At 42.6% G+C, this 213,188-nt stretch overlaps 1 protein-coding gene and 1 long non-coding RNA gene across 2 annotated transcripts; one reads left to right on the top strand and one right to left on the bottom strand.

The window, feature by feature from the left end:
• The first annotated feature begins 627 nt into the window (after positions 1-627).
• On the top strand, positions 628-47,475 carry RFX6 (regulatory factor X6). The gene is made up of 20 exons (XM_039531255.1): positions 628-696; positions 1,298-1,606; positions 2,158-2,314; positions 4,191-4,314; positions 7,627-7,688; positions 14,138-14,215; positions 16,683-16,710; positions 20,515-20,622; positions 25,668-25,745; positions 25,837-25,950; positions 28,552-28,601; positions 29,905-30,064; positions 30,948-31,092; positions 32,589-32,683; positions 35,988-36,105; positions 37,321-37,443; positions 39,346-39,555; positions 41,803-42,315; positions 44,016-44,234; positions 46,930-47,475. Exons 2-20 carry the CDS (start codon positions 1,378-1,380, stop codon positions 47,103-47,105), a joined length of 2,787 nt encoding a protein of 928 aa, XP_039387189.1. The 5' UTR covers positions 628-696; positions 1,298-1,377; the 3' UTR covers positions 47,106-47,475.
• On the bottom strand, positions 33,774-116,083 carry LOC120401359. The gene is made up of 3 exons (XR_005596396.1): positions 116,015-116,083; positions 86,962-87,038; positions 33,774-33,850 (listed from the first exon to the last, which is right to left on the bottom strand). It is a non-coding gene; the product is annotated as an uncharacterized LOC120401359 (long non-coding RNA).
• Between the last annotated feature and the right edge of the window lie 97,105 nt (positions 116,084-213,188).

Here is a 213,188-nt window from a genome sequence, read left to right as displayed (position 1 = left end):
GAAATTCCATGATTTGAACATTTGTCCGATTCAGAAATGGAACCTGAACATAAAAAAATCAGAAATTTCCTGTGAAACGAAATTCTCATCAATAAATTAATAAAATATTTTTGGATGGATGGAAATATTTCATTTCAATAAAATCAAAATATTTCATTCCGATTTTGACAATTTGATTTTGTTTAAATTATAATTTAAAATAAAAGAAACCTCAAAACGAAAAGTCATTTTGAAATGAAAAATCGAAACACTGAGTTCCAGAACCAGCCAAAGGGAACGTTTGATTGTGTCAGAATGCTTCCCGCCCCCGGCTCTTCCGCCCCCCCATCCCCAAATGTAATGTTGTTGAAATCAACACATTTCTCCAGAACGTTTCCCTTGCTTGCAGCCAGTTGGCATTTTCCGATGGAAAACCCTCCCGACACAAAATTCCCACCCAGCTCTATGCTCTCCCTTAAAAAGCAATGCAAATGCAAGTCATTTTAAAGACCCACAATGAATGCGCCGGTAACAGTAGGGTGGGGTCAGAGCCCGACCTTTAGGGAATGGTATGTGTGTGGGGGCTCTTTCCCTGATCCCTGGCCCTGTTCAGTCAGATGCAGAGCAGTTGGCCCTCTGGGAGGAAGGATCTGACCCTGGCCAGCTCGGCAGCCTGCCCTGGCTGCGCCCCAGTGCCACTTGTTTGCCAGCCTGGTTGTAAGTTTCTTTGCCTCCACCTGCGTGACCGCGGGCGCTGGTGCTTCTTCTCCAGCCCCCGGGTGCTGCGGGGACCACAGCCCCCCCCCCCCCGGAGATATGAAAGGCGGACTAGAAAAGCGGAATCAGAAATAATTGTTCTGCGGGGTTAACCATTAACCCTGCTCCAGCTCTGCTCTCCGCCGGCCCCCGGGGCCAGAACTGAACCGCGTTCAGTCCCGTCAGTGACGTGGGAGCCCGTGTAGTTCGCCCGGCGGCTCCTGGCCCTCTGCAGGGAGGGCTGGGGGCAGAGCAGCGCTCCCGGGGCTGCCGGGCAGCATAAAGGGCGTGCAGGCAGCTGGGCTTGTGGCGCTGTGAACGGGGCCGAGCTCACTGGGACAGGGAAGCCATGCAGCCTCCTGGGACTATAGCTTAAAGCAAACTGCCCCCGCCGTCCCTCTCCTGCGGCGGCCACTGCTCCGTGGCGGGGGGCTGGGGTGGTTGATCTGCAAGAGCGGCAACCAGAGACAGACTCCTCCAGGGCACCAGGCTGCTTGGAGGGGGAGGAGGAGGAGGGCTGGCCCGGGGCTGATGTCCTTGTCCCTGTCCCCTGCGCCCCCAGCCCCGCTGAAGGCGTGAGACGCCTGCCTGTCCCCGGGAGGGGGCTGCCACTCGCATGGAGGCGGCTGGGGCGATGTGCCAATGAAGAGCATGGCTAAGGCGCCGGAGGGAGAAGAGGAAGCCTTCCTGCAGCCCTCTCAGAAGGGGTCTCCCGGGCTCCAGGAGGATTGCTATGCGGGCCTGCTGGGGAAGGCCTTGCTCTCCTATCCCGACCAGGGACTCTGCGCCCCGGCGCTGCAGCGAGCCAGTTCGCTGGACAGCCGAGAGCAGGGCGACCTGGAGCCTGGGCTGCCCATTGGGATCAAGTCAGGTAAGAGCGCTGCCTCCGCAGGGGAACTGCTGCTGTGTACCCGTCCTCTGAAGAGCATCGGATCGTGCCTCTGTCTATCCGCTCTCCGCTCCCACCTGCGGGCAGAGAGTCTATTCAGTGTCTCCATAGGGCGGGTGCGAACGCCGGGTTCCCTGCGCCCCAGGAGTCTTAGCTAGAAAGGTGTAGTCCTGGATCTGAGATTGTCTGTTTCATCTCAAGGCCAGGAGTGTAGTGCCTGTGCTATACCATCCCTGGCATACACAACCGGTCACATTGCACAGATATCGTTCGTACTTGGGGGCTGTATAGATAAATTAGGTGACCTCGATAGATCTATCTACCTAACCTAATTCATCTCAGAATAAAGATTATATCTGTGTAATATACCCGTGTGCGGACATCTAGATCAACGTACACACAGAGATATAAAATCAAAGGAAGGGAATTCAGAATTTGAACCAGGGAAATCGAAAATACTCTATAAAATGGAAATGTGATCAACAAATGTAATGATGCACTTGGGTTTATTTTCTTTTCCCCCGGACACTCAGAAATACATTTTAACAGTGAAGCCCTTTCCTCGGAAGAGGAGGATACAGATATTCATGACAGTAAAATAAAATCCTTCGACAAAAACCTGTCTCCGAAGAAAACCATCACGCAGATTATGAAGGCTAAAAAGAAACAGACCCAGCTCACCCTTCAGTGGTAAGGCTCTTACCCATCTACACACAGAACACACTTGGACTACAGGGAGTTTCTTTCTTGAGGGGAAAGCTAATAATTATTTACAAAGTCTGAGTGCATTAGGGTGGTAAAATCGGTGTAAGAAATGCTTTCCCAAAGGAAGTTACTTTACTACTTGCAGAAAATGCTTTTATTGCTGTATATTGGTAAAATGAATCCACAGTTAAGATTTCGAACCACAAAGGGAATTTATGTATTTGTTAATCCAATAATGAAATTGGTCTCTGTAGCCCATTTTCACAATATTTGCCATTTAATCTGGTGCTGTTTTGAGGGAGGAAAAACGATCTAAAAACATAGCTCACAAGATATCTGAAGTAGATTTGCTAGGAAGAATATAGGTGGCTTTTATCAACTTTAATGCAGACTGCAGTACAACGTGGTGGGACTCATTTTAGGACCGACCCTGTCTCTGGAAGTGTAAACCTGTTCACGAATACTTTCAATGCTACTAATTTATCGCAGTCTGATCCAAAACTCCGAAATAGAAATCAATTGGAAGCATAAAGATTCCAACAGAAATATTCTCTTCTGGTTACCCAATAATTCAATATTAACCAGCGTCTGCTTTACAGCTGCCGAGCACCAGTTTATTTCAATACGGTACTGTTATCCCTCCTTCTAAAAATAAATAGCCGATAACCTTGAAAAACACGAAGACGAGTGATTAATTAAGACATACATTTGTGAAAGGAGGGGTTAATTGTCATGCCTTTGGTAGTTTAACTGAATTGTAATGCAGCTGGTCATTGTTCCCAGATGGGGAATCCTGATGTTACTGTGTTTTATTTGGCTAAAGAGAACACCCACGCAACAGCCCTTATTTGGGAAATATTCCCTTCAGAGCATTGTTGAAGTCAGGGAAATCTCCCACTGAAGCCATCGAGGTCTTTGTTACAAACTGCAGATCTAGCCCTAGATTACTTTCTCTAACAGTGAAAATCATATAAAGTAAACGGGACTGCTTTGCTACCGCAGATTTCTCAGGCTAGTTTAACCTAGGGAGTGAGATGTAAACCGATTCAATAGAGGTTTCTACAGAAAGTCATTTTATGCATGTATGTAATTTGAGCGAAGAGGAAGCTGTTATGCGGGAATGGTACTGATACTATGAAGGGTGGAAATGGGCCAGGGGTGAAATACCTCCCAGATTGCGAGCTCACAGGTATCCCCACACGCCATATTCACCTAGTACAAGATGAAAGGACCAGGCTTCGTTTCATTCCTTGGAGTACCACCTTGGTGTCATCACTGCTAGCCTCTGTGTCACTTTTAAATGAAGTGGCAAGCTATTAAGAGATGCAGGCTCACACCCGTTCAAATACGAGTCTGGGAAACAAAAATAACTTCTAGATGAGGTTGTGCCTGAAATCCAGTTCAGCCCCATTTCCAGTTTCTCCTAACGCTGGATTTTTAGACAGAAGTTGCATATTGAACTAGTCCAGGCAGGGAATCAGGATCTAGATTTAGGCTCTGGAGCAGTCAAGAGTGATTAGGTTAAAATGATCCTTGGGGGTAAATCATCTATTGCATTTCAGTGAGTAACACCAAGGAGGGATTCTTCCCATTATTTTGCAGTAGTGATTTAATTTTCTTTCTTGCCGGAGAAGAAAGCTGCAGGGCTCGTTGTCATACATAAAGCACAGCAGTTCAGAATAAGCCTTTCCACTCCTCCATCTTGCCGAAGGTGCTGTACAGTAAGTTACTGACTAGTCAGCTGTCGTGAGAGATCTCAGTAAATTTTGCAGAAAGGGCAGTGTAGAAGAATGGAGGGGAAACGAAATGGGGAAACATAAGGATGTGGCTTTTCATTCTGCTTATTGTTTTTACTCTGCAGGCTGGAAGAAAACTACATCGTGTGTGAAGGAGTTTGTTTACCGAGGTGCATCCTTTATGCACATTATTTAGACTTCTGCAGGAAAGAGAAGCTAGAACCTGCCTGTGCTGCAACGTTTGGGAAGGTAAAGAGCAACTGACTGTCCATTGTTTATTAGATTAATTCCTCTACAAAATCGTGTTTAACTCCTCCCATGTTATCATGGGTCTCAGAAATTAACAAATCCTTATGCTTTCTACAGCCCCTGCGTCTTTGAATTAAATTGGGTCCAACTAAACCTACATTGCTCCCTCTGAACAGGGACTTAGACAACTTCAAAGTGATGAAATTAAGATTCTTCTTGATTTGCACTGTGAAATCGGGAAGAGACGTTCTCTCTCCGGGCCTTTGCTTTGCAATGGGATGGATGTGGTTCTTCATATAAAAGGTGCAGCCTGTGGGATCTGGTATAGAGTACACGGCTTTATACTTGGCAGCCTTTAGTGCAGTTAAAGAGAGAAATGCTGTGAGGTTCAGTAGGAGAACAGTAGGAGAATGAGTTTCTAAGAGGGAAACTATTGAAACCCCCCCTTCAACCTGGCCCACCCAATTAGTCCTAAAATCATTTAATCAGAGTCAGAGATATGGACTTTCCAAATTAAATCCCATACAGATAGTGAAATAGAAAACCAAGAAGGCATCACGAATCAGTTTTGCAAAACACCACTGATCCATTCAGTTTGCTTACAGAAATGCATTAGTCTAATGAAATAACGGTAATGGAAATCAACTCCAAATCATAAAATGTTCACTCCTCACATTTTGTTATCTGCATTGGATGTAGTTGAGGAGTTCTCATCTCACACTGATTAAATGACTTCAGTATTATTGGGGGGAAACAACTTTCCACTTAAATAGTACTTTTATTGTGAATTTTATTTCCTCATCTTATGGGATCAAAGGACTTTTCATTTTGTACATCTACTGCCTTAAGCCTCATTGAACCAATTATTGGGGAGGAAAGATGATTAGGGCACTAGTCTAGGATTTGGGAGACAGGGTTTAAGTTCCCGCTGTGCCACAGACTTCCTGTGTGACCTTGGGCAAGCCACTTAGTCCCTCTGTGCCTCAATTCCTGAGCTACAAAATGGGGATAATAGCACTTCTCTCCTTCACAGGAGAGTTGTGAGGATAAATACATTAAAATTGTGAGGCACTCTGATACTGTGGCAATGGGGGGGGGCGTCATTTAAGTATGAGAGAGAGAGATTTGTATGCCTTAGCCTTCAGATTGCACATTTAAGATGAAAAATCAATCCATTACGAAACAAAATATCTAAGGGCCAAATCCTGTCATCCTTATTTAGGATTAATGGCAGTTTTGTTTGGGCCATTTTTTTTAACCATTGTCTTGTCAGGTTTGCAGTAGTATTGTATAGTATGCATCAAGATGAATCCAGAGCGATTGTGTTTGAGTCGTCAATGAAAGGGAATTGGAGCCAGGCCACCTGAATCTTATTTCTAGCTTTGTCTCTGACTCTCTGTGCAAGCTTAGAAAAATTATTTGCCCTTCTGTGCCTCAGATTTGTAATAACACTACTTCCCACTGAGTGAAAAACTAAACCAATCTGTTCACAACGTGCTTTGAGATCCTAGGTTCTATCTAAATTCAAGTATTCACCTGCAGAGAGTGGCATAGCACACCCTGTGGATCTGTCAGAGGGATGGAAAGCATTCAGTCATTCTATCCTACTGTCAATGGAAATCCTTCTGTCACTGTATTTTATTCAGGCAGAGATTACAACCAATAAGGAGCACCTCACTCCCATTCCTGGCCACAATCCCATTGGGAAGCATAGGCTCTGCTCCCTGTTAGAACCCCCATTTGGCACTATCTGTCTGAAAGGGAGTAGGTGGGGGTGAGGACATATCTCTTCTCCCCCTCTCCTCCCCCATATATACCAGCCAGCAAAGCTGGCCTGCCAGGGAAAGAAGCACCTACTGCATCCTCTTCCCAGGTAACAGAGCTGTCCTGCTGCCAGGGGCGGCTCCAGGCCCCAGCACACCAAGCGAATGCTTGGGGCGGCTTGCCGCGGGGGGCGCTCTGCCAGTCACCAGGAGGGCGGCAGGCAGGCTGCCTTCAGCAGCATGCCTGCGGAAGGTCCACTCGAGCCGCGGGACCAGCGACCGGCAGAGCGCCCCCCACAGCATGCCGCCGTGCTTGGGGCAGTGAAATGTCTAGAGCCGCCCCTGCCTGCTGCTGGCTTGAGTCAGTCTCTAGATCTGACACCGAGGCCTCAGCAGATGCAGTAGGGATAGGGGTGGGTGTTAAAAGCTACCCCCACCTGCTGAAACATTTTAGCACAGTGTGATGTCATTTCTCATGTGGGTGTTATTAGATCACCCCAGCAGTTTCCTCCCACCCTGAACTGCTCAGGTGGGGCAGACATGATTTTAGAGTCCTGGCCTGCTGCTGCACTGAGGTGGGGTAGTTCTCTCTGAGCTGGCTTTCTCCAGCCTTTGCAGTATTGCAATTTGGGGCTGGGGGAGTGAGAGGAGCCATCACAAGGAGGCATTTGCCCCTTCCCTATTTCCCATGGTCCCCAATTCTGTCATTCCCTCTACACAGCCTTGACTCACTCCCCAGAACTGCTGCTTCCCTCTCTCCTCCCCAGTCTAGAATTACTCTCAAGTACTTTCAGTCCCCTGGTGCGCTCCCTGGCCCGGCCTCTCCTCTTTCCATTTCCAGTGCAGACACCTGGTACCTACCTTTCTTCCCCAGAGCCTAAATACCTTCCAGCCCACATAGGCCTGGTGCCTTCCTTTCTCTCCTAGAGCCCAGACACACCACACAGTACCTGCCGGAGTAGAGTCCCTGCTACTGGTCCTTTCGTTCCACTTGACAGCCTCCCTAAAGGCTTGGGGCAAAGGATCCAGAGCAGCTTAAGTGGAACACATTGAATGGGTTTCTCCTGAAGACAACTAGTTTTTGTGGTGACATGTAAGAGCGAGACTGGGAAGGAGACTCTGTGTGTGTGTGTGTGTGTGTGTGTGTGTGTGTGTGTGTGTGTGTGTGTGTGTGTGTGTGTGTGTGTGTGCACGTACACGCTTATGGGGAGTTCTAGAGTTACAAAGTGGGATGACCTAGGGTATTAAACTCCCTAATCTTTCAAGTCACCTCTACTCTGGGCTCTAGAAAACATAAGCAGTTTGTCTGATTGTTTGAGGATCTTGATAGCATTGAAATAACACTTCTTATCCATGAATCACAAATGTAACAGTTTTTGGTCTCTGCAGTCTCCTCTTATACTACAAGTCTACCCTTTATTTTTTATATGTTCAGGAGTAAATATTTATCCACTGTTCAACATTTGCTTTTTCAAGACAAACTTTTCAGAGCTGCTGACAGAAGAAACATGCCCTTGCGAGAAACTAATATGCCTGACTTTCTTATTAGACCATTCGCCAGAAATTCCCCCTGCTTACCACACGGCGGCTTGGGACAAGAGGCCATTCAAAGTAAGGCACAATTATCCATGTATCCACATAGCATATAGGCTGTACAACATGCAATACTTCTGTGTCTATAGTTTATGCATTAAGCCACAAAATCTGCATTCAAATTGCTAGGGCTACTGATGACATTTTGTGTGTGTATGTATGTGAGAGAGAGATGGAACTAAAAACAGTCTGAATTTTAGAAAAATTATTGCATGCATGATTTTTAAACGTAATTGCTTTTTCCCAGATTTTCCATTATCTTTATAATGGTGTGGATCTTTTGTGGTGTTTCCAAACTTTTGTCAATATTTGTTATACTTGCTCATTTTTGCTGGGAAAATTGCATCACTGAATTATGCTTGTTATTATTCCAGTTTGCAAACCTGGCAGCTTTTCACTCCCATTTCCAAATGACAGTAAAGCTTCAGCTGAAACTACTAGAGACAGGCATTTAGTGCTAAACCTAGAAGAAAATATACAAATGACCTTTGTTAAGGACAGTTTTAGAAGGAGTTTGAGAAGTTCACAGTTGTAGCTGCAGACTTCTTCAGTCTAATCAACCAGTTGATTTGTATAGCTGGTGTGTGGACTGTTATGCTTCAGGAGCACAGCATGTTGGGTTTTTACATGTGTGTCTATGATAAGTAAGTAAGATGCCTAGTGTGTAAATGATGTCAGTGTTCATCCTGGACTTACATGTTTAGCCCTAGGCAGAGCAGGTGTAATATTATGGTGAATCTCATGGTATGACAACACCTTTTTCCTTTTGAATATCCCAAGAGCTTTGAGGAAGTGTGATTGAGTTTCCCCAATGTGATTTTGGTTCAAGAATGTAAAAAGTATGTCTTTCCATGGATTGTGTATGTTCTTAAGGCTGTAATGAGCTATGTAGTGAACAGATACACTAATACATGATGAAAAAGCAAATTGGACAGATGTAGGGTGGTCTAAATGATTCCATGATGTACAATCAGTGAATAGCCAGGAATCAGGTATTTCAATTAACTCTCGTCCATTCAAAGTAAGGCACAATTATCCAGGCATCCATTTAGAGTATAGGCTGTACAACAGTGGGAAGTTAATGATGCAACATTCTGTGTTGTTTGAAGCTGACTGTCTATGAGGCTGTGCTGCAGGGGAAGACTTGAGATTGTTAAAGTGACCTTAAAACTAACTTCCATACTTAACCAATATTTGGGTTTTGTAAAGTTTACACTTAAATTAGAATTTGAGGGATTTCAAAAGTGAGGGGGACACTTTTCTGGGGAGAGGGGGTTTGGTTAAACTTTATTGTTCCTTGAAGGCATTGTTCAAAAAAGTTAGCAATCCTCAACCTTGAGTCCAATTTAGTCAAGTTCTTATCTGTGAATTTCTATTGGCTTAAGAAGAAGTTTTCCCTAAGAATGCTTCCACAATGCCCATGTTGCTATGAGGAACATTATGGGATATAAATGGTATCCATGTTTCTGTGAATATATCTATCTGCACTAGTCCATAGTTATTCAGGCCCTTATTCAAGCAAGTGCTTAAGAATGCATGTGCCTTCAAATACAGGCGTTGTCCCAGGATTACTCTCATGCTTAAAGTTAGGCATGTGTTTAAGGGCCTTCCTGGATCAGGGTATAGGAAAATAGACTTGACTCTAAGAAGAGATCACAATAAATTGATGGTTTATTGAGGCAAGACTGAAAAACAGAGACAAGTAACAAGGAAAAAATTAACAAAGATGGAAAACCATAACAATAATACTGATAAGAAAACTCTTGGGAAAAGACTCCGTATGAAAAATTCTTACCTTCCTATTTAGTAACCCGTGAAACAAAGCATGGGAAATAAAGGTGATTTGCAAAAGAAGAACATAAGGTTGTGTTCTTCTTGAATTATTTATACTATATGGCCTGAAGGATGTTTGGCTGGTTGTTTTTTTAAGGATTTTTCCCCCCTGCTGCTCATTTTTTTACTTTAGACTTTATCTTAGAAATATCAGGAATGGCAAGTTGGTTCCCTGGCTTTTTGGAGAGATCACTGGAGATGTCATATATGGAATTTAGCTTTAGGGTTTAATCAAAGGTGGGAATGAATTTCAATTTCAAATAGTTAATAACAACAGATTTTTTCTCTCTTGAATGTTTCTCAGGCATTGAAGTTAAATAAGCATTAACAAAACCAAAATGAACCAAAGTGTTTTAAATAGTCTGAAAAAAAATCACTTCCCATCTCTGCCAACTCTATTACACTGGCCTCATTTCTCTCATGTCATAATCCTACCAGTTTTCCAATGGTCTGTAGAGTTTTTCAGGAAAAATAGGGTAGACAAGACCTAAATTTCTATTGTAAAATGACAAGAATGACAACACTGTCTCAGATTAGTATATAATAGTCTGTAAGCGCTTTGGGGCAGGGACTGTGTCCTTTTGTGTGTTTGGGCAATGCCAAGCATAATGTGGCTGCTCCCAGAATAGAAATAATAAACAATAATCACCATGATCTGTGAATTACCTGTGACAGCTACTCAGGAAAATGTACATACTGTGTAGAGTAGACACACAGGAGATTGTGTTTGAGCTCAAGTTACATTTTAATTTCTTTGTAGACTTTGATCGATGTTAAATCTTAGCTTTTATCCATCATGTCTGAAAACTATTATCTTATTTATTAGGAGTGATTTAGTGGGTTAATAAAACTGATATGGCAGCTGGCCTCGTGATAACAAGTTATTGCAAGTCCCTGAACAGCTTAATCCTATCATTTCCTTATCAGCAATCATTTGTGTCAGCGTACGCTAAAATCAGGGCTACTTGTTGCACGGGAACATATGTTCCAGCAGACCTATGAAATAAAAAAGGAAAGCAGTTTAGTCTGTTTCTTTTTATAGTTCTGTTGAGAAAATCAAGAAATAAATCCTTCACCATCATGGATCTTATTTTATTCCTAATACATCATATACAATATTGTAAATATATAGCTATGCAGTTGTATATTTTATATAATGAATGAGAATTCCACATTTGTTGGGAAAGAAGGACTATTTTTGTAGGAGGTTAGTTTGAAAATAAAAAATGGCAAGTGTTGGAAGTTGCTGAGAGATTTCGGATATTAGACTAAGATCTGAGAAGTTGCTTTAGTGACAGAGTGCAAATGAGCAAGTCAATGGTGCATATATTATAATGCACTTAACATTCTTTAAATACGGGTGATATCGCTGTATAACATTTTCTCTAATCCAATATACAACTCTTGTTATTTAATTGCTAAATGATAAAAGTTCGATTTTTTAGAACATTTCATGTCAAACACTCCCAACTCTTAAATCTCATCTAAAATAGTTTCAATTCAATGGGAGAAAAATGTCCATGAGTCCAGAGTGAAAAGTTTGCATCTGAACTTTGCCGAATGTCAGGAATGTTGAGATCTAGAAATCTGGTTCAGGCCCATCTCTTTAATATAGAATATATGGAATACAATAGCTGAAAGAAATTTCATGACTTCTAGCCGTAAGAGAGATCAGATACAGAAGTTTATGCTATGGAGGTAAGATCCTTAGCATTATGACATTGACTGGTGTTATTAGGGCCTAAACCACCCGTTGATATGATTTTACATAGAAATTATTGGTCAAAAATAATGGAATGATTCAAGCAGGTGAACACAGTTCTGAGCTATGTTAATGCATCTTTAAAATTGGCCTGCTCACATGTACTTAGTCATGTCACCGATCCTCAAACTAATATACTCATGGCAAAGAACCAAGGGACATGGTGATAAGGTAGGTGACAAAATCTTGCCCTTCTCAAGGGTCAATGGGTACCATGGTGTTTTGGTGGAGTTACCTTTACTCATAAATTTCAGGTAAACAATGAAAGCAGTAATGTGTTTAGCAATGACCATTTAGCATCACATTTCCTTAGCTATAAAAGCTTGACTGCTGACAGCAAAGCTGGCCATCAGAAGATGTAGTACTTCAGTTGGGATTTGCAAAGCCAACTAGATAATTTAGACACATAACTCTAATCAAAATTGCCTTTCATGGGAGTTGTATCTAAATCCCCATGTCAGCTTTGAAAATATAAAACCTTCATCTTTTACTGCTCCTAGCCTTCCTCGTCCCTCAGCAGAGCAAACAGTGAGAATACAATTTTATGCTAAAAGGAGCGACGGTGCTGAGTTGGGAATGTTTATCAACTTATTCAGAGACATCATCAAAGAAGTACCACTTTGTGGAGATGGCTCCTCTACAAAACACTTAAGCATGTGCTTAGTTCAATTGAAGTCAGCAGGACTACTCATGTGCTTAAAATAAGCATGTGCTTAAGTATCATACTAGATCAGGGCTCAAATTACATTGCAGAGCATAGCAGTTTGGTATAGATATACTGTCCACTGGTAGATTAGGATCATCTGTAGCATCACAGGGATCAAGTATTTCATTAGTAATTCTATCTATTCCAACACATTGAGGCTTATATTGGTAGCAACAGGTTCAACAATGGTTTTCAACATGATATTGTGTACATTGAGTTCTTTTGTTACACTGAGAAATGATGGTCTAGCTCTGATGCACGGACTGAAAGATCAACCCTTTTCTTGAAAAGGTTTCATTTAAAACCTCTGTGATGCCATAAAATTAGGGTCTCTTTCACCTTCCAGGACTAATAATGCAATGCTGGATCACTTCCAAAGCACATGGTCCTCTTCCTCTTCTCCTCCATATGATAGTTTATGGTGCTTTTACTTCTTACTTTAAAAGTGACTTTAGTACTTTAAAAAGTGTATGTATAGGGATCCTGTTACTAAGGTGGAAGTATTGGGTAAATGAAATTCTGTAATGCTGGTATGGAAACACTGTGCTATTACCTCTCTTAAGCGTCTGAGTACATGTAAAATAGAAGTTTCCAGGAGCCTACGTGGTCTCAGACTGAGCTAAACCCTTCAGACTGAGCTAAGCTAGAGGAAGATTGGCAAGACTACAGGGAAAAGTGGGGTATGGCCTCCAGCTCCAACCCTTTCTCACCACCGCTTACCCAGTGACTCTCCAGATTCTACCAGAGCATAGGGACATTGGAGAATCAGAAGACACAACCCCATTTTACACCACCACCCAGAATCAGGGCCATTGAATCTAGACATCTGTGAGACCATCTAGCCTTCCTGCCAGTGCAGGATTGTTTCATCTCAGACATTTACTAGAGTTTTGTCCAGTCTAGTTATCAATGTGCCACGTGATGGGACTAATCACCCTGAGGTGGTTATTCTTCCTCCCTCCACTCCACCTCTTCTGCCCATCAGGGATCTTGCAATTGCCCACCAACTCTGGTCCTTAAGATTTCTCCATCTAATTGTCCCTCCCTCCAGGTATCTCCCTCCTTCCTTACTGAACATTTTTTAAAACATCAGGGATGAAGGGGTTAATATAGTTTGTAAACCAGGTTATAACTTTGAGATCCTTCTGGATGAACGGTGCTATATAAATTTAAGCTATTAGCTTTTATAGATGAGGAAATGATGTTGATGTAAGTGATACTAATGTGACACTAATGAGTCATTTTAAACACATTACTACTTTTATTGTTTATACTTGACATATACAAAGGGGAGTCAATCTAAATTTTCCCCTCAGTTAAGCTGATGCAACTCCACTGAGTTTGGAGGGTTACGCCAATGCAATTTAGGCCTGGTCTACACATAAAGTTGACCAGTTTAACTAAAAGTTGTGATTCTAAACCAATTTAGTTAAACCAGTGCAACTGTGTGTTATGTCAAGAATGTCCACGTGAGGGGAGTTGCACTGATTTAACTAGTGAATCAGTGCATGCACTGTGGGTGGGCAAGGCCTAAGAGGAGAATCCAGCCAATGTGAGGATTCCAGGATAGTATTTCTAGATATGGGCAGGAGGCTGAAAACTGACTCACAGGGTAGACAAGAAGCACGATGGTTGTTTCAAGCACCTCATCTGATTGAAGATGCTGAAGCATCACATCGGGAAAGAAGTAGTCTGAAAGGTAAACTGATTTAAACCATTTCGAACTTTCCAGGGACTCAGATACTACAGTGATGAGCATGATATAAAAATCTAGATAGATGGATCAAACCTGACACTTTAACCTTCACCGGGAAGCAAACTGAAAGCCACTGCTGACTATGGAGCAGAGATGAGATATAACCTGGCAGGACATAACATTTAATAAGTGGGGAGTTGCTTTCTGCACCAGTTGAAATTCTTAGTGGGTTTTGAGTGTATCCTGGTAAGTGAAGGAAGTAGATTAGCTGTGGTCTTTGGGCCAAATCGTGAATACAATGGTAATATTCTCATTGCCTTCAGTGGGACCAGAATCTGTCCCAGTGACATGACAAATAATTTTAATTAAAATAGATTCTAAGGAAAAGTTGAATTAAGCACCAGTTTAGTTCCCTGTAGACCTTTATGTGTGTCCTCCACAAACGTAAGTAGCCCTTTTCTTTTTCACAGGTATCATTATTATGGAATCGGCATTAAAGAAAGCAGTGCATATTACCACTCTGTGTATTCTGGAAAAGGGTTGACAAGGTACAGTAACGTGACTTCTGAGACTAAATCTCTGCCACTGTATTTTGGATTGATGTTCAGCAATGATCTAATTTTAATCTTATCTATCTATGTAAGGTAGTCACAGGACACCTATCACTGTAGTATAGAGGCACCAGTAATATTGTTCTCTCATGTTTTTAATATCCCTGGTTTGGGGAGGTAATTTACTCCCAAAAATCCAGGGTTAAATTTTTGGACACAGTGGGCCACCCAATGCAGCTCACCATTGTGACACTGCCAGGGAATGGTGTGAAGTTGGCACCTGTGGGCAGGAAGGCGGGTTTCAGTGTAGATTAATATTTACTGGTTCTTTTACTGGCAAATATCAAGCTGAAACCTAAACCAGAAGCTCTAATTATATTTATTTAAGGGACAGCTAGCAAGATCAATAAATTATGATAGCTGCATGTTGGTTTACCAAACAAAGGCTAATAGTTCCTAAAACAAATGTCTCAGTTCACATATGGCTTGAATGAAGGCTTTCATTGTCGATGCAAATACAGACATGATTGGGATTGTGTTAAAGGAAAGGGAAAAATGAGTTTATGGGCATATATAGAAAATTCAGCCATGGCAGCTTCAGGTTATCGCCCAGAGTTCCTGGCATAAGAAATAGGGCCCAAAAGAAAACATAAGGCTAATGTTGGCATTGGTCATCTAAAGAAAGGAGGATCCTGCAGTTGCTGGGTATAATAAATCTGAACCTGCCATTTCCTTATCCAGCATTTATCAAGGATTGCGGGGGTGTTTTCGGCACATTTGTAGATGAGGTTATTTTGTAATGCAGAATTATCTTGAACAAATTGCTCATTTAATTGAGTGAGAGGCACAAAGGGGACCATATCACTAATGGCCCTGGGCAGTATCTCAGCCAGAGCCATGCACCATTAGGTTCAAGCCTGTAGCCTTGCAAGCTCCATTGCTGCTGAGTGAAAGAAAGTGGAGTTAATGCAAATGAACCCAGGGCCAGATTTTCAAAGGAGTTTAGTGTCTAACGGTGCAGATAAGTGCCTAGTGGGATTTTCCAGCACTACCAGGCATCTAACAACTATTGATTTCAGTATGAGACTGAAGTGCCTCGGTGCTTTTGAAAACCTCACTAAGCACCTTTCTGCATCTTTAGGTGCTTAAATACCTTTAAATATCTGCCCCTTGCACCCCCGTCCTTCAAAGGAGCAAGCGTAGCACACTCCTACCAATAGCACTGTGGGAAGAGCAGCTTTAGCTTGTGACTGGGGCTTTGGAGGAACACACCCAGCAAAAGCTGCCCAAGTTATGTGCTGAATTGGTGGTGTCCCCTTGTTGCTCTGTCCACAATACACATCTAGCTGTGAGGCCACTTAGCTCTATCTCTGTAGGCCATGGAGTTCTTCTGCTCACCCACCGTCCCTACTTGCCTTCTGGTATCTGGCATCAGACATGAGATTTGGAAGGAACACACATTTCCCCTTTCCAAGACACTCACCGCCACTCCCCTGAGCCGTTTCCCCTGTGTCTGGCCTGTGCAGGCAGAATGCCTTGGGTCTCCTCCGGCCATGTCAGCTCCACTCCCTGTCCCCGGCGCATCTCAATGGCTTGAAACCACAATACCTTCCCATGTCACTATAAAACTTCATGTTGTCATTGTAATCTTACCACCTTGCAGCTAAAATAAGGGGGAATTCTATTAGTTATACAAACCACAACTGACTTGTTTTCATCATTGTGCAGATCCTTGTAAAACCTTGCAACCCAGGATTCCCTAACGTAGTCAATATAATTCAACTGAGTTTTCTAATGACTGCACCTAGGGCTTGCTTCAACACCCAATGAAGCCAATGGGAGTCTTTCCACTGACTTCTGTGGCCATTGGACCAGGCCCATAGTACACAGAATGGTATCTATACTGTTACATATTCCTGACAGTTATTAATGATTTTTTTTTCTATCAGAGATACATCCCTCTTGGACTGAAACCATTCTGAGTTCTAGGAAAGTAGCTAGTTTCTGGCAAACACTATTTTATGCTATTATCGTTCTTCTCAAAGGGGAAAGTCTAAACTCTTTTTTCTTTCATTTATTTTTTATTACTCTTATTCTCTGCTAGGGCAGTTCTAAAATATTCTAGATTTGGGGCTAAAAGCTTTCCTGACTTACAAACTTTTGTGAGGTTCTGACACAGGTTTGAAGTCTGAATGGAACCTGGGCCTTAGGCTTTTCTGATTGGTCACTGCCCTAAATTCTTCACTTTTAAAAGACTGTCTCCCATGGCTTTAATGATGTTCTTAGGAGCTTGGAGACCAGTAGAAGTTAAGGAATGGAGCTAATTGTCCAGATATGTTTATTTTTCAGGCTTACCATGATCATTTTTCCATCCAGTGCAGTGTGGGGAGGAGTTGTTGTTGTTTAATTAAAATAACCACAATGCTCAATTTTGATGTATTAATACAATCTATTTTTTTAAAAGGTTTTCTGGAAGCAAGTTGAAGAATGAGGTAAGCACTGTGCCCTGTTTTCTCTTACTTGTAGTGCCTTTATTCATAGTAGAACTATTGAATAGGGAGTGGTTCCCCCCAGCCCCAGTTTGCTTGAAAATTGCAACAGTGCGTTATAGGGTAGATTGTGCGACCTTTAGTCATGCTGCTAAGCATGTGCTCCCAAGAATAATCCAAATGAAGTCAATGGGATTACACTTGTGAATAAGGGTTCTCAATGTCAGGGTTGTATAGTCGAGCCCTGGGTGTCTGAGACCATGCAGTCAAGTTTCAAAACAAAACTAAAATGAATGTGATCAGACAGGATTTAGTGAAAATTTTGCAACCCTCCTTCCATTAAACTATATACCTGCTCACTGTCTTGAAAATATCATAGAATCATAGAAACGTAGGACTGGTAGGGACCTTGGGAGCTCATCTAGTCCAGTCCCCTGTACTGAGGCAGGACTAAGTAATAACTAGACCATCCCTGGCAGGTATTTGGCTAACCTATTCTTAAAAATCTCCAACAATGGAGATTCTACAACCTCCCTAGGCAATTTGTTCAATTAGTTTTTGCAGAAAGGATTTACAAAGATTGCATGAGATGTCATTCTCACCAGCAACACAGAAACATTGAAAAGATTTTAAAATCTTATAGGTACAGACTAAATGAAACTTGGATGAACTTTGAGTGCCAGGCACATTGTTTACCTCTGGTATGTTTTATCACATTTTTTAGTATTTTTTCTGTATGAGCAGATATCAGAAAACTCTTTTATCTAAACCAGTTAGTGTGCCATTAGAGTCTGCATGGTTAATTAGGCTGATAATATTGCTGTCATTATCTTAATGTTAAATAGCCATTAGAAACAGATGGTATTAGAATGAAAGGGCAGGTGGCAATGGGTTAAAATATCAAACCTAGAAGTGGGATACAGTCATATAAATCCATTAGCACAATGAAATGGTGCAAATGTTTTTTCTTTAAAAAAAACTTTTATGCACTAATTTCTTTTAATCAAAGCTTTTAATACATTTAATGGGTAATTGCATAATAAAGGCACCCAGATTGCTCCTGTTATCAATTTAAAAAAAAATCTTGATGCTGATAGGCAATTGGAAAACTGCAGAAATATTGACTCAAAACAGTGTTTTAACTGTCTAATGTTTAAGTCAATACATAATTTAAACTTCTATCATTTCTTTCATTTAGCTCTTTATCTGTGTTTGAATAGGTTGATGGGACAGGCAAGGTGCTGTTCAAATAACATATGTCTGTCATTCCTTGCTTTCTGTTTTGGTTTTTTTAATGATAAAGTAAAGACTGTTTGGAAGTCTGAAGTGTTCATTCAAATCTGAATTTAAGGTATCCCAAATGCAAATGCACACCCTCAAATGAAACAGATCAGTGTAAGAATGTAAGTCAAATGATTAAAAAACAGGGTAAATAAGTGGTGGACAACACCTAGCTTCAGTTCTTGGTATTCTGAATTCATTTAATTTGAGACTGACTCAGATTGTTGAAATCTTTACATCTGCTTCAGTGGACACAGAATTACACACTTTTTTATATTTCTTTGCTCTATATTTATGTACACCCATTAACTTGCTAATTCACGCTAGGGTGAAACTCACCCATATGCAGAGGGCTAGAACAAGGCCAATTTAAGTACCACTTACATTCTCAAATCAGGGTTTAAATGTGCTGGCCCAGTACCTGGGCTGAATCCCACCCAGTAGTGACTGAGGGAACCCATTCAGAATGAGTGGATTCCTAAAGGTGAAATTCCTCTCATTGCAGAAGACTGTGCAAGGCTCTGTGCACTGAGGACTAAGTGAGGCAGAGAGGGAACACAGGGACTTGGGCAGGCAGCCTGACCGGGGTTAAATGTAATCCTATGTGAGCAAACACTATTCAATAAGCCAGGAGAGCATCACAGAATGTACTCTGTCCATTTTCTTGACCACTATCATTTCATTTTCCTCACGGTATTTCATAATGCAGCACTAAGTGTACTGTGGTATATAGTGTAAAGCTTAGGAAGTCTTAGTAATGTCATACGTTACATAATACAGGGTGCTACTGTTCAGTCTTTGCTGAGAAGTGGGCTGAGGCAGCCGGGTTATTGTGGGAATTAGAAAGTCAGCAAACTAGTGAAGTGTAGATTTGTCATGTTTTATCGTAGTCAGTATCTGAACATGCAGGCTTGTCGTTGTTTCATCATCTGCACCTGCTGTCGCTCTGAAAGGGAAAGGCTAGCATCAGCATTTGGGGCCACGGTTCTAGCCCTGAAAGCTTTCCTCTCGAGGTATAGCCAGCACCTGTGCTACCTTTGGCTGTGATCCTGCCGGGGCTTACAAGATTCAGATAGGTCACTGCTTGAATGGGAGCCCTGTAGGGAACATCTAGGAACTGAAAAAAGTGGTACTGATAGCCCAGAAAGGAGGCCTTTTCCCCTCTGAGTTAGTACTGAACCAGTGCCCCTGCAGGGTAATTGGCAGCATAGTGTTCTGAGAATATTATCCTCCAAGGAGATGTAAGCCTGATGTCACGACCCCTTGTGCTAGTTAACAATCCCACTGCATTTCTTTTTTTTGGTAAGAGAGACTTGACCTTAGTGTCCAGGCCAAACTGCAGCTTGGTTAAGTGTGTTTTGCCTCTCTGTACTATCTCCTGCATGAATTTATTCTTCACTTCCTGCCCTTACACGCAGTCCAGGAGACCTCAGTCAAGCAAAACTAGGGACTTCAGTGCTGGGCTCTTGAATTGTTGCGTAGTATTGCAGTACATTTATAATGAACTATGGTCACACACCCCTCCAGACAACACTGTCTTCAGCAGGGATTGAACCAAACCACAGGCCACTGCCATTTGACAGAAGGAGAACTTCAGATGTGAGAAAGCAGCAAGGCACAGAGCTCAGTTCAGCTCCTAAGAGTGAATGAATGGGAATCACATGTATGCAGGTTAGACTGTTCTGGGAACCTTTATAAATGAATAGGCGCTTACCTCCAAAATGAGCAAGAAGCAGAGCTGCTCTTTCACTTATCCAGCCGGTGCGAACAGAAGAAAAAGTCTTGATATTTACAGTCTCATAAGTGTTTCAAGAGGCAATTCAAGTCTCACTGTGAAAACTCCCACTCATTTAAATGGAATAGGATTGGGCCCGTGCTTAATTTGTAACGAAAGAGGTGCATTTTTTTTGCATTCATAACTGATGCAGCAAGCCCAGAAGTGCCAGGGCTATGAAGTGCCAAACCTAGGGGTGCTGGGGCTCCATCCTGGCAAGCCATGGCACAAATTAAGCACTGGATTGAACCCACACTCTCGAAAGGGTCCCTTCCAGAAAAAAAAATGTGTCTAATTAATCTCTGATATAACTCAGTTAAAGTCAATGGAGTTGCACCAAAGATTAATTTGGCCCAGTGTGATCACCTGGTCTTACAAAGCTTTGTGTATGTTTTATGTATGTCCGTTTAAACACAAGAGATTATGGTCTGCTTTCACTTGTAAATCAGGAGTCAATTCTTTGAAGCCAGTAGAATTCCATGAAGTCAGTGGAGTGATTCCAGGTTTGTACAACTGTGAAAGCAAAATTGGATGGTGATTAAAGTTAGGCACATGCTTAAGTATCTTACTGAACAGTGACTCAAGTTTTGAAAAGAATTATCTGACTTTGGAACTTTGAAAGATTTATCTGACTTTAACCAAAGTTTTGGAACCTTTGGGAGTCTCATGAGATATAACATCAGTTAAATACTAATTGGTGGTGGTGGTAGTATTACATGTTTCTAATTTTACTGTATTTTTACACATTTCAGGGTGGCTTCACTAGGAAATATTCTCTTAGTTCCAAAACTGGAACACTCCTTCCAGAGTTCCCCAGTGCTCAACACCTTGTGCTTCAAGGGTGCATTTCTAAAGAAAAGGTAAAATGGGAGATGCTTCTTTCTTGACTTGCAGACCAAAAACTGTCAGAGAACTTTTCTCCATATCTCACTCAGCCTTTGAGGATCACAGTATTGACATGAAAGAGCCAGAAATGTCCACAATCAAACAGAGTTGACTGATTTATAGAAGGGGCAAACCTTTACGAATGTCGATTAACTGGCTCACCATTGGAAAGGTGGTTGAATTATTTACCTATTAACTGACCTAGTATTTTACAAACTGATGGTATGTAACAAGGGGAGGGAAAAACAAACAAATAGTTGGGAGCTGTATTCATTCCAAATGCCTTTGGATTTGAAAGTCAATTTTTACTGATTAGATTGGAGCAAATAATTCACAACAAATAATTAGGTGAAATTTACCTTTCCCCACCTCCCCTCATCAACTGTCTATGAACAAATCACAAAATGACATGTGTGCTGATTATTTGAAATTATTCATGAATTTTGTAGCAAATAATTCTTGGTCACAATATCGTTTGAACTGCACATTTGACTGTAGCTTTGGAAGTCTGTGCTGTGTTGCTCAGTTACAGAAGTCTGATGGTATTGTTGCTGTTTCCTGAATGGATGATGTATGTAATGGAACAACACAGTGTACATTAGAAATTGTGAATTTTACAAGTCAATACACAATATTACCCCATTCCCACGTGCACTTTAACCATCCAATAAACAGTTCTGCATACATAGCCCAGGGGTTAGTACATGTATGATAGGTTTCAGAGTAGCAGCTGTGTTAGTCTGTATCCACAAAAAGAACAGGAGTACTTGTGGCACCTTAGAGACTAACAAATTTATTTGAGCATAAGCTTTTGTGGGCTACAGCACATGTATGATGTGTCTGATCCATGTAGGATATGAATCTGTTAAAAGGATCCTAAATTGCAGAGCATAGATCTTTAGCGCAAGCTGTAAACTCTGAAAGTTGCTGGTTCAATGTTGGCCAAGTTGGTGGCTGCTGTACTAAGATTAGGGGGTCTCCGAAGGCTTTCTGAGACCCTAATGGCCACTGACTGGCTGTTGCAGTGCTGCCCATCCCCCTTCTGAGCCATTCCCTCAGGGGAGGAGCTGGTAGGCTCATGCCTACTTGTTCTGGAAGAGGGAAAGGAGTGGAGGCCTTGAAAGACCTTGTGCCTTTGTTATGAAGAGCAACATGTAAGAAGCCATTTGCAGTGCACAATAAGTTTCATTGGTCCTCTACAAAATCCAAGACCTATGCTATATATTGTTGAGCGCCACCTACTAGCATATAATCCATTAGCTAACTATTTACATATGGATAGATGTCTCTCATTTATAGACCACTCTTGTAACAGCAGTGTCTGAGGGCAGCAGGGGGCGCCTGGCATACTCAACTGGCCTGCTCCCTCTGACCTGCTGTTGCTGCCCCACTTTGACTCCTTTCAGGGCAACAACAAAGCAAAAGCTCCCAAGCTGCTTTTTTGGCTAAAGAAAAATATATTTGCTACAGATGGGAAGTTGTATTGAGCATGGGCAGCATGTGAACTGCTGGCCGGGGATGCTAGCCCCCGCCCTGCCCCTTCCACACCCCTCCCCCCACTGGAGTCCAGAGCCCCCACCGCCGCCACTGGACCCCTCCCCAGGCTAGTGCACCCAGCCCCAGAGCGTCCCCAGCCCCTGGAGTGCCCATAGAGCTGGCAGTGCAGCTTCAGCCCCGGAGTGCTGGGAACATGGGAGGCGTGGCCCCAGCGCCAGCCCCACTGTGCATGGGAAGAGCCGATTTGCAGAGCGAGAAGCAGGAGGGAAACTGGGGGCAGAGCGTGGGCGGGGCTATGCCTGGCTGTTTGGGTAGGCACATCCTCCCACAGCCTATGATACCCGCCACCCATGGTATTAAGAGTTTAAATCAATTTAAGCTAAACCAGTGAAAACTTCTTATGTAGACAGGCTCTCAGTTGTGGTTAAAATGAGCTGTAATACAGCCTAGTTCAGCCTCTGCAGATGGAGCTAGCCAGGTAATAACCACATCAAAACCTGTGCTGAAGCCATGGGCACTGTTTTGGCTGTATTGACAGAATCTTACTGACTGCTGCATCATAGTCTGACTCTTGGAGACAGGGAGGAAACAAATATTGCAAGACAGCTGGAGAGCTATGAAAATGTTTACAGGTTCAGAACAGAGCTCAAATAGTATCTGAAAAGGATAGAATAGGATCACCCTTTCTAGGTTTTTTAAGTGAAGGAAATGCCCAGAAGCTCCTCAGATACCATGGTGATGGGAGCTGCTATAAAAACCTACACAGATAGATAGTTAAAATGCTAAGAAACTTAAGTGAGTGGAGGTTCTGAAGGTGTAGAAGCTGGCATTAGGTGTTACAACTAAACTGGGTTGAAATTTTCAAAGTTTGATTTTTTTTAATGAAAAATCATCAAAATTATAAATTTCTACACAAAATTTCGTGAATACATTGTTGACACTCCCTTTCATCCTCCATTTTCCATACAGTTGTAGTTACAATTGTAGCTGTGTGAAAGTCAGCAGGTTAATTTCACACAGTGATCGGTACACATCTTTTATTTTTGTTTCTCTTGGCACATTCCCCTCTTTTCCCTACACCAAAAATGTGCAGAAACTAGGGCTGTCAAGCGATTAAAAAAATTAATCACGATAATCACGTGATAGAAAAAAATAATCACAATTAATCTTGCTATTAAACAATAATAGAATACCATTTATTTAAATATTTTTGGATGTTTTCTACATTTTCAAATATATCGATTTCAATTACAACACATAATACAAAGTGTACACTGCTCACTTTACATTTAATTTTTATTACAAATATTTGCACTGTAAAAACAAAAGGAACAGTATATTTCAATTCACCTAATATAAGTCCTGTAGTGCAATCTCTTTATCATGAAAGTTGAACTTACAAATGTAGAATTATGTACAAAAAATAAATTCATTCAAAAATAAAACAATGTAAAACTTTAGAGTCTACAAGTCCACTCGGTCCTATTTCAGCCAATCGCTCAGACAAACAAGTTTCGTTACATTTGCAGGAGATAATGCGGCACACTTCTTGTTTACAATGTCACCTGAAAGTGAGAACAGGCATTTGCACAATAGTGTTGTAACTGGCGTTGCAAGATATTTATGTGCCAGATGCGCTAAAGATTCATATGTCTCTCAATGCTTCAACCACCTTTCCAGAGGACATGCATCCATGCTGATGATGAGTTCTGCTTAATAACAATCCAAAGCAGTGCGGACCAAGCATGTTCATTTTCACCATCTGAGTCAGATGCCACCAGCATAAGGTTGATTTTATTTTTTGGTGGTTCGGATTCTGTAGTTTCCGCATCAAAATGTTGCTCTTTTAAGACTTCTGAAAGTATGCTCCACACCTCATCCCTCTCAGATTTTGGAAAGCACTTCAGATTCTTAAACCTTGGGTCGAGTGCTGTAGCTGTCTTTAGAAATCTCACATTGGTACTTTCTCTGAGTTTTGTCAAATCTGCTGTGAAAGTGTTCTTAAATCAAACAACATATACTGGGTCATCATCCGAGACTGATATAATATGAAATATATGGCAGAATGTGGGTAAAACAGAGACATACAATTCTCCCCCAAAGTGTTCAGTCACAAATTTAATTAGTGCATTATTTTTTTAACAAGCTTCATTAGCGTGGAAGCATGTCCTCTGTAATGACGGCCGAAGAATGAAGAGGCATATGAATCTTTAATGCATCTGTCACATAAATATTTTGCAATGCCAGCTACAATAGTGCCATGCAAACTCCTGTTCTCACTTTCAGGTGACATTGTAATTAAGAAGTGGGCAGCATTATCTCCTGTAAATGTAAACAAACTTGTTTCTCTTAGCGATTGGCTGAACAAGAAGTAGGACTGAGCAGACTTGTAGGCTCTAAAGTTTTACATTGTTTTGTTTTTGAGTAAATTTATGTAACAAGATAACCTACATTTGTTAGTAACACTTTCACAATAAAGAAATTGCACTACAGTACTAGTATGAGGTGAATTGAAAAATACTATTTCTTTTGTTTATCATTTTTTCAGTGCAAATATTTATAATAAAAATAATACAAAGTGAGCACTGTAAACTTTGTATTCTGTGTTGTAACTGAAATTTATATATTTGAAAATGTAGAAAAACATCCAAAATATTTAATAAATTTCAATTGGTATTGTGTAACAATGCGATTAATCACGATTAATTTTTTTAATTGTGATTAATTTTTTTGAGTTAATCACATGAGTTAACTGCGATTAACTGAAACCATGCAAACCTGAGTTGAATCTGGGCCTTGGTATGTTGGAAAGTTTCACAAACCATAGCAAACTTTCTCTGAATCTGGATGATCAGGTAAGCTTGGTGTAAGGTCAGGCTTCTTTGGAAATGTTTTGCACAACTCTAGTTACAAATATTACCCATTTTTCAGACACTGGGACAAATTCCTTTGTCAGTCACACCTCTGCAATCCCATTAAAATCAAGGAGCAATACACTAGAGATGAATCAGCTGCGTGAGATGAAAGGAAAATTCTGCTCTTTAAAGCTTTGCTCTTGAAAGGTGATGATTAAACTTTGACCCAGTGACTGACAGCTTTTTTCCCCATTTGTCCACCCAATGATGTTTCAAAACACTCCTAGACGCCTATAGTAGCCTAATGATTAACTTGTACTACTCTTGGGAATTAATCCTACTTTCAAATATGTGGGTATACTTCACCCCTAACTTGGGTAAACTGGCCGCTGCCTATGTAAACTTTCAAAATATATTCTGCACATCTGATACAGGATTGGGCCTTAAAATTGTTGATGCAGAATTAGAGATGGGTGCCTCTTTCATTGTTATCAGTTCTAGAGCTGTACCTACAGTTTTCTGAAGGTCATGCACTTTCATTCCTTTTATGCTAGAAGGTTGATATACTGTACTTCAATGCTAGCAAAAGACAGCAGAAACCTACTTCGTCACAGCACTAAAGGAGAGTGGTAAGAGATCCTATTTAATCTTTCTGTCTTCCAAAACAGGTAGATACCCTTATCATGATGTACAAAACACACTGTCAGTGTGTCCTTGACAATGCAATTAATGGGAACTTTGAAGAGGTGAGGCTGTTTGAATACACATTCTTGGTTATATATGCATAGGTAGCAGAAAAGACATTTTTTGTCTCTGTGTTTTGTTTCCTCTCCCCAGATTCAGCATTTCTTACTACATTTTTGGCAAGGAATGCCTGACCATCTTCTTCCCCTGCTTGAAAATCCTGTTATCATTGACATCTTCTGTGTTTGTGACTCAATACTCTACAAGGTGAGTTAAGCATTTGGTTTTGTGGATAATCTGGGTCAACCTACACCTATTTAACAGGAGGTGTTTGAGTAAAAATACAGTGCAGAAGTTAGAACAACAAGATTCCTGAGGCCTGACTCCCCTCCCTCTGTACATCAGCAGCAACTTCACTATAATCATTAGCATAAAACTGGTGTCAGAGCAGAATTTGTACTGACTTCATTCCCTCTTCTGCTACCTACTTGCGGTGTGATCTTGAGTAGGTCCCTTAAGACCAAATCCTGAGGTTCTTACTAAGGTTTTACTCAAGGAAATACACAGTAACTTCATTGTCTGAGTAGGACATGGATAACAACTTTTATTCCAGTATTTTGATATCCATATTAGGAATTGTATTTATTTCATTGTTTTTGGGGGAAAAAATCACTCCCCTGATCGACATAGTTAAATCAGTCTAAAAACTTTGTGCAGACCAGGCCTGAGGGAAGCCCTTAGCATTTGGTATTTTATTTCTCTTTGATTCAACTTTTTAGCACCTGTAAAATGGAAATAGCCTCTTTCATACACTTGTGTGTGAGCTGTTGGGTGCTGAGCTCTTTTGAAAATCTGGCCTTTCCTTAATTAATAGCTGTAAAGCTCTTTGAGATCCTCAGATAAGAGACATCACATAAGTACAAAGGATTATCATTATCTTCCTGATAGGTTTCACAGTTGCTACTGGAAATCAGAAAACATCAGAAGTAGTGTTTGTGGCGAATGGAGAGGTTCGGGCCTAGTTAGCACTGGGTCTTTTATTATCATTTATTTTCATTTCTTGACTGGATAAAAATATGAAAAAAATCTACAAGATGCAGGGAAAGCATTTCATAGAAACATATCAAGCAGCAAACTGAGCAGCAAATTTTAGATTCATGTCAATTGATGAAATCAATAAAAAGTGTAGGAGGTTAGTATGAAGATATGAATTACTGTTCTTGGACTGTGCCACTTAACATCAGTTCCAGATATAGAACATGTTGTGCCTTGAGTTTATCATGGGTTTTCTGCTTAAAATCACAGTATCTCCATAAGTATTGGTTACAAATTAAACTAAGATTGAGCTAAAAGGGAAAAAAAACTACAAAGGGCAGAATTCAAAATCTGGAATAGTGGAATTCCCCAAAATTTCATCACATCAAAGAATTTGCTATTCCTTCTATGTCATTTTCTCTAGTTCTCACTTTCAAGCATTAAAGGTGCTCTTGGCATTACAATTGTCAAATATAAACTAGCATTTTATTGTATTATTATACCATTAAAATTATTAGTAGAAACAAATTTTGTTTTATTATATGACATATAAGAAACCCTGTGTTGAGCCAGATAATTAAAACCCATCAGTGAAGATGACATTCAGTGCTGTTTCACCCCAATTGTTCCACCAAGGGACTAGAATCCCGCCCCCTACCAAGCCCCTACTTGAGGTTGAGTCCCGGGACCTGCACCAGACCCTGAAAATCCTCTGGGCTCCACCCGTACAAGAGGAAGGATGGTCCAATGCTTAGGGGCACTAGCCTAGGGCTTGGGAGACCTGAGTTCAAGTCTTTTCCCCAGTACAGACTTCCTGTGTGACTGTAGGCAAGTCATTTAGAGTACTTCTATGCAGGAAGTCTGAGCCAGCATCTCTCCCTCAGCTTCAGAGCCTGAGGCCCAGCCTGAGTTACAGTGTCTACAGAGTCATGTCAGATACTGCGGTGATGGGGGCCATATACATACCTAAGATATTTCTAAGATAGAAGCAGGGCTCTGTGCTCTACAGACAAATTGTGAGAGAGAATCCCTTCCCCAAAGAATCTAAATAGCCAAGAGAGGCAAAGGGCGGGGAAAGGAAGTATCAGTGGCCCCAGGGGCGGCTCCAGGCACCAGCGCTCCAAGTGCGTGCCTCGGGCGGCAGGCAGGGTGCCTTCGGCGGCTTGCCTGCGGATGGTCTGCTGGTCCTGCGGCTTCGGCGGACCTGCGGGAGGTCCGCCGAAGCCACGGGACTAGTGGACCCTCCGTGCTTGGGGCGGCAAAATGTCTAGAGCCGCCCCTGAGTGGCCCCATTTCACTGAGGCAAATTGACTTGTCCTAGGCCATGGAGAGAGTCTGTGACAGCCAGAAATTGAACTCAGCTCTCCTGTAACCCCCAAACCACACTTCCTGTCCATAGTGTTATCATTGCTGAATTTAACACTACCAGCTGGTTCCATAACAATAATCTCGGGTGTGACAAAAACAGGGGAATTTTTGAGACATTTCTGGAGCAGACCTCTATGAAATGCATTATTATAACTAACTGGGTGTGCCTCCCTTGATCAGAATAAAGGCAGCAGATAAGAAAACATGAAAATGCCATGAGCTTCAACTTTTACGTTAAAATATCCAAAACTAACAAAGCAAAGAGACCCCTATTTTAATGTCCAGTTCTTTTCTCGTTACCTGGATTTTTTTTCTTAAGAGTCATGAGGAAAGATTCAAAGAGGTGTAAATGGAAGAGTCCTCCAGGAACTTACAATAGGAATTAAATTTCCCAGAAGTTAAATTTCTTTGTATGAATGTGTTGACCATGGAGGTGTAAAATAATTTTCTATTACCTTGTTCCAGGTCCTCACAGATGTACTCATCCCTGCAACAATGCAAGAAATGCCAGAAAGGTGGGTACTTGACAGTTACTAATACTGCTATAGTCTGGGTAATTGTTAGGCAATCAAATGCTCCAAAGAGAGAGGGAGTAAACAGTCAATGTTACGATAGAATTCTAAGCTTAGAAGACTTTTACTCAGTTACAACATTAATTTTAAGGACCTTTCTAAAATGGTGCAGTACAGGACAAAATACAACCTGAACTGATGGAATGTATAGATGTAGACTTGTGTCTATTTTTTTCAAAATATTTTCAAATCTGACTCTATGGTTATGTTGTTCACTGTTCCTGCTGCTGTTTTTCACATTACAGCTGTAATCAAAGTAGACTGAATGATGATGCCATTTTAAAATTTCCAATTACGGGGCCCAGCCTTGCAAACCCTTATTTGTGTGATGGCCCTATTAAATCAATGGGACTACTCAGATGACTGAGGGTTTCAGGGTTAGGCCCATAATCACTATTGCCACCGTGGGACAGATCTTCTCTTTCACCAAGCTCCTAGGAGAGTGGTGAGGAGAGAGCTGTCAAGGAGCCAGTTATGGCCCTTATTCTAGGTGCCAATTTCTATCACCTCCAGTGCCAGCCTTAATTATGGCAGTCTCAGGCCTGCTCTAATTTATACCAGTTGAGTATGATCCCTCTGGGTACGTCTACACTGCATCTGGGAAGTGTGATTCCCAGTGTGGGTAGACAGACTCCCGCTAGCTCTGCTTGAGTTAATGCACTAAAGGCAGCAGTTTGTATGTCTTTGCCATTCTCCTGCCATGGCCTATATCCCAAGAGTTAGCTAGACCATCTAGCTGAAAGAGGCGCTCTCAGCTGGCCAGCTAAGGCCAGTTTCCAGCTCCTTCATACTACCTGAGTGGCACAAAGAAGCCAGTTTGGGGAAGAGAATCTGAAGGGGAAGGGAAGGGGATGAAGGTAGATGAGGCAGTTGCTGGAGAGGGAGATAGGTTGAGTGAAGGTTCTTTGAAGACAAAGGAGACTAGAACATACTAGTTATGTGAGACAAAAGCTTAATTTCCACTATTTTCAGAATACTATCATGGTTCTTGCATCACACCCATCACCATGATATCTAAGTACCTGCCAACAATGCCTTAAGAATGTGACTAGTATCTGTTATATGTAGATCCTCTCTGTTTTTTTCCCCCGGGGGAAAAATTGTTGGAGATTATTTGTCTGTCTAGGTCTTTGTGCTGCTGCTATCTCTGATGGCCTTCGTTATTCAAGCTGTTCCCCTTAAACTGATGCAATGCAATGTTTTATCATAATGTTGGCCTTTCTTTAATATATTGTTTTTATTGTAGTTTATTGGCAGATATAAGAACTTTTGCTAAAAACTGGGAACAGTGGGTTGTTTCATCTCTAGAAAATCTACCAGAAGCTCTGGCAGATAAGAAACTGCCTATTGCACGAAGATTTGTTTCCGCTCTGAAACGACAGACATCATTCTTACACCTAGCTCAGGTGAGCTCTGGAGACAAGAATGAGAATTTGAATCACTACAAAACACTGTAGAGTGAAAGGTTAATGAAAAATCTTCCCATTTTTTGACCAGCTATAGTCATTGGGCCCATGAGTCTGCTACCATTTCAGGTACCAACACTGTAATCCCCACAGGATTTTTCTTTGCAAATCCTTCCATGCTTTGGCAAGCACATTATGAAGTGCAATAAAAGGGTATTTGTTTATTCCCAAAGTGGAAAATATCAAATGATCTTTCTCCCCATGATGACTTCCTCCGTGCAATGGTTAGTGAGTTCATCACCTTTTGGATTAATTTGTGATTTACCCATGTAAGTGGTGCTAGCTCTGTACCAGTAACATGCAGTCATTCACAATTATGAAATACCATCATCTTATTATCTGGTGTATTATATCAGAGGAAATATTGTCTTATGGTTAAGACAAAGGATTCTATTCCTGCCTCTGCCACAGACTTCCTGTGTAACCTTGGACATGTCATATAATTTCTCTGTGCCCCAGTTTTCCCATATGTAAAATGAAGACAATAGAAACATCACAGTGGAGTTGTAAAAGTTCTGAGAGTCTCTGATGGAAGACACTTCAGTAGAACAAAGTATTATAATGTATATGTAACTAAGAAAGGGGAAGGCTAAGAGTTAGTTAATATGGAATTTGAATCAATTCTCACTCAGTCATGGCAGTTCTATTTGGTCAACGTTGAAATAATTGTATTCTTGTGGCGGTATCTAATCATGAAAAAGCCACATCATTCCTCAGCCTTGAAAAAAGGAAGGAAAGAGCTCACGATCCTGCCTCTTCCACAAATTATTCAGTTCTTTCCACTGGTGCAGATTTTAGTATTTAACCCTATGGTCTCTTGCAGATTGCCCGACCAGCCCTCTTTGATCAGCATGTGGTGAATTCCATGGTGGCTGATATTGAGAAGGTAGATTTGAATAGCATTGGGTCTCAAGCTCTTCTCACAGTCTCAGGCAGCATGGAATCTGATGGGGAAGTCTACACTGAATGTAAGTCTGTGGTAAGATATTTTGTAAAAAAAATCTGCATTTTATGCTTAATTAGTGTGAAGATGGACTGAGGAAAATGTCTATGCTAATTCAGGATTCACCTCCAGAATTTTAAAAAAAGCCATTAAATGGTCCCAATGTGCCCAACAAAAGGAGAAGCTTTTACCAAATTCTGCATGCAAATCTCAATCTTGAAAATGGTTTAACACAGTTGTGTCAGCTATTGGCATCCCAAATGGGCATTTTTAAAATGGTTGTTGAGAAAATTATATCTATGTTATCTGATAATTGTCAGAACTCTTTTTAAAAGTTAGCCACCATCTGCACAGATCAACACAGCTGATTAGTTTCTGAAAAAATGTCTCTTTAACAGCTCATTTGATTGTGAAGATAGGGCATAAGGGTTCTAAAGAAACACATCTAAAAGCATATTTAATACTTAATTGTAGCTTTATTTAATAGCTACTAGAGCTAGATTACATTGTTGTTGTTGAAAATGGCCTTTTTTCTAAAATAAAAAATGTCAGTAAATATATCCTAGACAATGTCACAAAAACTAGATAATGGAAACAGCTACAACATTTTGAATTTTTTCACACAATCATTTTTCTATTTTTTTTTTACCTGTTCTTATATCTACTGGCTCAGAATAAAGGGATTTAGCCACCTTCTCAGTGCCTGAATATACTATGTGGTGACAAAAAGATACTTTTTAATCACTTAAGGAACATGTTGGTCAAAAACTGGCAGAACTGAGAGCACCAGCATCTGTGTTCTTCTACATTTTGTTACTTTGGTCCTGAAAGGTTGAACGAAGTATATGTTGTTCTTTCTTTTATTAAAAAAAGCCTCACAATCTAGTCATATTTTCACTTTAGTTGCTCTTTTGTTCTCTTGTTCTCTTTTTATTTATTTATTTACTATTTTCCTTTCTGTTCTTGCTCTACTAGCAGAGTGAAAAGAGAGATTAGCTGGGAATTCACTGGACAGGTAAAGAGACACTTTCTAGAAAAGGAGAACCTTGGAAGGGCTAGTAGCTTAGTTTTGCTGTTGAGAACCTAAGAAGTCAGAGAAACCTAAGACACAGTGAAAGTCATCCATTGTTTCAATCATCCATATTACAGTATGATAAAGCTGTTCTTTGTCCTGTTAAATTTAGAATGAGACATGGTTCCAAGAACAGATCCTGAACAGATCATGAAAAATGTCAGTATCTCAGTGTGTAATTTTATTTTATGGGAAAATTCTCTATTTTCTTAAAGTCTCCCATAATATACAATGTGGAAAACAAAACAAGCAAACAAACAAAAACAAAAAGCTAACAAACGAGAATGTTTGCTTCCTTGGTGAATTTTCCATTCTTTCAATGCTCTAATTCTTTCCTTTCCTTTCCATGCTACAAAATTGTCAATGACTGGTGAGTGGCTTTCTCTCATATTCAGAGGAGCGAGCAACGATGTGTTTTCCTTTTTACATGGTAGATGACTCTATTACAGTGTTCCAAGAACTGAAGGACCTGCTAAAGAAGAATGCCACTGTGGAATCATTTATTGAATGGTTGGATACTGTGGTTGAGCAAAGGGTTATCAAGGTACCTTTCAACTGCTCTGTCTGATTCAAGGCCAAATCCTGCTCCCCTTAATCATGTAAGCAAAGTCCCACTGACTTCAAGGATGGGATTTTCAAAAGCGCTCAGCATTGGGCTAACTCTGCTCTCCCTAAAGACAATGACTTTTCAGTGAGACATATCCTCAGCTGGTGTAAATTGTCATCAATCCATGGAAGTCAATGGAGCTATGATAATTTACTCCAGCTGAGGATCTGCTCCAATAAAGTCAGAGTTAAGCCAGTGCTTCTGAAAATCCCACCTCAAGTGTTTTATATATGAAAACCTCAATTATATATGACTCTGACATTGAAATCAGCACTTCCATAATGATGTAAAAATAAACAAGAGATACACCCCTTACCTTTGTATATATGACACCAGTGTGACTGCTCAAATGAGTGTGAGCAAGATTTGGCCCTCCGAGATGCAGATATTTGTTTCTTTTTAAATGATATTTGTGTGACATTAAGTGTGGTGTAAGATAAAGTAATAGATGGAATCAGCACTGGCTAATCTGCAGAAGAATTTCTTGTATGAAAAGAACGACCGCATGGAAAGTGCCTCATTGTGATTTTAGGCTGAGTGCACTAGTATTACTCAAGATTTTGATGGGAATTATTTTTTAGAGTGAATTAAAAATCTTTTGCAAAGCAAATTTAAAATAATAAGAGCAGGGCTGGCTCCAGCTTTTTTGCTGCCCCAAGCGGCAAAGCGAGAAAAAAAAAAAAAGATACAGCTGATCGGCAGCACTTTGGCGGTAGCTCAATCGCGTTGCTTCATTTTTTGGTGGCAATTTGGCAGCGGGTCCTTCGCCCCCTCTCTCTTCCGCGGCACTTCGGCACGGCAGCTCAAAGAGGAAAAGAGGGACTGAGGGACCCGCTGCCGAAGACCTGGACTTGCCGCCCCTTTCCATTGGCCGCCCCAAGCACTTGCTTCCTTTGCTGGTGCCTGGAGCCAGCCCTGAAGAAGAGTCAAGGTTTGTGTACAGTTAAATTAAGATCGGTATGCTTGTCTGTTACCAAACACACCTACATTTTCAAAACAAAATAGTTTAAATCTGGGTCTTCCTTACCTGTCAAGACCTGCATTCAGAGTTCCAGGTTATATCTAAAATAATAAATGACATCCTAGCTTGTGACTCGTAAGCATCTAGAAGAACAGAGAGATGAGGAAAATTCAGTGCTTCAGGTGATAGTGAGATCAGTGATCTCAAATCAAACACCAAATCAAGCCTTTTCAGTGAGAGAGGAACTTTTTTTCAATTATTTTAGTTTGAAAATATAATGATTTGTAATGCTAACATCTTCTGTCATCATACTGAGCTCCTTAATGGAAGTGGGTACATTAAGGGAAGGCAGTGTGATCTAATAGCTAGAGCACTGGACTTGGACTCAGGAGACCTGGGGTTGATTCCTGACTCTGACCTGTGGGTTGACCTTGGGCAAGTCATTTCCCTTCTCTGTGCTGCAGTTTTCCCATCTGTAAAATGGGGATAATGATATTGACCTACTTTGAGAGCTACTGATAAAAAGCATTATATAAGAACTAGGCATTATTATTATTAAGTACAATGCTGAATAGAGCCCTTAGAGATTAATTCAGCCCTCAGATAATATAACAGCCATACTGGGTCTGACCAATGGTGCCTCTAGCCCACTATTCTGTCTTATGACAGTCACCAATGCCAGATGCTTCAGAGGGAATGAACAGAACAGTGATCCATCCCTTGTCGTCCACTACCAGTTTCTGGCAGTCACAGGTTGAGGGACACCCAGAGCATGCGGTTGCAGCCATGACCATCTTAGCTAATAGCCATTGATGGCTCTATCTCCATGAACTTAGCTAATTCTTTTTTGAAGTCAGTTATAGTTTTTACCTTCACAACATACCCTGGCAACAGTGTCCACAGGTTGACTGTGCATTGTGTGAAGAAGTACTTCCTTTTTGTTTGTTTTAAACCTCCTGCCTGTTAATTTCATTGAGTGACCCCAGATTCTTGTGTTATGTGAAGGGGTAAATAACACTTCCTTATGCACATTCTCCACACCAGTCATGATTTTAGAGATCACTATCATATACCCTCAAGTCATCTCTTTTCCAAGCTGAACAGTCCCAGTCTTTTTAATCTCTCCTCATATGGAAGCTGTTCCATTCCCCTAATCATTTTTCTTTCCCTTCTCTGTACCTTTTCTAATTCTAATATATTTTTTGAGACAGAGCGACCAAAACTACACCCAGTAATCAAGGTGTGGGCGTACCATGGATTTATAGAGTAGCATTATGATATTTACTGTCTTATATACACAAATGCACAACTCCCACTGATTTAAGTGAAGTTTGAGCCCTCTTATCTGAAGGCAGAATTTGACTGTTACAATCTAAAATGTGATGCGGGATTTTCTTTTAGACAATCAGTGATAAACAAGGAAGGCAGAAAAGATAGGAGATCATCCCCCCTTTAGCATCTATTATGTAATATGATACAAAGGCAAACAGGTATGGCTTCCAGGGTTGTTTTCCCAGGGTTAGGAAAAAACAAACCCAACCAACAGTCCTCTGTAGGAGTTGAGATTAGTTAAGTCAGAGCTAATCATTTACAGGACACGTAATCCTCCCATTGCCCTCTACCTTCTGTTCATGTTAAAGTGCAGTCACTGTCAAATTCACAACACCGCTTCTTTCTGTTTGCAAAAGTGACAGGTTATAATGGTAGCACATGGAGCAAAGCCCTGTCAGGGTGAAGTGACAACAATGAGCCGCTAGTATTAAAAGCCCCAGAGTTAGGATACTAGATATACCATTTTGTTGTTCGGCAAGAGAGAAGGCCCACTGAATAGTATACAGATGAAGTTAAAGTACAGGGACCAATTCCAGCTCTTTGTTTGTATGTGGCATAATACAGTGCAAAGAGTTTTTTCCTCTCTATCTATACATGTGCAGAGCAGTATTACTATCTTGAGTGCTAGGACAGGAGCCCAGCAGAAACACCATCCAGCATATCACAGTCCCAAGGGAGGCATGGCCGGGTCCCCAGCCCGCTTGCACTAGAGAGAGCGCACACTGCTCTTTTCTGAAGTACTAAGTATGTGCACTGCAGAGCGTGTCTCATGCAGCCAAACTGTCCTGCCAGACTGGCCAAGATATCCTGTGAACTGCCAAGCACACACCACTTTCCTGTCTCCCCTGCTGTGTCGTGTGGCCCCATGCAGAAGCTGAATAAGATTCCCTATGAGTAGGAGTCAACATAGTTTACTTATAGAGTCCTCTTTCTTCCTTTCTCTTTTAGGCAAGCAAACAAAATGGGAGGTCACTGAAGAAGAGAGCTCAAGATTTCCTTCTCAAATGGAGCTTTTTTGGTGCCCGAGTCATGCATAATCTCACTCTAAACAACGCATCAAGTTTTGGTACTCTGGGCTTTATTAAACCCTTCCTTTATGAACTACCTGCTTGGCATTCTATCCAGACTTCCCAAGCATGTGGAATTGTCTTCTGGCTAATGTTTCTCTGACCAGAGCCCAAACGATTATGCTATACACATTGCCAACTGCATTTTTAAAGAGCGTTCTTAGCAGTAATTAGTTGGTACCCTAGGATTAATGTCAATTTTTAAAGGTTTGATATTTCTTTGTCATTTTTGAGCTAGTGCTAGGAGTTAATTTCCCAATATGTAAACTGGGGATAAACTGACCTCCTTTGTAAAGTACTGAGACCTAAATAACAATAATAATACCACTAATAATAATGATTAAAGGTGCTATGTAAGAACAAGGTAATATTATGATTATTTAACTCGGCAATAAACTACACAATCATATTTTCCAAGATAAGAGGTCCAGACAAGTGATTTTAAATGAGAATAATACATCTGAATCAGTTTGGCAAAAATAATTGTATTTCACATCAAGCCATTTTACAAAGAATTTAGCAAAATATCTTTAGGGCTTAGCTCTGGGATAATAGACATCAAACACAACATCTTGCTCCTATTTGCTTTAAGATCTCAAGTTCACACTTCATATACTTTGAAGATTTTAACATTTTAGGGTCCTTCAAAATGGCTATTTCCAAATTAGAAATTTTTTCAACATGAAGTGAAAAATCACATTACAGTTAGCACATCATTTCTCAACTGATCTCTGTATTGGGTGTTACATTTTTATCTTTCATTCAAAGGATATTTGAAAAGGCTGTAGTGGGAGATCTGTTTTAAATGTGATGTTTCCTTGAAATCAGCTCCAAGACTCTGTCGACCATTGTCTGGTTATTTAGTACAAGACAAACAGAAATAGAGCAGAGTCAGGCTCATTCTAGCGGAGTGCAGCCTTATCTCCCTCCAGTGTGTGCCCTCTTCATGTATAAAGCATGTCTCACTTTCATCAGTATTTTTCTTTGATGTAATTAGTGGCCAAATAGCCTACAGGACAGTAAACATATTGAGCTAGGTGGGCCAGTGCAAACAGAGATTAGAGCGAGAAGTTAGGCACTATTCCTTGTTGGTCTTGGCAGGTCATTTAAAGTCCAACAATTATTTGTTTGTTTCACTTGCTTCTTGTAAAGTGTTGAGAGATGGTCGCAAAGATAATTTTGCTACACTCTCTCTTCTCTCCCTCCCCCCCAAGGTTCCTTTCATTTGATCCGTATGCTACTAGATGAGTACATCCTGCTAGCCATGGAGACCCAGTTCAACAATGACAAAGAACAAGAACTCCAGAATCTGTTGGACAAGTATATGAAGAATTTGGGTAACTTGATTGTTACATTTGATTCCTTTTGTTTTTATTTATTTAAGTCCTGCCCGTGAAAAGACTTATGCACATACTTAACTTTTAAGTACATGAGTTGTCTCGCTGACTCCAGCTGGACTCCCCATATGCTTAAAGGTAAGGTCTTTACAGGACTGGAGCCTTATTTCACCTTTAGGGTATATGTACACAGCTATTAAACACCCATAGCTGGCAGGGGCGGCTCCAGGCCCCAGCACACCAAGCGGGAGATCCACCGGAGCCGCCTGCTGCCCTCCCGGCGACCGGCAGAGCGCCCCCCCCCCGCAGCATGCCGCCCTGCTTGGGGCGGCGAAATGTCTAGAGCTGCCCCTGATAGCTGGCCTGGGTCAGCTGATTCGGGCTTGCAGGGCTCCAGCTGTGGGGCTGGAAAATTGCTATGTAGACATTTGGGCTCAGACTGGAGCTCAAGCTCTAGGACCCTGCAAGGGGGGAGGGTTAGGGAGACTCATGCCAGCTGCGGCCATGTTGCAGGTCTCTTATTCCAGTGTAAATGTACCCCTGGTGAAGTATTAACATGAGCAAAGGCACAAAAGGAATTTTAAAAGAGCATTTTAAACATTCCCAGCTATCATTCTACTTCAACACTGACACTTTTATCACACTCCAGGCACTTTGCTGTGAGGTGAATAAAGCTGAGTAAAGCTCAAGAAATTGCATTTGGACCAAATTCAGGTCTCATTTACACCATATAAATCCCGAGTCCTGGGCTCAATGGAGTTGCTTTGGATTTACACCAGTCTAAATGAAATCAGTCTTCAGCTTTTTGTTTCTTGATGGTCAAATTCTGCTCTTTGATACAAGCGGTTCCCATTGATTTAATATGAGGGGAGAATTGGCCTTTTAAAATGATTATTATTCAGCTTTACTGAGTTCTGTGCTATGCAAAATTTGCATTCAACTTGGGGACTTGGGTGGGACTTGAGGACCTGAAGTGAAATCCTGGCTTCATTGAAGACAAAGGCAAAACTTCCATTGACTTCACTGGCGCCAGGCTTTTCCCATGGTGTGCAATGAACTTGAAAAGTACTGAAGAGAACAAGTACTTTTTGCCAGGCAACACTATAAAATGTCTGAGCTTTATGGGCTTTTGAACTCCCCTTCTCCACCCTTCCATATGATTAAGGATTAAATGTTATGAGCCTAATTCATTCCTGGTGTAACTCAATTGACTTAATGGCTGGAGTGTTTCCACTTACTTCAATGACATTTCCAGAGGGATGAATTTGACCCAAATAATTACCGGTATTGCTTCATTTAAGAGCAGTTCTTCTGTTATGATGTAGGGCTATGGACATAGAACACAATGGAAGGCGTTTGAGCAGGGAAGGGGAAAACTAGGGTGACACTAATAAAGTTGCATATATTGACCATGTAAAACAGGGGTAGGCAACCTATGGCACACGTGCCGAAGGCGGCACGCGAGCTGATTTTCAGTGGCACTCACACTGCCCGGGTCCTGACCACTGGTCTGAGGACTCTGCATTTTAAATGAAGCTTCTTAAACATTTTAAAAACTGTATTTACTTTACATACAACAATAGTTTAGTTATATATTATAGACTTATAGAAAGAGACCTTCTAAAAACGTTAAAATGTATTACTGGCACGCGAAACCTTAAACTAGAGTGAATAAATGAAGACTTGGCACACCACTTCTGAAAGGTTGCCGACCCATGATGTAAAATTTGGAGGCTTTGTAGGATTTTTGTTTTAAAATAAGTGACCAAACAATGTTAATGAATCACTAACAGGCCCCTTGTGTTCTCATCAGCCGGTTCACATGCTGATGTACATGGACAGTGAGTTTACGTGCTATGTATATATACAACAACAATCAAGAATTTTCTTATACTTTTCCAGATGCAAGTAAAGCTGCCTTTACCGCATCACCAAGCTCTTGCTTCCTAGCAAACCGCAACAAAGCTGCTACCCTTCCTAGTGACACTTCAGTCAAAAATGAGTGCCTTGCAGAGCAAACGTATGTGTCATTGTCAGCCAACCAGCACAGCAGTTTATATTCTGGTTTGAACCCCTTCTCCACTGGGGACAGTGAAAATATGCAGCTAACAGGTATTAATCAATTTTTAAGCACACAGAAAATAATAGGGTAATAAGGAATAGCCAACATGGATTTGTCAAGAACAATTCATTGCAAACCAACCTAATTTCCTCCTTCTATAGGGTTATTGGCTTTGACAGGATTATTAATAAGAGGAAATATGTAGCCATTATATATCTTGATTTTAGTAAGGCTTTTGACACATTCCCATATGACATTCTCATAAGCACATGTGGTCTATATGAAATTACTATGAGGTGTTTGAAAGACCATACTCAAAGACACAAGTGCTGGCTTTTGTTTTTCCTGCTGGGTGCTCCACCCCTACTCTGCCCCAAGGCCCCGCTCCTGCTAGGCCTCTTCCCCTGAGGCCCCATCCTCACTCCGTCTCTTCCCTCCCCTGCTCTGCCTCCTCCCCCGACATACCCCTGCCCACCATTCGCTCATCTCCAGCCTCTCCCCAAGCACCTCCCACCAGCCGCTCCCCCATTGACAGCCAGCCCTGGGGCCCACCAAACAGCTGATTGGTGCCCAGCCCTGGCACCTGACTAAAGCTGATCGATGGCCAGCCCTGGGGCCGCAGAGCCACTATGGCTGGTGAGTGCTGAGCACCCCCTATTTTTTTGTGTGTGTGCTTGTGCCCCAGAGCACCCATAGAGTTGGCACCTTTGCTCAAAGAGTAGTTATCAGAGGACTTATCAAGTGGGTTCCTGCAAGGGTCTTTCCTGGATCCAGTACTATTCAATATTTTCATTAATGACTTGGCTAGTGAAGTAGATAGTACGCTTATAAAATTAGTGAATTACAGCTAGCTAGGAGGGGTTGCTAGCATTTTGGAAGACAGGATTACAATTCAAAATGACCTTGACAAATTGGAGAATTGGTCTGACTTCAACAATGTGAAATTCAATAGAGACAAGTGCAAAGTACTTCACAGAGGAAGAAAAAAAATCAATCACACAACTACAAAATGGGGAATAACTCAAATAACTTAAAATTATCTAGGGTTATAATGGATCACAAATTGAATATGACTCAACAATGTGATTCCATTGCAAAAAAAGTCTAATATTCTGGGGTGACAGGAGTGTCATATATAAGACACAGGATGTTCTGCTCTATTCATTACTGGTGAGGCCTCAGCTGGAGTAATGTGTCCAGTTCTGAGCACCACACTTCAAGAAAGATGTGGACAAGTTGGTGAGAATCCAGAAGAAAGCTACAAAATGATTAAGAGTTTAGAAAACCTGAATTTTGAGGAAAGGTTAAAAAAATCGGGCATGTTTTAGTCTTGAAAAAAAAGTAGACTGAGGAGTGACCTGAGAACCGTCTTCAAAACTGTGAAGGGCTGTTATAAAGAGGACGGTGATCAATTGTTCTCCATGTCCACTGAAGGTAGGAGAAAAAATAATGGGCTTGAGCTGCAGCACGAGAGATTTAGGTAAGATATTAGGAAAAACTTTCTAACTATAGGGATGGGTAAACATTGGAACAGGCTTCCAAGGGAGGGTGTGGAGGTTTTTACTGGAGGTTTTTAAAAACAGGTGAGACAAATGCCTGTGAGGGATTGTCTTGTACACTGGTCCTGCCTCAGCTCTGGGTGCTGGGTCAGATAACCTCTCAAGGTTTCTTCCAGCCCTACGTTTCTGTGATTCTATGCATCAGGCTCTTCTCTTTACTGATACCATTGCTCTTTGAGTCTATAGTTACTAAAGGGAGAAGAATACTGTGTAAACTTTATGTAATCAACTGGTGATTGTGTTATGGGTCCCCCTCTAAGCCAGTTCACAGGGGATATGAGTTGTTATAGTCACTAGCTGCAGTGCATTTGCTCTGGAGCTGGGGCTGGAGCAGCTCATGCTTTTAGCTCTAGAGTTCCCCAGTTCAGTCCTGGTATGTTAGTCAGTAGGGGATGGCTGTCACATTAAGTGGAGGCACCACTGTGGACCTCAGATGCTCAAGAGGAGCTTCCTTTGAGCAGTGGATAGAAGCATCATTGTTTCAAACATTTGAGGTCCACAGCAGTTTGAATACCGGAGGTGCCCCCCCTCACCATTTAATGTGATGGCTGCCATGTTGGCCAACACACCAGGGATTGAACTGAGGGCCTCCAGATCCTCTGCAGAGCAGCATAGTGGGGAGCCCATAACACACTCACCACTGTGTTATATTTACAGTTTTAGAAAAGCCCACTCTAGTCAGCATCTGAGAATATCACAGCATGAACGCTATCTAACATTAATGCTCGTTTCTTTCAGGTCAGCTGGAGCTCTCTCAAAGCACTGGTCATCTGATGACGCCACCAATTTCCCCAGCCATGGCCAATCGAGGAAGTGTTATCAACCAGGGCCCAATGGCTGGGAGACCGCCAAGTGTAGGCCCAGTGTTATCCACACATTCACACTGCTCTTCCTATTCAGAGCCCCTTTACCAGACGTTGTCTCAAACCAATCAGAGCTATTATGGAAGCAATTCCAACTACCAGGCCATGTTCAGGCCCCAGACCTCTACCCCTTCAGGAGTTTATCACCACAGGGCAGAGCACAGTCGATTTGCAGCCTTGAGTGAGCAGCAATTCTCCAGAGACTACTTCAGTAGCAGTTGTGCTGTGTCTCCATACAATCCCAGGTCTCCCTCCAACTACGGTCCCTCCTCGACTACACAGGACACACACAATATGCAGTTTTTGAACACTGGGAGCTTCAATTTCCTGAGCAATTCAGTGTCTGCTGCCTGTCCAGGAGCCACATATCCCCCTAATGCTTCCAATGGTATTAATCTTTATAAGCATCTTCCTTTATCTTGGACTATCTATTCATATCCAGAGGCAATACTTGGTCATAATACTTGCTTATAAGGTGTTCTTCAGTTCCTGTTCACAACTTCTATCCTCCTGTGCACCCTGGCTGGTTGTCACTGCTTTGATGACACAAAGCAGCTGTAAAGCCAGTGTAACTAGCTACTTGAGGATTGATTTCCCAATTCCTACTGCCCAGGGGATCCCTGGGTGGCACAGAGTGCCTTCGCAGCTCCTGTGCTAACCTCCCTCTAGCAGAGTTGGCCTGTCGAGTGTAAAGGGGGCATGGTCCATGTCTCTGTGCTTCAGCAATCTCCACTGCCGGAAGAGCCCCTTACGCAGCTGGTATCAAACGGAGCAACCATCAAGTTGCTCTTCTTTATACCAGGTCAAGTCCAGTGTGCATCCAGCCCCCAGGCAAAGGTAGCAAAACAAAAGTGGCTTAAAGCACAGCTTGGTTGCAATTCAGGATTTTGGTCCTAGTGTGGATTGCTGTGAACTTAAACCAGTGGCCATAGCACACCCCAGGAGATGTGGTCAGTGAAATGATTCCTGTTGGGACTGTGACTTGTAGATCAGTTTATGAAGTGATTCTGGGTCCTTCAGGATGAAAGGCACAGCACATATGCAATACCATTATAATTATTTTTGTATTTTTGTATTTTTTCTTGGCCATCCATTTCAAAATCTATTTACTATTATGGATCAAATTTTCAAAGGGGCATAACTGAATTAGGGATATGAAGCTGAGTAGTTGCTCCTCTGACTACTTAATTGTGGATGAGATAGGTCTGACTTTACAGTGAAAGATTCACTTTGTGCCGAAACCTTGGGCAAGTTCTTAGATTCTCTTCTCTCTTCATTGTGCATTGATAATGCCTTAATGTTTAATAAGATGTGTGCCAAGGAATTCACTAAGCTACTGTAGCTAGTTAGGGAAAACTTAAAAGAAGTGGATTTTACATAATGGATTTATTGTAGCATAATGACTACAACCAGTCACTTAATACTAATTTATATTAGTTCTGTAAATAATCCTTGTTTAGCTTTTCATATACGTATTCATGAGAACAAAACAAGGATAAGCAGAAAATTAAGATGTGGTGTTTGGAACTAGATCCAGATATTTGAGCTAGGGTTTGAAGTTTGATTTCAAGGCCATATAAAAGTTAGTGGTTTGGTTTGCATTCCACGGTACCAAATCCTTGTAAGAGTGGCTGTCCTAGTTAGCTTTTCTCTACAGCCTGACTGGAACCAGAAAATTGGCCCCTTCTGGTTTTGGAGCTGACCTGGAACAATGTATTTCAACTTGGAGATGCTAATCCTAGACCACCTAAAATTCAATGGGTTCAGTTGCAAGCGTTTGGTTTTAACCCATCTCTATTTTTGCATTTCAAGAGCATGAGCTGTCAGCAGTTCTCAAAGCACTTTACTAGCATTAATTAATTGAAATCTCACAGCACTCCTGGGAAGTACTATTACTTCCATTTGACAGACAGGGAAACGGAGGCACAGAGGGGTAATGGATTGCCCAGGGTCGTGCTGATAGGCACTAACAGAGATGGCTGTAGAACCCAGATCTTCTGACTCCCAGTCATGCAGTTAAGCCACTAGAGCAACCTCTCTTTTTTATGCAGTTATTTTATTTTACTTTTTGTTTTTTCCTGTCAATAGGATACTATGGAAACAACATAAACTACCCAGAATCCCACAGACTTGGCTCAATGGTGGATCAGCATGTTTCTGTAATCAGTAGTGTAAGCAGCATTCGACCACTGCCGCCATACAATGACATTCATGACCCACTCAACATCTTAGATGACAACGGAAGAAAACAGGCAGGCTCATACTATACAGATTCCTCATCTTCAATAGTCTGTCGGACCCCCATAAGTAAGTACCTCTGATGATCAAGCAAGCACTATGAACCTGGTAACACCTTAATACAGTGTAATCTGTACACCTTCGCCAAATCCTGTAGTCCTCACTTAAGGCAAAACATCCACTGATGTCAGTGAGTTTTTCCAGAGTGAGAACTGTGTGATCCCAAGGCGTTTGGAAAGGTAAATATTAAGAATAAAGGACTAGTTCATCCCCCTTTAACTTCATTTGGAAGTCAGCTGCATTATATAAGGCCTTATTTTGATTCAATATTATTAATGAGGTCAGAAGAACTGCGAGGAGGATGTAAATCACAGCATAATTATACTCTATATACATAATATGTATTTGTTTCTAGACCCCAGCTATTTGATTTCCTTTCCCCACTTTTCTGCATATCTTGTGCAATAAACTGCAACCGATGCAAGAATAATGTCTTCTATTTTAGACAGATCATGTGTATAGTTGGTCAGGAATTTTTCAACAAAACTTTTTTTGGTTCAAAAATGCGAATTGGGTGAAAATGAAACTGTTCAAGCTTCAATGAATCTCCCAACTCAAAAGGAGAAGGTTAAGGAGTGGCTTGATTACAATCTATAAGTATCTACAAGAGGAATAAATACTGAATAATGGACTCCTCAATCTAGCAGAGAAAGGTATAACACAATCCAACGGCTGGAAGTTGAATCTAGACAAATTCAGACTGGAAATAAAGTGTAAATTTTTGGTGATGAGAGTCATTAACCACTGGAACAATTTACCCAGGGTTGTGATGGATTCTCACTGACAATGTTTAAATCAAGATTGGATGTTTTTCTAAAAAATGTTCATTAGGAATTATTTTGTGGAAGTTCTATGGCCTGCGTTGTACAGGAGGTCAGACTTAATGATTATAGTAGCCCCTTCTGGCCTTGGAATCTATGAATTTATGAATTCACATGACAACACCACAAACATTTTGGGGGAAAAGTTTCTAAATTGCCAAAATATCCAGTTTTGACATGCGAAACAAAAAGTTTCAGATTTCTCAGTCGAAATAACTTTTCATTTAGAAATGTTAGTCATTTAGACTTTAAAAAGGTTTAAAATGTGGGTGGGGGAAGACTGACATTCAGACAAAATATTTTGACGTTATCATGATGAAATCTTTTCATTGACCCAAACTGAAAAATATTTCTGACAGTTCTTGAAAATTTCTGAGGAGATTTTGATTTTTTGTCACGATTAGGATGGGAATTTTTTTCTAAATCTCAAAGATGCTCTCAGGAAATTTGTTTTCTGTTTAACCCTAATCACATGTCACTTGCACTCTATACTAGATCATGCCTTTTCTTGAAGTTTCCAAAACCATTGCAGCCTGAGTCTTGATAATTTTTATTGGTGATGTTCCCTGTTTTAATGGTTAGCAATATTCAAGACTTAACAATATTGAAATGCTCATGGCTGTCCTCCACATGTGGTTGAATATGACTATGACTGCCTCATCTCTCGTTCTGGCTCCTTCTTGCCCACTTTCTCTGGGAAAGCTGCGTCTGTCTGCTAGTTAAACTAGTTTTGACTAAAAGGGCCATGATTTTGAAATATGCAAAAAATTTTGTGGAACTGTGCACTAATTCTGTGGATGCACATGCCAGTCAGATATCCCTGTCGGCAAATCTGAAAACACTGAATTTGCTATTGGCACATACAGTCTTCTGATTGTGAGAACAATCATGGTAATAAGCGTGAGCAACAATTTGGCCAAGACAGTCAGACTAAAAATGATTCCCCAAATCTAGGAATGGGCAGCTGCCACTTAACTGTGCCCTTGTTCTTTTCCTTGCAATAACTTCTTAAAGAGCTGTATTACCTGTGCCAGTCACAAAGCAATCCCAAAACAGAGCTGAACTATGGTTCTTCTGGAGACTTCCACTGCTGGCTGGCTTCTTTAAGAGAAATTTCAGCATGGAAAAAACACTCCAGGGATTGTCCTCATCAAGAGCCTTTTGTGTCCTGTGATATTTGCCAGCTGGAAGGTTTGATTTTTTTACATCTAGAGGCAGTGACGAAGTCTGAGGTTTGGTCAACGCTATCACCTTATGTTGGTATAACTACGTTGCTCGGGGTGTGGCTTTTCCACGATGCAGTTGTACTAACCAGACTCCTGGTGTAGACATGCTACGTTGACAGGGAGACTTCTCCAGTCAACTTAGCTACTGCCTCTTGGGGAGGCGGAGTACCTCCCCTGACGGGAGAACCTTTCCCATTGGTGCAGGTAGCGTCTTCACTAAGCGTTACAGCGGCATAGCTGCACTGGTGCAGTGCTGTAAGTGTAGACAAGCCTTTAAGAGTCAATACTGGAATGAATGATGCTAGATGGGGGAGGAAGAGGAATAGCAAACATGCTTCATTTTACATGCCTTGTGTTAGAGATGGGCTCCTGCTGTGAAGTGCAGCTGGATTTGTAACATCCTAAAAATTCAGGGATGTTTCTTCAGATCTGGGATTTTAGGTTATCCCTTTACAAAGAGAGGAGCCATTTGGGAAATTCATATCTGAATCCAGAGTGGGTTCAGATTTCAGCCTCCCTCCCTTCCCCCATTACCCATGTTTAGGGAGGTGGCATGTCTGAATACTTTAGGCTTTTATCTAATTAATGTAAACTGTATAATAAGATAGAGAGAATCAAACAGAAAATGTGCAGTGACAGTTACCTTTCTTTTCATAGCTTCAGATATGCAAACTGCAATATCTACATCCTCCTCCCAGTGCATGTACGGAACATCTAACCAGTATCCTTCTCAGGAAACCCTGGACTCCCACGGACAGCCCAATAGAGAGATGGTGTCATCTTTACCACCAATCAACACTGTCTTCATGGGAGCTGCTGCTGGAGGCACTTGAACTAGGAGTGGCATTTTATTTTTTTACATTTTTCCAGTTCTAGCCTTGATGGTTTTGTTAGTTGTCAAATCCCATCAATGACTGGGATGAAAAAGTATTAAAAATTGGTCTTAAGGAACCCATCGTGAAGATATTAACACCCAAACAGAAAACAAGCTGTATTCAGATTGTGTCCTGCACATGAATTGCTCAGAAATTGTCATAATCAATGCGGTTCTGAAGTCATAACTTCAAAGTGAGCAGAAGGAACCAATGATTCTTGCAAACACGTCTCAGCTGTGAAGAAACAATTATTCCCATTTTTAATTTATTAAATACACCGCTTCAGTCTTTCACGTAAACCTCTTTTGTATAAAAATTGTTTATTTAATGCCTGTGATGCTTGTTATTTATTAGGATTGCAGAGTCACTGTTTACTTTCTCTTGTTTGACAAATAGTCAAATGTATATTTTCTACCTCCTATGGAAATGTTTACAAGGTCAATTTTTTACTGCTTCAAATCAATCTAAATAAAAAATTCTTAAGTTTTCTACTGTTGTGCATTAAAATGTCAATTTCAAATACTTAGTGCCTTATGCTTCTACTTATGTTAAAGTTAGAGTCCACAAGAATTAGCCATGTTATAGGGAAGGTTTTTCTTTTAAAATAATATACCTCTACCCCAGTATAACATGACCCGATATAACATGAATTCGGATATAATGCGGTAAAGCAGTGCTCTGGGGGTGGGGGCTGCGTGCTCCAGCAGATGAAAGCAAGTTCGATATAACGCGGCAAGATTTTTTGGCGCCCGAGGACAGCGTTATATCAGGGTAGAGGTGTAATAATAAAACTTTAAACACCTTTCCTATTTAAATCCCACCTTTAGAGACTGCAAACATTATCCTCTAAATATTTCATACCACTGCCTGATATTGTTGCCAGATAACTGAAATTAAATGGAAACTGTGCCACAAAATCTCCTGGAATTCTGAAAATTTTTGTGTTGTATGGGTTCAATCCAGTGCTGATTGACGTCAATGGAATTACTGTCATTGTCTTCAGTGGGCATTTGGCTAGGGCTCTGTGTACCCAACATGAATGTAGTGGAGATGATCAAAACATTGCAAAACTCCAGTTATGCTTTAATAACTCTCCCTTTAAAAAGGTCACAATTCTGTAGGAGTGTTTGTGGAGGGGGCAGGCAGCAGAGCCAGATTTAGTGGCAAGCGACCTGGGACGCCAGGCTTGGAGGGTTGGCGGGGGGGGGGTGCCATTTGGTCTAGGGTTGGCCCAGCCCATGAGCCTCTACATACAGCATTTTCAAAAATTCTATAGAAAGGGGGCTCAATGGTGAGTGGAGGAAGGGATTTAGTGGAACATCTGTTCCTACACATGAACAGAGCAAAGAACAGATGCAGACGCAGGCAAACCACATATCAGTCCTGAAATGGGCTACAAATGCAATGAAAAATAAGATATTAAAATGTTTAACAAATGGAGGAGAGGTGCCAAAGACGGTCCTCTCCTGGGGCACCATTAGGTCTGGGGCTGGCCCTGGTGGGAATAAACACATAACACTAATCTGTCATCATATAAATTTAAGAGGAGACAGTATTACAGTCCCGCATTTTGGCTAGATGAAATCCGTGAGGGTTCATCACATGACATAATCTTTAATTAAAGATTAACCTTTAATTCCCAGAGACTACAGGACAATCCTGGAAGGTTGGCAACTCTAGACAGAATCCTACAGAAAGGGTCTCAAGCCACAGCATTCAGATTTGGATGTAAATGCAAATTTCCCAGATTTAAGGGGCTGTTTGGTTTTATTGGTCCAGTTCAACCCATTATACACAACTCAGATGAGGATTAGAACTTCCTCATGTGCTGAAGCCACTGGGTTTTTATGGTGGTGTGGGGGTGAAATGGGATTATGATGCAGTATTCAGTTTAGTTCCATCTCATGCATAACTGTATTTCCTTTTTTTTTAACCATATCTTTTGTCATAGAAGCCTGATTGCAGCAGAAAGGCAATAATATAGTCAATGTGATTGCACATTTATCCGCTATGGTTTCACAGCACAGAAAATAACCCTTGTGAAAAACATCCATTTAACTATCATGGAGCAAAGTAACTCTCAGCTCGCATTTTAAACACTGTAATAAAGAAGTGCATAAAATATAAGCCTCTGGAACAAGTCGTAGTACTACTTAGCGCACCCCCCTCCAGCACCGGATTCCATAATGGCAACTGAGCTAGACAAGCTGAGACAGGATTATACATGTATTGGCTGCAATAAACGAGAAAAATATCGTGCTATGGCTTCAAGTCATCTCTGCTAATGGTAGCGATGCTAGTCTCACTATACCAGTGGTTCTCAACCCATGGGCCTCATGTGGCCCAATTAGCATTCAGCTGTTGCCCAGCTGGGTGCTAAAGGTATCAGGGCCCACATGGCAAGGTCCGGGATGCCACGCTGTCCCGCAGGTGCAGCAGGGTCCATGTCCGCCAGGGCTGCACTGCCCCACATGGCAGGATCTGAGGCTGCCCTGCCTTGCCATGCCACAGGGTTCAGGGCTGTCCTGCCATCCAACCCCCACAGTGGGAGCCACTCCTGGCCCCACTCTGTGGAGGGGTTCTCTGGGTGGGGGCTGGGGTGCTAGGCATAGGGCAATTGGGGGGGGGCGCTGTGGTTCTCAACCGATGGCCCAGCTAACACCCCCACAATGATAAATCGGCTGAGAACCACTGCACTATACAAATGTTGTAAAACAGATGAGAGACTTGAAATGATGTCACACCATGCTGAAAAACTTAACTCAAGTTTGGATGTCTTTCTAAAATATATGCTCTAGTTCAACCAGAAGCTATGGAATTACTGGGTGAAATTCTCTGACCTTTGTTAAACAGCAGATCAGATTAGATGGCTATAATGGTCCTTTCTGGCCATAAATATCTATGAGACTATGAACATGTAACAAAGAAAGTAGAGCTGCAATCTCATCTATGGTATTGCCCCATCATTGTGCTGATTTACTATAGTTTATAAATTGGTATTTTATATTAGGTTTCTTTCCTTTCATACAGGAGGCAGTGAGCAGTTAAGGGGAAGTACTTAAACACAGATTTCGAGCTCAATATATGGTGCAACAAAGGTAAAAGTCTCATGAGGCGGCACCACAGTGGGGATTGGCCAAATAAGAGAGATAGTGTCTCTACCCACTTGCTCTAATGTCTAGAGACTATATATACCCAAGTGGGGGAATGTTATCCAGAAAAAGGATATGCGTAGTCCACAATCTAATGAGCACATGTATTGCTATCAGCAGCTGGTTGGTGCAACTAGCCAGCAATGATAAATAGTATATGTCAGGAAAGTGGTAAACAATGTCTTACCCTATGACATGACTGCACAGCTTGGGACATCCTCTCTTCAAAAGGCAAGATGTCTCTTTGATGGTTGTGCTCTTGGTGACTGGGGCTTACATATGCTGCATGTGCATGCCCATAATGGTAGGAATTGGCTCTTATTAGGCAGGCAGTGGTACCCAGTGTCTCATTTGAGCGTGTTATGATTTACATGCATAACTTCTTGTCACATTCATTTTCTCATACCGGCCCCCTCACATCCAGATGCTAATTAAAGGTTTTGTCATAAAGTGCTTCATCTAAACCATTCATCTTTGGATAAGACAAGACTCAATATCCCAATACCCATCAGCAAATATTAACATTATAATGGACACTGGATGCAGGCCAGCTAAAATATTAAACTATTGTAAGGTGTAATTCATTACCGACAGCAGAAGCAGTAAAAAAACAAGCCTCTAATATTTAAATAATCATCTAAATGGCTCAACCAATCAAGAGGACCTTTATTTGGTCAGAAGACTCAGAGTTTGTTATTTAATTAAAAACAGGGCAAATTGCATTGGATTCGATATCCTAGCAATTCAAATGAGCAATTGGTGCCTTTATGTCCTTATAGTCTAATCAAAAGTGTGGTTTGGTATATTTAATGCTACATCACTTAATGTGAATTTCCTTCTAATATCAATCTAAAGTTTGCTTATGTGAATTCATATCATTCAGAACTTTTTAACATTCTTATTTTTGGTATTGTAGCATCATTAAACAAGTAAACAATAGACTCAATGGAGAGTGATCATTTGGAAATACTGTATAATTTATTATGAGCATATGTTGTATATAAATTCATGTGTCATTTCTAGTATGTATATTCCAGAAAGTCAATTCAAAGTGATAAAAACTTGCAGGTATAGACTGCATGTGACACAATTATTCAGTGGCAAATGAGAATATTCCAAAAACCAAAATCTGACAGCCACTCCTCAAAAAAGGAGAGCTGAGAAATGACAGTGAACTTGGACTGTGCAGTATACGAGTGGGTGGATGAATGAATTCCTCAATTCTGCTCTCTGTTCAACAATAAAACAGATAAAAATACAAGTAACAGAGACCCAAGCAGCAATATTAATACCAGAGAAGTAGCTGAGAGTTCATAGATATGGGCCCTGATGCTGTCCTTAATTGTGGGGCGGCCTGGAAAGAATGTATCTCCAGAACTGATAGAGAGGTGTACTACTTGTAGTCTGAAAATAAGTTGACTGTGGGATTTTGCTCCACTCTCAGTACCAGTGAACAGAGTCTGCCCTTCACTACAAATGCACTATGGAAACTAAAGGGAAACTACAAAAGAAGGTGGAACTGCAAGGAAATGTGCCTGTCTCTATGGCTTTGTGGGCCATGGGCTTGTGGAGAAACTGATCCACCTCCAGAGCAGGCATAATTGCAAATTCACAAGCCAAGACCACTGTCAGAGACCCTCATGGAAAGGTGGAGGTACAGCAGAGCCAACACCTCTCCGTGTCACAGCTATTTGGCACCACTAGCAACAATCTGTTAGGAAAAAAATTAAAGATGGGGCAGAGAAATGCAAGAACCTGGGAGAAAAAAGAAAGTCATCAACTCGGGTCACCATTGGCCTGGTCCTGGGAAATAGAATGATAGACATTATCATCAGATGGGGAATTTCACAAAGGGTGTGACTAGGGTGACCAGACAGCAAATGTGAAAAATCAGGACAGGGGCTGGAGGGTAATAGGAGCCTATATAAAAAAAAGAACCAGAAATCGGGACTGTCCCTATAAAATCGGGACATCTGGTCACAAGTGTGACAAGTGCCACTGCCAACCAATTGCCAACACAAATGGTCCCCGCTCAAACAAGAATACAGAGAGCCAGAAAGCAGTTATGGCTGGGAGGCAGGCCAAAGAAAGCCAAGCCAGACTGCCCCTTCACTCCACAAATGCATGCAGACAGCAGCAACTAGCTTGGAGAGGGAGATAGTACAGAGGACACAGACAGAAAGCATAAATATTCAACTCACAGATATCAAGTCCCATGATCTGCCATTGTAACAAAACAGGGATGATAAGGACTGCAAACATACAAAAACATTGATGAATGGGTGGGAAAGAAAGGAATGCCTGGGATACAGTTAATAAAGTGACAGACTAGGGGTAGAGAACTATCAGGAACTGGGAGCTGACAGGACTGGGCAGGCCAAAACCAGAACACACAGACACTGTTACCTCTGTGGGGTTAACATACATGGAAATGATAAGCAATATTTCCTATTGCTTCACCATTCACATGAAGAAATACTCTGCATACCAATTAGCAGAAGAACATTAGCACTAGAAAAAGCACACCTACCAGTCACTCCCTGGTTGGTCCCTTTTCCATTGAACTACCCTGCCCCACAGAAGAGTCAGATCCTTTCTGGTTGTATACATCAAGGTATTACAGGCAGATACATTCCTCCTGGATTTTGAAGCAGGCTTTTTTGCTTATGCTGAATTATCCTAAGAAAAATAGAGCCCTGTCATTGTCCCCCAGAGCATCACCATCACAAAAAGGAAAATTATAGCGATGTGCCCAAAACCTGGGTTCAAATACCCCCACAGAAGAATATGGAATCTAAACCTGGATAAGGCTTCAAATATTATTACTGCCACCCTGGAGTCAGCCAGAAATATAAATTCTAAAGCTGGCCAGAAAATGGGGCATTACCCTCCTTTCCTCCCACCCCCCGCCCCATGTCCTTTTATTTGCAAAACCACCAGACATACAATATTCTATTTTTGGCAGTTTTCAGACAAACAATTTTGGCTAAAAACTTCCAAAAACTTAATTTTTTTTGGTTGAACCCCCTAAAATGTTGGGGTTGGGGGTTTTGGTTTTCCAATGAAAAGTGGAAATTTTCGGTGGAAAAAAAATTCCAAACAGATCTTGAGCCTAAAATTTCTGGCCCACTCGTGGATGACAGACACTTTCTAGGAAAACTTATCAGTGAGAATACTGCTGCTCAAAAACGGCATAATTTCCAAGATGGACATCAGCTGTGGACATGAAGAAAATCAAAATTCAAATGAATGTAGTTCTGAGGGGACCACTGGGACTCCGGCACCTCTGATGCACTATATAAAAAGCCTCCATGCTACTGTGAGTTGTGTAAGATGTCTCTGTCCTATTGCGAAGATTGGTACCTTTGGAATCCCAGATAAATAAAATGTCTTTGCCTGCTTTCGCAATAGCACAGTGCCTGATCAGCAGATGCAATTGGAGAATGATGAGACAGTCCAGTGCACAAAGCAGCAGTACATAGATACCCTTATGCTGATTATTGACTTTGAATTGGCGAAGGAGGCAACTGGTCACTGTCTCAATGGTCATTAGTACCACATACACTTGGAAAGGCTAGATCTCAATGGGAAATAGAGGCATTGTCTGCACCCGGGATCAGCATGATGTCCCAGGTTGGTAAATGTCTGCAAGCTTGGGTGGATCACTTCTAACAGCTTGGCATACAGCAGGAGAAACTGCTCAAAGCTCAACATTACTGACATAATGATGATAATGGAAATGGAACTGGTGAAAGCTGCATATCCAGGTGGGAGATCCTGCCCACAAATCCCACTGCCACGCTCCACGGTGGTAGGGCATCTGCGAGGTTCAGCTTCTCCAAAGGCATTGAATCATCAAAAGTGGGGCCTTCAGCCCACCTTTCACTTCTGGGTGAGTAGCGGGTCTGGGAATGAGGGTGATAGGAGGCAGAAAAATCAGGCCCATATTGTGCATTTCCAAAGGCAGAATAAGCAATGCTATTGAATAGGCTCAGTAATATTTCATATGTTTAAAAGCCTTCATGTGTATCAAATTCAGATTCTTGTTACGTGCAGGTTTTTCCCGCGTACAATGGGAACACAGATAGACACTCATTTGGAAACACATAAAAGATTATATTAAGCGATTGAAATAGGAAAATCTACTTCCCTTTCTCTGGGCGTAGTTGATTATTATCCTTGATCAAATAAAGAGCCACATGTTCACATTGCCCTTATGCCCTGGTTGCTATAGTAAAAAGAGACATACAGTGAAATTCTGCATTTAAAAAGAGATTGATATTCTATGTTTTTTTGTTTCTTTCCTGTACTGTACATTCATAATGGTAAATTAATAGCATATTTCTCCCATCCTATCATTCACCTTTGTGTGGAAGGTTTATTTTACAAGACAGTCACCTTCTTGAATCAATTGGCAGAGAAAAACAATTAAATCTAATGTATAAAGTTTCATCTTTTAGACAATCGACACTCCGATTAAAATCTGTTAAAGAGAGGTCGACAAATCATAGCCCTTGCCACGCAAATGGCAAATGTAGCTCTCTAATCCAGAATGTAGTTCTCTCTAATACAGTCTCTACCTGCTCTCATTTTTAATAGAGCAGGGAGCAGGTCTCAGAGACTAGCTGAGACTTTTAACATCCTTTAGTGAAATCTTCATATTGAATCTGCTCTTTTTTATATAGAGTAGGTATATCTTGAATTCTTCAGGTCAAGACTGGATGCCTTTTTGGAAGATAGGCTTTAATGAAAAGACGGTTACTCACCTTTGTAACTGTTGTTCTTTGAGATGTGTTGCTCATATCCATTCCAATTAGGTGTGCGCGCGCCGCGTGCACGTTCGTCAGAAGATTTTTACCCTAGCAACACTCGGTGGGTTGGCTGGGCGCCCCCTGGAGTGGTGCCGCCATGGCGCCGGATATATACCCCTGCCAACCCAACCGCCCCTCAGTTCCTTCTTGCCAGTTACTCCAACAGTGGGGAAGGAGGGCGGGTTTGGAATGGATATGAGCAACATATCTCGAAGAACAACAGTTACAAAGGTGAGTAACTGTCTTTTCTTCTTCGAGTGCTTGCTCATATCGATTCCAATTAGGTGATTCCCAAGCCTTACCTAGGCGGTGGGGTCGGAGTGAGAGGTTGCAGAATGTAAAACTGCTGAGCCAAAGGCTGCCTCATCTCTGGACTGTTAAACGAGAGCATAATGTGAGGCAAAGGTGTGGATCGAAGACCAGGTAGCTGCGTGACATATCTCCTGGATAGGTACACGAGCCAGGAAGGCGGCAGATGAAGCCTGAGCCCTGGTAGAATGCGAGGTGATGTGGCTTGGAGAAATATGAGCCAAATCATAGCAAGTGTGGATGCACGCCGTCACCCAAGATGAGATCCTCTGAGAGGAAACAGGTAGGCCTTTCATTCGGTCTGCTATCGCGACAAAGAGTTGGGGTGTTTTCCAAAAGGATTTTGTCCGCTCGATATAAAAAGTGAGCGCTCTACGGACGTCCAGGGAGTGCAATTGCTGCTCCCGTCACGTTGAGTGTGGCTTCGGGAAGAAGACCGGGAGAAAGATGTCCTGGTTAACAAGAAAGGCTGAAACCACCCTAGGGAGGAATGCCAGGTGTGGTCGCAACTGCACCTTGTCCTTGTGGAACACAGTGTACGGCGGGTCTACCGTAAGAGCCCTAAGCTTGGAGACTCGTCTGGCCGATGTAATGGCTACAAGGAAAGCTGTCTTCTAAGACAGGAAGAGTAGCGAGCAGGTTGCTAATGGCTTGAATGGGGGAGACATAAGTCTGGTTAAGACCAGGTTGAGGTCCCAGGTCGGGGCTGGGCGGCGTACTTGGGGGTATAAGCACTCCAAGCCCTTGAGGAACCTCGAAACAATAGGGTGTGAAAACACGGAACGGCCACCTTCCCCTGGGAGGAAGGTAGAGATGGCTGCCAGGCGTACCCTCAGTGATAATATTGCTAGGCCCTGCTGTTTGAGAGACCAGAGGTAGTCCAAAATAGAGGGGATCGAGACCTCAGTGGGAGTAAGATTATGCGTTTCGCACCAGCAGGAGAAACGCTTCCACTTGGCCAGATACGTTGACCGGGTGGAAGGTTTTCTGCTACCCAGGAGAACTTGTCGTACTGATGCAGAGCAACACAACTCTGACTGGTTTAACCATGCAGCAGCCACGCTGTTAGGTGAAGGGCCTGCAGGCCCGGGTGGCGAAGTCTGCCGTGGTCCTGAGTTATGAGGTCTGTGTGGAGTGTCAGGGTAATTGGGTTGGCTATCGACAGGTCGAGCAACGTGGTGAACCAGTGCTGCCTGGGCCACACTGGAGCGATCATGATGAGGTGCGCTCTGTCCCTGAGGAGTTTTAGCAGGACCCTGTGAACCAGCGGGAACGGTGGGAAGGCATAAAGGAGCTGGCCCTTCCACGGCATCAGGAAAGCGTCCGAGATCGATCCCGGGGAGAGACCTTGGAAGGAGCAGAACATCTGGCATTTCCTGTTCGTGCGGGAAGCAAACAGGTCTAAGTGGGGAAGTCCCCAGTTCTGGAAAACAGAATGAATAATGTCTGGGCAGATTGACCATTCATGAGACAGGAAGGACCTGCTGAGTCGATCTGCCAGAGTGTTCCGAATCCCTGGGAGAAAGGACGCTACCAGGTCTATCGAGTGGGCTATGCAAAAGTCCCAGAGTTGGATGGCCTCCTGACAAAGGGGGGAGGATCGTGTCCCTCCCTGTTTGTTTATGTAGTACATGGCCGTTGTGTTGTCTGTAAACTGAGACACAACGGCCCTGTAACTGATGCTGGAACGCCTGGCACGCCAGGCAGACTGCTTTCAGTTCTCGGACATTTATGTGTAATGTCAGCTCCTGAGGTGACCAGAGGCCTTGAGTACAAATGTGTCCGAGGTGAGCACCCCAGCCGAGAGATGACCCGTCCATTGCCAGGGACATCGAGGGCTGGGGCGGATGGAACGGCAGCCCTGTACACACCAGGGAGGGAGTTAGCCACCAGTCCAGGGAACCTAAGGTGCTCGGGGGAATGGTGACTATCGTGTCTAATGGGTCCCTGCCCGGGCGGTATACCGAGTTGAGTCAAACTCGGTATACCGAGGGCAGAGAGAGCGGAGGCGGAGCCTGGCGTATTTGGTTACGAACATGCAGGCCGCCATATGACCCAGGAGACCGAGACAAGTGCCAGCCGAGGTCGTCGGGAAATTGTGTAGACCTCGGATGATTATTGCCATCGCCTGAAAGCGTGGCTGTGGTAAGCAGGCTCTGGCTAGATTGGAGTCCAGGATAGCTCCTATGAAGTCTAACCTCTGCATGGGAACCAGAGTGGATTTGTCTACATTGATCAGCAGGCCTAGGTGGGTGAATAGGTCCTTGATGATGCCCACATGCTGAGTGACTTGTGTCTCGGAGGCCCCTCGGATGAGCCAATCGTCCAGATACGGAAAAACGTGTATCCGACGTCGGCGGAGGTAGGCGGCGACTACGGCCATACACTTTGTAAATACCCTTGGAGCTGTAGAAAGGCCAAACGGCAGGACCGGAAACTGGAAGTGCTGACGGTTGGCTACAAAGCGGAGGAATCTCCTGTGCGGAGGAAAAATGGCGATGTGAAAGTACGCGTCCTTCATATCGAGGGTGGCATACCAGTCTCCAGGATCCAAGGACGGGATAATGGTCCCCAGGGATACCATGCGGAACTTCAACTTTATCATAAACTGGTTGAGTCCTCACAGGTCTAGGATAGGTCTGAGACCTCCCTTCGACTTGGGGATTAGGAAATAACGGGAGTAAAACCCCTTGCCCCTTTCGACTATTGGTACCTTTTCTATAGCTCCCATGGCGAGGAGCGTCCGCACCTCTTGTAAGAGGAATTGCTCGTGAGAGGGGTCCCTGAAGAGGGATGGGTTTGGAGGGAGGGATCCTGGCCTGTAACTGGTACGCCGCTCTCGGGCGCACCTTCAAAAGTTCGTCTTTGGTCCCGGTGGTGGTTCCGAGAGACCTTGATTTTGGCCCCCTTGGGATCCTGAAGGTCACCTGCGACCACCTCGGCCGCACCGCCTGCCAAAGTCCTGTCTTTGTCTAAGCGCAGAGTATGGGCGGTGAGGCTGGGGACGGAAAGGCCTGCGTTGGGTCACCAGCGTATGCATGCCCAGAGAGTGCATTATGACCCTGTTGTCCTTCGGGCTTTGCAGCCTGGGGTCAGTTTTTTCCGAAAAGAGGCCTTTACCATCAAACGGCAAGTCCTGGATGTTATACTGCAGCTCCGGTGGGAGGCTTGAAGCCTGAAGCCATGAGATGCACCTCATGGCAACACCCGAGGCCAGAGTCCTGGCTGCTGAGTCGGCTGCGTCCAGCGAAGCCTGGAGGGAATTCTGGCCACCTTTTTCCCTTCCTCCAAGAGGGCAGCAAACTCTTGGTGGGAGTCTTGAGGGAGAAGCTCCGTAAACTTACCCACCCCTGCCCAGGTGTTATAATTATAGTGGCTAAGCAGGGCTTGTTGATTTGCCACCCGGAGCTGTAGGGCACCTGCAGAGTATACTTTGTGGCCGAGTAAGTCCATTCGCCTAGCCTCCTTCGATTTCGGGGCTGGTGCCTGCTGGCCATGGCATTCCCTCTCATTAACAGACTGGACGACTAGTGAGCAGGGAAGAGGATGGATATACAAGTACTCATACCCTTTAGAGGGCACCATATATTTACGCTCGACTCCCCTGGCCGCAGGAGGGATAGAGGCTGGAGACTGCCATATAGTATCGGCATTGGCCTCGATGGTCTAATAAACGGTAAGGCCACTCTAGTGGGGGCATCCGCCGATAGGATGTCCACTACCAGGTCCTCTACCTCCGGGACCTCCTCCACCTGGAGGTTCATATTGAGTGCTACCCTCCTGAGGAGGTCCTGTTGGGCTCTCAGGTCTATTGAAGGAGGGCCTGAGGAGGATGTTCCTGCCACCGCCTCATCTGGAGAAGAGGAAGAGGAGATGCCGGGGACGAGTGGGTCCTGTGTGGCCTCTTGCTCTTGGGCAAGCTCCTGCTCCATTGGAACCTGGGAGTCTAGTGGGTGAACTGGGGCTTCCTCCATAGCAGTCGGAGGGGGACGGCTAACCGTCGCCTCTGGCACTCTGTGCTCTGATGGGACAGAGTGGGACGGCACTACTGGTACGCCTTGGGCCTGGTGGTAAGTCCAAGGTGTCCAGAATGACCACTGATGGGGGCCTTGGTCCTGAGCCTGGGTCTCTTGGAAGACTCTGATGGGCACGTCCGAATCACGGTCCTGCACGTATGAACTGCCCGTGTGGGACGACAGTGATGTATGTCTGGATGGCCATGGAGGAGTTGAAAAGTCCTGGGCAGAGTCTCCCTCTCTAGCTGACGTCGCTCGACGTGGCACCGGGGATCGGTACTGGGAGGCATACCGGTACCGGGAGCGAGATCGGGACCTGCAACCGGAGCGGTGCTGGGAGGTCGACCGAGATCTCAAGGCTCGATGTCAGGAGTGGCTACGAGAGTCACGGTGCCTGGAGCGGTGCCGGGAGCTGGATCTGTGCCGAGTGTACTGGGCTGGCGAACGGGACGCTGACCGGTGCTGCGAGTACGACCGGTACCGAAATGGAGAATGGTGCCGGGACTGCAAGCGGCTTTGGGACCTGGATCGGCGACGGGACCGAGAACGTCTGCGGGACCGCGATCGTGAACGGTGCCGCTCTGTGGTGCCGACGGAGGGTGGTCTGATCAAGGCAGGCTTGCCGATCGACTGTATAACCCGCACCGGCAGTGCTGGGGGTTGAGGCAGCCCAGACTCCGTCATTGCAATCAACTCCCTCGCCGTGGAAAATGTCTCCGGCGTGGAGGGAATAGTGGGCTCAACCACGGCTCGCACCGGGGAGCTTTCAGGCACCGGACTCGACGGCTCTTGCATGGCTGGAATCGATGGTGCCGATGTTGTCGGTGTCACGGCAGGTATCGGTGCTGGGCGGTCCGACTTAGTAGAGCGCTCGGGCTGCGGAGAAGGTGGCGTGGATGCAGCAGGAGTCTTGTGCCTCTTCGCCCTCGGGGAGAGGGATCGGTGCCGAGCGGACGTCGGTGCCGGCGACGGCCGGTGCCGAGAGGCCTTGGCGGTACCGGTGCAATCCGGTGCCGAGTGAGCGCTTCTTGAAGACTGTCCAGCGCTCGGTGCCGAGGGTGGAGGAGTAAGAGCTGCCTCCATCAGGAGCTGTTTGAGATGAAAGTCCCGCTCCTTTTTTGTTCTCGGCTTAAAGGCCTTACAAATGCGGCACTTATCTGTTAGGTGAGATTCCCCGAGGCACTTAAGACAGGAGTCATGGGGATCTCCTGTCGGCATCGGCTTGTGGCAGGCCAAGCACGGTTTGAAACCCGGTGAACCGGGCATAGGCCCCGGCACCGGGTGAGGGGAAGGGGATAATCCCCGAACCCCTCTGAACTATATACACTAACTATACTATAAACGAATAAAGTTAACTACAACTATATAAATCTCAACTATATACACAAGAATTAACAAGAAAACTACCAGTAGCTAGGGAAGTGGAGGTCAGCTAAGCCACGCTCCACTGTTCCAACAACCGACACGGGTGGTAAGAAGGAACTGAAGGGCGGTTGGGTCGGCAGGGGTATATATCCGGCGCCATGGCGGCGCCACATCAAGGGGCTCCCAGCCGACCCACCGAGTGTTGCTAGGGTAAAAATCTTCCGACGAACGTGCACGCAGCTCGCGCACACCTAATTGGAATCGATATGAGCAAGCACTCGAAGAAGAAACACAAGTTTTTTTTTTTTATCATTAGAAACCTTTAATGAAGCAAAATTCTCCAGTGTTACATCATGAGGGTTCATATTCTTCAACTTTTAGTATGCCTTTTCAGTTTTCTCTCTGCTGGCTTCTTATCTTCTGTTCCCGACTCTTGGACAGGTAGCCATTTCAGAGGATTGCGGCGGTACATAGGCCATGGAGGGAGTGTTATACTGGGCAGAATACAGGAGTAACTGGATGTCATTCTCTGGCCTGTGTTCCACATGAGGTCAACTAGATGATCTAATGGACCCTTATGGTTTTATAATCTGTGAGTCTATTAGATAAGTGGTTTGACTTTCAGAGGTGCTGAGCACTCTCAACCTTCATAAGGTCAACGGAGATACAGGCATTCAGCATCATGGAAAATCATATATTTCTATGGGCAAACAGGAATTTAGGTGCCTAACTCTTGGTACCAAGGCCTAGATTTTTAAAGGTATTTAGGCACTGCTCTGCTCTGCTAAGTGATTTAGACAGCTAAGTTCAATTTTCAACAGTGACTCAGGCACTTAGCAGCCTCAGACTCATGGACTCAGGCTCCTATGTACCTGTGTTTCTTTTGAAAATAGGACTTAGCCAGCTAAGTAATTGAGGTCTTACAATTCTGAGCAGAAAAACATCTAAATATCTTTACAAATCTGGGCTCAGTGCCTGAAAAGGGTTCCCTTGATTCAATGAATTGACAATTGCCAAGATTTTAAAAAATAGGACACTAAAGTAGGTGCCTAAGTCTCTATTTAACTTCCTACATAAATGACCTTATTTTCTAAAGTTCTGAGCACCCAGCATTTCTCACTGACTTCTATTACTCAAATGACTATCAAGTAGCAAATGCTGAAGGGCTACACGGACCATAAACAAAACAAACAGCAGTTATTTTCCTTATAATTGTTATGACCTGTTCATTTGCACACATATTACTTAGCATTTTCTCATAATGATCATTGTTAAAATGCTTTAATTTGATTTTCATCATGACAACAGTAATACCATCACCATCACATTGGATTCAGTCCTTCTCCCCGTGAAAGTCAATCAGTCAAAAAACTGCCATTGATTTAAAAAGCAGTAAGGATTATTAAAGCCTAGTATCAGCATTTTAATCCCAGTATCATTAAATAGGTCACATACATAGTATATTGAATGTTAGCTGAAGAAAACTGGCTCACAAGGAACTAATTATGTGGGGATTGGAGGCTTTTTAAAAATTAATTTAGACGGAATTTCTAACATATTTGCATTCAAGTCACACTGTTCAACTTTTCATCGGCCTCCAAGAATTGTGGAGACATTTCCACTTTTGGTGAGCAATTTTGTGAAGTGAATCTATGGCCAGGCAACTGAAGATAGATGAGAGATTGACCAGCTCTATGTCTCCACACACACAAATACAAACTTACAACTTCTAGCATGGTTGCATTGTTTAACAGTAAAAAAACCTGTCTCTGTTAAGCACCGCTTTATCTGCTGTCCTCAAGAAGAGCTCCTGAGACAAAAATGCCAAACAAACCTGGGCTGAGATCAAAGCGTAGGCCTGTGCATCATGTGTGATCAGCACGTCATACAGAAGAACAATTGGATACCTGATATTCAGGTACATACACCGTGTGACATATCTGATATCACCACTTTTATCTGTGCTGATAGCAACTGCTTCTGTACCAGACAATGTAGAACGTCAGCACAAAGTGAGCACTGTTAAAGTACAACTTTACAGATACTCTGCCATTTTTATAAACCACAGGACATTTGCACCTGATAGATTCCAAGGCCAGAGGGAACCACTGTGATCATCGAGTCTGGCTTCCTGTGTAGCACAGAGCATGGAACCCCACAATAATTCCTTTTGAACTTTGCACTGATTTATAAAATACATTTTTGCTTTATTAATGATTGAGAGGTGACAGAGTAGCCAGGATATGGGCTGAAGGAGCTCCCTCCAACTTCCTGGAAGTGGGAAGATGGTTAGTAAAACACAAGACCTGGGGTTTGAAATGAGGGTCAGTAAAGTAGGGCTAAACAGAATTTCTAATGGAGGGCTCCAAAAAGTTGTTTGAATGAATAAATAATAAAGACAAATATTTGTAAGCAAGAATATAAAATATTTATTTACATTTAATGGTGTGGTCTGGCAGTAGTGATTAGCAGTCAGAGCAGGGAACTAGGAATCAAGACTCCAGCCTTCTGGATGATATCTTCTAATCCGTAAAACAGAGTGGGGGGATATTTATATTACCTGCTTTTAGTAATTATTATTATTATTTAGTTATCACACATGATGCACAGGCCTACCCTTTGAAATAATAATAGCTTTATTTCAGAACATATACTCAATAAGAGGCAGCCCATGACCTGAAGAGGGTACAATCTAAACAAATAAGTCAAAGAATGGGAGAAAGAAAAGACTACTATACCCATTTTACAGAGGCTCAGAGAGATCTTAATCTCTGGTCTACAATTAAAAGTTATACCAGTATAACTATGTTGGTTAGGGGTGTGATTTTTTACTGAAATAGTTACACGGGTAAAAAACCCTAGAGTGAACATGGTTATATTGCTATAAAAGTGCATAGACTGGTGTAGTTTATTCCCTTTCCCATATGGGAATAAGTGATACCAGCCTAGCTCTTTTATACTGAATAAATGTGTCTACAATAGAGGGTTGTATTGCTTTAACTATACTGGTGTAGCACAACTTTTATGTGTAGACAAGCCCTAAATGACTTGTCCAAGGAAATCACAGGGGTGTTAATGTTTATGAAGTGTTGAGAGCCTCAGAGGAAAGGTAGTGCACAGACTACTCAGACACTAAGGTGATGGGACTGACTGGCTGTACAGACAGATAGATATGCACACTATTATTGTTATTGTCATTCTTACCCCAGGTTCAATTTCTCTATTCTTTTACCAAGCATACAGAGTCCTTTACTCCTCTGTGAGGGTTACCCTCATTGCCAGACACCATGCCAGCGCCAAGGGGGAAGCACAGGAGTGGGTGGAGCTAAGCTTCCATCCCCACCCTCACCGTGTGCTGGCCAGCACAACTGAACCAAGGCAGTGGGGGAAGTAACCCATGCCAACAAAAGGGCTGGCACAGTTCATTACTGTCCTTAAACTAGGGGGCAGCAGGAACCAGGATTTGTGGTTATAATCATAATCCAGCTGAAGGCATTTTCCTCAACACCACTGTAAGTCTCCTGATACACTGTTTGAGCTTTGGCTTGTTGTCCTAGAGAGAGGAAATTATCCTCATTTTCCCTATCGATGGTGGCATACTAGCCCCATGAAACAAGAGGCTGTGAAATCAACTTCTTTGCAATTAAAAACATTATGGAGTTTTTGTACTTTAAAAGGGATGGGGGTGGGGGAAATCACCCTTGTACTACAACAGATGGTTTAAATGTGGCGATTACAAAATCCTGAAGTTAAAATAGTTTAATTACAAAGTCAATACTGCCTCCAACCTCTGCTAAGGCTCTTGTGTAAAAACAACAGACGGCAGAGTGCAAACGGTAGGACAATGTTTAACCAGAACTTTGCATTAGCTACTGCAGCTATAGCTCTCCATCAGGCCTTTAGTAAACTGACGATCAACTGATTTTTCCCAGTTTATATTTGTTAACCATCTCTGCTTTAGTATCAAGGCATGGCAGCTAAAGGGTAACAAACAAACCTGAGACAAATGGAGAGACTTTACTGAAACGTGAGGCGCAATAGCCAGATTGTAATTTTAAAGAAAGGCTAAGGCCTGGTTTCTAAAAAATGGACTCCATCTTCCAGTACTGTGGGCATACAATTTGAGGATGGTTTGACATTCAGGTAATAATCAGGGCCCAAATGGAATTGGGAATTATTAAAGAAGGAGAAAATAGCAAGTATTTTAAGACTCATCATATGATAAAGTTCTAGCTATATAAAAGAAAACATAACATGGTATTTTGAATTAAAATGACTATTAAGAAAGTTCTGATTTATTTCATACTAGGGATTCCGATTAAAAAAAAAAGAGATATAGGAAGAAAGAGAGGGGAAAATTTTTGGAATTATTTTAAGCGGCAGGAATTGTATTTCATTCCCCCAGAAAAAGCAGTATAGAGGGACCCTGAACAACACATTCTAGAGGAGTTTAGTCCAGATACGATAGCGCTAAATTCAATAGCTGAGAACCTATAGTCTTGTTCTTTACTATCAAATATACATACCATACATCTTTCTTATCAATTGCGGAGGACATTATACACATAGAGGCACCCAGCTTTTTGATTATTACTATAGCCTTGTATATGAAGCCAGAATAGGCAGAAGTTGCCAGTACAGCAAAGAATTGCTTCATGTTACAATCTTGTCGTATCTGCACCTGCCATGTCGTATCATAGGATATTTACATTCACATTATACACACTCCATGAGGTACTGCTCTAATACCACATGAGCGTGATAAATATGCCCAACAGTTTGGTGAAAAGGGAATCAGATTCATGCCATTCAACAAAATTGCTGCCAATTCTGGGCCCAGTTCTGATGCTATTTCTCCCCATTGACTTCAGTGGGACTTTTCATGGAGTATGATGCTTGTCAACACCAGGAACACAGAAATGGACCCCCAAATGAGAAGGGAAAATAGGGCCTGATGCTCTTCTTGCTAACACAGATTTTATACTGGGGTAACGCCATAGACTTAATAGAGTTACTCCTGATTTACATTGAAATAGGAATCAGGCCCTTGATGTGTGAATTTTCCTTTGCTCCTTCCCTTTTGCCCCTTCCTGTTAAACTTGTATAGTGATGTGACAAAGTTTCTCCTCTACTTTGGTGGGTCCTGCGCTTATTGGCAGATTTTGCTAGCCTCAGAGATCTTCCTGTGTTGGATCAGGAGTTGGGAGGTTTGGGGGGAACCTGGGCCCACCCTCTACCCCGGGTTCCAGCCCAGGGCCCTGTGGACTGCAGCTATCTAGAGTGCCTCCTGGTACAGCTACACGACAGCTACAATTCCGTGGGCTACTTCCCCATGGCCTCCTCCCAACACCTTCTGAATCCTCACCACAGGACCTTCCTCCTGATGTCTGTTAACGCTTGTACTCCTCAGTCCTCCAGCAGCACACCCTCTCACTCTCAGCTCCTTGCACCTCTTGCTCCCAGCTCCTCACATGCGCACCGCAAACTGAAGTGAGCTCCTTTTTAAACCCAGGTGCCCTGATTAGCCTGCCTTAATTGTTTCTAGCAGCTTCTTGATTGGCTGCAGTTGTTCTAATCAGCCTGTCTGCCTTAATTGTTTCCAGAAAGTTCCTGATTGTTCTGGAACCTTCCCTGTTACCTTACCCAGGGACAGGGGACCTACTTAACCTGGGGCTAATATATCTGCCTTCGACCACTCTCCTGTAGCCATCTGGCCTGACCCTGTCACTGTGAGTAGAAGACAGTGGATTCAGGTGGCTGAGGACATATTTGCTAAGCAGAATAAACATTTGACAATTTATCTGTTACCTTTATGATCTTAATAAATGCCACCAAGGATAACTTGTGAAAACTCTTCGAGTTATTGCACTTAGGAGCCTTTCTTGGTGCTGATTGGCTAAGATTTTGTGGGAGGAGTCTTCCTCATAACTACAAGGGAAAATGTTCATTAGTACTTTGGGTGGAAGGGGGAAACATCCTTAGGGCTCAATCCTGCAAATGCTGGCCCATTCCAGCCAAATACTTCTATACATGCTTAACATTACTTATCTGAGTAATCCCACTGACTTCAAATTGAAGTTAAGCAGCTGCTTAAGTGCTTCGAGGGACTGCAGAGCACAGAGAATTGGTTCTAATTCTAACACAGACAAAATTTATACTGCTGATCTACTGGCAACAGAGTCAATGGCAAAGCACTGGCAACACAAAGGTGTATTGGATTAATATTTTTAATAGAAACAGAAATGCATAACTTGCCATAGGAGATGAATACAAGAGGGCTGTTTATTATTCACTTGGGCTTATTCTTACAAGCTCTAACTCTAAATAAAACATTTGCAGGTTTTCTCCTGCAGCTTGCATATGTATAAACTGCGGGACAAGCTGACCCACTCTACCAATCAAACAAAAAGGATCTCTAAGTGAGATTTTCATCCAAATCCTTATCCTGGAGCCTGAGTGAATCCGAGTTACAACCAAAGATTGATACTTACTGAATTAAATGAACAATAAAGAAACCCTCACCTGAGGATACACCATCATCTTCTAGCAAATATGATAGCCTTTTTGCCATCTGAATACCAAATAGCTTTTTAGAATGTTTCCTAGGTTTCCTTCTTCAATTCCCAGTCCTGTCTCCTTTCTCGACCCTAAACACTTGTTTAGTAACTTACAGCCTATTGGACAACAAGAGAAGCTCTGCTGCACTCTGTCCCACTATGATTAAGGGTGCCTCCAATCTGGTAAGAATGTTGTCTCTTCAACAAGTTAAAAGCAACATGAAAAAGGTGAAATACTTTTGAAAAACTGGGTCTAGTGATTTCAGCTCAGAATTGCTGTTTCTAAACAGAAGCATGTTTCAGATTCCGCAGCTAGGTTGGCTATTTTGTCTTTCTGATCTGCCTCCAACCCAATTGGTACTTTAATTTGGAATGCCATCATCATTACTGGATGTGTACCCCCAAAGTTCCAGTCATGTTAATACACTGTTGGGTGTGGCCATGATGTTATTTCCAGAAGTACAGTACTTCTGATAATCTTGTATAAAACAGCTTCTAAGTCAGATTGCCAGTGAGCATTTACAGATAATACCAGACACCAAGCACAAGCAAAACACCTTCTTTGATCCATCTATAAAATAAACCATACAGATTTTACCTTTGTTTACTGTACAATACTTTGACTTCAGTGGGGATTGCATGAAGAGTATATCTGACAGAATTGGGCCCTCATCCTTTGTGTTTATACATTTATGCCCTGGCGTATCAATGCATTAACAAAGAGAACATTGCACCTGTTAGACAATTGAAGACCCCTGAATTCACCTAAGGACATAAGAATGGCCATACTAGGTTAGACCAATGGTCCATCTAGCCCAGTATCCTGTTTTCTGATAGTGGCCAGTGCCAGATGCTTTGGAGGGAATGAACAGAACAGGGCAATTTACTAAGTGAACTGTCCCCTGTTGTCCAGTCCCAGCTTCTGGCAGTCAGAGGTTTAGGGACACCCAGAGCATAGGGTGGCATTGCTGACCATCTTAGCTAATAGCTCCATGAACTGATCTAATTTGTATTTGAACCTACAGGACTATACTTACTGTATATGAGTGTATCACCAGGATCACGGTCATTATTAGTTGTATTATGAAAGTATCTAGCAGTGCTGCCTGTGAATGGGACCCCATTGTGCTAGAGGCTGTACAAACATATAGTAAAAGGGAGAGCTCCTGCCCCACAGAGCTTACAGTACAAAAAGGGAAGGTTTGGGAGAGAAAACTAAGGCACAGAGCTTTGCTCAAGGTCAAACAGCAGAGCCAGGAAAAGTACTCCAGAGTCCTGAATCTCATTCTGCTGCCCTGTCCATTGGAACATACTGCCTCTCAAAATGTAAAAAGGAAATTTTGCCCAAGGGACACATCCAGGAAAGCTGATAATTTCATTGGAAAAGCCGTGGTTCCGACCGTGGCCTTTTTCTGACAAACATTTACACAAAATTGCCCCATGACATTTCTGCTTTTGTAACCCATTAAAAAGTGATGCTGTAGCACAACATGCTCAAATAACAAATGCCGTGGAAAAGCCATAATTCTATTTTTAAAAAAGTCTTTGTTTTCTAAAAGCCTTTCACTGATGTTGGCAACAAAATTATTGAAGGCTGCAACGAGCTGTTCTCTTGTCAAATAACCCTTCTTATGAGCAGTATTAAAATGTATATCTGTTGTTAAATGAAACACTTTGGGTTTATTAATGTTTCCTTTCCTCTCCAAATTTCTTTGTTGAGAAGAGGGGCCAGAGGAAAAGTAATAGCAACAGGAGGATGTGAAGTATAGCTTGGAATAAATTAAACATATGTTGTTGGGCCATTAGCACAGTTTGTAGATACTGCCACCTGTCCCTTATACCACTTGCTATTACTTTAATAGCTCAAAACATACTGCAAGAGAGGTGTCAAACCCCATTAAATCTTTACTACTGTATTAGAAAGAACTTACGGGCACATGCATGCCTTATTGCTAAAAGGACTTTCCATTAAGGGCTTGCTTATTGTGAAAAAAAACCTCACTAAGAAAGTGGCCAAGGATTAAATGTCACTTAGTGTCATTGAATGTTTAAGAGGAAGATCTTGCTGTTGTAAATGTAAATTGTGGCAATTAACCCTTTGCTTGTTCCTCTCATACTAGTGGGTGAGTTCCAGGAACCGCCTCTGGTTCCTCTAGAAATACTTTCAAATACATTTACAGTTTTACTGTCTGCAGTAAAATATTGTGAGATCTGAAAGACTAATTTGTCTGCTGACTGGGATGAAGGCGGGCTAGCCTACTGATCAAAGCGGGCATCAGGCCTAGTGGTCAGAGCAGGCATCAGGAACCAAGGACTAAGGTCAGAACCAGAGTCAGTAGTCAGAAGCTGGAGCCAAGGAATTAGATCTCAGGCCTGAGGGTCAAACCAGAGTCCATAGTCAGAAGCCAAGACCACAGATCAAGCCAGAAGGCAGGAACCAGGGTGAGCAGGGTATCAAGCAAGGAAGGGTTCATGGCAAGGATGGGTGTGAGGCAAGGCTGGATGCAAGGCAGAAGCAGTAGGAACAAGGTAACACAGGAGCAGGAACAGTGGTGGGCATAAGCACTGAACAGCCCAGTGAGCTGCTGCTGGCTTAAGAACCAGCCTATTGCCTCCTCCAGCCAATCAGGTGATGTGGCCAATCAGGCAGCCACCTGTACTGATGAGGCTGCCTGGAGATTAGGTGTGCTGCAGGCCCCAGTTCCTAATAGTACCTGCCTCCCAGCCCAAGGGTGCCATCTTCAGATCCCAGGACAAGCGTGGTGGAAGGAGTACAGGAGATCAGGAGCATGGAGGTGTTTTGCAGGTTCCCATGAACGTTCATCTGGGCTGTCCCAATCAATTGGATACTTTAGTTTTCTTCAGACTCAGGGAGAGTTTTGAATCTGCCAGCCCACATATTCTTCTTGTCCCTGAACGGTTATAAGCAGAGGAAAGGGTCTAGTATGGAGTGAGAAGGGATTCTTGACTAATGATTTTAGAAGAAATACATGGAACACTAGGTGAGTCTTGAGGGAATCTGGTAGCTGTAACTTAAATGTAACCACTTTAATCTATTTCATGATCTGGAAATTCCCCAGGTACTTATGGTCCAGCTTCACAGAAGGGCAAGTCAATCATAGATTCTAAGTGGACAACCACCCCTACCCTGAAGCCCAGTATTGGCTGGTGGGACTTGTTGGCATACCATTTGTAGGTTGCTTTGGTGACTTCTAACTGCCTCTGGATGTATTGGTACTTGCTGGATGTGGGCTGTGAGTTCAATAACAGTGGGCATGGACGATTCAGAGAGGATCTCTGGATGAGCATGAAGATGGAAATCAGAATTAGCAAAGAAAGAAGTCTGCTTGGTGGAGGCATTTGTAGCATTATTGTAAGCAAACCTGGCATGAGGGATCAAGGACATGATAGTTACGTGATGATAGTTTAGGAAGCAATGTAGGTACTGATTGACTTACTCATCCTGCCTTTTGGTGGTTGGGTGATAGACTGTTGATGTTAGGAAATCAATACTCAGACATTGTAGAAATTCTTGCCAAAAGCAGCAAATAAATTGGGCTCCCCAGCCAGATACCATGCTCGTAGGCAAATGATGGAGATGAAAGATTTTGCTCACAAACAGGCGGGCTGTCTCTTCAGCAGAGTGATGCATCCAGCATGGAACAAAATGTACCCTCTAGGTTAATTGATCAACCAATTGATGGTAGTATGGGCTTCAGAGAGTGGTAATTCACGATGAAGTCCATGGAAATGATAGTTCAAAGCTGAGGCAGAGCTGGAGGGGACCCAGTAGTCTTGAATGGGGGTGTGTGTGTCTTGGTCCGGGTGCAAAGTTCACAGGAATCTACATATGATGCAGTAGAGGTGCATGCAGCAGACCACCAAAAATTCCTGGAAAAGAGGTCTTGGAACAGTTGAAGTGGCCTACTAAGAGAGTGTTAGGGTAGAATTGTAGGACTTGAAGCTGAGTGGCCCCTTTGGGCATGTAGATGCGTGTTTCATGGTATAGGATTCTATCCTGAAATGCAAAGACCAGTCTGGTCCTGGTCCTGGTATAAGGCTCGATGGGTTTGGATGGCAAATGGATTGCTGGGTAACTGAGAGCAGATGGAGGGTAACAAGTTTGAGGCTATGTGCAAAGATGAAGTTAGAACACTTGAGATTAATGAACATAGGTCTTGTCTGCACTAGAAAATGAATTCAACATAACTAGGTCACTCAGGGGTGTGAAAAATCCACAGCCCTGATTGATGTAGTTAAGCTGACTTAAATCCCCAGTTAGACAGCACCACAGAAAAATTCTTCTGTTGACCTAGCTACCACTTCTCAGGGAGGTGGATTACTTACGTGGATGGGAGAATCTCTCCTGTTGGCGTAAGTAATGTCTACACTGAAGCATGACAGCAACGCAGCTGCAGCTGTGTCGCTGTAGTTTTTTTAAATGTAGACAAGTTCATAGTCTTCTCACCAGGTTGTAGTACTCATCCTTTCATGACAATACATCCGCCTTCCTGTTCCTTGTCCCAGGCTGCTAGGTGATAAAAAACTCAGATTGTGCAAAAAGGACCAGCATGCCTGCAGTTGGTTTAGATGCCTGGCCATTTTTAGGTATTGCAAGTTTTTATGATCCATCAGAACTTGGTCTGGGAACCTATCCCCCTCCAGAAGATGGCACCTGTCGTGGAAAAATTGACCACACCGTTGATTTTGGGTCAGACACACTGAGGCACCTTTATTAAAATTCCGATATGCATAAAGGGAAGGTCAACATGGCCCCACACAAAGAAGGTGGGGGTAGCTGCCTTGCCTTTAACAGATTTTCACCAAGCTTATAAAGGCTAAAACCACAAAGCATAATTACACATCACACACATTACATGTTACCAACTCCTTATTTGGCATACTTTCTTACTTTTAGCGAGCCTGTCACCATCTAGGGCTTTTCCTGCTATTGTCCCAAATGTGGTTTTCGTTGGTAGTCTGCCTGCCTGTAAGACCCCTGCTTGCGGTTACTTCTGCAAAAGCTCTTGCTAGACTCTGCGTATTACAGCTGGGCACCTTAGGGCCGCTTGGTTCCTCTTTTTGCTTTACTTCCTGGTGCCCTTTATACAGACAGACACACTTTGCAGAAATATTAAACTCATTGCTTATATATGCTAGTAGGGCAAGGGATTAAGGCCTACAAATTACGCCAAGCAGCAACGGGGGGTTAAGATACGCTTACAATTCTGGGCCTATAAGCGGGGTGGGAGGGGATATTTTCCCTATCACACCATTCTTTAAAGGCTGCTTTTATGGCCAGTAGTTCCTTGTCCAGCATATCATCATTCATTTCAGCAGGAGTGAGTTTTCTCTAGTAAAAAGCACACAGGTGAAGCCAATAATCAAGACCAGCAGGTTGGGAAAGAACTATCCCTAGCATGAATTTTGAAGCATCCTCCTCCTCCATAAACAGTCGGGTGGAGTTGGGGTAGATCAAGATGGAAGCTGTGCTTCTAGGGACCATAAAAACTCGACTCTCTTTCACAGCAAAGCTATGAAAGGACAGGCCAAAGCAGAGAATCCTAGGGTAACGCCATAACAATTAGCAAAACCCAAGAAGCTCTGGATTCCGTGGACATCCTTCAGTGCTATCCAATCCATGATGACCATCACCTTGCAGAGGGTTCCATTGCCAGTCCCTTCAGTGAGATAATATATTCAAAAAATTCCAGGGTGTCCTGGTAAGACTTGCATTTCTTCATCTTAGCATATAGATGATTCTGGTATGGTCTTTCAAGAATGCTGTACATATGCTGGTCATGAAGAACTAGATCTTTGGCAAAAAATCAGAATGTCATCAAGGCAGTTATGGATAAAGTGGTCCACCATATCTCATAATATATGACTTATAGATTGTTGAAAGGTTGTTGGAGCACTGCATGGGCTGAATGGCATGACTAGACATTCATAGTGATCCTATCAAGTATGAAAGGCAGTCTTTCATTCATTTTCCTCATGTATGGATACCAGGTTATAGGGCTCATGTAGATCTAACTTAGTGAAAATACAGGCCATGACTAACCAGTTTAAGAGCTCATTAATAAGGTGAGTGGGTAGTGGTTTTGTACAGTCACCTTGTTCAGGGCCCAATAGTGAATACACAACTCTCTTCTTCTTGAGAAAAAGAAATTAGAGTGTCTGCCAGGGATGTGGATGAGCAGATGAAACTCTTCTGAAGGTTCTCCTGCAAATACATTTGGAGATCCCAAAATTCATGTTCAGAGAGGGCATGTATCTGACTAAATGGGATCTCAGCTTGGGGCTAGAGATCAATTGGGCAATTATAAGTCCAATGCAGGGACAAGATGTCTGCCTTCCCCTTGTCAAAAACACTGGCAAAGTCATGGTATTTTTGAGGGATCTTGGCCATGACAGGTGGAGCTGAGGATCCTGGTGGTCTTGTTGCCTGAGGGTTGGGGTCCTCCAGCAGGTAATGTGAATTGCAGAGTGTACCAGTCTCGTTCTCAGATCCTGGGAGGCAAGATAGCTGGCAATGCCAGGAATTAAAGTGTAGAGTACCTCTTCTGCCAATCAGTGTAGTGGTCATGGGTGTTAAGCCAAGGCATGCCTAGAATGGCAGGAGCATGGAGAGCCCGGATTAATCCAAGTTGGAAGGTTTCCTGATGCCCCAGGAGGGTGATAACCATTACTGGCAAGATATGGTGGGTTACTGGTCCTAAGGAGAGAAGAGACCCATCAATAATCTTTACCTGATCTGGAGAGTCCTTGTGTATGGTGGAAACAGCATGGGCAAGTCCATAAAGTTATCTGAGGCCCCCTGTTATTGACATGGGCCTCTTATTGGTAGTCCAATCAATAGAAGTATTCGGAGTTGCATCAAAAACTGACTCGGGGGTCTGCTGTGCCAGCTGTGGTGTATGGCTGCTGGGAACTGCTGGAATGAGGAGAAGACCAGCTCTGCCCAAACCAACTCCTTTAGGACTGGGGACCTGATGTTTCCTGGTCCTGGTTCCACCTGAGTCTTTGCCAGACACATCAAGTCAAGATGGCCTGGTTCCCCACAATATAAGCACAAGCCAAAGCCTGGAATTGGCACTTCTCCATGTCAGCGATGTGTGGGCCAAGCTGGTGGCTTGCTAGAGCTCTGATGCCAGGGAAGATCTGTGTGGTCGGGGTGTCATGGGTGGGGTGGCTGGCGGCCTCTGGAGAATCAAGGTATGCTTGTGACCCGCTCCAGGAGACAATCACTGATTCTGATGCACAGGTCAATCAGATTGTTCAAAGTGGTCAGAGGCACCATCAGAGCGAGCTCATCCTTTATATCCCCATTTAACCTCAGGCAGATATGTTGGCACTATGTCACCTCATTCCACCCAATGTCAGAAGCCAAATGATGAAATTCAGGAGAGTAGTGTACTTGTCCATGGGTCAGCATTCATGCTGTGAGGCCAGAAGGGTTGCCTCAGTGGTCCGCTCATAGTTGGGGTTATCAAAGATGATGGACAGGGTCTGAATGAATTCCTCTAATTGTCACAAGAGGGGTCTGGACTGTTTCAGGAGAGGAAAGCCCAGGTCTAGGCATCCCAAGTCAATAAACTTAAGATGAGACCTGGACTGTGGGGAATGATCAAGGTTATAATAAGAACAGGAGTTGACATTGGTTCAGGACTCCTCAAAATTTGTCCCAATCTCTGTCTGGTTTTAGTGATCTCTTTTGCAAGACCAACAGCCTCAGAAAGTTGTAGACCAATAATACATCCATTGTTCTGTTCCAAAACTTAATTGGCCAATTAAAAGAGTAGGAACCAACATATTTTGTAGGAATTTCCATCATCAGAGTGGATTTCCTCCCCCTGCAGTTTAAACACATTGGGTTATTTCCCCCCGTAGTGTCTCCATTTCTTTTTTTTAAATAAAGAAACATTTCAAGGCAGAAATGGAGCATGTTTTTTTTAATCAGAGGGCAGCTGTGCTATGTATTAGGGATAGGAAAACACTACATAAGACAGGCTGGCATTAGTCAATACTCTACATATTTATTTTTTCCTTACATGTTTCCTCCTTTACCCTACTCCTTTGCCCCCTGCATTCTCTAAACCCAATAATGTTAGAGTCAAACTTTTAAACTCCAGAATCAAATGGGCTCAAAATTCAGCAAAATCATGTTGCCCTTTAGCGCTCTAAACACACTGAAGTCTCATACTTCCACAGCTCACTTCCCTTCCTTGCATGAGGCTGAAAGCAAACACTACTATAGCCTTGTGGAGGGACATACCAGGACTCCAGCACTAGTCCTGGGCACACATTTCAAATGCCAACCAGCCTTCTCCTGCTTAGGGGAAATAATGATGAGTGTCCCTGATTAGTGGTATTTTTGAAAATGAGTGAAAGAATGTTGTAGAATGCACAGCTGATAAAAACAAAATTCTCGAACCAGAAGAATTTCACTTTAATTTCCTATAGGGATTTGTCTTTTTCCATTCCAGGTCTTAGGATACATAAAGCTGGACCTAGGTCACAGCTGTCACAGGAGTCCTGGATTCCATGGTGTTTATGTTGTTGTGTGTTTTTTTTCAAATACCAAGACCTGTTATCATAGGAGATTTTGTGAACCGGAGAGATGTTTGCTGGAGAAAGTGGGAGTTCTGCATTGCAGTTTTGAGAAAATTGAGAAGGCGAGTGCATGATAAATATAAGCAGCATCTTCATTGCAAGGTGACACAGACATTTGGTTTAGTATCAAACTAATGCAGTCCTACTTCCATTATTGTTGGTCTATAAAAAGGAAGATCCAATTAGTCTCTCAAATCCATCTCCAACAAGGCAGAGGGAAGAGAATGTAAGAGAAAGGAAACTAATTTTTGAAAGTAGAAGGAAAATTGGATTTCAGCCTGTCTGCCCTGGTGGTATTGCGGATCTATAGACCTGTCAGTATAAAACCAGGAAAATAAAAAAGCAGTCACTCCTCATGGAGTCCACAAAACAATACTTTGTGCTCCCTCTGCTGGCTCTGTGCTTCAGCACTGAACTAAGTAACACTATTCCCAGAGCTCCTTGAGGGGATGGTTAGATTTCTCTGACCCAATTATTCACAACCATTTACACCTGTACAAAGTGAATTTAAAGTGGGATGCAAAACTCTTTCACAGCACAATGATAGCACCTGACACTCTCTGTGCATGCTCCTGGAGTAAATTAACATCAGGTGCAAAGCCGTGAAGAATCAAGCCCTTTAGATTGTCACCTGAACTTCAGCCTCACTCTTTGGCCCCACAGTATGCCAACATTTTTATGTCTGACTTAGAACAACGCTTCCTCAGCTCTCGTCCCCTAACGCCCCTCCTCTACTTGTGCTAGATTGACAACATCTTCATCATCTGGACCCATGGAAAAGAAGCCCTTGAGGAATTCCATCATGATTTCAACAATTTCCATCCCACCTTCAACCTCAGCCTGGACCAGTCCACACAAGAGATCCACTTCCTGGACACTACAGTGCTAATAAGCAATGGTCACATAAACACCACCCTACACCGGAAATCTACTGACCGCTATACTTACCTACATGCCTCCAGCTTTCATCAGACCACATCACACAATCTATGGTCTATAGCCAAGCCCTAAAATACAACCACATTTGCTCCAGTCCCTCAGACAGAGACAAACACCTACAAGATCTCTGTCAAGCATTCTTAAAACTACAATACCCACCTGTTGAAGTGAAGAAACAGATTGACAGAGCCAGAAGAATAATCAGAAGTCACCTACTCCAGGACAGGCCCAACAAAGAAGGTAACAGAACGCCACTAGCCGTTACCGTCAGCCTCCAACTAAAACCTCTACAGCGCATCATCAAGGATTTACAACCTATCCTGAAGGATGATCCCTCACTCTCACAGATCTTGGGAGACAAGCCAGACCTCGCTTACAGACAGCCCTCTAACCTGAAGCAAATACTCACCAGCAACCACAAACCACACAACAAAAACATTAACCCAGGAATCTATCCTTGCAACAAAGCCTGATGCCAGCTCTGTCCACATATCTATTCAAGGGACACCATCATAGGACCTAATCACATCAGCCGCACCATCAGAGGCTCATCTACCAATGTGATATATGACATCATGTGCCAGCGGTGCCTCTCTGCCATGTACATTGGCCAAACCGGACAGTCTCTATGCAAAAGAATAAATGGACAGATGTCAATAATTGTAACATTCAAAAACCAGTCGGAGAACACTTCAACCTCCCTGGTCACTCAGTTACAGACCTAAAAGTCACAATTCTCCAACAAAAAAACTTCAAAAACAGACTCCAACAAGAAACGGCAGAATTGGAATTAATTTGCAAACTGGACACCATTAAATTAGGCTTGAATAAAGACTGGAAGTGGATGGGTCATTACAAAAAGTAAAAACTATTTCCCCATGCTAATTTTTCCCTATTGTTACTCACACCTTCTTGTCAACTGTTTGAAATGGGCCATCCTGATTATCACTACAAAAGTTTTTTTTCTCCTGCTGATAATAGCCCACCTTAATTGCTTAGTCTTGGCAACACCCATTTTTTCATGTTCTCTGTGTATATATATCTTTCTGCTGTATTTTCCACTGCATGGATCCGATGAAGTGGGTTTTAGCCCACGAAAGCTTATGCCCAAATAAATTTGTCAATCTCTAAGGTACCACAAGTACTTCTCATTCTTTTTACTTAATAGTATGTCTGAAGTATACTTGTATCATTTAGAAATGAACTGTCTTGTTACTCAGTTAATGTCCAGCGATAGATCTTGTTTGTAAAAAATGCATCTGTCATGCAGTAAAATAGCATCATAAAATTGTGTTCTATAAAATGGCTTTCAACACACCTGTACAATGAATTTTGTGATGCTAATCTACATGTAATTCAATAATTATGTTGTACAGTGTCTGCATATTGGCAAATGCAATATTTATGCCTGTGAAGCACCCAAAGAAACTGATATTATATTCTCAGCATTGGTGAGATTGGTGATGATTTGGAGTTAAAGTTATATTAGTCTCTTAGAAATATGTTTAATATGCTGTTAAACTGAGTTATAATTATTTGTTCTCTTTTAAAATCTTTTATCATAACCTGGCCTTTATTATCCTTAGACAGGACTAAAGTGATAAAGTGCTTTAGAGGTAAAGGTAAAACCTAGCTGTGTAGCACAAAGTCTCTTCATTTGAGAGAGCTGTAGCTTCTGTCTGGCAGGATCACAGCTAATGCTTTCTAGCCAGTAGGTAGGGAGACAGAAAAAGAAAAGATGAGAGAGGCGTGTGTGCATTAGGATTCATGTGTGTAGAAGGGAAACAGTGAGTGTCTTAGCTCTAGGCTCTTAAAAATATCTAGAGAACTATATTTTCCTCCATGAGTGCAACACAGTGCTCATGTGATAGTACTAGGGTTCCTGAAGCACTTTGTAAAAGATATGCGCCTGGACAATGAATGTATCTGAAGTGACCACTAGCATCTATCAAAATTGTGGGGAAGCAAAAAAGCAGATGCATATAGACAGTAATTGAAATCCTGTTTTATTCCTTATAACCATCCTTCTTTTTCAGAGTGCTACATATCCATAATGTCTGAGCTGCACAGAATTTGCAAGACTTGGAGCATGAAAAAAGAATACACGTAAAAGTTAGGCAAAGGTCAACTGTGAACACCTCCCACCACTGCTCTCTGGAGTGACAATGTTGTTGGACTCTGAGCAAGCTCTTTATTTCTTCTCCAAAGCTGATGAGCACCTCGTGCAGTTTACAATTGCTAAGAGCTAAACTCTGCTCTCTATTGCACTGGTACTCAAGGAGTGTGTGTGTGTGTGTGTGTGTGTATACACTAGAGCTCATAGGAGCATTGGGAGCACTCAAGACAGTGCAAGCAAAGAGTGCATCCTAATATGCCAACCTGTGCACCATATCTCCAAGTGGAATTAGAGTCTATCGTGTGTGGAATGTGTCTAATTCCTTAGCTGACTAGTGCAAATGCAGTTATCAGCAGCAAGTAAATGACAGCAGATAGGGGTGCAGTTTGGTCCTGTTCTGCAGGACAACAAAGTGTTCAACTGTGCAATTCCTGGCCCTTTAGGAGGAATCCAGCTCTTATCTGAAGAACTCCTGTAAAAGTGGACACACAAGGAAGTATGAATACTTTTTGCCTCATAATATTATCTCACATAATGTGTTCATATAAACCACTGTCAAATCACCAGTAGATGGCAGCACTACCCTTGGAACATAGCACACTTTACTATGCATGCTCCCTCATCTTTTTTTAATCACACAGTCTCGCAGACGAATCACTGGACGAATAATATGACAGGTAAAATGCATGCATGTGTCCAAGAAATATTTGGATTTGATTATATGCATTCCACGTTTAGAGAGTGGAGTTAGCTATAGCTCTATATAATAAGAATCCATAGAAAATGACACTCACAACATGGACATCCCCTTCTACCCAAAACATCCCAACCAGTTAAAAAGTAAAAATGAAATAACTAAAATCTAAAATAATCAAAGCCCAAACCCCTCCCCCCACAGAGTTTTTAACCCCCAAAAGAGAAGTGCCAGAGATGCCAGGAAGGACTTTGCTGTTGCTATCGAGGCAGGTGCTCAGCTATTGCAGGAATGGTCAGCAGTATAAAAGCCTAAGATAGATACAAATGTAAACACGCCCTTCTTTAGTCTGCAGAGATTTTAATTTGAACAGATAAAGGAGTTATGTGCTTTGGCTCTCATTAGCAATCAGCCACATGCAATGAGTGGAGTTTTAAACAAGACTTCCATAGACTCTATTGTATGTTGTTCTCTGTAGTGGCCTGTTAACTGCTAAAAACTAAGAAAGATGCTGCTTAATTTTTTTAAGTAGAAAGCATAATAAAATTATCCCCGAAGCAAGCAAGAAGTTGTAGCCCAGATCCCAAACATGTACACATTCAAAGTCGGCACTGATGCGGCAATGCTTCTGAGGTGTTCCTTGTCCAATTGAGGATGGCAGTAAGGAGTACTGGCCTTTAAGCCAAACCATTTTAGACTGTGATTTTGTCAGCTGTCATAAACGTTGGGCCTGCTCAAAGCCGGAATGAGAAATTCCAAGGAACTGGCAAGTGCTGCAGGAGGAGGTGCTTGTAATTCCCTGGTAACCTATTGGAGCGTGTTGCTGAGGGTGCTGGAGGTGAGATTTTCTATACTTTACACACACTGAGACCATAAGCAGTGGAGATGCTATCAGCAGAGTAGGTGGTGCTTATTCCCAGTGCACTGGCCAGATACTAGAGCTGTTTGAATGCTATTAATTTAACACAAAATTCAGTAAATCTTGGCTTTTGGGGGTAGGAGTGGAAGAAGTGGGGGACTTCACAAACCATTAATAGATCAAACCCATTGTTTGCTGATTTACTGGGTATTGAAAAATACTTGAAGACTATAACAAACTAAATGGAAGTCTAAAGTTTTGTTGAGTAATATCCATTGGTGTTATCGGAGTTGTGAAATTGGTCAGCCAAGTATGAGTAGGCAGAATAGCCATAGCTGTGATTTAACATATGTATTTGATGTTGAATACTGCAGGCCATTTTCAAAGCTTCATGCACACTAAAGTGCTCAAATATAGTCAAATACTGAAGTCTCAGTGTTCAAGAAATATTTGCTATCCCCTCACTGCCACTACCACTACCACACACACACACACACACACACAAACACAAATATAATCATCCCAAATGGAGATGCTTCCATTTGGTATGATTATATTTAGTCTTCTTCATCAGAGTTCACTCATCACTATGGCGCCTACTCCTGGCTGTTTAGGGGATTAGCTCCTTTCAGCTCCAATGTCCCTTTCCTCACACCATGGCCCCTCTCTCTCAGACTCAGGGTAATCCTTCTTTGTGACTCAGCCCTCCAGCCAAGGTCACTATAGTCTTCCCCTTCTGCAATATCAAAGTCCCATTGCATGTCTGTCCAAAGTAGTCTTCAGCTCCACTGCCCACTCTGTGCCACTTCCACAGGGGCTAGTAGGGGAACCCAGTTCCACTATCTACTCTGGGTTCCAGTCCAGAGACCCTATGTCCAGCAACTATGGTCTGCTTGCACCCAGACCGTGATACTCCTTCCTATTTCTCTGCTCTTTCTTCGGGCCTCTCCCCAGTGGATTTATCAGCACAGACTCCCTCCTCATACACTTTAGATGATCATGATGGGCCCTTCTCTGACCTTCTGCATGTTGCAGGCCACAAAATCTCACCCACACACTTCTGTAATAGACCCCTAACCTCTGGCTGAGTTACTGAAGTCCTCAAATCATGATTTAAAGACTTCAAGTTACAGAGAATCCACCATTTACACTAGTTTAAACCTGCAAGTGACCCGTGTCCTATGATGCAGAGGAAGGCAAAAAAACCCCTCAGGGTCTCTGCCAATCTGACCAGGGGAAAATTCCCTCCTGACCCCAAATAAGGCAATCAGACCCTGAGCATATGGGCAAGACTCAGCAATCAGACACTTGGGAATGAATTCTCTATAGTAACTCAGAGCCCTCCCCCTCTAGTGTCCCATCTCTGACTGCTGGAGATATTTGCTGCTAGCAGTCACAGATCGGCTACATGCCATTGTAGGGCGTCTCATCATACCATCCCTGCCAAACACTTATTAAGCTCAGTCTTGAAACTAGTTAGGTTTTTTCCCCCACTATTCCCCTTGGAAGGCCTTCCTAGGGAGTGACTGCAGACTACCTAACTCTGTAGCCCCAGACACACCTTCCTTCTCCCCTGGAGTGACTGCAAACTACCGGTACTTCCTTTGAAGCCCCTCTTTGCTGCCAAGTTCCTGGCTTTATTCCAGCCCTGCCTATTCCTTCTCAGCTGGGCTCCATCTTCGGTCAGCCTTTCGAGCCCTGGCTCTTCCCCAGGTGCAATTTATCAGATTAATTGACCTCACTTAACCTGCTCTGCCTTGCGTGGTGCTCAGACCTACCTCTTGAGACTTCAATTACATGTGCTGTTCTTCACTTCCAGTCTGAAACTGTTGTGTAATGCAGCTGTGCATTGTTGAAGACTTGCCATGACTTAGGGGGAAGTGACTGCATTTCAGTGATGAGAGTTATTCCACACACATACATGTACAGCTGCTAAACCTTTAGAATCCGTCTTGATGAAAGGTGCTGTATAAACGTAGACCATGAACTCATTAGCATTACTTGCTTCATGGATCACTACAGGCTGACACTCAGAAGAATGAATGCCAAAGAATTTTTTAAAATATTTTTTCAAATTCAAATGCTCCCCTGTGGCAGAAAGACCTACAGAGGATGAAGAAGTGATCAAGACCCTTCCTCAGAGGGTTTTGCCCTTAAGGATAAGTCTTTGTGGCTACACAAAGAAAGTAGAAGGTGCAGCCATTTAATGCTGTGGATCCTGAGGATCCATTGAGAAACCAGGAACCCAGGACCAGGGGCGGCTCTAGACATTCTGCCGCCCCAAGCACGGAGGGTCCACTTAAGCCGCGGGACCAGCAGACCCTCCACAGGCAAGCCGCCGAAGGCACCCTGCCTGCCAGCCTAGCGGTGACTGGCAGAGCGCCCCCCTCCCCCACAGCTTGCCGCCCCAGGCACACGCTTGGAGCGCTGGTGCCTGGAGCCGCCCCTGCCCAGGACTCCATCCTCCATGTTAATCTCTGGCCTCCTCACCCCACCAGCACCACTGCTCACTTAGGGTATGTCTACACTGCAGTCTAAGACCAATGTTTGAACTCAGGCTCAAGCCTAACCCCCTTTCATCAGCACACAAATTGAGCTATCCATGGATCAGACCCAAAATCCCAGGACCCCGTGGGGTGGAATGTCCAAGCCCAAGGCAAGCCAAGACCCAGGATTCAAGTCCTATTGCTCTGCAGGGAAGATGAAGCCCTACTGGACTCTTGCTCTGGGAATCCACCAAAAGTATCCCACAATCCCACAGGCTGACTTTCTTTGTCCTCTGGACAGCCAAGTTTGCTGGACTGACAAGTTTTCCCACACTGCCAGGAAGTCTGATGTATGGGTAGTTGGACTCAGGCCTGCATAATGCAGTGTAGATGTTGGAACCCCCAGGGTTCAACAATTCCTAACCTGGGGTTACAAATGAGTCTAGACACACAAGCCCTAGGTTTACAAACCCAGGGTCTACTAACTTGAGTTTCTATTAACCCTGGGCTTACATTGTTGTGTAGACATACTCTCAGGAGCCATGCTGTCTTTGGCTGTCTTTTCTGTCTCTGCACACATGGCATGCAACTGAGTGGGAGTCAATGCTGCAGGCAGTGTCATAGTTCCTGCACAAACGTCTGCCTGAAATTTCTTGGGCTGACAGAGGTGCAGCTCCTACTCTGCTATGCACCCCAAAATCTTGCTTAGTCTGATAAAGTTTAGGACTTAGACTGCAATTTTACTTTTTATTTCTGACATCACTAACTCTGATCTTCTATGCCAATACCACTTAATCACTTAAAATCTATATTTCTTTACTTAACAAACTTGTTTTAATGTTTTATCTTTACCAGTGAGTTTGTCTAAACTAAGTGTTTGGGGAATCTACTCAGATTACAAAGGCTGGTGCATGTCCACTATCCTTTGATGAAGTGGTGAACTAATTGCATTGTTCAAAGGAAGGTCCTGAGCAGTGTAAGATGGTACATTTCTGAGGTGGAAGGCTGAAGCTGGGGGGATTTGCTGGTGTCTCCCTGAGTAGAGTTCATGAGAGAGGTGTGAGAGGTACCCTGAGCCAGAGAGTAAAAGGGAACACAGTGGTTCCACAGTCCAGGTTGTACCCCGGGATCTGTCACAAGGATATAACTGCATTCAGTAGGCAATTTATGTTTCTCTTACTCACACACAGGCCTTGAGAAAGTCATGGAAGAAGCTTCTTTGCCCTTTTCATCTTTTCATGCAAAACTGAGCCATCCATCTGAGCTACTTTTTAAGACAATGCTGTGAAGGCCTTTGCCAAAGAGCCAAAAAGGGAGTGGGACACGGAGAGACTGTTACTACCTTTTACCATATTCCCTCCCCAGGATGTTAATCTTGACCCACCAGACACAGAGTTCTACTTTATATGGCTGTGGAAGTGATTTTGTCATTTTGGCTGTTCATCTGTCTCGGAACTAGAGTAGCAATTGCACAGCCCTCTTAGCCATAGGCGCGGAAGCTTGGGCTGGAAAACAATTTCAACATTCACAGCCTGGATTCCTGCCCTTAGCAAACACATTTGATGTTCATACATGGTCTCTTGGCTGCCTCCACTCATGGCCATCTGTTAGGATGGCATTGTGCCTGCTCAGATGGTGAACTAGGACATACAATAGATGCCAAACAAAACTTATCTGGTTTTACTTCTATTATTTTAAATTCAAAGTGCATGCTAACACGAATCCATATTTTAATATTGGTACACTGCCAGTGTATCTTCATTTTGTCACTGGGTATCTAACAAAAGAAATCCTATGGGACTCATCTCTATTAGTTTTCTATAAACACCGCATTGGTTTGGGAATGGTGGTCCTATCACTATTTGAATGCATTTCAGAGTTTACCATACATATAAGATTCGATTTTCAGAAGTGCCTAAGGGAGTAAGAAGCACCAGCTCCACTGAAAGTTGCTTTAGAAAACCCCAACCATTTAGAATACAATTTTCTCCATGTTAAAAATTGGGACTTATCAGACAATTTATAAAGTCTATGATCTATGAAGTATAATAACCCTAGTACAAGAATCATATGTGTATAATGTGTGAAGGTTTTGTGCAATATCTATAAAATAATTGGATAGCTTTCAGAAGACAATTATATAGACATCTTGCCACTCAACTAACTGTAGGCTCACCAATGCTCCCATTTAAGTCAATGGCAAAGCTACCATCTTGGTGGCCCACATTGCCGTCGATGCATTCATGACTACCTCTTGTGTGAATGGTGTGAATTCTGGGCAGGAGGCTGTTGTGTTTCTGGTCCTGCCCTCACCCAAAATAAATATTATTTTCACCCCAGCAAGTATTGTCCCAATGGACTGTGGGTTTTTAGACTCAGTGCTTTGTGTCTGTGTGGAAAAGCCATCAGCAGACTTCCCCTTTGGTTGATTTCCTCCCCACCCAGACTTTTAGCAGATGTGAACCCCTACATTGGTTATCACTTCCCCATTACCCCACCTCCTGGGGAAGGGCCAATCAGTGCAGCTGCACATGATGAGGGGCTGCTTCCTCCCTCAACACCACAGCATGTTTCTACCAACCCCACACGTACATCGGGGACCGGAGTGATACTGAAGCATTCATCCCTAGCATGCTCAGGGCCAGATGGGGAGCAGATGTTCCCTACAGACTCTGCAGATCCCAGCCCTCTCTGGCTTCTCCTGAAACCCTGAATCTGCCCCCTCCCCAGCCTGGGGGGGGGGGAGGGAAGTGAAGAACTACCTTCAAAGCTGCAGGAGGAGCTGGGTATGCTAGGTGGTAGGGGGAAATGTGGGGCTTGGAAGAGTGCAGAACGGATGTTGACCTGGGGTACAAAGCAGCTGTGAGGTTGGGGTGAAGGAAATGAAGAATTAATTGACGTGAGGATGGGCAGAGTCAGGGCTGGGGGTGCAGAATGAATTCATTGATGTTTCTGTTTTGGGGAGGAGCTGGAAGCCCTGCTATCAACAGGCAACATATTATGTAAATTTACATTAATATATGTAGATTTATGCAAATTCAAACAGGGGTGTATTTTTGTCACAAGTTGGGGCCATACATGTATTCTTTAATCAGTAATGCTAAAAGAAGTAAACCCTGTGAAAAATAAAAAGAAAAATTATATGTTTGCATATTAGTGGCAAATGCAGGTACACATACATATGTAATTTTCACATAAAACTGCTTTTAAGCGTTTGATTTTTGTGAAAGGCATGCCAGGTAAATACATGATTGTCACTGAGTAACCTTAGCTGGTTTTTGAAACATTTTTTGTTTCTTTTTGGTAAATACCAGAGGGCAGAGTAAATGTTGCCATGGGAACTTTAAATCTAAAATCCCTGTCTTTTGTGAGTTCAACATGCTGAAGCTTTTTATGTGTGTAGTTACACAAAGCATTTCCCAAGGACACACAATTCATTTTAGAAAATATTATAATATTATAAATATATATTATATAGATAATATTATCATATTTATAGTATAACTCTCAGAGGCTACATTAGGCATAATGTACAAAAAATGGGCTCGTGAGCAGTACCGTATGGGAGGTTTTCCCTTGTGGCTGAAACTGCTTTTTTATGTGGAGTGGGATTCACCCCCGTGAAAACTTTCTCCCTGAAACAAATGCATGTGTTGTCTATGGTGAAATTCCACCATGCTTAGAATGAAAAGCTGCATTTGCTAGTGGAAATGGGGACAATGTGTCATTGGTCAGATGCATAAAAATTTGCATCACACTGAAATAAGCACAAAGTAAATGTGATCGCTTCTCATGTCTCTTTTTGTGAGTACATGACACAAATCAGGAACAGAAATCTAACTTGCATAATTTAAACATCAGTAGCAAGTAGAAAAAAGAAGCTTTTCACATTACCTCAAAATAATCTTCTCAGCAAATCTGAGTGGACCAGGAGACCGGGCTGACTGATGCTAGATGGGCACATGCACCAGCTGTAGAATACAAAATAAACATAACGGCAAATGTGCTGCTAACTGTGGGCTGCACGATGGAATGTGAGCTTCAGCTATTTCCTGCATGTAGTGTGGATTTAAAGTTTAACAGCTTTAGCCTTTAGAGAACTGGAGGAGTACATATTTGTTTGCAGTTTCTCCCCCTTTCCTCTCCACCTACTGAGAACCCCAAAACCCTCTCAGTTGCTATTCCCTCTCCAACTCTCTCAGCAGAAAGACACTCCTCTCACCTTCCAAGGGCTCTCCTGTGGGTAAATCTACACTTCAGTAGGAGGTATGATTGCAGTTTACTTAGGCATACCCACATTAGATTTAATCTAGCCAGTGTGGCTAAGAATAGCACTGACGATGTGGCACCATGGACCCTGGCCCAGGCTAGCAATGTAAGTACCTAGCCCGGGTTCCAGGCAGCCTTGTACAACCTATGTCGGGGTTTGTGCCATTGCATCTTCATTGCTATTCTTAGCCACACTAGCTAAATTAAAGGGACAGGTATGTCTACTGGAGCTCTAAAGCACAGGTATGTCTAATCACACCTCTGATTGCAGTATAGACATACCAAAGACTTCCTGAACCTCTGCAGAGCATCACAATGGGAGCTGGCCAGAAAACAAGAATTCCACTGAGGTTTCCACATATGAAATTTTTCATGAAAAAATAAGGTGTGGGGGGGAGATAAAACCCACCCCTCACTAGCCCAGTGTCTAGGGCAGTTATCTAGAATGCAGGAAACCCAGGTTCAAGTCCCTGCTCTGAGTCAGGCAGACTTTTCTTTCTCACCTTCATCAGAAATTCCATCAAGGATCTGAGAAACCTTCCTGATTGAATATTTGTTGAAGCCAATACATTTCCTCAAAAGGATTTGGTTACAATGAATTGGCATTTGCCAACAAAAACATTTTGTTGAAAATTTCCCATTCAGCTCTAATCACAACCCAACCCACACCCGTATTGATTATCTCCCGCCTGCCTCCATTCTGCTGCCAGATTGCCTCTCCAGCATTGTGTGATCTACATACATGACAGTTGTCTGCCCAACTTTCCTGGATGGTTGCTGTCAGTCAGCTGGCTTCCCCCTGCTGACTCCTAACCCATGGATCAGATTGAGAACCACCATCATGGTAGCAGGTCACTTCAGGAGTCCTATGCTGTGTCTCAATGGGAATTTGGGGCAATGGGTAAGCAAGGTGTCAGGACACACATCAGTCAAGTGTCTCCATCTGCCCTGTACCATCACTGCTGGAATCTCTCCCTAATATTTGTCATAATATTTCTACAGGAAAACCTAGGAATTAGTTCCCGAGTATCAGACCCTTCCGGATTAGCCAGCATACTAAAGATTAACCACTATCTGTCGAAAATTCTAAAAGATATGCAAAGCTGCATTCAGTGAGATGTTTGATTGCATTGAGCACAGGCATGTGTCTTTGACAATTGATCCCTTTATGACAGGTTTCAGCCCTGAGTTAATTTTTATGGTGAGGTATAATGCCCACAAATATAATGGGAAAGGGTTAATGAAATGGCGGACATCACTATCTCACAGGGGCTGTGGGGAGGCACAGATATAACTCAAAGAACAAATTATTTACTATCATGGGATGCACCATGAAGCTCAAAGAAAATTCAGAAAGCTTGGATTTAGCTTTCTGATCCTTTCCTTTGTGGTCCCTGTCTGGATCGCCTCCAGGCCAAATGTAAAACAGGAATGTGTTTCTAAAGATTACCTTGATGCTTCTTCCGTTTATGCTAAAGCTTAAATTGCAAGCAATGTGCCCATTTGTCCTGATATCACTTAGTTATATTCTTTAAGTTTTTCTTTTAAAATACTATTAAATGCCAACATTAAGTCTAGCGCTTTTGCCAATATTGATATCTTGCCCTAAAATGAACCCCCTGAAAAGTGTTTAAATATCATAGTCTAATTTCATTTTGTATCACACCAAATTATGTAGCTCAAGTAACTCCAGTCTCTTAAATCAGATCTCTAAAGTATCATCCAGTACCACCCCAATCTTGTGTCCCATTTTACTAAGTGCAGTGAGCAGAGTTCAGTTTCTTTACTCTGTCATTATCTATTTATGTTTCTCTATCCTCACTGCCTGTTGAAGTGCTCAGAAATTACACTGATGGGCAGCAGAAAAATAACTAACGCTGGTGGAAAAATGGGGAACATTTTTCATGAATATTTGCACAAAATTTTATTATTTCTGTTTTTTTTTCATTGACGTTTCTGGGGGGAAAAGTCACCATTAAAAAAAAATCTACTCATCTTGATTCTGGCAGGAAGAAAACAGGTAGAGTTTCACACACAGTCACCCAGGAATGAAAGGATAATGAAAATCACCTCTTTCAGTTATAATGCTAGTTTTCTTGTAAAAGGCAGTGTGCAGAGAAGAAGAAAAATGGAAGATCCAGGCAATAACTTATATCATTTGATAGTAAAAATTTTAGAACGTTGCAGTGATTCAAACACTAATGCTTTCAGATTTTCCACATTATAACCACAGCTTATTTATATCCTAAGGGTACATGAAACATTTTTATTATCTCTGATGATATATTAAAAACATCTTTTTGCATAGCAATACCTTAATTGACAATGCAACAAAATTTAACTTATCACAGGAACCAAAATGAATTAAATACATCCCTTTCTTGATCTCTGCTATCAGACCTCCCCTGCAGCACACACACACACACACACACACACACACACTCATTATTAAGCAAGTGGTAATGGCAAGAGCAAAGGACATGCTATCCATCAATCTGTACATCCCTCTTATAAAATATCCCTAATACTCTCAGCTGCTTAACATATTCCACTGAAACACAGTGCAAAGTAAAGCCATTGGATTTACCTGAACTAAATCAAAATTAAAGGTCTGACATGCAATCATCACAACAGTAAATCAATCTTCAGTTAAAGTTTCCTTGGCATAATGGAGAGAATTAAGGATATTATGGTAATCTAAATATAGAAGCTTTTGCATTTCAGTATTTTTAATTTTTAATTAATTATAATTATAATTATTCTAAAGGATAGATAGATTAGATAGATAAATATTGAGTGTTCATATTGCATTTATGGAGCAATAGTAAAATGTGTCTGTATCTAATTGAATACCAATACATTACTAGGACTTTTAGTTAAAGATTATTATATGTAGCTAACAACTCAATTCTGAATCATCAGTGGGAAGTTAAGAGCACCCAACACCTTGATGGGTCAAGGTTCCAGTGGATAAGTCAATCTTCTATTGACTTACAGGCTTGTGGATCTTGTTCTGAACTATAGTTAGAACATTATATGCCTTTGCATTATATTTATTTGCACTGAGGTAGAACCTACAGGTTCCCTCCAGGACTGGGGTGCTGTACAAATATACTGGAAAAAATGGTTCCTGCCTCATAGAGCTTCTGATCTAAATTTTTATCCAGTTTTCCATGATTCTTTCTTTTCTAGTAATAGTCAATATAGTTGAATATAGGAAGATTTGGGAACTAACATTCCTTTTATTTCATATATAACTGAAGTAGATGTCTGAAAACCTTGCAAAGGAGCAGCCATGCAGCCAATATTCTGCTTAGGGTGATGGTTTTCCTATTTTCCAGTTCCCTATAAAATGGATTGCTGGGTGTTAGCCATCAAAATAAGGGGTATTGCTGACTAGAATACACAAGAGATGTGGAATCCTTTGGAGTAAGGGACTGGGAATCAGAGAACTTGGGTTTCTGTTCCCCACTTTGCCTCTGACTTGTTCTGTGACCACAGCAGGTTACTTGGAGCCAGATTTTCAAAAGTGGCCTCTAATTTTGGGTGCCTGAATGTACAACCACAAGCGAATCTCCATCTTCCAGTGTTCCTATTCCAGCAAAGTGAAGGCTGTGGGAAATAAAAGCACTCAGTCCTGCACCAGGGTTCAACCCATGTTGTGGTAATTGAAGCAGTTCTCAAAAGACAGGAAAGAACAGAAACACTATATGTGGGCTGCTGATCAGAGTATCATCACATCACACTACCAGTTCCTTAGTACAATCTGTCCTCAGAATGTTTTGACAGCTGGGCCTAGTTATCACTTACCAGAGAACACCGTTACCAGCTCAGGGGCATTCTTCAATAACCAACTAGGAACATTTTCTCTCTTCTCAGAACTGGAGAAAAAAGTTGCTTCTATTAGATGTATAATGCTAGTGTAAAGGATTTGGAAAAGGATAGCGTAACTGAACTGTTTCAAGAAATGTTTCCTTAAGGCACCCTGATCTCTTTTAAGACAGTCCTTCCACGGACAAAATATAATAAATAATGGAATTGGAGAGTCTCATGGAGTTCAACGGTCCGTGTACCTTTCAAACTATTTCTGGATTCGCAACAGTAGGTACAGTTCACAAATCCTTTTTTTTCTTATAACTTAAACTTATGGTCCAGATTCTCTCTGAGTTATACCGGTGTAAATCCGGAGTAACCCCAATGGCTCCATGTAAAAGTTACAATGTGAAGCACTCAAAAATTAAGGTTGCTGTGCCAGCAACCTTAATTGCCCACTTGTATGTGTGTATATTTGTCATGCGGTCTTTTATTACATGATCATATCCTATTTTTCCCACAGGACTCCTCCTTCATTAAGTATAGATTTGACTATGATCTGTGAATGAGGCAGCTTTTTAAATATTTAATGTTACCCAAATTGTTCAGAGTGTGGCCTCTTATAGTATACTGCAAACTCTGCAATTCCCAAGATGATTGAAGCAGGAGTCTTCTTTTCTAGATGCAACATGAATCTGGTGGAAATCAGTCAGGTCAAATTTTCTTGCAAGATTTCCACCATTTTGGGCTGAAGTCTCGTGCAATTTTGGTGCCATCTCACAAGTTATTGGGCTCAATTCAGGAGTAACTGGGTGAAATTTAATAGCCTGAAATATACAGGAGGTCAGGTGATCCAATGGTCCCTTCTGGCCTTAAACTCTATGAATCTATGAGTTCTAGCCTTTGCACTGATTTGGCCTAAAATCTGAACCCCAAGCTCTAGCTTTAATCTATTGTGGAATTGAATAGCGCCTCCTTGGTCCATCTCTAATATTTATGTCAGAAACTGACCCAAATTAAAACCCTCGGTCACAGGGGCTGGTTTGGAATCCAAACTCAAATCTGGATCTAAATTTTATGCCTGCATCCCTACCCCTAAAATGAATTAAATCAAAACCCAGAACCCTGGATTGAGAGGGTTTCAAATGCTGTACTTCATGCCCATCTCTTTTATATAGGTAGAATGTTTTTTTGCTGAGTTGCATCAAATCTTTTAGCTTGACTAATGACATATAACTGTTCTGCAGGTTACTTGTCTACCAAGTTAACTGCAGCAATATGGTGCTTATGTGATACATTTTAAAACTTCTTTATGAACCATCATTCTGCCAAAGAGAAAAAAGATCGTAAGGTTAAGGTGCTGGAATGTGATTCAGGAAATCTGGGGCCATTCTCACCTCTGTCCAGGTCTTCCCATATGACCTTAGGTAACTCATTCACTCTTTCCTGTGCCTCAGCTCTCCATCTTAAAGTGAGAATTAGAACACTTCCTTTCTCCTCACCCTTTGTCTGCCTTTTCTCGTTAACCTACCAGTTCCTTGGGGCAAGGACACATTCTTATGATGTGTCTGTATAATGCCTGACACAATGGGGCTCTGATCTTGGTTACAGCTTCTGAAGTATACATAAATAATAGCAATGTTTGTATTCCAACCATGCACACTAAATGTTCATGTTCATATCCATTTATACCATATTTCCATTTTACATTTAAAAGCAAGGGATTATCTGCTCTGGGATAACTCACTTTTTGTTTGTTTTGATCCATGTACACATTAGAAATTGTAGAAAAACAGTACATGATTCAGAAGTGGAGGTCTGTTTTGATCATTACAAAAGCTGGTTTTCAGTGAATCAGTTTGCTGATATTTCACGCGTTGTTTAAAAAACACAAGGCCTGATGATTTTTTGTGATTGTCACTGACACTTTAATTCAGCTTCTCCAGCCCTCAGTCTCATTTGCTCTTATCTTTTCTTCCTAAATCTCACACATTTGGAAACGCATGAGATCAGCCCCTACAGTAAAACTTCACTGGCAGAAAGAGGGGTATGTCCATCAGTTTATGGGCCCTGACTATCGCTGAGGCATAGAATTCCACAAGTGCATGCCTCTTAACCTGAAATGAGCAGCAGGGCACTGTAATTCTGTGTGTGGAGTTCTGCAGCAGGCATTGCAGGCATTTCTCTCATTGGTGGTAAATATCTGGGAAATCTCACTGCATTTTTGGCACAGTAAATCTCATGTTCAGCTGTAACGTAGAGAGAAATTATGGCACATTCAACTGCTATTAGTTTCAAATTAGCGGCATCATTTTGATTTTTTTGTATAAATATTACGACAGCTATGAATTCCAAAGGATAGGCCACCTATTAACAGCGCGCACTCACTAATCCAGGGGAGATCATGCCTCCTCGTCCATGGGATTTAGGCTTGTCTCAGTGATTAAAACAGATTAGTAGTGTGAATTGTTAAACTGTGCTGTTGATCACTAGTTGTTCATGAAAGGCAAATATTGAGACCTAGCCTTTCTTGTCTTCACATATAGTCCACTGCACTGACAAATGTTCTTAAAAATATAAATAAATCAAAACAATAAATTAATAGGGCACAACCAATATTGTGTTTTCTTCCATGTTTAATTATCAGAAACAATTAATCGGTTTGCAAAATAAATGGAGTGTTTTAATCAAAAAGCTTGAATATTTTGAAAAGCGTTTTTGATCATACCCTTCTCCATACCGTAATTGAATCATGTAGTGCAGTATGCAAGAAAGGAATTAGGTGTGAGCAAAAACGCTAGCTGAGAGCCGTCTACTGGCATTTGTGAATGTGGAAGGACTAGAGAAGAGCCAAGCCAGTGACAATATTCTGGCATTACTTCCTGGTGCTCAGGGTTACTTTAAAAACCTTTTAATTTATTTCCTTCGTCATATGTGTATAGTGAGCTCCAGCAGCCGGTGTCACGATTTTGGATAGCAGAGCCAACTCATGTCTCTTGGAGTGGTTCTTGCTTGGCTCATCTTCAAGCTTTCTGGCTTGCCTGGGTGTAGATGACATCCACTTACATCTCTATCTCATAAAGACTGGCCTTTGAGAGAGGGCCTATGGACCCCTCTAGTGGTTTATGTTAGCTATAAATCCCAACCTACGTTGCAGGATTTGACACCCAGGGTCTTCTGTACTTGTAGGAACATTTACATGGCAGCTGCTAAGGTCTCAGATTCTTCAGTGAATTCAAAAGTAATGCATTCATCAGAGCAAAGATATTTTGTGTGGAACAGAAAATTTAGCACTTGACTCCTGATTATTTTATTTTTTCTGGCTATGTAAGTCGATGTACTGCTTTAGAGAAGGATTAATAACACCGGCTTGCAGCAGATACATTTTCCTCCTAGATATGCTTTGTTAGCTGATATTTATTTAGAGGGAGATTTTTTCAAAGGCACAAATGAGACTTGGGTACCTTGCTGCGCTTTGTGCCTTGGAAAATCTTCCTTTTGTTTATTAACACCTTCACTTCCCCGCTGAATATTTAAATGATTTGAAACCATCAAGCTGTGCACATAGTATATAATGTACTTAGACTATAAGCTCTTTGGGTCCAGGACTGTCTTTTTGTTCTGTGTTGGACAGCATCTAGAAAAGTGGCATCCTCTGCCTTGAGTCATAGACATAGACTTTAAGGTCAGAAGGGACCATTATGATCATTTAGTCTGACCTTCTACACAACGCAGGCCACAGAATCTCACCCATCCACTCCTGTAATAAACCCCTAACCTATGTTTGAGCTATTGACTGGGGCTCCTAGTAATACAAATAAAATCATAAAAGTAAATAATGACTAGCTATCAAATATGCCCTCTGGGAATGTCTTGCTCTTGCCCCTATTCTCCCACACTGTTCCTTTTATTGTCTGTCACACTGTTGCATCTTATCTTAAATGAGTTTGTCTGCTCCTCAGGGAAGGGACCATGTCTTCTGTGTTTGTACAGTACCTAGCACGGTGGACTCCAGTGCTGATTGGGGCTACCACAATTCAAATAATTTATTATTTTAATGTTCAATTCATTTCCATGCCTTATCAATTTTGCAACATTTTTCTTGTTTTAGCTGGGATGCCCCTTGATCAGAGACTGCCAAATGTGCTGACTTGTGTCACACTGAGCAATGGTTTTATGATGTGTGTAAACTGAGAGTAAGATGAGGCCATCAAACAAATTTTCACTGATTTAAGTAGGATTCGAATTTAGGTCTTCAGACTGAGGCTCTGTCTACCATACAGCTTAGTTTATGTGTGATTAAATTACCCCCTGAGCGATATAAGTTACACCGACATAAGCGCCAGTGTGCACAGTGCCATGTAAGCTGGAGGGCTTCTCCTGCTGACATAGCTTCTGTCACTCACAGTGCCTGGAGTAGTTAAGCCAACGGAGCGCTCTCTCCCATCAGCTTAGAAAAGTGTCCAGTCCTTATGTTTGCAAAGAAAACTTCCCAAATATAAATGTATACTCTGCTGTTTGAGATTGCAGATAGAGATCCCCAGGGGATCTGAGAGTTGTTCATGGGCAATTAACTCTGGGAGCTGATTTCTTCACGTGAGTTAAACACCTGGGGCTGGCCCATGCTAGCTGACTCAGGCTCCTGGTGCTTGGGCTGTGGGGCTGTTTAATTGTAGTGTAGACTTTCTGGCTCAGGACCAGGGGTGGCTCTAGACATTGCGCCGCCCCAAGCAGGGCGGCACGCCGCAGGGAGCGCTCTGCTGGTCGCCAGTCCTGCGGCTCCGGTGGACCTCCCACAGGCATGCCTGCGGATGCTCCACCGAAGCCACGGGACCAGCGGACCCTCCACAGGCACGCCTGCGGGACGTCCACTGGAGCCACCTGCCGCCCTCCCGGAGACCGGCAGAGCGCCTCCCGCGGCATGCCGCCCCAAGCACACGCTTGGCGTGCTGGGGTCTGGAGCCGCCCCTGCTCAGGCCGGACCCTGGGCTCTGGCCGGACCCTGTGAAGTGGGAGGGTTCAAGAGCTGAGGCTGCAGCTGAAGCCAGAACATCTACACTGCAATTAAACCACCCGGCAGCCCAAGCACTGCGAGCCCCAGCTAGCTGGCACAGGCCAGCCGCAGGTGTCTAATTGCAGTGTAAACATACTGTAATCACAGCAGTTAGAGATGGAAAAGTCCTAGGTCACTTATCCTTCCTCCGGCAGGATTGTTCCCTACCAGTGCTTGCTCCAGTCCAATTTTAGATGTCCCATCTGATGCAGGGTCAATCCCCTTCCCTGGGAGAGTACTCCACAGTCTAACAGATGGATCTCTTTGTCAGGAAGTTTTCCCTGTTTTTTCCTAACTCTTCCTTTTATTAATTTGATCCGGTTACTGCTGGGCTCTCAGGGTATGTCTACTCTGCAATAAAACTCCCACAGCTGGCCTGTGTCAGCTGACTTGAGCTCGCACAAGTTGGGTTGCAGGGTAATAAAACTGCAGTATAGACGTTTGGGCTTGGGCTGGAGCCCCAGCTCTGGGATCCTCCCATTCGTGGGGTGCCAACTTCTGATTAACCCCAGTGGGAAGCCTAATGTGGACTGAGGACAATATGTAGTCTAAAAATTATACCCCAGCCCAGGGACCATAATTAGACATGGAATTTAGCCCTGTCAAATGATGAGTGAGGAGCCACTGCTTTAAATAATAAAAGAGATGAGCTCAGATTAAAACTCCAGATTCAAACACTAACAGACTTTAGAAGCATGTAAAGTCTGGCTCAAGATATGAATTTTGGGGCATGGATCCATCTCTAGACTCCACTGCAGCCTGTCTATGGTACACATTACTTCAGTATTCCACCTCACTCAGCTCTAGTCTTTCCCCCAACACATTCAGGTTTCACTTATGAAGAACAGGAATGAGTTAGCAAAAGCAAACTCTCCTTCCACATTTCATCTCCTAAAGGCCAGGAAGAGATTGTGTGATGTTCAAACTTTGCCTTTCCTTTTTCTGTGTAGATTAGCCAGGAGGCGCTGGTATGTGCACAATGTCTCCTAAAAATAAATTCTTCAAAAGCTACACGTTAATGAAAGATGAAGAGGGCACTCTAGAAACAGAAAGTAACAGAGCCAGGTAATGGAAAGATCAGAGGAAATAGTCACACAGGGGGTTAGGAAACTCCAAATTCTTCCATCTGAGAGTAAGGAAGGGATTGCCCTCTAAACAAGAAATTGGGAGCTCTGATCCCCTGAGATATATGCAGGGGATCACTGGAGGAACAGGGCCTCCAATGCCACTGCATCCATTCTGGGGCCTCCAGCAGCATCAAATGGAACCAGAAACTCTCCACCCAACACCTGCCCCAGAAATCTCTTTTCGCAGTGCTCCGCAGCATCAAGTGGGGACCACAGGAAAGTTAATAATCAAGACCCATGTGTGATGGGGTAAGGGCAACACTACTTGTAAGCGATAGAGGGGAATGAAGATATGAGGTAGACATTACGGTAGGCTGAGGTAGAAGGTAAAAGCCAACACTGACAAAGTAAATCCTAAATCGGATATCTATAATCTTCAATATTAATATTAAATAGGGGATATTGCTGAGATATTAGCTAGATAATCTTTAATTGATCTTGAATTCTATGATTCTATGATTCTATGATTCAATGCAATTCCCATATTTTTTTTTAAAAAAGGAGAGTTATGACTTAACTTTTTTGATGCCTGATACCCAAACAAAGAATGCCAGGAATGTTGAACTAGAGGGCTTTCTGCTGTTCAAAAACTCCTTCTCATCAAAATTCTCTCTCTTCATCTAGTTCACCATCAGTGTAGTCTCCCAAAACCCACCCACTATTCTTCTCAATATGTTCTAACTTGTAATGTCGCATCATGTCTGTCTAACATTGTACTATGCAACAAGTGTTAAAAGTATCTTTCTGTTGATAATGGAAGATTCTGCGATGATGCACCAATACACCTTTCAGTAACACTCGTTTTAGTGGCATTCACTCCAGCATCTCTGTTGAGACTAGCTGACTGACATCATTTCTATGTAGTCACTGGCGTGACAGAAAGTTGTTGCTGTGGTTGCTAAAAATAACAGGAATTGGCCCATTATTATTCCACTATAAACAAGTGGCATGATCCTTTCCTCCACTTAACTTGGAATTTATAACTCCAAAGAAGGGCTGTTTAAATTCATTGGTAAGTGTTTGAGTGTAAAGCTGTCTTGAAAATTTGTATCCAAATTCTAGAGCAGGGGTCGGCAACCTTTCAGAAGTGCTGTGCCAAGTCTTTATTTATTCACTCTAATTTAAGGTTTTGCGTGCCAGCAATACATTTTAACGTTTTTAGAAGATCTCGCTCTATAATATATAACTAAACTATTGTTGTATGTAAAGTAAATAGGGTTTTTAAAATGTTTAAGAAGCTTCATTTAAAATTAAATTAAAATGCAGATCTTATCAGTTTAGTGTGATCCTTGCCCTTGTTTTTTCCTTGCTGAGTTTTCCAATGTCTGGCATGTATTTGGATACTTTAAGCCGCACGCAGGCTTCTGAGTGATCAGTTGTTAATTAGCTCCACGAGGGACAGAGGACAGTTTTCATGTGTGAAAATACCTGTTCACACAGGTATATGGATCCGAATGTTGAAAGCATTGCAAACGCCATTTTCTTCAAACAGTTAAATTTCACCGTCAGGGATGTCCAGCGGGTCAGAACAGAGGCCCCATGACTCTCTCGGTAGCTTTAAGTGCACTCTGCAGATCTCCAAACTTTGATGCCCACAATTCGGAGATTTTTAACTGAATGAGCTGCATTTTGAAATCTTCAACACCCATCCACTGAAATACAGACAACTCCAAGTTGCTTTTGTTGAACTTTTCAGGTTTAATTAGAAAAGAAAGCACTGGGCCAAATCGCTGGAAATCTTAGAATCTGTCAGAAAATTCTGATTCCAGTTCTTGCATGTACATTCCAATCTCATCGACACTGACAGTGCAATGTGTCGATAGCTCTTTTATGTGTTGGAAGTAGCGGAAAGTCGAAGTTTGAATATCCCAAGAAAAAACTGCTAGTTTTACAACAAATGCCTTCCGGGCTTTATAAAAATCTAGAACCGTTTGCCCTGCACCCTGGAGATGGAGGTTGAGTTCGTTTAGGTGAGTGGTGGTGTCAGTTAGAAACATGAGCTTACACAGCCATTTGTCATCATCCAGTTCAGGGTAGTTTTGTGCTTTTTCTGACAAAAAGGCCTTGATTGCATCAAAACAGTTTACAAAGCACATCAAAACCTTGCCACAACTTAGCCACCAAAAGCTGCTATGAAGTGGAATGTCATTATAAACACTGTTAATCTCTTCTAGCAGTGCTTGAAACTGTCTGTGAGTCAAAGAAGATCGAGCAACAAGGACATTCACAATTTGCATCACTATATTTATCACATTATTAGGCTCTGATTTAGAAATTTTAGCACGCAGGTTTTCTTGAAGGATGATACTGTGAAATTTGACTGTCGGGTGGCCAATTTGATCTTCAAGTAACTTTATAAATCCCTTCTGTTTTCCGACCTTGACAGGAGCACCATCTGTTGTCACACAAAATATTTTTCTGATGTCAACGCCTCGTTCTTCAAAATGGTTTACAAAAGTTTCTGCTAGATCTTCCCCTCTGTTGTGCCATGCAGGGGTTTTAGGCAACAAAGATCCTTGCGGGGAGAGATAGCTCTGTGGTTTGAGCATTGGCCTGCTAAACCCACGGTTGTGAGCTCAATCCTTGAGGAGGCCATTTTAGGGAACTGGAGTGGGAAAAAAAATTGTCAGGGGATTTGTCCTGCTTTGAGCAGCAGGTTGGACTAGATGATCTCCTGAGGTCCCTTCCAATCCTGACATTCTATGATTCTTGGATTTGATCAGAAGCACAATATCTTGCAACTGTCAAACATGGAACGTCATTTATATCCACGCTTTCATCAACTGCAACGCTAAACACTGCTGTGTTTTTTAATGCAGTCATCTGCTTTTCGTTAATGTTTTCTGCCATTTCGCTTACATGTCTCTCAACTGTTCTGGCAGAGACCAGCAGTTCTTTTAGTCTAGATACTCATACTTATTTGGCAGATCATTGAACAAAACCTCCCAAACTGCTGAGAAAAACTTCTTTTGTATATTCCCATCTGTAAACAGGTTTCCGTTTTTTTGCAGTGTGCTGTGCAATCTTGTGACTTCCTTCTGTAGCTTGATTTTTACTTACATTTAAGCATTTACAAACATTGCTTTGCTTCTCATATCCTGCTACTGCCTTTTTGATCGATTCACTCTTGTCTACTTCGCCAAGAAAGGTTTTCTCATACTTCGTTTGAAAATGTCATCAAACACTTGATGTGCGACAAACAACACTTTCACAACAGAAACACAAACAGCACGGTCCTTCTTTTGAATAAATCCAAATGTGTCTGTCCAAGAAGGCTGAAATGAATGGACACCTAACTTTGCTTTCTTAGGAGCTGACATTTTGTCAAATGTACCCCTCAACTTACAGTGGAAAAAAAAAATCATGACAGACAGCAATGTGCTGTTCCACGTGGCCTGATAGTGATGTAAGCAGCAAATCAGGACTTAAAAATATCCCAGTAAAGTGGCGCTGGAACAATTTTTAAGGTGGGGGGTGCTGAGCTGCGCTCTCTGTTGCCCCTGTCTGCACCCCTCACTGCCCCAAGCTGGGGCCAGTGAGCTACAGCTGGAGGCGGCTGCAAAGCCCCAGGCCGTGGCTAGGAGCAGAGCCCCAGGCCGGCAGCTGGGACGGCCAGGATGGTAACAGAGCCCCCAGGACTGGGGACCGGGACCTGGGGCCAGCAGCGGGCTGAGTGGAGCCAGCGGATAGGAGGGACACTGGGTGGCAGCAGAACCCCCGGGACCAGTGGCTGGGACCCAGGCAGTATGAGTGCCCCTCAAAATCATCTTGTGTGCCATAGATTGCTGACCCCTGTTCTAGACACTTCATCATTCACCTTTGCTTTAATTTTCTGAAAAGTTTCATTTACAGAACGTCTAGTGATGAAAAGCCATCTCCAAGAGATTCTCTTTTTTTATATCCAGTTACTTTCCCAAAGAAACAGCCTGTCAGATGTTGCTCTATGTGGTTGTTAATATAAATACTTTTATACCACCTCCGATTTTTGAAGATTGGGACTGAGCCACATTGGCAAAGATATGTGGTTTCACAATACCTGCTCTCACACTAGGCTGAGATTACGGCTGGAAGAGAGGTCATAATCTATGATCTCTCCGTAGCACTCAAGAGAATGCCAGGAGCAATGGCTGGCTAACCTGAGAAGAGGGTGTGGTATGCTGCTGAGGGTGTATTTCCAGTCGATATTCTATAGTCAGCAACAAAAAACTAGCCAGAGGATTAGCAATGTGTACACTGAAGTGTTTTCCCCCTGCACATCATGAGGAGTTCTGCCCTGGCCAGCAGAATAGCTGAAGCAGAAGATGCACTGGCTTCTCATTGCTTCACCTGCCATAACAGGATTTGGCCCTAAAATCACTGCTCTCAATCCCTTCATGTTTGTAGGGCCAGCTCTAACACACTTCCTCAAGCTTAATGGAACATGGACACTCCAGAAGGCCATGTAACCTGATGGTGCCCCAAGCTGATTAATTGTGAGTACTAGTAGATAAGAAAGGCAGGAGGAAAACTTTACTCTTTCCATGGTTTGGAGGAGCCAGTTCTTCATGACAGCTTACTGCCAGCCTTCTCCCCCAGGCAACCCTACCAGATTTGCTTATACCTGCTTGCCCCAGGAAGGAAGTAAAATGTTGCTTGGAAGCTGAGAGCCCTAGGTCTACAGCAAGCCTATTCAGTTCTAGCTGAGTGTGTGTGTGGTGGGGAGGAGAGAAGATACTGAGCCCAGGTGACTTTGCTTTTCCCAGTACTCCTGGGCTATATTTTTTTAAAAGCAGCCTCAACGTGAGCTCTAAATTCCCCCCCCCTCCTCCAGTTTTTGAAAATGCTGATGGTTCTTGCATGCTCAGACCAGGGATTCAAATATCCATCCAGTTTTCTGTGTATCACGTTGTTGGCACAAAATGTAACCCTGTGAGCTTTTAAAAATTAATAAAAAAATCTTATTACATAATGGTTCTGCCATGACATCTTATGAAAAGCCCTTTTGATGTCAAATAGCTTTGTATAATTCTGCTGTCAGTGCCATGCTGTAAGAAATATGTATAAGTCTGCCTGTTATAGGAAGATTAAAATATCCATCTCTAGGAGTGTGGTTGTATTTTAAACTACATGTAATTTTGGTGTGCATGTGCATGCTCAAATAAACAGTTACATGCAATTTCTCTCTGCCTCTGTTTTTATATACCTAGCTTGAACTTTCAGCCTTCAACTTGGAGTTTTTCTCAATAGTGGCATGCAAAATATAAGAACGTTAAATCATTGAACTACCAGCATTGTTGTGGTGATTCATGGTTCTCTTTGAGAATAATAAAAGCAAATCATATACTACAAACAGAGGAAAGCTTTAATATAAGACTTTATATGTTCAGTTGGGCTTGACTTCACTCACATATTTGTTTCTATAGTGGTAGTGATTCATAACAGAAATGCCTTTATCCATTTCCATCTTTCTTTGATACAATAGCCCGAGTAATTAACCAACTGAAGAGGCTGTCAATTAAACACTGATACTAATCTAGGCATAAAAGCTCCCTTAAGAAACACTGATTTGGAACATATTTTACAACATCATCAACACTGACATCATTCAGCTCAATTCTCAAAGAATTGAGTGCTACAAATGTTTGTGTGTCAGCCAGGCAACATTTGTTACATGAATGGCCCTTGCTATAGATACAGTCGATGCAAAGAATGCTTGGAGAATACGATGTCTATTGTGCAGCCAAGGTTTATTTTATCAGGGAGGGGGTGTTACATCATTAATTAATGCCAACATCGTTAATGATAAGATTGTCAAGGAAAATTAAGAAGATGATTATAACTGTCCTTGGCAACTAGAATGCAGCACCAATTTTAGCTTATATTTACTAAGTGTGGCTTAAAGGTCAGCTTCTTTGAAGTGTGAAGACTTAAGCATTCCTTGTATAGTTCTCATTATATATTAATCTTAGAAAAAATCATTTTTCTAATCATTTTGTGCAGCAAATGAAAATTAATGTGAAACTCTTGTTAAGAAATTAAGGCAACGCATTTCAAACAATGAGAAACATCAAGCTAGTGTAATGTCTTCAATAACTAGTGGGGCTTTTCTCTTAGAGGCTGATCCAAAGCCCACTAAAGTCAATGGAAAGACTCTTGTTGACTTCACTGGGTTTTGGATTAGACCCTTGGTTACGCAAACAAATCAATTGATCCTCCTCAGTTAATCCACCATCCATTAACTAATGCGTTCCCCCTTTTCTTGCCTTGGTCTCCCAGCACCCCATTCCAGAGGCTGACAATACTAGACTAGTGTGTTCCTCTAGATAAAGGGGCCCTGGCCTGGGGGGCAAGAGCACTGGGTTCTATTCCCAGTCCTGACACTAATCTGCTCTATGACTTTGAGTAAATCACTCCACTTCCCTGTGCCCCTGTTTCTCCTCCAACCATCAGTCTGTCTTGTCTATTTAGACAGCAAACTGCTTGGGACAGGGATTGTGCCTCTCTATGTTTGTGGCCTCTATCCACTAAATGTGATATAATAGCAATAATAGCATGTGACCTTGAAAGCCACTTAAAGGACAACATAGCCACATACGCTGCCTATGAGAAAATAGAGTTTTATTTATAAGGCATTCCCAACAGAAGCAGAATCTGGCCTTTGTACTTAGCATATCAAACCAATCTCAAATAGTTAAGAAGAATTAAGGGAAACGTCCAGAACTGGCATGAGAATAAGATTGGATCCAAATATAAAAGATCAATTGTTTTGTTTTCATAGTTAATTATCTCCACTTGGAACAATACACTCTCTTTCCGGGCATTATCCTCCTGAATACAAACACATGCACTAAGACATAGCTGTCAGTTCTTAAGCTGTTGTTAGGTACTATGCTGTTGTTTCTACTTCTGTTTTTGACAGGTGATGTCCAGTCATGCATTCAAGAGAGCCCAGGAAGCTGAGAGCTTGTCCCATTCTTTCCATTTGTTTACCAAACACCCCGTTTCACATGGGGCCAGAGAGTAATGGTGTTTCAGTTTTGGGAACTGGCTGCTTTGCAAGAATGTGAAAAGCTGTAAAAAGCTGAAAGCCACTGATTTAAATGTTAAAGAAACAAACACGCCGTGTTTCCCATTCAACACACTATGGTCTAAGTCTTCCTTTCATTCTCTAATGCAGCAGATGGATGTACTTCATCTCATTATAACACTTAGGTTAATTTTTTATGTAGGGAGATGTTATAAAGAGCTGCTTTTCAGTTTGGGTTCACTGGAGAGCAGGAACTGAGCTAGAAGCAGTAACAGGAGTTTGAAAGTATAAATCAGGAGCATCATATTTACAGAAATACATAAAATTATCCCTTACAGTGGGGTTGGTGGTAGGTTGTTTTTTGTATTTATTATTTCATTTGATTTGCAAATGCTTAAGGATGCTTATCTCATCTCCAAACTAAATTCTTTGATGGCTGCTTGGTGGCCTACATGAAAGGAGTTGATTTTCAGCCTAATTTTTAGTAGTTAAGTGTTCATGTCCCAGTATACATAATCCCAACTGGCATTAAGTGACACCCTTTTGTTAGCCATCTCAGCACATGCACCAGAGATTGAATGATCCTTTAAAAAGTGACTATGCTTTCACTCCTCCAAATGCTCCCTCAGCCTGTGCTGAGGTGAGGGGAAAGCCTGTGCTGTCACTGCCCATGCTGTATCTGTTCTTCAGATAAAGAGACATAAGTGATCTGAAGAAGAGCTCTGTGTGTCTTGAAAGCTTGTATCTCTCACTAATAGAGGTTGGGCCAATAAAAGATATAACCTGATCCATCTTGTCTCTCTAATAAGTCTACAGGTCTGTCAAGACAGCAACTTTCACCAACACTAAGGACTGGTCTACACCTAAAATGTAGGTCAACCTAGAGATATAGACATCCCTGAAAGGCGTAGTTAAGCCAACCTAAGCCCAGGTATAGACACCACTAGATCAGTGGAAGAATTCGTCCATTGACCTAGATACTGCCTACATAAGAACAGCCATAGTGGGTCAGATCAGAGGTCCATGTAGCCTATTATCCTGTCTTTCGACAGCAGCCAATGCCAGGTGCTTCAGAGGTAATGAACAGTCATCGAGTAATCCCACCCCTGTCATCCACTCCTAGCTTCTGGCAGTCAGAGGGTAGGGACACCCAGAGTGTGGGGCTACATCTCTGACCATCTTGACTAATAGCATTTGTGGACCTATCTTCCATGAACTTAGCTAAATCTTTTTTGAACCTCATTATAGTTTTTGGCTTCACAACATCTCCTGGTAACGAGTTCTACAGACTGACTGTGTGCTGTGTGAAGAAGCACTGTCTTATGTTTGTTTTAAACCTGCTGCCTGTTAATTTCATTGGGTGACCCCTGGTTCTTGTGCTATGTGCCGGGGGTAAATAACACTTCCTTATTCACTTTCTCCACACCATTCATGATTTTATAGATCTCTATTATATCCCCCCTTGTCATCTCTTTTCCTAGCTGAAAAGTCCCAGTATTATTAATCTCTCCTCATATTGAAGCTGTTCCATACTCTTAATTATGTTATGGGTACCCGCATGGCCCCACAGTATGCCAACATTTGTATAGCTGACTTAGAACAATGCTTCCTCAGCGCTTATTCCCTAGCGCCCCTCCTCTACTTGTGCTACATCGATGACATCTTCATCATATGGACCCATGGGAAGGAGGCTCTTGAAGAATTCCACCTGGATTTCAACATTTTCCACCCCACCATCAACCTCAGCCTGGACCGGTCCACACAAGAGATCCACTTTCTGGACACTACAATGAAAATAAGTGATGGTCACATAAACACCGCCCTATATCGGAAACATACTGACTGTTATACTTATCTACAAGCCTCCAGCTTCCACCCAGGATACATCACACAATCCACTGTCTACAGCCAAGCCCTAAGATACAACCACATTTGCTCCAATCTCTCAGACAGAGACAAACACCTACAAGAGCTTTATCAAGCATTCTTAAAACTACAAAACCCACCTGGGGAAGTGAGTAAACAGATTAATAGAGCAAGATGGGTACCCAGAAGTAACCTACTACAGGACAGGCCCAACAAGGAAAATAACAGAATGCCACTGGCCATCACGTACAGCCCCCAACTAAAATCTCTCCAGCACATCATCAGGGAACTACAACCTATCTTGTAAAATGATCCCTCACTCTCACAGATCTTGGAAAGCAGGCCAGTCCTCGCTTACAGACAACCCCCCAACCTGAAGCAAATACTCACCAGCAACTACACACCACACCACAGAAACACTAACCCAGGAACCAATCCCTGTAACAAACCCTGTTGCCTACTCTGTCCCAATAGCTACTCTAGCAACACCATCAGAGGACCCAACCATATCAGCCATACAATCAGGGGCTCATTCACCTGCACATCTGCTAATCTGATATATACCATCATGTGGCAGCAATGCCCCTCCGCTATGTACATTGGCCAAACTGGACACTTTCTACGTAAAAGAATAAATGGACATAAATCAGACATCAGGAATAGTAACATACAAAAGCCAGTAGGAAAACACGTCAATCTCCCTGGACATTCAATAACAGATTTAAAAGTAGCCATCCTTCAACAAAAAAAACTTTAAAAACAGATTTCAACGAGAAACTGAAGAGCTACAATTCATTTGCAAACTTAACACCATTAATTTGGGTTTGAATAAGGACTGGGAGTGGCTTGCTCACTACAAAAGCAATTTTCCCTCTCTTGGTATTGACACTTCCTCATCAATTATTGGGAGTGGACCACATCCACCCTGACTAAATTGGCCTTGTCAACACTGGTTCTCCACATCTAGGGTAACTCCCTTCTCTTCATGTGCCAGTATATTTGTGCCTTTATCTGTAATTTTCACTCCATGCATCTGCTTGGAGTGAAAATAAATCTGTTAGTCTTTAAGGTGCCATCAGACTCCTCATTGTTAATCATTTTTGTTGCCCTTCTCTGTACCTTTTCCAATTCTAATATATCTTTTTTGAACTGGGACAACCAGAACTTCATGCAGTATTCAAAGTACCATGGATTTATGTAGAAGCATTCTGATATTTTCTGTCTTATTATTTATCCCTTTTCCAGTGGTTCCTAACACTCTGTTGCCTTTTTTACTGCCCCTGCACATTGAGCAAATGATTTCAGAGAACTATCCACAATGACATCAACATCTCTTTCGTGAGTGGGTAACAGTTAATTTAGATCCCATCATTTCGTATGTGTATTTGGGATTATGTTTTCCAATGTGCATTACTTTGAATTTATCAACATTGACTTTCATCTGCCATTTTGTTACCCAGTTTTGTGAGATTCCTTTGTAACTCTTCACAGTCTGCTTTGGACTTACCAATATTGAGTAACTTTTTGTATCATCTGCAAATTTTGTCACTTCACTGTTTACCTCTTTTTTCCAGATCATTTTATGAATATGTTGAATAGCACTGGTCCCAATACAGACCTTTGGGGGAATCTCAATGGGTGGATTTACGACAGCAATGGGAGAACCCCTCACCCCTACCCATCACTGTAGCGAGTGTTTATACTAGAGCGGCAGAGCTACAGCGCTGCAGCTGTTCTACTGTAGCGCTTGTAGTATAGATATACACAAAAATCCCTTTAAAAGCATTAACAAAAAAGAAAAGAAATAACCCTTCTGATTACTATGTCAGTGAAGTGAATTACATTTTATGAGCCAAATTTGCTGCTAGTATAAATGGATGCAGTTCCATTGGCTTCAATGGGACATAATCACATGCATAAGTACTTTTCTGAATAGGGATGGGATTACTCAATTTGTTCAAGATTGAGCCCAAGTGTAAGTGTTTTGCTGATTTAGGGTCTAAATTTCCTAGCTAGGCATTTCCTATCAACAGAGGCTACCTCTGCATTAACAAACGTTTTAGCCCTCTCTACATCACAAATTGCCTTTCTAAATTCCAAATTCCAAATTCTGTTGGAAAACTAGCCTTGGATGTGTATAGGAATGCAACAAATGCATAGAAATTACAATGTATTCATGGGATAATAGACAGAGAAATATCTGTCTGTTTGTTAAATAGTAATTTCACTTTAATTTACTGGCAGTCGCAGCTCAATAAATATAAATATTAACAATAAATCAAACCAAAAAATAAAGTTTGTTTTTTGCACAGCATCTTTAACATGCGGTATCAAAAACATTCCAAACAATCAGTTACATTCTGATACTAGCAGCAACACTACAATGAACCATGTTACTCTTAACATTACAATTGCTGTGGTATTAGTCAGCCATGCATCTTGTGAAATTGCAGTTCTGATTGTGTGCTAATACAACTTTATTTTGCACAGTGTCTTCCATACAAACTAATAGATCATTCTGCTGGCTCAGAAACTGTATGCAGAGCCTTTCTGATGTTGACAGATTCCATCTGCTCCCCTTTAATTAACATCTAATATGTAAACCATCTAATACATGTAACACTGCATAACAAGGGATTAAGAAATAGAAGGTAACCCTTCATCATAAAACTGTGTCATCCCTTAGGATTTCATTGCCAATGCTCTGCAGTACCAGAATGAACGGACTACATACAAGCAAAAGATGAATAAAATGTAGATACTCACTAGGATTTATAAAAAATTGATATAAATAAATGAGACCATGTCAAAAAGGTAAGCATAACAGCTTTCATAAATGGATATATATAGGAGTTATAGACTCATAGACTCATAGACTTTAAGGTCAGAAGGGACCATTATGATCATCTAGTCTGACCTCCTGCACAATGCAGGCCACAGAATTTCACCCACCCACTTCTATAACAAACCCCTAACCTATGACTGAGTTATTGAAGTCCTCACATTGTGGTTTGAAGACCTCAAGCTGCAGAGAATCCTCCAGCAAGTGACCTGTGCCCCGTGCTGCAGAGGAAGGCGAAAAACCTCCAGGGCCTCTGCCAATCTGCCCTGGAGGAAAATTCCTCCCCGACCCCAAATATGGCGATCAGTTAAACCCTGAGCATGTGGGCAAGATTCACCAGCCAGCACCCAGGAAAGAATTCTCTGTAGTAACTAAGATCCCGACCCATCTAACATCCCATCACAGACCACTGGGCATACTTACCTGCTAATAATCAAAGATCAATTGCCAAATTAATTGCCAAAATTAGGCTATCCCATCATACCATCCCCTCCATAAACTTATCAAGCTTAGTCTTGAAGACAGATATGTCTTTTGCCCCCACTACTCCCCTTGGAAGGCTGTTCCAGAGCTTCACTCCTTTAATGGGAGTTGTTCCAACTCATACACTAGCCGATCTAATGCAATTACAAGCAAATATGGGAAACTGCTATTTTGCTTCCCCAATTACTGTAGCTGGTTAAGGAGGATAGGTACAATTCAGTAAATGTATTACATGGAAAAGGCTAATTTGGTCACATTTCTGGGGATGAAAGTGATCAGGCTGCACTCTTTCTGGTGGCTAATATTTGTAGATAGTCAAATGTAGGGAGTGAAAATATGCACAGTGAGCCTTGTAGGAAAGCCTTATAACCGGATTAAGATGTCGAAAGCAAAGGGGATAAAATACTCCTCTACACTGTAGCAGCTGAAGTAATAGGCATGAAATATATGTGGCTGAGGGTCTGGGATTGCCACCATTCATGCCCAACAAAGTTAACTGAAAGGTCAAGGCCACGATGTCTTACTGATAACATCTGAGCAGAACACAAACATTTGGAGGTTCTCAGCCACACATCTATATAACTAGATAGATTAAACATATACTGTACATAACAGCTGTGACAGTTCTTGCAGTGCTCAGTAAAGGACAGAGAGATTAGAGACCATTTTAGTAAGACAGGAAAGATCCTAACAGAAAAAAATTACAGATGAAACTACAGCAATCATTATTTCAAGCTTCTTAAATCATAGAAAGAGAGAGTGGCAGGGGATGAGAAAGGGGATGAGAGAGAATGAGAGAGATCAACACCTCCAGTAAATATTTGCTCAGCACTTGACTTTTGTTAGAATGTGAGCTATGATTTGTTGTGCAAGCCCAGGAGCCTATGATATTGTTTTAAGTTGTATCAGTTGTTGCACTCTGTTTAGTTTGAACTATCTGGAATGTCAGCCCCGTAAATTACATTCCAGTGGAAGTGCTGTACTCTACTGACTGAGCAGATCTCTCCAATAGAAGAATAGAGATAGTTCATTTTAGTTACCAATCTCTCCCCCTTTCCCTTTGCTTCTCTTTTCTTAGGCCTTGATTCAGGAAAGTACTTAAGCAGGTGTTTATGTCCATCCCTATTTAGGACTTAAGCACATGCTCAACTTTAAGCACATGATTAAGTCCTATTGAGATCAATGGGACTTAATCACATGCTTAAAGTTAAGGATGAGCTTACTTTGTTTCCTGAACCTGGGCCTAATTGCAGAACAACAACAATAGACTTGCAATAGTAAGGATGCAGTGAAGTCAATGAGACTACTCACATAAGCAAAGTTAAGCACATGGCTACCTACTTGCAGGGTTAGGGTGCAAGAATGTAAAAGACTTTTAACAAATGATAAAAATAAATTATATAAAGTAAGAGGGCTCTAGGAAGTGGTCCAGCAAAAGTGCTGCTACTACTGCAGTGTACATAATGGTGTTGAGGTCCTCACCCACCATAAGCAAAAGCAATTAGCATTTAAAGAGTGTGTGAAGTGCTTGGAAACTGGTTTTTTCATAAGTCAAGAAGAATCTCATCCTCACTCTTTTTTTCTTCCCACCTTCCTCTGTCTTTTTCTCTCTCCAGAGAATGAGGAACTTATTTCAATGTTAGTTTTATAAATAGTAGGATGTACATTTATCTTAACCTTAACTGGCATATTTCCTCCCTCCTCTTCTTCCCCCCAACCTCACCCCACAATATGTGAGAGTATCCACAGTACTCTAGTCTGCATTGGCCCAACTCTACATTCTGACAAGAAATGAGCTCCCAAACACTGTACGGCTTTTAGAAGACTTCATCCAAGGTATTAGTGTCCTGAAAAAGGTTAGAAAGAGTCAACAAGTCCCAACTTGCACTCATTTCCAATTGTTCTCCTTAAATTAGCTGGGCTTTTCTGAGTTATTTATCATATATATTTGCCGAGCAGACAGAAAAGAGGAGTTGCTTTTTATTCCTTTTACTTTCTGTGCACATTCTTTGAGAGGAAGAGAGACCTTCTGATGAATTAATTCATATACTCTAGTTTGTTTCATGCCTGTTTTAGAAGCTGTGCTGTATTTCTTAAAGTTGTCCCATCACTCCCTCCAACCTCCCCCTGAAAGGCTAAATTCAATGGCTAGACATATGATCATTCAGAATCCATTAAATCTTCCTGCCAAGGTGAAGAGACTCTCTAGGTAGAGTTTCACTCTTATCTTACTTACTGATCAGAAAAGGAAGTCCTGCTAGACTTACTCCGGCTTAAAGTCTACCAGTAGCATTGCAATCTACACAAAAAGTGGTGTCATCCTCTCCACACTTCCTAGCAATTGAAGTGCAATTTGTATGGCACCTACATGCACAGCTCAAGGAAATGTTGATTATTTGCCTGACCTGTCTGTTTGCTTTCTTAGGAGTAGTAATGCTACAGCAAACAAGTTAAAATGCACATCTTCTTTGGCAAAGTCTCATGTTAAATATCAAAACAATAACAACTGTTGACAGCTGGGTTTGGGGAAAAGCTCTTTATAGGGCAAAGCTTATGGTTTATACTCATCCACTCAATGTGCAGTGGTAGTCAAAAAAATCAATCAGAATGTTGAGAATCATTAAGAAAGGGATAGATAATATGACAGAAAATATTATATTTCCTCCGCAGATGTGGTTACCCCATCTCAAAAAGATATATTGGAATTGGAAAACATTCAGAAAAGGGCAACAAAAATTATTAGGGGTATGGAACAGCTTCCATATGAGGAGAAATGAATAAGACTGGGATGTTTCAGCTTGGAAAAGAGATGACAAAGGGGAGATATGATAGAGGTCTATAAAATCATGACTGGTGTGGAGAAAGTAAATAAGGAAGTGTTATTTACTCCTTCTCATAACACAAGAACTAGAGGTCACCCAGTGAAATTAATAGGCAACAGGTTTAAAACAAACAAAAGAAAGTATTTTTTCACACAACACACAATTGGCCTGTGGAACTCCTTGCCAGAGGATGTTGTGGAGGCCAAGACTGTAACCAGGTTCAAAAAAGAACTAGATAAGTTCATGGAGGATAGGTCCATCAATGGCTATTAGCCAGGTTATGCAGGGATGGTGTCCCTAACCTCTGTTAGCCAAAAGCTGGGAACGGGTGACAGGAGATGGATCACTTGATGATTGCCTATTCTGTTCGTTCCCTCTGGGGCACCTGGTGTTGGCCACTGTCGGAAGACAGAATACTGGGCTAGATGGACCTTTGGTCTGATCCAGTATGGACATTCCTTTGTTCTGTGATAAAGTCAGGCCGGATAGCTGCAAGAGGGTCTTGGAAGGCCAATATGTTAGTCCTAGAATGTTAAAGGCCCTTTTGCTGAGAAGGGATTACCTCAGGTCAATTAGGGACACCTGAATCCAATTAAGGGCTGCCTGAGGCCTTTAAAACCCCCTCCTCTAGGCAGAGAAAAGGGGAGAGAGAGACAAGCTACTGCCTGGCTAGTGGAAGCAAGGAAACAAGTTTTTCCAGGCTGAGATGCTGTGCTCCTTCCCATAGAGGATCAGCCAAACCTGAGTGCCTGCTAGGGGAAGGACTGACACCCCAAGGCAAGCAACAGGACAACACTGTATCCCCTTTTGTTTTGGGTTTATGAGACTGTTTCCTTTTCCTTCGGTGAAGGATCACTCCTTAGGCCAACTTTGGGGCCTAGCCTGGAAACACAGCCAAAGGAGCACAGAAGGGGGGAGGCAAACACTGCCCAGAATGGGGCTGATTTACCCCAGGCCTGCCATTGCCAGAGAGGGAAGTGCTAAGCCTGGAGAAACAAAGGAGTTGTCTTGCCACAGTTCTTATGGTCTTATATAATGATGGGTGGGTGACATTCTACAGGTATGGAGGGGAGGGGAGGGTTTGATTCAGATAAGCCACAACATCTCCAGTCAGTTAACAGGAACTAGCTTAATCCTTTGGTTTTCACCCTCTCTCTTCTCCCTGCTGCATCCTTTCCTGAATTTCACCAGATCTTCTCCTCTTCCTCCCACTAGTCCCTTAACCACCTGCTCCTCCCCCAGTTTTGAATATATTCAGCCAATCCTTCTGGGCCTAGATCCAGTGATTCCTTTTTTATTTTATTTTCCCCACATCCTTCTTTCCCTACTCCCCTTATATTGCTGATAAGCCTTTCACAGGTTGTCAGGCTCTCAGAACCATATCTGTTGTGGTTGGTCCAGGCTTTCCTATGTCAGGAACCTTTGGGAAAAAGAGAGGTTACGGGAAAATAAAATACATGGTAGGAAGGAGGAATGACAAGAGTCAGAGGGTCCAACCCACAGAATCATTCCCAATGGTGGCAGATGAGGAATTGGAATAAAAATGGTGTGATGGGGGAAGACCACATCTAATACATTTTGGAAAAGGTTAGAGTTCAGTTTGTGGGAAGGATTTTAATCAGTGGTTATCCATTTTAGGTCATTCCTCATTTTCCAGCCATCACTTCTAGGCACCACTTTTTTCCTAATTCTATCTGTTTTCTGTTTGAATTTAATACTTTTGCTATGTCAAAGAGCTAGCAAGTCTCTAAAAGTAGCTCAAGGGTGTAAATACAGGCAGGGGCATTCTAGGGACATAACTATGAACAGGAATAAACTAAACAAACCAAAATTTAGACTCACTATCAGGAAACATTTTGTAATGGTAAAGTGTTTTTTATTCCAGGGAATTGTCTCCTAAAGGAAGTGCGGAAGCTCTGTTACCTGAGATGTTTAAAAATTGCCTAGGGCCTTCGTGAAATGCTCTCTATTTCTAGTGGACACATATCTACATTACCAAAACAAGCACTAGTAGGTACCCTTATTAACAATCTCAGCATAGAGGCCAAGAACTGACAGGCTATGGTTTGTGGTGTCTCATCTCTACAGGTGGTCCTCCAGGCTTAATGTTGAAGAACTCTGGCAGGACAATTGTGAGTATTGCCACTGTCCGTGTTATAGCTGATCGGTCACAACGTGACAATGGCAATCTCCAAAATGCTTCAGAATGTTTCAGGTGCCCTCAAAATTAATTTAAAATAGACATAAAAAACCCTCAAGAAATATCTGAAAATAGTATGAATGCTTTCCAGCACTGGAAGTATTTGGAATGCAGCACGTAGCAATGCATGTTAATCTTAATGCATCTTCCTCTCTAACTCTCACTTTGGCCATTTTCGCTAGCCATCTCCATCCTGAATCTTAGGACAAAACCATCAGGTCAACTGGACCATATTATGTTGAGGGTAACATTTTCAAAACTGCTTAAATAACTTAGGACCCTAAATTCCATTGACTTTTGATGACAGTGAGGTTCCTAAATCACTTTTGAAAATGGAATGTAGGCTTCTAAGTCATGTAGGTGCTTTGGAATTTTTTACCCAATTTTTGTGTTATTTTTTACCCAATTTTTTACCCAATTTTTGTGTTATTATTTTTAACACAACGACTTTAAAGTGGAAGTTTGTTTTCCACCCTAAAAATTGGTGTAAAAAAAATATCTTTCCACCTGGGCAGAGTTCAAGTAAGTTTGGCTTCAAACTAGTAAAAATGTTGTCAAGGTTTTGATCCCTAGTTTGGTAGATTTCCCTGTCACTTTAATCACCATTAACTGCAGCTCGGAACTCTGCCACACTGTGTAGTGAAAGCAAAGAGCGTAAATTGGGCATGATGGAGGTTTCTTGATGAAGGAAGGAAGTAACATAACACTGAACATGGCTCAAGTTGCACTGTAAGAAAAGAATGAGTGAATTAACCAGGTCTATAATATTATAGTACAAAAAAGGGGGGGAAATGGTGATTGAGGAAGGGATGTAATTAGTCAAAACTTTAAACTAAAGAAACAAAGTGCTTTGATTCATTTACCCTTACATGTTTTTTTAAAGTTAAACTTTCTAAGCACAGAGAGAGAAAAGGTAAATGGTTCAAAAGCACCTGAGGAGCCTAAGTCCTATTTTCAGAAGAATCTTAGGCATTTAGGACCCTAACTGCCACTGACTCTCAATGAAGCTTAAGTGCCTAACAGTGGGATTTTCAAAAAGCACCTAAGCAGGTTAGGTGCTTAACTCTCATTGAAATCACTAGGAGATAGGCACTTCAATGCTTTTGAAAATCCCACTAGGCACCTCACTGCATCCTTAGGCACCTAAATACCTGTAAAAATCTGGCCCTCAGTGCTTAAATCACTCCTGAAAATGGAATTTCAATTCCTAACTCACTTGAGCACATTTGAAAATTTGTCTGGAATATTATGGGTTATGAAGGCTAAAGCAAAATTCTCATAAAATGAAATGTATGAATGAGACTGCCTGTATTAATTACCTTCTCTCTCTACTGCTTCTGTAGATTTATCATTATTTATCTGTGTTACCATAGCACCTAGGAGCCCTAGTCATGAACCAGAACCCACTGACCTAGGTGCTGTACAAACACAAAGCAAAAAGACAGTTCCTGCCCTAAAACACTTACAGTCTAAGGATATCAGGAGTCCTTGTCCATTCGATCCCACAAACAGCTTACAGTTAAATAGGCCTGGGACCTCCAAAATGCCAGCCTCTGTTCCATGCGCATCCCACCAGACAGACTGTTCTACCCACCCCAGCTTTCCTCTACAATGGAATTTCCTTCCGGAAGCCCACCCCTGCTCCCACTCAGATGGGCTTTTGTCTTCCACCCATCCCTGAGCTCTTGATTTGCTTCCCAAGCAAGGGAGCCCAGCTCACTCCAGGGGCAGCCAGCCATCAGCTGTACACTGACTGTGCTGCCACCAGCTACTCAATCTCTGACTCACTGTGGTAGCTCAGGGTTACTATGGGGGCCGGAGACACAGGATCCTACTTTAACCCTCCCCTCCCTGCATAAAGGACAATCCCTGGACCCCATCTGGAAAACACTTATACACATGAATACCTTTGCTGACAGGATTAGACCCACCCTTTGAGTTCAATGGGACCACTCGTGAGGGAAGTTATTCATGTGCATAATGGATTTGCAGGATGAGATCCAGTCAGTAAATAGAAAAGTATTATCCTCTGCATCTGGAATAACTTCTGTTCAGCTCCTAGTTGAAGACTCCGAACACACAAAGGACCATATTCTGGCTTCTAATATACATGGGGTTCTCAATGAATTAATTGATCAGTGCAGAGAATAATCCACCCTTCCAGGCTTCTGAGCAGTTAACTTGCGGTGTTGAACACAATGGTACGTGATACAGTTTCACTAAGCAAGGGGAGCAGGATGGGAGGAACCTGTTCAGGGGATGCACAACTCTGGGGTTCTATCTGCCCTAGCACAGAAAGATGATTTGAAAGGTGAGAAGGCACAGAAGGTGCCTCGCTGGTGAATCATCATTTGTGCAAATTCACTGGCACAAATAGCCCTGGTCTCTAGCAGATCCCTAGATCAGGGGATCAATGGAGCTGGGCATTAAAGTTCCAGCTTCTTCTGTAGGGTGAAGAGGATGGGGGGAAAGAAGGTGAACTCCAACTCTGATGTAAGGATATGGAGTTTCCCCCCACTTATACAGGAGGGCACAATTTGTCCCTGTGTTCAAAACAATGAACCCTCTTCTCAAAATGCTTATGAGTAATCCCATTACCATGGTACTACTCAGTAAGGGGAGCGCTACGGTTTTTATTATTTAAAAGAAAAAGAAACACTCTGATTAAAGCCAAAAAGGTGCTAGAAAATAATTGCCTTTTAACCATAACACATGTAGATAAATCCCTGCTGGCAACATGCATGATCCCGCTTCCACTGAAATCAACAGTACAACTCCCACTGACCTCAGTGGAGCAGAAGCAGGCCCTAAAAAGAGCTGCTAAGTAGGAATCGCCCCATTTAAAATCATAAAAGCAGCAATTATTTATTACAAGTATTAACTGAATTTAAATAAATCCTTTCAAATGCTTGATTGCGGAGGTTCTTACTAGCATATACTAGGGATATAACATATTTCTTAGAACCTTTGATAAATGGCATCCTGGTGCTAGTTGTTGTACCTTGTGTTATTATTTTACACACACACAAAAGAACACACCATTTTGCTACATTTCTTTTACCATCTCATTTTAATCTCTTTAGGAAATGTTTTCCTAATCTAGATTTCTGTCCTTTTGGGTACAGACAGAATAATACTATTTGTTGTCTACATGGATATATATACATACACATATTTAAATTTTAACAATAGAACACAAGGCCAGAGCCAGCGAATGGCTCTATTATATTCAAGAGATTGAGTTTCTATTCACAAAGAGCTGAGTAGATCTTATTCTGTGGTTTCCCATACAAAATGCTGAATACCTCCAAATGGGGCTGTGGGTATCAAAACACGAAATGTGAATAGTATTTTGTCTCCAAGGAAAGAATTAATTAAATCAGAACTGTACAGATCTATCTTCTAATAAAGCCACTTCTGACATAAAAAAGAGCTTTACCTTGGCTCTGAATCACTCTGAGCTCTGCCATAAATGCCTTTGTCATAAACATGCACCTTACGTTATCATACAGAAGATGGATTTCCATGAACATCATGAAAGACATAAATGTGCACCTAAACCCTTCAGCACAGCAAGAGGAATTTGCCCTGAAATAAAGTATTTGCCATTTATCTGCTTTGAGAGGTTTTTTTAAAAAAATTGCTTTCATATTTGAACTTAATTACTTCTTCTTTAAAAATACATGAATGAAAGTGGCCATAATTGCCTTTGAGAATCATCACTTGAGTGCTATTGAGAAAAGAGACATTACCTTCATGGTCCACTGGTTCAATCACTGAAAAACATGCACTGAAGTGGCAAATTTTACCAAAACAATAGGAAATAAAAAGGAGAAAATGTATCTTATTTTGGTTATGCATAAGCCATAGGGAACTCTATAAAATTTTATGTCTGGTCACCAGGTAAGGTCTTATAGGCAAAAGGAGACACCTAATTCAATGTTACAAAACAGAGCTGGGCGAACCACTTTTTGGTTCTTGGGCAGTTCAGTGGCAAGGGGGAAAGAAATAAAAAATGAATTTCAGTTTGAAATTCCACCAGAATTTCAGCTAAATGAAAACTTCTGTTTCAGATCAAAGAAAAAATGTTATTTGATCTGCATTTTTTTTTAATTTCCAGGCATTTTTGAAGGGCTAGATCCATCAAACAGCTGGAGGAGGAAGAGTTTCACTTTATAACTTTTAGCCCAGTGGTTAAGGTACTCATCTGGGAGAGGAGGAGATTAGGTTCAAATCCCCACTCTAGAGCAGGGATTTGAAGCCAGGTCTTTCCACACCACCTGGTGCATGCCCTAATGACCACACTGTAGGATACTCCAAGGTAATCCTTCTTCAGTTGCCTCTCCTATTGAAGCTGTTTCATTTTGTATACAATATTGGACTAGTCATTAAGGCAGTCAGAAGAGTGAGAATGATTCTATAGCCCAGAATAAACTATAGCTTACCCTAATGGTTAGAGCACATGTGGGCGGGAGAAAACCTACTTCCAAATCCCAGCTCTAGAGTGGGGATTCAGACCTGGGTCATCCACATCCCAGGTGACTGCCCTGACTACTGCAAAAGGCTACAAGGTGGGCTCCCCCCACTCTGGCTCTTTCATGAATGTAGTCCAAATTCTCTTTTCTGTCTGCAACTATTCAGCAAATTCACATCCGATTCATGAATAGAGACAGCCAAAATGGCATTTTTCAGCCAACTGTTAGTCCAAAAAACTTCACCCAGCACTAGGAGAAAGATATGAATCCACAAGGCATATGATTCCCTGTTTCCCTGAACCCTGAATAATCCTTTGCAGTGTGAGTACTAACATTCTGACTTGGCAGCGTTTTACATTCCTTTTGCATACATTTCAATGGCATTGCCAAATGGGACAGGGTTAAAATCTGGCTCAGTGTCTCTTGCTGTCCAGGCAACTCCTTTCCGTAAACATCGCAAAGGTGATTTTAGAGTTTGTCCAAGGTATACATGGTTCAGTTTAAGGAGAGCAGTCCAATGATGTTTCTATGCCACCTTTGTGCCCCCCTCCCCAATTTGGGCAAGGGAGGGACCAATATAGTCTCTGTAAGAAGTTAAACTATCCCGAAGGCTGTTATTACATATGGCCAGCTGTCCACAGCCCCAAAGGGCCATTCCAGCTGTCAGGAATTGCCAGTGTGAAAGGAGCCCTGACACAACTCTTTTCCCCAACCACTTTCCTCTATGCTGAGGTGCAAGAAAGGCTGGTACAGAGTCACTACATCAGCTTTATGCCACCCAGGAATCTTCTTTCCACAAGGAGAATCTCCGTGTCTGGACAGTAACCAGAGCAGGGGCTCTGACTCAATTCAGCTAGCTCTGGCAGTCAGGCCAACGATGATCCTTCTAGTGGCCTTTCAGAAAGCTGCACTGATGGACCCAGATGCATGTCCTTTTAGACATGACTTTTCATAACAGGCAACAGGCTCAGAAGAGCAGTTTTAAGTTGTGTGAAAGAAAAACACATAAACAGCTCCACTGTGATGAAGCTGATTTAAATGCAGTAAGTCAGAGTGTGGCAGCCCTGTCCAGGGAGAAGTCAGTACCCTATAAACATTATGTTCTCATCCCCCCTCCCCCCCAAGGCCAGGATGTAAAAGACTGTGCACTGGTAGTGGTGACAAGGGCACCACATCAAATTATCCAGTTGTTTAAAATGTCATATTAAATTCAAGGTAACTTCAGCTGGAAAGGGTATTGTTATGTTTTGAAAGACCTAAAACTACTAAGCATACAAGACGTGTGCTGCAGGAGGAAAACCACTTAGGAACATTTATATTTCTGCTAATGGAAACATTGTTCAAAGCAAATCAAGTATACAGTGCTCCTCGGTATTCCTCCAAAGCCAGTGTTTACTAGACGGGAAAAGACATTGAACTCTGACTTGTAGCGGGTAAATGTTACATTACATTTAGCAAACTGATGCCCAAGTGCTTTCTATGATGCTTTTTAGTTGATGGCATCTGTTTTGTAAGTGATGGAGACTGTTGTCCTTTCTATTTTCAAAATACATTCTGGTTACAAAATGTATTTGGCTTCATTATTCCCGAGGTGTGCGGTGTATGATAAATATGGCGTGTAGTCTGTGTTACTTCAGTTTGCAAGCTAAGAAGATAAAATGGGACTTATGGAAATTACACTCAGTAATTTACTTGTAGTAAATGTTTATGGGTTACTATTACCAACCTGCTGTGGTCAATTTTGTAATAAAATGAGTTCTTATATATATTGTATTAGGAAAGTTTATTGCCCTGCTGTTAATAAGTTCTAGACAACTGCCGTGTAACCAGTAAGCCCTTGTTATACCCCATGGAGAGATTTTGTTAGATTCCATTGTGGATTCCATTTAGTTGCTGTGAGAATTTTTTCTCTGGTATATCTCCTCACATACAAGTGCAACTTTTCTGTGGCGTTTTCCTCTCTTGTGATTTCATTGAGCTATTGATAATATGGAGGAATCGTTTCACACCAATGTCTCCTACATTGTAATGCACATAGAATTCAAGGAGTGGGGGAGATTCTTAAAGCCTTTAAGAGTGAACCATTTGCCTTTGTTACTGCACTAAATCCTCACTTAGAGCCAGATCAACCAAAGTCAGGGAGGGGATATTTCAGTGAGGATCCCCCTCTGGAGCTCCCCCACCCCGCACATTATTCCATCTAGGGCAGCATTTGAGCCTGCAGAGCAAGTTGAAGGCTCCATCTCCAAACTTGGCAGATTCCCCAGGGATGCATGAGAGGGAAGAGCCATCTATTCTGAGGCTCACTTATCTTTTCCAGGGATTCTCCATGGAAAGGAAAGGGGTCGGGGACTCCTTTCCCAGCCCACTCAGCCTCAGCTCTGCCCCCCAACACAGACTACAGACTCTTTAGGAAATTGATGGTTCCTGACCCAAGGATCTCACAATCAGTGTATAAGACAAGAGGTAGCAGGTGGTTATGAGGAACAGATAGAGGGATTAGAGAGAAAAGGTAGTGCCTGGAAAGGAAGGGTGGTACAATGGTCAGTGCACTAGCCTAGCTCTTGGTAGACCTCAGTTCAACTCCTTGCTCTACTACAGATGTCCTGGGTGACTATGGGAAAGTCACTTAGCCTCTCTGGGTCTCAGTTCTCCATCCCCAAAATGGGAATAATAGTAGTGCCCTACTTTACAGGGTGTTGTGAGGCTAAAGACATTAAAGATTATGAGGTGCTTGGATACTATGGTAACAGACCAGTTAGGTACTTGAGAGCATAAGGTAACAATGAGATGGCAATGGTCAGAGCACACCTGGTCTCTAGCAGCTGATAATGGTTTTGTGCACATCACAGCAGATGTGAGCTTTAAGGAGGTATTTGAAGGAGGACAATGAAGTGACTTCCTGGGTGTTTAAGGGAAGTTTCTTCCATGCTTGAGGGGCAATAAGCATTATTCCCATTAGTGTTAATGGCTTATCATAATTATACACTGTGCTGAAACATCCCAGGAATTATACTCTCATAAGCTATTTTGAATGAGATAAGCAGCACATAATTTTACCACATTACATACTGCTCTGTGCAAAGTATCGTTCTCATGCAGAGATTGGAGCGCTGATTTGCTTCGGCTGCAGTCATCGCCACTGTTGACTGAGTGATTTATGTTCCCACCAGGATTCTTTCTATTGCCATAGGCAAGAATTCCAAAGAGCGTTTTGCTTGTAATTAGATAGACCCAGATCATGATTGCTGCAGATGCAGAACCTATCAGATCATTGCTCTATAACTCAGTCTGTTAGAATGAAGGTGCATTCTCTGAGAGTAATCAAATGGCAAATATCATTGCTTTGGTCTTTACCCACAAACCATGAAGAAAGTATCACCTTCTTTCTCACCCCAGAAGTCCAGCCCAGGGTGGAAGAACATCATGCAGGTGAGGCAGAAAAGCCTTCGCTGCCTCTACTGGTGCTGGACTTCTCTTGTGGCTAAAGAGAGACCCAAACTAATTGAACAGAATCCATTTAAGTATAAATGAGTCATGCATTCACAGTAGCCATTCTGAACCACCTTAAGAACCCTTGCACTTTGTCCCACATCTATACTAGCACTATTCTAAACTGTTGCAGATACCGCTGGGTATCTATCCCACAGTTTCTGGCAAAGTTTTTAGAAGCAGTGTATTCTGGAAGATTTCAGAAGTCCACCTGTACACTGTGGGACAGTAGCGGGAGCACAAGTTGAACCACTTCAACTAGTCTACATCCATATTTGCACTAAATAGTTTCAGACTGAACCAGTTTACAATGAACAAGCTCTTAGATCTGCTGAGAGCATAGTTTGCTCCAACTGGTTCTCAGGCTGCTTGTAAACCAATTGAGACACATTTGTGCATGGAAGTAAAATGTTTTACAAGTGCAGTAGAGGGTCGGAATGGTTTACGATGGTAAATTTCTCTAGTGTAGACGAGGTTCTAGTGCTGCCAATCGATATGCTAAATTCACTTTAAAAGAAAGCAAACTGTGTGTGAGCAGGTACGAGAGGCAGATGCTCTAGCACTGAACTCAACTTCAGCTCCAATTTATTTCTCTTTAGATAACTTTCTTATTTGTGACAATTTTGAATGTAGTGTTGCAGGCTGAAATCAAGTTACATAAAGTTTCAGTTCAAACAATGCAAGCATTAAATACAAGCTCTCTTTGCCTCAATAAAACACCACACCCAAGGTTGCACATTGCCCAAAGGGGACTGAGAGGAAGTCAAACCATGTCTTCTCCTCCTCTGCTATGCCCCACCAGCTTGCAGAGAGGACCTGGTGCCCCCGGGGAGCATGCTACATTCTCTCAAGGAGGTGTAAGCCATAGGCATGCAATGGGGAGCACTAGGAGGAATTCTGCTACATCCTGAAGCTCACTCTGGAGCAGTGTCAGTTTTCCCACCCCCAGCACAAGGGTCTATACCATTTTCTTGTCTCTAAACTAATCCTATAAACAGTGGGGTTTTAGTGTTAGCCTGTTTACTTCTTTCTTACTCAACCCTGTGTAGGAAGGATTATAGTGAATTTAAACTGCAAGTGTAAAATGACATAAAGGGTCTCAGTCTTTCAGGTTTTAGTTGGTCCCCAGCACACACAATACAATTCTTTGGTTTCCTACAAAGAGCACAAGAATTTTAAGAATATATTGTAAAAATTGGCATCTTAATCCGTCCCCAAGAAGAGCTTCCTGAACTCCCCTTCCTTCTCTGTCTGGATTAGCCACAGAGTAACAAAGGCAATGGATTTTCACTAAGGTTCTGTGCCTAAAGCAGGACTGGGTGGCACAACAAGACAAGCCAGGTGAATTTCATGTTTTGTCTACTGATGTCTCCTAGTGACGCCACCATAGCTTCAAAGGCTTCAAAGTGTAATTGAATCAATCCATAGAGGATTTAGGAATAAGAATCAAAGACTGAGTGCTAATATGTTTCATATAAGATGATTTCATATAGAAAAAAGCTTTAGTGCAGTGTTTCTTGGATGTTAGTGACTCAGGAGCCAAATTAGTGATTGACATTATCCAAAAGACTCACAGTAGTGTGAATTCATTGTTTTGTATCTATAGTAAATGAAACAATGAATTCACACTACCGTGGCTCTTTTGGGTAATGTTGATTGCTAATTTGGCTTCTGAGTCACTGATGTTCAAGTAACACTTCACTAAAGCTTTTTTCTATATGAAATCAATATATAATGTAATACATACATACATACAAACAGCAAAATGACTAAGTATGCTACAATTGGTTAATAACATAATAAAGGCATCCTTCTTCTTCAATGCTTATCCAGACAGTCTGCTGTAGCGATCGTTCGCCATTTGGTCCGCTCCTGCGCAACCTCAAAGGCTTGACGGCCTGAGAGTCCAACATTGAAACAGACTTGATGAGCCCATGTAATAGGGGGTCTGCCCGTGGGCCACCTCCACCCCTCGGTTGGTTAAATTTTATCCCGGATTTTACAAGCCACTCAGAGAACAGCGTTCACTGGAATGTCTTGTGGCATCCTTGCAACATGTACGAAAAGCGTAAGGCGCCACCTGCAGACAATGGCCCCAGTAGTCTGTAGACACGAGCGATCATAAACATCCGCATTACAGATTAAGTCATTCCACTTTATGCCCAACGTGCGATGTTGACATTTTGTGTGGCAAGCCTCCAGCTTTGTCCAGTCTGAGCAGCGCAGTGTCCATGTTTCACAGTCGTACTACAGTATGGGAAGGATACAGCTCGAATAAATCCTGGACTTGGTTGTCATAGTAAGATGATGTTGATTCCATATCCATTGTAAATGGCGTATGGCAGATGCTGTGATGCCAATTCAATGGAGAACCTCTGTGTGAGGACTGGAGGAGCTGGTAAGTATAGAACCCGGATAGCAAAAGCAGGAAACTGAGTTGACGGTTTCGTTGTTCAAAAAGATTGGAGTCACAGGTGGACCAGGTCCTGGATTTTGCAGTTTTGTCTTTGACCATGAAACATCCTGACTGGCTAATAATTAAATCACATTGTGTTTTAATATCATGTGCTGCAAAGAGCCACAGGAGACACATTAAAGAGCCACTTGAGGCTCATGAGCCTCAGTCTGAGTATCACTGCTCTAGTGTTTCATCAGATGCTCAACTGGGCCCCATTGCAGTGCAGGAAAATATCCCTTTCTAAGAAGGCATTTAAGTCACAGGCTTAAACTTAATCATGTGTCTAAGAGCTTTCCTGAATCTGAGTCCTGATAACCATTTTCATAAAAAGTGCATGACCACAGTCATACCAGAGATTGGACCTTGTTCAGTACAACTTTATTTTCTGTTGCATTTCTAAATTGAAAGTGGAACCAGGGCATAACACAACTATCTCTGATGCAATGCTGAACACTATTCATGCTTGTCTATTGCAAAGTCATGGTCTACCTCATATTAGTAGTAACTTTCATTTGTGACAGTCTGTATCCTGTGTTCACCCCATTATAGGACTATGATAAATCTTGTACAAAGTATGCCTTGTGAGGTATCATTTGAAAACTCATAATTTGCTGATCATTATTGTCCTGGTAAAATGTGTGGCAACATTGTATGTAAATTATAAGATCCTACTGTATGATGTTACTAAGACACATTAAAATCTGGAGAGCAGATCTGGAGTCCAACTGGTTCTCTAGAAACAAAAGGCTAGCCAATGCTTCAGCCAGGTGTCAACAAGATCAAATGGGCCATCACCTGGTTAAGTGGCCATTCTTCGGCAGTATGACAGGGTGTGCCTACGCCGCACCAGCTCCAAAGGGGTTAACTCTGCTTTTCAGGCTGAGGAAGCCCTGCCCCTCTGACCTTGCTGGGCATGCTCAGCCTGGAGGCAGCATATAAAAGGTAACAGCCCAGCTCAGTCTGGGGAGACTGCTGATGGGGAAGGATGCAGGCTGAAAACTCGCTGCAGGGAGTTGCTACAAACCCCAACTACAGAACTACGGCACACAGAGTTCCTGACTGGAGACTCCAGGTTGCCCGATGAGCCCAGAAAAAGGATGGCACCGGTGGGAGCCCGGCCATTTGAGGACCCCAGGGGACCTGGGGAGTTTCAATGAGGGGGAAAGGGTAAGAAGCAGCCTAGGGGGTCTCGAACTCTTCACCAGTGAGTGAACCAGGGGATTGGTCAATGTGTTTTGGGAGGATCCCCACTGATTCAGTGGTGAGCACCATCACCAGGGCCTTGGGCTGGGGCTCAGAGGAGCAGGGAGGGTCTGAATCCCCTTACTTGGGGCACCACACACTCCTGAGTGGTGTCCCACTCCCCCAATGAGCCAACTGGCCACACAATCTCAGAGAGGAGGGCCTCTCACTGACTCTGGCCATTGGGCCATGCTGCTCTGGCGGGAAGGGCTGCTCACTGATTCTGTTCGCTAAGTAATACTGCCCCATGTTACAGCAAGGGTCATCAACATAGGACCTGATTGGATGCAGAATTGCCTCTGCCCTTACATCTAACCCTACATGACTCAACACCCTGTGACGGGGTGTACCTACCCCACGACAGGCAGGAAAGAGGGTGTGGGTGAAAAAAAATCTACATTTTGATAAAGGGACAGGTTGGGGTTCCCATCCACACAGACTTTCTGTCTCCTGAACCTTACCTGGAGATGACAAACAAAGAAGAGAAGGAAATATAAGAAAGAAGAAGGAGATGTCCCAACTCATCTCTCCCTTCAGCTCTATCCACGGCAACAACAGCTGAAGAACAAAGGAAGAAGCCTTGGACTGGGGAGGGATCCTAACTGAGAGAGATTCAGCCAGTAAGACTGTGGTGAGAGAGACCTTAGCTTTGACTTTACTTAGCTTGTTAAGTTAGCTATTAGTTGCATTTTACATTTATTTTCTTGTAACCAATTCTGGATTTTATGCCTTATTACTTGTAGTCACTTAAAATCTACCTTTCTGTTGTTAATAAACGTATTTTACTGTTTTATCTAAACCAGTGTGTTTGGATTGAAATACTTGGAAAACTCTACATGAGATAACAAGATTTGTGCATATCACTTTCTATTAATAAAATGACAGGCTTTATATGAGCTTGTATTGACCAGAAAAGGGCTGGGCAGCATAAGACACACATTTCTGGGGGAAGGTCTGGGACTGAGTTGCTCTGCAGTGTAATTCATGAGTGGCTGACCATAGCACTTTTACAGTACAACTGGGAGTAACTTACATGCTGAAGGTTGTGAGTGGGCAGACCAAGAGTGGATAACTATGGGGATATAGCTGTTTATTGGTCCAGATTATGTCACAGCATCATAGTCATCTAACGGTAGATGCTTCATCATTACATTCTACCATGATACAAATTTGTAGTGATTACAAGGCCTTTGTGAGCAAGGGCATGTGATGGAGAGATCTGGGGATGGCAGTGAGGTGCTGCATCCCAATTTCCACAAGTGCACATTCATCCAATGACGTAACCATGAAGTAAGGCAATGTATGTCACTTATGTGACATATGTTTCTCCACGGTGTTGAGCTAATGCTCCTCAGATGCTCAGCACATCTGAAACAGGCCACAAATAAATACAAATAAAAAAAAATCCAGAATAGCACATTGGTTAACAGTTTTACTGTATTCAGCTAGTTCTGAACAACTGGGGTGGGGCACAGTGGTTTGATCCAACAATCAAAGTAGTTTATATGTTCTCTCTTTTTTAAACTGTTCTGTGCCAGTTACTTAAGCTTCAGGATATCTGCAATGTTTGCACATAAAATTTAAGGGGCTAGGATAGAAGTATATGATGCTTTAGAGAGTACTTTGTTGACTCCAAGTACTTAAATTGACTTATCTACTGTCTCATAGTTGTGAATCATTAAATGGCATGTTTGCAAGCCGTGCCAAAATATAAAAGCATCTCTCATGCAAGTGATATGCCTTAGATGAGTTCAGAACTGGATGTCACTGCTGATAGTTATTTTGAGAAATCAAAGGGACTTTTGGAAGTAGCAGACCAGCGGCGTGTTCATCATATATCATATCATGCAGGCACTATGCACATGCTGCTGGTGGCACCAAACAGGACAGCCTCCAGTTGCAATTTATAAATTATCAGTTGTGCTGCAATTGTTGCTAGTGGGAAGAAATAAAGATATCAGGGAGCTGAACCCATCACGGCAGTTAAGAGACTAGATTTATTCAATGAAGTGTTTTAATCAGATGTTTGAACAAACTAATAATTAATTTCAGTGGGCCTGTTTCATCCCGTGTATGATTCCATTGACTACTGAATGTTCCCATGTACAGAAGTACATTTGTACTATAGTACACACAAGTATTTTGAAGTACTTTACTTGTATTTAAGTATGCAGAACTTACATTTAAGTACATTTTACAGGTACTTAAAGCATAAGTACCTATCTTTTAATCTGCAAGTACTTTTTCAAAATGCTTTTTTTGAAACAGTCAAGTCCCATCTTCAGGCAGATATAGTCGAGATTATGCTGTTATTGAAGAAAATGCTCATTTCATGGAATGATATCTAGTCTGTACATAAGAGTTACAGAGGAAGTTTGTAGAAGGGAGTTGTAATATAATCACTATAGTTAGGAAATGCTACATCGCCAGTGCCAACACTGCTCCTGTCTCCTCCACCTTCACCTGTATCCAGACAGAGAACCTGACCATGGATGCCTCTATCCAGATCCTGGTGTGGATTTGCAGAGACTGTGGGCTGCATTTCCCACTCTCAGAAAGCCAGGCTGGGGGGACCGGCCAGCAGAGAGGTATCTGCTGGTGGAATCTCTCAGGAAGCAGGTGGGAGAGCTACAGGAGGAGGTGGTTAGGCTGAGGAGCATCCATTCACATAGAGACATCCAAGGCTGAGGAAGCTATCTGGCTAGAGAGGACTGCTGTCGTGTCACACCTCGGGGGGAGGATATAGCTGTGTCACAGGGAGGACACTGGCTGCTGGTTACTTCTGGCAGCAGGCAGTGCTCCAGCCATCCTCCCAACCCACCCACTGTATTGATGAACTGTTATGCTGCCCTAGCATCAAGCAATGAGGAATTGCCCTAAAAGATGAAGGAGGAAAAGTCATGTACCCCCAAGGCTGGGAGAATCACAGCCACCACTCCCAGGAGGAAATGTAGGGTAATAATATATGGAGATATACTGATCTCATAGAACTGGAAGGGACCTTAAGAGGTCATGGAGTCCAGTCCCCTGCTTTCACTAGCAGGACCAAGTACTGATTTTGCCCCAGATCCCTAAGTGGCCCCCTGAAGAAGTGAACTCACAACTGTGGGTTTAGCAGACCAATGCTCAAACCACTGAGCTATCCCTTCCCCCCTTAAAGGGTAGTGGGGGTTGGTCACTTTCTTCTGAGAGGGACAGAGGCGCCCAACTGTCACCCTGACATGGCATCCCAGAACGTATGCTTCCTGCCAGGATCCCGTATCCAAAACGTTACCCAGGGATTATCAAGGATCATCCATCCCTCTGACTACTACCCCATGCTACTCATCCATGTGGGCACTAATGATATTGTGAGGTATGACCCTGAGCAGATCAGAAGTGACTACAGGGCTCTGGGACTAAGGGTGAAGGAGTTAGCTAGGGGCACAGGTGGTGTTCTTTTTGATCCTTTTGGTCAAGGATACGGGCTCAGGCAGAGACAGATGTATACTGGAGGTGAATACCTGGCTGCAAGGATGGTGTTACCGGGAGGGCTTTGGCTTCCTTGACCACAGGATGTTGTTCCAGGAAGAAGGACTGCTAAGCAGAGATGGGTTCCACCTATCAAGAAAGGGAAAGAGCATATTTTTATAAAGACTGGCTAACCTACCAAGGAAGGCTTTAAACTAGGTTTTATGGGGTCAGGAGACAAAAGCCCAGAGGGAAGTGTAACACATGGAGATCTGGGAGAAGGGTCAGAATCTGGGGGGAGCATGGGCAGTTATAGCAGGGATAAGTTGAGATACAAGCGAGAATACAGGGGGAAATCAAATCAGTATCTTAGATGTCAGTATACTAATGCGAGAAGTATAGGGAATAAGCAGGAAGAACTAGACATGCTAGTTAATAAACACATCTATGGAAGGACAAGCAAGGAAAAAAGGGAGGAGGTGTTCCCTTATATATCAAAAATATATACACTTGGACTGAAGTTGAGATGGAAATAGGAGACAGACTTGTTGAAAGTCTCTAGATAAGGATAACAAGATTTTTAAAAAGGGTGATGTCATAGTAGGGGTCTACTACAGACCACCTAACCAGGAAGAAGAGGTGGATGATGTTTTTTATAAACAACTAACAAAATCATCCAAATCACAGGACTTCAGCTACCCAGATATCTGTTGGGAAAATAACACAGCAGAGCTCAAATTATCCAACAAGTTCTTGGAATATATTGGAGACAATTTCAGAAGGTGGAGAAAGCTACCAGGGGAGAGGCTGTTCTAGATTTGATTTTGACAAATAGGGAGGAACTGGTTGAGAATTTGAAGGTGGAAAGCAGCTTTGGTGAAAGTGATCATGAACTGACAGAGTTATGTTTCTAAGGAATAGTAGGAGGAACAAACAGCAGACTGAAGATAATGGATGTAAAGACTTTAGCAAATTTAGGGAGTTGGTAGGTAAGGTCCCATGGGAAGCAAGTGTAAGGGGAAAAACAGTTCAAGAGAACTGGCAGTTTTTCAAAGAGACATTATTAAGGGCACAAGAGCAAACTATCCTACTGCATAGGAAAGACAGGCACTATGGCAAGAGACCACCCTGGCTTAACCAGGAGATCTTCAATGATCTGAAACTCAAAAAAGAGTCCTACAAAAGGTGAGAAGTAGGTCTAATTACAAAGAATGAATATAAACAAATAACACAAGTATGTAGGGACAAAATTAGAAAGGCCAAGGCACAAAACAAGATTAAACTAGCTAGAGACATCAAAGGTAATAAGAAAACATTCTACAAATACATGAGAAGAAAGGGGAGGACCAAGGACAGGGTAGGCCTGTTACTCAATGAGGGGGGGAAACAATAACAGAAAATGTGGAAATGGCAGAAATGCCAAAAGAACTTTTTGTTTCAGTTTTCACCAAAAAGTTTAGTAGCAATTTGATACCTAACTTAATGAATGCCAGTGAAAATGAGGTAGGATCAGAGGCTAAAATAGAGAAAAAATGAGTTAAAAATTACTAGGCTGTGTCTAGACTAGAGACCTTACAGCAGCACGGCTGTGCCGCTGCAGCTGTGCCCTGTAAGGTCTCCCATGTAGCTGCTCTATGCTGACAGAATAGCGCTCTCCCGTCAACATAATTAAATCATCCCAATGAGTGGTAGTAGCTATGTTGGTGGGAGAGCATCTCCTACCAACATAACACTGTCCACACCAGGGCTTCTGCCTGTGAAAATTATGTAGGTCGGGGTGTTTTTTCACACCCCTGGCTGACAAAAGTTTTACTGACAAAAGTTCTAGTGTAGACATAGCCTTAGGGTGTGAGTGTGGTCAAGCGTGAGCACTGGGAGAGAGCTCTCCCAGCACTCCTGATAATCCACCTCCAGTGCTCGGAGCCTGTCTACACTGGCGCTTTAAAGCACTCAGACTTGCTGCGTTCAGAGGGGTGATTTTTCACACCCCTGAGCCAGCAAGTGAGAGCACTATAAAATGTAAGTGTAGACAAGCCCTTAGGAAGTTAGATGTTTTCAAGTCACCAGGGCCTGATGAAATACATCCTAGAATACTCAAGTAGCTGACAGAGAAGATATCTGAGCCATTAGTAATCTGGGGGTCATAGCGGATCACAAACTAAATATGAATGAACAGTGCAAGGCTGGCTCTAGGCACCAGCGCTCCAAGCACGTGCTTGGAGCGGCACTTTCCAAGGGGCAGCACTCCGGCTCCTTTTTCTTTTTTTGCTTGGGGTGCAAAAAGTCGGGAACCAGCCCTGAACGGAGGTGAGCTGTGGTGGTAGGTGGTGCGGGGTGGGCCGCAGGAAGTAACATTGGGGGGGGCAGAGGAACCGCTCCTCCCCCAGCTTACCTCCACCTCCTCCCCCAAGCGCGGCACTGCTCCGCTTCTTCCCTCTCCCTCCCAGGCTTGCCTGGGTAGGAGGGGAAATGAGGCATGCCGGGGGGGGGGGGGCGGGGCCAGGTATTTGGGGAAGGGGTTGGAATGGGGCAGGGAAGGAACGGAGTTGGGGCGGGGCCAGGAGGGTGCAGGAAAATTTTTTTGCTTGGGGCGGCAAAAAACTTGGAGCTGGCCCTGGAACAGTGTAATACTGTTGCAAAAAAAGCAAACATCATTCCAGGATGTATTCGTAGGAGTGTTGTAGGCAAGACATGAGAAGTAATTTTTCTACTCTACTCCATGCTGGTTAGGCCTCAGCTAGAGTATCGTGTCCAGTTCTGTATGCCCCATTTTAAGAAAGATATGGACAAAGTAGAGAAAGTCTAGAGAAGATCAACAAAAATTATTAAAGGTCTAAAAAATATGACCTGTGGAGGAAGATTGAAAAAAATTGGGATTGTTTAGTCTGGAGAAGAGAAAACTGAGAGGAAACACTAGTTTTCAAGTACATAAAAAGTTGTTACAAGGAGGCGGGAGAAAAATTCTTCTCATTAACCTCCGAGGATAAAACAAGAAACAATGGGCTTAAATTTTAGCAAGGGAGGTTTAGATTGGACATTAGGAAAAACTTCCTAACTGTCAGGGTAGTTAAGCACTGGAATAAATTGCCCGGGGAGGTTGTGGAATCTCCATCATTGGAGATTTTTAAGAGCAGGTTAGACAAGCATCTATCAGGGATGGTCTAGATAATACTTCGTCCTGCCTTGAGTGCAGAGCACTGGATTAGATGACCTCCTAAGGTCCATTCTAGTCCTACACTTCATTGATTTTATAATTTTGTAATTTGTATGTATGCATGCATACACATATAAATATATAATGGAAATGAAATTTATAAATGTATTTACATTTATAAGAGATTTTTTTCCATTGTTATTCCATGCTTATTTGTGTAGATGAATAAAATTTACTTGTTTCTCTTTTTCTTTCCCTTCCAGTATGTGCTTACAGTACTTAGGTAGCTGTCCATATATAGACCAGACAATTGCACGGAATAAGGGAGCTGAAAGTATATGCACTTGTACTTTTACTTGTACTTTTAAATACATAAGTAATATTTCCACCACATACTTATAAGTATTACTGTAATTGGGTGCTTGCACTTCTATTTATGTCTTTTTTATCAGTAATTATGACTCACTGGCTTTAATGTAGTTACATCAAGGATTAATTTAGTGCATCAGGATTCCTCTTAACACAATTTACTATAGTTGGTTCTTCTGTCTTGGCTTCCATGAGCATTTTAAAAAAGTTTAATTTTCAAAATGAAAAAAATAACGTGGATAAAAGTGTCATTGCTAACGAAAAAGATATTTTTCCTGCCGTGGAAGGAGAGAATGGAGACAATGAGAATGAAAAATTCTCTACATATGTATGAGTAAATATATATAAAGACAGATGTTTACATACATACATATTGTACGTACAGGAAAATAGAAGAAAAAAATAGAAATTGCATCAAAACCAAAAAAGTTTTCACATTTCCTTTTCCATTTTATGAGTAGCTCTAATTTGTCTGTGCATGCGCACATGCGCACACACATAACCTCACTAATTCATATTTTGCCAAACTGCACCCTATGTAATCTGCATGGAAAATTGCCAATCTCCTCACCTCGCAGCTAAAATCTAGCAGCAGATGCTGGGCCGAGGGGGGAGGGGAGAATCTAATGTTACTAAGACTTCATTATTTTTATAAGCTATACTATATTCACTATATGCAATGGTGAAACTAAATGGCAGTTGTCAAACTAAATTCACATAGTACATTTTGGGATGCATTATCTTTGTTCTCTTACTGTGTTTATGCACTTACTGATTTGCAATATGCAATGGGTATCTCAGATCCAGATAATCTCCTCAAGACCTTACCTGCGCAGTGGATCAAGCCCCTTTGGAGTAACACCCACAGAGGTGGTGGCAAGAAGCAATCCTATGCATACCTGAAGGAGAGTACAGGGACTATGATTGCAGCCTGTCCCTGCACTGACTCCTTGTATCCTCCCCCTCCCACACAAACCCATGGAGGAGCCAGCTTCTACCTGGCCCTATACTTCCATTTTGGCATTTAAAGGACCCCTGATATGTATGGGTGTCGAGCCTGAATTTGCATCAACCCACACAGGATTTGCTTGCACAATCAGATAGGTACGTGGTCACTTCTGTTTGCATGTGCAAATGCAGGATTTGTACACAACTCAAAAACCTTTAGAAAATTTTACTGTAAAATGGTTTTTTTGTTTGTTTGTTTTTGTAGGTGCAAATGACTTTGTGGTTAAGTCAGTGGACTGGACCTCAGGAGATTTGGCTTCAATTCCTCACTTTTCCATAGACTTCCTGTGTGACCTTGAGCAAGTCACTTAATCTCTCTGTCCTTCAGTTCCCCATCTGTAAAATTGAGATAATAGAACTTCTCCCATCATTTGTCTGTCTTGTCTATTTAGACGAGAAGCTCTTCAGGGCAGGAGCTATCTTTCACTGCATTTCACTGCCCAAGCACAATGGGGCCCTGACTTCAGTTGGGGCCTCTAAGCTGTACTATAGACATTCAGTAAATAATGACAGCCACCACAAGATTTGTGCCTGCAGCTGCACCTGCAATTGAACTGCAAGTGCAAATCTCAGTACTTTTGCCTGGGCCTGATAGTGGACACAAGTCAGGAAGTTAAAAGTTAACATACTTATTGCTGCTACTGATTTTTGCAGGTGAAAATGTTACAGGTACAAATTATAGCCTCAAAGAGGGGCTTAGGTCACAGACCTTCAAAAATTTACAGTATAAATGTCTTATTACAAGAAGCAGCTAATCAATGTCCCTGTGTAATTTATTTTTGTTTTTAAAGCAGTAAAGGTGGACTACATTGACCAAGATATTAAATGTATTGGAATTCAGTGAATCATGTGACATAATACATTGTAGTTGGATGAGTGAAAAGAAAAATAGGAAGGAAGGAAGAGAGAAAGTTCATATATTACTTCATATAGTCCATAATAAGAGGAACAGGGGAAGAGCCACTGTTCAGGAAAGAGGTATGTGAAAAGCCATTGCTTCCTTGAGGATACACAGCAAAATTCTCTGTGGAGATGGGGACCAAATTCTTCCTTTTATAATCATCATAATCCACCAGAAATAATATATAATTCCCTGTAGCTGTACGGCTGTCTCGCAGATGGATGGTGTAATGTGTCCCTACCTTCCCTTATGGCCCTCCCCCGCAACCTTTTCCTTCACTCATTGGAAGTTCCTGTAATTGTCACTTGGTAATGTATATTCCAGCACATGGCCTTACAGAGGTAATGCTGCATGCTCATTTTGCACTATAAATGATGTGTACTGCCTTATGTCACAAACAGTAAATCCTTTATACCAAAAGCCTGCTCATTTTCACACCATTCGCTTGTTCGGTAACAGTTGTCCAGATTTTTTAATTCAGCCCTTTACAGTAATCCAGCAACTGCTGGTCTTAGACAGGTGCAGGGATCAAACAGGCTCAATAAACTAAAACATCTGGCCTGAAAATGATAATAGGCCCTTTTACTCTCCAAGTCAGAGGAGGAATGTGAAGTTTTCGAATGTTAAATCATGCAGTTAGCTCCTGTAATATTCATCTCCAGAAAGAAATGGGAAAAAATTGGCATTTCTGCCTCTCAGTTACATTCAGTGGTATTGCCTGGTCTCCTCACAAGACCACCAGTCTAAGGGCTTGTCTACACTACAGGACTATTTCGAATCTACTTAAGTCGAATTTGTGGATTCGACCTTAATAAGTCGAATTTGTGTATCCATACCATATACAATTCAAATTTCTGATCCACATTCACGGGGCCAGAAGCTTTTGGAGGCGGTGCACTGTGGGAAGCTATCCCACAGTTCCGCCCGCCCCCCGCTGCTGCCCATTATTGATTTCACCCCCACTGGGCTGAATGGGGAAAAAATCGTCACGAATCACCCATCCCCTCTCTTCTCCTCTCTGAAAGCGCGGAGCGCTCTTCGCTGTCTCTTCTGGTCGGTCTGGTCAGCTGCAGCCACAGCACGACGAGCCGCCACAGCATGCTGCGCTCATCGCATCACTGCACTTATCGTCAACTCCTCGCACCTCCTCGTCCACCTCTTCCACCACCAGAAGAGAGAGAAGAGGAAGGAGGCTCCGAGGAGGCGCAGCAGGAGGCGAGGAGTGAGAGGCAGTGGCAATCTGGCAAGCCAGTGGTGGGGGTGGTGGGAATGGTGGCAATGGTGGGTGGGGGGGGAAGGCGGGGGGTGGGGGCGAAACAAGCACAGACTGTGGTGGGACCAGGCTGGGCTGCAGGTCTGGTGCTGCAGGGTGACAGCTTTCGGACTTCAGGATTTCTTTGTGTGAACTGCTGTGACTTGTCCCCTGCCTGCTGCCCCCACCGCCAGGATGAGCCAGCCCTGACTGTGCAGAACCTGACTGTGCAGAGCTGGAAACTAGCCCGCCAGACAGCCACCGGTCCACAAGCACCCACTTCAGCGGGGCAAGGGCTTGTGGGATTGCTGGCTGCAACGGTAGGATTGCTGTCATTCAGCAAGCACTCCTCAAAGGTGTGACTGTTCTCGTCCAATGTCGTGCCATCATCAATGTATCCTAGATGGATGGATTCCCAAACTGTGGGGGGGGCATGGCACTGGCATCCCTATCCTATCCACCCCCACCCAGCCCAGCAGCAGCCATTAACCCCGAAGGGCTACTTTTTTCATGCTGCTGCAAGCTGTGGTGGACTGCAGGGACGACCAACATCAACATTGGGTGGGGGGGCGGGCGGGCAAGCGCAAGGTTCACGGTCAGGGAACTCTGTTCTGTTTAGACGGCAGGGGCAGGCTTCTTCCCCGACCACAAAAGGTTGGGGATGTGGGATGTGCAGATGCACCACATGATGCCTCGGCGCGCGCTCCCACTGCCCCTAAGTCCTTCAACTAATGCGCCTACCCTGGCTAATGAAGGAAAACTGGAACTCTTCAACCTGGAACTCAAGAGAATGGGGGTGTGGTGGAGTGTGCTGGAGGACGCCTCAAGGAGATGGCGGGGACTGACTACGACGACGGACAAAGAATATCCCGTAAAAGTAGATGCTGCTGCTTGCTGTGCCTGTGAGTCTGCTGGGCTGTAGAAGCTGAGTGTTGGGGCAAGGCCTTTTGGCCCTTTTGGCTGCTGCTGCAGGCCTGCGCAGCAGGCTGTGAGAATATGAGAGCCAGAGAGAGAGAGCGGAGAGAATATAGAGCGCAGGCTTTGAGCATCAGGAGGGGCTTAACCTGTGAGGACTGTCCACTAGGGTAACCTGTTTCTGTCCACTTGATTTTAAGAGAGACTGATTTCATTTTTTAGTTTCCCAACATTTTTTTTTAAATAAATATAAGACGTTTTTTTAGTAATTTTCTGTTTCTGTTTTTTCGGTTGAAACATTTCTGTCGGTGTTATGGTGCATGGGAGGGGGTGGGTGTGCAGGGGGGTGTGGGGGTTGGAAGGGGTTAGTGGCGAGGGCCATGGCTGTGGGGGGTGGGGGGGGGGTGGGGGGGGGGGCGGTGGGGTGAGGTGGGGGGGGGGGTGAGGGGATGTGAGGGGGTGGGGGGGGGAGGGGGGCAGGGGGGGAGGGGGAAGACCTGGGGCACGGAGGATCCCCATGGATGCATAAATGCATGTGAAGGCACAAGCATACACCACATAGACCTCACACACCCACCACCACCTGCAGAGCATACACTGCAGGAGACACCACCACTGCAGTCCTGCCTGCAGGTCTGTGTGCAGCTGTGTGCAGCCTGTGTGTGTGTGACGTGTCAGTCACCAGCATATGCAGCTGTAGCATGCACAGACAGAAACAACAAGAACACAGAACAACAGAAAAACAACAGAACAACAAAAAACCTTTTTTCAAATTTATAAACAGTGGGGTTTGAACTACAGTGTAATAACTTTTGTGTTTGTATGGAGTTGGGGGGTTGTGATTAGTGTGGAGAAAGTGATTTACGTAAAAATGACAGCCCCAAATGCTCGGTGCTCGACAGTGCAGTCTGACATTTCCGGGGTGTGCCGGTTCTCAGGGCCTCTGCGCTCTGAGGGGACTTGGACTTCTTGGTGCTGCAGGGGCGGGACAGATGGCTGCCTGCGGCGTTGGTCTGATGCCTTGCTCTGCCTCTCTCTCCGTCTCCGCTGCGGTCTTGCTGCTCATCCGCGCGCCACCGCTGCTCATTGCTCCCCTGCTGTGCCAAGCTGCTTCTGACTCTATCGCTGCGCTCCTCTGCCTGCACTGCTCTCCCTCCAGGCTCTGCCTCCCTGCTGCTGGCTCTGCTCCTCCCTCTGGAGCTGGCCATCAGTTGCTGGCCTTCTCTGCTTCTCCCTTTTTCCCTTCTCCAAAGTCTGAGCCATTTGCTGATTTTTCTCTTCTTGGAAGCGAAGGCGCCTCTGCAGGTCAAAGTGATGGGAAAGAAAAAGGAATTTGTGATGTGAAACAGTAAAGTAATTGAGTGACACACACACATACATGAGAAAAGACAAAAGTAAGTCAGTGTCAGTCAGAACTCAGTGAAACAGACGAAAGAGAGATCTCAGAACTAGGAGACTGTGCACCTGCTGCAGGCAAAGAGAGAAAGCAGACAGGAGCATCTGCACTGGCCAAGCAGTTGAGCCTGCTAAGCAGCTGCATCCTTTGCTTATCTAGTGGTGCTCAGCCTTACTCTGCTGGAGGCAATGTGCAAAGTGAGAAAGATGTGCTTAGGCGCATCAGTGCACAAGAAAAACTGAGCGGCCCTGCTAATTCTTCTGAAAGTGTGTGCCACTTATGCATGCATTCTGCTCTTATGCAAAACCTGTTATGCAAAGTAAAACTCTTTCATTCTCTTGCAAAAAAGCAAAAAAAAAATTCTAAGGTCATTCTTATGCAAAGTAAAAAAAGTAAAGTAATTCCACATGCACCTAAAAGTACTAAGCCACCACACACACAGGCTTTCACACAACTTCCGCCCTGACAAGACACACACAGACGTGTGGGACCACACAGAGAGCGAACTGTTAGAGAGACTCCAGCCCTGCACTTGCCCCTGGAGGTCCTCTACCTGAGGAGCCCCTGCCGCGGGACTCAAGAGGAGGCTCTGCAAGCTCTAGGCAGACCCTTCCCTCTGAGCTCCAATCTGAGGCTTTTCCAGCCTCTCTCTCTGCTGAGCTGCTTCTTGCTTTCTCCTGAGCTCTGCTGCTTATTGAGCCATTGCTAGTGTAGACCTGCTGTTTGTTTAGTTTCATATTTAAAAATGTTTATATAGTATTTCTATTTTTATATAAATCCCTGTTTCTTTAAAAATAAATGTTTCCCTGTTTGTAGCTTACCGCCTGATCCCCCCTGATTTCGAGTGAGTCCTGGGGGGCAGCAGGGGGTAGGGGATCTCTGGTGAGGTTGATGAAGATGAGATCCTGGCTGTCAGGGAAGCGGGGTGTGGTTTCGATGTCGCCTGGCCTCTCTAAGACCCTTCCTCTCATCTCCCCATCCATCGGACAGGGGGGAACTGTCTGTCCACTATTCCGTCCTTCCGTCCCCCGTCCACCTGGGGGGGTGTGGGCAGACCACCCAGAATGGCATGCAGTGCCATGCCTGAGCGGCATGTCTGGGGCTGGCTGGGCTCCGAGCGCCCGCTTGCCGCTTTGACTTTTTGATACCCTTTTCTTTAGTCTTCGGCTTTCACTGCGCCTGCGGCCATATCCTTTGTCTTTTTTGTTTTTTTGTTTTTGGCTTTCTGACCTTTCTCGAAGCTCGCGCTTGTTGCAGCGCAGCAGCAGAGCACAGACTCTCCCCCCACACCTTCCTCAGCCCCTGACTTCCCGGTCAGTCCATGCTGGGGACTGCTTCTAGTCTGGATTCTTCTCTGCTCTCTGCTGGAGCTCTCTGCATCGCTGCAGGTGCTGCCAGCTCGCCAGATTCAAACGAGAACGAAAGAGAAAAACCGCCCAGAGGAAAAAAATTTCAAAATTTTGGGGGTTTTCAATTGTCGCTCCTGCTGCTGTCCAGTCCTGCTGAGCTGAGACCAGCAAGGCTGTGGGTCCTGGGTGCACTGTGGGAGCCGCTCCTCGCATCCAAGTTCCGCAAGCCTCCACCAAGCTAGCTAGCAACCCTGAGTAATTCGCCTGCCTCAAAAGTACTGCAACCAAAGACAACCAAGTTTAAGCAAGTAAAAATTAAATGGGTGGTGGTGGTTTGTTGGTTATTGGCTTTTATTCGATAATAAATTAGATTTAAAGTTTAAGTGTCTGATAAAAGACCAGGCCTAAGATTTAGAAGAATACAGGCTGACCAAATAAAGGTGCCAAATGATTATGTACTAAAAAAGGGACCTTGCCTTAATATTAGGGTTCAATTGTGCCATTAGACACAGCTTGGCATTGGGGACCAAGAACCAATGACCGGGCAGCTCCAGGAAGGATTTGTGCTTCAGGGAGGCAGATTTGCTGCATGAGCTTGCTTGTGTGCAGGATACACCATTCATTTGGACAGTGCACTCCGACCCTCCCTCAGCAGGCTCTTGTGGAGGGACAGGGCTATGGCCTGCCACCCCACTCCCTAATTTATAGTCATGTGTGCCTCCGGGGCACGTAGAGGGAGCAGTCACTGTGGATCCCCCAAGCATGGGGAGTGCAATCAGAGCTGGTCAAAATATTTCAAACGTCAACATTTTTCAGCAAAATGTTCCCAATTTTTTACCTGCTCTAACTGTAATTCTGACTGGCCCTGTACAGGAGGTGCAGAGTAAGGCAACTCCTTATGCACTCCCCACACACCAGGGCTAGCCACCAACCTGGTTTGGTGAAGAGTGGGAAGGATTTGGCCCTAAACCAGTACAGAGGCAACACTACAGCACGGTGTTAGCAGTCACTCTGCTTGGAGGCGCTGCTTTGAAGGTGGTGTATAAAATTGAGGTCGTGGCTAGTGCTGACCAGAGGCCTACAATTCCAGTTTTGCAGCAACTTTCAAGGTTGCAACATTCGTTTTTGTTCCACCTTGGAACGTTCTCAAATGTTTTTGTGAAAATGTAATTGAGTTTCAATCCTGGAAAAAGTAGCTGCATGTGTATAGCCTGGTAGCCGGGGCACTGCAATGTGCTGTCATAGACCCGTGTGCAAGTACCTGCTTTGCCTGATTCAAAGCAGCATTGTTCTACCCCAGGTCATACCTTAACCACCAGGTTACGGAGAGTCGCAGAATGTGCCTCAATAAATAAATAAAACAAATACATTTTGACTTCTAGTACATTTCATTTCATCAAAAATGTTCTGAAATGCTTTAGTCCTGACCCACTACAATCATTGACTATCCCAGGGCATATTTTGTAAGAATAAGTGTCTTAACCCAGTATCCTAGCCCAATTGTAATCTGGGGAGCTCTGCTCTGTCCAAGTGCCTCCTGTCAGTTACTGTTGAACATGGCATTCTTCTCTCAGGTAGAGAAAAAGGCTCATTTTGTGGATAACACATAGAGCTGGAAGCCAAAAAACCTGGATTCTATGCCCAGCTCTGACACAAACTTTCTGTGTGACACTGGGCAACTCATTTGCCACCAGGTTTTCAAGAGCGCTTGGGGCCAGATTAGCAATTGTTTAGCACTCACAATTGGGCCAGATTTTCAAAAGTCCTCAGCTCCCCTTCTTCAGCACCCCAAGTGCCAATCTCTTTTGAAAATCTGACCTCAATTCCAGGTGCAGAGCTCTTTTGAAAAGGCTGTCCTTAATCTCCTTTTGCCTCGTTTTCCCCATCAGTAAAATGGTGATTATAATAACCCACTGCATTGTGAAGGATCCAAAGGAAACCTTAAAGCTGCTGATCTAAAGTAAAAAAGATCCCCACCTAGAGACATGCCTAGAAGGAGGGGACTCCACACAGGACCTATCCCCTCTTTGACTCCACTCTTTCATGTGTAACTCATGTCTGTCATGAGGAAAAATGTTGTGTCTTCTTTCCCCCACTCCCAGTATTACAGGGACAGGCAATCCAACATTAAAAAGTCAGTGTTCACTCAGACTGGCATCATCTGAAACATACTCTTTGGGACTGAATTTGGTTCTATGATGCTAGATAAGATCTAAGGCAACACTGTGTATTCTAATCCCTGTCTCTAAATCAATTTAAAATCTGCTGTAGCCCTGACTGACATTAGGTGTTCCCTCTGGCACTCCCTCTGCTTGTTGACATGGTGCTAGGCTCCACCTTAGCCAATCTAGCACTCCTCAAGTCAGGGCTGATAAAAGGGATTTATGTGCCCAGCCAGAGCTGAAGCAGAAGATTCAGCATTCACAGAGTCAGGAATTTCCCCAAATTTCTCTAGCTGATTTCCCACCCACTCAGGGATGCATAGCAATGCCAACCAGGGGTGTATTAGCATATGTTAAATTGTCATTCAAAGATGCTAGTGACATCTGCATGATTGAAGGTAGGTGATAGAAATGGGGGAGATTTTCAGACAAGTTTAGAATTACCTCAGTAACCAGAATGAACTCAAGCGGCATTTTCTGGATAAGGGGCACAGGGCAAAGAAGGTGTGGGGATCAGACCAAATTTCTCATATGCTGGACTGAGGTACTCATCACGGATTTTATTCCCTTCCAGGTAGATTTACTTGGGCCTCAGTACAGGCAAAAGAGTTTAGTAGTGAGAGACTTACTGTGGGTGTAACTCAAGCTGTTGGTTGGTAAATGCTGGGCAGCAGAGGATCTGAGTTAAAAATGCAGGGACCTCTGGCAGAGATCTAAGATGACAGCAGCTGAACTCCTTGCTGCTGTGGGATGGAGTGAAGCAGAACAGTAGCTGAGTGCCTCCGAGCTGACTCCTTCCCATGCATGAAATGGTTTTGACCATCACCACCACCACCCCGTATATCAACCATCAGTGGGCTAGGACACAGAGACATCAATCAGATAGAGAGTGAGGTATCATGAGCTGATAACACTCAGGCCACGCCGTTTATTTGTGCTTTTTCTATAAATCAAATCAAATGTTGGAGGAGGACCTGAAACCTCAAAAACATGTTGGAGAGAAATCCCTTTGAAATCATGCACAAGGGCAGATGAAGGATGACTTGATCTTATTGACTACCTTTATCTACCTTCAGCACTAGAGGCTAAGAAAACCCCGATGATCATTGGATGGAAGACACAAGTATAAGGGCAAAGTGCTATATTATTGTACATAGATATCTGAGTAAAACTAAATCCAGTAAATGTTGTGACTAAGGCCAAGATCCTGAAAGGTATTTACGCATCTAGCTCCTCTTGATTTCAAATGGCAGTTAGGTGCCTAAATAACTTAGAGGATATAGGCCTAAATCAAATGCCTTCCTGGGGATATGTTTGCTAACAATAAATATTTCTTTAGATTTATATTGATTTGAGGCGATATTTTTTTCCACATACAGATAGGGAAGCCAGAGTAGGTTGCACACAGCTTTTATATTCCACTTATACCATGTACTCAATCAAGGCTGCTCTGATATGAAGGAAAAAATATAACTCTGAACAATTATCACTCACTTGTTTTTAATATTGCAGATAAATGCTCCTCTAACATGTCATTTACACATATCACCTCAGGGCCAGAAGATGAATGTGGTGTGCACATATTCCAGATGTGTACATATGAATATGGTATGTGCATGCTTATTCCAGATGTTAGACCCAATGGCTTGAGGTTTATTTCCTGAATTTAAAGGCATTTGTGGCACTCTCCATCATTAATGAAGAAAGCCTCACAACACCGCTGGCATGTTAATACTTTTATACCACACAAAGGTTACATGGCTCAAAGACCATCACGCAGGAAGTTTGTGGCAAAAAACAGGAATAAAACATAGGTCCCCTCACTTCTAGTCGTGTGAGGGAAAGGGTCCTATTTTGCTCAGACAGGCTATACTTTCTATTAATATCTGGTTATACAGAAGTTACTGTACATGTTCACAAAACAAAGATATGACAAGACATGAGCAGATATGAGCACTTTGGAGGAAAACAGGGCTATTGGCTTCTGATAAATAAATTATAGTATTCTGCCCAGAAAAACGAGAGTGGCTTGATTGTGTAGCTCTTACTAGAAACCACCAATACAGACCCCAATCCTGCAATTTAAAACATGCATGCATCCCTCAGAGACCACTTGATGTCACTTGGGCTTTGCATGGGTGCAGTAGAGACCATTCACATGTTGCATATTGTGAGATCTTGGCCATATTTAACACTGGCTACTAGTAGTGGAGGTAAAAGGCAATCAGACCAAGGATCCTATCTTCTGTTGCTAATATAGGATAAAAACTATTGTTTTTCTAACATTCTGTATGTATTTCAGAGTCTTCTCATTCATCCTGACCACTCTGCTATTCTGTTACTGTCTTTTTTAGAACTTTGTCCCTGGCCTCATGAATCTTTCAGTTCAAATGCTTACTTTTAGTACAGTAAATCCATCCTATATGTCTCTGTTATAAATAGACTACTGCCACCACCTCTTGTAGGAGCTCTTTAAATAGCATGCCTTTTCTCACATATATTTAGCTCTTCAGCCACAGTAACATATCATCACAGTAACATAACATGCCAAAGGTAATGTCATCCAGGATGACATCACCAAATATAAACATTGGAGCACTGCAGAGAAGGGTTTCGCCTGTTGCTCAGCTAAAACATGCAGAGTTTATGTTCATGGGAGAAAGAAGAGTCCTTGTGGCCTAGCATTTGCAAGTGCTACTTTGCAAAATTCATATGCAAACCTGAACCCTAATAATCCCTCTCTATATCATATGTCTTCAGACACATTTTCAAGCACTAAGCACCCACAGCTGGGTCAGATTTTCAAAAAAGCCCAACTCCTTTTTAGGCACATAAAGTAGTAGGCAGATTTTCAGAAGCACTCAGCATGCTGTTTTGAAGATCTGGTCATAGGTCACAATAGGAGCTGCTGAGTGCTGAGTACCTTTGAAGAACTGGCTCCAATTGTAAGTACCGAGCACTTGAAAATCTGGCCCTGAGCTATTTTTTAAAAATCTGTCTCTATTGTTGATTTTGCTCTTACTTGCACTGATGTAAGTCAATAGAGTTACACTGGTTTAAAATTAGTATACATGAGACTGGAGTCGGGTCCCATTTTCTAAAGCATAGTCTAACAAAAGTTAGATTTCTATATGGCCTCTTTCATGGAAAGCCTATATTTCTCCACCCTGAACTAGATCCATTCCAGCTTTTGGAAACCGAAAAAATCTCCCAAACCCTTAAGAACCATGCAACTAGCCCTGCCTCCAACTATGAAGTTTCAAATACAACTTATAAAGTTGCCTTGAAATTTTTGTAGATATCCAGAGAGTACAAACATTTCCTGCCCAACTCTAATGAAAATTTTGCTGCAACTTTAACTGTTGAGTAACTGCCATCACTCAGTGAATAAAGAATGAGGTTATAAACAAACAATTTGTTTGCATTTTTGACCACTGTTGCACATTAACCTGTTGTTTTCATGGAGCCATCCAGATACACACCTAGATCTATTTTCCTGGATGGTTAAGTTTAATTTAGAACCTAACAATGTGAATGAGTAGCTCAAATTATTCCTGCCAATATACTGAACTTCACCTTGCACTTGGAAGGTTGCCTCAACATTGGGCCATGTGGATCAACAGTAAATTTTACCTGCCATTGTGCTGCTTATTCATCTTGTTTTGTTAAGTGCCTCTGATGTTCCTCACAGTCTTTTCTAGTTTTTACCAACCTAAATAATTTTGTGTCTTCTACAAATGTTGCTACCTCAGTGTTCAGTACCTTGACCAACATTCATTCTAGAAGGGAAACTTGGGGTGCTGCTCACTCTTAACCTTTTGATAGACTGAAAATTGACCATCATTCCACTGTCTTTTGGTCATTCATGTTCTAATCCATGACATTATTTTACCTCTCAATTCTTGGTTTTCTTAGTAACCTCTTGTGAAGGATTTTTTGAAAGCCCAACATTTCTTGTTTATTCTTACTGTAATTTCTTGCCTTCAGTTATTGTGGGAATACTTCTGCAAAAAGGTGAGTTTTGCAATTGTCTCTGAAAATTATTAGGATAGGGCCCAGGCTCATTTCCTCTGATAGTTCATTCAACAGGCAGAAACCTCATCTAGCAACACTTCTTCTCTAGCTATTGAAAGTTTCCCTGGATATTGTCTTAGAGCAGGGGTTTCCAGACTTGGTTCATGGCTTGTTCAGGGTAAGCCCCGGGCGGGCCGCAAGATGTTTTGTTTACCTGAGTGTCCGCAGGTATGGCCACTCGCAGCTCACAGTGGCTGCGGTTCGCCGTTCCCGGCCAATGGTAACTGTGGGAAGCGGTGCAGGACGGGCCACTGCTTCCCGCAGCTCCCATTGGCTGGGAACGGTGAACTGCAGCCACTGGGAGCTGCAAGTGGCCGAACCTGCGGATGCTGCAGGTAAACAAACCGTCCCAGCCCACCAGCGGATTTCCCTGATGGGCCGCGTGCAAAAGATTGCTGATCCCTGTATTAACTTATTTGTTACCTTAAATAATTATTTATAAAAATATCTTCCATTTATATAGCTATTTAAAATCCATTGTAGCATAAATTAAATTGCAGGGTGTTCAGGATTTTCAGATTATGAATATTAACAAGTTTTCAAAAATTGTTCCTCCTAGACCAAAAGAGAGCAAATAAAACAAGAATTTTGGAAGTCAATTACTGTTTGGGGTTTTTTTCTGTTTCTTTCAGAAAAGGAACCCACTTTAAACAACTAACAGGACCTGGGACAGCCCTGCCAACCCATCTGTTCCCAACAGATTATTCACAACATACCTTATACTCTCAGAGTTGGATACTAATCTTCTCTAGGGAGCAACAGATATAGCATTCCAGTTATAATATTAATCAGCACTCAAAGGTAGGCATTTTCTGTGGCTCCAGCCTCTTTCTTTCAAAGACCTGGTGCAAAATGTTAATGCCCACACTGTGGGTTACACTAATAATCCAGAAGTTTACCAGCAAATATGGCTTATTTATTATGCTTCTGATCCTGCTTCCATTAAATCAATGGTGAAATTCTCATTGCCTTCAAACAGAGCTAGATCAGGCCCTCTAGATGCAAATCCTGCCATTCTTATTCAGAGTAAGGACTGAGTAATAATGACAGAATTGGGACCTATCAAAATTGGCAGCCATGTTATCCATCTCAGCATATAGGCTAAGAATTGGATGGACATGAAATTAAGCTCCCTGATCCCTCTAAGGGTACGTCTGCACTGCCATTGGCAGGTGTGACTGGAGCACATGTAGGTGCACTCGAACTAGTTTTGATTAGCTAGCTCACTTAAAAATAGCAGTGAAACCACAGTAGTACCAGCTAGTCATCAGAGTGTACACCCAGGGTTCCAGGCTGGCTTGTATTTGGTGGCAGAGCATCCTGCCAGAGTTTCACTGCTAATTTTAGCAAGTTAGCTAGATCAAAGCTAACTGTGTTATGCCTACATATGCTGCAATCCCTCAGTGTGGATGCAGTTGTACTGGCATAAAGATGCTTTATACAGATATAACTATTCCTGTACAGTAAGGAGAATAATTATACTGGTATAAGGCACCATTACCGCTCTGCCTTACTTTCCCTATATAAAATGGAGATGATACTGTCCTTCCTTTGTAAAGTGTTTAGAGGTCTACGGATCAAAAGCACTATATAAGACCTAGATATTATTAATATACTAGTATCGCTGCATCTCCACTAAGGAGTTTACTGGTGGAATTATATTGATAAAAAAAATCACCTGCCTCTCTGAAATATTTTTACCAGTACAAGAATCAGTCTCAGTTTCCTAAAAAGAATATTACTGAGCACAAATGAAACCAAAGATCACATCCTAAGCACAATAAAGATTTAATACCCCCTTGAGTAGTAGGCTGCTGGGGCAACTAATATGCCTAGTAATGGTATTTGGCCTGCTAGAGCGTGGTCTGCCGGCTCCAGAGGCAGAGATTGCACATGCAGTCCTTTCACCAGCAGGTACAAAGAGTGCCACTCCTAATCATGCTGAGCAGTATCTTACTCCATGTTGAACTCAGTAATTCATTTTTTACCATTTCAATTTGAAACTGAAAATAAAGGAGGACAGATGTTCTCCCTCTTTTCCAGACTGCTTTGTGTTTGCTGTCATTAGATCCATAGGCCAAGGTTTTCAAAAGTGACTAGTTATTTGGAGCAAAGAGTCCTGTGGCACCTTATAGACTAACAGACGTATTGGAGCATGAGCTTTCGTGGGTGAGTACCCACTTCGTCGGATGCATCGAATGTGGGTACTCACCCACGAAAGCTCATGCTCCAATACGTCTGTTAGTCTATAAGGTGCCACAGGACTCTTTGCTACTTTTACAGATCCAGACTAACATGGCTACGCCTCTGATAGTTATTTGGAGTACTCAACTTTCAGGTGCTCAGCTTGGGACAATTCAGTCCAGAATTCCTTTCTTCATCTTTCACACATCATGGACACATGAAATGTTGTAGTTAAAGCATGTGGAGTGTAAATGAATAGTTCATGCTATGTGGCTTTGAGACCTACTATTTTGGGAAAGTCACTTCACTGCTCTGTGCTGCAGTTATTCCATCTACCCAACAGGAAAAATAACACATACCTAGTCCATGTGGAGGCTTGATTCATTAATGTTGGAAAGTGCTTTGAAATCTTTGGATGGAGGGCATTGGAGAAGTGTCATAGGATTACTACTGTACTAACAAGCCATTGTCTTGTATTTAGTGAAAGCTTCTTTGAGTAGTAATGCAGACCTATTGCTGGAATTAACACTCCCGCTCAAATTTGATAGTGCCCTTTATACAGGATTTTCATTTGTATTCACAGAAAAATGTAAATAAGTGCTCAGGCTGGCCAATCTATTTCCCCTGTAACTGGCAGCATTCACAGTCACTTTATTGTATGAAATAATGTCTTGTTTTCTCCTCCCTTTATCTTGCTTGTGCCTGACCTTCCATTAAAAGTTGCTTGGAAACTGCTTAGAGAACAATCAGTGGTGCTTCTTATTGATATCTTCCTTTTGTGCTTTCTCTGCTATTCTATCTTTTTTATTCCTTTCTAGAAGCTTTAAGCTAAAAGAAGATGAAAAGAAGCCTAAGAACCAAAGCCTAATTTTTTTTGCATTAAAAGGAATGAAAAAAAAAACCTCCCCCATATACACACTGACGCATTAGAGGAAGAAAGAAATACACTCCTAATAAAGGTTCCAGCAGGTCTTTTCCTCATATGTTTTCATCAAGTGCTCTACACATTCTACTCAGCACCCTGGTAATTAAAAACTGGAGCTATAAAGTAAGTAATTTCTCCCTAAATCTACCTCACAATCACTCCTGTACATAAGTGTCAGACAATGAACAGCTATATAGTATCCATTTTATCAGGCAAGCATTGTAAAGCCAGTTTAGACTCTTTACTAATAGAAATATATAGTCTAGGGGACTCAGAGGATTGGCAATAAGACAATAATGTATATACTTTGTATATGAAATAACTAAGACACCTGAAATATAGATGAGTGGTAACTGCTGGTAGATGATGGCTTTTTAAAGGCAGACGCTGTAGATGAAGATGTTGAGGCATATACCCAGAAAATCAGCCATAGGCACCAATTTTGTGGGTGCTTCAGGGCTCAAGCACCCACTGAAAAAAATAGGGGGTTCTCAGCACCTACAAGACCCGTTTAATCTTTTGTGGGCCCCGGCGCCCGGACCATGGCCCCACCCTCTACTCTGCCCACACTCCACCCGAAGGCCCCGCCCCCACTCAACCTCTTCTCCCTGAGTCCCCGCCCACTGCCCGCAAGGGGAGGAGGGAGTGGAGAGAAACACACACCAGCAAAAACAAGTCAGTGCCTCTGAAGTCAGCTCAGAACAGTTTTGTGATTGCAAGAATTTTGTAGTGAATTATGAGAACCCAACTTGGCTTGCCTGGGCAGTTAGGCAAAAAAAAACAAAAAACAACCCAAAGACTGAGTGCTGCCCCCACGTGGGAAGTAATGATACCCCAGCACAATGTGATTATAAATGTCCCTGTACAAATATATAAGGCCCAGTCCTTCATACCCTTATTTTCACAGGTATTCTGTCTTGGCTCAAGATGGAGCATTGCTGTGACTTGTAATCTTAATGAGCAATACGACTGTACTGAAATTGAAAAGAGCTGGTGAAGTGGAATCTATGAAAAATTAAAGGCATTCCTTGCGGTCCTCTCAAGTTGTCAGTGTGGCCCTAAATTGGGCAATGCTTGGGTGTGCCATTTGTTTCTTTTGCTAATAAAAATGTTCCTCAGTAGAAGGGCTTAAAATATAAGGAATCCTTTACATATATGTGCATTAAATATTACATTTTTCTTTACCATTTCTACAATAGGTCTTGTATCTGTCACAGGACAAGGTACAGGTGCAGCTTGATTTGTTTTTTAAACTGTCAGCACTTAAGTTGGGAGTTCCTAACCCACCAAGTCCCCAGAGGCTGTATTTGGAAAATATTGTACTTTTAGTTAAGTATTATATTAGCTCTGTCTCACTAGCTTACAGGATACTATAGTGTAAAATACTGAATTACCTAGTCTGATATAACATAGTCACTCATACTCTACAGTGTGTAAAGTATTATTACAGTCAGTGCACTTGGCAGACATATCATAAACTATTCTGCGAGATGCTAAGTGCCTCTGGAAAGGTACTGAATAGAGCTGGTTTCTTTAAATGTTGAAAAAAATGGTTTAAAAAATGGGGGGAAATAGAGTGTGTGTGTGTGTGTGTGTTGGGCTGAATGTTCTGTGCTCCCATTTAAGTTAATAGAACTGAGGAAACACACCCAGAATCAGACCCCATCTATCTACAGTGTTTGATCTAATTGCTGAAACTACCACTACTGTTAAAAAAAACCCCAAAGTAGGGCAGTAAGAGAAGCAGGAGGACTGCCTATTACATTATTTACTTTCACAGGCTACTCTGTTATTACTAAACCAGTTACAAAAAACTATCAAAATACTTAGTCAGGGCCTGTCCTTTCTTCTACTGAATTAAGTGGCAAAACTCCCAAAATCTCAATGAGGCTAGGATCAGGACCTCAGTGTGCAGCAATGGACACTACAGTACCTCCCCTGTGATGTTATACTATGAGAGTTTCTTCCATGAAGCTGTCATGTGAACTGTGCACTTCCTATTATATTTATTTGCCAACCTCATCCCAGCCTGGCCTGCTTGTTTGCCACATCCATGTGTTACAATTTGAAAGACAAGGTGTAAACTCTTTGGGGCAGCGACTATCATTTATTCTATGTTTGTACAGGGCAATGAGGGCAATTGCCCCCTCTCCAGACTTTTTGTAGATCTATATACTTCATTATACCTTCCACTTCCTCTGACACCCTGCTCCTTCTCCCACCACCACCACCAGCCCATCTCGACTTTGGACTTGGTCATTAGGAAAGCAATAATTGCCTAGTTTTTCCTCATTCATGATGCTATTTGGGACAGATGTAGCCTTATCTATAGTTATGAGTTACTTTCACCAATTACCCACTCCAGAGCAAGGATTTACAGCTTAATCTGTGAGAGTTCAGCCCCCAATATTGACTACAGTAGAGAGGTTATGAATGGAAGGGGACCCCGCAGTGCATAATAGAGACTACGTAGTACTCTTTCTATAATTCCTTTTACTAACTAACCAAACAAGCTTGTAAAGGAGAGAGAGATCAGTACAGAATGAAAAATATTTGCATTACTCACACCATGCCTCACCATCATCAACATCACTTCCACCAGTAGTCATCATCCTGGCATCTCCCTTACCCCACCACCACCAAAGCAAGCAGGCCAGGATTAAAGCTTTTATAATGTGTTAGGCAAATGCCCACTGGGGTTCGTACATATTTATGAAAGGTTTAACTCATTTTCCTTATTTGAACTTCCAGACCCTACTACTTTTGGGGTGTCCTCTTTTTCATAGGCTGAACTCCCTAGTTCCCCTTATAGTCATTAATATTTATATCACCGTATCACCATAGTAACATTTCACCCTGGCTACCAATGGTCATCTTGTGATGTATATAGTCTATGTAAAGACATTATTATCCAATCTCAGCAGTTATTCTAAATATCAGCATATCATTAAACAACTACAAGATCAGGAGATTAATGCTAATTGATCCTTGATTACTTATGCTAATTGATCCTAAATCCTAAACCCTAATCTGGCTAAACGGAATATTTTACAGGTCTAAGGCCCGTGGGGCCATGTTACAACATTAATTAATACTTATATTTCACCTTTATATCCTATATCAGGGGTAGGCAACTTATGGCACGTGTGCCGAAGGCAGCACGCGAGCTGATTTTCAGTGGCACTCACACTGCCTGGGTCCTGGCCACTGGTCCAGGGGACTCTGCATTTTAATTTTAAATGAAGCTTCTTAAACATTTTAAAAATCTTATTTGCTTTACATACAACAATAGTTTAGTTATATATTATAGACTTACAGAAAGAGACCTTCTAAAAACATTAAAATGTATTACTGGCACACGAAACCTTAAATTACAGTGAATAAATGAAGAAGACTCGGCACACCACTTCTGAAAGGTTGCCGACCTCTGTCCTGTATATACACCTGATACCTTTTACCCTACACAAAGAATGTTCTATACACTGAGACTTCTCCTCCACCCCTGATTTTTTATGAAATGACATCCCTGTTTGCATAGCACCTAGAGGCACTACCAGGCTGTAGCCTTTAGGTACTATCACACTATAAAAGTTAAATAATTATAATATACAATATATTATGGTAATATCAAACGCTAAAGTCACAGATTATTCCTTTGCAGTTTTCATAATGAAAAGTATCAAAAATAATACCTCAACCTCCTACCTAAGCATGGAACATGTAGCAGCATTTTGGGGTGTGGCCTGAGAGTTTCCAAGTAGTGGGACTTCATTTCTGAGAACTTGGCATGGAATATTGGCCCCTTTGAAGTCAATGGCAAAACATCCATTGGCTTCAGTCGCCCAGGATTTCACCATGTTCATATACTATAGGTTCTCTTTCCCTTCTACCCAACCTAATGAATATGTAAACATAGTCAATGATTGAGAAGCATGGCCTCTTGAAGCTATTTTGTATTTTAAAGACATTTACCCCCTCAAGATTCTGAGCTTTTCAGAACTTTCCCCATACTGCTCATAAGACAACAGAAACATTATAACCATGACTGGCCGTTCTTTCAATATGCTCCTTTCAAAACCATGATGCTTGAGGATTTTACTTGTCCTATCAATATTTCCTGATTTCTGTCCTCACACCACTGATCAAATCATTTGCAAGGATGGGTGTGAAGCATGGGATATCAGCAGGAAAAACTAACTTTTAACCCAGGCTTACTCTTCCATGTCTGTTGCAACTACAGCCATTGCCTACATAGAAAGTAAAAACATTTACTACATTCATTTTTCAACATGATTTAGTAGATGGAAATAAGGAGGAGCCAGTACCATGTGACCAGCCAGTTCTCCTTCCACATATTACCATCAACTGTTCTTCAGATCAACAGTGATCAACACGCTTGAGCTAAAGCCCTTATAATGAACACCCATTTTTGCTTCTTCTGATACTAACATCACTGTAAAAAGTAATGAAGAGTCCTGTGGCACCTTATAGACTAACAGATGTATTGGAGCATAAGCTTTCGTGGGTGAATACCCACTTCATCAGATCCAGACTAACAAGGCTACCCCTCTGATACTTAACATAACTGATTCTCCAGTCTTTGAAAGAACCATTATGAAATATCTCTGACTGGATTTCTCATTGTCACAGTCTGACAGGCTTGCAGCCTGAAGGTCAGTGTCAAGATACGTTCAAACCAAAAGATGTCATCATCTGTGATCAGCGTCCAGTCTGTCTCAAACGAGGAGTTCTGCAAAGCAACCACATGGAGTTCTTTGCATATCTTTACATAGCACTATTGCTTGGACTTATCCTCAAGATAGGAGTCAAGGTTGAACCTATCAGTGTTACAGAACCTATTTCTGGGTGAGGAATGCCCCATCTCTTCTGATTCTAGATATTTTATTTTATTTTTAGGATGATTCTATTTTTGCTCTCTTCATCTTCCATCATGCTGCTCAATCACTCCGCTTGCTAAAATTGATCTGGAATGTCTCACAATCCTTTTTAGCTTTTATTAACCTAAACAAAGTTGTATTTTGTTGGAAAATTTCACCAGCTCACAGGCCAAAATTATTTAGAATCAGAACCAACCATGACTTGAGCTCAGCTAGAAAAAGAGCTTTTCTGTTATTTATATAGGACTGAACGGAAATTCTCCTGAAAACGCCAGCAATGGAGCCTCATTCTTTTTCTATTTTTCCAAAAACCTCTTGACCTTAGCATGATGTGCAAATACTATTTTGGTATATGTTCCATTACGGAGAAATGTATAGATCCAGGATCTGCTCCTACGTGTGCAACTGGGAGCATTGCTGTTGATCAAGCCCAAAATATAGATAAGTTCTTGATTGCAGTTTTAATGAAAACAAAACAAAAATCCAGTGCAAAGTACATTAGCTGATTTGCACGACATTTTGTACATATATGTAGGGAAAACACTTAGTTTGCATTTTGCAGCCTTTATATTCATTTTTAAATAGTTTTCTAAATATATTACATCAGAGTCTTTCAGGGATCTGAGTCAGACCTTGTCAGAGAGACCCCAGTTACAGGAATTCCACCTTGCAAAGGAGGAGGTGCTGCAGTGCAGGGTATCCACAATCTGCTCTTCATTTGAGGGCCCAGAGGCAGACACCAAAGCCTCTGCCATGTGACTTCTGTGTAAAGACAGTCAGACTGCTCTCCTCCCGGGGTAATTTCCCCAAATCCATCCTACAAGGCAGTAGGCTAGTCTGGTACAACAAGATACAGCTTGCACCTCGTTCTGCGGCCTGAGATGAATCGGACCCAGTGTATTTCTAACTCATTAACAGAAATAAGGGATCCTGTAGGGATGGCATGGGAGGAAGGAAGTGGAAACACCCCCAGAAGCACACAGAAGAGCAAAAGGAATGGAAGTGGGAAAATAGCTCCCTGCACCTAAATTGGTATCATCTTTCCAGGTAGTGATAGACTTTCAGCTGTTTTGCAGAATTACTTTAAAAGCCTGTGCCCAAGGGAAGTCATATAGAGGCGAGTTAAACGTATTTCTTTAAATTTTTATGTACACAAAAATAAGAAAAGCTATGCTCAGCAGAATGGCAGACTTCTGTTCAGGTGCATGTCCTCAAGTTTGAGATCTGGCAAGTTTATTGTCAGCTGCTGGACAGTTCTTTCTCCATGCGACTCAGTACCTCTGAGCTTCACTACATTTCTCGCTCCATCTCCACATTTCTGCACTTTCAGCTTTCATCACAATGGTGCCAGACTCACTCTGAGCTGTCAGACCCTCTCTCAGTGTTTTTTCAACCAGATCCCTTTTCTGTGTAATGCAATTTCTAGCTCTGTGGTGCCAAGAGCTGTTGCATGCAGAGTTTGATATGTGCAGCCAGGTGACCTTTGTGCAACAGATTCAGGTCTTTAGCCTGTTCTCACACAGCTGGTGACTGCTAGCCCATGTATTGTTGTTCACTGCCCTCGCTATCCCCTAGTCCCATCAGGGACCATCCTTAGGCCTGGACGCTTTGTGCAGCCATGGCCAGGACTGAGCATGCCATCATTTGGGTGGTACTTAGACTGTGCTTGCTCTCACTGGGGCAGGTGGTTCTGTCATGCCGGCTTAATGTGTCCCATGGCATTTTGGATGGCTGTTATGATGTCAGAGAACATTGCTGCTGGGTAGGGGTGGGGGCTGTCCTTCAGTACACAATTGCTTATGAACCCTCCTCTTGCCTTCCACTTAGACCGCTACTGAATGCGTTGTGTTTCATTTTGGTCCCCTTATTCTATAAATACACCAAATTTCTGATTTATGACCCTCACTTTTGCCCTGCCCCTGATAAGACCATTTGGACCCATCTCGGCGCTTAACCCAGTCACACCACTGGGGTACCTAGTTGCACCTGTCTTACTCATGAGGATGCCTTTTCCAGCTCAGCAACATTTGGCAGAAAAAAAAATGTGGGAAGAATGAAATTTAAAATCAGGCCCTGTATTTGGAAACAATAGTCGTGGGTTTCTGTGCACCTGTGTGTATTACAGAGCCACAGTTCCGACAGACTCCAGTTCATATATACAGTCTGTCTTTCTGAGCAAAATGGAAGCTGGAAAGCACACTGGCTAAGTCAGTGAACAGCCTTCTGAATCAGTCTTCATACTCCATGCTTCTATTATTTGTTTGTACAAGGTTCTTTGAACTCCAAATTCAGGTATCCCTCCTAATTAATGATCATTTCAAGCTGTTTTCAAAAGCCATTGGATTTTGATTAGCCAGCAAATAAAGATGGCTTCATTTTCTCCTCTGGGCACATAGTTCCCCGTCTCCTTAGCAGTTAATTGAGTAGGTGAATAATAGGGCCCTCACTCTAACAGGCTGCACAGAGAGGGTGACGACTGTTTGGTCACCAAGAGAACTTCACTGACATTAAACAACACTCGTCAAATATGATCCAAAAAGGAGAACAGAATGCACATCAATGTTTCCTGCTACATCCAGACCTGACATTTCCTGGGCAGGTGGTGCCATAAAAGCACTGTGCACAGCCTTTCTTTGCAATGAATACTCCAGCTTGTTCCTCTTCCTATATCTTGTTGATCAAGTAGCTACAATAAGGAAACACAGACAAAAGCTTTGTTTTTTCTTAACTGAATGGGCCAATTTTTGCCCTCATCTATACCCATTCTATCTCCACTGAAGTCAATGGAGTTACTTGAGCAAAGCTAAAGGTAGAACTTGACACAACATCGAGATATGTCCTTATTTTTATTTGTCATCAAAATGGTGATGTGCATTTCCTCCCAGCTTCAACAACTTTATTACTAGATGTGTGCATGTTTCATTCCTTTTATATTTATTGTTCAGTACATAAAAACTACACCTAAACAACATTATGGTTGCAAAGTTAAATGATCTAAAGTCAGGAAGTATTTTAGTTATGCATGTACAACCTTAACTCTGCCCCCTTGTTCATATGTATTATGATTTAGTATGTGAACATGTGATAAAACATGTTCTTAAATAATACAATATTATTTTTAAAAATAAAGCCTTAAATTTCATAGATTATTAGGGACCTCAGGAGATCATCTAGTCCAACCCCCTGCTGAAAGCAGGGCCAATCTCCAAATTGCCCCCTCAAGGATTGAACTCACAACCCTGGGTTTAAGCAGGCTAATGCTCAAACCACTGAGCTATCCCTCCCCCATCCTGTAGTAATAGGTACAATTCTGCATATGGGAAAGAGCATGTGGTCATACAATCATGTATTTCTCAGATTAAATAATGTAATATGGCATTTTTTCTATAACTGTAGATACATACGTGTAGTGTATTGTAGATACACTGATAGAGCAGATTTATTAGACTTGGTTACATGGTATTTGTCAAATAATTCAGATTTATTCTATTTTTTAAAAAATAATCTATTCACTCTTGTAAGATACATATAAGACAGGGTGTGACGGGTTGTCCCCCCACCCCAGGGTGCCACATGATGTACAGGGGTACCACTGAGCCCACCTGTTCCACCAGCCTGGGCTCCCTTACTCTGACCTGCTGAGACAGGCCCTCAAGCCTCCTCCAGCACACACAGGTAGGGGCACACCCAGCTGCAGAAAGACAGACACTGAAATCATCTCTGCATGGGAAGACTCAGCTAGGGAATTGCCCAGCACTCAAGTGCACACCCCCTCAGGGGTGCAAACCCAAAATTATAACCTCTTTCGCTGCACAGAGAACTGAACAATGTAAGCTCATGACATTTGCTCTCTCCCTTAATGTGGAGGAAGATATGCACAGCTTTTTGTCCCCCTCCACCCCAGCTATGAATTCTACAAACTGGTTTTAGTGAAAACAAAAACAAGTTTATTAACTACAAAAGAGATTTTAAGGATTATAAGAGATAGAAAACAGATCAGAGCAGATTACCTAGCAAATAAAACAAAAACGCAATATAAGCTTAGATACTAAAGAAACTGGTTACAAATAGTAATTTCTCACCCTAAATGTTGTTTTATGCAGATTGCAGAGGTTTTTGAAGGCAGACTGATCTTGCTTGCAGCTTAAAACTCCAGATATTTCTTTCACAGACCAAACACCTTTCCAGCCTGGGCTCAGCTCTCCCCGCCCCCTGTCTTTGTTTCCTTGATGTTTTCAGCAGTCATCCTGGGAGGGAATTCAGTGAAGCAATAACCCTGATTAAGTCACTCCTTTGCCTTAAATAGGTTATACATATGGTGGGAACCCTTTGTTTTCCAGTGTGGTTCCTGCCCACCCCCGGAAAAAATACTAGTATTCTATCATGGAGTCCAGTACCAGGTGATGTGATCACATGACCCTGCAGTGTCAAAGTAGCCATGAGTCAGAGGTTGTTTGTAGCATCCCAGGAAAGCTTTCTCAGGAAGGTGGGAGATTAGCATCCTCAAAGACCTATTGTTCTCCCTTGTCCATTGGCTTGTCCCCAGCTAACCAGCCAGACTGATTGCATTCTGTCTGGTGGGCGTTCCCCAGGTGCAAGCATTTTTGTAGTACAGATGTATAGTCAATATTCCCAACTTTAGATACAAAAATGATACATGCATACAAAAGGATAATTATTGTCAGTAAATCATAACCTTTCCAGTGATACCTCACATGACCTATCCTGCATAAAATACATTCTGATTAAGACACAATACTATCATAATATTACTATGAAAAATATGGGGAGCAGCATCACACAGGGTATATGAGATAAATTATTATGCCTTACTTGTTACATTATATAATAGTGAATTATAGTGTATTTTATAAGATTAGATAAAAATGAACACAAAAGGTTACAAACAGAGTTAAATCAAAACGTTTTTGGATGTGAACATCTAGGCTTGGGGAAAAAATTCTCACTTTTTTCAGTACTAGCTGAGACCATCAGACTAGAGGTGTGATAAACTTCTGTAATAAAATCAGGCAAAACAAGCCTGGTTTCAGGTTTTGGTACAACTTTATGGCAAACGCAGACCATGTTTCATGTCAATCTGGGCTGATCTATGCTTTCAGATGAAAGTTATGAGATAAAGTTCTTTGTTTCGCCTGGGTCTCATTTGAACTCAAACTCAAAGCATAACTGAAGGAATGAAAACTCACACGAGTTGAAACTGAAGGTCAATGGAAAAAACAAGCGTCCCACAGCTCTTCATATAATTTATCATGTCTTACCTCCTGTTAAAGTAGAATTTGGCCCTCAGTTGCCAGAAGAGATGGGCAGGTGCACTAACCCACTGAATCATCTATTTTTCTTTGTTGGACTGTTTTAATTCTGAAGATTTTTCACCAAAAATAAACTTATTTGAAAACAACATTCTTCATTCTACCATTCAACTAGCAAACAAATGGTTGTTAAATAATGATTCAGTTCTTTACAGATGCATGCTTTTATCAATATACAATATAGGTGGCAAGAGCATAACATTGACACAAAAGTATACGTAATGTTTTTTGAAAAGCCAACATTGATATACAGGAACAGAAGCTGACATCACTTACTCCAGTGTAAATCTATTGACTTCATTGGCATTACTCTGGATTTACACTGATGTAGTTGAGATAAGAATCAGGCCCAGAAAATGTTTACAGTTTTTATTCTATACAGGTTCTCATCATGAGGGCACATCCAAGCCTACAGTCATTTGATGCAAACTTTGCAATATTTTGGCATCTCTAGTGCAGCGTTTAAAAAGACTTGTACTTGGAAACTGTGTGGTAACATTTTAATTGCTCCTTTGGTTTAATATTCCGTATTTTGTCTGGTGTGTGTATATAGGAGTTGAATTTGTCCTCTAACAAAGTCAGTAGGAATTGAGGGTGTTCTGTGCATTTCAAAGGACCCTTAACATTACACAGGATTAAGTCCTTACTATTTACTTCCTTAGGAAGAAACCTGTGTGCATGCTGGAGAAAAGGGATCAATGTGTTAAGAAGTGGAAGGCTGATGCATAATCTAAAAGAAAGAGGGTTTGTCTGCATGTGCTGCATTTGAGTTCTCTTGGCCTTGGAATGTACTAAATAAGTCATTGTAAACAGAACTGTCTACATAAAGGACTGAGTATAACCAAAGCGTGTTCAGTGTGCTTAAGCCAGCTCCTCGGCCTTTCAAGGGATGAAAGGTGTTTTTATCACTAGCTTCAGGCAAGATGCAGATACCAAAGTAGTAGAACGTGGTAGCTTAATTTTGAAAAGCTAACATGTAGGATTTGCAGGCATTCAATGGGCAACGATATTTTTAAACACTATGGATTTCTTTTATTAGTTAGTTATTTCTGTTTCTGGTGAATTTCAATAATTTCACAGCATCTAACCAGAAAAGCTCTGGACGTTTTCAGGGAAGCTAGAGGACTGGATGAAGCTATAATTGGTGATGTCTATGCATCTGTTCAAACGTATTAAAAGATCAGTAAGCCTACCATATAAATATTTTTATTTAGGCAGCCCAGAGATCTTAATAATACTGCTGTGCAGGGATCTTAGACTGAGTCCTCCGTTTGCTTTCTCACCCCAGGGAGTAAAAAAGCACCTTGCATTACTTCCTAATGACTCTCTACCAAGTGAAGGAGCAGAATTGACAGGCTACAGAGGGAACCATCTCCAACTCCTCTCACTAGAAAAAGGAGCACTTTGGTATGGGGCATCTGTTGATGAGGAATAGCTAGAGGCCAATATCTGGAGGAAATAACAGAGGATACCACCTGCAAAGGAATATTTTAAATTAAAATAGACTTGATGGATATACTCAGCAACATGCTTCAACTACCAGACTAATTTAGTTTGATAGGTATTGCTTGAATAATGGCTTTAGGATTTGGTCTCTTGTTTGTATAGCATGTTCTTCCCCCCCCCCACCCCCACAGGCACAGATATAAACTGCCAGCCCCCATTTACACATTTACATTGTCAGTCATCATTTCCCTCACGCAGTCTCACAGACTCCTTCCCCATAAAACAAGATATTCATACTACACAGCATACCAGAAAAATAAAGCTTTTGGATTACATTACACAAATCTGTAAGAATAAAAACCACCCACAAGCAGGAGTATGAAGCTCAGGTTACAGGATTTCTCCTTTCCACAACATAACAAAAAGCATTTTATCCTCTCTTTGCAATGTGTGTACATTCATCAGTCCCCACTGTGAGACAGAACTAACTGACACCTGTCAACACATCACTCTTTTACAGCCACAAACATCCTCCTTTCCTTTCACAGATTCCCACCTGTACATCCCCGTACAGACTCCCACTCTTACATCATGATCCCAGGCTCATAACATATATAAGAGAACAAATCAATAACAGCAGCCCTGAGGGCACTATCTTTGAAGGAAGAAAAATACTGTATCTTGTGTTGTAATTTATCTCCCACTCTCCAATCCTTCCCCCATAGGAAGCAATTGCTCTAACAAAGCTGTGGGTGCCTGTAGCCTTCTGCGACTCAGGGCCAGTACGTCCCCTGTCAGGTGGCCTGGCGGGTGGTTACACAACTGCGCAAATGACAGTTCAAACCTCCTGGGTGAGGGTTCAGGCAGGCAGTCTATAGCTCCAACCTCCTGGCCAAGGACTGCGCAGTCAAACTGTCGATGGTTTTGACCTTCTAGGTGGGGACTGAGCGATTAAATAATCTCTCTCTCAGGCCTCCTAGCTGGAGTAAACAACTATGGTCTGTGATTCCAACCTCTGGGTAGGAAGCTGCGCAGTTAAAAAGTCTATATCAGACCTCCCACGGAAGGGCAGATTAAGCAGCGCTTCCTGGATGGGCTGAGCACTGAAACAATCCAGAGCTCCGGCCTCCTGGCTGGAGCAAACAACAACAGTGTATGACTCATGCCTTCTAGGATGAGGGCTGAGCTGGCCACAGTCAATGGCTCGGGCCACTTGGTTGAGGGCCAAGCAAATAAGAGTCAATATTTCTGACCTAAAGGTTAGTGCACATCCAGCCTCGCGTGCAGGGCCAGGGGGACCCAGGCTCACTCTGCTCCGCCAGATCCCAGCCCAGGGCCCTTGCAGTGATAGGTGGTCCTATCACGGGGTCAGCGGGGAGAACGTGGGGTCGCTCTCTCCCTCCCCCGCAGCACAATAGGAGTTAAGTCTCATTTCCCTGGGATATTCCCTACCAGCTCTTGGGGGGGGCTGCTCAACCGCCGCTGGCACCTGGCTCCCAGTATCACTGTCGGGCAACCCTTCTTCCACTCCCTATGATGTGTCATCCACCTCCCAGGGAAGTGGCTTGCCTTTTCTCCCGGGCTGTGTTGGTGGCCTAGCTCCCTGAGGGGGACATCTGCCTTCCTCCTGGTCCAGCCCCAACTGAGCTGCAGAGCGCTGCTTTCATACTTCCTGTCCTGCCCCAGCACTTCCTGCAAAGGGGGGCGGGGAAGAGTTAACCCCCTCTGTACTGGAGTGAGGCCACTCTGCCTCACTACAGTGCTTTTGGAGTGTTGTGTGTGAAATTTTGCCTATACTGTTCTTCTCTTGATGGACATGAATAGTCAAAAAAACTTTTAGACTCCAATTCAGAAAAGCACATAAGAACTTAAGACAATGGGACTTAGGGATGTGCTTAAGTGCCTGCACAATAGGGATGGGATTGCTCCCAGGCTTGAAGTTCAGCACATGGTGAAGTCTGCTAGATTGGGGCCTTAACATCCCTATTCATCCAAGGCCCTGATCCTGCAGATATGTGCTGACAAGCAAATTTATACATACAGTTAGACCCAAAGAAGTCAAAGCAGGTAAATCAGATTTGGAGAAGTCGAGGGAGAACTGACCCCTAGAAAGGGAGCAGTGTTAAAAAGTTTTGTCAAGAAAAGGGCTAGTTTTGTGATATTTGAAATGGATTGTCTATATACTAGTATGCAGAAGTGCCTTCTACTCACATGCATGAAGTTTGCATCCGAAGAAGTGGGTATTCACCCACGAAAGCTCATGCTGCAAAACGTCTGTTAGTCTATAAGGTGCCACAGGATTCTTTGTTGGTATGACTGTTTTGGGGTTCAAGACCTTAGACTGTAAATGCTCCAGGACAGACAGAGCCTTTGTTTTGTGTGTTGCACAGCACTACATAGTGTCATCAAAACAATGCAAAAATCAGAAACAATGTCCTGGAACATGTATCCAATAAACACCTGCAAACATCTGATTAGATAAAAAGCATTTTTATATAATAATCATGCTAAGGTCATATTCTGGTAATGTGTGATTTTTGTACCATGAATAAACCATTGCTGCGCATGCTCTTAAACATAGGCTTTGTCCTGTATTTTTCATACAGCATTTATTTGATTTACTTTATTGTTACAGAAGTGTCTACAGACCACAACTGAGATCAGGGCCCATTGTGCTAGGCACCTCCCCAAAGAACTTGCAATCTAAATAGACATGACCGACAAAGGGTGGGAAGGAAAACAGAGGCCCAGAGAGGTGAAATAACTTGCCCAAGGTCACAGAGCAGGTCAGTGACAAAGCCAGAAATCAAATCCAGGTCACTAGATTCCCAACTAAGTGTTTCATCCATTTGACAACACTAGCTCTCCGAGACACAGGTGATCAGCCTCCCAGAGTAATGCTATAATAGTAGTATTTGTGTGGTTACAGATTAAAATGTCTCACCTACCATTGACTTCAGTGGGCTTTGGATCAGGACCTTAATGTGTGAAAGGTTCTGTTGAAGAGCAAATGATACCTTAGTGTAAATATTTTATTTCAATATTTTCTATTCCATATGAAATGTTTGATCACATATAAGAGCTAGGTACTATTATTATTATTGTGTAACTACAATCATTTCTGAATTTATTATGCATCTGGCATAAACCTTTCTCTGAACAAGCTATTTCAGTCAACCAAGCTCTTTTATTTTCACAGTATACTGATTTGAATTACATACCTGTAGGTGCCATTAGGTCACTGTGAAAACCATTTCGCTTTCCCTGAGGCAATCTCAAGCTGACCTTTAACTGAAGTGCAAATCACTTTAGTCCACTGCGGGCCAGCAGTAATCCTTGCTTAGGTGACGTTGCTGTTGGGCATCTATTGCTTTGATTTAAAAGCCTATGTCTCTGGGTGTCTCCTCGCCGCATGGATTGTAAAAAATAAAATAAAAATAAAAATAAAAAATCACTATAGCATTAGCATAGTTACCAGCAAGTTTGGAAAATTATAATGTATTTTTTTCCTAAGCCTTTCTTTTAAACATTCACAGCTGTATTCTTAAAGAAATTCTTAGCAAATGCGAAGATTTGCATTAGTAGAAGGGAAGAAAACAAAGGTAAAAAGTGCCCTAATAGAACAAATAGGAAGTGTTTGCCTTTTCTTGCTAATAGTAGTATTAATAATGGATATGCAACACTTGTCCAGCCTTTCCCATCTTCAGAGCACTTTAATTATTGTTAAGCATGCTTGCAGAGCCACCATTTCACTGCCCTGCTATAGTGTTGGGCCATTCTCTAGAGTGACCAGTACTTAATCTGTGCCAGGGCTTGCCCAGGCCTGAGCCCTGGCACCTCTAGGGTTGGCAGTTCATACTCCCAGCACCTCAGGGCTTGCCACGTCGGTTATGAAAGTAAAAAATATTGTTTGAGCCCCAGCACTTAATTGCTTGAGCCCCAGGACCTCTTTCATTACAATTTAAGCACGGAGAGTGACACCTACTGCTTCATGTTTACACTCAACTCTTTTGTTAATATGAGACTGAGCCATTTCACAAAATCTTTTTTAAAAAGTATACAATCACCTTTAATATTTCCTAGCTGCTTATTGTTCTCAGTATGAGAGAAATAATAGCTTTTATACTGTTGAAACATGAGAAGGTTATAAAGGTCTCAGGTTTAATTGCATTTGATGGACTTTAAGGACCACATTTTTAAACCCACCAGCAGCCAACTTGCAGGCACACATACTCCCACATGTGTCTCATCCCCCAGCCTTAGCATATGTCCATTGGAACAACTCCATACAAAGCCAGGGACTTCAGCATGCCCTTCCACATCATGCACTTTCCACAGCGAGTCTGCCCAGGCTGGTCGCAGTCAGATGGGACTCTCAGCCAGACAGTAAAACAGAAGGTTTTATTAGATGATGGGACACAGTTTTAACAGAGCTTGTAGTACAGAAAAACAGAACCTCTGTGGTCCATCCAGCTCCAAACTGACACTTCCTCCTCTGGCCTCTGTGTCTCTTTCCGACAAAGAGGCCACCCTGATCTGTCCCCAACACCTTCAGTTGGCATCTTGCAGGAAACTGAGGCACCCATACAGTATACAGAGAAAATATTAGGACATTTCCCTTCACATTCAACAACACAAAAAACAATAATATATAATATATTATAAGTGGTGCTTCTGGCTGCTCTTCTTTTTTCTTTTTTAATTGTAATGTGTAATTGTGGCACTGTGATGCATTCATTTTATGTCTACACTTAAAACACTACAGCATCGCAGCTGCTCTGCTGTAGCGCTTCAGTGTAGACACTACCTATGCTGAAAAGAGGGATTCTCCCATCAGCGTAGGTACTCCAGCTCCCCAAGAGGTGGTAGCTAGGTTGATGGAAAAATTCTTGCATCGACTTAGTGCTGTCCACACTGGGGGTTAGGTCAGTACAGCTACATCTCTGAGGAGTGTGGATTAAAGAGACACCCCAAGAGACATTGCTATAGTAATGTAAGTGTCTAGTGCAGACCAGTCCTCAGACTTCTCTCTCCCTGCTATTGCAGGCTAAGGTTGATGGAACTCCCCTTGTTCCAAGAGAGATTCGGGAGTCAGGGAGATGACAACCCCATCTAGTCTTTTCTCTCTATGACTGGCAAAGAGTGTTAGGGATGGTGCAGATAAGATGGGCTGATGCTCTCTCAGCTGCTGGAGAAGGAGTGAGGTGCACAGCACTCAAGACTGGATTCAAGATAATATCATGCAATGTTTCTACAACCCTAGATACAAATGTGCATCATTTCCTACTGCAAAATGCAAATTTCAAAGCCTCATTACTCAGCTGGATTTTAATCAGTTAATCAGGCCTCAAAGCACTCCATTCCTGTCATCCAAAGTAGGGTTCTTTCCCTGCTAAATTTAACATCATGCCCCGACCCCCAACCATTCCAGTTTTTGAACTATTAAAAAAAAATTTTATATTATGGGGAGAGTACATTGTAAGTGCATGAATAGGTGTTCATAGCGGACACTCTTCCAACCCTGGCTGTAGCTGTTCCATCTAGCTAGATAATGGCAGGCAGTTTTGTGGTACCTGAACTGTTGCTAGCACTCCCGCTCTAAGATGGGTTAAAATGGTTTGGAAACTTCTGGATATGACCTGGTTAAAGGGAGACTTTAATTGCTGCAAACTGCTTTGAACTGTGTTGCAGTGAAATGAGTTGGGTGACTCAAGCACCATCTTTGTCAGTCTGTTTCATAGCCCCTTCTTAATGCTGAGTTTTGATGCATAGATGCTTACCTATGTGACTATGCAGTGGCAGTATGTAGTACTGTGCAGAGTACGCAGGATGGGGACGAATCTACAGGACTTACACTAAGCAGGCTGGATAACACAGTATATCTTATCAGAATAATCCTATTCATTTGGGAGGCAAGACTATTGTTGTTTGGACTGGCCTTGCAGCCCTTCCCCTACTGAAGGATTTGTGGGGAGACGAAGATCAGACGTCAGTCTCAAAGTACGCTGCTCATCCTACTCAAATGCCAAAGCAAAATTATAGGTGCCACAAAAGTGAAGAAGGCTAGAAGTCAATCTCCAGTGAAATTTAATAATCATTTTAAAAACATGCCCAAAGTTTCCAGTATAATGCTGTCCAATCAACGAGGTGACTGATTTTTGATGGTATCTTGAGAGCCAGCATGTCTAGTAAGTAAAACAAGGTACTGGCTGTCAGAAGACCTGGGTTCTACTCCTGACTCTACCACTGACTCACTACATGGCCTTGGGCAAAGCTGTTAACTTCTCTGTGCCTCAGTTTCCCCGTCTATATATTGGGGATAATAATGATCAACTTTGCAAAGTGCTTTAAGACCCTCATGTGAAAGGTACTAATATAAAAACAGAGTGTTCTTTCACTGCAAGTGGAAATGGCAGCTCCAAAGCAAATGGGGTGACCAGCTTGGATAGTGATATGAAGTGAAAAATAAGCTGGATAAACACAAAATCATTTCAATACCACATTATTTCAAGAAACTAGAAATGACAAAGTAAGAGATAAGAGTAACTTTCAGTGGAGATAGAGTGGGGGGGCCAGAAGCAGGCTCCTTATTCAGCTCAGCTAGGCCTTGTCTCAGCAAAGCAGTTAAGTACATGCTTAAGTGCTTTGCTGAATCAGGGTCTTATTGGACCCACTGCCTAGGGGCCACATGGATGCTGGTCTGACTCTCACTAGTGGTAATTTTCAGGATGAATGTACACACAGAGAATGTCCATCCCCGGGAGACTGTGTGCCGGTGAACAACTGTCGTAAACACCAGCGCCATAACTGAGGAAATCAAAAGCTGGGAAGTGGCAGGAGAGACTGATAATGTATTGTTCATCATTAACTTTCCACAACCCTGCTCCCTTTTTTGACACACTTCAAGTGAGTGCAAGTTAAGTTCTCTTGGGGCTCAGAAGAGTAGGGCACCCAGCAAGAGATTTTAAATGGGAAGTGAGACTCCTTGTTGGCAGCTTGGTTTCTCCATATACTTCCAGCCATAAAGATCAAATTGTTTCATAAACTTGAGAGAAATCTTTAGACTGTGATGAACTCCATATTCTCCTAATATATGTGGTGTGTATACACACACACACACACACACACACACACACACTTAGCTTGTAACACTGGAAACTGTCCCCTACTCCTGGGCTTGCAGCCTGGCTAAGATTTAGCTGGCCCCCTGCTGATGTGTCTCTATTTTCTTCTCAGCTGTCCCACCCAGCAGCCACAGTTCTAGAGTTACAGGACAGTTTCTAACTTTGTGCCTGTCCCAAGGCATCAGTACAGAGGCACATGATTTGTAATTTATGAGGACACCCATAGAGCTGTCACTTTCAAGGCAGGTGTTGTGAAACTGGCAAGCAGCCTGAGCAGAGAAAAAGACTGACCTCACCCTGAAATAATGGTGGCTAACATGGTCACAGGACAGAAAGCATTGACATAAGCAGACTTTAAAAATAAATAGGTCATCCTGCTAGACTATGTCACTGTCTTATACAAAGAAGCCCCGAGGTACCAATTTGTAGTAAAAGCGAGAGTGTGAATGGATATTCACTGGATTTAGAAAAGGGCAGCATGGTGATTAATAATTTTTTAGCCTTTACATAAGTATTTCCGTTATCCACCACAACCAAAATTGTAAGTAGTGTCACATATGCAGAAGTATAATATCATAACAACAGACTGTCTTTCGATCTGCATGCTCAACCTGCAGCAAAAGCAATACACACAAGTATTTCAATGCATAGGAAAGTTGCAGGCTATATGGTATCAAAGTCCCACTTCAAAAGAAGGAGCTGCAGAAAGGCAGTAACCATTCCAGTGACTTAAGCCAGCCTTGTTCTTCAATTTGTCCAAATCTGAGAAGGGCCTGAACACCTGCAACTCCCACAGAAGGGCAGTCAGAGTATCTCGCAGGAGGCATTCAGTACCTCGTGGGATCGGGCCGTTTTGTGGGTGGGTAGGGTGAAATGGGATTTGCGTTAGTTAGATTATTCAGAAAGCACAAACTCCTAAAGACATTTTTTAATACATTAAGAAAAATCTCAAGTATAAGATTAAGCATAAGAGTTCACCACACTGATTTCATGGGGTTGCACTAGTCCAAATGTATGCAGAATTTTACCCTCTAGGTGCATTTAAGTTGCTGATACCTGGGTGTTAAACTGAAAGTGACTTGTCACTTAGGCCCTATCCTCTCTTGTATGTGCTAAAAAACTAACCCCCCCCGACACACACTCATGCCCCGTGGGGAGCACTTTCTTCAGAAATTATACAGCTCCTAGGCCAGAATTAAGAGTTCAGAGCCAAGGTCTTGGTTTGGACCTTATCTCTACCCATTCTCCATGTCTTTTTAACACATATTTACCAATCAGGGGAGATGTGATGGGGTGTGCACCCTACACAGGACTGGAAGGGGTTAAGATGGCCAGGCGGGCCAATTAACTCCACAGGCTGCACCTGGAGGAGAAGCCAGGGAGCAGGGAATTGATTGGCAGTAAGGTCAGCTGGAGGGGCCTACATAAGCCAGAATGCTGTCAACAGAAGAGGCTGCAGGGAAGTAAATTGCAGTCACTCTGTGGGAGAAGTGAGGTGTAGTAGGACTATACAGAGCAGTCCACAGTTACTCTCAGGGATGATGGAGTTGGGAGGCTGACAAACCCAAAGAGGGGGAAGCTGGGAAGGTAGGAGAAGGCTCAGGGGAAAAGCAGCAAGGAATAGGAGTGCAGACCCTGGCTGCTGATTAGAGGGTTCCTGAGCTGAAACCCAGAGTAAAGAACAGGCTCAAGTTCCCTTATCAGCCACTGGGGATGTGGCACATACCAAGCAGAGGGCAGTGGACTGCCTGGGACAATTTGTTCCTGGAAAGACCCCTTCCCCCCTCCCCCAAAGTGAGAACTATGCACTTTGTGGACTTTGTGACAGGAGGCCAATAGTAACCCTATAGTTTCTTGGCATCCATATCCAGCAGATGGATAAAGCTTCTAGGGACAGAATTGATAGCAGGTCCTCAAATGGAAACTATAGAAGATACCACTCAAGATCCAGCAGGTCGAAAGCAATGAAGAGAGGTAGGGGACACGTGTGGATGGCAGCTCAGTGCAACCTGTTAAAGCTTACCTCCAACTGTCCAAAGTATGCAGATAATATTTATTTGAGATTCAATACTCATAAGAATCAAAAAAACATTCTGCAAGGGATAGGCAGATAACAGGACAGTGTGCTGCCTTCTTGGAATGAAGACATGAGATGTCACTCTAAGATTGGATAGGCTTCTGAAGTCAACAGGCAAGGATCTATTGGTTCATATTAGCACAAATGACACTGCATCACCAGATATCTCTCAGATAGTAGAGGACTTCAGGGAATTTGGAAACACGATGAAGAAGAAAAATATCCAAGCCATCTTTTCTGAGATCCTTCCTGTCCCAGGAGCAAAGGAAGACAGAAGGCAAAAGATTCTGAAAGTGAATCACTGGCTAGGTAAATTGTGTAGGCTGGAGGGCTTTAGTTTTGTGGAACATTGATCTACCTTTCATGGGGAGAGGGGTCTGTATAGTTTGGATAGCCTCCACTGCAGTAGAAGGGGGACCAATCTCCTTGGAACAGGCAGGCTAGAGCAGTCAGAAGGGGGTAAAACTAATAACAAAATGAGAGGTAAAAAGAGGGAAGACATGAGCACTTAACCCAAAATCAAGATGTTGAAAACAAAATTAATCAAGGAACCAAAGGACATAAAGTGAAGAAATTTTTTAAGTTGCCAATGCTAGGAGCACAGGTAATAAACAAGAAGAATTGGAACTGCTCATTTATGAGCATAAATTCAATCTAGTTGGCACTACTGAAACCTGGTGGGATGATTTGCACAACTGGAATGTTAGAATCAATTGTTATAAACTTTTTAGGAAAAATTGAGGGGGCAAAAGGGGTGGGGTAGTGGCACTCTGGCATGACCAGTTTCCTAGTCACTGATAACTCAGAAGCAAATGATCTTGAATGCTTAGGGATTAATGTCCTAACAGAGAAAGCACAAGATGGGGTACTGGTTGGCATTTGCTACAGACCAGCAAATCACTCTATGGAGCAGTCTGACCGCTTCCTTTCACACCTATCAGTGATGTGTAGGGGAAAAAACTGCATAATTATGGTGGGGCTTCAATCTGAGTGACATACGCTTGAGGTCTCATGCTGCCAGTACTAAAACATGCTTGGAATTTCTAAACATAATAGATGACAATTTCCTAATTCAAAAAGTGCGGCAACCAATACAGGAGAAGTATATATTAGACTTTGCCCTAATAAAGAGGAACTAATCACAGAACTAAATTAATGGCAGCTTAGGTACAAGTGATAATGACTCGATCACATTTATAATGTTCAAGCAAAATAAAGTCCAGACCAGTAATATATACACTTGGTGCTTTAATAGGGCCAGTTACATGAAGCTGAAAACAATTATGAGCCAAAACAGCTGGGAGGCAGAACTTAACCAGAAAAATGTGAATGATAGTTCAGAATTATTTAAGAACATCTTAGCCCAAAAGGCTCAAAAAGGCCCAAAAAGGCACATGAAAAAGAAGGTTATGATGGTTAAAAACCAAACCTGGTTTAGAGGGTAAGTGAAGGCAGCTGTAAATAAATAAAACAAATGGAATAAAGGGGAAGATAACAGTAATGAATATGTCAGAAGTTAGGAATTATAGAAAATCAATAAGGGAAGCCAAGGGACAAAAGGAGAAAGCTATGGCCAGTTGAGTTAAGGACAATAAGGAGATTTTAAAATGTATTAGGAACAAAAGGAATCCTGATAATGGTATTGATCCATTACTAGATGGAAATGGTAGAATTATCAATAATGCAGAAAAGGCAGAAGTGTTGAGTAAATATTTCTGTTCTGTATTTGGGGGAAAAGATGATATAGTCTCATCATCTGGTGATAACCCATTTTCCATTCTACCAGAATCTCTGGAGGAGGGAAAACAGAAGCTACTAAATTTAGACCTTTTTAAATCAGCAAGTCCAGATAACTTGCATCCAAGAGTTTTAGAAGCGCTAACTGAGGAACTCACTGGCCCATTAATGTTGATTTTCAGTAAGTATTGGAGCACTGAGGAAGTTCCAGGAGATTGGAAGAAAGCTAATATTGGGCTATTTTTTAAAAAAGGTAAAAGGGATAGCCCAGGTAATTATAGGCCTGTCAGCCTGAAATCTATCCCAGGCAAGATAATGGAGTGACTGATAAGGGACTTGATTAATAATGAAGTAATGGAAAGTAATGTGATTAATGCAAATTACCATGGAATGGCAAATAGATCCTAATATTTTTAATGAGATTATAAGTTTGGTTGATAAAGGTAATAGTGTTGCTATAATATACCTAGACTTCTGTACGGTGTTTGACTTAGTACTGCAAGACATTTTGATGCAAAACCTAGAAAGATATAAAATTAGCACAAATTAAATGAATGTAAAATTGCCTGCTAGGTCTCAGAATGTACTGTCAAAATGGCAAATTGCCAATGAGGTAGTTCTAGTGGAGTCCCACGAGGAACGGTTCTTGACTCTACGCTATTTAACATCTTAATCAATGACCCGAAAGAAAGCATAAAATCATCACTGATAACACTTGTAGATGACAAAAAAATTGGAAGAGTGGTAAATAACAAAGAGGACAGATCATTGATTCAGAGCAATCTGGATCACTTGGTAAACTGGGTGCAAGCAAATATGCATTTTAATATAGCTAAATGTAAAAATATACATTTACAAACAAAGAATGTCAGCTATAATTATGGGATGAGGGACTCTATCCTGGGAAGCAGTGACTCTGAAAAAACTGTGGCAGTCATGGTGGATAATCAGCTGAACATGAACTCCCAGTGCAACACTGTGGCTAAGAGAGCTAATGCTAACCTGAGATGCATAAACAGGGGAATCTCTAGAAGGAGTAGAGAGATTGTTTTACTTGTGTATTTGGCTCCGGTGTGACCAGTGCTGGAATACTGTGTCCTGTTCTGGTGCCCACAATTCAAGAAAGATGTTGATAAATTGGACAGGGCTCAGAGAAGACCCACGAGAATGATTAAAGGATTAGAAAACCTGCCTTATAGTGATAAACTCAAGAAGCTCAATCTATTTATCTTAACAAAAACAAGATTAAGGGGTGCCTTGATTAGTCTATAAGTACCTGCATGGGGAATGGGCTCTTCAATCTAGTAGAGAAAAGTATAACTCGATCCAACGGCTGGAAGATGAAGCTAGGCAAATTCACACTGCAAGTAAGGCAGTGAGTGTAATTAACCACTGGAACAATTTAGCAAGGGTTGTGGTGGATTCTCTCCATCACTGACAATTTTTAAAACAAGACTGGGGTGTTTTTCCAAACAATATGCTCTAGGAATTATTTCAGGGAACTTCTATGGCCTGTGTTATACAGAAGCAGACTAGATTATTACAGTGGTTCCTTCTGACCTTAGAATTTATTAATCTATTATTTGCTGTATCCAGCTAACCATGGGCAAAGCAGGAGGGCCCATCAGGGAACTGGATTACTGCTCCCTCACTCTTCAACTCCTCAATGGGGGGAAGGTACTCCCAGCAGGAGACTTTCCACTCCCTTTCCAGTTAAACCATCTGAGCAGTGCAAAGGGAAAGGAGCAAAGCCAAGAATCTGGCATTAGCGCTCAGCAGGAAAATATGGTGTATTGAAAACGGTGTTAAAATTGCAAGCCATCACTTTGAATTCTAAGATGTTTCCTGATCCTGCTTGCAGGCCAGGGGACTTTGTAGGGAATTGTGTGATCAGAGTCCCTGCAGTCAGTCTGTAGCAAGGCAGGTTGAGCTGTGCCTCTCTCCCTTAGTTAGCAGCCTGCTATGTCTTTCTGTAATTTTTGTGTGTTAGAATCATAAAACCATAGGGTTAGAAGGGACCGAAAGGATCATCTAGTCTAGCCCACTACCGAGATGCAGGATTTGTTGTCTAAACCAGCAGTCCCCAAACTTTTGAGGGTCATGCCCACCCTTACTCCTGTCCAAGCTGCTCCTGAGGTCAGGAGCAGGGACACAGCTCGGGGAGAGGCCAGCGGTAAAGGGGCCGAGGCTGGGGTTACAGCAGCTGGAGGTGGGTCTTGGCCAAGAGCAAGGTGGTGGCCGAGGCTGGGGGCAGGAGCAGAGCCACAGCCAGGCTGTGGTGAGGACTGACAGCTGGGTCCGCAGCCAGGTGTGGCTCCATTCCCAGCCTCACTCCGGGCCAGGAACAGGGCCACGGCTGAGACTGGGGTTGGTGCAGGGTCCATGCCAAGGCTGGGGACAGGGACAGGTGCGTGTGGGGCCAGGAGCCATGGATGCAGCTGGGGTCAGGACTGGAGCAGGGCTGCATGGTGCTCCGTCCCCCACAGTGGGGGCTGTCCTGGGCCCTGCCACACCCCCTCCCCCAGACAGTTCTCCACATACCCCCTAGGGGGACATGCCCCATAGTTTGGGGCCTTCTGGTCTAAACTATCCAAGACAGATGGCTATCCAGCCTCCTTTTGAAAGCCTCCAGTGAAGGAGCTTCCACAACCTCCCCAGGCAGTCTGTTCCATTGTCCTACTGTTCTTACAGTTAGGAAGTTTTTCCTGAGATTTAATCTAAATCTGCTAGGTTGTAGTTTGAACCCACTGCCTCTTGTCCTGCCTCTGTGGCAAGAGAACAACTTTCTCTGTCTTTTTTATGGTAGCATGTCAAGTATTTGAAGACTGCTATCATGTCTCCCCTTAATCTCCTCTTTTCCAAACTAAACACACCCAGTTCCTTCAGCATATGGCTTGCATTGTAACCCTTTTTGTCATCTTTGTCACTCACCTCTGGATCCTTTCCAGTTTCTCCACATCCTTTCTATACATTGGTTAGATTTCTGGATTCTAAGAAATAAAGTAGTGTTATGTTGCAGCTTTTCAGGAAGAACATTTATGTTTTGTTTCTGACTCTCTGTGTGTATGCTATGAACATAAAAAGGTAGACATTTGCATTTCTGGGCATGGAAGAATTAAGTTCACCTGATGGCCAGCATTACAGTTTTCTACCAGAGGTGCAAGTTTACAACTATCTCTTCTCAGCTCTTATTCCCAATGGAGAAACCATCTCTGGAGGTCATACCTGCATTAGCAGAACTGGTTTAGTTGGCCAGGAGACTATAGAAAGTATTGCCCAAACACTGAAACCACTTGTTGTCCCAGGCGCCTTTGATTCACCTCATTGTTCATTCTTGGTTACATGGTGAATTACCTTAATCTGGGTAACTAACTAACTACCCTAAAAAGTCCAGTCTCTTAGGTATTGAAGTTTTCTTCAGGCCTGTAAAGTAGTTACTCAGAGCAAGACATCATGTTATATGTGGCCACCATGTTGCTGTCTCACTCTTGCCTAGCTCCATGCTACATTTAAAAAACATTATTAGATCACAATTTCCAAGAGAGCAGCTAACCGTTAATGACGTCAATCTTTCTTGTTCAATTTAGGCACCATATCTCATGCTAGTCTTGCTAGCTTGGTTTTGAAGATATTAAACTACATAGCAACAACAGATAAGATCACAACAGGAGGCAAAAGACCCACAAGTACTTTAACATTCTCAGTAAAGGAAAGCTTGTCTCTCCTGGTAGCCATTTTGTAAGACAGGCCAAGACAAGCCAAACAGCTGTGAACAATTTGCAGGGTTTCATGCCCTAAGTAACATTTCTAATTGTGATTGACAGGCCAATTAGGAATGAAAAAATTCCCAACAAAGCAGCTTCTGCAAGTACAACTATCGTATTAAAGTGACAAATCACCTAATTAATTATCTTTAGTAGAATTAGGAGCTCATTCCCAGTTTCCTCTCTGCTAATACAGCTAATTATCCATGCCTTACTACAGTAGCTTCGACTATATTTACCTTTTCTACATAATGGAACAACACTTATGTTTACCAGTGCATTTCAAAACAAATATGAGAAAGCCAGGATGACCACACACTCACTAGTTCTGAACTGGTACAAACCCAGCTCTCTTGAGGGTTTCCTTGTCAAACTAAATCAGCACAACTCAGAATTATAACTCTCCCCTAACCAACTGAGATCCTTAGGGACACTTATTTCTAACTGGGTAATTAGAGAGGGGTCACAGATCCTTTGTGCATCCTAGCACTAAACCTCAGCCGAAGAGCTTGTCTATGTGCATGGCAATGTGCATCCAAAGGGTGTGAATTATAGAGCACTCTAACTGCCCTGGGTAGCCCCTGCTGACATGCTCTAAAAGGTACCAAGTGCAAACAGATGTGGTCCCAAAGTCCTATGTTAACACACACTAGGAAGCGTGCCAGCAAGGTCTACATGGTGCATTTAGAGAGCAAAACTTTAGCGCGCTCTACTATTTACACCCCTCCAGTGCTCATTGCTGCACTGTGGAGACAAAGCCGTAGGTGCCTAAGGCTAAGCTTTTGGTGCCATTGCAATCCACAAAGCTTCTGTTCACTGCTGCCTAACCTTGCAGGTGCCTAAACTCACTCAGTGCCTACATTTTCAGAGTAAATGAGCCTGAGTTTCTGCTCCTGAGCATGCGTACTGCTTCCTCACGCTGAGCATCCAGACACCTATCTCCCACCTAAGCCCCAGTGTGATCCATGAACATGGAGAAGATGGGGAGAGGAGCCCTAATCAGGGCCAAATCAGGTAGGCAGCCTCTGAGCACACCTACCCAATCAGATCCCATTCAAATCTGGTTAGATCTCCTTTCCCTGAGCAGGGGTCTCCCACCTCTCAGGAGAGTGCGCTAACAGCTGAGCTATGGGATATTCTGATGTTAATCTCCAACAGTCTCTCCTGCTGAAGCTGTTCCACTGTGGGTAAATACTTATATAATTGTCGCAGGGAGACTGGCCCCTAAGCCTCACACCTCCCCGGTGGGTGCCTTACCCACCAGGCTGCAGAATTATTCTTGCTCATGCTCTCTCTGCTCTCACTTTAAGTATTTATCCATAGTGGAGCAGCTTCAACAGGAGAGACTGAGGGAGCCCTATATCTGACTATCCCATAGCCCAGTTGTTTGGGCACGCTCTTCAAAGGTGGGAGACCCCAATTTTCATCCTCTGTCCCACACTGGCAGAAGGGGGAACTGAACCTCAATCTTCTATATCTCAGGTAAATGCTGTAAACAGTGGGATTAAGGTGGTCACCACACCCCTGTTTGGCGTAGAGTGATGCAGGCACCTAACTCATTCCCACAAGAAACTACTTAGGCACCTAAGCTTCCTGACTCCAGGGGAGGAGTTCTCAGTTGTGGATCACTAAGCAGAGATAGGTGTAGCCCTGCAGCCAGACTTAGGTGTCTATCACCATGAGAAGAGTGGAGTTTAAGACAAATCCCTCCCCTTCACAGCTCCCATTGGCTAATTTAGTCAGTTATGTACCTTGTGTGCTGGTTTTTGTGGATTGCATTCTTAGGCACCCATCTCTCCCCATGCATCATACAAGTAGCCCAGGTACCTAACTCGGGCTTGTAGATCTCATTGTTGTTCCTGTCATTTTCTAGGTGCCTAAAAGTTAAGTCCCTTCATGGATCCAGGGCACATACTCCCAGGAAAAATGTCCCTTCCAAAGGGACTGCACATATGGAAGGGACATATTCGTTTCAAAATAAATGGAAGGATAAACAAAATTGCATCTGAGACTAAGGTTTACGATTTCAAAAGGGCTAACTTTACTAAATTAAGGCGACTAGTTAGGGAAGTGGATTGGACTAACATATTTAGGGATCTAAAGGCAGAAGACGCCTGGGGTTACTTCAGGTTGAAGTTGCAGGAGCTGTCAGAGGCCTGTATCCCGAGAAAGGGAAAACAGTTCGTAGGTAGCAGTTTTAGACCGAGCTGGATGAGCAAGCGTCTCAGAGGGGTGATTAAGAAAAAACAGAAAGCGTACAAGGACTGGAAAATGGGAGGGATCAGCAAAGAAACCTACCTTATTGAGGTCAGAGGGTGTAGGGAAGCAGTGAGAAAGGCAAAGAGCCGGGTGGAGATGGACCTAGCGAAGGGGATTAAAACCAATAGCAAAAGGTTTTTTAGCCATATAAACAGGAAGAAAACCAAGAAGGAAGAAGTGGGACCACTTAAAACTTTAAACGGAGTGGAGATTAGGGATAATCTTGGCATGGCACAATATCTAAACAAATATTTTGCCTCGGTCTTTAATGAGGCTAATGAAGGGCTAAGGAATAGTGGTAGAGGGACTGACGGGAATGAAGATATGGGGGTAGACATTACGGTATCTGAGGTAGAAGCCAAACTTGAACAGCTTAACGGAAGTAAATCAGGGGGCCCGGATAATCTTCATCCTAGAATATTAAGGGAATTGGCGAGTGAAATTGCAAGCCCGTTAGCGATGATTTTTAATAAATTTCTAAACTCGGGGGTTGTACCGTTTGACTGGAGATTAGCTAATATAGTTCCTATATTCAAGAAGGGGAAAAAAAGTGACCCCGGGTAACTACAGGCCTGTTAGTTTAACATCTGTAGTATGCAAAGTCATGGAAAAAATTTTAAAGGAGAGAGTGGTTACGGACCTTGAGGCCGATGGCAACTGGGACAAATTACAGCATGGTTTTACGAAAGGTAGATCGTGCCAAACCAACCTGATCTCCTTCTTTGAGAAAGTAACAGATTTTTTAGACAAGGGAAATGCGGTGGATCTAATATATCTTGATTTCAGTAAGGCGTTTGATACGGTACCGCATGAGGAATTACTGGTTAAATTGGAAAAGATGGGGATCGAAATGAAAATCCAGAGGTGGATAAGGAGCTGGTTAAAGGGGAGACTGCAGAGGGTCGTATTGAAGGGTGATCTGTCGGATTGGAGGGGGGTTACCAGTGGAGTTCCTCAAGGTTCGGTTTTGGGTCTGATTTTATTTAATCTATTTATCGCTGATCTCGGAACCAAAAGTAGGAGTGGGCTGATAAAGTTAGCGGATGACACCAAGTTGGGAGGTATTGCCAATTCGGAAAAGGATCGGGATATCCTCCAGGGAGATTTGGATGACCTTGTAAACTGGAGTATTAGTAACAGGATGAAATTCAATAATGAGAAGTGTAAGGTTATGCATTTAGGGATGACTAACAAGAATTTTAGTTATAAGCTGGGGACGCACCAGTTGGAAGTAACGGAGGAGGAGAAGGACCTAGGAGTCCTGGTTGATCGCAGGATGACTATGAGTAGGCAATGTGATGTGGCCATTAAAAAAGCTAATGCGGTCTTGGGATGCATTAGGCGAGGTATTTCTAGTAGAGATAAGGAGGTGCTAGTCCCATTATATAAGGCGTTGGTGAGACCTCATTTGGAGTATTATGTGCAGTTTTGGTCTCCCATGTTTAAGAAGGATGAATTCAAACTGGAACAGGTACAAAGAAGGGCCACTAGAATGATCCGAGGAATGGAAGGCCTGTCGTATGAAAGGAGACTTGAGGAGCTCGGTTTGTTTTCCTTAACCAAAAGAAGGATAAGAGCAGATATGATTGCACTCTTTAAATATATCAGAGGGATAAATACCAGGGAAGGAGAGGAATTATTTCAGCTCAGTGCTAATGTGGACACAAGGACAAACGGATATAAATTGTCAGTCAGGAAATTTAGGCTTGAAATTAGACGAAGGTTTCTAACCATCAGAGGAGTGCAATTCTGGAACAGCCTACCGAGAGAAACAGTGGGGGCGAAGGACCTCCATGACTTTAAGATTAAGCTGGATAAGTTTATGGAGGGGATGGTATGATAGGATAACGGGTTTAGTCAATAGGTCAATAACGTGCCACACTGGTAATTAGTACAAAGGGTCAATGTTGGGATATTGTTAGCCTTTTCCAGAGGGTCTGGCTGGAGAGTCTTGCCCACATGCTCGGGGTTCAGCTGATTGCCATATTTGGGGTTGGGAAGGAATTTTCCTCCAGCGTAGATTGGCAGTGGCCCTGGAGGTTTTTCGCCTTCCTCCGAAGCATGGGGCAGGGGTCGCTTGCTGGTGGATTATCTGCTACTTGAAGTCTTTAAATCATGATTTGGAGCATTCAACAGCAGAGTCAAGGGAGTGAATTAGTTTAGGAGTGGGTGGATCGGCTTATGTGGCCTGCATCTTGCAGGAGGTCAGACTAGATGATCATAATGGTCCCTTCTGATCTTGAATTCTATGATTCTATGATATGACAAGATGCTACAGAACAGGGTTCTACAAGTGGTGACCAAACAAACTCTGAGACATTTATGGACAGTCTGAAGGTTCTTTCCATAGTATCTGTCCCAGATATATATTAGCCAGTGATCTTTTTCCATTATTTTCTCTTTATTCTGTATCTGTTTTACTTTTGTATCATTGAAACTAAATTGAATTGTCATTACTTGTCTGAGAAAATTACGGGCTAGTGGTTTTAACCCAACAAAAGGATCAGAGACATCTTAAACATGGCAACCTATGTACTGATCAAGAGTGCAGAGAAGGCTGTGGCTCTTTCTCTAGAGCAGTGGTTCCCAAACTTTAATAGCCTATGAATCCTTTTCACTAAACTGTCAAGTCTCACGAACCCCCTCCTAAAAAATGAATATTGCCAGGGATTTTCTCCTTTACCGGAGTATAAATTATAAAAGAGTGATCTTGGAAATATAAAATTTGTTTTTATGACATGCTTATTACACACTATTTATTAATTATTATTTATCATTACAGTATTTTTATTACATTATGAAAACAGCAACACTCTTCCAAGATCTCATTTTCATAGCTTGTATCACTTTGATTAAGCCTGTTATAAGACAAGGCTCCAATATTTCATCAAGGAGTATCAGATGTGAAACAGCATGAAGGTATTTAAGAAGCCAACTCAAAGAGTTCCTCCTACACAAGCATTCAGGTCTTGAGCAGTCCAGGCAAACAACACATGTTACAACAAAGCTTAAACTTGTTCTTCATAATAATTTTAAAAACAATACTAGCTGCCTATTTAACTTTAAAAACAGCAATAAATATCCATCTCCCTTTCCATTTCTTATAAGGAGTTTAAATCTCCTCAGTAGGGTGACCAGACAGCAAGTATAAAAAAATCAGGACACGGGTGTGGGGGGTAATAGGTGCCTATGTAAGAAAAAGCCCCCAAAATCAGGACTGTCCCTATAAAATCGGGACATCTGGTCAGGGCCGGCTCCAGGCCCCAGCACGCCAAGCGCGTGCTTGGGGCGGCATGCCGTGGGGGGCGCTCTGCCGGTCGCCAGGAGGGCGGCAGACGGCTCCGGTGGACCTCCCGCAGGCGTGCCTGCGGAGGGCCCGCTGGTCCCGCAGCTCCGGTGGACCTCCCGCAGGCATGCCTATGGAGGGTCCGCTGGTCCCGCGGCTCCAGTGGACCTCCCACAGGCATGCCTGCGGATGCTCCACCGGAGCCGCGGGACCAGCAGACCCTCCGCAGGCACGTCTGCGGGAGGTCCACCGGAGCCGCGGGACCAGCGGACCCTCCTCAGGCATGTCTGCGGGAGGTCCACTGGAGCCGCGGGACCAGCGGACCCTCCTCAGGCACGTCTGCGGGAGGTCCACCAGAGCCGCGGGACCGGCGACCGCCAGAGTGCCCCCCGTGGCGTGCCGCCATGCTTGGGGCGGAGAAATTGCTAGAGCCGCCCCTGCATCTGGTCACCCTACATCCTCAGTGTGATCTGCTTGCTTTGATCTCCTTAGCTCTTGGAAGTTCAGGGGCTCCAGGCTGCTGGCCCCATGGTGCCCAGAGTTCCTAGGGACAGCTCTATCTGCCATTAGGGAATTTTTTCCCGAGAACCCCCTGTAACATTTCGTAAACCCCCAGGGGTTCATGAAACCCAGTTTGGGAACCACTGCTCTAGAGCAGTGCCACATAAGGCCTTGATGATAGCAGAGTTGGCATAAAGCACCTAAGTGTACAAGGCTTCATTACAGTGCTTCATCCTGGTCTTGATGATATGTACTAAATCCAAATGTCATCCCAGGATAAAGTCCTAATGGGTGACATTTTTATTCACTGCTGTTCTGGCATTATCCAAGCAAAGTCTCAGGCAGGAGGAATTGGAATGATTAATTTCATCTGGGCTATTTTGAAATGTAACATTGGAAACCACAGGTATGCAAAGCTGATAGCTGCAGATATCTATTTCTTCACATGAATGCTTTTAACAGAGTCACTGAAGTATTAGAGAAGGCACCCTCCTGCAAGCCACATGCCTGTGTAGAACTTTTGGGAGGCTGATAAGACAAGCAAGGTCTGCCTCAGGGAACTCAGCCTATAGCTCTTCACTATAAAGAATCAGGGATGGAGATAATTTGGGAGTGAATGTAACTAAAAGTGAGATTTTTCAAAAGTGCCACACAGGAGTCCATTGGCTTCTGATGAGACTTGTGCTCTCAAATCATTTAGGTGCCTTTGAAAATCCAAATCTAACTGATCAGACGTCTGCAGCTTGGAGGAAATTAAGTAGCTGGGATGAGAAGTGAGGAAAGTTTGCCACGGAAAGGTCAATTAAAAAATTGCAAAGGAGTCATTTAACCAGTTCTCTGTGATGCTGATCCACAGCCATTTGAACCATCCACACCATGAATGTAGGACATTAAGCACAGCAGATGAATCCCATTAAGTCCGGTAACCTGCTCACTGATTCATTAAAAGTAGAGATGTGCTGAACTTTGCTGTTTCAATTCTCAAAGCTATGTATGAACCTTTTCTTTATCTCTGATCTATGTGGATTCCCACCAACTCAAACTGAAACTCAGTTGTAATAGGTGTGTAACCTGTTTTTCAATCAGCACCCATAGGCGGTGGTGCGGGGGAGGGAGGGTGCTACAGCACCCCCTGGCTGGAAGTGGTTTCCATCATATACAAGGTTTACAATTTGGTTCAATGGCTCTCAGCACCCCCACTATACATAGGCGCAGACTTCTACTCAACACCCCCATGCACCCCCAGGCCCTGCTCTGACTCCATTCCTGCCCTGCCCCCTCCCGCCCCCATTCCAACCCCTTCCCCAAAGTCCCTGCCCCAACTCTGCCCCCTCCCTTCCCCTATTCTGATTCCTTCCCCAAATCCTGCCCCAGCCCCAACTCTTCCCCACCTCCTCCCCTAAGTGCGCCATGTTCCCACTCCTTCCCCCTCCCTCCTCTAGCTTGTTACAGCTGTTTGGCAGCGGCAAGCACTGGGAGATAGGTGGAGAAGTGGAGACATAGCGTGCTCAGCAGCGGAGGTGGGGCGCATTGGGGAGCTTGGCTGCTGGTGGGTGCAGAGCACCCACTAATTTTTCCCCAAGGGTGCTCCAGCCCCAGAGCACCCACAGAGTTTGCACCTATGCCACTATAAAAATTGTTCCAGTACCCCTGTCAGTACCCATAAATCAGTTTAGGTTTGCTCAAAAATAGAGTCAGTGTCACTCAGAAGTATCATGAACCTTAGTAACCCTTTCAATAAACCTGGCCTGAGTTTTGAGTTTGTAATCAAATCCCGAGGCAGGTAAGATTTGCATGGCTTAGGGTCTTGTACCAGAAGTTGAACCAAGCTTTCACTAAAATGAATGGAGATCTCCTAATGACAGACAAAGTTGCTGGAACCGCCTTATAACTCTGCAGATATCCTGACTCTACTACAGGTTAAGTAGGTTGGATGTTTGTACGGATACCTACCAGCACACAGATTAATTAGATACTTCTGGGATATCATCCCCACATGCCTGGCTTTTTGATATCTAATTCCACGCAGTTTATGCATATTCCAATCACACGAAAGCATTTATTATAGAGGTGCCAGTCATGGCACTGTGCTTAAGGTTGTATTGAGTTTTGCACTTAAAGCAGGGATTCAACTTCTTTGTTTCCCAGGAAGAATACAGCACACCCTCCCCAACATTATAAGCTTGCTCTTTGCATAGAGAATGAATTTTAAAATAAATGTGCTCACAGAAATACAATATTGATTGACAGCAGTAGTACTTTCCAGTAGAAAAATGGCTGAATTATTTCAGGCACTCTTTTAGTTAAACATTATGTATAACATCTGTACATGAGAGACAGATTAAAATATGTGTGAAAAAAGCAAGGTTTAGAAAGGGGATTTGGTACGCTTGTGATCCATTTCTAAATAGCTTAACACATCAGTGGAGGAATGGGTATGGTAATATTTCTAACCATAAGAATGTAATATTTCCTTCCTTGTTCTTAAATATTTTAGCTTGCTAAAATTTAGTGAATGAAAAGGTGTCGCTGTTTTCCGTCTAAACTCATGTTACAAAAGCTCCCTGTGAAAGCATGACCATAAATTCTCCATTCCCAAACGTTATCGCCAAACTGCTTTAAGTCACACCCTCTCCACATTCTTTAGAATTTGCACTACCACAAGTACAGAGTTTACTTTTACAGCCATTGATTCATAGTACTTGAGCTGTTTCACTATTGAGGAGGTGCTTTTAATCACTAACCTTCCCCCCTTCTATGGTATAGTATTTGTCAGGGAACTATTAAGCAGACATCTTTAGTCTTCCTGCTGCCAAGTGTGTTTATAGCTCAAATTTTAGCAGGAGAATACACATGAACATCTAAGGCACTGGGTAAATAATCAATATACATATACACAAACTTTTCTTTTGGGGGCTGTTTTTCACTGTTGGGTCAGCTCCTTTCTACCCAGCTGGGTGGCCAAGAAAATAATAAATTTGATCCACGCAGAGCAGTTGGTTTGGAATGTCTCATTACTCGGAGTCAAACACAGAATCAAATTGACTAAATCCTTTTGGAATTCCACAAGACAGCAGTTTTCCTTAAACTCTGCTCAGCAACATTTGCAATTCTTTGTGGTTACATGAATATACCGCACATTTTCCTATTTGTTTCCCTTTCACCTCATCTGGAGTTTAAAAGATTTTCTTCTTATCAGTGTGAGGAATTCCTTCTTCTAGTGTACTTTCAGGGACTTCTCTTTTAGGAGTCTTTCCCTTGACTAGACTGAGCCTCGAACAGCAAAACTGTGAGTAACTTGACTTAGATTGGCACTTTAGCAATGGGCACTCATACCAGGCTTGATCTGAAGTTAAAACAGAACCAGAATCTTGTAAAAAAAATATTTAAAACTATTAAATGCTGATGATTGCTACAGACACCACAATGCTCTCTGACCAAATTAGAATTATGAAAACAGCTATAAGGAAGAATGGAATCTACTCAACATTCTCTCACTCATTTCTAAAGCCCCTCTTAGTAGAATGTGAGTAGCTTAGAATGAAGCTTTGAAGCCTGTAGTCAATGTCCTCCACCAACCTTACCACCTGTTTAAAATAGATTTTTTTAAAGGGTTACATCCGTTCTCAACAAGAACATGCTGTTTTGTCCCTCCACAGAAAGCTCTTCCCAAGATAACTTTGACATACTAATACCTGCTCTTCCCAGTAAGGACCTACTAAAGCAAATGCCACTGAAGTCTACTGTTAAACCATATTTCATTTAAAAAATAATAAAATTTGTTATTGTTTTCATTAAGATAGTACCTAAAGGCCCCAGTCAGGTTCAAAGTGCCATTGTGCTTGGTGCTGAACAAATGCAGAGTAAGAGACAGAGCTTACCATCTATGAAATCTTATATCTGAAGAACCATTTAAAACACCCACCTGTTTGTAATTTGTAAAGTCCCTGGCTCTCAAGATCAGCCCTTAACAAAGAAAACACCATGGTGCTGTAATTACTTGCAAATATGTTAAAATGACCTTTTTTGCTTTAAAAAGAAACAAGAAAACATGAGGTCTCTGCAAAGTAAAGCTTGGGAGGACTAAGTGGAATGGATAGCTCTCAATGGAGACCTTGTGGGCTCATGTTTCACAACCCTGTCTGTCCCCATTAGTTCCGGTTACTAGAGGGTTTGACTGTACTAGCCATTAAAATTTTGCACTTGGTCCATTCCCTCACCCCTTGTAGGCAGCTCTCACTTGAATGCAGCACTTTTCAAATTGCTTAATTTAGAAACACACTGTACCCTTCATTTACAGAAGGGCTAACTCAGATCACCTGGAAGACAACTTCATCTGACACAAATATGAACTGCATGCATGAGACCCTGCTTTTTCTTTGATTTGGCCACAAATAAGATTTGTGACTTGCTGAAATGAGTCAAAGTACAAAGAAACCTATGAACTAAGATAATCAAAATGGTGACTGAAATATACAGACAAATGTGATTTGGCAAGTAGGGTTAGAAGATTAATGAAAATGGAACTATATCATTAAATATTTGTGAGCTACAATTAATCAGAATGAATCCTCTACTCTCAGTGCTCAGTATTTCACTAACTTTTGCGAATCAAAGTATCGTTGTAATGGCCTTACATTTAATCCCTCTTCTTTTGCATATAAGAACAATTCTAAACTTTTAGGTTTAGGTCACAAAGTTGGATGACTAATGGGTCTGAGTACTCTGCTGACTAAAACCCTAATTCAGGGATACACTTAAGCAGGTTCTTAAGTCATTCCCTATTCAGTAAAGCACTTGCTTAAGTCCTGTTGATTCCAGTGGGTTTTAATCATGTGATTAAGTGCTTTCCTGAATCAGGTTCTAACAGTTTAGATTTAGAGAAGCTACTCTGCAGATACTTTAAAGCCCATTTTGTTCAGAGGCAATTAGTAGATCACAAGAAGCACTGACAGTATAGTAGCAAGTATGGAGTTTAATTTAACTAATAAAACAGATTAGATCAGAATAACACAATCAGGTTTATGGGGTTTGGCTGAGAATGAACAGCTCAGGATACTGGTAATTAGATACAAAACCTTTCACCTATAAGCCACGGGTTAGAAGGAAGCCCAGATCAGTAGTCATTAAAAAGCTACTGCCACTGAGGGTTGTTCTCTAATATCTGAAATGAGTTGGTGGTCTCAACCCAGGTGTTCACATAGCAAAAATCGCCATTACTAATTGGCACTCTTAATGGCCAAGGACTGAACGAGCATAGAAATGACACTTACAAGAATCAGACTATTCTGGCCTCTCAGAGTGGCTCTTCTGAAACAAGACATACAGATGGCACAGCACGTAGAAAATTTGTACTGCCAATTAGAACTGGATGAATAAAAGATTTGTTTTCAGTTTGTTGGCAATTCTGAAAAATCTGGAAAAAATGTTTTCCAAGTCAAACTGCAAACAAAATAAAACAAAAATAATAATAATTTTAGGTCAAACAAAATATTTCATTCGAGGCAGAATGAAATGTTTTGGTTTGATTCTGAAACATTTTTTAAAATTTTTTACATAAAATTAAAGACAATTTTGAAATGAAGTCAGGCCTTACCAAAAAAAAAAAAAAAAACCCACCCCAAAATGCTTCATTTGGAAATTATTGAAACAAAATGTTTTTTTCAAAAAAAATTTAGGTTTCTGTTTACTGAAACAATTTGGCAAAGCCAAAACAAATTTTTGAAATTTTTGTGTTGCCAAATATGCATTATTCACAAAAAAAAAGTCTTGTATGAAAAAATTCACACAAATCTACTGGTAGTATCTATGCTATACATGTTGCACAGACAGAGGACCTTAGACTCCAGGGGTGAAATCCTCATCCTATTAAATTCAATGGCAAAATTCCCCTTGACTCCAGTAGGAGCAGAATTTCACCCCAGGACTTTAAGACCACCTTGTGCATGCATGAAATAACACTAAGCTCAAAGGAAAAGGAAAGATTAATGCACAAGACTGAGTATCTGCACAGGCAGTATATACTTGGCAGATAGTCCTAAACTAGTTCTGAGATACCAACAGTGGAAAATCTGGCTCATTATTTCTATTTTAGACATGAGTAAAGTGAGGCCCAGTGAGATTCTGGGACTTACCCGAGGGTGACCCAACAAGTTTGTGCCACAGCTGGAAATAAAATGAAGGTATACTGACTCCCATCCCCTTCCTATGATCCCTAAACCACACATACAACCAAAACTCAAGCAACGTTATCTCAGATTTTTTTCCCTTGACTAATCTGATGGTCAAGATAAGGAAATGGGAACAGGCAGCAAATTTCCCTTCCCAATAAAAAAGAAAAAAAAACGAACATAAGAATCAAATATTTTTGACTGATTGTATAGAGCTTGTCAAAAGATGGAAAACAGCATCCACCGAGGAATGCTTCAGCTCCTTTGATCCCGTTGAAACTCATGTTACCAAATTGTCTTGTACAAATTCCCAGCCACGACTAATTTGTTACTTGTAGGCCCTCTCCTTTTCCCTAAAAATGACAGATGCTAGCGTTAGAATAATAATCTGCACAGATGAATCCCACCGCCCTCCCAGCCTCTAACTTGCCAGTCCTGCTGAAGGCTTCAAGGCATGGTGAGTTAAGCTTAAGATTCTCAAGATTCCCCACAACATAGCAGCAATGCTTTCGAGAGTTTCTGCAGCTTGTTATGAAGGATGCCATGCGTGATTACTGGAGGGTATATTTGCATTGAGTCTGAATGCTTGGCACAGTCGAACCGTAAACAGAAGGCGAAGTAGAAATAGATGGAATTATTGGTTTACACTCAGAGTGAAAATGATTAATCAATGTTACTAAAATACAGTATCTTGTTAGACAATAAAATGTCAATAAACAAAACTAAAGTGGCCCATGGGCATTTGGGCTGAATTATGGTGAAATATGACAAGTATTCAAATTATGAGGGACTCCTTTTATGTTTACATTTGTGCATTTTTCTCTGGCTATTAGTGGAGCTGTATATAATTTGATCTCATTGACACAAGTGCATTCAGTTTGGAAAGATATTCTTCATCCCCAGCCCCAACTTCCAGTCACTACAACAAAATTGGAATTTACTCCTGTATGGGGGTTAAGTGTTGGTCAATATTTTTAAGAGGAAAATTGTACCTAAAATTAACCGTGACAGCATTACAGTGATCACACAAAAAGGCCCAGCCAAAAAAACCTGTTTATAACATGACAGGTTCAATTAGTTGTTCGATTCACTTAAGCAGTTCAGTTAGACAATTATAGACAGCTACAGATTCCATTACATAACTGTGAGGCAATGGCCCCAAGAACTTCTATTTGTGCATCCTTCTGTCTGTCCAGGATTTCTACACCGCTTTTCAGTCTCCTTGTCAAACACAACTTGCTCTCCTTGTGCAGTATTTTTTTCATTCCTCATCTGTGTTATTTTCATTATGGAATGGGCGCTGCTGTCTCAGCCTCTGATCCTGCTGTCGGATCCTCAGGGACAGCAGACCCTCTCCTCCATGTGTAGTCTGATTTAAATAAATAGGACTCTGTACAGGCATTAGGGTCCATCCATGTGGCTCTGGTTGCAGGATCAGGAGCTAAAGTCACCTGTTTTAACTGCTTCAGGGACAGATCCTAAAGACCTTACTCAGGGTTAAATTGTCCCCAAACCCTCAGGATGAAAATCCTGAGAGATTCCCTCTCAGAGGCTCTCTGCAATTGTTCCATTGGCAGGGATAGGGCTTGTGCAGGAGACCAGGACCATATGTGAAGGAGCCTCCTGTCTCCAAACTGGCTCTGGGACCTTGATGCTCTCCCTCTAGCCCTAAGTAGTGCAGCTCCTTTGGAGCTGTGCTAGCTGGGCCTCCCCAGGCTGAATCACTAGTCCCTGGAAATCTTCACAGGGCCAGTGACAGGATGATGAGCATCTTCTTCAGCTCCACCCCCAGGATGCCCCACTGAATGTGGACCTGCCTTCTCCTCTTGCTGACCCCAACTCTGTGTACTGCTTTCTGCAGGGTACCAGAAAGATTGGGAGTTGTGGGGAACAGTACCAGCGAGGAGACTGAGAACCCCTTTTCTGTGTAGCCGAAGGGTGAGATCTTAATATGGCAGGGCCCTCCTCACATGGATCTCTGGGACACAATCAGTCCTTCATTCCTTAGTAAAGACTCCTGTCAAAGTCAACAGCACTTTTACCCGAGTAAGGACTACAACACATGAACTGGCCCATGGGACTGAATTCTCCATGCTATTGACTTCAGTGGGAGATTTGGGTGTGGAAAGAATCCAAGGACCAGGCCTCGTACAGGATAATAGTTTTGCTTTCACAGATAATTTTCAATCTCTGACAAATGTCTTTCAGAATAAATTCAGATTCCTTAAGATAAGGATAATCGCTTTAGAGATCCAGAATAGCAAGCTCCACGTTAAGGCTGATGCAATGTATAATAGAAGGAACAACTTGTCTGAACTTGCCTGTATGCCATTTGAATAAGCCACATTCATGGCTCCTCTATCTAAAGTAAGATCAAACAGCTTCGATCTGGTCCCTTCTGTCTTGATCTTATACGGCTGCTTCTATTTCCTTCATGATGTCATCAGCTGTCTCAGATTCAAAATCTTCTATGTCAGCAAAGAGATTACTAAATTTCCCATCCTACACCAACCTGGTGTATACAGGCTGCTGCTCGGATACAGGCCTATCAGTGGATCCGCACAGTTACACATTGAGATCTCTGTATGCTTTTCTGAAATGCTGCAGTAGCAATGTGCCTACACTAGATTTTTTTTGCCAAATCTTTCCCACAGTTGCTACCACCCATGGGCATCCTACTGCAGACAGGGCTCTGGGCAGCTGCTGGTACTTTAAACATGATTGTCTAAGCCATCTCAGACCAGGTTGCTGGAGGTTTCTTAGAGCCCTCTGTGCACTAGTACTTTTACCTCTGATGGAGTTGGGCCAGCATAAGCAACTATGGGGAGTTTTAAAGAAATCAGCAGAGTGTAGAGAAGGTCTAAAAGACATGACAATTACTTATAGCTCACTACATAGATGTTAATAGAGTTTGATATAAAATTAAGGCCATCTTTCTCCTGCAGATTGTAGCATATTTCAAAATGTCTAAAACTGGAATAAAGTTTAGTGGCTGTAGATGAGTGTGTGTTACATGTCCCCCTGTGTTTTGGGTGTCCCTCAAATTATTCCTGAGTCACAGAGAATTTGAGTCTGATACAGCCCACATGTGGAGGTCCATACATTTCTGCCAATTTTTTTTAGCACATCTCTAGTATTACTGCACAGTAAAAAGTTATGCTTGTGTACCCTGCTCCAGGCCCAAGGAGCATAACGAGAGAGAGGAGAAGATGGGGAGAGAGGGAAAGAGAGAGGAGAAGATGAGCTAGATATCCCTGAAATCCTCACTGAGGGTCAAATTTTGTTCTCAAACATATGCATGCAAAGATACACATAGATATATTCCAGAGCAGAAATGGGAGCTTAGTGTGGCTTGAGATAAAGTCTAATAGATATTGTGTGTACATAGATAGGACTTGATTCTCAACTACACTAAGGCCCCTCAGAGCTATTCTGGTGCTGTAAAAGGCCCTTTGAAAGAGCAGAAACAGAGTAAACCCTGTACAAATGGTCCCTGGACCAGCTTAGAGCCTATATAAAGGGTCTATGCTGGTCCTGGTCCCAGTCACCAGGACATGAATGTATATAATAGAAGGCAGGAGAAGCCTTGGCTGGAGCACACTCCACTATGGCAATTCTCTACTTCCTATGGCTTACAGAGGCCCTGGAAAGCAGACCATAAGTTAGACCAGCCCCAAGGCTGCTCTAACTTATATTGGGAGCCCGGCAGATCCTTGGCTGCCCCAGAATGCACTAGAAAGTCTAAAGGTGGCTTAAAGCCCATCTGCCTCCCGTACTCTAGGATAATATAGTTTTAGATAATGTGTCAGGGCACCTCCCTGCTAACCTCCTGTTTTGAAACATGTCAGGATAAAGCTGAGTTGAAGAGGATAAGGGTGCTTCTCAATAGGGTCGAAACATTCTGGGTGAGAAAGCAGTTGAGATGATTCTGGCTTTTTGTGAGAATCTGGGCATCCCTGCAGGTGCACAGAACTGATTATCTTGGCATAGCAGGATACTCTACTCAATTTAAAACTCCCCTTTTTTAGGATAGCAGTTAATTTTCCAGTTCCATTTGGAAATAACGACCCACATCAGGTGATTTTTACTGCAGCCACTTTAGGGAAAAAATTAACAGGACAACTTATAAAACTGTTCAAACATTCAAGGGGGAAAGCCGTTGCAAACTGATAGTCATTTGTAACCTTGCACGGAGACAGGCGACATATATATGTTGTGCCTTTGTAGCCCTTCTTTATAGAAAATTGAAGAATGGGAAAAGAAATTAATGATCGCTGAGAAGGCAATAGTGGGGCTGGGCATCCAGAGATCCAGCACAACTGGGAGAAGAGGAACAGCAATGGGGCAGGAAAACAACAGTGAAGAGATAAAGGATGCATGGGGAAAGGGAGACTAGCAGGGGTGTATTGAGCAGGAGTAACTAAATGGAAGAAGGAATGATAGCCAAGGCACAAGCAGCAGGGGGAAACAGGGGCACTGGTGACAGATGTAGGTAAGCAAGGGGATAGGGAGAAATTGGGCAAATGCAGGGCAGGGAAGGGAGGACATGTTGTGGGAGAATTGACGAAGCAGTGGGGAAATCAGGATCAGGACCTTGCATCAGTGTAACTAAGTGAGAGAAGAATTTGCCCCCACTTTGCAATGAGAGAAAAAAAAAGAAACATTATTGGTAGGCGGCAGTGGGAAAGGGCGGGTGATTGCAGTGGAAGCAAGGTAGCATGGAAGGGGAGAAGATTTTCTTTTACTTGGATTATAATATTACTTTAAAAATCAGCACCTCAGCAAAACAGGGCTCTACAGCTATGCAGGACTTTCTAGTGTTGCCAAATCCATTTAAATCTATTCCTATATAGTGTCATTGGAAACCTATTGTAAATTGATTCCTGTATAGTGTCATTGGTTATTGGTGTTATAATCCCCCCTGCTTGACTTTTATGACTTCACTAATTCCTTCATTATTTTGTTTCTTATAAATTGCAAGTAGTATCTGGATATGTGTAAGAAAATGGTGACAAATACTAGTTAAAAATCACAAGCGTAGAAATGTATGAACTTCACAGGCCGCTGTACTTCAGAGATGTATACAGGCTCTAGAAGTCAGCTAAAACCTGTGCTGGGATGGGGCATCTCTTCTCTGTGTTCCAATAGAACTAGAATGCTGTTTAACGATAAAAGCGTGAGGCTCACGGATCTATATGGAAGATCTTACAAATGGAGCAATTTTGTCAACACTTGCAATTTTAACACAATATGTGGTGTATTTCTTAAATCTTTAGCTTCTAGAGTCCTGGGATTATGTGAGCATTTCAGCTTTCTTTTCTTTTACTTTTTTAAAGTAAGTTTCTAGCTCTCATGGTTGTAGAGAGAGCTTGAAAACGTGACTCAAATTTGTGTATTGTACAACAATGAAAATATCATTAAAAACAAAAGGCAAAGACAAAGAATCCAATATTCTTTGGATAATCCACGAGAGTTTTTCGGGGCCCCTGGAGAGGGGTCCCTCACTCGCTCTGGGGGGCCCGGAAAACTCTTGCGGGGCCGGGCGCAGTAGCTTCTTCGCTCCCGGTCTTCGCCGGCGGGGGGGTCCTTCCGCTCCCGGGCGGAAGGACCCCCCGCTGGCGAATTACTGCCGAATACGGAGCGGGACCCGCCGCCGAAGTTCAGCTCGGTTTTCGGCGGTAATTCGGCGGCGGGGGGCCCTTCCGTTCCGGGACCCACCGCCGAAGTGCCCCGAAGACCTGCGGCGGGGACCCCCCACCGCAGAATTACCGCCGAAGACCGGGCTGCACTTCAGCGGCGGGGGGGTCCCCCGCCACGGGTCTTCGGGGAACTTCGGCGGCGGGTCCCGGAACGGAAGGGCCCCCCGCCGCCGAAGACCCCAGCCCTCCGGAATCCTCTGGGCGGCCCTGCATGAAGTCATCTCTTTCTCTAGTGGCTGGTTCCAGATAGGAGAAGAAGAGCCTGCTACTTAATGAGTGCTTACAGAATTATTCTTTTTGTTCAAATGACAGAGGTTGTGGCTTTTTGCAGCTGTGCTTGAGCATCCAAAATTCCCACTAAAGTCAATGGGTCCTCTTGGTGCTAAGCAACTCTCGAAGTCAAGCTGCTGGTGCAGGAGCTTAAGGTCACAGGTTTGATTGCTGCTGTTGACCATGGGGTCAAGACTAATATCAGTAAATTTGAACTCATGAAATCAAAGGCTGTAAAACAAGGCCAGACCTGCCTGGTGCCCAGAATTGCATTTTGCCAAACAAAAAATAAACTGGAATCGTTTCTTTTTGGTTACACATTGTATGACACTGTTTTGTCTGTGGCTGGTTGTTTCTAAAGGTAAAGCAAGTGCAATGAAGGTTTGTGAGTGTATTCATTATGGCCCCAAATCAGCAAACTATTGCAGTATGTCATCATTTAAGCACACACTTACGTCCTTTGTCAAACAGGAATGCCTTGCCGAATTGAGGGGCGTGGCAGCCTGATGTTGTTAGTGCAAGAGATGGAGAGAGCGTGAAGCATAGGAAATGCACTTTCATAAAACTGCAACTTTGCAGGGCAGCAACAGGCAACTCTCCTTTTACACAGGCAGCTGCTCCAGAAATACTCACTTGTTTACTGTCTACAGCATATGGGTGGTGAGAGCATGCCTCTGAGAGTCCACCAAAATGCGCAGGAAAATGTAACCCTGGAGCCTGTGACTGGTATCCTGCTGTCAACCGATCCTTTCGTTTTCATTTATTCTTTGCTAGTTTATGAACTCTTGTCTATTTTTTCCCACGTTGTAAACACTGGAGCCCTTAGAGATTAATGTCATTCTCCCCCTGCCTGTCATACACCTTGTTTCCAAGTATGGTCACTATGAGGGAGCTGTCGCTTGGAGTCTTTGTGGAAAATTAATGGCAGACAGGGAAGGGCAAAAAAGACAGGACAGATGGCTCTGTCACCACCAGCAGCCTCATGCAATGAAAGAAGTTCAGTGTCTGGGTAAATGCCACTCTGTTCCATACACTTATTCTTTCATTGATCCAATTGCCCCTTCAGCAGCTGTCTTGCTTATTTTTTACATATTTCTTCTGCTTATCCGTTAAATGCACTCAGCACATTTAAGAGGTCAATTTTTGAGTTAGCAGCTAGGTGCTGATGGCCTGAAATGTTGTTTCATTATAAGCAGATTGTAATTCTGCTAGAGGGAGCTGGTGCTGAATACCTTTGTTCTGAGTCTTGTTTACTTGCTGGTCACCATCCAGATCAAGTCAGCTGGAACCTGAAGGGCAATGTCTAAAATTCTAATTACGGAGGCTAGTGGTGCAGTGATGTCACCTCACTTTCTTCTTTCAGTAGCATTACCTCTGGTTTCACTTTCACAGTGAAACACAGAGTGTTGAATACTGGGTGTATAACGGGAGCATTTAAAAGGCAGTTTATTTTATATAAGCGGTGCCAAATGGCACATGTTCATTTTATGCTCATAAATGGAAATGTGGTTAAGGCACTGTACCTTTAAGACGGGATGAAGCCTATAAATTAGTAAATCAGGATGAGCCATCTGACCATATGGACAGGGGTTTACAGGGAGATGGCGTTAGACTCTATCCTCTGGAGTAGCAGAGCTATAATCTGAATCCCCTTAGTTATGTAGTCATGGTCCATATTAACTGTCATAGAATCATAGAATATCAGGGTTGGAAGGGACTTCAGGAGGTCATCTAGTCCAACCCCCTGCTCAAAGCAGGACCAATTCCCAACTAAATCATCCCAGCCAGGGCTTTGTCAAGCCTGACCTAAAAAACCTCTAAGGAAGGAGATTCCACCACCTCCCTAGGTAACTCATTATAGTAAAAGTTCTACACTATCTGTGTCTCCACACAAATCAGGTTAGAAACTATTTGCCTCATGACTACTCATGTGCAAAAACTGGTACTTTGGTGATATTTTGCTAATTTGATCCAGAATGAAGATTTTTATCATTTCCACATGATATTTGAGGCATAAGGAACAAATTTCCATGCCTGGATGAAGTTATGTAACTAGAGAATTACACTCTTGCAAGTTGAACTTGTGGGAGTGAGCTAATCCAAGTTGGATGGTGCAGTGTCCTAGTTGATGAATGCAGTACTGCCCATGCACAGCATTCCCAGTGTAGTCCCTCATTATGAGGGATTGTGGGAGATCTTGCAAGTTCTTTTGGGCACCCAAAGGAATTCTAGGAGATGGGAGTTAATATACTGTAACTCATCCGGAATTGCTGCCATTCCTGCAATGTATACTAATATGGAGGGCACACGGGGGGAAGAGGGGAAGATCAGAACAGTTTCTTTGTACTTAAAGCCTCATTTGTCCTGAAATCTAGAGCTGAGCATCTGGAGAGACCCAAAGGTGGTGGTGAGTCATTTTCCAGCAAAATATGAAAGCCATTGTAGAGTGAGAACTGCCACTCTTGAAGATAGGTACAGAGAGCTTCCCCCTAACCAGCCTTGGACCCTGTTTGATATAGACTTCTACCAGGATGGGTTTCACTTTTACACCAGGACCACAGCCACTACTTAGTTCAGTCCCACTCTGTGAAGTTCTTGCTCCAGCGTTGCAGGACCAGACCACCAAGATGAGAGCATAACTTATGTGAAACACATTACCAATTATCCTGTGGAAGCTGACTACCCCAAATGTTTACCAGTCAGTGGAGCACCACTTTGAGGTGGGCAAGTCCAGTGGGTGCTATGGTGTGCCTGGGCATGCAGGAAGTACTGCACAGGCATGTGATCAAAGTGGAAAATGTGTGGATATCACTGAGGACTTTAAAGAACTGGGCTTTCTATATTGTACTGGTACCCATTAATGGTACTGAATTCTATGCTATCAATCCAAGGAACATGGAAACAGGAAAGAATACCTCTCCATGGTAATGCAAACCAGGGGTGGTTTCTGGACATATGGACATGGAAGCTAGGCAACATGCATGATGTCAGGAATTTTCAGAATCTGAGCTTTTCAGGAGTATGCATGATGCCACACTATTCCAACCCTACGACATACACCTGGGGATCTTCAAACCTACCATGGTTTTTGAAGACTCGGCATTTCCACTTGTCCTTTGAGTTAGGAAACCATCCCCTGATTACACTAATCCTGACATACACTACTTCAGCTACACAATCAACATGCTCAGAATGTGACTTTGGAAGGCACAAAGCTAGATAGAGATGGAAGCTAAAATGCAGAGGCAATTTCACCCATTATTTTGAATACACAGGACCAGATCCTCAGCAAGTGTAAACTGACATATTTCTACCAAGACACTGGTTTTATAGCCAATTCTAATAATTTATAACATGCACTGCTGCCTACTAGCCCTCCTTTCTCCTACTACTGAAGAGGTGGTAAGTGCCCACTTCATTTTAAGTGGTGTCCTACAACATGTGTAAACTTATGCTTAACAATCTGTCCCACTTGTGTTTAGCTTGGACACTCTGGTTACCATCTCCAGATCTGAAGAAGAGCTCTGTGAAGCTCAAAAGCTTGTCCCTTCCTCCAACTGAGGTTGGTCCAATAAAAGATATTATTTCACCCACTTTGTCTCTCTCATGTCCTGAGACCAACATGGCTACAATACTGCAAACCCATATGCCTACCAAAACCATTCTAAAAATATAGTAACCACTCAGACGTCCATGGAGAAGTGCACTACAAGAACTGAAAATGGTGTCTGTTTGGGTAATGTTCTCCCTGTCCTGGCTTCAGTCAGGAGCTGAAAGCAGAAAGTAAGACCAATACAGGGAAACTGGTGCAATCCAATACATGCTTCTGATGTCATGTGGTATGGTGCTACAGTGAGAGGCATAGACCTGTTGCATATCTGAGGCACTGTGCTGTGGTCCCTGGTGCTAGAATATTGCCTGAATTAACTTAGATATTGGACTTCCAATTCATTCCAGATCCTGCCTCATTTCTCTGCCATGTTCCATGTATTCCCTGAGAGTTCTACAATCCTCACCTCTACCTTTTTCAGGATGCTCCATAAACATCTATATGTTCTCCTCCTCCCGACGTCTCTGCAAATGATCTCTGTTTCCTCTGCAAGGTCATTCTCCCTTCACGTTTCTTTCTGCATTATTACGAACATGTCATCTGTGGTCCTCCCCTTTTTTACCTAAAGATTGTCCAGGAATTCTGCCCATTGTGTTGATAACTTAATATTCTTAGCCCTGAGCTTGTCAACTATTTCTGGGTACTTTCCTTGTAGGATTTAAAATGCCTAATTTTGTTAAGAGATATCAGGAATATTAAAGTGCATTTCTTTGAAAAACATGTTACTGTTGAAATTATGAAGACAACATACTTATGTATCCTTTTGTTCATGTATGCCAGTTGTTCTCAAGCTGTGATCTGTGGTCCACAGCTCTTGCTGGTGGTCCAGTAGGTGATCACATGGTGCTACCTAGCCCTCTTGTTTCAACATGTTAGTTCTCATTTAGATATCTAAAAATGCATCAAGTACTTTCCTATTATTACTTTTTCCATGTCAGCAAATTATGTAATACCCGCATGTATGTTATCTGATCACAAATGGGACAGGGACATCTATAACAACCTATGCACTATGTAACTAATGTTTGTGCCATCCCTGAGCTTTACTTTCATATTCCAGAAGCTTTGGAAGCCCCCCAGACCCACACCTTGACCATGCTAAATGGCTGTTTTATGTTCTCCTTATATGTGATAATTGTCTCTGCGAAGAGTTGTGCTTGGGAAGGTTGTGAGGGTAGTTTACAGATATCAGGGATAGCAGGAGATGTAACAACCATTCAGTGTCGCACTAAAGAGGACATCTTCATGGAGCACCCAAGAGCAGTTTGGTAGATGTCCCCATGCTGATAATGGGATGTGCGGAAGTACATCTTCTAAATGGTTTCCTGGCACAAGAGAGTGAAGTATGTGACTGATCAAAAAGGTGATGGATAGGGTCAGTAGGCTTTTAGAACTTTCTCCCCCAGCTCCTTCAGTTAGCTGGAAAACCTGGGGTGGGGAGTGGCTGGTCTCATTATCATACTGCTAAAGGCAGGTTCAGTGGCAGTAAGAGGGAAAAGGCAAAGTATCCCTTCCTCATTTGCAGGGGCCCTGAGTGTTAATAAGGGTTACTTGGCCACTATTACCTGCTATTATATGATCAGGCCCCCAAATGCAGCAGTGACTATTAGTCAATACTCAGATCTAAGAAGTATCAATAATGTCATCCAAAAAAGATATGTGAAAAGTGTCTGCATATAGATGACATTTGTTGGTAATATGGAGACAGAGATGCACAGTTGTGTGGGACCAGAAGCAGGTCATGGGCCCCTCATGTCTCTAAGGGCTTGGTGACTACTCTGCTGTCTCCATCCAACATATATTTTCAAAATTTTTGAAGGCCACAATCAGATGATCTCTTGACTTGATTGACAGCACAAACCAGTCTCCAGTAAGCTTGTATTGTAGGAAATTAATGTGCAAAATTAAAGTTTTCATAGCTGTTGCAATAAGCAGTTCAGGAGGAAGAAGTAGGTATGTGGTGGCAACAGCAATGGTCAGATGAACTCGGAGTAACAGATCAGGGGGAGGAGAGCTCCCATAACTGTAAGAGTTTAAAGAAACAAACAAAGAGCCAAATGGAAAGGCCGCACATTTGGCCTCCTGTGCTGTCTAAGCCTATGAAAGATGAGAGGTTCAGCTCCTCTGAGCACCCACCCCCTGCTTGGGTGTTTATCAGAATCTATTGACATGCCCCATGACTCCTACCTTTGTGTGGAAATTTCCCACTGCCTTTTTTGGGTGGCTCCTGTTGGTGCCTCACAAGCCTGGGGGGGCGGGGTGCTTTCCAGACATGTTGTGCCCTGTGAAGGGACCACTACTTGGGAAACTCTAAAGCAGAGCAGAAGCAGGGGACTGAGATCCTACTAGCAAAGGCTGATCAATGAAGAGGAGGGAGAGAGAGAAGGTGTTTACTGAACCAGCCCTGAACCTCCAAAGATATTCCAGTTCCTTTTAGTCCAAACTTTAACCTCTCCCTTGCACCATCTGGGACAAATGGATTCCCCCAGACCTAAGACTAACATGTTGAATACTGCATACATGTGGTGTATATGTATATGTCCTCTGACTCCAAAGCACTTATTCAGCTTCTTCTTCAATGCATAGCTGAACAGTCGGCCGTAGTGACCATTTGCCATTTGGTCCATTCCTCCATGGCTGCAAGGGCTTGATGGCCCAAGAGTCCAACATCGGACCAGACTTGATGAACTCATGTAATAGGGGGTCTGCCTCTGAAATGCCCACCCCTCGGTTGGTGGAATTTTATCCCAGATGTTACAAGCCACCCAGAGAACAGCATTCACTGGAACGTCTTGTGGCATTATCACTACATGTCCGAAAAGCGTAAGGCACCGTCTGCAGACAATGGCCCCAGTAGTCTGTAGACTAGAGAGACTATAAACATCTGCATTACAGATGAAGTCATTCCACTTTATACCCAATATACGAAGTTAGCATTTTGTGTGGAAAGCCTCCAGCATTGCCCAGTCTGAGCGGCGTAGTATCCATGTTTCACAGCCGTACAACAGTACAGGGAGGATACACTTTGAATAGATCCTGAACTTGGTTGTCATGTTGAGATGATGTTGGTTCTATATTTGTTGTAAACAACCCATGGAGATGCTGTGATGCCAATACAATGGAGAAGAGTTGGAGGAACTGGTAAGTGTTGAACCCAAATAGCAAAAGCTGGAAACTGCCTCGACAGTTTCATTATTATTCAGCTGGCAGTATTTAAAGTACAAAATGTTAAAGAATAGTTACTATTTATTTGGGAATAATAGGCACATGTCTTATTGACCTGGTATTGTATAAGTGAATTTTCTATTAACTTCATGTGCTCTGCTTTGTGCTATAATTGAAGACTCCTTGGCAACTTCAGCTAGTGCAGAATGTCACAGCCTGCCTCCTTGGCAGTGTGTCCTACAATGAATGTACTACATCAGTGCTTTAGAGCCTGCACTGACCTCCAAATACGTTCAGGGTGAAAACTGAGGTGTTGATTTTAACCTGTACAGACTTGAGTAGTTTGGGTGCTGGCCATTTGAGAGAACAACTGTCTCCTTATGTCAGTAGGAGAGGTCAGCAGAGGTGCTTTAGCTCAAACAGCCTCCCAGATTAAATGAGAGGGGATTAGTGGCACGGTCCTTTCAGTGAGGAGCCATCAATTATGGAACTCATTCTCTTCCTTCATCTGACAGAGCTAAAGTCAGTAACCTTTAGAGGATCCTACAAGATCTATCTCCTTTCCTAGGCTTTCTGTAGAGGACAGGGGTGGAATGGGGATAAAGTGAATGGCCAGAGGAGGGGTAGTCAAATGTTTAGTGCAAGTGTGAAGTGGAGTTCTAATATGGGCAGGGCCATCAGTGCTGAGCAGCACATAGAAGCTTTGTCAGAAAGTCTCTGCCTGCAGAAAGTCTGCTAAGGAGTAGCTCTGCCTGCAGCCCTTGGAGCTTGTAGACTACAGAGGAGTCTTGGGGCTTGGCTACACTTGAGAGTTGCAGCACTGGTGGAGGCTTTCCAGCGCTGCAACTTAGTAACTGTCCACACCTGCAAGGCACATCCAGCGCTGCAACTGCCTGGCTGCAGCACTGGCTGACCTGGTCTGCTTGGGGTATAACGATTGCAGCGCTGGTGATGCAGCGCTGCTCGTCAGGTGTGGCCACACACCAGCGCTGTTATTGGCCTCCAGGGTATTAGGAGAGATCCCAGAATGCTTTTAACTAATTACTCTCTTTGTTTTGTTATGCAGCCTCTCTTTGTTTTGTTGTGAACGCGGGGCTCCGGGAGCTGCTTATCTAAAAAACAAACACAGCTCCTGTTTGCTGTGATCAATCTGTAACTCAGTGAACAATCAAATGAGATAAACCCTGTGAATGAGGCAGGCAGGGGGATGAGTGAGTGTTTGCTTGATGAGAGAAACAGCGGGGGCGGGGCGGAGAAAGGGAGTCCCTTGGAGCAGCTGCTTATCTGGTCTGCAGGCTGTTTGCAGTTAAGCGTAAGGGGTCGGGAAAATTTTCTGATTTTGCAAGGCAGGGAGCTGATACACAGTGTCAGCTCCAAAAATCCACACTCTCTCTCTCTCTCCCCCGCTCCCTGTCACACTACACCCCACCCCCCTCTTTTGAAAAGCACGTTGCTGCCACTTGAACGCTGGGATAGCTGCCCATAATGCATCACTCCCAACAGCGCTGCAAATGCTGCAAATGTGGCCGCGCTGGTAGCTGTGAGTGTGGCCACACACCAGCGCTTTCCCTACACAGCTGTACGACCAGCGCTGTAACTCCCAGTGCTGCAACTCTCAAGTGTAGCCAAGCCCTTGGACTTGGTGAGTTGGTCTATCCTGCACATTTTATAAGCTCTACGGAAGTCCCAGCACCAGTGAGTCTGTCCTGTCCTGTGTATTTGTAGTTTCTGTAGGTGTTCTGGCCCTGGATTCTAAATGATCCTGTAGAATTTATAAATCCTGAAGGCCCCGAGATGGGTGTAAGGATTAGGGCCAGATCTGTAAAACCAGCACAACTCTTGGGCCTGGTGACACTCTCTGAATTTGTGGACTTATAACTTCTGTAAGCTACCCAAGCCACAATGGCCAGTTAGTACTCTAAACCAGTGGTTCTCAACCTTTCCAGATTCCTGTACCCCTTTCAGGAGTCTGATTTGTCTTCAGTACCCCAAGTTTCACCTCACTTAAAAACTACTTGGTTACAAAATCAGACATAAAAATACAAAAGTGTTACAGCACAGTATTACTGAAAAATTGCTTCCTTTCTCATTTTTACCATATAATTATAAAATAAATCAACTGGAATATAAATATTATACTACATTTCAGTGTATAGTATATAGAGCAGTATAAACAAGTCATTGTCTGTATGAAATTTTAGTATGTACTGACTTCACTAGTGCTTTCTATGTATCCTGTTGTAAAACTGGGCAAATATCTAGATGTGTTGATGTACCCCCTGGAAGACCTTTTCATACTCCCAGGGACCACTGTTCTAAACAAAAGCACTTCACTTGTCTGATCTGGGCCCTGACATATGTCATTATCCTCAACTTTAGGGCACAATTCAAAAAAATCTTCCTCTTTTTTCATTGATCCACATTTTTTGCTGTTCCTCATTTACATTTTTCAGTACTAGGCTTTTAAAATTCTGTTTGCTCAGGGGTATTTCCATGTCAATCTTTCCATTTCTTGCAGCTCTTTTAGTTGTGTTGTCCACCATTTCATTCCCTCTTATCCCAACACGCTCTGGGACCCAGCCGAGTGCTACAGGTATCCCCATCTGTACTAACTCTGTTAGTGGAAATATAATGTCATTGATTAAATCACTTTGACATGAGGAGACACCCTTTTGTATTGCCATAAGGCCTGATATTGAGTCCAAAAATGACCCCATTGCTAGGGCTACATCCTAGATCCAGTTTAACACTAGCATTATTGCTACTAATTTGGCTGTCATGACAGCTACAAAATCAGATGTCCTTTTAGACATGTTAATTCCTAATTCTGGTCCTTTCTCATTTTTACCATATAATTATAAAATAAATCAACTGGAATATAAATATTATACTACATTTCAGTGTATAGTATATAGAGCAGTATAAACAAGTCATTGTCTGTATGAAATTTTAGTATGTACTGACTTCACTAGTGCTTTCTATGTATCCTGTTGTAAAACTGGGCAAATATCTAGATGTGTTGATGTACCCCCTGGAAGACCTTTTCATACTCCCAGGGACCACTGTTCTAAACAAAAGCACTTCACTTGTCTGATCTGGGCCCTGACATATGTCATTATCCTCAACTTTAGGGCACAATTCAAAAAAATCTTCCTCTTTTTTCATTGATCCACATTTTTTGCTGTTCCTCATTTACATTTTTCAGTACTAGGCTTTTAAAATTCTGTTTGCTCAGGGGTATTTCCATGTCAATCTTTCCATTTCTTGCAGCTCTTTTAGTTGTGTTGTCCACCATTTCATTCCCTCTTATCCCAACACGCTCTGGGACCCAGCCGAGTGCTACAGGTATCCCCATCTGTACTAACTCTGTTAGTGGAAATATAATGTCATTGATTAAATCACTTTGACATGAGGAGACACCCTTTTGTATTGCCATAAGGCCTGATATTGAGTCCAAAAAAATGACCCCCATTGCTAGGGCTACATCCTAGATCCAGTTTAACACTAGCATTATTGCTACTAATTTGGCTGTCATGACAGCTACAAAATCAGATGTCCTTTTAGACATGTTAATTCCTAATTCTGGTATAAATACACTGTGCTCTTCCTGTTTTTTCCTTTTTTGACCCACCTGCATATATTTGACAAAAATAACTCCACTTTTCATCTATATCCTGGTATACTTCATTTTTATACCTATTCTCTCCTTTTTACCATTAAGTTTTGACTTAGCTTTTCCTTGTCTTTCAACTCCTACAGCCACAGTTGAACTCGAACAGCATGTGGAGTTCTAATACTGTGTGCTATAGTTTGCCTATTAAATTCCCAACAATCCACGTATATTTGGTTGATGCTTTCATCATTACAATTCCCATTAACTTTGGCCCAGGAAGTTAGGTCCAGCAGTTTCATTTGTAGTGTTACTGGCAGTTCTAAAAAGTGCTTTATATAGCTGCTAGAGTGTTGTAATAAATGTACTGCGTGCAATTTGTGCTTGTATTAAATCTCATTTTTTTTAAGTTCTGATTTTGATGCTGACCCAAAAAACTTGGAAGCCATAGTTGATAACTGGTCTTATTCAGGCTCTATATGCAGTCAGCAGCATTTTCTTATCTGCCCCCGTTCCCCCTCTTCCCCGGCCCCACCCCGTTAGACTCAACAATAGTTTTAAACAGGTTGATCCTTCCTTTGTATTTATCTCTAACATAGTCTATATGATCTTTCTAAAGTAATTGAATATATATTACCATTAGGAATTTAAACCTTTTAACTATATCTATTTGTTCTCCATACAGATACTGTCATGGCTGATTTCCCCACTCTGGCACTTTGAGTGCAGAAGGCTGGGGTCCACAAGGATTTTAAAAATTAATACTTGCCACTCCAGACTTATATTAAACTCCCAAGGTTACAGCTTCTCTCTGATCTTGGCTTGGTAAATGCCGCCACCACTCAAAACCCCTTTTGGAACCCAGGAAGACGCATTTGGGAATTCCTTCTTGTGGGATACCCTCAAGCACTTTCACCCCCCACCCTCTCCAGGGAAGAGCTGAGAAAGAAGACAACCATATGCACAAACCTCTTAGGACACCAAAAATCCAATCCTGTTCTTAAAAAGAGGTCAATTTTATTAAAAACAAAAAAGAAAGAAAATACATCTAGAACTTAGGCTTTTGCTAAATTTTAAAAGAGCAATTCCAAAAATTAAGCACCCAAGATAGCTTTCTTGGGGGTTCAGCTTAAAGGTTACAAGCAAACAAAGGCATCTCAGAATAGCACAGAGGAGTCCATTAGCCATAAGAAATAAACAGAAATAACTCTAATTGCATCTTTCTAAACATTCTTGATCTACTTACACATTTAGGGGTTCCAAATAAGTAATTCTAGGTATGATCTGATGATTTGTGGTCATCCCTGGCTTAAAGCTTCTTATAGCATAACTGTTCCCTATTACCCTCTTTCCCGGAGGAAAACAACAGACACAAAGGGGAAGTTTTTTTCCCCCCATTTAAAAAAGTTCTAGCCTTCCCATTGGCTCTTTTGGTCAGGTGCCCACTCCCTTTCCTTTACCTGGGGGACTTTTTTAAACCCTTTACAGGTAAAGCAAGCAGAGAATAACCACCAAGAGGGACTTATAGCTAACTCGCTGGCTGGGTGTCCATAAAAAGGAGCTCCCCCTGCCCATTTATCACAGATACAGTTTTCATTTCTTTACAGCTTTCCTTTTTTGTAAAGATCAGTCCTTTGGCTTTAGCAGTGGTGAGCTTGGAACCCCATGCATTTCCCCAGTCAGAGGTCTCCTGTAACACTTTGTTGATTCTTTTTTCTGCCACCTCAGTATTCCTTCTCCTAATCCACAGAACACAATCCTCTGCAAATAGAGAAACACCTACCCGGGCACTGATTTGTTTTGGAAGATCATTTATCATAATATTAAATAAGATCGGGCTGATAACTCTTCCCTGAGGTGCCAGCACTCATCTGCTGGCCTTTCCTCCTTTTAAGTCCCACATCCTGGACAGGTGTACCATGGCAAGGGTAATTGAACTGTGCTGACTGGCCCAAGCTCTCCTGAGCAGATCACCCCATTGCAGAACCCATCTCTAATTCCTTCTGCTATTACTGCCAGATGTGCCCTGATGCCACTGCCATTCTCCCCACAGACTTGGCTCCCATTCTAAAAGCTTCCCCCTGCTACACAAAGGGAATGCCAGGTGCTGTACCCCATTACACCCACCTTAGATCATTTGATGGGGAGTAGAGGGCAGGCATTTTACATACACACATTTCTAGGGCTGGGTCTTAGGTGGGCTGCTTTGGCCATAGATTAGAGCAACCTAGCTGAAATTATAAATACTAGAAATTTCACTGTCACTTTCTGTTGAGCCTCCCTGTTTTTCCAAGAGATTCAGGCACACGATCAGAGAGGGCACTTGAAATTGGGACGCTCCTGGGAAAAGCAGGGGTCTTAACAGGATCTAATTAGGTGCTGTCCAAACACATATGAAGAAAATCTAAGAAGAAAAGAGATATAAGAAGGGTGGTAGAAGAGGAATACAATCAAATACAATGGTTATATAGAAACATACATTCACTTTTGTAGTTATTAATTAATTATTTTATTATTATAAATAAACAAAATGTCAGCTAGCCCCATTGGTACCTCACCCATGCCATCATTCACTAGAGGCCTTCTTTCAGGCATTGCAGAATAAGTGGGTCTTGAGGAAGGATTTGAAGAAGGAGAGGGTAGCAGCCTGAGGGGTCAGTTCTGGGAGTGCATTGCATGCATAAGGGGCAGAGTGAAAAAAACAGTTCTTTTGTGAGATCCTGACACACAAGCAGACAAGGCTGGTATCACTGAAGGAAGAGATGCAAGTGAGGAGGTGATAGGAGATAAGCAGAATAACTTTAAAAAGTGGCTTCACCAGAGGAATTTTTCTGTTTCCCAGAAACAGAAAAAGCATCTCAAATGACTCAAATCTCAGTTATTAATTTTTAAAAATTGAAACTCATGATTGGTGAACAAGGACAAATGGTTTATTTCTAAAGTACTAATCTGCTATCTGAGGTTTCACAAGCATTTGCAGTCAAGTTACAGAGTGGTAGCCGTGTTAGTCTGTATCAGCAAAAACAATGAGGAGTCCTTGTGGCATCTTAGAGACTAACAAATTTATTTGGGCATAACCTCATTTCCCCCATACTAATTTCCCCCTACTGTTACTCACACCTTCTTGTCAACTGTTTGAAATGGGCCATTCTCATTACAACTACAAAAGTGATTTTTCCTCCCTTGGTATCCTACTGTTAATTGAATTGTCTCATTAGACTGACCTCCCACTTGGTAAGTTAACTCCCTCTTTTCATGTGCTGTAGATTTATACCTGCTACTGTATTTTCCACTCCATGTATCTGATGAAGTGGGTTCTACCCCACAAAAGCTTATGCCCAAATAAATTTGTTAGTCTCTAAGGTGCCACAAGGACTCCTCATTGTTTTTGCAATCAAGTTACAAACTTGTGAAAAACAGAGGTCATGAGTCTCCTCTCCACTTCATTACAGCAAGACGTGGTGCCACGCTGGCTTAAAATTAGCATGTCCAACTCGGAAATCAGGTCCTGCAATGGAAATTGTATCATCATCTTAACTTTAGCTGCTGTTCTAATAACACCCGAAGTCGTAGGAAGGCCATCTAGGTCTGTTTCCCTGAGTTATAATGCACCTCAGCTGACATCTGAATCATAGGAGCCTAATATGATAAATTACACACAGCTCTGACACTGAACCTTGGTGCATCTCACTCCTTTTGGTTTTTAAATATGTCTACCCTTTGTTGGAAATAAGCATGTGTTGTCACAATTTGGCTGCCTAATTTTAATGACTAACGGGGTTTGCTTATCCCCCAGGATCCAGATCCAGGCCAGAAATAGGAGACAGAGGGATGGTCATGTGTTTGACAAGGAGCCGGGCAGCAGGCCAAAACACATTTGAGCCGGATGGAATTTCTTGCCCCTGTGAAAATGCAGTGCTAAATCTTCCTCCCCCTCTCCCCTCTTTACACACAAGTGGATCTCTCTAGTACAGTGAACTGTCACCCGAAACTAACAAGGAGGATGTGTCTCCCAGCAATCTGAGCTTCGGTCAAAAGTTCATGACTTACCAGCCCTATGCCAACTTAGACCAAGATTTCTGGAATGGTTAGAAAAATATTTTAATGTATTTCACCTTGCTATGCTAGTTCATTAATAACCTCTAAAAATGCAGAGAGTGCAGCCTTAACATTCCTTGACATCCTCAGCATATGACTAATAATAATGAAACTTTTTTACTGACAGTGGAAGCTCTCTGTGAACTCTCTATTTTCCCTGGAGTTTCATGGAATCTTTAACAAATGTAGCACATTTGCCATGTCCATTTTTACGAGGTAGTAACTGCTGCTTAGCCATTCTTAGCTAAGGCTAGCACTTTGTCTATGTAAATCAGCTGTGGTCCCTTCCCTCTTTATCCCACCCCACCCCTGGCTCTTGTCTATTTTGGGGGATTTTTCTCCCATAATATTTTGTTCATGCAAAGCATAAACATGTGCATGATTTCTTATATTTCCTTTTTACCCACTTTGTTTCAAGTCTCTCTATGGGCTCCTAATATAGAAACTTGGCAAAGCACTGAGTTGTTTCCATGTGAAGATTTTATGGACTGAATACTGCATTGAGTTGAAAAGCTCAGCAATCAGAACCGGGTACAGAATTCCTAACATGCTGTTATATAATATAAAACTGGTGTATAAAAATCGACATCTTTAAATGAACCTTTTATGGAGATTCCTATCTTTACTTTTTGCTTATAGCATATCGTTTTCAAATCATTTTCTAGACATACAGTGGACCAAATTCTGCTCTATTACATCACTGTAAGTCCAGAGTAACCACACTGCCTTACTTGGGATTTGCACGAGTATAACTGAGTTCAGAATCTAGAGTTATTCCTGGTTTCCATCTGTAAAGAATCCAGAATTAAATTAATGGCCCACATGACAGAAGAGACAGGGCCAGATGTTCAGAAGTGTTCAGCACCCAGACGCTACCAAAAGCTGGACAAAATCGATGGCAGCTATTTTACATTGTGATTTGATGAAGCTATGGAAAAGATCACTACCCCTACGTCACAGCTCTCTGATCGTTCCCCCACTTCAGAGCCATGTGCAGTAGTTGTCAGGAATCAGGGCCTGCAGCAGATCCAGTCTCCGTGCAACCTAATGAGCGCAGGTAGCTTGTAGTAGGCTGCCTGATAGCCTACATCCCCTGATTGGTTGGAAGAGTCAGCAGACCGGCTCTTAAGCAGCAGTGGCTGATAAAAGCATTTGCCCATGGCTCTGGTAGTGTCTGCATTGTTCTCAGTCCCGTTCCTGCCTTGCCTCACTCCAGGTAACTTGGCTCTAACCCTCAGCTTTAATTCTTACCGTCTGACTTCCACTCTGGCGCCTGGCTTCTGACTCCAACTCTGACCCTGGGCTCTGATTCCTGACTATTGACTCCTGCTCTAACCACTGGGCCTGACTCCTCACACGCTGGTCACTGACGGTACTGACCCATCACACCAAATCCAATCCCATTGCATAGCAGAACCCCAGAGTTGCTCTAATTTTTACCCCGAGTCAGTTCACCTCCAGCCAGCCTCAGGATTGGAGAGAGGGAAAGGGGCTTAGAGCCATCTTTTCTGCCTTTAACCACTGTGCTGAGCATCCAGCCCATTGATTCTAAATTGTCCCTTTCATAACTTAATTTCATTACTCCTAGCAATATCCTCCACTCTCCCCAGTTAATTATACTAAATAATTCCTTTCTATCTTCAGTATATACACTTTCCAGACATTTCTAGCAGAAGTGAAAAAGATTTTCTTTTTTTTTTTTAAAGCAAATGTAGAGCTCATGAGCGGTGCATGATTCACCCTGTATTTCTATCCAAGGATCTCAACATTTACAAATTTAGCCTCCCAACTCCCCTGTGAGGTTGGCAAATATTAGAGTTTCTTCTTTTTCCTCACACACCTTCAAATGCACATGGTGTGCACCAGTTTCTACCATTTATTCTGGTTTTGTGCTGATCTGTTCAGACTACTGTCCTGTTGATGGATTTGGCTTCTTTCTCTATTGTTCTGTGCAATGTTTTCCGCAGTTGTCCTCTTTTTCTCTTTCACAGTGGTGTCCATATGCCAGGGAAGCCATGTTGGTGGCATCTTTAAAATGTGTCCTAAATATGTCCGTCTTCTTATCATATCTGATGCTTTAGGTCGGTTTGCTCTACTTACAATTTCTGATGCTGCAAGAAACTACTTCAAATGGACTCTGAAGATCTTCCACAGGTATTTACTTTGGAATGAGTTTATCTTTTTATCGACTTCTGTTGTAGATTTCCATTATTCTGTTCCATAAAGAAGGATAGACGTGACACTGGTGTTAAAACTCATATTTTTGTGTCACTACCAGTCTTGCTACTTTTCCAAACCTTTTCAAGTTTATGAAAGTTGTTTGCTGCTTTTGATATTAGTTACTTGACATCTAGCATCATGTCACCATCATGGCACATTTCATTCCCTAGATTGGTAAAATAACTTACCACTTCTAGTGTTTTTTCATACACTCTACTGGTTACTTTGGGGACATGGATAGCCATATATTTTATCTTCTCTTTGTTGATGAACAAATCAATTTGTTTTGCTGTGTCTATTAAAAGCTGGGTCTTTTCTTCCAGTAAGTGCTGTGTTGAACTAAACAGAACCATATAATCAACAAAAACAAGGTAATCTAATTGTGCCTTATTTGTCCATAAAATTCCCCAGTTGTCTTCTGTGATTATTTTCCTGTGACACAATCAATGACCCGGGCAAACAAAACTGGGGACACAATACACCCTTGCCTTAGACTCGCACCCTTGGAGTGCCTTGTCACTGCAAATCATTGGCTGATGTTGTCACCATCTCTGACTGCACATTCAGCATTGCCATATAGATCTTTGATTCTAATGATTTTTGCTGGTATTCAGTAGTATGCCAGTCTCGGGAAATTGTGGCAAAAGCCTTCTGGAAATCAATATTACAGTTGGCGCAGGGGAACGGAGGGAATGGTGAAATTTTTTTTCAAAATATTTTCCTATATTTTCCCCTAAATTAGAAAAATATTTGGAATTTGAAACATTTCAACTAATACTTAATCAAAAACTGAGAGGGGTGCAAAAATATGTCCAAAATGTGAGGTTTTTAATTAAATTTCAAAATTCAACAAAAAATTTAACAGTTCTAGTGAGGACTGTTAGCCTCTTGGGCAACCTCCTGAAAAATAGACAGTGAAGGCATGAAACTGTGCAGCCTGGGAATACCCCAGTCAGACAGGAGATGGACTTGTGTCTTCACTCAAGAGAGACAACAGCTGGGGAACTGGAAGTCTGAGCATAGTGCCCTTGCTGCTCCATTAAGGAGAAACACAAATGCAGTTGCCCTGAACTGTGACAGGGAATTTTTAGAAAATGTCCCAAGTGTAGACAGGGTCACAAAGATGAGAAGCACACTTCAGATGGTGAAGAACAGTGCAGCAGCAGGCTTAGAAAAAGCCTACTGAGAAAGAGTCCTCAGTAAACGGAAGAGAACTAGAGGGAAGGAGAGTGGGAAAAGCCTGACAATGGAGGAGGCGGGAGTGGGACATTAGTGCCCCTGTGTCATGGAGGGGGAAGCATTTGGTTAAGAAGTTTGATCACATCAAGGAAATTCCCTGTGAACACTAGAAAATGCAAAATGATAATGAGCTCTACTATAGCTTGAGACACCTTAAAGAGGCCTGATTTTTGGCACACTTTCTAGAAATCAGCTCCCTTTAAATTATGTCTATTTGGGCACCCAAAAATTGACACAAACATAGGCTCTTTCCCGAGTGTTTAGTTCATAATGGTGATTATTTGTATAACCATAACACCAGGAGCACTAGTCCAGGACCATGGCCCCCATTGTGTCAGGTGCTGTATACGCACCCAAAACAAATAGACAGTCCCTGCCCCAAAGAGCTTACAATCTAAATACAAGACAAAGCAGACAGACAGAAAGGGGAAACAAGGTGACAATACTGTCAAACTAGACAAAACAGACACAGGGTGGCCAAAGGAATAGAACGCACCAGCAGAGTGAACAATGGGATAGTGGCAATCGTGTAATTTCTACGTTTTGGGCGGGGGTTTACTTAGGAGGGATCCGCTAAATGGGAAGAAAAGGGAGTGAGAGGAACAGGGCAAGGGAAAAGAGGGGGCAGGTGTGGAGTGAGGCTGAGGTAGAGACTGGGAGAGTTAAAGCAAACAGCCAAAACAATACAGGGCAGAGAAAGTCATCAAGCCCTGTAATTCCAGTGGAGCGGAGAACACATATCACCAATGGCTGTAAGCAGAGGAAGCATTTGTGCCCATTCCTATGCCTCAAGACTGAGGGAGAGCTTCAAGAAGATGGGGAGCTCCCTTATCAAAATATAATCTACAGTGACGGTTCCAATCACTGCAATAGCACTAAGCTGTGCTCTGGACTGCTGTTGTGGAATAGTGTTGTGCTTGTGTTATAAAGGAAGCCCTTCTCCCCCACATGAGAAGATGTCCACTAGGATCACGGAGCCATTAATTAAGCTGTAACTACTATCTTGTTTCCTCTCTGTGCAACAGCAATCTATGCTTCTTGCTGAAAGAGGCCTGAGAACTGTGTACTGAACTGCAGGAATGTGTGGACTGTGGAGTTTGCATGGCATTGGAAGGCGAGAGACTGAAGTATGGCTTGGCAAGCACATGGTGGAAAGGATATGAATGTACTGAAAGACATGTATGTGTCCTCATGGGTTCAGAAGGCTGAGACATAACAGGGTATGTGGGAGAGGGGGAGAAAACCACAAAGAGATTCCTAAGAGGTTCTTTTCCCCTTTTGAAATAGGAGTTGATGGCACATTCTTACCCCCATCATCTTCTTACCCATTT

Source organism: Mauremys reevesii, linkage group 3 (assembly GCF_016161935.1).
Source record: "Mauremys reevesii isolate NIE-2019 linkage group 3, ASM1616193v1, whole genome shotgun sequence".
Lineage (NCBI taxonomy): Eukaryota > Metazoa > Chordata > Testudines > Geoemydidae > Mauremys > Mauremys reevesii.
This window is presented reverse-complemented; position numbering and strand designations above follow the sequence as displayed.

Bases quoted from the DNA above. Each gene is read 5' to 3' on its own strand.
- RFX6 (XM_039531255.1), top strand. From the start codon at position 1,378: ATGAAGAGCATGGCTAAGGCGCCGGAGGGAGAAGAGGAAGCCTTCCTG. The intron at 7,689-14,137 runs GTAAGGCACAAT...TCTTTTTCACAG, and splicing joins GGGACAAGAGGCCATTCAAA to GTATCATTATTATGGAATCG. The intron at 16,711-20,514 runs GTAAGCACTGTG...TACACATTTCAG, and splicing joins GAAGCAAGTTGAAGAATGAG to GGTGGCTTCACTAGGAAATA.